This window comes from Myodes glareolus, chromosome 13, assembly GCF_982192425.1.
Source record: "Myodes glareolus chromosome 13, mMyoGla1.1, whole genome shotgun sequence".
NCBI classification, from domain to species: Eukaryota; Metazoa; Chordata; class Mammalia; order Rodentia; family Cricetidae; genus Myodes; species Myodes glareolus.
Window position 1 is genome coordinate 23,590,072 of NC_142038.1, and position 226,977 is coordinate 23,817,048.

General features: G+C 43.5%; 1 protein-coding gene and 1 pseudogene across 2 annotated transcripts; both read left to right on the forward strand.

Moving 5' to 3' along the window:
• The first annotated feature begins 66,413 nt into the window (after window positions 1-66,413).
• Window positions 66,414-71,633, forward strand: LOC125390636 (small ribosomal subunit protein eS6 pseudogene; annotated as a pseudogene). The gene is made up of 2 exons (XR_014996930.2): window positions 66,414-68,129; window positions 69,712-71,633. The product of XR_014996930.2 is annotated as a small ribosomal subunit protein eS6 pseudogene (transcript).
• Window positions 71,634-92,726: 21,093 nt separating this feature from the next.
• Atp8b1 (ATPase phospholipid transporting 8B1) lies at window positions 92,727-214,465 on the forward strand. The gene is made up of 28 exons (XM_048419256.3): window positions 92,727-93,039; window positions 148,225-148,428; window positions 166,385-166,482; window positions 168,311-168,424; window positions 170,441-170,539; window positions 170,654-170,715; window positions 174,216-174,288; window positions 174,403-174,473; window positions 175,773-175,855; window positions 175,973-176,131; window positions 176,374-176,462; window positions 179,953-180,143; window positions 183,055-183,263; window positions 184,846-184,889; window positions 185,958-186,114; window positions 191,103-191,291; window positions 192,934-193,046; window positions 193,595-193,759; window positions 194,722-194,833; window positions 196,063-196,138; window positions 199,688-199,820; window positions 200,212-200,500; window positions 203,966-204,189; window positions 205,076-205,159; window positions 205,890-206,135; window positions 206,450-206,588; window positions 209,680-209,810; window positions 211,666-214,465. Exons 2-28 carry the CDS (start codon window positions 148,248-148,250, stop codon window positions 211,888-211,890), a joined length of 3,756 nt encoding a protein of 1,251 aa, XP_048275213.3. The 5' UTR covers window positions 92,727-93,039; window positions 148,225-148,247; the 3' UTR covers window positions 211,891-214,465.
• Window positions 214,466-226,977: the final 12,512 nt, after the last annotated feature.

Sequence of the window (226,977 nt, forward strand, 5' to 3'; positions counted from 1 at the left end):
GTTTCCAGTTTCCACCACCATTTCCAGTATCCCAAAAGTCCATTCACCTATAAATTCATCACATGTTACATGTCACAGTCCTCAGGGTCCAATCACTTCCCAAAGCCTTTAACACGGGAGCATGAAAGGGACACTTCACAGCTAAGCCACAACACCTGGTGCCAGGCCACCTCGAAGATAAGCATCCCGACGGCTGAAAGTTGCTGCCTGCACCAGCTTTCGATCACCCTGATGAAACAGCAGAGAAAAGCAACCTGCGGGGGCAGAGGTTTATCTTGGATCATAGCTCCAGAGAGTCTGGTCCATGGTTGGTTGGCTCAGTCCATTGTTTCTGAGCCTGTGGTAAGGTGGTTTGTCAAGACAGAAGAGAGTGGCAGAGCAAAGCTGTGGACAGGAGATAGGTAGATGATAGATAGATAGATAGATAGATAGATAGATAGATAGATAGATAGATAGAATAAAGAGATATAAATATAAATCTGATGACCTACTTCCTCTAGCTAGGCCCCACCTCCTACTGCATCTACTACATGCCAAGAGTCCAGTCAGCTCCAATTACATCAATGGATGAATCCATTCACAAGGACAGAGTCCTCAAGACCAATACCTCTCAATGGTCCTGTCTTTAAACACTGCTAAACCGGGGCCAAATGTTCAATACAAGAATCTTGAGAGGACGTTCCTGACGCAAAGCACAGTATCAGTCTTAGGCAGTTGGGAATAAAGATGAATAAATGACCCCAGTGTTGTTCTCCCAACTCTGCTGCCATCATTTTTGGTGGTCGAGGGGAGGGGCCATCCACAGATAATCATCATAAACCCAATAAGCATTTTAGTATGCCTACTGTTAGTACTCATTGCTCTACCAGCTTGGTAGTCTGTCGGGAAATGAACTGAGTTCTCATTCTAGAAAAAACCCCTTGGGAGAGGGCGAAAGCATCTGCACAGAGAGGCCTGCCGGTTGCCCAGTGGGGCCTGGTACTTTGGCGTTTAGTCTGGGGTCTCTCCTTAACCACCCAACGTGAGCTCTCTCTTGAGGAAATCTTGTTGCTACTACTAACAGCAGCACAAATCGACACTCTTCTTCCACATATTTCCTGATCTCTGTGAATTTTATGCAATATTTATGCAAATTTATCCACAAAAGAGCTGGCTCTCTCCAGAGCCAGTTCTGAGAGAAGGGAGCCGGCTGTGCGGTGTGTAGCACCCTCTAGTGTTGACTTGGGCAAAAGGTCAGACCCTTCCGGAGTCGGCATTTTTGACCACAATTTTTAAGTTTATGTAATTTCCATGTTGTAACTATAATTCTAATGAAAATATTACTATATGGATCTGGAAACATATAGTAATAAGCAATGTGGAGAAGCTGGAAAAGGGAAGGAAAGGAAATTTAGAAAATAAAAGAAAAAAATGATGCTTTTTGGTTTTATTCTTGGTTTTCCAAAGCAGTATTTAATAGAATAAAAGAACAAAATTATGCTGAGTGGTCACCACACCTTTAATTCCAGCACTTTGGAGGTGGAGTCCGGGGGATCTCTGAGTTTGAGGCCAGTCTGGTCTACAAAGTGAGTTCCAGAACAGCCAGGGCTACACAGAGAAACACTATCTCGAGAAACAAAAAACAAAAAGAAGCAAATGATTTTGAATTGTACTATATACAAGCACCCCTTCCCCCCGTTATTATACCATAGAGTTCCATTTAGATAGATGGGGTATGCACAGGTGTATGTATGTGGATCAAATCTCAGGTTCTTCAGACACTGCCCAACTTTCTTTGGAGAATGGTTCTCACTGGCTGGAAACTTGCCAAGTGACCCAAGATGGCTGGGCAGCAAACCCCAGAAATCTGTTCACTTCTGTCTCTACAGCACTGGGATTATAAGGGAATGCCACCACATTTGACTTTTTTTTATTTTAATGTCCATTCCAAGAATTGATCTCAGAACCTCATGCTTCTAATGTGAACACACTACACATGCTCCAGAACCCATGTAAAAAAGCTGGACACAGCAGCACGCATTTGTAATGCTGCTAGCACTGGGGACACAGAGACATTCGATACCTTAAGTCTTATTGGCTTGGCAATAAGAGAACCTGTCTCTATAAACAACACGATGGCCCCTAACGAGACAACCCTGGAGGTTGTTCTCTGACTTCCACATGTATGGGAATAAACATGCATGTGCATCCTCACTCAAATGCATGCATACATACATGCACACACATACATACTTTGTAAAATGTTTACCTGTCTTTTTAACGCCCTTGCAACCATCCCCTTCTGTATCAGTGACCACAGTGAAGAGAAACAGTGGTAGAACCCATCTTATCGAGCCCAGAGGAGCTGTAACATCCGTAGAGGCTGTAGCTAACCAGCGTGATTGAGTCGTTCTTAGACAGGTGTTTGTGGGGGGAGATACTAAACAACTGAACACCAGCTCCTGTACTGAATGACTGGGTGTGTGTCCATCGATCCTGCTAGCAACGTTACCTTTTCAACAACTTTCAGGATGCTCATGCCAAAGACTCCAGGGTGACCTCCTATGACTCCCATTATGCTATCTTGCAATGGTCATCATGTATCTCTAGTCTTCATCAGTGCTCCCGCAAGGCAAGGACTACCCTAGTGCACACAGGAGGGTAGGTACCCAGTGCCTGGTGTGTCATCTCACCTTCAAATTCTAGTCAGGAACTATACCAGGCTCTTCCTTTTAAAGCACCAACCAGCTCCCAAATCAGGACATGGAGACTTCTTATTAGTTTTGAGTGCTCGGCCTAGCTTGGGCCCGTTTCTGGCTAAATCTTTTAACTTAATCTGTTTCTCTTTATCTCCCTTTTGCCACAGGGTTTATTACCTTTCTTACTTCTGTATATCTTATTTTCACTGCTTTCTGCTGTCTGGCATCTGTCTTGCTTCTTGACCTGGGGAATTTCCCTCGTTCTCCTCCTCCTCCTTCTTCTCTCCTTCTCTTTTCCTTTTCTTTCAACCTGGATCTCTCCTCCTAGTTATTCTCTCTGCCTGGCAGCCCCGACTATCCTTTTGTCTAGCTATTGGCCATTCAGCTCTTTATTAGACCAATCAGGTGCCTTAGGCAGGCAAGGTGAAATAGATGCAACACATCTTTACATTGTTAAACAAATGCAGCATAAACAAATGGAACACACCTTTATATAGTTAAAGTAACATTCTGCTACATAAATAAATGTAACACACCTTTATGCAGTTCAATATTCTGCTACATAAACAAATGGAACACACCTTTACACAGTTAAAGTAATATTCTGCTACATAAACAAATGTAACACACCTTTACACAGTTAAAGTAATATTCTGCAGCATAAACAAATGGAACACACCTTTACACAGTTAAAGTAATATTCTGCTACATAAACAAATGGAACACACCTTTACACAGTTAAAGTAATATTCTGCTACATAAACAAATGGAACACACCTTTACACAGTTAAAGTAATATTCTGCTACATAAACAAATGTAACACATCCTTGCCTAGTTAATGGAATACTCCACAACAAGAAACTTTGTCTTCTTCTACATCCTCCGAGAAGCAGATGTCAAAGATTTTAGCCCAGGAAGTTCCTGTGTGGAAAAAATATGAAGGAGGAAGTTGAGTAAATCTTGGAGCTATTAAATTATGATGCAAATCTAAAGGAGAATGAAAAATGGCAGGAAAGCTGGGTAGATTTCTAGAAAGCCATGCCGAAGAAGAGTCTTAAAGTGAGAGAGGAGGTTCTTGGGCCAAAGTCAACCATCTACTGTAGTGAGGAGCTGCAGGCAGGCTTGCTTTTTGTCCTGCCCGGCTCCTGCATGGCTAGCTTAGCCCCAGAAATAACAACACACAAATTGTATTCATTTAAACACTGCCTGGCCCATTATCTCTAGAGAGTTAGTTACTGGCTAACTCTCACATCTTGATTAACCCATTTCTAATAATCTGTGTAGCACCACGAGGTGGTGGCTTACCGGAAAAGATTCAGCATGTCTGACCTGGCGGCTGGCTGCACGGCGTCTGCCTCATTTCCCTTCTTCCCAGCATTCTGTTCTGTTTACTCCACCTACCTAATTTTCTGTCCTATCAAGGGCCAAGGCAGTCTCTTTATTAACCAATGAAAATAACACATAGACAGAAAGCCCATCTACATCAATCTACAAAGTATGTTCCTCTATAAAACTGGCCTTCACATCATTGCCACCTTCATTTGTTGGCTGGGAGCAGCAAGTGCTTGGTGTAGTTTTGGTTCAAATTTGTGGCCCTCAGATAGTGTGTGATAAGTGGCTATCCTAGTGACCAAGCCCCTTCTATCCTGCTTACTTATCTTCGGGGAAGTATTCTTTGACAATTTTATGTATGGATATAATTATTTTGTTCACATTCACCTTCTGTTCCTTTCTTTTTTGTCCCTCTCACGCCTGCTGAACTCTTCTCTTTCCAAACAAATCCTCCTACTTTCTTGTCCTGTTACTTTTGCTGGTCCCTGAGTTTGATTAGGGTTGCTTACATGAGCATAGGTGGGCTGTGTGAGGGGTTTGCTTTCACCTCCCAACACTGCGAGCCAAATTCTAATTCTCTGCTTTCACCAAAGTCTATCACCCCACCACTCCTCCACCCTCCACCATCCCTAGGTGTTTCTCATTGAATCCTTGTTGCAGAATCCATCCCTGAAAAGTACATCAGGGGCTTTTCCACTCGGCGGTGCTCAGCTGGTCACAGAATATCATTTATTCATAGTGTTTACAATGTTGCTCTAAACCATTTAACTTTGTGATGCATCAGAACTGTCTGACGGTCTTATTAAAATGCCTATGTCAGGGCCGGACTCTCCAGCTACTCCCTATACAATAGAACTAGAGTGAGGGCCAAATCAAACTTCCTTCCTTACTTCTTTCCTTCCTGTTTGTTTTTGTTTTTTTGAAACAAGGTTTCTATGTGTGCCCCTGGCTGTCCTGGAACTTGCTCTGTAGAACAGGCTAGCCTCAAACTTGGAGATCTACCTGCCTCTGCCTCCCAAGTACTGGGATTAAAGGCAAACTTTTTAAAAAGTTCCCAGATGAGACAGATAATACAAAAATCACACTCTGACAATCAGTATATAAATTCATCATACTAACTCCCTGACTCCATCTATTGACTCGGAAGATCTGAATGAAACCAATCAATACATAATGTTTCGATGGTGATGATGTGCCCAGAGAAAGGTTCCCTACTTAAACCATGTCTCGGCAGCAAGCGCAAGCTCAGAAGGAGGACACATGGATTGAAACCGAGAACATGGAGAAAAGAGACTAAACCCAGATGAATTCATGCAGCTGCTGAATCAATCAGCCCTGGAGCTCAACCCCCCCCCCCACACTCTGACTGAACCCCTAATTTCAATCATTCATCTCATTATTGACTTGAGAAAGACTTTCTGTTTACTGGAATCAAAACACCCTAAATTATACTCTGACAGCACCAAACCCTGGCTAAATCAGCTTCTCCTTGACTGCATGCCTCTGCCTAAACAGATGGGAGTGTCTGTGGAAAATAACCACACAAATCAAGGTAACTTAATCTGCATTCTCATGTGATTCCCTCAAGTACATGTCTATCATCTCCCAGGTACACGTCCTTTCTCTCCCAAGTACACGTCCTTCCTCTCACAAGTACACGTCCATCTTCTTCCAAGTACACGTGCATCCTATCACAAGCACACGTCCATCTTCTCACAATATTACTTTACCTCATGTAATGGTTGTTCCATACTTTCTCTGTGGCTGTAGAGTCATGGTTGGTAACTAATACATATATACATATACATATATATATATATTTATGTGTGTGTGTATGTGTGTGTGTGTGTGTGTGTGTTATGTACTGAATCTGTCACCTTAACACTTTATTATGGTTATAGTTGTTTATTAAAAAATATGTGCTTCACCATCAACCTTTCATCAGGAATGGGGAGGGGTCGTGAGAACCCGCACCTCCCTAATGGACTACTGGTAGTTAATAGTTGCTGGGGTGGTGTGGCCATGGTCAACTTGCCCATGTGCCCCTGTATAACCTTCCACCAACATTCAAAGAACTGTAATTAAACTCAATGAGTCACATGTGTATAAAAGTCATGAGTGTAGGGCAGAGATTTGTTGGGAAGAAGGGTTTCTGGGAGAAGGGGTGGGAGAGGGGGATGGGGTGAGAATGACTAAAATTGGCTACGCTACTAAAATTTGATAGCTATCTATGAAGCTATCAAATAAGTAAAATAAAGAAGTCTTAAAAATTCTGTGTTGGCACCAGAGCTGCTCTCTTCTGCCTTCTCTTCCCCCACTGCCTACCCCAACCTCCCTCTGTTTTCCTGTCTCTTGTGTGTGTAGTCCACTGGGTTTAACTCTGGTCATTTGCAGGAGCTCTTGAACTCACCCCTTTGTGTTTCTGTAATCTCTACCTTTTAGCTAATACGATAATTTTCCAGGCCACTGCCCACCATATTGTGACTTGTTTCCAAGGTCATTGTCACGTCATATGATGACTCAAGTTCAAGACAGCTCTCAATCTTCTCCTAACCGTATCTTTCAGCAACTGCTGACATTCTACAGTGGTATGTTATGTGTGTTTTATTATATAAAGCCTGCCTGATGGTCAGAGGGCAAAGTGGCCACACTAATCAATAGGCCAACAGGCTGGGGAGTGGTGGCACACATTTTTAATCCCAGGACTCAGGAGACAGAGACAGATGGATTTCTGTGAGTTCAAGGCTACCTTGGGCTACACAAGATTGATTCAGAAACAGATTCAGGTGGTGGTGGTTCACGCCTTTAATCCCAACACTAGGGAAATGGAGACAGGAGCAACATGGTGGCACGGAGAGAGGACTACAAAGGGGAAGAGACAGGAACTCACTGGAGTGTGAAGTCTTCAGTCTGAGGATTCTTGGAGACAGGATCTCATTCATTTCAGTCTGAGGTAGAGGTAAGAACAGGTGGCTGGTTACTTTGCTTCTCTGATCTTTCAGCTTGAGCCCCAATATCTGTCTCTGGCTTTTTATTATTTGTGTTACAACATTCTCATCGCTCTCCAAATACTTCAAGCTGATTTTGCCCCTCTTATGCTACCCTGGTCTCCTGAACTGGCCCTGCAGTCTCCTAGCGTCTAACGGGTGATGCTTTGAGGACTCTTGCTGTCGTCCTCTCCTCAGTTACGATAATGCTCCTCCTCCAAGTGACCTTCCCAGTCCCTGGGACACAGATGTATCACTGATTGCGGCTAGAGTCATGGCTCTCCTTCTGCCAAGCTCTGGGCTCACATCCAACCATCAACCTGGTATCGTCACTTGAATGTCTAAGGGGATTCTGAAATTTGGAGTCACACGTGAATGAATTAAAGACCCCAAACCACAAGTGAATATGTAAATTTTGAAGAGTAGACCCAAAACCCCACTAAACAAATTGCTAAACAAATAGCAATTACTACAAACAAGGCATAGTCATAATTATATTGTCTATAAAAATTTAGTTATCATGATGCTATATGAATAAGGTCAACATATTGTTATGTTTGTTAAATATAATTGTGTCAGGGTCTACCTGTATTCTCTTCTACCCAGGAGCAGAATCCCTTTAAATTATAGGAGACATAAGATCTTTCTTTGGCTTTAGTTTGAACACATACTGGATGGTTTACCTCTCATAGGCAAAGAGTTCCCGTTTTTCACCCGACTGAAGGCCCAGCCCATCTTTGATCTAACTGGCAGCCATTGCCACAGCATCTTACATCATTATTTGTGGCAAGAATAAATATATACAGATGGCTATCTTTGCCATTTTCCTTAAAATTAGCTACTTGTTTTGAGAGATTTACAGTTTTACAAGACATAATACTTGAACTTTCTTCTGTGTACATGTTAGCATAAATGTTTCTAGACTTTCAAAATGCTCTAACTAAAATCCTAGTTAAGATTCCACCGATATTTTTATAATTCTTGATTAATCTACCCAAGAGTCCAGAATGTCTCAACACTTAATCAAGATACTTTTTTTGCTGTTTGTCAGCATTTAACATGCCATGCTTAGAAGTCCATGTACCCTTCCTGGTTCCTGGAAGTGCTTGACTTTTGTTATAATTCTAATGGTATCATTTATAAAGTTACATTTCCTCGTGGGTAATTGTTAAGTATCAAAGTGCTAATGATTTTGGATGGCTGACTCATGCCAGACAATTATACTTCACTCATTATTTCTGGTAATCTTGATATTATTCACTTTCTTTCCTTTGTAATGAATTATATCAAGCATGCGATTGGAGTTTCAGGACCGTGTCCTAATAATCCCTTTCTCTTGGTGGTAGAGGGGCGGGGTCTTGCTGTATAGCTCAAAATAGCTTCAAATGCACAATCTTCTCAATCAGTCTCTTGGATTACAGGGGTGTGCCACCACATCTGGCTTCAATTTTCATCTCCTTGAGAGTTTTATTTGAATCACAATCACTAGGGTTTTGTTGTTTGTTTGTTGTTTTGAGTAAAAGCTCCTTTTTTTTTTCCTTTTTGTTGCTTACGATTTAGGTTATCCGATCTAGAAAACCAATGTTTATTGCAAGATTACAAATTTTAGCCCTTGCCAGGTATGCTGGCCTTGTGCTCAAACTGGCCTTTAGGGGATAGACTTTCTGCCCCTCAGCTCTGAGCTGCCCAGTGAGCCACAGACAGCGTTCTTCTCCGCGTGTTTCCCTTCTCTTCGTGGCAAATGGTTGCATCTATTCCCCTTTCCATCTCTGTGACAGGAAATCCGTAGAGACTGCGAGAGAGGAAGAAGAATTTGCTTTGGCTAACAATTCCAGTCTGTCATGACAGGAGAGGTGTTTGGTATACTTCCCTGATGCTGTGCTAAATCACTGCCCAAAAGTGACCTGGGGGTGGGAGGGGCAGCAGGCTGATTTCAGCTTTTGTGTTCAAGTCACAATCCACCATTGAGGGAAGGCATCAGAAACTCGGGGCAGGAACTTGGGGCAGAAACCATGCAGGGATACTCATACTCCCTCTCTCTGCCAGCTTCCTATACAGCCCAGGGTGACCTTCCTTGGGACAGTGCTGCCCACTTACATCAATCATCAAGATAACCCCACCTACCACCAGAGTATGGGTCCAGGCAATTCTTCAATTGGAGTTTCCCTTTTCCCAGTGACACTAGTGTCTTAGCGTTTCTATAACCGTGACCTTATAAAGGAAAATATTTAATTAGGTGGTTTACAGTTCAGAGGTTCAGTCCTTTATCAATATGGCAGAACATGGCAGTGTGCAGGCAGACATGGTGCTGGAGAGGTAGCCGAAAGTTCTACATTTTGCACAGGCAACAGGAGGTGAACTGATACACTAGGCGGTATCTTGAGCATGAGACATCAAAGCCCGCTTCCACAGTGACATACTTCAACAGGGCCACACCTAGTAATAGTGCCACTCCCTATAAGATAATAGGAGCCAATTACATTCAAACCACCACAATTAGGTTGTATCAAGTTGACAATAAAATCTAACCAGGATAGAAGACATGGTGGCTGAAGTGGCTTGAATCTATGGCGATGGGAACTTCTGGCGTGGCTTACACACATCTCTATTAACCAGAAGTAAAATGATCTTGGTCCATGAGCAAGGATGGCTATACCTATACCATTCAAGCCTATGTCCCGGTAACCCACTTCCCCTAACTAGCCCCCAGCTCCTAAAGGTCCCATAGCCTCCAACAAATAGCCCTACCAGCTGTCGACCAAGTGTTCAGACATATGAGCCTGTGGATGGCACCTCACATTTAAACTGTAACAACTGCTGATGCTGGGTACATGCAGCTAGGCCCACAGAGGGACCTTCAAGCAGTACTCGGCTGCCCTGGTCTGACCTCAGTGATCCTAGATTGTATCTGCCCCCGAGTTTTATGAGCTCATTCCTTTCTGGAGGAGAACCTCTGCCTTGACTCTCTCAGGGGGAGTTGTGGGGAGGAGCTGTGCCTCTTTCTCTAGCTGTCGGGGACAGTGAGATGCTTGTCTAGGATCTAAGCACCAGGGCTCTTTTTGCACAGGGTTCTCTGCAAGTCTTCTCCTGAAGTACTCAAGGAAAGCTGTGATCTTTGTATTTTACCTAGAATCTTAAAGAGCATCTTGCGGCTACTTGAGAGATAGCCTCTTCCCAGCCTCCCACACTCCTGTTGGGAGAAGAACCAACTTCTACACGGGTTGTAAAGTCCACATGAAGAGCGTAAGTGGAGTCACATGGTGGATGCCCCAGCTTTTGTAACAACTAAAATCATTATGTGCTTACACAAAGGCAGCAGGCAAGGGTTAAAGGGTCATGGACTCATTTGTAATAACAAGTAAGCTAACAAACAGGGAAGTAATTAAAATGTCAACAACAGAGGCCGTAAATGATGATGTGACAGAACCCAGGGCATGACAGGAGGTTGAGCAACAATGAGCACCCTGCTCCTGCTGCAAGCATGCTAATGAATGAAAGAAGCATGGCAAGTTGGAGATGCTAGGCTCAAAGACACATCCAATGGGGGGAGGGGGAGGAGCAGGGGGGGTGTCATTTATCCTGAGTTAAAAAACACACATAAAAATCGGGGTATAATTAGGGTAGATAATTTATAACGAAGATGTAATGAAGAGCAAAACAATGACTGGCACAAAATTCATGGTAGGGTCACTATTTTTAAAGTATTATAGTGGTACCAAAACCAGTGCATTTTATTTTTTTCATTGTCAACTGTCCTCGTTGTTTTAAAGAACTTTCAGAAGGCCAGAAGTGACTGTGGATGAAATATTGACCAGGCTAAGCATTAATTCTTGCTGTGGGATAATCTTTTTATACACTGTAAAGATGTGTCTCTGCCTAGGTGCCTTCTGATTGGTCTAATAAGGAGATGAATGCCCAATAGCTAAGCAGGAAAGAATAGATGGGACTTTCTGGGAGAGGATGGATCTAGACATGGGGGAGATGCCAGTGAGAGACCAAGAAGTCGGACATACAGTACAGAGGAGAGAGCCACGTGGCAGAATGTATAATATACATAGGTTAATTTGAGTTATAAGAGTTAGCTTGACTAAAGGCCATGCTTCCTAATTAGTAGTAAATCTCCAGGGTCATTATTTGGGGGTTGGTGGTCCAAGAAAAGTCCAACAAGAAAGTCCAACTACAGATCCTAGCTGTAGATGTGGGGCCCAGCTGAGACTTCCTTCTCTCTGGATGTGAGGAACTCTACCCAGTGATGTACAGACTGTATGAGCCTCATTGCCATCTTAGGACCCAGAGGGTCAGAAAAAGATGCTCCCCAGCCAAAAGGGGGGACATCAAGAGCTTAAGTTTCTCACTGATCCTGGCAGAACTTGGTAGGTGTTGACTGCCACAACATGTGAAAATGATCTCATATCAAGGTAAGAGTACTCAGAGAAAAGTGGGTTTCTCCTTGTCTTCCTAGAGAAAGTCTAGTCCTTTGTTCAGGGGCTCACAATGGGTGGAAGAGCAAGGAGTCATCAGACATTTTTCAAAACAAGATGTGTTTTAGTAGGGTCTAGTCTCTCATCCCCCTAACAAACACCGAGACCATTCACCCTAGCAAGTGGGAAGGGCCTCTGCCACATGGTTCATAAATCATATCCTAGTCCAGAAATCAAATGCCAGTTCCTATTTTAGGTTCTGTTCAAATACAGTATTCCTGTATGTTTCTTTACTATATCTCACTTGCTCATGGCCAACAAAGGCTCTAAATGTTAAATGGAAAATTCCAGAAGCAAACAAATCATAAATTTTAAACTGTGCACTGTCTCAAAGGACATTTCAAAAACTTGTACTGTTGTGCCTATGGTATGGTTCATCCCTTTGTTGGTGTATCTGTTCCCAGAGCAGAATACTCTTCTTGGTCCTTAGATGAGATTATCTAAGTTTTCCCATGCATGAACTTATTCGCTTGTACAACAAATATCACCAAGTTCTTAATTGAGAACAGTAAAATTGTGTATGTATCAAGACTATTTTTCCTGTCTGATGATTACAACCTATTTTAAAACAACGCCAGTGTTTTCAAAGTTAGAGAAATCAGGAGATGGAGAAGACCTAGAACTTCGCAGTCAAAGAACCAGAGTCCAGAAGAAAAGTCAAGGAAACTTGAGACCAGAATCTAGGACAGAGGTTCTCAACTTTCCTAATACTGTGACCCTTCAATACAGTTCCTCATGTGGTGGTGACCTCCAACCATAAAATTAATTTTGTCGCTACTTCATAACTGTAATTTTCCTACTGTTAGGTATCATAATGTAAATATCTGTGTGGCTTTAGGTGACCCCGTCCAGGTTATGGCTCAGAACTGATCTTCTGGTTAAAGAGGTGACAATCAGTTGTAGGACTGCTTGGTGAAATGCTGGCATTTGAAAGTTTGAATCTACCTTTTCCAGTTTACCTCCTCTTCAACTTCCCTAAGTCTTTTCCTCCTCTAACATGGTCGTATGTTCCCCAACCGTTACATAGCGGCTACCTTGGTCACTGCATCAGTTATTATACAGTTATTATATAACCACAGTGCTGTGCTCAAGAGACCATGCTTTCAGTTAATAAAGGCAAGAGTAATGATGGTAGCAATTTATATATGTCAAAAAGAAGCTTCAAAGCATATAGGTAAAAGGTGATCATCATTATGTACATAGAGCAGAGTATGTATATATACTGTATGTATATATACATACAGTATAGAGTTTAGTACTATCGGTGGTTTCAGGCACAAGTGGGAGGGTCTTAAAACATGTACCCCACAGATACAGACACCCAACAGATGCATGAGCCCATGTAATTCACACAATAACTCTATGGAGTCGGTGGTAGTATCATCTCCATTTTACAGAGAATGAGATTTGTCTAAAAGACACATAGAGTGAATGACATCTGTAATGTAGACTCAGTGGTCTGACTCCAAGGACCCAATTCTTCACAACCTGTAGAAGCTTTCACAACAATTCTCACTGTCTGTAGAAGCTCTGATTGGTCCCTAGCCTGTTGCTTACCTGTGGTTTGGGGGGTTATAAGGTCACTGATTGAATAGACAGAGAGAAGGGACTATTGCTGCATAGTAGATGGAGCTTGTATTTTACAGACTTTGTCTCCTTGTCTGGTGCAAGAGGCAGTATTCACATGGCTAAAAAAACAGCAAAAAGTGAATCTAGTGATAGTCCTCAGTGCCAGGATGGTCTCTCCTTCATGGAGCAGGCTCTATGTAACCCCTTCTGGGGTCTCCTCATAGGAAAGAACAATAGGCAGGATGAAATGTGTTTAAAATGATAACTCAGTGATCTACCTACTGAGGGTGATATAGAACTAAAAGTCAAGATGCAACTTCAGCTTTGACCATCCATGGGTGTGGAGAGAGGATGAAGGCCTGAGTAAATATGTATTGTTGATGTGGGCACAGTCATATCAGGGGATCCAAGTCCTCAAACCCATGCAAAGCCTTCCCTGGGTCAAGTTTAGGGAAATGACAAAGCTTTACTCAGATTCATGTGTGGATGTTGACAGTGTATGTAGAAATTACAGATTTCTTCCTCTTCCCAAATGTTTGCTGCCTGAGATGGTACTCCCAACTCATAAGACTTCCCACAAAGATTAGCTAAATATTCTTCCTCATTCAGCTGTATACGATAAACCTATTCCTAGATTCAGATGTATACAATAAATGTGCTGTGCTGAGCTTCCAGACTGCTCTGGTGCATCTCTATCAGTGTGTTGTAGGAGGCTGTTAGTTTGTTACCCAGCTGCCCAGACTCCCAAAATAACCACACAGAAACTGTGTGATTAATTAAATCACTGCTTGGCCCATTAGCTCTACCTTTTTATTGGCTTGCTTTTACATCTTAATTTAACCATTTCCATTATTTTATATTTTACCATGAGGCTTCATGGCCTACCAGCAAGGTTCTGGCATGTCTGTCTCTGGTGGTGGCTCCATGGCTTCTCCTTTACTCTGCCTTCTTTGTCCCAGCATTCAGTTTAGTTTTTCCCACCTAGCTCTGTTCTGCCCTTCTCTGCTATAGGATCAAAGCAGTTCTTTATTAACCAATGGTATTCACAATACACAGAGGGGAATCCCATATCATTAAGGCACACAACCCGCATGATCTCAGGTTTTTTTTTTTTTTATGTGTGTCTTAGTTAGGGATTCTATTGCTGTGAAGAGACATCATGACCATGATAACTTTTTCTTCCTTCCTTTTTTTTTTTTTTTGACAGGATTTCTCTGTGTAGTGTTTGGAGCCTGTCGTGGAACTCACTTTTGTAGATCAGGCTGACCTCAAACTCACTGGGATCTGCCTGCCTCTGCCTCCCAAGTGCTAGATTTAAAGGCATTAGCCATGACAACTCTTATAAAGGAAAATATTTAATTAGGGCTGACTTATAGTTTCTGTAGCTTGGTCCATTACCATCATGGTGAGCAGCAAGGCAGCATGAAGGCAGACATGATGTGAGAGAAGGCCCTGAGAATTCTTCCATCTTGATTCACAGGCAAGAGGAAGTGGTTTGTCTCATTAGGCATGACTTGAGCATATATGAGACCTCAAAGCCAGCCTCCACAGTGACATACTTCCTCAAACAAGACCATACCTGTTCCAACAAGGCAACATCTCATAACAGTACCACTCCCTTTGGAGGCCATTTTCGTTCAAACCACCATAGTGAATGTCTGCCCTTTCTTCATTCCCTGATTGACCTCAGTTAAGTCAATCCCAAAAGCATTTAGGTCATGGCCCAGTGAAAGATGTTTCTGTTTCCCCACCTAGATAGAAAGAGATCCTGAGCACACTTCTGCCTGTGAACTCTGGAGATATAGGGGGAAATAATTTAGACTCCTTAGTCCAATAGATACAAATAAATTTTAATGTATAAAGGCAAACATGAGTCTAAGAGTGATTGAAGACAACCACATTCTTAACATACATTAGGCTCATGAGAAAGAATTCTAAGGGATGGAGGTGCAACACTAGGGTAGAATGCCAGGCTAGCATGTGTGAAAACCTGATTTGATGCTCAGGACTGATGTGGGAAAGAGTTCTGCATTCCTGAGTAGGGGAGGTGAAATACCAATGTGGGGCTGACTACAACAACATAAAACCTGGGAAAGCTTCCATAGTTTAAGGTCTTTGAGTCTATAATTTGTGATCCTAGAGAAGCTAGATAAGAAGGTGAACCTGAAGAAAATTTATATAGTTATCCTCCTGGATAATACAACTGGGCAAGATTGCCAAGCAAACTTGGGTGCATGGGGGGTGGGGGGTGGAAGTAAGGGAAGATGGTTAGGGAGAGGGGAGAGGGCAAGAATTGGGGATGGCTTGGGGGAATGGGAGGGGGGAGGGAGGAAGGATGGTTATGGGAGCAGGGAAGTTTATATCGCAACTAAGAAAGCCATTCTAGGGTTTGCAAGAGACTTGATGCTGGAGGGGTTCCCAGTAAAAATTAAATAAAATAAATAAATAAATAAATAAATAAAAAGAAAAATAAAAAAAAAGAAAAAGAAAACGCTTTACTGAGTCAGATAAGCCAGACCCAAAAAGAGGAATAAGGTATGTATTCACTCATAAGTGGATTCTAGCCATAATTAAAGGTCTTTGAGCCTATTATTCGTGATCCTAGAGAAGCTAAATAAGAAGGTGAACCTGAAGAAAATGCAGGTAGTTTTCCTCCAGGGGATTGGAAATAGACAAGAGTTCCAGGTAACCACGGGTGCATGGGGGGGTGGGAGGGTAGTTGGAAGGGGAGAGGGTTAGAGAGAAGGGAGCAGGGGAGGAATGGGAAATGCTCGGGGGACTGGGAGCGGGGGAGGGAGGAAGGATAGATATGGGTTCAGGGAAGAATATATCTCAACTATGGAAGTCAGTTTAGGGTTTACTAGAGACTTGACTGTAAATGGGATCCCAGGTCCAAGGAGAGATCCCCAGATTGTTCTCTGGACAGAGGAGAGGGTGCCTGAACAGGCCTTGGCCCATAACCATACTGATGAATATTTTGCTTATCACCATAGATCCTTCATCTGGCAATGGATGGAGATAGAGACGGGGACCCACGTTGGAACACTGGACTTAACTCCCTAGGTCCAAGCGAGAAACAGAAGGAAGAAGAACGTGAGCAGGGAGGGCAAGATCAGAGGGGACCTTCATCCGGCGATGGATGGTGATGCAGACGGAGACCCACATTGGAGCACCGGACTGAGCCCCCCAAGGTCCAAAGGAGGAGCAGAAGGAGGAAGAACATGAAAAAGGAAATCAGAACCGCAAGGGGAGCGATCACCCACTGATACAAGGGGACTGATCTAATGAGAGTTCACCAAGGCCAGTTGACTGAGACTGAAGGAGCGCTTGATCCAACCAGTTTCTCTGGAGGAGGCTGGATTCCCTGAATGTGGCTGACCCGAAGTCTTTCTAAAAATCCATTGACAATGACTCTGGGACTTGTTTCCTCTGCATATTCTGGATTTTTGGGGATCCAGTCTATTTGGATACTCACCTTCCTGGACCTGGAGGGAGCGGGGAGGAACTTGAACTACCCACAGGGCAGGAAACCTGGACTGCTCTTAGGGATGGAGAGGGAAGAGGAGAGGGAGTGGGGGGAGTGGGAGGGTGTTGGGAGGAGGGGCGAAAATGGAAACTTTTATATTTTAATAAACTTTAAAAAAAAAAAAAGAACAGAGTTAAGCATGGCTTCTTGGTAGCCGGCTTTTTTTTTTTTTTTCTCAGATGGGCTCTGTTTGCTGGCAGCAAGCAGGAACACCTTAGCTCCTTTAAAAGAAGGCTTACTGACTCAGCATAAGAAATAGCAGATTTCTGGTTTGTGCTGCCAGCACGAACTCTGACTCTTTCAGGAGGCTGAGCACTTGAATGGGTTTTGTGAGCAGAGTGCTTCAACTTGCTAAATGGCAACATAAATCTTCTGTGTGCCTGAAAATGGGGCTGTGACCATGGTTTGCAGAGTTGGCACTGAATAGAACTCTGCCATGTTGGACTGGGCAGGACCAAAAGGCAAAGCAGTCTTAGTCCTAGACACACCCTTAGCATTTCAAAAAGCAGTCCTAGTCAGAAAAGGATTTCAGATACACAATAAAGACAGATATAGATGATAAAGATCTCTAAATGGGTCACAGTGTTGGATAAATGTACGTAGGCTTGGGAGCGAGAAGAAAAAGAGTATAGAGAGTTATTAAAAGAAGTAAATCATTAAAAAAATAAAACAAAGTCTTTAAAGAGACAGTACAGATAGTCATAGATTAAAGGAGTAAAGAAAAATAATCCACATAAAGATGGAATATATACAGAGAGACTGGATTATTTTATTGTATATTTTATACATATTTATACATGGATTATTTATTGTATATTTTATACATTATTTTATGTATATTTTTTAAAATTTTTTGACTGCAGAGAGACATTTGGTTCTGGGAAAATCTAAGTTTTATATATTTATATATGTATATAATATATGTTTTAAATATATAATATATGTTATAAATATATGTTATATGTATAGATGTTTTATATATATATGTTAAGGTATCTTGACTTCAAAATTTGGGTCTAAGGATATGTTGCTTTGGAAAAGAGGTTCTGCTTTTATTTCCATAGATGATGAGAATCTGTGGATTCCTTCAAGACTAATATGGTTTGATGTCATAAGAGTCCCTGAAAGGTCTCCATGAACCCTAAAAAATTCTTCACCCTAAAAACATCAGGAAGCACTTTGAAGAGAACTACGCCCAAATTCCCACATATTGCTTATGAATGTTTGCTTATGTTTAAAGGGGATATGATATAGAGATGAATGCTTTGCATTTGTATAGATCTTGGTCTATTAATATAAATTTAAGGTCAATTTTGTTATATGTTTATTTCTGCTCTTGATTAAGGTCTTGTGTTTGTGCAGCTCATTTTAAAATGTAATGTATAATCAAAAAATACAGGTAAATAGTTAGTCATCTGTAATAGTCAAACTTGTAGTCATGTTAGGTTTTCTAGATATATAGATATATTTCAGGTAGATAGATAATCTTCAACACTTTAAAAGAATAAAGCATTTAAAATGTTTTAAGAACTTAGGACTTTTCATGACAATGAGACACATCTGCTCCTGGCAGCACCAATTACTTCAAAAAGAAGATGGGCATAGAAGAGGTTCCTTATGGAGTTGGTTAGCCATTTGGGCAAGAAACTGCTCTTGCCTGGATTGCTTGATAAACTAGACATGCAGGACCCTCCGACAAATAACTGCTGAACTTACTTAAAGGTGACAAAGGGCCTTCAGGGTTCCTGCTTCATGAAAGAGTCTGCCAGACATTCTGCAGTACACAAAAGAAAATTACTGACAAACTGTCAATATATGAGAAATTGTCTTTAAAATTTCCTGTTTCACGAAAAGTTTGCTGAATACCATGGGCTTATAAGCTGAAGATTGGTACCCAATGTTATAGAAGAACTCTGGGTGACTTTCCAGGCAGCAAGATGTCTCTGCTGATTCTAGAGTTTTGGAAGTTACTTACAATGAATTTCTTGTTTACTTAGGTAATATTATATCCTTCTGGAATCTTTGGTGGAATTGAAGACTTGTTATATTTATAGTTTTCCTTAGTTGTGATAAAAGATGAAGTTGATATAAATATTATAACTGTAATTCTTGCTTGATATTTGTTTTGTTGTATGTAATCTTGCTATGTTAAAGAAAACCTTCCTTTTTATTTAGACAGAAAAGGGGAAGTGATGTGGGATTCCTCTCTGTATGTTATAAATACCACTGATTAATAAAGAAGTTGTTTTGGTACTATTGCAGCACAGAATAGAGAAAAGTAGTAATTTCAAGCAAATAGAGGAGAAAAGAGTAGGCAGAGTCAAGGAGAAGCCATGCAGTCACCACATGAGACAGACACCAGCCGCCAGATAGAACCTTACTGTTAGGTTACAATCATGTGGCAATACACATATTAATAGAAATAGGTTAATTTAAGATATAAAATCTAGCTAGAAAAATGCATAAACTAATAGAGCAAGCAGAGTTTTAATTAGTACAGTTTCTGTGTGATTATTTTGGGTTGGGCAGCTGGGAACAAACAAGCGATCTCCGAGAACAGGAAGAGGCATGCATCTGCCACAGAATTAAGTTGAACTTTTACTAAAATGACAACAACTTTAATTTGTATAGGAACAAAGATGATAGCACTGTTCTGGGGCAAACAAAAAGCTAGAGCTTTTCCTCTTATAACTATATATGATCACAAATCTTCATTGTGAAGAAGTTACTGGTTTTCTTCTGACAGTCTTAGCTTATAGATACTATTAGATAGATGTGATAGACATTATATCTGGGTTAAAGGCCTATTTGAAGTAGACAGGGCCTCCTATTATGTAACATTATTTCCATTTCACTGGTGAAAATTGCCACCAACTATTTTACTAAGCATCACAAAGCTCATGAAGTTGGACACTGGATAAATGGGTTTCCGTGGAAACTTTCCATAAAGTCATCATATAAATGTGCTCATTCACTTACTCAACAAATGTTTACTGAGCTCTTAACACTGAGAACACAAAAATATATCAAATGATCTCATGGGCAATATATCTCCTGCTAGAGCACCCTAGTCCATTTTAAAACATTGCCATGTTTTAAAATTAGAAAGCTCTACGGAAAAATCAAGGAGAGCAAAACCTTCCACAAACGGACTTGGATATCTCTTTAACTTCCTAAAAATAGCCTTACTTTTGCTCTTTTCTTAATGTCAGTTCTTACCCTACAGGCAATCTAAGTTTTGATTCTTTTCCTTGGATTGCACTATCAATGTTGGGCTCCAATCCTAGTTAATGAGTCACAGAAATGTACATCCTGGGTCTTTCTCTGAGATAAATTGCTTCTCTGATAAGGGCTCTGTGCTTTGTGCCATCTGTCTAAAGCAATATTATTTTAATTTGCTTAAATATTTATTTATTCTTAAAATAACTTTTAGAACAATACACACTTTAAACCATTTTAACTTTGTACTTCTGCTGTTAATAAAACCAAGGCTGTGGCTTCATGTTCCTTTTAAATCTCCATGACAACACATTTCACTTCACTGTCATGCATGTACAAGCAGTTTTTGAAATTTTAAATGTAACATATTTTTTGCCAAAACGTCTCTAAAGTGTGGTAGAAAATTCAGGGGTTTTGGTTTTGGTAGCTGTATGTTACTAGTCAATAACGGTTTTTAAAAGAAATCGTGACCTTGAAACTTAGGGGGTTTTGTTTTTGTTTTTTGTTTTTTAGTCTTTGCATAGTCTAGATACTAATCTTGTTAGATATCTAGTTGATAAAGAACTTTTTCCCATTCTATAGATTAATTCTTTACTAGGTCATGTTCTTTGCCATACAGAAAACTTCTAGTTTCATGAAATCTCATATGTGGTTTGTCAGTCTTAATGTCTGCTTCTGCAGCCTGTTCAGTAAGTCCCTTCCTGTGCCTGTAAACTCCAGTGTAACCGTAACCCCGCTTCTCCCTTGATCAGATTCAGGGTATCAGGTCTTACACTGAGGTCTTTGATCCATCTGAGCTGAGTTTTGTGTAAAGTGGGAGATATAGATCTACTTTCATTCTAATACATGGAGCTGCCTATCCAGTTTGACCATTGACAAAGTGGTCTTTCCCCCATTGTTTACTTTTGGCCCCTTGGTAAAAACCACGGCTCCATAGATGTGTGGACATGTGTCTGGGACTTCAATTTTACGTTATTGATTGATGTGTCTATTTTTGTGCTAGTACCATGTTGTTTTTATTACCATAGCTTCCTAGTATAATTTAAAACCAGAAATCACAGTGTCTTTAGCGCTTCTCTTATTGTCCCTATTATGTCTGGATGGCTTCAAGAAACCAGTGTTTTCCAGATACAACAGGAAAGATCCACACATGAACACACTGTTCTGTGGCAGCGTGCAGAAGACCTACACAGACTCAAGCCTGATGACATGCCAGTTTGGAGAAGGGGAGGTAGACAAAATCTTAACCACCCCCCTTCCCCTTGCAAAAGCCATTGTCTTTTGTCACCTTCCCTGGTCCCTCGGTAGTCCAATATTCCAGCCATTAGCAATGTGGATTTTCACACATGAGAGTGCTGCTTGTAGGAATTGGGTCAATTTATGGTCTATTTATTATATTCTCTTTTTTCTTCAGAAATTATTAGCTCCTTTGCCATGGCCCTTATTGTTGAAAGTGAATCTTATCCATCCACAAGAGCATATTAGTGGCTAAGTGGAAGCTATTGTAGAATATTCTCCAAAGCCATTAGCTTTTCTGGGGACCACTGGTGTTTACTATTTATTGTGAAGTTCTGTTATGTCAATTTCCCCCCTGGGCTTATAACAGCCTTTAAAAGCAGTGAGGACTGTTTTTTAAAAATCCACTTGGAATTGTACAAGCAAGACAGAGATACAGGAGTGAGTCAGAGAAGGGCTTTATTTTAGTGGCGATCAGTTTGCGGGATGTTCCCTCTGTGTACCCCGCCGTCAGATTCAGAGTTAATGCACACCAGTGCATTTCACCCTAAATGCAAATATCAGCACGGGAACAAATATTTAAACAGTGCCAATCCAAGCCTTTTATGCTCTTTTATCAAACCCCAAAGTAAACAATTTCTAAAAGGTTTCTCCTCTGAATGCTATTTTAAATTTAACTTTCAGTCCATGGGGGATTTTAACTCCCCCACCCCTGGCTTTGCCAAGGAGGAAACTCAGGCCTAGAACACAGAGCCTGGTTAACAGCTTTGGCAATAACCTTCAGGGACCCAGATGCCGGTTCTCTTCCCCTCATCTCCTCCAGAGGGGCCCATCTGTGGTGGTTTGAATGGGAATGACCCCCATAAGCTCATGTATTTCAATGCTCAGTCACTAGGGAATGGCACTACATGAGAAGGATTAGGAGGTGTGGCCCTGTGGGAGCACATATGGCCTTGTTGGAGGGAGTGTGTCACTGGGGGTGACATTGAGGTCTCAAAAGCCCAACCCAGGTTCAGCGTCTTTCTATTCCTGCTGCCTTAGGATCTAGATGTAGAACTCTTACCTACCTTCCCCCTCCCCACTAACCTTCTGAAACTGCATGCAACCCCCAATTAAGTGCTTTCTTTAGTAAGAGTTGCTGTGGTCATGGTGTCTCTTCACAGAAATACAACACTGAGACACCATCCATGTGGGTGGGACTACAGGAAGGGCAGAATGAAGGATTCCCTCTGCTAGGGAGAAAAGGGGAGGCAAGACTCTCCTTTTAAGTGTTGTGAAGGCAGAAAAGAAGGATGAAGAGCTAACCACAACCCTAATCCTTTCTTACAGAAAAGGTAGGTGATGGGAACTGAATCTCTGAGCCTCAGTACACTGTCTACCCATCCCTTTCTCTGTGTCAAGGTTGTATACTAGCCCAGCCTTGTTTTGTTTTTGTTTTTAGGTGGGATCTTGTATATATCCCTGACTGACCTGATATTAACTCTGTAGCTCACATTGATCTTGAACTCACAACAATCTCTCTACTTGAGCCTTCTGAGTGCTGGTCACACACTCAGTATACCACTGCCCCCGGAGCATCACCACCCTATTCTTACCTGGTACGCTATAGCGTTTCCTAGCTAGAGTGTCTTCCTCTAGACCAGTATCCCAAAGCACCCTGGAAATTACCTGGCCCAAGTGAGAAGGAAACATGGAACATGCAACGAACCGACTTAGGAGTTTATTAGAGGGAGCGTGTATAAACCTGGGAAAGTCAGTGCGGGGGCGGGAGAGAGAGAGAGAGAGAAAGAGAGAGAAAGAGAGGGAGAGAGAGAGAGAGGAAGATGGCACGTCCAGCTTTTAAAAGCTGCTTGGTGCATACGCACACACAGGGGGTTGATGCGGCTACATCATACCCCATGACAGGGCTCGTGCATGCGCACAAGGTCTTAGCTGAGTCAAATGTGAATGATGTAATCACACGTGCGTGCAAGGGCCAAGCCAAGTCTTACATGGTGATGTAATCCTCGTTGCACACGGGTCACGCGGTGGGGGGCGGGCTTTAAGATCTCTGGGGGCCATTAGGCACTTCTGCCTGAGGGTTTGTCTGCACATGCATGGCCCCTAGGACCTGGAAGTATCAGCCTTATTGTGGCTGAAATCATTACAACCTCCAAGATGCACAAGGGTGGTCAAGATCCCTGCCCCTCCTCCCGCATCTGCGCTAATCGCTCGCGCCAGACATTTCCAACAAATCCTTTCACATACCAGTGTAATGGTGTCTTCTTAGTAGGGTCCTCTTCTTTCTACCACTCCTGGGAATAATGGTCCATCTCTTCCAATGTACTGTGGGTCCCTAGTTGGTGGTTTAGAAGAAAACGGCCACCAAAGGGAGTGGTACTATTAGGAGGTGTGACCTTGTTGAGGGAAATGTGTCACTGTGGAGGTGGGCTTTGAGGGTTCATGCTCAAGTTATGCCCAATGGAAAAGACTGCTTCCTGTTGCCTTCCCGTCAAGATGTAGGACTCTCAGCTCCAGCACCATGTCTGCCTGTGTGTTTCCATACTCCCAGCCTCCATGCCCCCTACCATGATGATAATGGACTAAACCTCTGAATCTGTAGGCCTCCACTTCAATTGTATGTTTTTCTTTATAAGAGTTGCCATGGTCATGGTGTCTCCTCTTCACAGCAACAAAAACCCTAAGACTGAAGCTGGCACCAGTGACTGTGGCATTGTTGTGACGGTCACATGTTTTTGTTTGAAGAAATATGGGCCCTGGGACTGTGGATTAGAAAAGCAGAAATGCTTTAGTACTGCTATATGGGTCATACTAGGAGCATGGAAGACAATGGGGCTGAGTGTGATTTGATGAACTGTGGGGGACTAGATCAAAAGGTCACAGAGGAGAGGAATATTAGTACATAGCCTCGAGACCGGAATATTAGTACATAGCCTGTACATACATAGTCTGTAAGGTCCGGGCCTTCCCTTGTTCCCTGGGATGCAAATCAAGGACTGTTTTGGCAACCAGCTAAGTTTCCTGCTAAGTTCCATGTCTGTTCTGCTATAGCCTGGTATAATAGCCTAGGGCTCTATATCACTTTAGGATGATAATTTCTCAACCTGCCCGGAAGAGCCCAGGCACCAAGATCCCTCCAACCTGTCTGACACTGCCCTGCACCCCTCGCCCACCTGCCTGCGGAGAAGCTCGCTAGGCACCAGCTTCCCCATCCCCCTCTGGCTGGGAGGGGTTTCCTTTACTGGGGCCAAAGGGTATTTTAACCCCGGATTAAGTTAAATAAATGGGCATTCTCCTCTGAGAATGACTCGAACTCTCTATGTGTTGTATGCGTCTTGTGTTTTAACCCCTAGGACCTTACTCAGCTTGTGGAAGGTATGGAGTCACGGTCCATACTTGGTGGGTGGTGATGCAGACCCCGTGGCATGGAACGTTTGCCACACCAGTCTGGTGATACTTTGGGGAAGAATGTGGCTGCTTTTTGCCCTTGTCTGAAAAATCTGCATGAAGCTAAAGTGAAGAGTTTTGGATTAATTCCATTGACACAGAATAACTCAAAACAGCCTAGTACAAACTTTGTCATGTGGCTATTAGTACTAATATTGATGAAGATTTATAATGAAAGGAAACAGGCTGAGCAAATAAAAAAATTTTTTAAATGTAAGAATTTGAGAAAAGGGCACCAGGAAGTGAAATAGAGCTAAATCCTGTATGCAAGGAGATAAAAGGATTAAGAAACGGAGTAAAAGGGGGTGGTGACCTCAGGGCAAGATTCCACCCAGCTAAGTTTCCAGCTAGTGAAAAGAAATGAAAGAAAAGCTTAGAGCTGGGTGTGGTTGGACACATCTTTGTCTTAGCATTCAGGAGGCAGAGGTTGGCAGATCTCTGAGTCTGAGACCCTCTGTTGTCTACAGAACTAGTTCAAAGACAACCAAGCTTAGGCAATGAAGGGAACCAGGGAAAACAGAAAGCTGATAAAGATTTAATTGAATGAGAAAGCCATGTTCCAGACACAGCAAGCAACAGAACTTGGCAACTTCGGCCATGTGGTTCTGGACTTAAGAGTCAAAGATAATAAAATGGTATTATGGAACCTTCCTTAGCAACTAAGGAAAGTCACTGAGGCCAGGCACGTGTCAGGGGTGACCCTGAATGGAGTTCCAGAGAGACCATTATGTGAAGTTGTAAAGGAGATACCTGGACTGCCTTGGAGACCCCACGATGTTAGAGATGCTAAAGTCATGAGATACCTGCCAAGGAGAGCTGCTAACAGGGAGTGGAGCCAGCCCAAGAGAGAAGTGTGTTGCAGTCAATAAAGCTGACATGAGTTGGAGATCTGATGAGCATTTTGACGTCAGACATGGAGATGTAGAGTTTGGAGTTTGCCCAGCTGGGTTTTGGTCTTGCTTTGGTCTTGTGTTTTCTTACTATGCTCCCTTCCCTACATTTTGGAATGATAATGTACATCTGTGCCATTATAGTTTGAAAGTATGTGATCTGCTTTTTTTTTTTTTTTTTTTTTTTTAGGGTTTCTTAAAGTGGAGACGAATGTCTGAATAGTTTGCTTCCCTTTCTCTCAGGCTGTGTGGCCTCTTATTGCCTTCTCTGGAAAGAAGTTTCTATTTAGTTTCTCTCTCCTCTTCCTTCCTGTCTCTTCACCTCTCTTCTACCTCCTCCTCTCCTTCTTCCCCTCCCTTCTTTCCTTCCCCCCCCTTCTCCTTCTCTTCCTCCTCTTTCTTGTTCTCACCTCCAATTTCTTCCTGTTATTTTTTTTTTTTTTAGTTTTCTCTGATATTCACACAAAGCGAGTGCGCTGGCTAGTTTTCTGTCAACTGGACACAAGCTACAGTCATTTGTGAAGAGGGAACCTCAGCTGAGAAAATGCCTTCATTTGATTGGCAGTCTGTCTGGCATTTTCTTGATTTATAATTGACTCATCTCACGATGGGTAGAGCCACCCATGGACAGGTAGTCCTAGGATGGTATAAGAAAGCAAACTGAGCAAGCCATGGGGAGCAAGCCAGTAAGCAGCACCCGTCCATGATTTCTGCTTTGGTTCCTGCCTCTAAGTTCCTTCTTGAGTTCTTTCCCTGATTTCCTTCAGTGATGGATTGTTACCTGGAAGTGTAAGGAATTAAATCCTTTCCTCGCCAAGTTGCTTTGGGTCATGGTGTTTTGCCAAAGCAGTAGGAGCCTAAGAAAACTAGTACTGTAGCTAAACGACTTTGGGCAAACTCTTAAACTCTCCATTTTCTCTTTATAACTGTAAGTTGGAGTTACTAATACTCACCCGATAAGACGGTTGGGAGAATTAAAAAGGCACAGAAGGAGCATGGAGGGGGTGCACGGGCCTGCTGACACACCGCGCACATTCAGAGTTAGACTTCTTTCACTTAAGTCAGCAAAGATGGCCAATATCCTTGGCTTAGAAGACCCAGAAGACAGCCATCTGTGCTGGGGTGAAGAGACAGGGTTCTGTAACACCAGTGGTCCCACTGGACCCCACTGCCCCCCCACCCAATTCAGGCATTGAAGTTCCAACTCCCAGAACGCCAGGGCGTGCCTGTACCAGAACATAAGATTTTGACAGAGTTGATGAAATTCAAACAATGATGTCAGATGGCTGTAATCCAACCTTACTGCTGCTCTTCTGGGAACAGGGGATTGGGACACACAGAAATTTGGGGATACACAGAGAAGAAAGACCATGTGAGGACATGATGAGATGAAGTTATTGGAAAGTCGGGAGGGAGAGGCCCCAGCAGAGACCAAACTTGCTGGCTCCTGGCTCTTGGACTTGAGCCTGCAAAATGATAAAACAAAGAACGTCTGGCGTTTAAGAGGCCAGTTCCCAGCGAGCCGAGAAACTAACCAAAGACAGCTGCTGGCCCTCACTTTTGTTTGTTTGAGGGAGTCTTCAGGGCTGGACACACAGAAAACGTGTCCTTTTTAGGACATAGTTCTGGGGCACACTGAGTGATTCACCAATACCGGGCCTCGCACTGCTGAGACAGATGAGGGGTGCTGTTCCTCTCTGTGGTGGAGGCTCTGTTGGTGTCCAACAAGTCAGAGGAGGTGTGGCCCAGCCACCTCTGCTGCCCAAGCTCAGAGTCCTGGGGAAAATGCTAAGTGTCAGTTCTGTTCCCTATGCTCAGGAGTCTTTTAGCTGAGCCTGTAAGCTCAGCACTTGAGGCAGAGGCAGGAGGATGGTTTTGAGTTCCAGGTCAACTGGGCTACCTAGAAAGATTACTTTTCAATGTAAAACTTCATAGATAAAAACTGAAGATGATTTGTTTAAAATCAAAAGGAGGGGGTGAGAGAGACGGTTATGAGCACTTGCTGCTCTGGGTTCTACTCTAACACGATAACCCATAACTCCCTGTAACTTCTGTTCCAGGGGTCTGGCACCTCAGCTGACCTCTGTGGGTTCCTGCACCCACTGAAGCACACACACGTCCACATCAATTAAAAAAAAATACTCAAAATCAGATTGCTGATGATTAAATACGACCACAGAGAAAGCATTCAAGGGCAACAGAGACAAGCCAGAAATTGCGAAAGAAGGAAAGAGCTACGGCTGAAACGCTAACAAGGATAAAGGAAATTAAAATGAAGAAAGGCATGTTAGGTAAATCATTGATAAAAGCTCATTCTCCTGCACATGCGCGGATGTGATATATGTGTGCCTTAGTACTGTTAGGAAATTCTTTACAACTTTTTTTTTTTTATGAAGGAAATAATCAGTGTGGCCTCCTTCCCTTCCCTGTGGGCAAGGCCTGGACTCTGAGTCACTTCAGATTACTGGAACCTCTGTTGTCTGCCCTCACAATGGACTCATCATTTTTATATTGTTCCTATGGGAGATGGGTTTTTGCTTTCCAAATGGCAAGAACCCAAATGGGTTTAAATCGCCACACGTTTTTAAGATGGGCCTGCCAATTTTCAATTTCAAATAGGAGGCCATGGCTTCTGCCAACACTGCTTGGCATATCATGTCTTGTATAAAGAAAAAAACATCAACTAGATATTATGATGGAATTGGAATTCATTCTCTGCCTTGTAAATGTGCTAAGATATGGAAGGTTAACTTTGCACTGCGTAAATCTTGATTTACATAATTGGGAATTATTTCCGTGTGTGAGTAAGTGTGTGCACTCCTCACTCCTGTGTTCTATGGTATCTATACCATATATATATGAAACCAGAAATACAATATAACAATATTAAAATTGTGATTGGATGTGATGACCTAAACCTTTAATCTCAGGACTCAGAAAATGGAGGCAGGAGGCTCAAGAGCTCCAGGCCAATCTAGACGTAAAGATCCAATCTCCAAATATATATATGGTGATGGGAATCAAACTCTCATATAACTACTTTTGTTTTTTATAAAGGAGAGAGTTTTGTTTCATACAACTAAATAAAGAAATCATTGTCAGTGGGGACTGAACAGATGCCTCAGTGACCATGAGCGCTTATTCTCTTACAGAGGTCTGAGGTTCAGTTTCCAGCGCCCACATCAGGTGGCTCACAACTGCCTCTAACTCCAGTTCCAGAGGACCATCAGATGCTTTATTCTGACTCTACCAGTACAAGGTACACATATATACATGCAGGCAAGCACTCATACACATGAAGAGAAATACTTTTTTAAAGAAATCATTAACATTAATAAAATGTCATTTAGCGGCAAAAGGTGTTTTGAAACCTGTCTCTTTTAGACAATGCCACAATCATGGCTATATTCCAGGTTTCTCTTTGAAGAAAAGGTTGCTGGGCAGTGGTGTCACACACCTCTAGTCCAAGCACTCAGGGAGACAGAGGCAGGTGGATCTCTGTGAGTTCGAGGTCAGCCTGGTCTGCAGAGTGAGTTCTAGGACAGCCAGAGCTACACAGAGAAACCCTGTCTTGAAAAAACAAAGACAGAAAGAGAGAGAGAGAAGGTTGAGGAAGAGCATGAGGGGATGTGTCCTTTATTTACATCGAATTTTATAAACTTTAATTCTTTGCTGCCTGTTAACCTGCACTCCTGCAGGAAGGACAGGATGACAAAGGAGGAAAGGAGGGGCAGAGGACAGCAGCTGTACCATTCCAAAGCCAAGGTGACCGATCTGAGGTCTGCTCACATCTGTAAGTGCTTCTTTTCTCTCTCAAGAGCTAATGCAATCACAGTACATGTCCTAGTTTGGTTCCCCGTTGCCAAAATAAAACACCACAGCCAAAAGAAACTCGGGGAGGAAAGGGTTTCCTTCAGCTTACAGGTTCCAGCTCATCCTCAAGGGAAGCCAGAGCAGGAGCTCAAGGAAGGACCCTGGAGGCAGGAACTGACACAGAGACAGCAGGCAGGATGCTTACTGCCTTGTTACCCAAGGCTTGTTCAGCTACCTTTCTTCTGTAGTACAGGCCCACCTGCCTCAGGATGGTACCAACCACAGTGATCTGGGGCCTCCAAACCAAATACCTGTTAAGAACATGCCCCACATGTATGCCCAGGGGCCAACCTGAATGAGATAGTTCTTCAACTGAGGTTCCCTCTTCCCAGGTGTGTTGACAACTGAAGCTAACTATGACAGTATATAGTTTATTAATATAAAATTATAAAATGTATGTTAGTGAAGTCTTTTTTGGGTCTCTGTCTTTGCAGTCTTCATCTCCTGACCTAATATCAGTAACTACTTTTATTAGCTTTAGATATATCTTCTCAGTATTTAGGCAAACAAGAGCATACATTACCCCCATACATGTATATAGCTTAAAGAGCATTTGGTAGAGATTATTTTTCTTCCCGTATGTATTCTGTTTTATTGATGTAAGAAAAGCAGTGAAACCTTATATATCTGTATAAGCCACAGTGGAGATAGCCCAACCTACCTACCAACTAGTACTAGGAGTTCAGCACCACACGTTTAAACTATAACTTGAAACTATTTCTTCATGTTTCAACTGAAAAGAAAGACAAAGTAGGAAGGTAAACTAAGGTCATAGATATGGAGAGTTTTGTACGGTATTAGTTCCTGGATATAAAGTAAATGTTGATGGTGGCTTTCCTGCAGAACAGTGTATCTTTCAACTGCTCTTGGGTGATAAATGCAACTCAAAACTACGGAACTAGATTGACAAAATAATGCCTTTGTTGTTAAATATGATCTGTGTAGTGAAATCATTAGCCCAGTGCTCCTTAGGGGTGTGTATGTGTCACTGCCAACAGTCAGAGTTATTTACTTTTTTTTTTTTAAAAAAAAAAAAAAGAGGTATAATGCCTTTAAACGATTCTATGGGAAGCATTTGGCTTATCCACTTTGTTATTTGTGTTTATTATATAAAATCCACAGCATTTTGCAATATTTAATATTTAGTACTAAATTGCAGAATGCTGGAGATGCAGCTCCGAGGTAGAGCACATACCTGGAATGCTGAGGGCCTGAGTTTAAGCCCCAGCAACCAAAAACCAAACCAAACCAAACAAAGAACAGGAAACACCACAAATTCCTAGGGAGACTCTACTAGCCTCAAATTAGAGCATAGTTACAACTTGTGTGGTCTGTCGTAGGGTAGCTCTGCCCTGTGGGAAGAGCAGCATTCCTAAAATGGCATAGAGGGTGGAGAGCAACAGTTTCATATGCCTAGCTAAATGAGAAAGAACAGAGTTTGGACAATAAACAGACAGGGTATTAATGATAGATGTTAAAGACACTGCAGGAAACAGTAGGTATCACGGAGAACACCTGTCATCTTGGCACTGGTGACAGTGGGTGCACTTGGGGAAGGAGGATGGAGAACTGAAAGCTAGCTTGGGCTACCTAGTAAGAGCCGGCTTCAGAAACATCAATAAACAAATGTGTCGCAGAAGCTCTTTAAAATGGGCACAAAGAGCAGGGTGGTGGTGGCACAGACCTTTGATCCCAGCAGACAGAGGAGAATTAAGACAAGCTAATGATGACACTGGAGAAAAGGCCTTTGAATAGGTTTGATTTGCAAATAAGCATGGGAAAAGTTACATATTCAAATGATTTCATATCAACATAGTCATCCTTGGTGGCCTGCCCTGATGATGAACAGGCCACCACCTGAGTGCAAGCCACAATACACTGGACTCTTTCTGGAGGTCCTGGGAGAAGGAGAAGGGAGGGGGCTTCCTGCAATGGAGAAGTCAGTTAAAAAGTGTTAAGCTTTGCAATGCAAATAAAATCGGCTGGGACTCTGTGGTCCACACTGGTGAGCAGGAGCAAGGCAGCTCTTCCAGCAGCTGGTTGCAGTCTTCAGCCTGATCCCAGTGTTTACGAAAGCCTCACATCTGTGGTTCGTGTGTGGGTGTAACACCATGACTCCCCAGATGAGAACACAGCACCCTATTCTCCACCTCTACCCCAATATCATCTGCATGGGGTCATTGACAGGTCCTAAGTGCTTCTGAAGGGTCAGGAAACAAATAGAAAAAGTGCCTTTTGTGTTGGGAGGATGCTCTTAGCTCTGTGGGTGAACGGCGCAAATCTGAACAGTGGACAAACCTCTCCTTTGGGTCCTGAGAATTCTTGACCACTTTTGTCCCCATGTAGACTTTTCTCTACTTCCACCATGTTGCCCCCACTTCCTGATTCCCACAATTGTTCCAGACTCTTAACTGCCTAACTTGATCCCACTAAGATCTCCAGGTCGTGCCTCAGCCACAGGCTCATTCCTCAGTTATTCTTGAAGGGTGCACATGAGCTCTGAAATTTCTGCCTCTCCCTTCTGCTCCCCCTCCTGTCTACCGAGAGAAAAATGACTATTAAGCGCCCTACTTCTCCCATGAGACTGTTTATGTTGAGCTTCCCAGAAAGGGCGTCTTGCTGCCGGAGACCGTTGAGGTCTTAACCACAGTTTTCTTCCTGTACAAGTGGGACAACTCATGCTTAATACATTCAAGCTAGTCACCCAAAGTCATCTGGTAAGGATGGAGAGGCAAGACACCAGTCCAGGTTGAAGATTCTTGATCTAGTGATTGGACCACAAGACCAGGCCGCTTTGTGCCTGAAATTGTTTGAAATAATTTTCCCCATATTATCCGATATAATAAGAAAATTAAACTGAGGCTATCGCTCAGTAGTCTAACATGCAAAGGGTTCTGGGTTCTATTCTTAATAGTGGGGTGGTTAGAAAAAAAAAAGAAAATGGAGAGGAGCAGGAAAGAGAGGGAGAAAGGGAGAAAAAAAGGGTTGCCATCTCAAAATTCATACCAACACAGAAGCTTGAGATATAAACTTACTTGTAAGCAAAACAGGCCTTTGTAGATGTCAACTAAAATGAGATCATATTGGGTTAGTGTTGGACCTAAATCCAACAGCTAATGTGACCTATAAGACCCATGACCATATAGAAGGTCCTGAGAAGACACTCAGGGAAGGGTGCCCTATTACTACAGAGGCATGGTTTTCCCACTGGAAACTGCATCCACACGGAAAAAAAAAATGCCATTGATTGTGGCACCAGCTATCAGAAGATCTGAAAGAAAAGGAACAGATTTTCCCTCAAAGCCCCTGGAAGGAACCAACTGATGACAATCTGATTTCAGATTCTTAAGCTCATGGTCTGTGAGAAAATCAATTTCTGTTATTTAAAATCCCCTTTAGGTGGTGTGTGTGTGTGTGTGTGTGTGTGTGGTGTGCTCATGTGTGCTATGTTAAGCCTTAGGATACAATATACTGTACTGCTTAATTTTTGGCAACTTGATCCAAGTTAGTATCATCTGGGAAAAGGGAACCTCAACTGAGAATATGCCTCCCTCAGCCTGTGATGCATTTTCTTAATTAATTGATTTGGGAGGGCCCAGCCCACTGTGAGTAATGTCACCATAATTCTGGGTTGTACCAAAAATCATGGTGATAACAAGATCATAGAGGAAAACTTCCTTAAAGATATACCCACATAGATATTGTAAGAACACAGAACTATAGTAGACAAGACAAGAAAAGAAACACCCCAATATATCCTAGCTGAAACACTAAATATACAGAACAAAGAAAAATTATTGAAAGCTGAAAGAGGAATAAAAGCCCAAGTCACATATAAAGGAAAAACCCTTCAGAATAACACATGATTTCTCAATAGAAACTATGAAAGCCAGAGGAACCTGAGACAATACACTCCATTCCATATCCTGCCAACCTAGACCACTGTGTTCAGCAAAACAACCTGCCAGGGTATGCTAGTTTGAACGTAATTGGTCGCCACAATCTCACAAGGAGTGGTGTTATTAAGAGGTGTAACTTTGTTGGAAGGGGTGTGGTCTTATTGTAGGAAGTGTGTTACTGTGGGGGCGGGCTTTGAGGTCTCTTTTTTCTTCGGCTTTGCTCAGTGTGACACTCAATCCACTTCCTGTTGCCTTCTGATCAAGCCAGCACCATGTCTGCCTGCATGCTGCCATCCTCCTAGCCATGATGATAATGGACTGACCCTCTAAACTTAAGCTGAAACCTCAGTTAAATGTTTTCCTTTATAAGACTTTCTGTGGTCATGGTGTCTTTTCACAGCAATAGAAACCCTAACTAAGACACAGGGTAAGAAAAAAGAAAAGGTTCACATGATTCAAACAGCCTTAAAAAGTTCATATTTAAGAAGACAAACAAAAATGATGCTAAATAGAGTATTTAAAGTATTGGAAGTAATACTTTGAAATGAAGAGAGGAATAACATAGACAAGAGATTTTAGAAAGAGAAAAAAAGCAAAGCAATAAACTCAAAGTATTAATGTCTTCAATACTTCAATCAGAAAACAGGTTAGCTAAATGGATTAAGAAAAAAATTCATCTTTTTGTTGTCTGCAAGAATCATATCCCAACTTTAAAGATAATTTTAACCTTAAAGTTAAATGGTAGGGAAAAATTTTCCAAGAAAGGGGATTAAGAAGAAAGCAGGGTTTGCAATTCTAACATTTGACAAAATAGACTTCAAACTAAAACTAATCAGAAGAGACAAAAGACTCTTCATTTTAATCAAGGGGTCAATTAATCAGGAAAAAAATCACAACACGAAATGCATATGCGCTAAACTCTAATGTGTCCTAGTTCATAAAACCTATTAATAGAATCAAAAACACAAACCAATTGTAACACAAACCAATAATACGAGATGAATAACTCCACATCTTCCCCAAATGATAGGTCGTTTGAACACAAACAGAGAAACCTCAATATTAAATGATATCTAACATCAAATGGACCTAACTTGCCTACAGAAAATTCTACACAAATGATAAAGAATACTCATTCTAATAAGCAGCATGTAGAAGATTTTCTAAAGTAGACTGCATGCTGGGACACAATTATTGTTTGAAATAATTGCATGTGTCCTATCTTAAAATTATGCAATAAACTTAAAATTGGCAGCTAACGAAACTCCAGTGAGTATATAAATGCATGGAGATTGAGCAACTCATTAATTACTGAATGAGGACTTGGCCAAAGAAGAAATTAAGAGAGAAATAAAAATAAAATATTCCTGGAACTAGATAAAAATGAAAGCACAACATGACAAAATCTCTGGGACAAATTAAGAGCAAGCCTGAGAAGGAATTTGGAAGCCCCAGTTGTCTACACTAAGAAATCAGAAAGAGCACACTGAATGACCTAATGATGTAACTCAAGAATTTTGAAAACAAGAACAAATCAAGCCAAAGTCCAACAGATTGCAAGAAATGATGATAGCAAAAAACAAAACCAGAAATTAATTGTATACAAACAAATGAAATAATACAAAGAATTAATTGATCTAAGAGGTGGATCTTTGAGCAGATAAGATCGACAGAGCATTGGCACAACTAATCAAATGAAAGAAAGAGATGGCCCGAAACTAAACCAGAAATGGACAATGCACATTACAGCACACACCAAAGAGACAGAGAATATTTTAAGGGAATACTTTAAAAAAAAAAAAGTCTGTATTTCATTTAGCTGGAGAACCTAAAAGAAACAGATCAGTTTCTTGATTCACCCAAACTACCAAAGTTAAACCAAGAAGAGACCAACAGCTTAAACTGACCTGTAATATAGGAGTTGATTGGAACAATAATAAAAAGTCTTCCAATTGAAAACAAAAACAAAAAGCAAAAAAAAGAAACAACCCCCAACACACACAAAAAAATCTTAATCCCAGCATTCTACCAGATGTTCAAAGAACTACAACCAACCCTTCTTAAATAGGAACTGAAGGAGAACTCCCAAGTTTATTCCATGAAGTTAGTGTTACTCTGATACCCAAACCAAGTAAAGACATGACAAACAAAACAAACAAAAATTCTGCAGACTGTATGCCCTGTATCGGATTTTGGTAGGGTTATGGTTGAGTAAGGTGTGAATACAAAATCCCCAATAAAATATGAGCAAATTAAATTAGTTGAGTCTTTTTCTAGAAATGTAGCTTTGTTCCAACATATGTAACTCAACAAATACAATATATAAGTGGATTGAAAGAGAAAAATCACATGTTCATCTCAATAGATGCAGCAAAAAGCTTTTAACTGTTAGTGTACACCTTGCAAGTTGCTACTCACATAAGGTCCAAATAAGAGTCTAGCATCAAGATTGAGGTCGATTAGCTTCCCACCTGACTCAGTGCCTACAAGCAGTGTGGCCTCGGGAAAGTTCCTTGTCCTCTGCAGGCTGTGTGTCTTCTACAGAATACACTAGAAGACAGAGGGGCCTACCTCACACGGTTCTTTTTAGATACTGAAATAAGTTGATGTCTTTTCTTTTTTTTTTAAAAGCAAGAACTCTTGAGACCCAGGGCATCTGAAATGAAAGCTTACTGAATTGTAAATGATGCGAGAAAGTGGACCAGGTCCTGAGACTTAGATCAGTGAGGCTAAAGAGGAGTGAAAAAAATTGACACTGGACCCAGAGCCAAGAGTGTTTTTGTAATGTTTGCCTAAGCATATGTTGTTTATGTTGAACCTACATTGGTGTTACAAAATTTCTTGGGGAGACACGAGCAAACATCTATTAATTCCTGAGTGGCACCAACAGAAAACCAAAGAAGTGATTCAAATCAATTTTAAACCTTACTTGGTGAACCAATTGACTCATTGGGGTTGCCTACAGGACCACGATGTGGAGTTGATTGCTGTTTCAACATTTATAGGCACAGACTTTTGCAGGATGTTTATAATTTTCATGAGTTTCAGTTTCACCGGACTCAACCATAACCCTACCATTGCCTTTGTACCCCATGTCCGTTGATCCCCAATTCTCACTTCCATAGGCTCTCTCTTTCAGATGATGATGTTCTAAATCTGTGAAACATCCAAAGGCCAACCTTAGACAATAAAACCTTTCTACAAAGGTGTGCAGGGTCTCTGAGACCCACTGTTTCAAGCAATTGACAATTGGTTCTACGATAGTCAGCTAGGGGAATGTTGTAGGGGAATGAGTAACTAGGTCCGATGTGGCATGAAGGATCCTATTACTTGCACCAATTATCTCCGTAAAGGAGCCAAGCTGGGCCCAGCAATGTGAATGAGGAACACTACCCCATATAGGCCTCAGTAATCCATAGCCACGTCCCATGAGTTACCCACACCCTCCAGGGCTGCTGCTGCAGAGCCAGCTGTGCATCCCCCACCCATCAATAGTCTCAGTGGACCCTACTTGCATGACTCTGATTGGCTGAAGCCCAAGGGGAAGCAGGGCCCCATTCTAACCTTCTGTGCCTACTTCTGGAACCTGGTTCTATCAGTCTCCAAGCCAGCACTATCGGCCCTTGTCTCCCCATCAAGGTTAGGTGAACAGTCTCTACCCACAGTACACCTCCTTCCAGAGGAGAAGCATATGGCAAATCCTCTGGGGATGTAGTTTGTTCAACTATGGGTCAAGCTTAGTCTTTCCATTGGGGTTAATGTCATACACATTTTCAGTGAGCTGCCATCTCAGGCTTTAAAGACTTCTAGAAGTTTGCTCGCACAGCATTTGGCTGTTTTCTCCCTAAGAACTCCAGCTTGACAAAAATCTTGTTAGATTTGTCTCCAAGTGACCTGGGCAGCCTTCTTTGCCTACTTTGTCCTTCTCTCCTTTCCTCTTGGTGGCCTTAGTGTTTTATGAATCCGATTACATATTGACAAAATCCTTTAGATCCTATAGATTCTTTCCTACCTCAGGAGGACGATGACCTGCCATGGGGGCTCGGCAAAGCCACTAAAGTCTGATATCAGTCCCGAAGTCTCTGCTGAATCAATCCCCCTTTTACTATCCTGTAAACATAGTTCTATCAGGACTTGGCTTGAAGTATCACCTCACTCATACCCATTTTCCTCACTAATGACTCCTTCCTTTATTGTCTTCCAGTTCCTGGTCTTCATGAGGATGTCAGTTGTGGTAACCTGTTGGGCCAAAATTATCTCAGGGCCTGTACCTTGAGGCCTGTAGGATAGAGAAAAGTCTGGCTAAGTTTGAGCATGGATGAGGCAGCAAAAACTAGGTAGACACCCCTCCAGCCAGAGGGCAGGTTTGACTGTCTCTCATTGGCTGGAGCCTTAAGAGCCAAACTATGAGAGACACATTGCTTATCCAAAAGCCCCCAAAATAAACAATTAAAATGATGATTATGTCTGATTTTTGTCATCTCTTGCTTTGGGACGTTATTACAAGACTCTCTTCTGCGTGTTGACTCATGAATTTTCTTTTCCTGGCTGTGAGATGTCAGACTTGAGAGACAGAGTTTATCATTTCACCACATTTTCTTTTTCTTGATTATCGGAGTCTTCCCATAGGTTCCAAGTTTTTGGAACCCAGGAAGGGCTCATTAGTATAGCTCTAGCTTATGTTCTCTTTCCCTTACATCCTGCTTGCTGTGAGACATAGCTAGCTAACCTCTCCACGTGGTCCTTCCCTTCTGCCGTGCACAGTTCCAGCTAATTCATAAACTAGTGAAGAAGGCAGCACTGACTTGTTTCTCTTGTAATAATTCCCTTGTGAGGGCAAGTTCTTCTAGATGGACATCAGAACCCAAGTTACATGTGTTCTTACCCACCTCAAAGGCCACACAACTGAAGCCAAAGTTCTTATAATCCTGTTGCATACATGCTACTTTCAAGGGCTGCAATATAGACCCTAATCCATCAGTCATTTTTGGTAGTGTTCCTATGCTCCTGTGGAAGACCCCATTCACTAAGGAGGTATGCCGCTCTACACCGCATAGAAGAAAATGACCACCCTGAGATCACGTCCATAGACATTCTGCGTTCATGCAAGACAGCACAAGTTCCTTGTGTTATCACCCATAGCAGGAACAATACAACTGTCACTAAAGCAAGGAAGCCTGCAATTCTGTAGCCACATCAGAATTGCCCTGCTGATGCTCTACCTGCAGATGGCTTAGCTTCAGCTGCATATCTCATACCAGGGAGAAGGCAACTGCTGTTTCCACATGCATTCTGCGTCTTCATTCAGGCACCAAATGTCATGTGACCTTACCTGCTGTGTTGCGAACAATGTTTATTCACTGCAGATAGAGCATCAATGGCAGACCAAAGAAATGATTCCATCCCAGTTTAGCTTTGAGGACCAGTGAGTCTAGCTAATGTTACTTACAGGACCATGGACGATGTAGGAGCAGCACACAACCAAAAAAATAACCTCCACCTTCTCATATCTTCCCACCAATTGTTAACTAGTTGCATATCCTCTGGAAGGAGTGGGGCCTCATGAGCCCTCTGTGGAACTGCCCAGGGCCTGCCTTGTAAGCCTCTCCTCTTTAGTCCATAGCATCTGTATGTAAACTCTTTACCCTTCCATTGGGGATGTTGGTTGGCTTGGACTTATGAGGGTCACATGTGGGTAATTGCAGCTGCTTCGAATTCAAGGCATCAATGCCACAGCATGTGCAGAGGTCAGAGTTCCACCACAATGGACTATCGATAAATGGTGAAGTACTTTGGCACAGGAGGGCAGTTCATAAGAAAGAGCAATTGTTACTTCCAGATTGCTTGGAGTTATGAGGCCAGGAAGTGTAGGAAAAGTGGGAATCAGTAGCCCTGATGATCAGCTCTGTGGCATTTAAGTCAGGGTATGGAAGGGAGCAGGCAAGAGAACCGTGGCCTGACTACGGCCATTTTTACTTCAAACTCTATTTTACCTGCAGGGTGAAATAAAGTTCCCAAGCCCTAGGGGAGCTGAGAACTTTCCAGTGAAGGACCAACCTCCCTAAACTATAGAAATGGCCATTATGCTTTTTTAAGTGCTCTAGAAACATTACGGCTGCTCTCAGCAATGGAAGGAATAAATGAATCTGATTGGTTGGACTGAAAGGTTTGCATTGTATATTGGTCAACAATGATGGAACATTCAAGGAAGCCCCTAACCTCTAAATACTAAAATTTAGTATTTAGTATTTAAAATGGTGAAAATTGTAACTGTAACTTGGCAACAAATGTTTGTGAATTTTATGCTTATAAACCCCACTTCTGCCTCTGCTTGGGCTGTCAGGAGAAACAAGGCTCCCAGATCCTTGACCTGAAGCCATGATAAACCAGTGACTACATATGTGGTCGTTTAATAAAATCTTCGGAACACATATGTGTTGTTTCTCTCCTTCCTCATGGAGCATAACGAACTAGGTGTAACAGGATCAGCACTGTACCACATTCGGGAAGAGGAAACATGGGCTGGGGGTGTGGCTCAATGATATAGCATGAGCTTTACATATGTGAGGGCTGGATTTGAAGAAAACTAACCAAACAAAAACAATACGAACAAACCTTTGTTGTTTTGCCTGCAGCTGCAGATTAACCTAACATCTGCTTTCTTCTCTACATCATCCCCTCACACCCTTGTACTGAAATTTAGAACATGTAATTGTTTCTTTTGTTATTCCCCCATAGCCCTGATTCATGACAAACATTAGATAAACTTAAATATGTTAATAAAATGTATTCAAAACATCTGTTATGCATTAGGTTCTTTGGAAGTTATCAATATTAATTAAGCAAATTTCATGGTCTCAAAGGAGTCAGCATATTTTAAAAAATGCTGTAGTGGTTTGAATGAAAATGTCCCCCACAGTCTCAGGCATTTGAACACTTGGTCCCTAGTTGGTGGCACTGTTTGGAAAGGTTTAGGTGGGTCTAGCTTTGCTGGAGGGAGTATGCAACTGTGGTGGGGGCTGGGGTTGAGGTTAGAAGTCTTAGACCACTTTCACTTCTCTCTCTGCTTTCTGTTTGCATTGAAGATGTAACCTCTCAGCTCCTGCTTCCATCCCTAGGCAAGTAGCTTGCTGCCACATCTCCTTGCCATAGTGGACTCCTGTTCCTCTCTAACCATAGGCCAAAATAAGCTCTTTCTTCTGTTGCCTTGGCTGTGGCATTTTACTACACCAACAGGAAAGCAGCTAAGACTGTAATACATAAAACAAATCATAACCCAACTAAAACGTTATGATAAATTAATGTTGGAATATATTCTGTAAACAGTGAACTGACTTTCCAGTTGGTTCTTCAGAAATTTTCTATAGCGGCTGTCACTTCGGATAAGCTCTTCAAAGTATAATGTGACCACACAGTAAGTAACTAATTAGCTAATTGTAGTCGGAAGTTCAGATGTGGAATGACTAAATGAATGGCAAGAATATTTTATTTTGTTTATTTATTATTGTGTGGTGTGTGCATAAGTGGTGTGTGTGTGTGTGTGTGTGTGTGTGTGTGTGTGTGTGTGTGAATACTCACGTCTCATGGCTCATGCGAAGAGGTCAGATGACGTTTGGAAGTCAGTTCTCTTTCCACCATATGGGGCCCTGGGGACTGAGTACAGGTGGTTAGGCTTGCTTTGCAAATGCTTTTACCAACGAGCTGTCTCATGGGCCCTGGTATGAACATTTTAAAGGCTTTGTACATAGTGCCAAAGGGCTTTCCAGAAAGTGGTGACAATTCAGCTTCCCACAGTGTAGATGTGTCCTGTCCTCTGAATCCTTGCTCCTGTTGGAGATGAGGTAATGATGTAATGATGTAAATGATGTGTGATGATGATGATGATGATGATGATGATGATGATGATGATGATGATAAAAATAAACCCCTATGTCATTTTTTCAATTTGGACTGAATTACTTTTTGTTTGTTTGGTTTTGATGTTCTGTCATGTCACAGATGGAACTGACAGCCTCATGTACACAGGAAAGTAATCAGACCCTGCCTTGACACTCAGCCGGACCTCCCTCCTACCCACGGCTTCACATGTTCCCAGGAGGCAGACTTGTGGGCACGCAGAGACGGAAGGCTAGCTGGGCTAGGAAGTGCAGCTGATGCAATGCTCATGAGTCAGCACCTAACACTGATCAACAGCCTCAGCCCCATTCTGATGACAAACGGAATATTCAGACAAGGAGATGAATAGGGAGAAATATAATAGGTAACTAAGTGCTAAGCTTCAAGGATGGGTGATTTCCTCAGATGAACTCCATCAAAGCAGTCTACTAAGGAACAGGAAAGCCTAAAGGAAGAGTTTTAGAGGGCTGCATTGCTATAGTAATAGTGTACAAGAAATGTTTACTCAGAAAAGTAGCCTCTGCTGCTACTGTTTCAAAAGAAAGGTTCCATGTTCCCTGGATTCCTTTTATTGTGAGTGGGCTCTAAATAAGATAACAGACACAAGAAAAGTACAGAAAGGGGGATTAATATGCATTGTATGCTTTTGAAAAGTTACATTATTTCAGGGCTGACGCGATGGCTCAGTGAGCAAAGGCACTTGCCACCAAGTCTGATGGCTTGGATTTGGTCCCTGAGACCCACGTAGTAGAAGGAGAGAGCTGATTCTTGCAAGTTATCCTCTGACCTCTGCATGTGTGCCACAGAATATGTTCCCCACCACCACCAAAAAGATAAATACAATTGCAATTCTAAATAACTACATTCCTTCATATACTCACCGTAAGTCTATTGGATGCATTGGCGACTGTGGAAAGTACATCAAAAGACAAAGTCGGTCCATGATAGTGATGAGCAAGACTGATAGTTCCCCACCACCCATGGCGTATAGAACCACGCGGTTTAGATGTGCTCTAGCCAGACTCATCATGGGACGTTTACCAAAGCGACCACAAGGGTGAAACCAGTCAATCCAGTACTACGTACCATACGTAAATGCCTTTAGGGAAAATCTGGAAAACCCTACAATGGTACATAGCTAACATATCAAACATACCATAACCACATATTCAGCAACAGGACACAGGAATTCGATGGTGGGGCAGATATACCTTTGAAACAACTCAGAATTATGTGCAAAATACTTAAGTGTGTATTTCCTGAGGTAATTTTTATATTACAGTATATTTCAAGAGTCAACGTGGTGGCCCATACTTGTGACCCTAGCATTTGAGGTACTTGAGGCTAGCCTGGGCTACACGGTGAGGAGTTGTCTGCAGAAAGAAAGAGGAAGAGAAGAGAAAAAGTAAGACAACAAAAAATAGTTTTATACTCAAATAAAGTTTTAAAAAATGTTTCACATAAATATAGATTCAAAAAAGTTGTAATTCAAATGCATATAGAGAGCTCCTCTGTCTACTACCTGGCCTTCATTGTTAAAATATTTTATTGTTATATAATATTATTTTAAGGTGTGTTACTTTTGTTTTTGCTGTGGAACATTTATTTAATGATGCAAAGATGTATTTAATTAAATAAAAGCAGGAGGCTGAGCCAGCAACTAACTGACAGGAAGTTATAGGGAGGAGCTGGGTGGAGAAGGGTTTTTAAAGAGGGGCGAAGAGAAGCAGGAGAACTCCTTGGGAGAAGGAAGTGCGCTGCTTGCTATTTTGCTGTTCAGCCTCTCAGGGGAGCAGGATTCTACCTCAATCTTTGAATCTGAGTTCTTTCAATGGATAGAGATTTAGATAAATTCCCTTTGCAGCTTTGAAAGAGCTGGTATCTAAGGGAACAGAATTTCCTCAGGCTGTGGCTCTTGCGGCCTAACCACTTCTGGGAGCTTAGGAACTGCAGTTGCTGACTAGAATAGTCTATCATAAAAGGCAACAAAAGAGGACAGCATTTATTTTCCCAAGACAGGGTTTCTCTGTGAAGCAGGGTTCCTCTGTGTACCTTTGGTGCCTGTCCTGGAACTTGCTCTTGTAGACCAGACTGGCTTCGAACTCACAGAGATCCGCCTACCTCTGCCTCTGGAGTGCTGGGATTAAAGGCGTGTACCACCACCGCCCAGCTGAAGACAGCGTTAGTGGTTAAGAAGGAATACCACTCACGCCGGCGGACCAGAGAGTTCAGTTCCCACACACACAGCAAGTGGCTCACAATCACCTACAGGTTCCTGGGTATTTGGCACCTTCTTCCTACACAGAGACACAAACATTTACATATAACTTTAAAAATTAAACATTTTGAAAATGAACATCTTCAAGACTTGTAAGACAAAGTCAATACCAGAATATTGAGATTCTGTACTCCAGACAGCGTATTCCGTTTCTACCATCCTAAAACACTTGGTGTGTCTGTAGTTCTATGCAGTCTTATCACCAGTTACCCCATCACCACCCCCTACTGCCCATGCTAAGCCCACATCCACAACTCCTGGTAATCGCTGACTTGGTCACCATAATTATCATCTTGCTATTTCCAAAACTGTGCATGTATTAATTATGTTTCTCACTGAGATGGTAAAATACTTGACAAAAGCAATAAGGAAGGGCAGATTCATTTGGGCTCAGTGAAAGGGTCCATCCAGATGAGGAAGTCAGAAGTGAAGGCGTTTGCGGCAGCCGGTCACACTGTGTCCACAGGAAGAAGGCAAGGAGGACTGAACAGTAGTGCCCATCCCTTTCCTTTGTCGTTCATGGGACTCTAACCCGCAGACTGCTGCTGCCTGCAGCTAGGGTGGAGCTCTCATCTCAGTTGTCTCAAATCTCTCCTAGACAGGCCCCAAGGTGTGTGTCCTAGGTAATTCTAGACCTTCGGGCATTAACGGTCATTATTGACTGTCCCGTTACCTCAGCAGGGGAATGTACAGTGGCCAACCCTAGGGATTAGCTTTTGCTACTCACGCTAATTACCTTGATGGATCCCACGTGTGTGTATGAGGCTCCATCTGGCTGATGGCTGAGCAGTGTTCTGTGGCAGAGCCTGGTTGCCTCTTAACTGAGCACTCACTGGAGAGCTGTTTTCTCTCGTTGGTTCTTCATCACAACGCTGCTATGAGCCTTGACTCAGTCGAGCATGGCATGACTCTTACCACCTTGAATCAGCGCAACGGTGATCACCCTCATAGGGTCAGGACTGTTACTGTCTCCTCACAGAAGGGTGAGCGCCGAGGAGGTCATCAGACTCTAGCCTGAGATCCGACTGCCTGCCGCCTCCTCCCCACCCCAGGTTCCGGGAGTGTGGTGGATGTGCTGGAGTCTATAGGAGGCTGAAAGCTGGCTGGGTTTGTAGGTAATAGTGCTGCAGCGTGTGTAAGTCAGTAGCCATTCTGGGTGGGGCTTGCAGCAATGCAGGGGCCTGGGAGTCATCTGTGCCCCTGTAAGGAACCCCAGTTAACCCACTGGTTCCCCAAGCTGGTCTTGCGTGGGAGCCATCCTTTGCTCTGTCAGTGCCCTCCTAGGGTGAGTGGATGTTTCTTTACATCTCCCACACAATAACACTTACACATAGGATTTGCAAAATGTGCTTTATTTCTAGGAAGTGAATGTCAGAGAGCAGTTATTGATTTATTCTGTCAAGTACATGTTTAACTTCTTTTCTTTTTTTGAGACAGGGTTTCTCTGTGTGGACTTAACTGTCCTGGAATTCACTCTGTAGACCAGGATGGACTCATGCTTAAAGATGCTATTTGTGGGCTGGCTGGAAAGATGCCTCAGCTGTTAATGGTGTCCACTGCTCTCGCAGAGGACCAGAGTTCCCTTCCCAGCAGCCACACTGGAGGGCTCACAACCACCTGTAACTCCAGCTCCCGATGATCGACACTGTCTTCCGTCCTGCGATGTTTGTTTGAGACAGGGTTTCCCTTGGCAGCTCCTGTTAGCCTGGAACTTGCTACGTAGACCAGGCTGGCCTCAGCCTCTCGTTGATTTACAGACACCATCCTCCTGGCTCTCTCTTCCGAAGAGAGCTCTCCCTTACAGATGGAAATTGCTCTTAGGAGACTGATTTCTGCTGTTTTTAGAACTTTCCTTGTGTCCACAGTTTCACAGAATTTCAACTGATTATCTCAAAATACTCTCTATACCAAAGAGGTACATTTGGAGTGTCAGATTCTGATCTCCTATGGCCAGGCTTTGAGGCTGCGTGTTCTGGAGTGTCATACCAGCAATGGAGGAAAATGCAGTTTCATTGAGTTTTTCCAACATTTTGTGCAATCATTATTTTTTCTCTTAGCCCTTTTGACCGATGGGTAGTGGCTTCTCATTGTGGCTCGACCTCACCTTTCCACAGTGGCTTTTGATGACGAAGGTCTTTTCTGTATCCCTTGTCATTTGTCCATGCTTTCCAGTGAGACATCTGCATCCCAGTGGGATTGTTTCGTTTCTTGACTATTGACATGTGAGGGCCTTTCGTATATTCTGGATATAAATTCTTTCCCAGATAATGTGGCTTGAGGATATTTTCTGTAGCTCTGTACTTGGACTTTCCATTGTCTTAGCAGCTGCTTACGGAAGGAAACTTTTCTGCTCAACAAAGTCCATTGCACCAAGATTTATTTCACGGGCTTTGCTTGCGATGTCGAGTCTAAAGCTCTTTACCTAGTCCTCGCTCCCGTAGATTTCTTCCATATTTTCTTTCAAAGCTTTTCGTTTTCAATGTAGTTAGGTTCGAATCCTTCAACTCCGTGTTGCAAAGCTTACCCCTGTCCAACTCCAAAAGCATCTTCAATCCTGCTATTGAAACATCGCTACCTGGGAAACAGATAATGCAGAGGCCATATGAAGTGACATTTCATTTGTCTGGCAATTTAAAAGTAAGTTGAGGGGGCAGGTATGGTGTGCCAGCATTTAATTCCAGCACTCAGGAGGCAGAGACAGATATCTCTGTGAGTTCTAGACCAGCCTGATCTATATAGAAAATTCCAGGATGACCAGGTCTACCCAGTGAGACCCTGACTCAAGCTAATGAACCTAAAAGTAACCCGAGGGCCAGCAAGATGGTTCAGGGGGTAAAGGTGTATGTATTAAGCCTGGTGATCTGTATTCAATCCCTAGGTGTTTAATCATGTGGTAGAAGGGGAGGACTATCTCCCGCAAGTTGCCCCCTGACCCCTAACCCCCGACACAAACACATGGCACATAAGTGTGAGAGTGCACACACAAATAAATACATACAGATCATAAAAATAAAACACTTTGAGAGCTAGTGGTATAGCTGAGTGGCAAAGAACTTGCCTAGTGTGCCTAAGACCCCTGATTTTGGTGCCCAGCACCACAGAAAAATGTAATTTGAAAGAAACAGGCACTGTTGCAAAAGTCTAAACACAAACAAATCCGCACCCGGTTTACTGGTCGTCTTCCTTTGTTTCCCTGTTGCTGTGATGATTCATTCTGATTGAAAGTAAGTGGAGGTAGACATGGTGGTGCACACCTTTGATCTCAGCCTTGGGAGGTAGAATCAGAGGCAGAAGGGTCTCTGTGAGTTCAAGGCCAGCCTGGTCTACATAGTGAGTTCTAGGAGAGCCAGGGTTACATAGAGAGAAACTCTTTCAACTCCCCTCACTCCTAAATAGGGCGAACAAAAAAGACAAAGATTTATTTCATCATACAGGTTACAGCCCATCCTAGAGGGAAGCTAGAGCAAGACCTGGGGGCAGAAACTGAAGCAGAAGCAGAGACCATGGAGGGAGGATGTTTCTGTCTTGTGCCCTCTGGTTTGCTTAGCTACCTTTCAAATATGTATACAGTTCAGGTCCACCTGCCTAGGGACGGTCCTACCCACAGTAGGCTGGGCCCTCCAATGGCAATTAGCAATTTGAAAATGCCCCATAAATGTTTCACAAATTCTAATTGGTCTTAATAATAAAAACCCGGAGTCAGATATTAGGGGGTGAAAGCTGAAAGATCAGAGAAGCAGAGCAGTCAGCCACTAGTTCTTACCTCTCTGACATCTTCAGGGTATCCTTTCTCTACAAGATCTCAGACTCAATGCCTGAGCTCCTGCCTCCTCCCGCCTTATATTCCTCTCTCTGCCCAGCCATATCCCTTCCTGTCTTCCCCTCCCTTCTGCTGGGATTAAAGGTGTGAGCCACTACTGCCTGACTCTGCTGCTCTTTTAGACTGGATCAATCTTGTGTAGTCCAGGGCGGCCTTGAAGTCACAGAGATTCGTCTGCTTCTGCCTCCCAAGTGCTAGGATTAAAGGTGTGTGCCACCACTGCCTGGTTTCTACGCCTAACTAGTGGCTTAGCTCCACACTCTGATCTTTTATTTGTTAGATCCACAAACAAAATACTACCACACACAAAAATGCCCACAGGTCAATCTGATGGAGGTATTTTGTAAATTGTGGGTCCAACTCCCCAGGTATGTCACGCTGACAACTGAAGCTAATTATGACACTAGGAAAAGGCGATTCAGAGCTGGCTGCCTTGCAAAACAGACAATGAAAGTAAATAGAGATCTCCTCTATGATCAGCCAAAAGAGATGCATTTGCAAGCCCAAATGGCACATGACAAGCACCTTTGCTCGTTCATTAATATTAATATTTGCTAATAGCTGGAGCCCTGTCAACACGTAAGTTCAGTCCCGCAATAAATAGGAAGACTCTTCCTAAAAGTAGTCAATAGTTAAAATATAAAGTGATTTAAAATGCACTCCGCTAGGTTATAGATCAGAATGCTAGCTCCGCCTACACTTTCCATAAAACAACTTAGCACTCAGTCTTCTCTCCACTGCTGTGACCAATACCTGAGGAAATAACTTAGAAGTGGGAGAGTTTGTTTAACCTTCCAGCTTCAGAGGTTTCTATCCACGGTCATGTAGACCCTTCCCTGGGAGCTTCTGTTGAGACCCAACGTGTCAGGAAACAGATGGTGGAGCAAAGATGCTGAGCTCATAGCCACCGGTGGGTCCGTGGGAGAGAGAAAATGGGGAGCAGGAAAAGACAAGCCATGCCTGAGGGCATACCCCCAGTAACCACTTCCTCTAACCAGGTCCTACCTCCGCAGGTTTCTACCACATCCCAACAATGCCAATGCCATCAAGTCATAAACCCAACCATAGATCCGCCCATTGATGATGTTTGGCTTCTCATGATCCAATCATTTCTCAAAAGCCCATTGACTGACAAAAAAAAAAGCCTTTAGTGTATAGTCTTTGTGTGACATTTTAATCCAAACTATCATAGTTACTCTTGTGGGTTGTGGAAGTTGGGGGGGTGGGGAGGCTGGTAAATGTCAATATCCAAGCTCCTGCCTGGATCCTCACTTGATTTTCTACATTGTTGGGGGTACAGTTATTCTCTTTTTAAAACCACTTTAAAAACGCTTTTCAATCTAAGATTTCCTTCACCTAATGAAGTTCAAAGAATGAGATACCTTGGAGGATTAGTTATTATTTATGGAATGATTACATTTTGGGCATTGTCCTAAATACCCTGCATTGACTCATTGGATCTTCAAAATTCTGTGATCATAAATAGAGATATTTTCAAAAACTGACTGTGCCAAGTTCTTCATACGTTTTAATTTACATGCAGCTATGCTTCGTCACTACCACACCATCATCAAACCCATTTACACGCAGCATCTGCGTCACAAAAGGCTGAGTTGTTGGCCCAGCACACCCCAGGCTGGGAAGCGGCAGGGCTGGGATGCCGCAGTCCTCCACTGGCTTTGGACACTGACCACATCCTTTCCAACAACCGAGGAAACTGAGATGTGGGAAGGCTACGTAAATTCATCATAGTCACCCAGTAATTAGGTAGGGAAGGCCAACATTCAAATATGCAGAAAACCTGAATTTATTTTTCTCATTATTATGATTGTGGCTAGTACCCCACCCCACGCAAGTACAACACAAAATATATTATTTTAACTGTTTTTATGGGTTTGGTTCAGTAGTGTTAAAAACATTTACCTTGTAGGAAAACAGTTCTCCTGAAGCTTTTCATTTAGCAAATCTGACACTCCACACCCATCTAAAATTAACTTCTCTTTTCCAGCTCCCCACAGCCCATAGGAACTAAATTCTACTTCCCATTTCTATTTCTAACATGGACAACTCTTGAGACTCCATGTAAGGGGGAATCATACAGCATTGGGTCTCTTATGAATGGTTTATTTCACTTAGCGTGATGTCTTCAAGACTGATTTATGTTGTTTATGGTCTGGGTCTGAATCTACTTCCTTTTACAACTGAAGAATATTCAACCTATGTTCTTCAATATATTCAACACACACACACACACACACACACACACACACACACACACCTCCAAGTATCTTTAACGCAAACTCATGGTGTTGATTTTCATAGCTTCCTGCCTCCTATCATGTCTTTCAAAACCTTCTCTCATATGGTACCATTTATATCCATCATAAATACTAGATACTGCTGACCATTATTAGTGTTAGAAAGGGTTTTCACAATTCTAATACATATAAAACATGCTCTAACACATATGGTCTTCTATATGTAGCATCTCCCTGGAACCGTGATAGTACTTTGTGTCTGCAATAAAGCGGATCCAAAGTGTACTAAGTGAAAATTTGAATTTTTATGGTAACTTAAATTGACAAGGGATGGCTTTCTAGAGCATGGTAGCAAGAGGTTGGGTCTGGGCTCAGAATCAAGAGAGGTGTTGAGCACAGGCTTCAGAGGAAGAATGTGCCATGAGGCAAATAAACTGCCCAGTCCTGGTGTTGATGACCCCCTTCCTGTCCATGGAAACACGGGTGATGACCAAGGAAGCTAAAGTGCGAAATGAGGGAGTAGGGGGTGGGTGGCAAACGTGAAAACATTCATGCCATGACTGAATGAACTGAGGTTCTAGAAGTGGGGGCACTTTAGGTCACAGGGAAAATATCTGTGCTTGCTGAATTTGACATTTCTTCCTTGGAACAATTTAATTTATGGTCTAGGGTGTAACAAGGCCATCAGTGGCCCTTCCCTCTTGCCTAGGAGTTCAGATCAGACAGGAGGAGAAAAATGCCTCCAGTTCCCTCTGCCTCTGCCCACACACAGGCTCCTCAAACTCAGAGGGAAGAGCACAAGCCAGCATTGTCCTTGAATTTGAAGAAAGATAATAGAAATCACTGGGGACCAGATAGTGGGACAAGATGCCCAGCACCCCAGCATAGCCAAAGGCTTCTGGAGACATTAGACTCAAGCCAGACATGGTGTCACCAACCCACAACCCCAGCACCTGGATAGTCGAGGCAGAGGATCACAAGTTAGAGGCCATCCTGGACTACCTAGGGAATTACCGAAAGGCCTGGGCTACAGAGCAAGAACTTGTCTTCCCAAAACAAACACCAACCAACCCAAGAACTACCACCTGGATGGAGTGACTTTTAAATAGTGTGGCCCTCACCCCGTCACTAAACAAGTTTAACTCCTAGCCAAATTCTAAATACTTAGCTTTATACCTGTGGAAAAGTGTAGATCTCATCCCTCTCAAAGAATCTTCTCTTTGCTTCAGATGGAGACCATTACAGAAAACGACAACTGGTCAAAACGCTGAGATCAACTGACTGTGGGCTGCTCATCCCCAGGGATGTCTCTCCAACACGACTTCTGTACTAAAGTGCAGAGGACACCGTGGGAGCAGGGAGGTTGCTGTGAGATTGTGTCTCCTTGAAACGACATTTGGGAAGCTTACACCCATGAAACCTTAACAACATGGCTGTCTCAACAAGACCTAAGCAAGAGTGACACCAATAGACAAGAGGGAAATGTCATGTTGCCCATCCTTAGATGCAGAACCGTAGGCAACAAAGGAATGCTGAGAACAGAACTAGTCTTCCCCAGGCTTGAGTCCACTAGTTAGTTAGTTAATGCCGAGTGGTCAGCTCTGAAATCATATACATACAAATAACGTAAATGGACCAAACCGGTTGTATTTATATAGTTGTGTGCATGCATGTCCACAGGTATGGGTGTGTGTGTGTGTGTGTGTGTGTAGAAGAAACAAAGAAAAAGAAACTATGAATTTGAGATGGAGCTATGCGGAACATGGGAAGGGTTAAAGGGAGAAAAAGAAGAGAGAAATAACGTAATTATATTTAATTAAGCAAAAATAGAAATTAAAAAAATCAGTAAGTTTCTGTTTAAAATGTCAAGGAACATGTTCTCTGTGTGTTTGTTTATATATATAGTCTAATTTTGGAGACCAGAGGTCGACCTCTAGGGTTGGGTTGTTCCTCAGAAGTCATCTACTTTGTTTTGACGGCTTGCTTGTTTGTTTGTTTTGAGGCAGGGACTATCATTAGTCTAGAGCTCATCAAGAAGATTAGGCTAGCTAGCCCCAGGGATCCACCTGTCTACACTGGGATTATAAACTTAGGCCAACACTCTTGGCATTGCGCTTGTTTGTTTATTTTTAAGAAAGGATCTCTCTATTATGTAGACTAGGTTGGCCTCCTGAACTCACAGAGACCCTTCTGCTTCTACTTTCCAAATCCTGGGATTAAAAGCTTGTGCCACTACGCGTGGCCCGCCTTTCCCTTTCTAAGTGAATTCATAGATCAAACACAGATCCTCACGTTAGTGTGGGAAACTCTTTCCTGGTTGCACTCTCCCGAGCCTGAATGTGTGCCTTTTCAATGATGCTCATACTGATGTTGGTCTGCTAGGTTTCCTTGAAAAATACAACTATACTTAAACATATAAGCTGTTCTCAATCATTTTCTTGGTGTCCACAATACCCTTCACACTTTCATCTGTTCATACCTTTAATCAAATTATTGATCAGGAGCCTCATGCAGTAATTGATGGGTGGTCCTTTTTCCTATTCTTAGTCCCACTTTTGCTTGATGTGACTATTCACATCGCAGGAATGTCCGTTCCTCTCAATACCTACTCCTTATCATTTCTATATAATAAAAATTATGGTAGCATATATCCTTAATCCCCAATTCAGGAGACAGAGGCAGAAATGGTACCTTGAGTTAAACCTGGGCTACGTAGTGAATTTCAGGCCAGCTAGGGCTATGTACACATGTACACACACACACACACACACACACATGTACACACACACACACATGTACACACACACACGTACACACACACGTACACACATGTGCATGTGTGTCTGTGTCTAAATATAGCTGTAGTTTTCAAGAAAACCTATTAGACAAAAACAAAACAAAAACCAAAAGATATTAAAGAAGCCTTCTTGACTCTGGAAGGAAGCCTTCTGACAATACATAGCCCCAGGTTCCTGAGCCTCCTGACCTTCTATAGGGGCAAACGACAGCCACTTCTACTTCTGATAAAGGAAGCTCCTGAGTCCATTAGTGGCCTGTCAAGGAGTCAGTAGAAAAAAAAATCAAGTCGCAAAGAAGATTCCTAAAGAGTTTTGTTCTGACAACTCTGTTACCTTGTTGAGGACAAAGGGTTGAGCCAGGTAAGAGTGTGACTGCGACAGTCTTCATTCCTTCCACAGTCACTTGGTTATTCATGCATTTATCCAGCAGGTGTGTGTCATGCAGCTCCCAGGGTCATTGCTCACTATCCAGGCCAAAGGAAAATATTAAGTGGGGCCGGGCAATGCTGGCACACGCCTTTGATCCCAACCCTCGGGAGACAGAGGCAGGTGGGTCTCTGAGTTCAAGGCCAGCCTGATCTACAGAGGGAGTTCCAGGACAACCAGGGCAACACAGAAAAGCCTTCTCTCTGGAAACAAACAAGCTAACCAGAATATATGGAACAGGAAAAATACAAAGTGAACCACAGTGGGAGATTGGGAGAGCCAAAGTCACATTTTAAGTTTGAATTACTATGCCTTAGAGATAAAACAAAAATAAAACAAAAATGCCTCTGATCTGCAAGCCCTTTGCTCAAGGACTGATAGGTCCTGAAATGCTGGAAGCTATTGCTTATGGGAGAAAGCAAGCCATATGTTTTTCACATGGGAGGTTCACAGGCAGGAAATACATCAGGATATACACTTGCCCCTGATTGGATGTAGGCTGGGGGTATGTTAGGACGTGTGCTTGCCCCTTATTGGACCTGATGGGAAATGTAATGAATTATGGGTTTTCCTTCTTAATAAGCTGCAAACCGTATCTCAGGACCATTTCTAAGGAACTTGGGTATGGAACTAACCAGAGCCCATCCACCTGGCCAGTATTTAATTAAAGCTTGCTCCAAATTTGGCTTTACACTGTGGTAGTCATCTTATTCTCAGTCAATGGCGTTAACAAGATACGCATGTGCCAGTTTACATTTTCTGGTTGCCACATTTTTTTAAAAAGAGGAAAATAAATCTAATAGTGTATTGTATTTAAACCAATGAATCTAAGAGGCTTTCAATAAAAAATTGTCAAGAGGTGTTTTCTTTTTCTGATACTAAATCTTCATTATCTGCTGGGTGCCTTACACCTGCAGCTCATCTTAACCTGGACTTGAGATGTTTCGAGTGTTTAGGAACTACTTAAAGAGGGTCTCGTAGCTACTCTCTTATACAACAAAGCGCTAGGAAAAGCAATTGTGTCAAGTTAACCCTGGATAAAATAAGCCCTATTATATAAACACTTGCGCATGTGTTTGTATATGTGTTTAAAGACATGTTTTGTATACAAAATTATAATAAATTGTAGAATATATCTACATATAGCAGTGAAAATTAATGAACAGAGCTATTGGCATCATCCCAGATGGGTGTCTCAGTTTTGGAATGAAAAAGTATATAGCATGTGTATGGTATTACTCTGTTTATAAAATTTTCAAAGTATGAAAACTTAAAGAAGATGCTGTTTAGAAAAAAATGCATCTCTGTCCATCATGAAATATTTTAGACTTAATAATTTCTGAATAGCAACGGTGGAGGAGGGGCATGATGCCCCTCCTAGCTGGGGCGTTAATGGCAGTTAATGGCTGATGAAGAAAGAGGAGTTACTTTTGTTCAGTGACAGAGCTGCTAGTAAGCTGTCCATCATCCGGTAAATAGCTCCACGCCAGGCCCATGCAAGCGGGTCTAATTGAAGCCAGAGGGTTATAACAACCAAAAGAAGATGCAAAGCTGGAGGGGGTATGTTGGAAGGAAAGGTTCCAGGAGGCTGAATATCATTAAAATACATTATATGCATTATTTTAAAAAATAAATAGGGAGACTGGAGAGATGGCTCAGTGATCAAGAGCATTGCCTGCTCTTCCAAAGGTCCTGAGTTCAATTCCCGGCAACCACATGGTGGCTCACAACCATCTGTAATGAGGCCTGGTGCCCTCTTCTGGCCTGCAGACATACACGCAGACAGAATATTGTATACATAATAAATAAATAAATATAAAAATTAAATAAATAGTAGAAATCACAATCCTGGAATCCAAGGTCAATATCCCAACAGATCTGCTATTTGGGGGAGTCTGGCTCTCATCTTTCAAAGATGTGCCTTATAGCCGGGTCTTCACACTGTACAGGGGGACAAACCAGCCCAGCAGGCTCCCTCGAGCTCTTTCTATAAGGGTAACAATGCCATCCCAAAGACAGAGACCTCCCAAGCCAGCCATCTTCTAAAGAGTCTACCTCTTAACACTGTGCTGGGGGACTGTGCTCCAACAGGGATTCAAACCATGATAACACGAATGTTAAGACAGAGTAAGAAGCAATGCCTAAGAATGAGAAATACATTTTCTAAGGATACACAAAGGAGACAGAGAAAGAAGTGGAGGGCCCACTGGGGGCTTCTCTGGTCATGGTCATGTTTTCTTGTAGAAGATGGCAGGGAAAGTGTGCATGTTAGGTAGTGTTACCCATCTGCAACATTTTACCAGCATCTTTCTTCTGATGCTGATGATGGAATCCCAAATCCAGTCCATGTCAGGCGAGCACTCCACAACCGAGCTACATCCCTGGGCTTATGAGTATTTTAAGTACAACAGTTTGTACCAAAAATTCCCAAAGAATGTGAAAAGCAACACTTCAGTTGGTATTGCTGTTACCAGGGCTGTTTGGAATAGCTGACTATGTTGGTTAATACTATTCATACATTTGACGGTATCTAAATCACCTGGGAAACAGGCCTCTGGGGATGGTGGGAAGATGAACCTACGGTGGAGACACCAGTGTCTGGTTGGGACCCTAAACATGGAGAAGGAGAGCTGAGCTGCAGCACTGCTCTCTGCTTTCTGACTGTGGATGGCAGGCTGCTTCTAGCTCCTTCAGCCTTGGTTTGTCCGGCATGGTGGACTCCACCCTTAACTCTGGACCTTCTTCCCTAAAGTTGCCTATGTCAGGGTATCTAACCGCATTGAGAGGAAGGATATTAAAATTCCTGGCAAACTCATTCAACTAAGCAAGTCAGAAAGACCATTTAGCAGATGAAGGACATGGGGGAGGTGTATCTCAAAGCAGACAGTTCTGTAGCTCGCAGAGTTCAGGAGCTGCCACCGGACCTGCAGATCTCTCTCCCGGCTGCTGAGAGAGGCCTGGTGCTTTAGTTTTTCTTGTGGGAGTTTGGTTAAAAAACACAGAAAGTCAGTAGGTATCATTTCCCCCGACCCTGACAGTCAGGCTAAGCGGTCTCCTACAACCTCATTTTATAAGAGTAGTAATTCCATGTCAGAGACAGAGCTCTCACAAGCCAATCAGTTTCTAAAGATTCCGGTTCTTAATATGGTTGTAGTGCGGGCTGTGCTTTCAAGGCTAGTGTGTGTTCTGTGGTAGCAAGATGCTGCCAATGGATCTTTCAAATGCCCTGTGGCAAGTCTGTGGGTCTCCGTCTGTATCGCCGTCCTTCGCCAGATGAAGGATCTATGGTGATAAGCAAAATATTCATCAGTATGGTTATGGGCCACGGCCGGTTCAGGCACCCTCTCCTCTGTCCAGAGAACAATCTGGGGGATCTCTCCTTGGACCTGGGATCCCATATATAATCAAGTCTCCTGTAAACCCTAAAATGACTCCCTTAGTTGAAATATATTCTTCCCTGATCCCATATTCATCCTTCCTCCCCCCCCCCCCCATCCCAGCAGGTGACGGATCTGAATGCTGCTCTGGCCAGTCACAGAGGAAGAAAGGAAAGTGAAAACAGTTTACCAATTGGAAAATATGTAATTTTCTTCATATGCTATGGTTATTGATGCCTGGTTTTGCATTATCAAAGTTGCTTTGGAGTTAAACTGAACGAGTAAAATTTGACCTTTGTCCCTCCACCCATCATTCCCTTCCTTCATTTTTTTTTCTCTAGGTGGAAATTAGCATGAGTATTAGGTTTCCTGCCATGATGAAGAGGACCGATAATACATTGGCTTGTGCAATAGGGAAGTATAGTTCTCTGACAGATAAAAGTCCAAGCCAGTATAGCAATGTTAGACATTATGGATAGTTTTAAGGCCTGTAGTTCTGATCTAGTTATTCTGCCTGCTCCAATATATGAAAGTTTTCCCCATCTTCTAGGGGCCCAACATTGCTGCCCCCAGTCCTGTCAACTTATCTGTATTCCATCCTCTGTAAAGAATCACAGGGGCAAGAAGTATAGTCAGAAAGTTGCACCCATCACCAAATCTAGAACTATCATCTGTCCACACAAAGCCACAAGGAAGGCTTGGCTTAAAGCTATAAGCAGAGTTCAGCTTCAGCAAGAAGACACAGAGTAATGTGAAAAGACTGTGTCTGCTCTTTAGATTCACATAAGGCTGTGCTGTGAAGTGTAGAGAGCTGCATGATGCCTCGCCTTAAAGATGGCACTGGTTTCTGCCTTCCACCTTCCCGACGGTGAGTGCTCTTGGTCGTAAACAACTCCATATATGGCTAATGCTAAGGATCTGGCTTGCTTCCACGTTTCTGGACCTATCTGCATTTCCCACGTGGCTTGCTGGGGTTGGCTACCCAGAGGTTATTTAAGCTGTGGGCTGGCTTTCCCTGGGGCAAGAGGTCAGAAGATTGTTCAAGGTTCCTGAATAAACCGCAGTTAGAAGAGTCTGTGTTGCGTCTTCCTTGCTGGCTAGGTGGTCACGACAGTGGAGGAGATGCAGAGGACCTTGTGCAGCAAGAAGATGCTGGCAGTCAGCAGTGACAGGAAGTGGCCCTCTGACTTGGACAAGGTAGAGCCGTAAGTAAAAGAATTAAAGAATGTCTAGGAATACTCTCTGTCCTAGTGATGTCTGACTTTCCAACCCTAAGAGGCCCCACATGGGTAAGTTCTGGGAAGTTTACATGGGGAGGGAATTGCTTACCGAGCTGTTGAGTTCAAGCATGTCACGCAGCAGCTCGGATCATACACTCCAAGCAAAATCCCAAGTTCCCATGTTAGCCATTGATTTAGAATCAGCTACTCAGCCTGTGTCTGTGTCCTGTCTATTGTGGCCCCATTCCTTCCTCACTCTCACTGAGTGGCCACTACAAGGTGCTCCTTAGTGTTGCAAAGCATTGGGGTGCATATTTCTGTACAAGACTTGTACCCGCTGGGTCTTCTGTCTAGACTGTTCTTCTTCAAATACACGCAATCTGGCTGCCTTCTTATTTCAAGCCTCTGCTTAGTTGCCACCTCTTTCAAGTGCCAAATCCTGAAACACCAGTCATATTGGTGCTGCCCAGAATGGAGCGAAGAAACTACAAAGCTGTTGGCACCACAACACTGGCCTTGAGGTTTGTGTGGCTGTGATAAAATACCAGGACAAAAGACTTGGGAAGCAGAGTTTATTTCAGCTTCCAGTTCCATATCACAGTCCATCACTGGGGGAGGTCAGGGCAGGAACAAGGGGAGGAACTTATAGGTAGGAACTCAAGAGGCCAGAAGGAGCGCTGCTTACTGGCTTGCCCCTCATGGTTTGCTCAGCCTGATTTCTTATACGTTTCAGTACCACCCGCCCATGGTTGGCACCATCCACAATGGGCTGGGCTGGGGCTGGGCTGGGCTGGGCTGGGCTGGGCTGGGCTGGGCTGGGGCTGGGCTGGGCTGGGCTGGGGCTGGGCTGGGCTGGGCTGGGCTGGGCTGGGCTGGGCTGGGGCTGGGCTGGGCTGGGGCTGGGCTGGGCTGGGCTGGGCTGGGCTGGGGCTGGGCTGGGCTGGGCTGGGCTGGGCTGGGGCTGGGCTGGGCTGGGCTGGGCTGGGCTGGGCTGGGCTGGGGCTGGGCTGGGCTGGGCTGGGCTGGGCTGGGCTGGGCCCTCCCACATCCATCGTTAATTAAGAAACTGCTGCACAGGATGCCTACAGGTTAATCTGCGGGGGATGGACATTTTCTCAGTTGAGGTTCCCCTTTCCCAAAAGACTCTAGCCTGTGTTGAGTTGATACAAAAACAAACCAATTGAGAGGAGAAGTGGCAAAAGCATGTATGGAAAACCGGAGTAATTCTACAGATGCCAGGATTCACATGCCTGCAATACAGAATCAGGAATGAATGCTCCAGCATTGGGGGAAATCAATCAGCTCAAAATCAGTAAAACTACTGTTGTAGCTTTAAAAAAAATTAACCAATACAACACCCAAAGGTACAGACAAGTACCATGTTGTCATGCGGCCTGTATCCTAGCCATGCATGCGTGAGAGGGCCACTACTGTACTTTTTGTAACTTGTTACATCATCATAATCATCATAATTGAAGCTCTCAATCAAGCCTGTGTTTTCTTTTGTTTTCTCTGTGCTGGGGATGCAACCCAGGGCCTTGTTAATAGGAGCAAGCAAGTGCTCTACCGTTTAGCTCCAGCTCCAGCACAAAGTATATTTTTTAAAATTTTTCCATGCAATAATTTCCCAGTGTCTCTCTGTGATAAAACACCAGGACCAAAAGCAACTTGGAGAGCAAAAGGTTTATTTCAGCTTACATTGTACACTCCATCATGAAAGGAAGTTGGAGCCGGAATTCAAAATAGTATCCTAGAGTCAAGAACTGAAGAGACACCATGGAGGAGCAACTTATAGGCTTGTTCCTCCTGGCTTGCTCAGTTTGCTTCTTACACACTGGAGGACTACCTGCCCAGGGGTAGCACCACCCACAGTGGACTATGCCCTTCTACATTGATACATCATTGTAGTTAATAAAATGCACTACACTTGCCTACTGGACAATATGATGGAGGATTTTTTTAAGTTGAGTGTCCTTCTTCTCATATGACTTTAGCTTGTGTCAAACCAAAAAAAAAAAAAAAAAAATTCACCCAGGAAGGGAGCAGATTGTTTTGAAACCTTGTGGGGGAATCAGAATTTTCCCGCTCTCAAGATAAGTCCTAAAGCCTGACTCACAAGGCAGTTCTCACCTGCAGTATTTGATTTGTATTCCTAGTTCTTAACCATAGCTGACTTGTTTCTGTAGCTATTTGATCATGTGTTTCTGGCTTCTCTAACCACAGTGTGATTTCAATGAGGACGTAAACATAGTCCTGTCCTCAGATTGTCAATACCTGCTGGCATTTAGGACGTTTGCTGTTTGCCTTTGTGGAGAAAGAACTTCCTTCTTAGTTATGACAAGCAAGGTGACAACAGGTCAATGAAAATTGACCAGATTCCTTCAGTCTCCTGTTTCCAACGAATGAACTCTGTTAGGGTAGCTTTATCACAACACGTGCCCTTAGATGGTTTCGTTGGCATGTTATCTTTTTTTCCTCCCAGAAATCCTGATAAGAGAAACCATTCCACCCTAGACACAGCATGACACCCACAAATGACTGGATGAGTCATGGAAATGCTGCTTAAGACTCAGGAAATGCCAGGCAGAGGTGGCGCATACCTTTAATCCCAGCACTCGGTAGGCAGAGGCAGGTGGATCTCTGTGAGTTCGAGGCCAACCTGGTCTCAGGACAGGTTCCAAAGCTACAGAGAAACCCTGTCTTAAAAAACAAAACAAAAGAACCAGGAAACACAGGTCCATTTCAGATACAGTTTCATCCAGATTTCGTTCTTCCGTGATCTAGAAAATAACAATCTAAAATTGTTCGTGTTTTCGTAATGTGTTCAACTCAACCGGATACCACATCACTAGTGTGTACTTGCACTATGCCAAAGAGAAAACAAGAGAATGATACTTAGGAATATAGCTTCAGAGTGTGCTATGCTTCTAAACAGAAATTCAAATGTAGTAGTCCAGAAAATAATTGTGCTCTGAGGTAAGAAAATCATGGGAACTCTAAAGCGCCAGATGGTAGATGGCCTAGGTCTGTGAATGCCAGTGTTGACTGAGTTCAAAGATCACTCAGTGAAGCAGCTGTAAACCCTGATGCCTGGCCAAACCTACTCGGTCAAGCCAGAGAGTTTGCAAAACCCCTAGCTGTTCATCATTGGTCCAGAACAGCCCTCCACTAACTTCAACCTGCATATACAGCACATAGGCATATTGTGAAATGGGAATTCCAATAAGCAGGGCTGAGTGGGCCTGAGGCTTTATTTCTTTATACACACACACACACACACACACACACACACAACTCACACATGCACATATGCACGCATACATGCATGCATATATACATGCATATACATCTAGTGTATATATAATGCTATGTATACATGCACGTGTATGTATGCAATGTTTGTGTGCAGGTGAACATGCATACATGTGCATATATGTATAGAGATCTGAAGTCAGCATTGGGTCTTTTCCTCAGTCTTTCTCCACCTTATTCTTTGAGACAGGGACTCTTGCTGAACCTGGAGCTTGTCAGTTTAGGTAGTCTAGGTGGCTGGTGAATTCCAGACATTCACCTGCCTCTGAGTCATTTCCGGTGTGTGTATGATCTGTACAGATTGGGGTTACAGATACTTGTTGCTGTGCCTGGTTTTTATCCGAATTCAGATCCCCATGCTTAAAGTTTATGTGTTACATAAACTTTACCGACCAAGCCATTTCAGAGCCCCAGAGTTCATATCTCTCACAAGCTGTCCAAGATGTGGCTGCCACTGGTCTATGGGCCACATTTGAGAAACAAGGCTCAAAACTGCACATGGCTGCTTAAAGTAGCAGTAGTGAGCAAGCAGGGCGGCAGGTGGGGTTGAAAAATTTCTTCAGATCTATTTTTTTTTCAGTATTTATTGCTGTGATTTTCTGTGTATAAGTGTTTCCTGCATGTATGTATGTGCACCGCATGTATGCCTGGTGCCCAAGAAGGCTAGAATAGGGTGACAGGTACCCTGGAACTGGAATTAGAGACAGTTGTGAGCTGCCATGTGGGTGCTGCAAGCCAATTCAAGATCTTCCATAGAGCAGTCAATGCTCTTAACCGCTAAGCCAGCCACTTTAGTCATATCCTTTACTGTGGTTGAACAAGCATGAAATAGCTCACTGCTTATACCATTCTTAAGTTCTAGTTTGCTGCCATCATTCACATTCATGAGGCAGCACAGCCCATTCATCTCCAGAACGTTTTTATTTTCCCAAACAAAACTCTGCCCGTTAAATAGTTTCCTCTTCCCTTCCACCCAGCCCCTTTTGGCCTACATAGATTTCCCTGTTCTAGGTAGAATCATACGGGAGGATGTGCCATTTAAAAATTCAAAGTTCATCTATATGGCAGAATTCCCCACCTTTGTGTGTATGTGTGAGTGTGTAGTGTCCCTCTCTGTGTGTATGTGTGCATGTAGGCATGTTCTCGTGTGTTTGTGTGGAGGTCAACGGTCAACCTTGGGTGTCATTCCACAGGAGACATCCTATTTGTTATTTATTTATTTTTGTCCATAATTCAAAGTTTGAAAAATTGACACCAAAGTAGGAAGTCATTGCTATACTTTATAAAATCAAACATAACTGTATTGTCTTGGTAGAGTAGCTGAACTTTCTAAGGTTTTCTATGAGAGGACACAAATTTGAGAAGTTGTCGAGATCATTAGTATGACTTTCCTCTAAGTGAGAGGCCTTCTGGGGTCTGGCCTTGCCTCCTACTAAACAGCTGAAAACTGGCGGTCTTTAACAACCTGACCAATTTACATCCATGAAATCAGAATTTGCACTTTGAACGAGGAAGTTTCTCTTTCTCCTCCTCCTCCCCCTCCTCCTCCCCCCTCCTCCCTCCCTCCTCCTCCTCCCTTCCCTCTCCCCCTCTCCTCCTCCTCCTCTTCTTCTTCTTCTTCTTCTTCTTCTTCTTCTTCGTCTTCGTCTTCGTCTTCGTCTTCTTCTTCTCTTCTTTTCCATCCAGTCGAGGCAGGGTGAGCATGGCTCCTCCAGGGCTCTGAGGTGAAGAGTGTGGGGCAGCAATTTCCCCACCTTGCTATTATTTATTTGTTTGAGGAATGGGGTGAGGAAAGACACACATGCAACAGACACAAAGAAAAGGGGGACTTGGAAAGCAAAAAACAAAACAAAAAAAAACCAAAATCCCACCACACTATTTTGTTTCTGTGACTAGTACATTTTTAATTGAAAATAGATTTTTATTTATATAATATATTCTGATTACACTTTCCTCTCTCCCAACTCCTTCCAGATGCCACCTTCCCTCCCATTTGAATCCCCACAATTTCTCTCTCACTTTCGTTAGAACACAAACATCTAAAAAGATGAAATAAAATAGTGGAAATAAAACCAAAATCTGATAGAACAGGACAAAACAAACAAACAAAAAAAACAACAGAGTCAAAGAAAAAGCACAAGAAACACATACAGCTACAGAGGCACACACGTTCATATACAAATCCCATAAAAACAGAAAATCGGAAATAATAATATATAAGCAAGAGACCTGTAAGGTCATAAAAATATCCAGACAAAGCATAATGCTGTTGGGGAAAATTACATCTACTGCCGGGCATGGGTCTGCCCTTAAGTCTGATTTGAATGCACAGCAGAGAAAACTAACTTTTCCTTTCCAATTGAAGATAGATATCCCGGGTTAGGGATAGGGATACGTATCCACTTCCTCTCTCAGTGCTGGAACCCCATCTGGCTTTCATCCATGCAGGTTCTGCGTCTGCTGCCAGTCTCTGTGAGTTCATATGTGTGTCTGCCATTCTGGGTTGGAAGGCCTTGTTTCCTTGGTGTCCTCCATCCCCTCTGACTTTTAGGATCTTTCCATCTCTTCTGCAGGATTCTCTGGGCCCTCAGGGAGGTATTTGATGGAGACATTGCATTTAAGACTGAGTGTTCCAATGTCTCTCACTCTGTACGTCATTTAGTTTTGGGTCTCTGTATTTGTTCCCACCTCCAAGCTTCTCTGATGATAGCTGGGCAAGACATTGATCTATGAATATAGCAGAATGTATTAGGGACCATTTTATTGCTGCATTCCTTTAGTAGAACAGTAGTATTTGGTTTTCCCCTAGGTCCATGGCCTATCTAGTCTCTAGATTTTTGGCCTCCCGAGTAGAGTTAGCCATGGGTTCCATCTCATGCCTTGGGCCTCAGATCTAATCAGGTGGGGTTGGTTACTCCCACAATCCTCTTGTGCCCATATTGCACCAACGTATCTTGCAGGCAGGTCACCATTATAGGTAGAAGGTTGTGTAGCAGAGTTGGTGTTTACCTTTCTCCTCTTGGCAGTGTGCGGAGTGCATTCCAGTACCATGAACACTAGTTAACAGGGGTGAAGGCGGCAGATAAGCACCCCACCAACTTCTCCATATTCAGTAAGTTACATTTTATCTTCAGCAATAAGGCCTTGCCACCAGTTTGTGTAGAACAAAGTATTTTATTCAGTTTTATTAATTTATTATCCTGAGTAATATTCAATCGTCTAAATGTTCTGCATTTTCTTTATCCATTCTGATGTTGAAGGACATCTAGGTTGTTTCCGATATCCAGATATTATAACTAGAACAAGAAAGAACATTGTTGGGCAAGTGTCTTTGCCGCAGGATGAGGTATTTTTGGGGTATATGCCCAAGAGTGGTATAACTGGATCTTGAGATAAATCTATAGCTTTGGCAATAGTCTAGGTTGTTTGGGGGTTTCCATGGGCCCCTTTAGCCAAAGATTTGATTAGCTGGAGGTTTCATTTGGTGATAATATGTCTAGCTGGGGTGCTATTGCTTCTGTTATTTGGTAGTTTCATTTAGATTTCATTCATATATGTATCTTTCTAAAGAAGTTTCTACTGTGTTAGTTTTCCATGACTCCCCAAATGGTCCTTATTTTTAGCTGTCCCTTTCCATATTTCCTCATTTGCCCTCTTCTTCCCTCCCCTCCTAATTTAGGTCTCCCGATCTAGTCCCCCCTCCATCCATCCATAACTATATATTCTATTTCTCCTTCCTTAGAAGATACTTTCCTCACTCTCTCCTAATCCCTTACTTGACAACTAACATCTGTGGTTATACAGATTGTAGCTTGCTTACCAAAAACTTAACAGCTAACATCAATATAAATAAATACATATTATATTTGTCTTTTTTGTGTCTGGGTTACCTCACTCAGTATGACTTTTTTAAAAAAAAAAACTCTATCCATTTACCTGTTAATTTCATGATTTTTTTTAAACAGCTGAGTAGTATTCCATTGTATAAATGTTCTGCATTTTCTTTATTTGTTCTAATGTTGCAGGACCTCTAGGCTGTTTCTGATTTCCAGATATTACTAGAACAATAAAGAACAGTGCTGGGCAAGTGTTCTTTGGTAGATGCCCATGAGTGGTATAGCAGGATCTTGAGACAGATCTATTCCTAGTTTCCTAAGGAAGCACCACACTTATTTCCATAAAGGCTGCACAGTTTACACTCCCACCAGTAATGGATAAGTATTCCCCTTACCCCACATCCTTGTCAACATGAGCTGTCATTTATTTTATTTATCTTTGCCATTCCGACTGGTGTAAGGGTCAACCTCAATATAGCTTTTATTTGCATTTGCCTGATGACTAAGAATGTTGAACATTTCTTTAAGTGTTTCTCAGTCATTTGTATTCTACCAATTGAAAACTCTCTGTTTAGTTCTGTACCCCATTTTGAATCGGATAATTTTCTTGATATCCACTTTTTTATTTATTTTTTTATTTATTTTTTAGGTATTTTAGATATTACCCCCTATTAGATGTATAATTGGTAAAAAAAAAAAAATCTCATTTTGTAGCCTGTTGCTTTGTCTGAATGATGGTGTCCTTTGACATTCCAAGTTTTTCAGTTCATGAGGTCCCATTTATTAATTGTTGCTTTTAGTGCCTGTGCTGCTGGTGTTCTGTTTAGAAATTCTTCTTGCACCAATGAGTTCAAGGCTATTTTCTACTATCTCTTCAATCATATTCATTGTATCTAGCCTTATGTTGAGGTTTTTGATACAAGTAGAGTTGAGTTTTATGCAGAATGACAAGTATGGATCTATTTGCATTCTTTGACATGCTGCCATCCAGTTTGACCAACACCATTAGAAAGATGTTGTCTTTTTTCCAGGATGAATTTCTTGCTTCTTAAAAAAAAAGTCAGATGTCCATAGATCTGTGAACTTACATCTGAGTCTTCAGTTCCATTGATCAATTTGTCTATTTTTATGCCAATACCATGCTGTTTTTATTACTATAGCTCTGTAGTATAATTTGAAATTGGAGATGGTTATACCTCCAGAACTTCTTTGATTATTCAGGATTGTTTTCACTCTCCTGTTTTTGTTTTTTTTCGTTTGTTTGTTTGTTTTTGTTTTTGTTGTGTGCGTGTGTGTGTGTGTGTTTCCATAGTAAGGTGAAAATTGTCCATTCAAGTTCTGGGAAGAATTGTGTTGGAATTTTGATGGGGACTGCATTAAATCTGTAGCTTGATTTTGGTAGCATTTTTATTTTATTAATCCGACCAATCCATGATCATGGGAAATCTTTTCATATACTGATATCTTGTTTAAGTTCTTTCTTCAATGTCTTAAATTTTTTATTATAATTTTTTTTACTTGCTTACTTAGAGTTACCCCAAGATTTTTTTTATGAAAGATACTGTTGCCCTGCCTTACTTTTTGAGACAGCCTATCCCATTGGCCTAGAGCTCACTAATAGGCTCAGCTGGGTAGACACCAAGCCTTAAGACCTGCTTGTCTCTGCCTCATTAGGTCTGGAATTCACATGCATACTGCCATGTCTGATTTTATCAATTAAATTTCATGGATTGTGAGGATTGAACTCAGGTCATGCTTGTAACTGCAAGCACTTTACTGACCGGGCTATTTCCCCAGCTTAGAATTTTATTCTTTTAAAGACTTTCAAAAGCATTTTTTTAAAAGTGTGTATGTGTGTGTGCGTGCACACGCACACATGCATCCACAAATGCCTTTGGCGGCCAGAAGGTGTCCAGTTCCCAAGAGCTGAATTTACAGGTAGTTGGTGGTGATCCACCCAACCTGGATGCGGAAAACTGAATTCAGTTTCTGTGTAAGAGTATTATATGCTCTTAAATTCCGAGCACCTCTCTGCCCTGAGTCCTCTCCTTTTACAAAGGTTGAACAGCTCTTTCTCATGTTGCCTTCTAGGCAATTATCTGTGCCAGGATGAAGCTGAACACCTCCTTCCTGGCCTCCAGCTGTCAAAAAGTCATCCAAGTGGACGATGAACGCAAGCTTCGGACATTGGATGAGAAGCACATGGCCACACGAGTCTCTGCTGAGGCTTTGGATGAAGAATAGGATTGTGTGGTTCAAATCAGTGGTGGGAATGACAAACAAGGTTTTCCCATGAAGCAAAACATCTCGACTCACAGCAGAGTGCACCTTCTGCTGAATAAGGGGCATTCTCGTTATAGATCAAGGAGAACTCGGTGGGTGTGCAAGTCTGTAGAAGAATGCATTGTCTATGCCAATCTGAGCATTCTCAACTTCGCTATTGTAAAAAAAAAAAAAAAGTTAAAAAGGCGAGAAGGATATTCCTGGAGAAGGATACTGCTGTCTCCTCAGCGGGGTCCTAAAAGAACTAGCGGGATGAGAAAGCTTTTCAATCTCTCTAGAGAAGATGATGTCTGCCAAGATCTTGTCAGAAAGCCTTTAAACCAAGAAGGTAAGAATCCCAGAATCAAAGCACCCGAGACTCAGTGCCATGTCACTCCGTGTGTCCTGTAACACTCATGGTGACACATTGCTCTGAAGAAACATCACACTAAGTTAAACAAGGAGGAGGCATCAGAGCATGCTACACTTTTGACCCAGAGGATGAAAGAAGCCAAAGAAAAGCACCAGGAACAGATTGACAAGAGACGCAGGTTGTCCTCGCGGAGAGCTTCTACTTCTAAACCTGAGTCCAGTCAAAAATAAGACTTTAAGAGGAACCAATAGGGCTGGAGGGATGGCTCAGTCACTAAAGGCTAGGCTCGCAACCAAAAATATGAGTAGCAAATAAGTAATCAAACCGTGGAAACAAATAAAGACTGAATAATATTCCACTGTGTGTATATAAATTACTCCATAGTAAATACGTCTCTTTAAGAAAACAAACGTGGACCATTCTGTTGTGATTGCAACATATTCTACCCCATAGCAAAAGGGATCTGTTAAGTAGGTCAAAGGTCACACAGGTGACCTACAGCCAGGGCCTATAACTAGCCATTCTTTGCCCATTTAGCACTAACTGGGAATTCCTTGGGATTCCCTGGGAATTTGTAAAAGAGTTATTAATGACTTAGCTGCATTTGCCAGTAGTCAGCCACACATTCAGTGATGAAACTTGAACCTGCTGGACCAGATCCAGAGAGATGAGGTCACAGATGACTGTGGCTCACGTGCTCTTGTGACCTCAAAATGACAGAGAAGCTGTGTATGGAAACGCCTTGGTGACGGCTATGCAAAGATAGCAGGGCCTCTGGCGACAGCTCTGTGGCCAGTTTTTCCTGATAAAAGTTCTGCCTTAAAAAGTAAAGGGGAAAAAAATTCCCAAAAGGAAATGAACAGTAAGTTGTTTGCTGGACAAAAATAGAAAGGTTGACACCCAAAAATAAAACAATGTAAAAAATTCCAGAGGAAGTCCTTAGTTCTATTTGGCAGCTGGAGTGTGGCCTCAAGCAAGTCAATGGAAGCGCCGCAATGCATCTCACTCAGGAAGACTCTCCCATCCGAGCGCACAGACTTTAGGATCTTAGACACCTGAGCACCGGAAAGACGCTCTCTCTGGAGTAAACCGCCCCACAGCTTGCTTTCCACACCCACTCGGAATCAGTGAATCAGTAAGTCCCTGTGGGGATCTATCCTGATTCTATGCTAATTGATGTGGAAAGAGTCATCTGAAAGTGGGTAGCCCTGTTTCATGGGCTGGACCCCAGACGGAATGAACAAGAGAGGGAGCAAACTGACTACCAGTATTGCATGCATTAAATTGCAGCTCTCTGCTCCTCTTTCCTTGGAGCTAAATTGTGTGTGTGTGTGTGTGTGTGTGTGTGTGTGTGTGTGTGTTTAATGCACACACACATCCCTGAAATAGTTCAGTGGGTGTGGCTTCTAAGGTGCCAAGATAGACATCTCCAGACCCAGCCTCCTCAGGGGAGGAGAGCACCCCTGGCCCTGACTTCTGACCCTGTCCAGAGCAAAAGAGATGGCAGCGCCAGAAGAATGGAAGAGAGGGGTAAATGATTTTTTTTCTCAGCATCTCATTGACACTTCCTTGCTCTATGAATCTGGAGCCAAGATCTGTCCTCTGGCATCAGCCGCCTGAAGAGTAACTGAAGGTGGGACAGAAGCTCCTACTCATCCTCCCCTGGGTCCCTGTGTAGATGTCACCTTCTCAAAGGAACCTTCAGGAACTTCCAGGAGGAGTCAGTCAGGCCCTCACAGGCCTGGCCCGTGGCCGCTCCCGTGAGGCAGTGACAGCCTGTTCTTAGATCTTGCTCCCTCTGAGCTGTCACTCCTAGGTGAGCTCAGAAGCTGGCTCCTCCTTTAGGCCCCCTGTTCTGCCACAAAGGCTGGTCAGAGGGAGGTGTCTGTCGCCAGAGCAAGTTGAGTTCAGGAGCACAGGAATCAGCTCCCGCCTGCGGATGATGTCATGCTTCCCTGGGGCAGGCATCACTTTCGCATTGCTCAACCTTTGGGCATCTCACTTCCTTCCCAGATGACTCCAAGTCGTACACAGGCGTCACATCCTGACGAGCCAACTCCTCAGCTTCTCCTTGTGTGGGAGAAACAATAATCCACATGGTTGATACTCCCTTATTTTTTTTTTCCCCTCCCTTGTTTTCAAACTAGAGCTTTAGGCTGATTGATACCGTCAACTTGACAGGATCTAGAGACACCGAGGAAACAAGCCCAGGGGCTTGTTTACGGGGGAGTTTCCAGACTGTCTTAATCAGGTGGGAAGACACACCCCATGTGCTGGGGTCCTGGACGAAATATGAGAAAGTGAGCGGAGCACGGTGGCACCCATCTTTTCATGGACGCAATGTGGTCGGCTCAACCTTACGCCCCTGATGCCATGACTTCCCACCGTGGTATGCTTACTCTCAGACTGTGAGCCAAAGCAAACCCTGATTTCCCTAAATTGTTTTTGATGGGTCTTTTTGTCATGGCAATGAGACAAGTAACTAGTACAGGACATAAATTTCAAGAACCCCCTCCCCGCCTCCGCAAGTCATGGAATGTTCCAGACTATGTATACACTGGTATTTCTCTGCATGTTTTTTGCTAATGCTTAACCCATAAATTAGGCACTGTAAGAGACTACCAACAATAGCTAATAATAAAATAGAATTATGTTAATAATATACTATATTAAATGTTATGCAAGTGTAACTTCGGTCTCTCTTGTTCTCCAAATAGGATTCCTTATTGTACAATGAGAATGTTCTGGATTGCTGTTGACGGAGGACAACTGGCTGTGGAAACCGGAGCAGTGGGTGTGGAGGGCAGTGTGCATTGTCTGCTTCTCTGGGAAGCGGGGCTTACATGAATGTTGTCTTGAGTAGGTCCTTATGAAGTATGTATTTATAGTGTGTGTGTGTGTAAAATATGTGCACCATTCTCTCTGAGAACCAGGGTGTTCTCTGGCCTCATCTGGCTTCCTTCGAGCTCCAAGTGATCCAAATGCCCACCCTCTGTTTCCAGAGTGCAAGTTGGTGTCCTCAGTTGCTAAGAAGCGTTTTCACTGACCTGGTACCAGCCACACTCACTAGTGTTTCAAAGGGTAAGGCAGCAGTACCAAGGCCACAGAACCCACCCGTTTTTCTTCACTCTCTCGATCCTTCCCTCTGACCCTCAGATCCTGCCGTATCAACTGAGTGGATGTTGAGAGTGCAAAGGTTGTTTCCACCTCTCACGGACTTTGGTCTATGTTTATTTGCTGAGTCCTTTCTCTAAGATGTGTAAATTTGACGGTCACCATTATATTAATAAGGACTTATATTCAGCCTTGAGTGACAGTGAGCTGAGAGATAGTAGCTAAAACATGTGAATTTTTCTTCACAGAAAATAAGCGTAGCAAGAGGTAATCTGGGCTGATGGAAGGGACCATGATATCATCAGGGGCACCTGTTTCTCTCTCTGGTACACTTTCCATAGAACTGGCTCAATGTTTAAGGTCCCCTCAGATCCAGGATGGCTGCCAGCCCAGCAGATGCCATGCTCACGCGGCTGACACGAGAGAGGAAGGAAAAGGATGTGTTTCATACTTTCTTCTGGAGCATTCTGCTTACACCTACCTAATTGGTCAGAACTTGGCCATACTACCGTGCCCACCCAGTTAGAGATAGGGATGTGTGAGATCCTTCAGCTAAGCATGGTCCTGCTCCTAAGAACTCTGGGGCTGTAACCAGAGAAGTGTGGAACAGATATCATGGCAGGCAGGGGCCCTTCCACCCACTGACACTCTTCCCATTGGACAGCTGCATAGTCCAGGTGACATGCCAAGTGAGTCCAATTTTCCCTGTGCCCATGGTGATAGGCATGGGGGCTGGGACTGGGGTGGTGTCTTTTGCTTCAGAACAGTAGACAGTGCCTGATGGTACCTCAAGGAACTCTGAAGGAACTCCACTTTCAGGACCTAGCAGGAACCTCTGCTCTGCATACTTGACCCTGCTGCCTGGAGAGCCACCTAAGAGCTCCACCAGCAGGTAGGACAGTAGTTTCTGTTTAAAGCAAAGACCCTGGAGAAGGGATACCACATAGGACTATCACCTGGCATTGCCATCTAATGCCAGAGTAGAGAGGAAAGTGCAGGCATGGGACACAGGAGGCCTATCCTAGCCCTTTAGGTCCTCTGTGAGAACCAGAGCTTCAGAGCTCTCGGAAGGATGTAGGATGCCAGAGGGTTTCTGGGGAGAAGGGACAAGACCAGGATTATAAGTTCTTGTGAAAGTGTAGGAGGGGCCTGATGGTGGTGGGAGGGGCATAGGACCAACAATTGGTGTGAGTGAATGGCTCCAGCCTGCCAGCAGCTGGTGGCAGGCCCAGGTTTCAGACCTGTATCCTGGGTCTGCTTTCAGAATTGTGCCAACTTGCAGTCTGTTTCCACGTACATGCTATAGAGGTCCAGGGTGCCCAAGAGAGGAGAAGAACAGGAGGGGCTGGGACTCTGCAGCAGATATGGAGTCAACTTTCACAGAGACCAAGGATTATAGACGTGGGGAAGAGGGAACAAACTTAAGAATATAAGGTTAGAGTCAGGTGGATCCCTGAGTTTGAGGCCACCCTGGTCTACAAAGCAAGTTTCAGGACAGTCAGGGCTACACAGAGAAACCCTACCTCAAATAAATAAATAAATAATGAATGAAAGAAAGAAAGAATGGAAGAAAGAAAGAAAGAAAGAAAAAGAAAAAGGAAACCAACCAACAAACAAAAACCAAAAGGTTATAAAACTAGGCCCAGGCCTTAGAAGGGTCTTAACACTTAAGTGTCATTATGGTCATGAAAAATTCACCACTGGGGACACTGGTTGCTGTAAACAAACTCTTTTCTCTAAGGTCTGTTTCACACCTTTCTTCTGATTTTAGGCACTGAAGATTTTAAATCACAACAAAAGATAGAATATAATTTTTTTTAAAAAAATGGTTGCTGCCAGGTTCAATGGCACACACCTGTAACTTTGACACTCCACAGACAGGGGCATTTCGAATTTAAAACCAATCCGGACTAAATATGAGAACCTGTGAAAACAGAGAGAGAAGGAGGGAGGGAGGAAAAGAAGGAGGGAAGGAAGGAGAGAAAGAGGGAGGGAAGGAGGAAGATGAAAGAATGTAAAAAGAGAGGTAAAAAGAAAATACAAAGGATGCAAGCCAGTGCTCCACAGTGGCTGTTATCTGCCAACATTCAATCGAGCACAGTTCTTGAAATTAATTGATTTCAAGTGAGTCATGGGGAATGTGCTTGCCCAGGATGTAAGCGCTGGGCTCCGGGAGGCACAGAAAGCTGTGACTCACAAGATGGGATTTGAGCCCTTCTTGGTCACGTGTTTCATAGGTAAGGGTCATAGGTTGCTTAGGTTTGAATACAAATGGATTTTAAAATGAACTTAGAAGGAAGCACACTTTAGAGAGGGAGGAGGGGAAGGCAGACAAGAGAGAGGGTCAAGGTGCTAGGGACCAAACACAGGGAGGGCCTCAGGTAAGTGCTGCCCCCTGAGTTACCCTGAGCATGTGTGCATTTTAAATGATGGAACTGAAACTGTATTCCATTAACAGAACCTTGAAAAGAATTTTCAACATGCAAAAACATTGAAAATGCCTTGGAATGTCTTTATCCTAGGGAAAGAAGAAGAGTAAAGCAAGGATTTTGCTGTCTGAGCAAATTCTTAATAAGCCAGAGGTTAAATTTCTTCTAGATACAATATAGGTCTTATTTGTTAGATACCTTTTATCGCTGCGTATTGTTCTTCTATGCTGTCCTGAGATGAGGGTGTGTACTGTCTCTGTCAAGATTCATATTGATTTGGGGAGGGGCTTGAGCTTGCCCCTCCTGCCCTCCAGGGTGCTGAGGTGAAGGTCTCTACAACTATGCCCAGCTTCGTATTGAAATTGGTGAGCATACTGGTATAAAGAGATGGCGGGGTCCTCAAGAGTGTTAGCATGGGTTGGTGTGCTCTACCCTCAGAGAACTGTTTTGTGTGGTTCCCTCAGGAAGGCTTGGTTATCTTCAGGATGGATTTTTATAACAAACCTGTCTGCTACTGTTCTCTCCTCTCTTTCGCTTAGGACTGCTTGGCGGTACCTTCTGCCCAGATCTAAAGGATCACGGAGCCCTCACCAGATGCGTCTGCCCAACCCAAACTCTTCAGCCTCCAAAAGAAGCATGAGCCTAAATAACCTTCTGTTCTTTATAAATGGCTCAGTGCCCGGTGCTCCTCAAGAGCAACAGGAAATTCCCACAGCCCTGTGTAAGATACAGAGCCTGCGTGTCCATGCTCTGGACCCTCTTGGCAGAGTATACTGTGGAGGACTTCAAGGCATTTCTTCTGAAATAATCTGTTCCTGACCTTTTGCAGATCCAAGGATGGATTTCTCCACTTTGAAGCCCCAGAGGTCTGATCCAAGAGTGTGGAAGCTGATAGAAAGAGCCACAGTTAGGGTCAGTAGCTGGAAGAAGAAAGAAACCAGCTCCTAGTGTGTACCAGACCTGTGTGTTCTCAGGAGGTGGTCTCTGGGTACTGTCTGGCTTCCCTAGGGTAGGCTTTGGGGTGCTCTGTGTTATGAGCTGTGGAGCCAGGCCAGAGAAACATAGGCGAGCTGGATGTCCCCTGCTGGAGACTCAAAGCCTGCAGCACTAGTTAAGGCTTGTTCCCAAGGGAAAAGGTAAAGGAACATTTGAGGATGTGGCCACGGGCGGGGTTCCCAGGCTCCTATGCAGATCCCACTAAAGCGCACATGGGCAGCATGAACTGGACATAGTGGTTATAAGATAAAACAATAATACAGACGAGGTTGGGAAGAGGACGATGCATTGAGGGCTTAAGAGGAGAAGCCGGAGAGGAAATGGGAGATGGGAGTGGCTGGGACCACATTTTGTTGAATACAGATACGAAAGAAAATTTTAACAATAAAGAAAAAGGAAATCTCTCTAAAATCATGACAGTCGTGTGCCAATCAAGAGAAAGAACAGGACCCGGTACTTTTGAAGAAGCAATTCCTGGTAATCCTGGTGGCCCGGGGACTGCCAGGCTGCACATCAAGCACACATTGCTACTCATAGCACGAAAAAGTGTTAAATATACACCAAACTAACTCCTGGACATGGTTCCACAACTGAGAAAAAGAAGGTGAGCTCCATATGACTCCTTTGCCCAGTAGCTTTGGATAAAGCTATGTGCAGTGTTTCAACCAACTCTAGCTGGTACTGAAAAGAGGGGTCATAATAGAACCAGGAACTGAGAGCCACGTGGTAAAAAAAATTCAGATAGAAGATGGATAGAACCATTTTTTTACCCGTTTGAAATTCCTTTCTCAGAAGATGTGAGCAAGGGTCGGTGTGTGTGGTTAAGGATGGCTCCTGAGGTCCTGCGAGCTGTCACTGTCCGCTGCGAACTAATTCATCAGACAAGCTGCTTGGCTTCAGAAGTAAGCAATGTTTTCTGATTAGCTTAGCCTGAGACTGTGAAGGAGACAGGTCGGGGCCAGATGCCCAGTGGTAGGCAGCTAAGTCTAAAACTCCAGAGAATATAGATAATTCCAAAAGGAGACAACCCACGTGATATTTCTCTGCTGTTGGGTCATCTTGGGCTCACCACAGTTGGCCAGAAGCAAATGGAACCGAGAAACACTATTTTTGGTGTTCCTAAAATATTCAGTGTAAAAAAATAATTTTACTTTTTGGTTTGAAATTTTAATACATACCCCCATCCCAAGGACCATCTCAGCAAGAGCTTAGAATCAGAGGGAAAACTTCCAGGAAGTGAGAAGGTGGTCTCCATACGAATTATGAATTATTTTTCTAATTGTTGTGACCCCAAACCAGAGCAGAAGCAGTTAGGGGAGGAAGGGTGTGATTTGGCTCACAGTCTGAGGAGAGACAGCCTGTTGTGGTGTAGAAGGCATGGTTCAGAGGAGGGGGGGAACTCTGATGAACTTGTTTTCTCTTTTCTGTTCAATCTGGGACCCTATCCTAGAGAATGGTGTTGGGTACTCTTAGGATTTTGTTTCCTAGGTGTGGTGGGGAGATGTAGCCTTGTTGGAGGAAGTGTGTCGCTGTGGAAGTGGACTTTGAGGTCTCATACATGCTTACACCACTCCCAGTGGGACAGACCACTTCCTGTGAGTGAAGATGTAGGAGTCCCGGGTAGAAGTACCAGCATCATGTCTATCTGCACGCCACCATGTTGTACCATGATGATAATGGGCTAAACCTCTGAATATTTAAACTACCCCAATTAAATGTATTTTTCTTTGTGGGTCGCCAAGGTCATGGTGTCTCTTCACAGCAATAGAAGTCCTAACTAACTAAGACAGAAGTTGGTACTAGGCACTAAGGTATTGCTGTGATAGATAGACTATGTTCAGAGGAATTTTGACTTTGGTACTTTGGGTTAGGAAAACAGACGAATGCTTTAAGCACCAATTAATGTGCCATACTCATGGGCACATAGATGACAATGGTGCTGATAGTGATTTGAACAGTGAGGGCCTGGTTCAAGAGATTTCAGAGGAGAAGAATTTTAGTATTCACCAATCTGATTATAGGGGAGGGCCAGTTCAGGCACCCTCCCCACTATTGCTAAGGGTCTTAGCTGGGGTCATCCTGTGGATTCCTGGGAAATTCCCTAGCACCAGGTTTCTCCCTAACCCCATAATGGCTCCCTCTATCAAGATATCTCATTGCTCTCCCACTCGATCCCTCCCCCAACTCCACCAGCCTATATCCCTCATGTTCTCATCCCCCCCTCCCCTCTACTACCCATGTGCCCCCAGATAACCCAGGAGATCTCATCTATTTCCCCACCACCCAGGACGATCCATGCGTCCCTCTTAGGGTCCTCCTTGTTACCTAGTTTCTACGGAGCTTGAATTGCAGTCTGGTTATCCTTTGCTTTACACCTAGTATCTGCTTATGAGTGAGTACATACTGTGTTTGTCATTCTGAGACCATGCTACCTCACTCAGAATAGCTTTTTTCTAGTTCCATCCATTTGCCTGCAAATTTCATGATGTTATTGTTTTTTACAGCTGAGTAATAAATACCCCCTTGTGTAAATCTATCACACTTTCTTTATCCATTCTTTGGTTGAGGGGCATCTAGGTTGTTTCCAGGTTCTGGCTATTATGAATAATGCTGCTATGAACATAACTGAGCAAGTGTCCTTGTGGTGTGATTGAGCATCCTTTGGGTATATGCTCAAGAACAATATCACTGGGTCTCGAGGTAGATCGATTTGCAATTTTCTGAGAAATAACCACACTAATTTCCAAAACGGCTGTACAAGTGTTCACTCCTATCAGCAGTGGAAAAGTGTTCCTCTTCACATCCTCTCCAGCATAAACTGTCCACAGTGTTTTTGATCTTGGCCATTCTGACAGGTGAAGATGGTATCTCATAGTCATTTTGTTTTGCATTTCCCTGATGACTAAGGATGTTGAGCTATTCCTTAAAGGTCTTTTGGTCATTTGAGATTCTTCTGTTGAGAATTCTTTGTTTAGATCTGTATCCTATTTTTTAGTTGGATTATTTGATATTTTGATGTTCATTTTCTTGAGTTCTTTATCTATTTTGGAGATCAGTCCTCTGTCAGATGTAGGGTTGATGAAGATCTTTTCCCATTCTGTAGGCTGTCATTTTGTCTTATTTACCTTATCCTTTGCCTTACAGAAGCTTTCCAGTTTCAGGATGTCCCATTTATTGATTGTTTTCTTCATGTCTGTGATACTGGTCTTATAGTTAGGAAACAATTTCCTGTGTCTATGTGTTCAAGGATACTCCCTACTTTTTCTTCTATCAGGTTAGTGTAACTGGCTTTATGTTGAGGTCCTTGATCCACTTGGACTTGAGTTTTGTTTATGGTCATAGATATGGATCTATTTGTAATCTTCTACATGTTGATATCCAGTTATACCAGCCCCATTGATTGAAGAACAAGTTGTGAGCCTCCTGGTTGACTGGGGCTTGGGCAGAAGGAAGCACAGCCAAAACTAAGAGTGTGCAGAGGCTTCTCAGGGATGGGGCCCCCAACCTGTGGTGTCTGATGCTATCTTCAGGTTCACATTGTCGTGACTGAACTGGACTAGGGGACATCCAACCATATCCACTACAGAACTGATAGTTTGTTTGATGATATTAGGGGGAACCCATCCAACTGGTGCTGAGCCTGAGTTGTGATAAGAAGCACAGGAGGAGAAGCTGAGTTTAAGTCCGCATTAAGTTTTCCTTTACTAACTCCATTTTTACTTGCTTGCTATTATTTATTTATTTTATTTTACTTATTGAGATCGGGTCTCACCACACAGCTCTGACTGGCCTAGACCCCATTGCATAGACAAGGCTGATCTTGAACTACCCATGACCCTCCTGTCTTTTACTCCTGAGTTCTGGTCTTGCATGGAGGATTCCCCTGAACCTGACTTCTTTTGCTATCTTTAGAATAACACTAAACTTAAAAACCAAGCCAATCAAACAAACAAACAAAAACTCCAAACGTTGCCAATGTGACAAGTAAAAAAAAAAAATGGCTTTCTGTTTTTTTCTAAAGAGTTGATTATTTTTGTGTGTGTGTGTGTGTGTGTGTGTGTGTGTGTGTGTGTGTGTGTGTGTCTTGCCTGTATCTATGTGAGCACCTGGTGCCTACAGAAGTCAGAAGAAGGTGAAGGAATGCCTGGAACTAGAATTACAAGCAGTTGCGAGCACCGTGTAGGAGCTGGAACTGAATGGGATCCTCATCAAGGGCAGCATTAAGTACTCTTAATTGCTGAGACATCTCTCCAGACCTCTACTGTTTTACTTTGCCCTTAGTTTGCTTTTCTGTAGCTGGGAAGGCGGTCAGTCATCAGAGTTTAGGAAATAGAAAAGGAGGTGTTCTTATACACACGCTTCTTTCAGAGGCTTCTGGATACCTTTCTTTGAACTGCTCCAATGACAGCAGCAAGTCCTCCTTGGCTTCAACTCCTGATGACACCAAGTCAAACCTGGAATGTCAATTCTAGCTAGAATGAAGCAGAGAGGGGCAAACCAGCAGTGAAATAACAGGAGCTAGAACAAAATAGGGTCTTTAAAACTCCTTCCAATAGTGGTGGGTGGTGATTAAGTCCAGAGGTCAATCTGGTCAATGAAGAAATATCCCAAAGCAGTAGACAATTAAAGAAGCCATCAGCAAGATAAAATATTACACTGCAATATCAACCATTCCTTCCTTCTAGAAGGCCACACAGAATGTCACGTTGGTGCTCTAAACAAGAGGACATTCCATTATGGATCTCAAGGGGCCCACAGTTCAGTGCGCAGGGAGAAAGGAAGCTTTCCCTGAAGCGGAAGGGTGACGTGCCTTTGGAACTTCCCTCTAGGGGACACTAGAGGAAGCCATCTAGATGTGAAAGATGGCAGGATGCCCTTTCCAGTAGAGGGGAATATAGCAAGTATTATTCAGAATCTAGCAGTTTAGAATGGGTGAGGATTTCAGTTTTAGGCTAGGCATAATGAAGGATGAAATTGGAAAGATCAAGGTGGGATCAAAGTCATCAGGGGAAGTGATGAAAATGGACCATACGATGGCACAAAATTCTCAAAACTACATGAGAACAGGCAAGAAGGCTCAGCAGGTAAAGGTGCTTGCCATTAAGCCTGATGACTTGAGTTCAATCCCTGGGACACACACAGTAGAAGGAGAAAACAAACTACTCAGTGATTGTCCTCTGGCCTCCTCAGGCATGCCATGGTCTAAACACACATACACACACCACCACCACCACCACCACCATCACTGCCATCACCACCATCACTACCACACAGATAAACAGCATGTAATACCAATAATCACAAGACAACTTGGGATTTTTTTGTTCTGTGGTAGATGGAGCCCAGAGCTCCATATATTAGGCAAGCGTTCTATCACTGAACCACACCCCCCAGCTCTGAGAACTGCTACTTGGCTATGTAAATTAATTATACTAATTAAATTTAACTGGCGTTATGTTATCAACACTAGGTCAGTGTAACGTTCATCAAATGTCTATATAAATAGACACTCACGATTTTTAAAAATCTCTTTCTCATAGAAAAGAGTTATAGATAAAGACTACACACACAATCATAAACATGAAAGAAAAGGAAGCTGATTTCTAAATAGTAATTGATTTTTTATATTTAAATTTTAATTTAAATATAATGCTATCTCCTCCCTCTTTGCCTTTTCTGCCTTCATACCCTCCCATTTCTTCCCCTTGCTCTGGCATTTCCTCTCAAACTGATGGCCTCTTTTCTTGTATACATGTATAAGTACATAAGTATTAGCTGCTGATTCAGCTTAGTGTTGTGCGTATATTATTTCAGGGACGACCATTTTGCATTATGTAACCAATTAAAGGGCTCATCTCTTGAGAAGACTGTCTTCCCTCTTAGCAGTCATTAGTTGTTTGTAACTCTTCATCTACAGCTGGGGTCCAGAGACTTCCCCACTCAGTATTAGCATGTCTATTTGTTATGTCATTGTTTATGTCTTGGTTGGAGATATGGTATCTTGGATGTAGCTTCTTTATCATTTCTAGGAGATGTGTTCTCTCGGCAAGCTCCCTGGTCCTCTGGCTCTTACAGTCTTTCCTCCCTCTCTCTGTAATGTTCCCTGAGCCTTAGGTGTAAGAGCTGTGTTATAGATACACTCATTGGGACTGAGTTCCCCATGATCCATTGATCTCGGCATTATGACCACTCATCTCTGCCTTATGGCCAGTTGTAGTTTTCTGGGATGGTCTGGTCTCCATCAGCTGCAAAGAGAGAGTCCTTGGAGGAGGGGTGAGAGCCACGGTTATCTGTGGGTATAAGGGTAAATATTTAGAACGTTGTCAGGCGTTGCGCTGGTCTAGTAAACTGTCAGTGGGAGGTTCTCCTCTAAGATCCAAAACCTCATTAGACCTGGGTAGTTGGCTAAGTTTCTTCTAGAAGCAGGCATGGTCTCCTGGTCTCCTTCCTATTGAGCAGGCTTTCAGTTCAATTAGACAGCTGCTGGTTTGCTACCACGGTAAGGTGGTTTGCTACTACTTCACCTTGAGTGATTGACCTCTTGCTGGTTATAGTTGTGGTTCACAGGCCTCTCAGCTGAAGAGGACCATTGATTGTGCCTCCCCATTGGCAGCTGGGCATAGCACCTTCTGATACTGTGAAAGACAGACGCTGGGATGCTTCTCAGAAGCAGATCTGAATAGCACACCCAGAACTAATATTCACATGCATTCTAGGCCTCCCCATAATCACCAAAATAATAAAGACACGGTCAGTTAGCTAATTTCTAGTTTTTCTTTGAGAAGAATGAAGAGGTGGGGGAGGGACCAAGAAATTCAAAACGAAGCAGAAAATTCATGACTCAGAAAGTAATGGAACTTTGTTTGTGCCAGAGAATACAACAGCACATATCATCTGGGGCTGGCGAGATGTCTCATCTGGTTGAAAACACTTGGGGCCAATCTTGACTACCCGGGTTCAATACCTGGGACCCACGTGGTGGAAAGAAAGAACCAATCTGGAAAGTTGTCCTCTGACCTCCAGGTGCAGGACTTGGTATGTGTCCTCTGCCTCATCCCTCACAACAAGTAAAAAAGAAAAAGGAATGTGTCATGTGTGTCTGCTGTTTAAAACAGCATTTAAGCAAATAGGCAGATATTTGAGGCTTTCGCCATTACGCATTGCAAAGAGAAATTCACATGAAGGTATCTGTGCTTAAAGCACATTGTCTTAACAGACTGGATGGAGGCTCCTTCACCCTGCTGATACCCTCCCTTCAAAAATAGAAATTCTGGAGCGCTCATGTAGAAGTCACCTTCCAGCTGAATTCATCTTGACCGCCAATTTAGGGTAATGGCCGGCTGTCCTTACTGTGGCCTCTGTATCTTTCCATTGTTGAGAATACCCTAACTTAAATCCCTTCTGAGGCTAGTAGAGTGAAATTAGGTGGGATTGTCTTCTTTTAAGATCATCTTTCATCCCTAAATTTTTACCCTGTAGAAAAAAAAGACCTATTCTCAGAAACGATTTTTCAGTCAGGTTGAGCTACTGTCCCCTTGGGGGTCTATAGTGATGTCTAAAGGGTAAAACAGAGACAGTAGGAATAATTATGGTTTACCAAGGCAGGAATTGGAAAGCCTTACCATCCATCACTGCCATGCCCCTCCATCATCCCCCTCCTCCGGGCAGTGTGCCCAGTGTAGGAGCTCATTGAGGGGTAAGAGTTCTAACAACATAGTACATTTGTTTGATGCTCCCAGAGCCTGAGGAAAGGTGGGAAAATGAGAATATTGTGAGGAAAAAGGACCCCCCACCCCATCATCTAGCTGGAGAGTCTCTGCTCAGCTGAAAAGCAAGGATTCCCGCAACTCTTCAAGTTCGTCTCCCTTTTCTGATATGAACTTACAAGTTTCTAGGAATCACACACACACACAACCTTTGTGATAAAAAGATGTTCTAAATCCTTTTTCAACTCTAGTGGCTCCTGGTTTTTCTTCATCAGATAATTCTCCCCTCCAAGGCATCTCCAGAGACAGGCTCACTTACTAAATAGAGAGGGGAAGGTTGTGAATATGGGGGATTCTTAGCAATCCCGTGAGATTTAGCTTGAGCGCCAACATATGGCAGACATAGCCACTGCTGTAACTTAATCCTAACTCTCACTGGGAAGTCCACACACGCTGGGGGGTATGTTTGATTTGTTCTCTGGGTATCTCTCTTGGGCTCATTTTAAAACTCCCATGTTTAAAATCGCTGTTAAAATATCTTTTAATTAACTGCAGCTTATTGAGAAGCCCACAGCCATGCTCAGGTGTGCGTTATTACTTCCCTAGGTGAGTTTTTTTTTCATTAAAATTTATTAACCTTTATTTTACATGTATTGGTGTCTTGCCTGCCTGCATGGCTGTGTACCAAGTATGCACAGCACCCATTAGGCCAGAAGAGGGCATCTGATTCCCTGGAACTGCAGTTATGGACAGGTGTGAGCCATCATTTGAGTGCTGGAAGTCTAACCAGGGTCCTCTGGAACACCCTCTTTCCATTTTTTTTTTAAATTTTTTAATCTATATATTTTTTTACATACCAATGCCAGTCCCTCTCCCCGCTTTTCTTCCTTTTCCCACACCTTCCCCCTACTCCACCACCATCGACTCCTCCCCTAGGAAGTCAACTAAGTCTGTTCCATCATCTTGTTGAGGCTGGACCAAGCACCCCATCCGCTATGCCTCGTCTGAGCAAGGTATCTCTCCATAGAAAATGGGATCCAGCAGCCAGCTTGTGTTTGTGTTTAATTTAAAGCTTTAATCTTTCCGTCTCATTGTAAATTACATCCTTTGGGCAATGTAACAAGCAAAACAAAAACCCAACCATTGAATCACATATATAAAGCATAGGAAAGACATCCATGGAAGTCCCTGAGCTCTCTGTCTTCTTCCTCTCACACACTAAAATATGAAGCACAAACTACCTCTTGTGTCTACTTTATAAGCTCACTAACCTTGCAGGATTCATGGCCTCATAGTCAAGAACCCAACGTTACCTGAGTGATGGTCCCTAAGAGAGGAATTCTTCAAGTTGCTGGTGGCAGCGTGGAGTTTCTGTGCTACCACTGACAATCATGGTAAGCTTTTTGAAAAATTCCAACTGGAGAAGACTTGCAGGAAAGCAGACTTTGACCCTAGATGAGACATTGAATGAAAATCGGTCGTGTCTGCAAACCACCAGATGATAAAAAGCATGTTCAAAGTGCAGGTTTTCCTCCTGTATGCCGTTATACCTTCGGGAGGAGGATATCGGAGTTGAGGTTGCTGATGAAGGAGTCCTAACCTTGAAATCCTGTTTCCCATCCTCGTTGACAGAATCATTTCAGTGCATTTGGTCAACCACTGCAAGTGTCTCATGCATGTAATTTTGAAATTTGCTAGTCCCAAAACAGTCCCATTGCCCACAACAGCTTGAAGGGTTTCCCTTAATCTCTTAGAGACTTTGACTGAGAAGAAGGTACATCCTTGGCTTCAACATGGAAGATAAATTCAGGTTGAGCCAACACGAGGTGGTTAGATTTTATTAAAAATGGAAACAGTTGTGAGCCCCTTTCCACTCATGCCACTTGCCCAGAGAAGTCAACAGAATTGGTAAGAGGTTTGATAAATCCCTTAGGAGAATAGGAGAGAATGAAATAATATTGAAAAGAAATTTTTTATGTTAAGAAAGGGAAACATAGCAATGCAGGGTACTTGGGCTCTGTATACTACTACTTTAGAAGACTTGATGCTAGAAGCAGAATATGAGAAGATTCGTGATTTAACTGACACTAATCACTATAAATATGGTAATTAATAACTTATCAATAAGAATCTTGGTGGTTGTTCTGTACTAAATATGACTAGTAGATTAAAAGGATGCAGGTCTTGGAAAGATATACTAATGAAAAAAAAACAAAATATGCTCAGACATAGACAGAGGAATTTAGAGCAGAATTTGCCACATCATTCATTGCATTGTGAAACTGAAGAGGAACAGGCTAAGGCTATTAGAACACAAACTTTAATATATCTGGTTACCGTTCAATAACAACCACAAAATGATATGCATTCTCAAGGCTATATATATAAGTTAATTGGAATCCTGTAGCTATATTAGATTTAAAGAAATTTAAGGAAGCAGTAGTTTCATATGGTATGCATTCACTTTTTGTAAGACAGATGGTAAATTTTGGGCCAACTAAAAATATAATTATTCCACAAAACTGAAAGGATTTAATTTCAGCAGTGTTGGAAGCCAGTCCTCAATTACAATGGAGAACTTGGTGGGGAGAGGAAGCCAGGGCCCTGGAACAACAAGATAGGGCTAGAGGTCATGAGATTTCCCAAGACCAAATTCTTGGTGAGGGTCAGTATGCTGATTTGCAAAGACAGTGTACATTGGATGATAACACCCTGATTCTATGCTGTAGAGCAGCTTTGAATGCTTGGACAAGGTTGAGGAATTAGGAAAGAGGATTGAATCATTTACTAAAATTATACAAGAGTCAAAAGAAGCATTCACTGATTCTTTGTATAGATTAACATCAGCTGTAGATAGAATGATATCTGATCCAGATGTTGGGCAAATATTAATTGAATCTTTGGCTTTGGAAAATGCTAATGTAGAATGTAAAAGAATTATTAGGCCTTTAAGGACAAGATCAGCACCCAAAGAAGAATGGATCAGACATATAATTGATATTGCCCCTCATACTTCTAATGTTGATACTTGGATAGGAGCATTGCTTTCTAAAAATATAAAGAAAAATATAAATTTTAGGTGTTTTAATTGTGGTAGACAAGATCATCTGAAAAAGAGTGTAAAGAAATTGCTCCTAGAAATAATGTTCATTATAGAATTAATTCAAACAGAAGGCCATAGTCTTTTGGAGTGTGCAGAAGATGTAGCAAAGGCTGACTTTGGACTAATGAATGTAGATCAACAAGGGATAGACAAGAAAACCCTTTGCCATTGGGAAGTACCTGCTGTGGCCTCTTGCAGGCCCCAGTGTCAAATGTAGTTCAAACATTCCCTACCAACAATGGGGAAAACTCTCCACAAAATGATTAAATGATATAATGCCTCTTTTTAGGAACCATATGGCTCTGGATGCCAGAAGAGCTTTAGAAAATAAAACAAAATTTTCAGGAGAAACCATAAAGCAAATATTTTGGCAAACTTCTATAAATGATCAAAAGCCAAAGTTAAGAATATGAATAAGCAGCATAGAACTTGAAGGTTTGATAGACACAGGTGCAGATGTCACAATAATTGCACCAAAATTATGGCATCCAGGTTGGCCTCTTCAGGAAGCAAATGTTCAACTTTTAGGTATTGGCATGTTGTCTCAAGTAAAACAAAGTACAAGATGGGTTGAATGTATAGGGCCAGAAGAACAGATAGGAAAATTGAAACCATATGTGGCTAACATAATGATAAATTTATGGAAACGTGATTTATTACAGCAATGGAAAACACAGATTAACATTCCCTCATCTCAGAAACAAACTATAAAATAAGGAATGCTTATTAGAGAAATATCAGAAGATACTATAAAGAACAGGCACAGACCATTCAAGCTGTACACAAGCCGGACACAAAAGCTGTTGTTATTTCTAATGTACCAACAGCCCTACCTTTAAAATGGTTGACTGACAAATCTGCTTGAATGGAACAATGGACTTTAACAGTAGAAAAACTGCAGGCCTTCGAACAGCTAGTAAAGGAGCAATTAAATGATCAACATATTGAAGAATCAACCAGTCTTTGGAATTCTCCTATATTTGTTATTAAAAAGAAATTTGGAAAATGGAAGATGGTAACAGATCAAAGAGCAATAAATAAGGTGATTCAACCAATGGGCTCTTTACAGTCTTGAATTCCTTTGTCATCTTTATTACCTAAGGGATATTATAGTGATTGATTTAAAAGACTACTTTTTTTTACTATACCATTACAACAACAAGATAGAGAAAAATTTGCTTCGCAGTGTATACTTACAATAATTCTCTACCTGTTAAGAGATATCAATAAAGATTCTTCCACAAGGAATATTGAACAGTCTCACTATGTGCCAATAGTTGTATGACAGCAGTTGAAATAATTCATGTACAGCTTCCTCAATCTATCATTTTATGAATGATATCTTGTTGCCTAATTCAGATATAGATATTTTAGAAAAAATGTTTTAAGAAGTAAAGAAAATTTTGCCTTGCTGGGGATTACAAATTGCTTCTGGAAAAATGCAAAGGGGATATTCTATTAATTACTTAGGATATAAAATAGGTTTGCAAAAAATTTAACCCCAAAAGTTACAAATCAGGAGAGATCAATTGCAGACTATTAATGACTTTCAAAAATTGCCAGAAGACATTTTCTATCTACAGTTCACTACTGGAGCAACAACTCAAGAACTGAGTAACTTGTTTCAAACCTTAGAAAATAACAAGAACTTAAATAGTCCAAGAGAACTATCTGCTGAAGCTGAGAGAGAATTGGCTTTGGTGGAAAAGAAATTAAGGGTGTTCATATGGATCATTTATACCTGGAGCTTGGTTGCATTCTGCTTTTTTACCCTCTAAGCATTCCCCTACAGGGATTTTAATGCAGAGGGACGATATTATCTTAGAGTGTATTTTTTGCTACACAAGCAGAGTAAAAAATTGAAGACATACGTGGAAAATGTTTCTGAGTTGTTTCTAAAAGGAAACTTAATAGTACATCAGTTGACAGGAATAGATCCAACAGAAACCGCAGAACCTTTTATTAATGCTGAAAGTGCTTCCTTATGGACAGAAAATAAAAATTGACAAAGAGCTTGAAGTAATTTTTTGGTAAAGATAAGTAACAAACATCCAAAAAAGCAAGAGATTTCAGTTTATAAAATAGACTATTGAATTTTACTTCATATAGTAAAAGGTACCTTAATTTCTGGAACCCCTACATTCTCTGCTATTGCAAATAAATCAGGAAAGGTAGGTTATAAGTCAGAAAAAATAAGTATAGTGGCTCAAAGCTCTTATGATTCAGTTCAGAAATCAGAATTATATGCTATTCTCAAGGTATTATTAAATTTTTTCCAGAATCTTTTAATATAATTACTTATTCTCAATATGCAGAAAGAGTTGTCTTGCATATTGAAACTGCTGAACTTATTCCTAATAAGTGAGAATTAACTTCATTATTTATGAAATTACAGGAAATAGCCAGGAATAGGAATTATCCCATATATATGTGTATACATAGAGGGTCTACCAGGCCCTCTAACACAAGCTAATGATGAAATTGATAAGTTATTAATAGGAAATGTGCTGAAGGCCTCAGAGTTTTGCAAAAACACCATGACAATAGCAAGGGTTTATAAAAGTATTTTTCCATCGCTTCACAACAAACCAAAGAAATTATAAGAAAATGTCCTACTTGCTTCTTGTGTAACCAAAGTCCACTATCTGCAAGGAATGATCCAAGAGTTTACTCAAAGAAATAAAATTTGGTGAATGTCTGTCTGTGTTTCATTTTTCAGGATTTGGAAAATTAAAATATATACACCATACCATAGATACATAATCAGGATTTCAAAGGGTGACTGCTTTGAGTTTTGAAAATGCTGATTCTGTAATTACACATCTATTAGAAGCTATCGTCATTATAAGGATATGTGTAGACATTAAGATAGACAATGATACAGCATATGTACCTATTAAAATGACACAGCTCTTTGCATATTATAACATAAAGCATATTAAAAGTATACCACACAACCCTACAGCATTTATAGAAAGATCTCATCAAACTTTAAAGGAAATGCTTAATAAACAGAAAGGAGCAACAAAGACCCCCAGAGATAGACTGCATAATGATTTATTAACTTTACATTTTCTAAATGCTCATGAGAAAGAAACGACTACTGCATGGAGACATTAGAAAGTAGGAAAAGAACTACTGAATTAAATCAGCCCATGTACTTTAAAGATGTGTTGATCTCAGAATGGAAACCAGAATATGTACTACATTGGGGAAAGAGTTTTGTTTTTATTTCAACAGGAGAAGAATAAGTTATGGATACCATCAAAATTAATAAAGATTCAATTTAAACAGGAGAGACCTCTTGCTCAGGAGAAGTGATAGTTCATCAACTGCAACTGAGGTGGTGATTTACCATGCCAAAAGGAAAAACTCAACAAAATAGGGTAGGGGTACGGTTTTGCTTTTGTCTTTACATGTAAATAAAAATATCCATCTTGAAGATGTCAAGGACCTTTGGACAGATAGACATATAAAGAAGAAGGGAGAACTGTCTAGAAAAAAAATACCAAGAAAAGAAACTACTTTCCTTGATGATATAATTATCATCAAGATATAATTGGCATAATGGTATAATTATTTTCTATAGGGGAAAAAATCTTTTTTACCTCCTGAAATATTTATTGTTCTGACTCAATTATAAACCAAAGCTGGTTTTGGAGTGGAGTGAGGCTCTCTTCTTCTCTAAATTCAAGCATGTTTTATAGAAGAAACTTTTAAAATTTTAAAAGAAAATTCAGAGACTCTTTCTTATATCAGAAGAGCCACCTAGAATGGAACAGAAGAAAACCAAAATCTAGAGACTATTGTTTTCACAAATTTCTTTCCCCCACAAATTTATTTTGACTCTTTGAAAGTTTTTTTTAGGTATATTGCCACCTTAGAATTTAAATTTTCCATTTTTATATTAATAATGTTTAAGTTTTCTACAACAAACAATAAATTTTTCTAACAGCAATCTCTGAAGTCTCCAAAAAGATGATGTGGCCACGCATCACTTATTCTGCCTGGATCACAATAATGCCATTGACATTTCAGTTTTTTTCAGGGTATCATTGCCCCTAGATAACAGGAAGTAATATTGGGGGAAACACCCACATTCCTAAGAGATGCAAAGAATACCATTTGGTCATTTGGTGGGTTATTGATGCTTGTCATTATAAATGGTGGTTGTTTATTAATTGCTCCTGATATTGTCAAGAGGAAAAATTATACAAATGATATTACATTCAGGGATATATCTGAAAAAGAAAAGAAAGAGGGGGGATATAGAAATGATAAGATGGAAGGGTAGGTTGTTAAATCTATTTTATATAATATGGTAGATTATTGAATCTGTTATAAACTAAGGAACAACTATTGATTTAAAATATTTTTTATTTGTAAGAATTAATAAAAATTTAAGATTATTTTTGTTACAATACACTATATGTATATATTTCTACTTTTATTTAAAGGGTTTTTGAATATTGATAAAAATTTAAAGTTATTATTGTTATACTGTATATATGTTTCTAGCTTTGTCTAAAGGGTTTTTGTATATTGATACAAATTTAAGGTTGTTTTTGTTACCATATATTGTATATGTGTTTCTACTCTGCAGCGCATTTAAAAGTGTAAGGTAAAGTTTTAGTTCTTGAAAGTTATTTTTATAAACTATATAGGATAATCAAGAAACATACGTCAGTAGTCATTTATAACAATCAAATTTGTAGATATGTTTTCTAGATTAAATAGATATATTATAGGTAGAAGGTCTTCAAATACTTCAAAGACCTATAGAATATGGCATTTAAGATATTTCGTTAATTTTTTTTTTGATATTTCATTAATTTAAAATTTTTTATGACAATGAGACACATTTACTCCTGGCACCAACTTACTTCAGAGAAGATGATGAGCATTGAAGAAACTCCTTATGGCTCATTGTGGCAAGGTTAGCCACTGAGCAAAGAAATTGTTTTTGCCTTTTACTGATGACAATTTGCTGTGTAAACTGAACACGCAAGACCCAGAGGAAAAAAAAAACTGATGAATTTTGCCAAAAACGAGGCAGGAAAGTCTTTCAAAATTCCTGCTGTACAAAAGAGTCTGTCAGATAGTCTACAGTTCACAGAGAAAAGTGACTAATGAACTCTGACCTGCTTCACTGAGAAGTCTGCTCGATACTCTAGGTCTGTGGGTTGAAGACGGATGCCCCAAGTTGCAGTGAGACCTTCGGGTGACTGTCCAGGCAGTCAGATGTCTCTGTCATTTCTAGACTTTTGGAAGTTGTTTGCAATGCACTTTTTGTTTACTCAAATAATATTATCCTTCTGGGATCTTTGATGGAGTTAGAGTCTAGATAGTTACAGGTGCAGTTTTTCTTAGTTATGATAGAGAGTAAAATAGGTATAAGACTTTAGATTCAATAAGATAGGATAGATAGTGGAGTATTTTCTTTTAATTTGCCAGACACAAATGAACTGGAATTCATTACATTGTGACTGCAGTCTTTACTTGATAATTGTTCTTACTGTGTACAGCCTTATTATGTTAAAGTGAAATCCTTTATTTTTTTTTGTTTAGATGAAAAGGGGTAAATGTTGTAGAATATTATTTTAAGGTGGATTACATTTGTTTATGCTATGGGACATTTGTTTAATGATGCAGAGATGTCTTTGATTAAATAAAATTCCCCTGTGGTCAGGAGTCTGAGACAGCACTAGCTGACAGGAAATGGTAGGGAGGAGCCAGGAGCAGCACTAGGGCCTTTGGAGAGATGAGAGAAGAGGTGAACTACTTGCTATTCAGCCTCTCTGGGGAGCAGAATTCCACCTCAACCCTTGAATCTTGAGTTCTTTAGAGGGACAGGGATTTAGTTAAGTTCCCTTCTCATACCATCTTACACCTGTCAGAATAGCTAAAGTCAAAAACACCAACGATAGCCTATGCTGGAGAGGATGTGGGGTGAGGGGAACACTCATCCATTGTTGGTGGGAATGCAAACTCGTGCAGCCACTGTGGAAATCAGTGTGGCAGTTTCTCAGGAAACTGGGAGTCAACCTCCCTCAGGACCCAGCAATTCCATTCTTGGGAATATACCCTAAAGATTCCCTAACATACTACAAAAGCATTTGTTCTACTATGTTCATAGCAGCACTATTTGTAATAGCCAGAACCTGGAAACAGCCTAGGTGCCCCTCAATAGAAGAATGGTTAAAAAAGGTGTGGAACATATATACATTAGAGTTTTACTCAGCGGTAAAAAACAATGACATCTTGAATTTTGCATGCAAATGGATGGAAATAGAAAACGCTTTACTGAGTGAGGTAAGCCAGACCCAAAAAGAGGAACACGGTATGTATTCACTCATAAGTGGATTCTAACCATAATTAAAGGTCTTTGAGCCTATTATTCGTGATCCTAGAGAAGCTAAATAAGAAGATGAACCTGATGAAGATTATTTAGCTATCCACCAGGAGGTAGGAAATAGACAAGAGTCCCAGGTAACCTCGGGTGCATGGGGGGCGGTGGGAGGGTTGATGGAAGGGGAGAGGGTTAGAGAGAAGGGAGTAGGGGAGGAATGGGGAAAGTTCGGTGGCCTGGGATGGGGGGTAGGGAGGAAGGATGAATATGGGATCAGGGAAGAATATATTTCAACTAAGGGAGTCATTTTAGGGTTTACAGGAGACTTGATTATATATGGGATCCCAGGTCCAAGGAGAGATCCCCCAGATTGTTCTCTGGACAGAGGAGAGGGTGCCTGAATCGGTCGTGGCCCATAACCATACTGATGTATATTTTGCTTATCACCATAGATCCTTCATCTGGCGAAGCACGGCGATACAGTCGGAGACCCACATTGGAGCACCGGACTGAGCCCCCCGAGGTCCAAATGAGGAGCAGAAGGAGGAAGAACATGAAAAACGAAATCAGTACTGCGAGGGATGCTATCACCCACTGATACAAGGGAACGGATCTAATGAGAGTTTACCAAGGCCAGTTGGACTGGGACTGAACGAGGAGGTGATCGAACCAGATTCTCGGAATTTGGCCGGATTTTCTGACTGTGGCTGGCCCGAAGTCTTTCTGAAAAGCCATTGACTAGGATACTGGGACCTGTTTCCTCTGCATATACTGGATTTTGGGGATCCAGTCTGTTTGGACACTCACCTTCCTGGACCTGGAGGGAGGGGGAAGGAACTGGAACTTCCCACAGGGCAGGAAACCCTGACTGCCCTAAGGGACAGAAGAGGGAGGAGGAGAGGGAGTGGGGGGAGTGGAAGGGTATTGGGAAGAGGGGCGGAAATGGAAACTTTTATAATTTAATAAAATTTACAAAAAAAAAAAAAGTTCCCTTCTCAGCTTTGAAAGAATTGGTGCCCGAGGGAACAGAATTCCCTAGCCACTGCTGATAGTGGTGGAGTTGCAGTTGCTGATTTGGGCAGCCGTGGATTAAAAGGCAGCAACAATTTTAAAAAGTGGACAACAGATTTATTGTTCCCATGTTACAGAATTATTTGACAAGAGAAATTGCAAGGTGGTTTTATGAGGTGCATTGTTAAGATATAGGGATGAGAGGGAAGTGCTGAGCGGTAACAGCTGCCTTTTAAATACTCCTGTAGACCTTTTCCTGCCTCCCTTCTGACCCCAGCGACTTGTTGGTAGTTAGGTAAGCTCTGAGAGCCTTAGGGATGCAGCTGTAGAAACAGCACCTCTCATGCTGCAAGGGAGGTGCGATTCATACTCCAAACAGCCGCCAGCAACGCTGCACATGCGGGTCTGAATCTTGCAACCATAACACTGTTATCCTGTTACACCATTGTTTCTTCTGGTCCCAAGGTCCTAAACACGCGCCACAACTCAGCAGAACGTGAGTTTGCTGCAATTACAGTTTCTCAAAGTCTTATGAGACTTAGCGCCGTCTGTTCCATCGCCTTTGGTGACTGATCCCTAGACGTGACTTGGCCGGGAGCGAGGACGGCTCCTCTTACCGAATGAGTTCAGGTCCCCGGCTCTCAGTAACCCCGCCAGCTTTCCGGGCTGGCACGGTCACCGACCCCGGCCTGCAGCCAAGCCTACAGTGGATGGGAAAGTGATGCGAAGCTAGTGGGGGGCGCGCGACTGTGAAGCAGGGAGCAGGAGTGCCCCGAGAGCCAGGATCAGAGGATAGGCATCGATCACAGGATAAGATCGGTCACGGTCAGGGGTGGCCACCTGCCTCTGGGGCGCTAGGACCTCGCACTAGAGCAAGGCTGCGTAAACCAGCCCCAGGCCTGGCAGCCCAACACCTCTCCGCCCCGGGGAGGGATCGAGGGAGGGCAGACGGCGGGACCCGCCCCCGGCCCTAGCTCCAGCTTGGTCCCCAAGCCGCGCGCGGCCACGGCCGCTGCTAGGGGGAGGCGAGAAGCTCCTCCCTGGAGCAGAGAAACCAGTTTGTCCGGTCCGACAGAGCGGAGGGAAAAGGGCGGCCGCCGAGGAAGGGCGCACTGACGCGGGGCGGGGGAAGGCGGGGAGCCCTTGGCGAGCCGCGAGAGCCGGAGGAGTCGCGGCCAACTGGACAGGCTTCCCGGGGCCCCCGGCCAGCCCCTGTGTGCCTTGCAGCGCTAGCGCAGCCGCAGCGCTGGGGCCGGGCGGGAGGCGGCCAGGTGCGCACAAGCCTTGGAGCGGCGCGCACCCCGCGGATGCCCCAGCTGGGGCCCAGTGAGCACTAGGTAAGAGGGGCCAAGCGCCGGTGTTCTCCGACCTCTGGGATCCAATCAGCTCGGCGGGGTCCCCTGGCTTCTTCGGTGATTCACGGGTTAGTGAATTTCACGCATCCGCGATGCGGTGGCAGCAGCTGTCCGAGCCCCCAGGCTCCCGAGCCCGGACAAGTGGTATTTGGGGGGGCTGGGGTGGTGGTACCGGAAGTTTCAGCCCCCGCCGCGGTCCACGGTTGGCAAAGGACAAGCTGAGCGACATTCCTAGTTCTTTAGGGTTTTCACCTGTTCCGGGCAGGAATCTCCCGGGAGCTGTTTGGGTATTTTGTTATATTTTTCATTGGTTTGCGACACACATGTCGGGAATGAAAAGTGTAGCTGTCTGTCATGAGAGGACCACCGCCCTTCTGGGAATCTTCCACTGGATCGACTTTGGGGCAAAGGCGATCCAGTGCGCCCGAAAATGACCTTAGGGAGGAGTGTTTCTGGCCGCGGCGCACCTGCTGGGAAGGATGAAGGGGGTGAGATCCATTGCCTCCCAAGCTCCTTCAGTGCGCATCAGTGAAGGAGTGGGGGAGTAATAGAGAAAACAAACAGTTTTCCGGGTGACTGTGGGGTCGTGCCCACTAACTCCGACGCACCTCCGCCGGCTGGCTGTCCTTAATCCCCGGGTTGATGCCTGGAGCTGTCACTTCTCGGCGCCTGTTGAAGGAAAACGCGTCAGGCGGCGGGAGATGGGGAGTGGAACAGAGCCGGGGCTTTAAATCACTTCTTGGCTAACTCTCTCAGCCCGAAGTGAAATAAATGTCTGGCCAGCTCCTCCAAGAGAGTTGTAGGCGTGTACGTCTCTGCTGCCCCGGGAGGCTTTGAATGTAGATCTCTAGACCGCTGTGGGAAAGAGCACCAGCGGCGAGGAATTGGCACAAGAAAGCAAAAGGCTCTATATGAGAATCAGCAAGCTCCCTGGTCCCCTTGGCCTGCCCTCGGTGCTTTAGGCATTGTCTAGCTCTTCTCTGGTGGTTATTAGCTCCGTGGAGTCCACCAGGCTCCGCGAATCGCCCACTCTGTTAGAGCGAAGGAAAGATTCTCTCCTCCACCCCCTTTTAAAGATGTATTGCTTTAGAAATTCTTCCCCTTAACCCCTAGAACATTAAACCAGATAACACCAGCGAAGTACGTGAAGACACCAGACACTCCTTGGCCACAGGGGAAGGCTAACTGCCTCAAGGAAGAAAAGCTATAAAGGATGTATACATTTATGATCCATGGATAGTAAATAGAGGTCCGTTTCAAAAGAGGAAAACCAAAGGAAACAGGAGGTCAAAGCTCTGGTTTTCATCGTCTAAGCAGTCCCCTTGTGTTCGGTTAAAGTGCCGTTCCTTCCTCCATCTTTTGTTAAGACCTTATTAAGCCCGATTATAAATGCATAGGCTGTGCGAAGGATGATGAATGGTTATTAGCTGATTAATTTCTGGGGAGCAGTCACACCTGCCTCCAATTACTCCTCTGAAGCTGCTAATGGTTTTCTTTATGTAGAGATTTCCTTGTTCTTTTCAGTGAGACTCCGTAACCGCCGTGTTTGTGTATCGTCTTCTAAGGACCGCACTTGGATAATTTTCACTGGTTCTTTGTGCTGGGCACCAAAGAGAGGCCAAAGGACCCGTGTGGTTTACTTGATACCAACCAACACATCCAACACGCGTGTCAGCTCCGCGTTGGCCACCTTCAAACTCTCCTTGTTATTTATTTTAAGGGCAATTCACACCCAAGTTTACTTGTTATCTCTTCCTAGTAGGGGACTTCGGGGGATTTTCTTTTTCTGTTTAAGATGGTGATTTAAAATAGCGATTTCCGGGAGCAAAGGTTTAGTAAAAACCAGTCTTAACTGGGAAGTAAACCAAGTTCAGGGCCAGCTCCTTGTACGGCCTCACTTCAGGTGTTGGAATCTTGGAGCTGAGGGAATGTCATCACCTGGGCTGCTGAGTGCTTTCTCTGTCTCCCCCACCCATTTCCATTCTTCCCGCCCCCCCCCACCCTGCTTTAAAGCAAGGAGTAGTAGGAAATCCGTGGTTTTAGAGTCCAGCCGGTTTCTCACTAATCACAATGCCAGTTTGCTGGTTTACTAAGGGTGAAAAAGATAAACATTATTTGGGGTGGGGAGGGTTGGCGAGAAGGGAGAGGACGTGTGTGTCCTTTACAAATGGTGGTTGTTGGAATGCTGCTTCATTTTCTTTCTTGGAAGAATGCTTTTATTTTTCATTATCTGTCTTGATTGTCGTGGTTATCTCCAGACAGGGTCTCCTTTGTTGACCTCAAGCTTGCCAAGGCGCTGAAATGACCTTGGATTCCTGATGTTTGCCTTCCCTAGTGCTGAGGCGTGCTACCACACCTGGCTTATTTTATTATGTAAATCCTAATTTTTGCTGGCGCTGGGAATAAACTAGCCACAGAGTCACCATTGAACCTTCCTCCCAGCTTTTGACACGGCTCTAAAAAGTCAGCCTGAGTATTTGGTACTTATCCATTATTACTACTTGATCCTGGAGTCTGAACATGTTAACAGGCACATTGGTAGGTTAGTGTTTCAGAAGCCGTATTCATGGTCCACAGGCGATCTTTATAACGCTAGAGAGCTTTTAATCCCACTGTTGGCTTTGTTCGTTCATTTTAGTTTGTAAAAGAAACCTTTGGACCTTTGGATACAGAGGACCTGACTCTTTAGGGGCAAGTACAAGTTTTGCCGGGTCCATTTCTGATCCAGGCTCCTACCAAGAGGGCCTTTAAGGTTTAAGAACTTACTTTTAGTATTTGCCTCTATGTCTGCGTCTAGATTTATCTCCCAGAGAAAATGTTCTTTGCAGAGGGCAGGGTATCTTTGGGTATCCTGTCAGTTTTTTGTAATTTTTATGTCATTCTATTAGATCCAGCATTTGTTGATAGCTTTTTTTTGTTTTTAGTATAACAACTAACTTGTGTCCAAAGAGGTTGGATTAACACACACACACACACACACACACACACACACACACACACACACACACACGGCTCCTCTTTTTCATTCTCCTGCTTGTGTTATTCCCGAATCCCAACCCAATGACCATGTAAAAGCAATGCCAAATCTGAGTGTCTGTAGCTCTCCATGTCAATAAGGGCCTAGTTTCATGGAGGATGGTTATAGAAAAAAAATGCCTATGTGAACATATGTGATCGTGGCATAATGTGTATATACACGATCGTGGCATATGCACCTTCTCTCTCACTTTTATTCTTATAAACCAGGTGACTTGTCAGTTCACACTTAGGCACGGAGTAGTAAACCTCCCGATACTTCTGAGCAAATTGCCCCTTTTCAATAAATTGTCACCCAATCTGCCCACAGGGGGGCCTGTTTTGATAACTGGTCCCAGTGAACAGAGTCCAGAAGCAGTGGCAAAGCAGAGATGCTGGCTTCTACCTCCTTTGCCCCAGGTTGGTGCCTACACCTGCTTCATTGCTCTCCAGCTGTATAACCTAGGGAGCGTAGAGCCGCCTGGCTTCTCCTCCTGGGAATGGCGTGATGAATGAGTTTCCAAATGAAGCACTTGGGAAAGGAGGGTACGCAGAGCTTACTAAAGGGCCGTCATTGGTGCGGCTGTGTTGGTGCCGGGGCTCTGTGTGCCTTGCCTTTCCCCTGGGCTGTGGGGAACACGGGATTCATTTTATATGTTAGCATTTGTTTAGCAAACACAGGTGCACATTTGCACCTGGACATGGAAAGAAAGTTTCTAAGCTTCAAATCCTTGTCATTGTTCTGGAGTGCTTCGGTGACTAGGGAGCTAATTTGACCTCTAACCTTTCAGGAGGATGAGTTCAGTCTGTCACAGCCCCAGGGACTCGGGATGCCCTCAACTGGGTGCTACCCGCCTCCTACCCGACAGAAGCTCTTGGGACACTCAAAACACTACAGTGCCTTCTTTACCCCTTGTGTTTCATCTCCTTCCTCCTCTTTCCTCCCAGGTTCATACTGAGTAGTATGTGAGCCTCATGGTTTGTGGAGCCTGGGTACATACCCGTGAAACTTGAAGCAACCTCATTCATTCATTCCCTTCAATTAGGCCAATAGTTTATCTCCCTGTTTTAGGGAAGGTTGTCAAGTTTATTAAGGGTCTGAGTTGGTTTTCTTCTTTGATAAGATTTCTGGTTAGGAGCTGAAGAGTTGGATTGACAGCTAAGAGCACTTGCTGTACTTGCAGAGGACCCAAGTGTGGTTCACAGCACGGGCTTGGTGGTTCACAACCCTCTGCAACCTCACTCAGGTGGTCCAATGCTCTCTTCTGGCCGCCAAGGGTACTGCATGCACACAGTGCACAAACAGGCAAATATACACATACACAAATAAAAATAATAAGTTCTAGGACAGCTGACTCTGCACAACGGAGCCCTGTCTCAAAAAACCAAATTAAAAAAAACAAATAAATAAACAAATCAATAAATCCAAAAAAGAGTTGACCAGGTTCTCTCTACTGCTCTGAATGCTGTCTCTACATGAGGTGATCTTAGGTTTGAGGTCTGGATGGCTGAGTTGGGGGCTCTTCCATCTCTGTTGGCATGGTTAATCATTAGTCTCCAAGTCTAGCCTTTCAGGTGTGAGAGATGGGGCTGGCCATGGTAGCAGAGGTGTCACGCTGGACCAAGGACCGTACTCCTTAGGGATGATTGCACTAAATACCTTTCAGGGGTGAAGGCTGTTTGCTCCCTACTAACAGGGTTGAGAAGTTAGCTTCTACTGCGTGTGTGTGGAGCCTGACCTTTGCCTGGTAGCCTGGCGCTCTATTTACACGACTGTTATTTTATGGCTTTATTTCTTTGCTGAGTGGCTTTTGTTCCACCAGAGTTGAGGTTTGTTTGATTTAGGGTAGGCCGCGTTTGAAATCAGTTTTCTAATCTTCACCCAGACTGAGTTGAGCTAGAAAAATCCCAAACAGATTCTTTGACACCAAATATTGTCCTCACACACTGCCTGGCATTCTATCGTGTTCATAGGACATGTACCCATGAGAGGAATACGTGATTTATTTTATAAAATGTGGTGTGATGCACACATATTCTTACTTTGCCTGCTTGGGACACAGTGAGCTAAGGTCTCTGTGCTCCACGAGAAAGTGGATATTAAGCCTGCCCATGTGACTTGGCACAGGCAAGTGAGATGGCATGGTGTTCTTCACTTCCAGTTGGGAAACACTGGTCTTGTCTTTGCATTGAGCACATGAGTCTTCTAAGGCTTGAACTAGCAAGCTGACAACAAACTTCTAGAACTTGTGACTCTACATGGACATTATATGTGTGGCCGGGCAGCGGGGTAGGCTGCGGAGATGTGATTAGGTGAAATCCTGCCCTGCTTTGGGTAGCAGGATGACTCTGGGATGAGAAGGGACCTTTGTGATCTTCATAGTGCAAAATCTGATTCCATGGACATTTTAGCAAATGGTTAAACATACAAAACATCAAATCTGGCCATGTTAGTCACATTCGGAGTGTCGTTCAGGGGCACTAAATACATCTTATTATTGTGTAACAAGCATCAAAGTCGTTCAGTGTCTCACACAGCTCTTTCCATGTCTCCCTATCCCCGAGCCCCTGTCTCTATTCCTCCTTCTGTCACCATGAACCCTACTTCTCTATGGCATCTGATGTTGAGCATAATCCTTTAGTCCCTGGCTTATTTTTCTCAGCATGTTGGCTCCAGGGTTCATCCTTGGCATGGCGTGTGTCTGAATTTTCTTCTGCTACAAGGGGGAATAGTATTCCATTATCCATCTCTACATTTTGTTTACCCAACTTGTCACTTGGCAAAGCCGTTGTATTTGGCTTGTCTCCTCCTCTAGCTTGTGAATGATGTTGCTGGGGACTGGTTAGTTTATGTTCTTATTTGTTCATGTGGGGTGTGGCGTGCTTGCTTGGTAAAACTTTTTCTTCATAAGACTGAGGACATGTAGTATCTAGTGTCACGCTAGATCCTGGGTGCAGGGGGTAATATCAAAGATGCATGATAGCGGCCATCTCCCTGAAATCTTCTGCTGCGCTTTCTCAGTGACGGTCATTTGCTATTGTCACCCAGCTGGCCTGCTGTGGAGATGTGGTTGATTATACTCTGTGCCATCCTGGGTGTCCAAGCTCAGGATCTGTGGCCCCATGACAATGGAGTCTCTACGAACCACAAATGCCTTTTGGAGATGACATTTTGGATGGAGAAAAGAATCCTAGCTTTCTTCACCAATTGAAACAAAATTTTTTAAAAATCACTCATTTTTTTTAAAAATCTTTTAATTGAATATTTAAGTGTCAGATTGTTTTCTACCTTTGAGTAGAATGGGCAGCCTTTAATTAAAGTTGTAAGGCAAAAGATCATTTATGTAGTAAAGTATGACAGGGTCACCAAACTGCTGTGTCTCCTTAAGATGTTCAGATGGATCAGGCATGGTCTAGAGCACCCATTATCCCAGCATTGGAGAAGCTGAGGGAGGAAGAGACTCACAAGTTTAAGGCCAACCTGAACTACATAGCAAGAATCTTTCTTTAAAAAGGCGTGGTGGGGGGACGATAATGTGTATGTTGTTTAGTGGTAGAGTACTTGCCTAGCATACACAAGACGCTGGTGGTGGCGCATGCCTTTAATCCCAGCACTCAGGAGGCAGAGGTAGGCAGATCTCTGTGAGTTCAAAGCCAGCCTGGTCTACAGAGCTTGCTCCAGGACTGCTAGGACTGTTACATAGAGGAAGCCTGTCTCGAAAAACAAATAACAACAAAGAAAAAAGACCCTGGGTTCAATCCTTAGCCTAAGGGTGGGAGTGAGAATGGAGAGTGGATTTATCTGTGTGCTGTGTGCCTGTAATCCTAGCACTCAGGAGGTGAAGGCAAGAAGATCAAGTTCAAGGCCAGCTTCAGCTACCTATTCTAGGCTATGTGGGAGCCTGTCTTAAGAAAACCAAGCCAAACAAATGACTTCTCAGAGGGAAATTTGAATATTGTAGAAGGCAAGGTGGGACTATCTGACCACCACTTTACAATGAACTATGCTCATCTAACATGTTTGGACCTTTAAGATCATTGAGACCAAGGTTATTTAAGACAGAACATGTTTGGCTAAGCTTTATGAATGAATTAGTACCATTTCTTGAGTTTTGGCTTTGTGGCAGAAGTTTTGCGATTGGAGCTTTTTGTCTCCTGTGTCATCTCCCAGAGAAGCCTCTTGGACTTCAAAGTTTAGAGCACATACTGCGGCCTCACTGAATCAGTGGTGAGTCCAACACTCCACAGATCTGTGTGCCAAGCCTTGGCATGTGTCAGTGAATTCGCAGAGAAACATATCCTTTAGGAACTCGAATTCAAGAGCGACAGACAAGTATACATAACAAACAGGGTGGTTATATATTGCACACCAAGAGATGTGCTTTGTGATATCAAGAGAATGGGCCATCAAGGGCACAGATTTCCACTAAAGTGAAGTGCCTTTCCTGAGAAGGTGACCCATGAGCAAAGACTTGAGTGCTGAGGGGAGAGGGAGACCTATGGAGTGTCTGAGGCAGGAGGCAGCGGACGTAGAGTGCAGGGCAGAGGCTTAAAGTGTATGAGTACCTGGCTGCTCTGATAAAAAAAAGAAAAGACAGCACTGTGGGAGCGAAGAAGAGAGAGAGAGAGAGAGAGAGAGAGAGAGAGAGAGAGAGAGAGTGTGTGTGAGTGAGAGAGAGAGAGAGAGAGAGAGAGAGAGAGAGGAGTCAGATGGAGCTATGTCTGCCTGTAACTCCTCACTCACCTCTCTATATGCCTGTGTTTGACTGAGGCAAGTAGATAGGACTTTTAAACCGGTCAGCACTATAAGCAGGAGTGTACAAAAATGAACAAAAATGAGAAAACAAACTGGAAATGTGGAGGTGAGTGTACATGGAGGGCTAGAGGAAGACCTTGCAGGGCCTCCCAGGCTTTATAAGGACTTTGCCTCTGACTTATATGAGACAGGGGTTCAGTGCAGGATGTCACTCATGGAAGGGGTAGGATCTGACCTGGGTCACCCTGGTTGCTGGTTATAGACCAGACCAGGGTGGGAGGTCCTAAGCGGAGAGATCAGACAAGAGTCCATGTCTGCAAGGTGTGATAGAAGCCATAATGATTAGATGTCACAGAGAGAGAGAGACAGAGACGGGGGGGGGGATTAATGAGATGTAGATATATGGATGTAGATATAAGTTTTAACTTGAAAAATTGAAAGTCAATAGGATAGGATTTCTAGACAGATAAGTGTATGTGTGCATGTATGTGCATGCATGCGTGTGTGTGTGTGTGTGTGTGTGTGTGTGTGTGTGTGTAGGAAGGTAGGTAGGTGTGTAGAGGAAGAGGAAGGGGTGAAGATAACTTCCTTGACTGAGCCTGAGCTGCAGAAGGAAGTACAAGTTTCTAAGTACTGCATACTCAATGCGCTGTGCTGAGGTGGCTGCTTCGAGATTCTAAAGACACTCCTCAGAAATACATGCATCTGGTCTTGATTAGAGAGCCTGAGCTCTGTTTACCACCGCTGTACGGTCAGTCCTAGTTTGGTAGGGTGAGAAAGGAGTGTGTTCAATAAAGGAGATGGAGCACATGAGCACAGGTAAGCAGTTGATCCACGAGCACTTGAGCAAAGGTATCCATGAGTGATACAAGAGGAGCCATCCCTTCTAGCAACCCACCCCTGGGCCACCCGCTACCCCATACTCCAAGCTCTGTGTCAGTTCATGAGCCAAGCAACTGTGGTGTTCCTTGCTGTGGAACTCACAGGCTTGCTGGGACTGGGAGAGAAGAGTAAATATAAACAAAACACTAAGGCGGTATACACCTGCAATCCCAGCACTCTAGAGGCAGAGGCAGGAGAATTGCCCCAAGTTTGAGGTTAGTCTGGCTCTCAAAGTGACACCCTATTTCAAAGCAAATATTTGAACAAAAGAAGCATGAAACAAGTTGATATTGGGTTTATAATCTGCAGTAACAGTCGGCCTTGCTTCAGGAGAAGGGAATTCAGTGGAGAAGAAAGACCTGTGCAGATGAGAACTATTTTGGGGCATGTCCAGGGGCCCGGCTTTGGCAAACTCTCATCTCTGTCCATAAAGCAGAACTTGCCAATTTTTGCTTCTCTTTGCACACTTTGTTGTTCAAAAATTAGATGCGTATTTCACAAGTATTAGTCCAGTGTCCAGGGCTGGTAGCAGTGTCGAGGATTGCCACAGTGTCGAGGAGTGCTGCTTGCATGGGCTTTCTTGGTGTCTCTTTTGAATGCTCAAGCCCGGCTTGATGTTTTCCAAAGATGTATCTCCAGTCTCAGCTTGTGGGTCCATCAAAGTGTGGCCTTGACCATGTTCTTGTGGCCCAGGAGAGCAAACAAAGAAGACCCAAAGTGAGATTCTCCATCTTTTATACCCATTTCTCTAAGTTGTGAGCCGTTTGAGTCAGAAGTAAGTCCTCAGAAACATCTTTTAGGTCCTCAAATCCAACCTGTCACCAAGGCCAAGAGTCTGTTTCAAGTGGACAGCTCCTACCCTCCACTTCGCACCCCCGCCCCTTGCTTTCCTGGTGCAAGCCTCCAGGAGCTCTGACCCTGTGGTAGGTCACATCCTAGCTGGCCTCTCTGCTTCCAGTCTTGTATTCATCCCTGCCCATCCTCAGCATTGAGTTCTGACTTTGAAATTGAAGACAGAAATCAAGCCTTGTACCTCTACTTAAAAATCTACCAAATGGCTCCTATCTTTTGAACTTGGCTTAGCCTGCTCTATCCATGTTTCCCAGGCCTATGTCCCTTTATCCCAATTCTATGCTCGCTTCTCATAGATTTCAGAACATAGCACTAAGTTCCTACCCAGCAGGGTCTTATCACGTTCTGGTTGACTGGCACATTCTTTATCCTGACTGTTGCCTTCTCCTCCTTCAAGGACGGCCTCTTCCAGAAGACCCTTTTGGGCCCGTTCTCTGTCTTCTTTGTAAATTGTGACAAGACACAGAACAGAAAACTGGTTGTGGGGCATGCTTAAGATACCAGCACTCTAGAGGCTGAGACAGGAGGATTACTGTGAGTTTGAGATCAGCTTGACCATATTTAATAAGCACCAGATTAGCTAAGGTTACATAGTGAGACCCTGCCTCAATGAAACAAAACAAAAGTCCCCAACCAAACAGCACTGGCAAAACCCCATAAAATCTATGTAAGTTAAGACTTGAGGGAATAATTTAAAGAAATTAGGCTCCTCACATTGACACACATTATACCCACATCTTTCCTGCTGCTCGCCTGCTCAAGGAGATAGAAGGAAGGGATTTTAACAAATGTGTTCTTTGCTGTATCTGGATGTGATCTCCGAGTCCTGCTCATCCAAGGCCTTCCAGGCCAGTGATTGTGGCTTAACTGACATGAGGAGGCAAAATATTTGCTTATTAAAATGTCCTTAGTAGTGGATGGGAACACTACTAAGTGGCTAGTGTAGTACTCTTTCAGAGGACCCTGAGTTCAGTTTTTAGCACCTTTATTAGTTGGCCCAGAACAGCCCGAAACTCCAGTCACTGTGCTTTGCAAATGCCACAACTTGGCAGCATCTCCCTTTCTTTCTCTCTTTTCTAAAGTTAGCTCCTATTCTGGAAAATTGGATTCTTTGGATATTTTGGTTTGGGTTATAGATCTCTTTACAAATAGTATTTGGAAATCCTTAGATCATTCTGTAATTCTGAACTATGAAACATTTGCAAGCAGAGACGAAACTAGAATATTCTTTACCTTGACTGTTGCCTTCTCCTCCCCACACCCTTGAGTGTCTTCCTGTCAGAAGACAAGGGACAAAGAGTTTGAAGGTCATACAGTTATCTTGGGGCCAGTCTAACTCTAATGGGATGGGGGCAAAGTGAAGCACTGTGCTTGATCTGATTTGAGTCAATCAATTGCACAGGCTTGTCCATAAGAACGTTGGAGTGATTTGTGTAACTTATCATTGTTTTGCTGTGAATTTGTTTTAGATTGAGGTTTATCAAGGATTTTTGGTATCGTGTCCCCAACCTAATCTGAGTCAGTTTGCCCTCAAGGAATATTTCAGAACATCACAACTCAGGGAATGACCAGACTCTATCGATAGAGACCAGAGATCCCGATAAATATCTTATAGTGTATGAACTCCTGCCATACCCCTGACACTGAAGTGTCCTATTCAAAATGACAGTGGTGTTGGGTTGAGAATTCTTTCTTATTCTGATCCACAGATAGAAATTCTCCCATCGGGTGCAGTCCCACATACCTCTTGCTCTTGTTCCTGACCCCTTTGAATCTGTCAAGGGGCAACTTAAGGAGGAAGGGGGCATTTTGTTCATAAATTTACCATCTTGCCAGGGAGGCATGGCACAGTACTGTGTGGTAGCTATAACATTGTATGTCTAGCCAGGAAGGAGAGAGAGAGAGAGAGAGAGAGAGAGAGAGAGAGAGAGAGAGAGAGAAGCTGGCACTCACTTGGTTTTGTACTTGAATCCCCCACCTATGAAATGATACATCCTGTATCCAGGGCAGATCTTCCTTTCTCAGCGAAATCTTCTGGGAACACCAGAACATTCATGCCCAGAGGTGCTTGTCCATGGTCCTTCTAAACCTCATCAAGGTGATACGGATGATGGACCACCACACCCCCGACATTCCAAGTCTGAGCTATGGAGAATTGAACTCTGACAGTTGTTGGAAGATAATGACGCTTTAGCTGATGCTTAAGCCAGAAACCTGGCCTTGGTCTTGACTTGAATTGTTCTAAACTCTCCATAATTCCCTTTGCAGCCCAACGTCCTCTGCACCTTCTCTGTCCACATGGTCTTGACACCAGCCGATTACCACTTTGTCCACTGTCACCTGCTCCATTCAAGCCAGCCTCCTCCCTCCTTGGGATTGTTGCCATAGCATCCTAACTGAAGCACACATTTCACCCCACTCCCTCCAACCGAACTACTTAGATTCCGGGACTTTCCTACACCTAGATGAAAACCTTTCAGTATTTAGGACGGGGTAGCCCCCTCCTCTCCTGGGCTTGCCCAGCCTGCTCCCATCCCTTCCCTCTTCCTAGTTGCATCTTTATCCTCTGAAACTTTAGTTTTCTGACTGAGCGTGACAGATCATTTCCTGTACCAAGACTTTCACATTGTTGCTTTAGCCCCCCCAAGCCCTCTTCCTCAGCATGGCTCCTTCTCCCAGGCTTTTGGCCCAAGTGTCATTTCCTTATATTCTTTACTGAGTCTGTCAGTGAAAGGAGCTCCCTCTCAAGCTGTGCTCGCTCCTCTTTTGCTCTGCCACTGTTCAATGTTCTTAACCATATTGTGGTATCGACCAAATAGATCAAAACTCTCCAGGTGGACACAATCAAGTCTGAGGGATGAACACAGAGTTCCCACCTGTTGACAAGACCAAACCTTCACATCACACCGCAGCCAAACAAGCCAGGAGCCCAGTTCTGTCCATTGTCCCTTGAAGTCACCCTGGGAGATTTTAAAACAGAATAAATTGGGCTAGTGAGATGACTCAGTGGCTAACAGTGCTTGCTGAAGACCTGAGTTCTGTCCCCAGGATACACATGGTAGAAGGAAGGAACCAGCTTCCTCAAGTTGTCCTCACTGTGTCCATTGGCACAGGCACACCCCCGACACACACATGGAGGGACACATAGGCTCACAGCAAATAAATAGACAAATTTTTAAAATAGGTCAAATAAAATCGAAGTCGCTGGGCATGGTCATGTCTCATGTGTATATTCTGAGTACTTGGGAGGTAGAGAGAGGCAGGAAGAATAGGAATTCAAAGCCAGCCTCAGTCACATAGTGAGTCTGAAGCCAGCTTGGGCTATATGAAAAATTTTGTCTCACAAAACTAAAAACAAATGGATAGGTAGGTAGATAGATATATTACAGATAGATAGACATACAGACAGACAAATAGATAATAGATAGAAGTAAGCAGAAGTTCCCAGGCCCTATGTCTTCTCTTCCTGAGGTTTCTCAGGTGACTTCAAGCAGGTGGCTATGCTCAGAGGGCCTGCCTTCTGATGTTCCTAGAGATTATTCACATCTAACCAGCTGTGGTTGCACGAATAGTCTTCAGCCCTGATTTTATGGCCTGTAAATAGCTGTCTGACCCCAAATCATCCTTTGGGCAGCCAGCAGCTGCCAGGCCACAGCTCTGCAGGTCAGAAACATCGCCGAGAGAAGGAAGTTGTCATCAGTATGAATCACGTAAAATCAGTGATGTGGCCGTTGAGACTGGACTCTTGACCACTTGGAAGTCCCTTACCGTGCAAAGCAGGCTAGGTAGACTGGGAAATGAAATAGAGAAAGAAATCTGGACCCACTATTCCTCTCTGTTTAGATGAATCCATCCATAAGATAAGCAAAAATTTCCCTTGTTATGCACAATATTATTTCTGTTGGAATCCCTTCTGGCTAAAGACAATCGAGAGAGTCTCAGGGCTGTGGATGGTAAAGACCACGCAATCCTATTTCTTGGCATTGAAACAAACTCCCTCCAGCCTTGAGTAGACCTGGCCAACTCCAGAATCCCCCTTTGCCAAGTCTTTGTGATTTCCCCTCCCTGCATCTTCCCAGAAGCCATGGTCTTTCTTCTCCCACCGGCTCTGCAGCGGAAGCCAGCCCATCACGGCTTTTAATTGTTCAATTCCCGGAGCATGGATATATGTAAACAGACGACAGGATATTCTTCACAGCTGTGCCGAGGGAGCTGGGAGCCAGCCGCACAGCCTCTTTGCCAAACCCGGCTAGTCCTATAAACCTTTGGCTGCGTTCGCAGTCACTATAAAGTTGCGCATTTTCCAATGACTTTTTACAAGAACTTTAGCACGTTGACTTTATTTTAGCCTTTCCAAGGGCTTACGCTAGTGCACAATAGATTTAAAATTATCTTTGGTCTGGCCTTTCCAACTTCAGCATTAAAAAATTTTCTCTGTGCTTATTTATATCTACCAAAACAAATTTACATTTACAGACAGACTTGTGAAATCTTTTAATTGTATTTACCTATTTGCCATGTGTGCTTGGCGGATGGACGGGGTGTTAGCAAGTATACATGTATGTGGAAGCCAAAGGACAACAGGATTATGTTTTCTCCTTTCATGTGGGTCCCAGGGATGGAACTCAGACTTATTGGGCTTGTTGGCAAGTGTCTTTAACTCACTGAACCATCTCTCCAGCCATAACTTTAAGATTTATAATGATCACTATGTTATGAGAACCATAAGCGTGGGTTTTATTTAGTTGCTTTATTTGGTTTCTCTTGCCCCTATTTATAATAGATTCGGCAGGAAAAGTTTAACATTGCACTTCAATATTTCCTTTTGTTATACAAATTGAGGTTATATTATCAATTGCCACAACAGGAAATAGTGACACCATGGTCAACATTGCTGAGATTTAAAAAGTCAGCACGGGGCCCTCGCTGCTGCTAACTCCAGATTTCACAATCGAGCCTAGATTTCACTTTGCCTCTCAGCAATCTCCCGGTCCGTGAGTCTCTGCCCCTCCCTCCGGAAACCAGTTTGGGTGACGTGATTTCTCTGTGGTTTTCTTGTCTCCGCTAGACTTCTTCGAGTTGTTCCAGAGAAGCCTTCTCAGAGTTCTTTTGACCATATTTGGGCCCCACTAAAGCATCTGAGAATCCTTATGTGATTTCTCTGGGTTTTGTTTTACTCTTAGACCTCTCTCAGGCTTGTTCCCTAAAGCCTCCCTAACCAAATTTGGATTCGGATGAAGAATCTTCTGGCTCATGCTTCTGTGGCTTCTTGTGTTTCTGGGTAATCTTGAAGTGAATAGCAGTTAGACCTAATGAGCCAGTCTCACGAAGAGATGATGGCCAGAGTGGAGGGGTCACACTGTAACCCAATACAATCGATTTGTAGCCAGATGAGTACAAAGTCACAGGAAGCACAGCTTGGCATCAAAGAGAAGAGAAATAGCTATAGCCTGGAGTAGGCAAGAGGGTACAGGGGTATTTCCAAAGCAATGCTTCCCTCAGTAGAGAAAGCAAGGAATTTTACTCAGGGACCCTACACATGTTCATATAGGGCTTGGCCCTTTCCCAGGATGCCCAGTTAAGGAATATGGTAGAGAACACTTTTAGTTCAGTCATGGAGCACATGTCCATAGGTGCTATGTATGTGTGATATGGCCCTGCTTATCTTGCACAATAGCCTTTTAGCCAAAAATAAGGAAAGGGACACTGATACAGGAGTTTGCCTCTGAGATGTCTCTCTTATGGGTTAGCTATTTCTCTGAAGCTAGGTTTAGAAAGAGAGTCATTTGCCTTTCTCGAATTCTCTGGCATTTTTTGTCTGAGAGAAGTCACTTGCCATATTGGATCTGCCATATGGGAGAGATGATGTGGCAAAGACCTGGAGTGGCCTCTAGCCAGGTGTCCACGAGGAACTGAATCCTGCTGGCAGCCCAGAGAGCAAGCTGGTAATTGGATCCTCCCTGACTGAAACTTCACATGACTGCCACCCAGCCAGCACATTAACTATACCCTGGGCTATGCCCAGCCTCCTGTGCCCCTGAAACTGATATACGGATTTCTCATTTAGGGGGGTCTTGTTAGGTAGCAATCAATAACTAACATCAGATCAAAGACTGACAGTGAAACTAAAGGCTTCCTTACCTTTGGAGAGTTCGCTGTCTGGGTAGAAGGCCTTCAAGTGTCCATTATCACTCTCAGCTGTGATAGAAAACTGGCCCTTGCTGCTTCCTGATCAAAGGTTCCAACAAAAACAGTTTTGGACCTTCAGTTTTTAGTCTTGTGTTATTTGCTTTGTTTGCATAGGTTTTATCTATCACCTGTCTGTCTGACTATCTATCTATCTATCTATCTATCTATCTATCTATCTATCTATCTATCTATCTATCTATATCTTACTGTCCAGCCAAGGCTAGCCTCAATTTATCTTCCTGTTTCAGTCTTCTGCGTGTTAGAATTATAGGTTTGTGGCACCTCATCTAGCCTACTGTTTAGTATAAGCAATGCATTCAGTGGTCCACCCTTCGAAGGCACTAGCTTGTGGGACATGAAATTATGTCTTTTGATCATTCCTCCCACCCTGCCTACCCAGCTCCTTTCTTCAAGGCTCACAACCATCCCACGTATGCTGGTTCAACTTCTCAAGGCAGACTTTGCATCTGTAAATGTGTCTATATGCTCCCCAAGGAAATGAGAGTGGGTCATGGTGGTCGCCTGTCCTTTTCTGGAGTCTGGCAGCTACAGAACAGACTGAAGTCTGGGTAGCTTCTCGTATTGGATTCTGCTCTCAGATTACTACACAAGAAGATGAATGGAGGGAACAGTTGAAAAACCTTCCACTCTGGGGAAAAAAGCAGGTAACACATAGCATAACAGAGTGGAGTGGGGTCAGGAAAGCCAGCTGTTTACCCACTGCTTTTAGCCAGAAACATCCAGGTGCCCTACTTTTGAGCAACTTCTGTAAAAAGATCAGGAGTTCAAGGCCATCCTTAGCTATATAGAGAGTTTGAAGCCAACCTAGGCTATATGAAAGACTCTACCTCAAAAAACAAATGGTAGAGAGTCCTTTGTATCATGAAAAATTGCTTGCTTTTTGTATTACAGAGGATGGTGTCCCAGGGCCTTGCTTGTGCAGGGCCGGTATTCTAGCACTAAACCACAGTCCAAGCCCCAGTTTTACTGGAGTGTGTGTGTGTGTGTGTGTGTGTGTGTATGTGTGTGTGTCCTGCTCACCTGTAAGGTCCTAAAGTGACTCTGGTTAGTGAAAAATGAGATAAAGAGGAAATGAAGGGCCCGCTGGTTTCATTCTTCCGGTGTCAGTCATGTTGGCAAACCCTGGCCCGCCAAAACAGGAGTTGGCGTCTCTCTGATCCAAAGACTCATGTCGCACATTCTGCTTCCTCCTGGCTTACTTTGTTTTCTACAGAGGGAAGGTAATTAAGCCAGATTAGTAAAACAGCTCAAGAATGACAGAGCTTCGCCCTGTGGTATATGAGAACTAATTAAGGCCCCAGGAGACCGTTACTGCAGAATTGAGGTGGGATCTCTATGGGAATTAAACCATCACCTTCATAATTGTACGTGGCATGCCACACACGTCACCCTGGAGGGAAAGGGTACCTGGGTAGCCCTTGGTGATTACAAACTGCATTTTTGTTTCCCGATGTTCAGTATCATTTCTCGACTGAACTGAACCTTAGAGTAAACTCACCTGGTTTACTATGCAGGAAAGGAAGCTCAGCCAATCGCTTGTACTTATTGTTCAGAAAACTCTAGAAGAAAGCAATGCGCAAATAATAATAACTGGTTTTCAGTGACTCACGCTTCCTCTGATGGCATTCCAGCACCTGTCTACTCCTTCAGTTTGGTGACAGCAACATAGGAGGGGGCAGGGCTGGAATGATTACTCAATTGCTCTGTGCCTGACAGACTCTTACTAATGATAGAGCCAGATAATGCTGTGTATTTCTCTTTTGGGGTCACTCATTTATAATCCTGCTAATATACAGTAGGAATTTTTCCCTCCCTTTTTTTCTTCTTTCTCTCTTTCCTTTCTCCTCTTTCTATTCCCTTCCTCCCCCTCCCCCCACCTTTCAAATATTTGAGGACCTACCTTTTAGTCATTTCTAGTCATTCTGGTTGCAGCAGCTCATGCTCAATTTCATGTGGACAGATAGCAGAATCACACAATGGGAGATATAGCTCAGGGGTAGAGCACTTGCCTAGGGTCCAATCCCAATACCAGAGGAGGAAAATTACCCAAATATTAACGATAGATGCCGTGTGGGAAATAACGTAAGGGGTAGAAAAAAGGCCAGAACTGGTGACTTTACACTGGTTGCTAGGGGAGTCCTTAAGAAGGTGACCTTCCAGCCAGTGGACAAACATTCTGAAGGTTGTTGTGTGTGTAGTCTGTCCTTGGCCTGGGTATGCATCTGAAGGACAGACAGAAGCAAAGTCTTAACCTCCAGAAGAGTGTGTTCTGCTGGGGAGCGATAGATCACCAAGGCGTTTGAAGTTTGGTAGAGGATGGGAAGTGATGGTGTAGTAAATTGCTTTAACCATGAGCGCCTCAGCCCCAGAAGCCATGGCATCAAACCCCTGTAACCCCAGGGCTATGGCGGCAGAGACAGGAGGATCCCTGGGACTTACTGGCCAATCAGTCTAGCTGAATCAGTGAGCCCCAGGTTCAGTAAGAAGACTTGCCTCAAAAAATAAGTTGGAAAACAAGCCGCTTGGGGACTTCAGGCCTCAACATCCACACACCAACTCCCCTAAAACATACACAGGGATGGGGGTGGGAGAAAATAACTTTAACAACAACAAAAAAAAATGAGTGTATAGAAGGGATAAGCAAGATAGGGTTCCTTGAAAGTGTTATTTATAGAAAGGTTACGGGACTGGGAGCGGCTGATCCCCCTCTCATCGCTGGGGAAAGTGGGTTCAGGGACTGATGTTACACAGCCCCCAAGAAGCCAACATGCCAGAGGCTTCTCAAACCAAGCAGGACCGTGGTGGTGGCATCAGCATGAGTGGGGGTGGAGGAGGTGAGTGGGAACAAACTGGTAGATCTGAGGCTGTCCTCGAGAGAAGTGGAACTAAGGCAGGACTTTGGGCAGGGGCGGATCCCGTCCACATTACATTCTGGAAGCATCCTGTGCCTTCTGTGTTGAAGCTGGACTACGGATGATGAGGGCAGAAGGAAGAGAGTAAGGCGCTTCCTTGATGCCATATGAGGGGCACCTGAACTTTCCCCAGGTGGAGAGCAAGACAGACTTACATTCTGGAACCTTGGGAAGGCAGAGCTAGTGGGTAGGAGAAGGGTGGGAGGAAGGGACGCTCACACAACTGTTTTTCTGGAGCATGCGGAAGGATAGTGTTGCCTTCAACTGAGTGGAGGAAGTAGCTGTCAAGTTAGCTTCCTTGGGGAATGTGGACACAGCAGGAGCCACCCCCTAACAGAATGCCTTGTGTACATAGAACGGGGACACCAGAGGCTAACTCAGTGAGAGGATGAGTCTCAGGACTCACAGAGTTCAGCTGGAGAGTGCTCCCTTAACTCTAGAAGCAGGGACCTCTACCTCTATGGCCTACTCCTGCCCAATGGAATGATCTAGAAAAGGCGTGGCTTGCTGGACTGTCTGCCTGTCGTGCTTTGTTGCCCCCTCGCCGTATCCTTCCTGCAGAAGGTGAGGGACTGTCCTCAGACTTGCTTTAGCCACTGCCTCTGGAGTAGCCGGTCAGGGCGATCATTTTCAATTTCCTATCTGATGAGGACTGTGCCAGTTTGGATGGCCTCAGGCTCTTTGCACTGAGAATTCCTAGTTGTCCCCGTACCCTGCCTCTCTCACCTCCACGGAGGCTTCGGACATCCACATGTGACTTGCTTGTCCCAGGAAATCTTCGAAGATTCTTTCCTCATGCTTCAGGTCCTCGTTTTCCTGTTACTTCTATCACAGTGTAAATAGATATTTCCGTGGGGTTAGAGAGATAGATGGCTTAGTAGTTAAGAGTGTATACCACTCTCGCAGAAGACAGGAGTCCATTTTTGTTACCTAGAACCTCCATTGGAAGGCTCACAACTGCCTGTGACTCCAGTTCAGGGAGTATCCAACACCTTCTTCTGGACTCTTGAGGGCACACACATGTGCACACACACATATACATGCAAGCACCCATGCACTCACTCATGTGAACATGCACACATGCAAATACACATAATAAAAATAAAATAAATATCCTTGAGCGAGGTGCATGTCTCCCCTCGGTCTTGAGGATATAAGAGCCATAAAAGCAGGAGCCATGTTGCTCACTGGCAGGTGATTATCTAATAGGCTGAAAGCGCTTTTCCTAATCAGGGGACGCCTCTCATAGCCTCCAATTTCTTCAACTCCCAAGTTACAAGTGCTTCTAGCCTTGGCTGGTCCTCCTTCCAGTCCCTTCTCCCCACTGTCATCATCGCTTTTACCCACCAATTAATTACACTTCAGCCATCTGAGAGCAAGCCCGTGTTGCCCAGCCCATGCCCCCAGGCTCTCTTAGGCTTTCTTTCTAAGCAAGGTGTGTATTGGCTACTCTTCCCATGGAGCCTCCGGGAGTATGAGGATGGGGCTCACATTCCACTTGTCTTTATATACTTAACTATAGAGACTTTGTAAATTATTTAATCTAGGTACTTTAAATGTATACTTTATATCTTTCATATATTTATCTTTGCTTCAGACATACTTTACTTTATCTAATTTACCTTTCATATATGTATCTTTATGTATCTAATATATATAATTTGTATACTACTTACAGCTTATCCTTTATAGATTTATCTTTATATAGCTATCTCTAGACATTTTTATCCTTACATATGATTTATATACCCTATAGTCTTTATCCTTTCTGTGTCTCTATAAACTTTACACGTGATGACTGCCTGCTTATCACATTGATTTGGGGTAGTGGGAGAACACGGGAGGTGGGAGGCTTGCTCCTTGGAGTTCTCTTGTCAAGCACAGCTGTAAGGAGTTTGAGCCGGGCTTGGGAAAGCTTTGTCCTTGGGCTTGTGTTTGGTTTTTGCACCACTTAAGCACCCAGTAGGTAGGTTCAGGGAAATCAATGTCACACTATACGCTTGCCAAATGTCCTGTGGTGCTGATGGTTGGATTTTTGTTTGTTTGTTTGTCTTTTGAGACAGGGCTTCCCCATGTAGCCCAGGCTGACCTCTAACTTGAGATCCTCTTGCCTCAGTTCCTCACGTGCTGGAATAATAGGCATGTGCCACAGGGCTTGTCTCCTGTTTCTACTGTCGCCGTGGCCTTTAAATTGAGAATCGACTCTAAGGTCAGGATGTTTGGCTTCTGTGCTGGAATAGAACTTTCTAGTTTCCTCCTAGACATCTCTCCTGAAGTTCTTTCTTTCAAGATGTGATGCCCGCCATTAGGAAGATGGATAGTATGTATTTGTTTTCCTTTTATTCCAGCCTCATGCTCATCAACTTAATTAGAACCTCTTCTATCTTATTTGTTTGTATTAATTTGTTGTTACTGTTTTGTTTATGAGACTTAGCTGTCCCAGAACTCACCATGTAGACTAGGTTGGCCTCAAATTTACAGAGATCCACCTACTTCTGCCTCCTGAGTGCTGGGATTAAAGGCGTGAGCCACCCACAACCCTGCTATTTTTGCTACTTTTCTTACCCTAAAAATTAAGTGCATTCTGAGCAGTTTATCAGTTTGGAAGATAAGGGGTCATGGTAAGATTTGAACCTGAAACTTCACTGGAAGCACGTGGCCTCCTGATATGGACTGAATGGATCCTTATATGGACTGAGTGTATCTCAGCCCTGATAAGCTCATCACTTATCAGAAAGGAAACGGCTATTGGCTTTTGAAGTGCACTTGTCTAAAAACAGTTCTGCCTGATTTTTGGAAGCTTGCCTAAGGGAAATTTGGTCAGATCCTGACATTTGAGAATTAGAAAGAGGGTGAACCAAAGGATCTAGAGGCTAGTCTAGAGGCAGAAGGAGGGAATTGGGTAGTAATAATACATCACACCGTTCCTGAATGCCAGCCAGACAGTATGGAGCTTAATAAAACCGCTTGAATGAGGGAGGGAAAGCTGCCATAACTTGTAAAGGAGGCGTCCCATTCCCACCAGAAATAGCTTTGTCCATTTATTTTTATCCACACCGGAAACAGCTCTGTTTTGCTGTGATCAAAGATTCCCCACGTTAACTCTCTTGTCAGTTGCAACTGTCACTCAGTCCCTCTCTCCTCCTGATGAGAAGCTGAAGTCCACGTCTCTGGTAATGGCAAGATGCTAGATTACTCACACCCCATTGTCCCTTTTGTGTTCTGCTTGCTAGTATGTATCTTGTATGCAGCTATGATGGGGGGAACTGGTTAGATACTGGTGGTCCTGGCAGGGCAGACTCTGCCGAGTGAGGAGTCCAGAAGCAGGCAGGACACAAGGCTGTGTGGGGTTGTGTGGGGAAGGGGGTTGGCATGGCCAGACACTGACCATTGGTGTAGGGGAAGGTGATGAATGCAGACACCGAATCTTCTTTCTTGTTGTGCTTCCCTTCCCCGTAACCCGCCTAGTCCAGAGATCTTTGAATTAGGAAGCTGTTCCTGGCCTGCCTGTATATACTTCCCAAAGCCTCCTGCCCTTCAGCATCAGGACCGGAGTGCACAGTCTGTGAAGGGTAGCCCATGCTACTCTCTGGGTATCTACCCTCTGGATCCTTCAGGAAGAACAAAGGGCAGGCTCTCTCTATTAGGGCCCTCCTTTCCTTACCTTCCTGAGTGACTGGGGTGGTAAACCCATGTCTGAGTTGTTGTCTGTAGAAACTATCACCCACTTTTGCTTCATGGGCCTTGGGACTGGTCAGAACGATAGCTGCTATGGTAAATTCAAGGTGAAACTTTCCTCTTGGGTGTGTGCTCCGCATAACTCATTTCCTCCTTGCGTTGATAGCCACCTACGTCCTTAGCAGGGGGCTGGCTCCCAGCTTGGCATGCTTCCATTTCTTACCCTTTATATTTAGAACTTGGGAGTAAGAATCAGCTAATGTAATGGCAGTCCCACATGCTAATTCAGACAAATTAAAAGCACAACAGAAAAAGCCTTAAAAGCTTAGCTAACACTTAGGCGACAATAAACATGGCCTTTTAGAATTTTAATCGGAGGTATATGTTTCCTCTCTCAATACATGTGGGCAGCTATTTTTAGGATTTGGGAATGGCTTTACAGAAAAAGTAAGATTCTAGGATTTTTCTTAGTAGATCGAAAAAGTTTTTCCTTTTAAAAGATGGATGAAGATATTTGTAGTGTGTGTGAGAGAGAGAAAGAGTGTGTGTATGTAAAATGAGGAACTGGTAATTATCTAGCTTTAGACTTTTTTCTTGTAAATAAGGTGTATGTGTTGTGTTAAATGATAGCTCAATACAGTACTGAAAACAGCATTGTATTGGCATAAAAACAGACAGGAGGACCAATGGGACCGAATCGAAGACCTGGATATTAATCCACATACCTTCAAACACCTGGTTTTTGATAAAGAAACAAAAAATATCAAATGGAAAATAGAAAGCATATTTAACAAATGGTGCTGGCATAACTGGATATCAACATGTAGAAGAATGAAAATAGATCCATATTTATCACCACGCACAAAACTCAAGTCCAAATGGATCAAAGACCTCAACATAAAGCCAGCCACACTGAACCTCGTAGAAGAGAAAGTGGGAAGTACACTTGAATGCATTGGCACAGGAGACCACTTCCTAAATATAACCCCAGTAGCACAGACACTGAGAGAAACAATTAATAAATGGGACCTCCTGAAACTGAAAAGCTTCTGTAAAGCAAAGGACATGGTCAACAGACAAAATGACAGCCTACAGAATGGGAAAAAATCTTCACTAACCCCACATCAGACAGAGGTCTAACCTCCAAAATATATAAAGAACTCAAGAAATTGGTTATCAAAAAAAAACAAATAATCCAATAAAAAAAATGGAATACAGACTGAAACAGAGAACTTTCAACAGAGGAATATAAAATGACTGAAAGACACTTAAGGAAATGCTTAACATCCTTAATCATCAGAGAAATGCAAATCAAAACAACTCTGAGCTTCCATCTTACACCTGTGAGAATGGCCAAGATCAACAACACTGATGACAACTTATGCTGGAGAGCTTGTGGGGAAAAGGAAAAACTTTTCCATTGCTGATGGGAGTGCAAGCTGGTACAGCCGCTTTGGATGTCACTGTGGTGATTTCTCAGAAAATTAGGAAGCAACCTTCCTCAAGACTCAGTAATAACACTTTTGGGTATATATCCAAAAGGTGCTTAATCGTGCCACAAGGACATGTGCTCAACTATGTTCATAGCAGCGTTGTTTGTTATAGCCAGAATCTGGAAACAACCCAAATGCATCTCAACCGAAGAATGGATAAGAAAATGTGCTACATTTACACAATGGAGTACTACACAGCAGAAAAAAATAATGACATCTTGAATTTTGCAGGCAAACGGATGGAGCTAGAAAACATCATTTTGAGTGAGGTAACCCAGACCCAGAAAGACAATTATCACATGTACTCACTCATAAGTGGTTTTTAAACATAAAGCAAAGAAAACCAGTCTACAAATCACAGTCCCAAAGAACCTAGACAACAATGAGGACCCTAAGAGAGACATACATGGATCTAATCTACATGGGTAGTAGAAAAAAAGCAAGATCTCCTGAGTAAATTGGGAGCATGGGGTCCATGGGAAGAGGGTTGAAGGGGAGAGGAAAGACAGGGAGGGGAGCAGAGAAAAATGTAGAGCTCAGTAAAAATCAATAAAATAAAAAAAGAAGAAATAAAAAATGGATACAGTCTAGGCTCATAATTAATTCTTGGGGATAAACACTGGGGTGTGGAAATGGAATTTTCCATCCACGGAGAATGAAGGGAGAGGGCTTTAAAGAAATGAATTTGAGTAAATACAAGCCAAAAAGAAAAAAGAAAAAAAGAAAAAGCTCAAGCCTGTTGCTTTCCCCTTTGATACCCTAAGACGAAAATGCCCGAGGAGTCTTGGCTCCAGCCCTGTAACCACTTCCTGAACCAGAGCTGTCCAGTTAGGATTTATGTGGTGAAGTGTCGTGTGTGCAGCCACTAGCCACACATGGCCGCTAAGCCTTTGAAATGTGCCAATGCAACTGAGAAACTGGCTTTTAACCGAGTTTCTGCTAATTATGCTAACACAGCCCCACGTGGTTGGTAGCTACCGTGCTGAACAATACCAGGCCTTGCCTAAAACAGAGCACAGCTTAAGCAGGAGAGTTTGCTAAAACCTAGAACTTACATTTACATGAACCTAGAACCAGGCAAGTTCTAGAGTTACTCACTCCCACCTTCCTAAGCCCCTCGGGTCCTGGGCTTTTCCAGGGGTGGCCTACCTCTAGTCCTTCAGTGCTTTCTTGTCATTAGATGCTGACCCGCAGAGCGAGGCTGGCTCCCCTTTGCCCTTGGGTAAAGTCTAGGCTCTTTAACGCCCTTCATGACCTGCTTCACCCGTCTCTTATCTCATTCATAACTTTCCCCATCGCCCCTAAGCTGCCGTGACTTGGAAGGTCTCCGCTCCCAGAGCAAGGGCTGCGTGGTCTCATTGCTAGACCTATGCAAGCGCTGTGCCTGTCGTCCGAAATGCCGACTCTTCCTCCACCTGGGACCCTCCAGCATCTCAGTTCAGATCTCAGCCTCCACGGCACCTCTGCTGGGACTTCTAAGGCGGATGGAGTCTGGGCTGGACTACCTCTCCAGATGAATGCTCGTCATCGCGGTTAGCTCTTGCTGGTTTACTCATTTCCCACCTCAACAAGAACTTCTGTTTTTCGTTGTGAGCCTAGTCTTTCCCAGCTGAGCCATCATCCCTCCAGCCAACAGGAACTTCTCAAAGGGCTTACACAAGAGCTTGCCAGACATGGTCATTCCCAGACTCACCCCTGAGCTTCTGAATCCGAACGACTGAGTGTAAGGGCCCAGCAATTTACACGGAAAAGCCTTCCAGTGGGTTCTGAGGCACATAAGTGTTTGAGAACCGTTGACCTGCTCACGGCTCAGTCCCATGGAGGTAGGGACTTATAACTCCTGTTTGCTGTCCTATCCCTAGCCAGGCACATAAAGCCTGGACTGGGAGAACAGATGCTCATGAACACATGAAGGCAGAAAATCTGTTACTTTTTTAAAGCAGCTTCTCTAGTCTGGATATTATTTTTTAATGCTGAAATCAATGTTAATCTTGTCTCCTTTCTCTGGATATGGCAAAAAACAACCAACTTTAAAAATGCTTATATATTATTAAGCATGTGTGATGACATAGGCCTGCAACCCTGGCTGAACCTGGAAATAGTAAGTTCTAGGATATCCTGGGGTCCACAGTGAGACTGTCCTAAAGACAAATGCCAGTCAGGTCCACATAGCAAGTTCCAGGCCAGCCAGGGACATGTTGTAAGACTCTTGTCTCTAGAGCTAAATAAATAAAATTGTATGGACACCTGCAAACAAACAACTAAAATCATCGTGTGGTAATATATGCATAGTATAAAAACAATCATTATTTTAAAAATATTTTATGTGTAGGGTGTTTTGCGTGCACACATGTCTGTGCACCATGTATGTAGAGTGCCCTAAAAGACCAGAAGCATTTGATCCCCTGGAACAGATGGTTGTGAGCTGCCATGTGGGTGCTGAGGATCCGTGGTATCAAGTGTGTCCTCACTGTTGTGCAACTGTCCTCATCATAGAACACTTTTGTTTGCCCAACTGTGAAGCCCTGTACCCTTCCAGCAGCTTCTTTTTCCCTTTCCTTAGTCCCCAGCAGTCATTCTGCTTTCTGTCTCTGAGTTTGGCTGCTCCGGATCCTCAGGGAGGTGGAATCTGCAAGGTCTGCCATTTTGTGGCTGGCTTGTTTTGCTTACTATACTGTCTTCGGGTCTACCTGTGTTATAGCTTGCTTAGAAAATTTCTTTTTGTGCCAGAACAGTATTTCATTGCATACACCCTACGTTTTCTTATCAGGTCATCAGATAGACATCTGATTGCTTTTGTTGTTTGATTATCCAATGCTGCTCAGGACATGGATGTACGAGTATCTGCCCTAATCCCTGCTCTCAGGTTCAGGGGTAAAGACCTCCAAGTGGAGCTGATAGATTGATCAGTCTGTGCTTAATTTTTCTCAGGAGCTCTCATCAGTTTTCCATACAAAATGGCTACACTGTTTCATATTCCCATCAGCAGTGAGCAGGGGCTCCAATATTTCTGCATTCTCACCAGTATGTATTTTCCATTTTTTGACAACTAGATACTTGGAACAGAAAGCTTAATTCAAGGGTAATATCCAAAGAAGATAAAGGTCTCCAAATCCTCTTTAAAAAACATTTCTTTGCTTACTGAAAACCTATATAGTGAGTACCTATTACATAGTACATCATCATATTAAAGGAAACAAAGCCAGTAGTATTTATTTTGTTGATTTCATTTGATTCTAACAAAATTGAAAATGTTTATAAAATGCATAGAAAAATGTGAATGTTCAAATGTGTTGCTACCAGTTCTGATTTCACTTGTAGATGTGGAGCTCCATCATGAGAGAGTTATTTTTGGATAATGATCCCATTTTTAGAATGTAAGCCGTGGAAATAGCTAGGAAGCTGCAGACATGTACGATTAGGGAACTTCCTTCTTCTTCCTTCCCAGTCAGTCTCATTATATTAACTCTTGATTTTAAAGCCAACCCGAGGTGCTAATTATCTCTAAATCATGAGTTGTAATCTCTGTCAACATCTGGCTTCCATCTTTTAAACTAAACTAAAAAAAGGGCTAGTTGAAGCTACACAGGCCCAGAATGTGTGACTCACTGTATCCTGGAAGAACATTACATCACCAGGGAATACTTATGGGTTTGGAGGTTTAAATAACAGAGAAAGCGTATTTGTGTTCATAGGGAAAATTGGAATAGGGGGAAAAGTATGTTTTCCTGTCTTTGGTATTTGGCCATCTTACCGCTGCTCCATGGGAGCAGTTCTGGCTTGGGCTAACTTTAGGATCCATTGGCATCAGTAGCCTACTCCTCACTCCTACTGCCTTTCTGGACACCCCACCCCTCAGGGCACTGTGCTCCTTAGTGGGAAAATAGGGTCACTGCAGGTTTGTCAAACTGCAGAATATATAACATCACTGGCAAGCATCATCCATGGGCGCTTTAGTTAATAATCGATCCATCAATTGTACTAATTATAGTAACTTGGGCTGCCATTGATACGGAACATTAAGGGAGGGGCCACAGGCTGATAGGAGTCTGTGGCTACTTTTATGTCATCTTGACAGAAGCTAGAGTTCTCCCGTAGGAGGGAACCTCAATTGAGAAAATGCTCCCATAAAATCCACCTGTAGGACATTTTCTTAATTAGTCATTGATGGGGAGGGCCCAGTCCATTGTGGGTGTTGCTACCCCTGGACTGGTGGTCCTGGGTTTTATAAGAAAGCAGGCTGAACAAGCCAGTGAGCAGCATCCTCCATGGCCTGTGCATCAGCTCCTGGCTCCAGGTTCCTGCCCTGTTAGAGTTCCTATCCTGACTCCTTTAGTGATGTTCGACAATGTGGAAGTGTAAGCCAAATAAACCCTTCCCTCCCCAACTTGCTTTTAGTTGTGGTGCTTCATCACAGCAATAGAAACCCTAATTCAGACATCAAATCCTCTGTACTTCTTTAAGTTTTCTTTAAACATGAAACTGCAAAAAAAAAAACCCACCTGTTGATCTTTAAAGGATAGAAAAAGAAAAAAAAATAAGGGCAGGAGGGAACGAGGGAGAGAAGGAAGAAGGGAGGGAGAGGGGTGGTTGCCTCATAGAACTGAAACTGGGTGCCAGTAGGGCCTCAGGCATCTTTTGGAGACACCTAGAAACAGAACTCTCCTGCCCCAGGCCATGCTCAGCAAGGTCAGGACTCTGTGACCTTGTGTGGTCCCTCTCCAGAACCACGGATCAGGTCAAGAGCTCTCAGTGACCATGTTAACTGGAGCACAGACAGGACTGTGTCCTGGTCCAGGAGGCACACTAGACTACTGCTGTTCCTTCAGGGATAACCCTCCCCCATTCTTCCTTTCCTCTCTCTCCATCCCCCTCTCTTCACGATCTCTCTGTGTGGCCCTGGTGGCCTCAAACTCCATGTCAGTTATGCCACCATGCCCAGTTCCTAGTCTTTGTCTCCTCTTACTTCAAGAAATCCCCTTTGGAGTATATCACCTGGCAGTGGAGGTGGCGGCATTCCAGTGACTCTGTGTGCGTTTAAAGGTGTGCTCAGAGATGGTGCTCCCAGGGTGTCATTTCCGTTAGTCAGAGTGGCCTTTTTAGCTGCTCTCTCTGGGGTACATTTGAATCCAAGTACAGACTTGGGGAATGTGGGGTTTTTTTTTTCTATTTCTGTGGGGCCCATGTTCCTTTTCTAGAAACAGTTTTTGGACCTTTCGAGGTTGGAGTTTACCACAGAATACCTTGGTGAACAGAGAGGAGGGTATCGGGTGGCTGCATTTTCTTATTACACAGTTGCACAATGAGCTGTTTGGGAGCAGAGTCCAGACGGGCATTCTTCTGGGTTGGCTTTTGTGGAAGTCATTGGCTTTCCCTCAATGGAGACCAGTGTTCAGTTTAAGGAAGTCCAAAGGGAGGGTATGGGTGGTGACAGACTGTTCATGGGAGGGGTCTCCTCAGACAGTGCTGGAGCTGACAGCCCTTGTTACTAGGCAGGGACCTAGGATCAGGACTTTTCCTCCGCCTGTCCTCCAAAAGTGTGTTGATCAGTTTTCATCGCTCAGCTAACAAAACACTTGTGGGGGAAATATTTGAAGGATGAACAATTTCTTCCGCTCACTTGTCTCCAGTAATTCCGGCCTGAGACAAGGCCACAGATCATAGTGAAGAGTGTACAGAGGAACAAAACGGGTCATCTATGGCAAATGATGTCATGGTGGGTGGAGGAAGGAAGAGGAAGGAAGGAGAAATGGAGGAAGGGAGAGAGGAAATGAGAGAGAGAGAGAGAGAGAGAGAGAGAGAGAGAGAGAAGGGAGGAGGGAAGAGGACAGGCAAGGAACAGAGAAGCAAGCCACTACCTTCAAAAAGATACCATCAAGGTTGGAAGACACCAGTCATTATGAGCCAGTCATTTCCCAGCTGCCCACCAGCTGACAGCCGAGCCCTTGACCACATCCCTCCGGGGCTGTTGTAGATCCAAATCATAACCAACAGTCACGGAGACAGAAGCCACTCTGGCCTCTGCTGGGTCTCTGCATTACTCCAGAGTGATCATGTTTATAAAAAGACTTGGTTAATTAGGGTATCGTTATTACTGGATCATCATTCGGCTCTCTTCCACGTATGTATCTTGGACTGATTAAAAACACTCTGGAACCATGTGTAATCCCTGCACTCAAGGAGGCAGGAGGATGACAATTTTGAAGCTAGTATGGACAACTAGGGGATAAATTTTAACTGTTTTGTTTCCCAGGGAGTTCATATATGGGAGAGATTAAGAAAAACCTATTATCACAACATCCGCCCCCCTCTTGTTGGTGTTAAGCGGTTTGGAATGTGTGCCCCTCCCTGGTGCCTTTGAACTTGGGTGCTGGTGACAAAATGAGAGGGCCTCCTGGCAGCTCTCCTCGATGTTGGGAAGCACGGGAGAAAAGGACCTTGAACTGAGGCCTTGAATTTATAAGGGGAGGGTTGGGAGTCACCCCTCAGGGCCAGTAGGCGATTCTGAGTCATCCAGGTGACTTTTCCCCTGCCTGGTTCCTTTTATGAGCACTTGATAGGGGTTGCCAATTATTTCTCAGAGATAAAAGGTTCGTTGAATGATTCTTTTACTATATGCTCTGCATGTGAATATTTACTTAGCTGTTATTGCATGTCATATCATTGAACGCTCACCACCTTTGATAGAAACGTTCCCTGGGGTAGGGCCCTGGTTAGTAAGTTCGGAGTAATATTATATCAGTCCTGCTACCTTAAGCACTTAAAGGAAAGTTAGACTTGAGTCATATGGGAGCGTAGGTAAGGACTTCTGTCTTGGAGAACAGAGCAGGGATGGAAGTAAAATGTGGTGGGATTTATAGGTTTCTTTTCAAAAGTATTTCTAAAATGGCACGGTGTGCATGCTTCCAATCTGAGCACTCTGGAGGGTGAGGCAGGGTGACTGAGCGTCCCAAGCTAGCCAGAGATGCAGAGCAAGACGGTGTCTCCAAAAAAAGAAGAACTAAGAGAATGTGTCTATTGATATAAACACTTTCTTCTTACACACAGTGCTTCTAACAGTGACATCTAGTGATTTCCAGAAGTTAACTAAGAAAAGGAAAGTATGGAGAGGGTCTATAATCTGTATTTGTGAAGGAGACATAAGAAAAATCCACACCTCTGCTGACCTTCACATAGACCACAGGAAGGCCAGACAGAGCATCCAGTCTATATACGGAAGAGGTGGGAGGGGGAGGGCCATTTTTCTAGGCTTGTCCCTTCGCACACTTTTGGTTTTGTGGAGAATGTTGTTGTTCCACACGTAAATGATAGCCTAAGTCAATGAGAATAGGAACGGGAGACCCTAAAGCTAAAAGCAGAAGGAAATAAATAAAAAACCTATTTGTACAGTCAGTGGCATTGCTGAGGAGAGTCTGGGACCTGTGAGACATAGATCCTAGCTGGGTACTGGAGTCTGCTAGGGACTGGTGTTGGTGTTGGCACCTGGACCCACGTTCTGCCTGATCCACCAAGATGTGGCATGCTGTGCTCGAGTACCTACCGCCGTGCGTCTGTAGTCTCTCCAGCCACCAGATATTCCTTGCCATGATGAACTGTATTCCCTAAACCATATGCCTGAATAAGCCTCTCCCCCTGTAGTTTGTTTCTGTTGGGTGTTGTTCTGGTTAGGTTTCTATTGCTGTGATAAATGCCATGACCAAAAGCAATTCGGGAAGGAAGCAGAGAGTTTATTTCTCTTACAGCCATCATGAAGAGAAAGCAAGGTGGTTAACTCAAGCAGGAGCTTGGAGGCAAAGCCTGAAGCAGAGGCCACAGAGGAATGCTGCTTACTGACTTGTTCTTCATGGCTTGCTCAGCCTGCTTTCCTATACAACCCAGGTGTAGTACCACCCACAGTGATGTCCCCTACCACATCAATCATCAGTCACGAAAATGTCCCCACAGGTTTCCAACAGGTCAGTCTGTTGAGACATTTTCTCAATTGATATTCCGTCTTTCCAGATGATCCTAGCTAATATAAGTTGACAAAAAAAAAATCTACCCAGGATGAGTGTTTAGTCACAGTGATGAGAAAAATAGCTAATCCCAGAGATAAAGGAGAATTACAAAGAGATACTAACTGTTTGGGTATGCTAGATAGTAATACTGGTAAAGCAATTTGAAAAAAACTAGATTCATTTGAGCCCTGAACAAATGAGGATGGTTTGGGGCAGCCAAGGTTCTCATGGAATAAGACACAAAGTGCGGGAGGGATAAGAGGACACTGTAGGGATCGGTTGGAATTGAGGTATAGTTGTGAACTCAATCTGTAAATATGTGTGTGTAAAAGCATTCCAAATATTCTATGTGCATACACAGCAATCTGTATATCTGCATATAATACTTAACTTTGCTCACCACAGGGTAAAGAAGGATTATGCACTGGCTGGTTTTGTGTGTCAATGACACAAGCTAGCGTCATCAGAGAGGAAGGAGCCTCAGCTGAGGAAATGCCCCCATGAGATCCATCTGTAAGGCATTGATTGTCTCAATTAGTGATTAACAGGGGAGGGCCCAGCCCATGGTGGGTGGTGCCATCCCTGGGCTGCTGGTCCTGGGTTCTATAAGAAAGCAGGCTGAGCAAGCCATGGGAAGCAAGTCAGTAAGCAGCCCCCTTCCATGGCCTCTGCATTAGCTCCTGCCTCCAGGTTCCTGCCCTGTTTGATTCCTGTCCTGACTTCTTCAGTTATGAACGGCAATGTTGAAGTGCGAGACAAACAAACCCTTTGCTCCCCAACTTGCTTTTGGTCATGGTGTTTCATTGCAGCAATAGAAAGCCTGACTGGACAGACTGCCACTAGCGGTAGGCACAGTCCTCCCTGAGATCATCTCTTCTGTTACCATTGTCCTTTGTAAAGAACCAGGCACGCCTAGAGAAAGGACGGAATAGAGGCCTGGGGGTATAACTTGAGGCTGGAATATCACATTAGTGTTCCAAAGTATGGAAATTCCCAAAGACCAGTGACAACCTGTTTGTTATAGGGTGCACCTTGAATGAACTCCTGTCAACCAAATCTGGGTTGTTCAAACACCAGTTGGCCATAAGAGATTATAAACCATGAGGAAAAGGGGGAACGTGCACATTCACAATGATGGACAATAAATGGAGAGAAGGGAGATTATGATTCCAGTGTGTGATCTGAGCTGATAAACACGGAAGGATGTTTGGGTTGGGAAGTCATCCTTTGCAGGCTTTATAATAAAGATTGTCTCAGGAGTGAACCACCGATGGATGCCACATGTGGTGGACAATTCTGGAGGTAGAGAGATGGCTCACTTGTTAAGGGCATGTACTGCTCATGGAGAGGACCAGACAGAGTTCAGCACCCAGGTCAGGTGACTCACGACCACCTGTGATTCCAGCTCCAGGGGTCCCGATGCCCCCTAGTGCCCCCTTCTGACTACTATGGATCCCTGCACATGTGGACACATATACATGCATACACATAAATAAAAATAAGACAGGTTTTATGAAAATTAAGTAAGATATGGGACCAGAAGGATGGCTCAGTGGATAAAAATGCATGCCACCAAACCAGGTGACCTGGGCCTGATCCATGGGACCCACGTGGTGGAAGGAGAAAACTAACTTTGCAAGATTTTCTCTGACCTCCCATGTACACACGTGTATAAAAATAAGTAAGTAGAGTTTTAAAAATTAAAAATAAAATGAAGAATGGGCTTGGGTGTGTCTCCCTGGTAGCATTGTGTAGCATAATGGGCACCCTGTGTTTGATCCCCGGTACAATGAAGAGAATCAAGCTACTGAATGCAAGTGAATGAAAATTAAATATTTGTGTATGTTGTAAAACAAATTAAAGATGGAACAATGTGGCCAACTGAGAAGTGCCTGGTTATAGAATGGATCTTGTACTAAAGGAAAATGGCACTACAAATGGCATTATTGGGTACAGGACAAAGTAGAGGTCTTATTAATGTTGTTGTTCATGTTGAATTAGCTGAAGTTGGCAATTATACCATGCTTACCTGGAGGTATTTAGGCACAGGACAGGGTGATTTGACTTAACTATGTGACTTACCCTCAGATGGTCCAGGGGAGAAATGTGCAAATCCATGTGCTGGGGAGATCATGCAGGACAGGGCAGCCAGAACAGGGCCTGTGTTTCTGTGTGTGTATATATATATATGGCATGTATGTGTATATGCATACATTTACATGTGCATACAAGCATAAAAGAAATAGGAAAATATTAATAGCAAGTGAACTGGGGAGAACGATCCCTTTCCCCTGCTCCAGGACTTCTAATGTGGAAATGGTCTGGTTACATGGTTGTCCCTGTTCTTTGTGAGAAATTGTGACTATTTGTGGTTATTACCTACGTGCTAACTTGGCATACCCTGTGTTGGCTACAGTGTTCTAGAAGGCACCTTCTCTCTTACAGATAGACTTTGAAAATTACCCATGTATCTCTCTTGCCTTTTGTGTGTGTGTGTGTGTGTGTGCATGCGCACGTGCGTGTGCGTGTGTGTGTGCGTGTGTGTGCGTGTGTGTGTGCGTTGTGTGTGTGTGTGTCTGTTCTCTCACTCCTAGAGGACAAATAAGTTAAGTGTGGAGACCAGCACCAATTTGGGGGTGAAATGGAGCTCACCTGCAATTCTAACTTTACCTACTTGCTGTATGACACCAAGACATTGTTTTAACTTTCTGGAAGCCTGTTTCTTTGTCTTTCAGTTGGGAATAGTAATGGTGCTTGTCTGTACTTTCTAAATTCAGATCTGTGACAGGACTGAAGGAAATTCAGACTGACTGGCTGGGGATTGTCAACTGGAGAAGCCATGGTCCCTCCAGTACAGCCCTGCCTTAACTTCCAGAGTGAGTGATACCTAAGAACATTTAATTTAAGGACATTTTGATATCTGGATTCTTGTTTTCAAACTCAGCAGATTGTTTTTAGGACTGATGGTATTCTATTAGAATGACTACATTTCTATGGATTTCATATAATTTCTGAAATATGAATAACACATCTATATATATGTACATTTCAGAAAATTGACATTATTTACTGTTTCCCATATTTACTCTTATAAGGTTTTTAAAATTACATTGATTGAGTGATTGATTGATTGTTTATGAATGTTTTTGTGTGTAGTTTGTATGTGTGGAAATCAGGACAATTTGAGGGAGCTGATTCTCTCCTTTCACAATGTGGGTCCTGGGAATTGAACTAAGGTCTTCAGGCCTGGCAGCAAATACTTTTTACACTTCCAGCCATCTTTCTCCACTCCTATTACATTTTTACAGATGTAATATTTTCTGTTTATGGACATTTTGCTTGCATGCATGTCTGTACACATTTGTGTGGACCCAGAAGAGGACATTAGACATCCTGGAAGTAGAGTTACAGGTGGTTGTGAGATACCATGTCGATGCTGGAAATCAAACCCAGGTCCTCTGGAAGAGCAGCAAGTGCTCTTAACCTCTCTGCCATCTCTCCAGTCTCAGCGCCCATGCCATGTTTTTTTGAAAATATGTGTTTTTCCTTCATTGACAACGTCATACATGTCTATAATGTATTTTAGTCATATTTATACAGACCTGCCCCACTCTCTTTGATAGAACTTTTAAATAAAGTAAAAACTTAGATAAGAAACACTTTGGTGATATTACAAGATGCAGCTGCAGCTTTTGTTCACCTGCTGGGTGGTGTGTGTGTGTGTGTGTGTGTGTGCACGTGCACGCGTGCGTGCATATGCACACATGTGTGCAAGGCATAGTGTTGTGAAGACTGTGTGAGGCAGAGACATCATCTGGGCATCTGTGAGTCCTGTTAGCTGTCTGTCTCCAGAGGTGCTTTTTGTTCCATCGTAGCTGGAGATGGGTAAGATTCAAACAGTACTGCCGTAACTCCAGAGATCCTGGGGAAATGCAGGATTCGTACTGTCTGGGAGTCGCTAGATGGCCCTTGCTTTGGCCAGCCTTCTAAGGAGCTAAGAGTTAAACTTCCCTTTGGGAGCTGGCCTATGTAAACAGGTGAGGTGAACACCTGACCAGGGAGGGTCCCTGGCTCGAGAGCAGCAGATAATGAATTAATCAAACATTAAACATACATGCAGATAATCAAAAACAAACTCCATTCAGTCATGGATGTAAGTTGCCAAATCATGGGATATCACCTATAAAGGTCTTTTACTCCTGAAATGTGAGCTTGGTTATGTAACGTATGAATTCTAGTCTGTAAATGGGATGCTGGCCTACAGAGAGTTCTGTAAGGTAGTCCCAATAGGACTGTGCTGCACAAATATATAAATGCCTTCAGCACTGGGCTCTCCTATGTACAGTTACACATTGTTGATAAACAACCAAGGACTATTTTGGGCTGGCCGGTGTAGTATGTCTCAAGCTGGCAAGGCCCACAGTATATTGTGGCAGAGGTGTCAGATGTAAAGCCTGTTTCTAGTTCTGAAAAATAGCACGTTGTCTTTCTGAAACTGAGTTTCTTATGCAAAGCTACTCTAAGCAACACTGCCGGTGTTGTATGTTAAGTTCTTGAGTCTGGGTTTTGTGACGTGTCGCGGAGACCTGAAGAAGGTAGTAATGGATCCGCGGGTGGCAGCTTTGTCCTGAGCAGCTGCTCGACTGAAATATTTAATGTCCCCCTCACTACTAGGGTGACACTTTCCTGCGGCCTGAGCACGCAGGTTACCAGCGAGGCATTCCCTTGGCTATTAATGATTCAACAAGCAAAGGGCCATTTGAGCCCAGTGTGGGCAGTAGTAAGTTAGCTCTTCTGAAGTGTCAACTGGCAGGGGGGTTGCTTCTCCTGGTGTCAACTCCTCCCATGTACGAACAGCAAGAGCTAATATTAACTGTGCCTGAGTGCTATCTCATGAGCTTCACGTGTATCAATCATTCCGCCCTGTGTCGCCCTTTCAACAGCGAGAGGCGGGTGTGTGCACCGGGTGGGATGGTGAACACGTAATTCTAGTGCCCAGGAAGCAGAGGCGGGAGCATCCAGGATTACAGGCCAGTCTGGGCTAATTAGTGAGCCTGTCAAAAAGGAGAGAGGGAAGGAGAGAGAGGGAGGGAAGGAGGGAGAGAGGGAGGAAGGGAAGGAGGGAGGGAGGAAGGAAGGGAAAGAGGGAGAAGGGGGAGACATTGGAGGCTAGCAACGCTAGTTCTTCTGGGACCACACAGCTTTCTGGGGCCCGCGTTTCTTTGCTCACGAGCTCTCACGCTGACTCTGGGAACTGAAAGAGCTTGGACTTGGTTCCAGGTTCAGACTCAAACGGACCAGAGTGGCTGTGTGACCTTGAGAAATCCACACAGCCCCTTCTCAGTCTCACCTGCTCCAGTGGTCATTTACATATCACGTTTGGGGGTGGAGCTTAATGTGATTAAAAAAGAAAAAAGAGTGGGAACAATATGTGAGGGGAAGTGGGCTGTCAAAAGAAAATGAACCACGGACAAAATCGAGGCAATGCAGAAAGTTCTAGCTGGTTCAAAGAGCGAATGCACTTCCTGGGAACTGCCTGCTGGGCGCCAGTCTCCCTGGCTCACAAACACTGCTGCTTCCTGTGAGGCTGACACACTCTGAAATGTTCAACTGTGGCTTACTGAGAGAGAGAGAGAGAGAGAGAGAGAGAGAGAGAGAGAGAGAGAGAGAATCTTTTTTTAGTTCTTTATGAACAGCTCTATTATTTTAATACCGACTTCTCAAGGGAAGCCTGTGGCTACACAAAGCATGTGACTCTCTCTAAGCTTGTGAGTCCTCATGTGCCATGTATGGTGACCTAATGTCGATAGGTTCGTGTACTCTGGGAATGGTGTGTTTCAGTGCGGAAATACAGGAAGACTTCAGACATGAAGAAAATTAAAAACAGCAGTGCCTGCCTCCCTTTATCCATGGCCGTGGCCGCCACTGTCCATTTACATTGTGCCTCTACCCACTTCCTCCCTGCCCCCAAAGCAAACGGAGTCAGTGCCTCTTTCTGTTTAACTTGGTTTCGAAATTCGGTGTGTTTCTCCTCTTCATGCCTTGATGCAACTATGAAAGGTCGCTTGCTAAGCAGACTTTGAGGAAAGCAAAAATCCAGCTTCAGTAATGCGGCCACTAGCTGCAACTTTCTCCCTGATGACGCAAGAGTGCCTTTGTTTTGTCTGGCTTACCTAGGGTCTTCTGAGTGCTTTACTGGTTTGTAGCCTGGAGGTTGATTTGTATAGGGCGTCTTAGATGAAAGCTCACACAGTGGGCTCATAGCGTGATGACAGGGTTTGGACTGAGATCTCAAGACCGGTTTGGTTTTCTCTGTATATCAAGAGCGCTAAGAACAGTATACAGCACTGAATTCTGAACTCAAAAGTTCTTTATTGATGTCTTCCGCTCAGGGGAGTAAAGACATTGCAGAGAATCAAATGTCAATCAAACCATTGCTTTTCTGTGACAACTAGGTCAAGGGTTTTGGTGGGAGGGAAGTATAATATAAAGGCTACTATTTGATGTTTCTGACCCTGTTTTTAGTTGAACACTCCCCAATATATTAAGCTTACTGTAATTCACAATAAACTGAGGTCTACTGGAAGAGAAAACGTTATGAGCTCTCTGGTATCATGCACACTTCTTCTTTGATTACGCCCCTCACTTGATTTCTTACACAGTAGGTCTTCGAGTCCCGAGCTCTATGTATTTTCTTAATGTTCCTTGGGGTCAAGATTGAGTTTCCTAAGAACCCTGCAGAGCAAGCACCATGTTTCGTGACATTTTGCCCTAAGTTCTGCAGAGGATTAAGTAGACCAGCAGAGATTTTTTAGCTCCTGCCTGTCTCTTCTCCTGTCCCCAAATGAAGAGTCCTTGTGTCTAGATTCTCCCCTCCTTGGGAAGAATCATTGGACAGGCATGACTGTTAGTCTCAGGTTGTGACAGTCACAGTATGAGGAAGCAAAGAATTGACCAGACAGAGTGCTGTTGGTGTGTAAACAGCAAGCCATTACGTGGGAATGTAAGGATCTGAAAACTGAATTGGAGAGCCTTATTGTCCCTTGAGAGTCCCGATGGATGGTCAGAGGGCAGCAGATATTGTAGTCTGCAGTAGGCAGGCCTGAGCAGATATTGTCTCTCCAAGGTTTTACACAGATGTGGAACTATTAGTTTCCATAATGGAGCATTACCTGTAGCTTTGAGACAATACCCAAATTTCATAGGCTCCCGCTTGACCGATGGTAGCCATTTCCTGAGAATCTTTGATTCTGATTTCAGAATTTGAGCTGGATAGCAAAATTTAAGCCATCCGGAATGATTCTTATGCTAGTCTAAGCTTGTTGGTAGCTTTCAGAACATGTAAGTCCCCACATGATACAGAGACACGTGCATATGTGCATAGTGAGCTGTGTATATCACCACATCTGGTTCTCTTGGGTAGGGTATAGTCTATAAAACTAAGCTAGGAAATCATTATAGACAGCTCTCCAAGGTGCATCATAAAGAGTAGGGTGGGCTCTGTGCCTGGGGTGAGGTGTCAGCCAGGAGGGTCGCACTGCACAGACCCTAGTGGAGAAGGACAATAAGGTGGCCTTCTTTGTAGCTCAAACACCAGCTTCGGGTCTTGAGTAGATCAGCTGTTCACTGGTGAATATACCCAGAAAGCAAGTGTAACAACTGCAGTATTTGAAGGCATGCCATTGTATGTTTAGGTTACGATCTACTTAAGTGCTTTTAAAACATGCTTTGAAAATATTATAATTAGCTTTATATGCAGTAAAGTTTAAACCCACAAGACATTGGAAGGCTTTTTCAGCTGTTTCCTTGAGTTACATAGTATGAAATCGCCTTGGATTTATTCCTGACTTCTGCGTCCTGCTACATGGAATACTTAAACCCTTTAAATTATTTTTGAAATTCTCTGTTTATCCTTTTTTATTTTATTTTTTGAGTCAGGGTCTCCTATAGCCAGTGATGTAGAATGACTTTAAACTTTCTGTGGATCGCCAAGGCTGGCCTTGAATTCTTGCTCCTCCTGTGTTCATTTCCAGAGCGTTGGAGTTAGAGGTGTGAGCCACGTGACCAACTCTTTTTTTTTTTCTATTCTGATACTAATCCCATTTTCTTCCTTGCTTTCAAAAAAAGGACTTTGTGCAAGCAAAAGGATTAATATATTGAAATATCAAGTTCAGACCAATTGGAGTTGCTCCTTGTTAAACATATATTCCTGGTACTGATGTTCAAAGCCTATTTTTAAAAGAGATTTATTTATTCTGCGTGTATGAATGTTTTGCTCACATGCATGTCTGTGTACTACATGCACACCTGGTTTTCTCAGAGGTCAGAAAAGGACCTCAGATTCTCCGAAATTATGGGCAGTTGTGAGCTGCCACATGGGTGCTGGGAACCATGTCCTTTGCAAGAACAAGTGCTCTTGATCCCTGTGTCCATCTGTGCAGCTCCGTGGCACTGAATTTTCTAGTGGACAGCTGGGGATTTACACATCAGAGTGGAGGTAGGCGGATGGTCCTTGTGTTGGCGGGAGTGCAGACCTCCAGACAATCCTGCCAGAGCCTGCTTCCTCCCACACCTACCGACCATGATAATGAGCCATGTTTCCTAATTAGAATTCTACTGTATGCCTTCACCAGAATCAGATTCATGGGGAGAGGGGCAATATTTTAAGTTAGCTTCACATTTTACAATATTATAAAGACTTATGTAATAGCATTAGTCATAGTCGGATCAATGTTCTGAATCATTTTCGGATAACAAGGGAGTTGAAGAAATGGATTTTCAGCAGGGTAGTGGCAGCCTTTAATCCCAGCCTGGTCTACAGAGCAAGTTCTGGGACTGTCAGGGCTGCATAGAGAAACCCTGTCTGGAATCTTGTTCCCGCCCTAATGACTCTTCTTTGTTGTTTTATTTACATTCAAAAAAGTCATATTCATTTTTAACTTAGCTAAGTGCTGGGTCCATCTGTGGAGACAAGGGAGAATGAAAGAATAAAAACAAAACTCAAGCACATTATAAATGATTTAGAGTTTACTTCAGAGTTTAAAAAACTATACATTCTCTCTATACCTTTGGGTGGAGGTTGGGCACTGATACATCAAAGCCAAGCCTTCATCACCCCATATTATTGCCTCCCCAAAGAAGTACACAGAAATTTAAAAGGGAAGTTGATATTAATGGACAGGAAGAACTACCACAATAGAAGACAGTTCTAGAATAAACTTGTATTTCTTTTTGTGAACTTGTATTTTTTTTAAGAGGTGGGATAGAAAACTGATTCAATCGGCATGTCTCTGAGATCTCCAAATATTTGGAAGCCATTTTAACAAATATTGGCTAGTTTTATGGGTACATATTTTCTCTGAAAATGCAAATCAGAATGTGTGCCTGTGCAAGCCGGCTGGATTTGAGTAACCAGTCATTATTTGCACTAAATATTAAATTTTCTGTTATTCCCCTACACATAACACTTCTAAGGGGCAAAAACATGTTTCAGAATCAGTTAATTAAAAGAGGGAGAAGAAAGCATCGTCATTTAGATGTTATTGTAGTGTTAGACGAGCTGGCAGCGTTTTCTTCTGTGTGCACAGTCGTGGGGGATGTGGGCTCCTAATCCACAGATGCAGAGCAGCAAACCCATAGCCGTAACATCCTCTGCTGGGAGGAATTTAGGGCTGTTTAAGACTTCTTAAGATTGGAAGTGACACGCCGGAGCTGTGTGTGTGTTGTCAAGGGCCTCTGAGAAGTAGGTAACTGAGTGGCTCCAACAACGAAAGTGTGCTGTCTCGGCTCTCGAGGCTGGGTCTTTGGTACACCCCTGCCGATTCTGTGGGCTTGCATTAATATCATTTCAGTCTTCACAAGTGTGTTTTGTGTCTGTCCGTCCAGCTCTGCCATTCTGGATCACTTCCCACCATAATAACCCCATCTCTCCTCATTGCATCTGCTAGAGCCCTAGTTCTTTCTCTTATTTCTTTGTTTTAGCTTGCATGGCAGTGTGGTGTGTCCTCAGGATAGACTCTGGTGTACATTAAAAGAGACGTTCGCTTTAGCAATTTGCTCATTTGAAGTACCTTACACATGCTTGAAGCTAAGCTGTAACTGAGCACAGCAGAGGGAATTCTCCAGGGAGGTGTGGACAGGCCTATAAAACACCTGACATCCCCTTAATATCCTCCCCCTTCCTCGGTTCTGAACAGGTCAGCCCTTGAGGGGAGACAGGGAGAAGTGTCAGGTCACTGGGAAGCATTTCTGCCTCTAACAGAGATACAACTTTGTGTCTCTGGGTCATTTGTCTTCCAAGCTGTAGACTGGATTAATTATGCTTTATTTAGCTTACTCCAAAGTGGCATCATTAGGTACAATTAAAGCAGCAGCTGCCGCGGTTAAAAGCATAGGCTCTGACAGGGACCTGCACACCATAATCAACTCTATGTCCCTGAGCAAAGACTTGGTCCTCTTGTAATGTTAGTTTCTCACCTGTAAAATGGGGTCACGAATTTTGTTCCTTTCTAAACGGAAAAAGGTAATTAACATCAAGCACAGTGTGGAGCCTGATGCATAGACTACGTAGTCTGCCCTGTGAAAATGCTCAACACCGTCATCCCTGGAGACTATCGAAATCGTGGGAAGTCCTTTCCCAGAGGCATTACCAAATCTCTCCCATCTATCAAATGCCCAGGACACACTTAGAAACACCCCTGTCAATTGCTCCAAACCCCAAAGCCCGGTTAGAATGGGTAGAAGACTCTAACTCCTTCCAACTAAAGTCTTTCGAAGAGACAGGCAAAGAGGCAGCTCTGGGTTCACAGTGGGATCAGGTGCAGAAGTTAAGGTGTGAAATCTGCTGTTGTCGATGCAATCATCCCCTAAGTCGAGCCAGGTGCAGCAAAGGAGATGGCGATGCCCGTCAGGAGTCATCCCTTAGACTACCGGCATCTGGAATTTATGAAGGTGCTAACTTTAGGATGAGGAGGGAAATGAGGTTCGCAGACAGGGCCCCGTGGGTGGGTCTCAGGGAGGCCTCAATTACGCACATGATTGTGCTTACCCGTGTTGATGACCTGTGGTCATTTAAATTCTGAGCTCTGTGGAGCTGTATTTTCAGTTTTAAGCCACGGCATGGATGTGAGCTACTAAAGAAAGTTGAGTAGGATCCCTGAGGAAAAATGGTAACTGTATGTGTGTGAGAGAAGAAGGCCGGCAGTGAACAATCTCAGGTGCTGTCTGTCAAGCACCATCTACTTTGTAAAAATAATTTTATTACAGCTATTTATTTATGTGTGTGTGTGTGTGTGTGTGTGTGTGTGTGTGTGTGTGTGTGTAGAGGGTATGCAAGTACATGGTGTGTGCATGGAAATTAGAAGGCAATTTGTAGGCATCTTTCTCTCCGTCTACCATGCAGGTCCTGGGAATGGAACTCAGACTATCAGGACTGACGGCTAGCACCTTCACCCACTGAGCCGTTGGTCACTCCCTCATCCCAGTTTTGTGACAGGGATTCTTACTTGCCTGTCCCCACCCCACCCCCCTTCAGCTCTGGGGATCTGCGACCTCTGTCTTCAGAGCCTGCTGTCAACCACACGGCCTGTTAGGCACTCAAGGTCAGCTGTCCTTAGTGACTGCAGGCAGTCATTGACTGAGGTCAATGGTTTAGGATTGTTGTCCTTGTTCTGTGGACTAGCAAGGTCTCAGAGATTGGATTTCCTGTAGCTTGTGACCCTTGGAGGGAGACTCTTCTGTTCACTCACGTAGGAGGAAGATCAATACAGAGCACGAAGTCTCTTTTCTCCCTTCCTGACCTGCAAACCAGCCATGCTCTGAGCACAGAGGCCACCTCTGGATGATGCTGCCGACCACTTAGACTGCTATTTCTGCTTCAGTCGTTGTTTGAAAAGAGGCTGATGCTGAAAGTTTAGGGGAGCATGTAATCCTAATGCCGTGGAGTTTGGGGGAGCATATCATCCTGGTCCCCTGAGGGAACTTTCCTCGGCTTATAAAAACACTGTCTTAGGGTTCTGTTGCTCGGAAGAGACACCATGACCAGGGCAACTCTTATAAGGCAAACATATCTAACTGGGGCTGACTTATATTTTCAGAGGTGTGATCCTTTTGCATCAAAGGGGCACACAGTGTGTGCTGGAGGCGCTAAGAGCCCTACATCCTGACTCACAGGCATCAGGAAGTGGCCTCAGTGTCACACTAAGTGGTTTGAGCCAAGGAGCTCTCAAAGCCCACCCCCACAGTGACAACTTCCTCCATGGATTATTCAAAAAGATACAGTCATGCAGCACAACTTTGGGCCCCCCCCATTTAATACTACAATGTATTTCCTGTATTTTGACTGCTGTAATTTTAAAGACTATATTGAAATAAAAAGTGTCTAAACACCTATCTTTTCCCAAGGAGCTGTTGATAATTAATGTTCTCAGAAGAAGGGGGTCAGCGGTGTAGCCGCTGGTCAGTTTACAATGCCCCTATAAATAATCTATCACTTCTGTCCTTGTAAGCGCCCCTAGTTAAACTGAGTCACACACATAAAAAGATGTGACTACTGAAGAGGGACTGACTGGGAAGGGGAAGGGGACAAGAGAGGGGAATGGGAGGTCAATATGACCACAATATATACATACATGAAAAATGTCATAATTGTTATGTATAATTAACATATGCTAATAAAAAATAAAAATGCCAGGATCTGGAGAGATGCCTCAGGAGTTGGGTGTGTACTGCTGTTGCAGAAGGCCTGAACTTTGTTCCCAGCACCTATGTTGGGCAGTTCACAAATGCCTGTAACTGCTCCATAGGGATTCAGTGCCTTCTCCATGGCACCTGGACTCATACCCATGTGACTTTCAAGTGGCTTTCCACTCCTGCTTTTCCGCAAACAGTACGTATTTTGCACGAGTTGAGTTCTTTTGTTGAATTGTTAGAAGTTCTGAATGACCTTCTTGGCTCAAATATATCTTGAGGGTTCTTGATAAAAGAACATTGTATTGTTTTACATAAGGGAAGTGCAGATTTCAGTGTGAATAGCAGGGAGGGAGAGAGAAAGAGAGAGAGAGAGGGAGAGAGAGAGAGAGAGAGAGAGAGTTGTCATCTTTATCTGAGCCAGCATTAGACACCCCTGTTAAATATGCCGCATAAAGCGGTGTCTTTGGTGCGCAACAGCTTGCCTTCCTGTCCTCGCTAGTGAGAATAATCTTCTTGTCTGTTTGTTATTTCTGTTTACATACCACGTCTGCCCTTTTATTGAAACAAGCTGTTCCTGTTGAACCTGGATGGGGAGTGTAAATGCTCTCTGTACAGAAGGAAAGCGGCACAGCTTATGTTCTGGAAATCCACGCCAATGATTACATCTTCCTATTGTACCCATAGCTCAGGGACTCCCAGAGTCACAGGTTAGCGAACTTGGTTCATAGCTTCGTTTTCCCCTGGAGGGCTTTTCTTCCCTATAACTGCCAATTACAACCTCCCCTGGACTTTCTATTATTGAAACAGGAATATAGTTTTAGAACCTAATTTCAGTGGCAATAGTAATACATTAAAAGAAATAATAAAATGAAACGGTTGTGCCTAGCCAGCAGTACAAAGTAAAAATGCAAAAACAGCAACGCTCTTCTCGAGCTAACTTTTATCATTTATCATAAAAGCTCGTCCTGGATTGAGGCTGAGTCTCCAAAGTAAACATTTGGGAGAATTTTAACACCATTGACTTCTGGGAAGCAGGTCTAGTCTTTTGTATACTTTCCTCCTTAGTTTTCCAGACAAAGGAATGGAGGCCCCACCCTGTCTTGATTTTAAGCACATTCAGCTGCCCGCACCCTAGTTTGGGCCTTGTTCCCTTGTGCTACAGAGTCAGCGTACCACACTGAATGCTTTAGCTGATCTCCGCTTCTTAGGTCATTAGTAATAATTATTGACTATTAACAGATGAGGAATGGAGGACCAGGAGCTGTTCAGTGTCCTGTGGCTTGAACGCTCGCCCTGCCCACTTGCATCTCCCACCCTCAGCCCTAGCCAATGGGTGAGGGACAGTCACATGCCTCCCTCTGGTGACGCCACCAGTGGGCAGGCAGTCCCTGAAGTGAGCATCATGGAGTCCACAGGGGTTGCGGAAGGTGATTCCAGCTAACCTCTGAACCTCCTCTGGCTCTCGCCCAAGGCAGGTACTTTTTCCTGCCTCTGCCTCTCTGCTCTGGTTGTTCCTCATTCCTGAAAATTCCCGTGCCCACCTCCTTCTCACCCGAGTTCCTAGAACTTCTGCGACTACCATATTGTCCGACTCAAAAATACTGAGGAAGTAGCTGTCAGTGTACAGTGTGTAAATGGGAAAACCTTTCAATTCTTCTCGTTCGCTGACAGGACACGCCTGCCTGCAGATTAGACAGTTTGAGGCATGTTTGTGTGTCCTTATTTCTTTTGCCTAGGCCTCATGATGTTCCAGGTAGGTCTATAGTTTGGCTCTTGAATTTCTCTCAAAAGCCAGTATGTGGAAGGCTCGGTCCCCAGCCTATGACTACATTGGAAATTGTTTGAACCTTCAGGAGGTGGAACCTTGTAGAAGGAAGTTCGGCCCTTGAGTCGTGAAAGGGATATTGTGACCGCACTCTCTTCCGGTCTGTCTCTTTCACTTCCTGGCTGCCACGACGTAAAGGAACCTCCTCTCTTACAGTGTTCTGTCTCACATGCCCCCCAGATAAAAGCTAATCACAGTGGACTGCAGCAAACCTTTCTTCTTTCTCAGTTGATCCTCTCAGGCATTTTGTCACAGTGACAGAAAGCTGACTAACATTTAGCCTTGCTGTTCTCAAGTGGCAGAGAAGCTCAGTATTCCCTGAACAGAGCTTGAACTGCAGTGACTCCCCTGTACCCCATTATTGCACAGCTCACTTCTGTGGGGAGAGGACTGGTGCCCAAATGGCCTTACCACCAGGAGCTCAGTAACCTTTGGCAAGTTACTCGGCGCTGTACTTATCTCATTGGTAGAATAATAGGACTAATGCCTAGCAACGCACCTTGGGATATTTCCACCCCAGCTATAGGAGGCAATGTGTGTGGGACGACACTCGGCAAACCATCAAACTGCCTAAGAAGGACTCAGCAGTATAAGGGTCTGAAGAGGAACCAATGACAGAGCTGGACGAAAACCCCTCCCACTTCACCCAGGGGCTGAAGACAACCTGCCTTCTGAAAGGACCGAGTGTGCAGGGTTTCCACACCCGTTTTTTTTCCGTGGCTGTGACTCAGGGTGAGAGTAGGAAATTGAATCAGATCAGGGGTGGGCTTCTGAGCAATGAGGTGGAGCGCCGGCACAGAGAAGCCTTTTATCGGGAGCGAGGATTGTGGCTGAATTGTCTCTACAGTGGTGATGTCATGGTGCCTTTGTTTTATGTTAGCCGACTGGCTTCTAGGTTTGTAGGCTTGGACTTGGAGAGAAAATAAAGGCAATCCTGTGTGGGTTAGGAACTGCAGTCAGATTGTTTTCTGAGTAGCGCAAAGTTGGATTTTAATCTCTGTCTTGGATCTGTTTTATTACCATTGCCTCATGTGATTCCTTGTCTAATTATAGCTGTCAACAGGCTTGTCGGATTCTACTTTCAGGGATGTTAGTCATATTCCAGAGTATACTACGTGTCAGGCTCCGCAGGATAGAAAGAGATTTCTACTTCCCTTTTGATGAAGGCTTGGGATACTGTTTAATTAATTAGTTGCTTATCTTTGGTTTTTCAAGACAGGGTTTCTCTGCATACCACTGTCTATCCTGGAACTCTCTCTGTAGACCAGGTTAGCCTCAGTCTCAGAGATCTACCTGCCTCTGTCTTTTGGGTTCTGGAAATAAAGTCGTGCACCACTGATGGTTAGGTTGAAATGCCCACTTGCCACAGCCTAGAATCACATGAGAAGAGAGGTTTATTTCTGTGTAGTTTTGGAGCTTGTCCTGGAACTCACTCTGTAGACCAGGCTGACCTCAAACTCACAGAGATCTGCCTGCTTCGGCCTTCCGAGTGCTGAAATTAAAGGTGTGCGCCACCACCGCCCAGCTTGCTGGCTGTTTTTATGCCTGCTTCATTCTTTGCTCCTGAGCTTCTACATAGGGCAGCTACTCTGTCAAAGCCAAGAAGGGGACAGAGCTGCATGGCAAGAAGGAACGCTCTGATATTTGTAACCCAATAATCAAAATGACTTTCCTTCACCTGTTGTTATGTTCTGTTGTTTGGAGGCAAGGTACCATGCCCATCTCCCCGTTAGAAAGAAGGGATTATACAGTGTGGGTACCAGGAGGAGGGGTCATTGGAGACCATCTTATGCTCTGCATTTTGAGATAAAAACCAGTCCTCTTTAGAATAGAATACAGGGCAAAGACCATGTGGCACAGTACACAAAATATAAGTGCACACTCAGATATCCTGATGACTGTTACGTTAAACATCATTATCAACATCATTATCCTTGGTAACCAAGCGACACCACCTGGGCTATACAGTGAGTTTCAGGCCAGCCAGCCAAGGCTAAAGAGTGGTAACTGTCTCAATCATTCCCCATGTTTAAAAAAAAAAAAAAAAAAAGGAGAGAGACATTTGTTTGTGTCTCCCTGTCTGAGCTTGGGTCTCCCTGGACATGAACTAACTAGATAACAAAGATGTAATTGAGTGGGACCGTAGGTTTTGCCTGCATCTAGGTTTCTATCACTACTATGAAAGGAATGCAAATAGCCCAACTTTCCTAGTGCTGGTAAAACTTGGTTTTGGTTTGTGCCTATTCTCCCCCCCCCCCCCCATTTTAAATATAGATGTCTATGACAGCATCAGAAATTCCTGTTTTTATAAAGTCAACTCCAGGGTGTTTTGTTGTGATGACACAATGCCAACCTCTCCTGCCCAGGTTCCCTTTCTCGCCTTCAGGACCACCCCACCTAAAGAGTAGTGACTCCATTCATTGATTCACACTGCAGGTATTGAGCAGTCAAGTGCTCAGATGCTGGGCTGTTAGAGGGAACTATAGAAATTCTGCTCTTTAGCCCTCCTGTCTTCTGGACTTTGTGACCTTAGAGCCTGGGTAATTCACAGATGTGGAAAATCTGGATAACAAGTCCTGGTAACAGGTGTAGCTTCACTGGGTCACAGTGTTGACGACTCATGTGATGTCAATGTTCATATCTCAGACAGGAAGACAGAGAGACTGGGTAGCCCAGACTCAGGTTTCCCAACCATCCTCTTCCGGGAACTAACTTTAGTCCTTTATGAGGGCCTAGGGCTCTTTTTGACCCGGACTCTTAATGGCCCCAGGCTCTCCCATACAAGAATCCTTGGGGAAATGAAAACCCTATCTAAACCACAACATCTAGTAGGCTCACTTGACACACACTAAGGTGCCTTTCTTAGGAAGCTGTTCGGTGCTAAGAGATGCCTTTAGTGGGAGATTTAGTCTTTGTCTTGGAAGTTTTGATCCCTCAAGAACAAGGAAAAACAGGGCATGGAATTTAGCATTCACACACCCTGGGGATTCACAAGCCCTGTATTCTATTCTAAAGAGGACTGGTTTTATCTACATTAACTCTTAACAACCTTTGAATGATAATGTTGTCCCCTTCCCTTTTCTGTGGGAAATGTGACCTTCCGAAATGTTAAATTACACACCAAAGTTACAAGCTAGTGCATATTGGAGCTGAAGTTTGAATCCAGGCCTATGTGCCTTCCTTCTCTCCTTTCCTCTCTGTCTTCCTCCTTTTCTTCCTTTCTTGAAAAGGGCCTCCTGGTTTAGCCCAGGTTAGCCTCAAATCTGTGTTCCTTCTGCTTTAGCCTCCCAAGTGCTAGAATTTCACCGAATCTAGCTCCCATTCTGTCATGGGGTGGGGAATGGGGCTGGGGTGGGAGGGCTATGGCATAAACCAGGGCCCAGGGATGTTTTCATTGTGGTGTGGTCCACAGCATCTGTCTTCATGTCCTGGCACTCAGATGTCTCTTGATGGCCTATTAGAGATCAGGACATCTCAAACTGAGCCTTGCCTTTTGGAAAGTAGACATGCCACCTACTGAAAGTAGATGTGCTTCCTCTCATGCCAGCTGGGGATCCTTCATTCTGTGGTAACCAGGGCATCAGGGTTTACATGCTTTACCACTGTTTTTAACGATTCAGTCCCTTGAGATGGTGACCTTTTGCCACATTTCTGCCTGTCCTGCTGGTATCTGGAATGAGAATTCCAAGGACCAGGAGGAGGATGATATGGGTAGATTTGATCTTCGGTCAATCTGTATTACTGGTCAGGAAGATCAATATTTTTCCAATGTGCAGTAGTATTCGTTCTATAAATTCATAGTATTTATTGCAATGCTGAAATCAAGCAACCTTCCCTTTTAAGGTACACACTGTTCATTTTAGGTAATGTAGCAATGTGAACCTTACCCAATAGACTGTAAACAATTTAGTGGCTCCTTACAGCTAAGCTAAGAGCAGCTTCTAAGGACAGGTGACTAGAAAATCTCTTGAATGCCACAGCTTATTGATGAGAAAAATAGCATAAATTATTTGTCTATTTGCTGTTTCCATTCTTCCCGTGTGTGTGTGTGTGTGTGTGTGTGTGTGTGTGTGTGAGAGAGAGAGAGAGAGAGAGAGAGAGAGAGAGTCCCACAAGGCACAGGCTGGCCCTCACTGCCCTAGCTGATGCTGCCCCTGAATTATTGATCCTCTTGCCCTCTCCTCCTCAGTGCTTAGATTACAGTGTGTGCCAACACACCCATTTCTGTGGTCTTGCTTGTTAGACAAGTGCTCTATCTGGACATCTTTAGCCTTTTGTTTGTTTTTGAAACTAAGTTTTAGATAGTACAGATTAGCTGCAGCACTGTGTAGCAGCCCAAACTGTCCTTGAACTCTTTCTGTGTGCCCAAGTCCTTGTGTGTGTCAACCAGGGTTTGGTGTCCTCTGCTTTCCAACTTATTTTGTGGGACAGGGCCTCTCAGTGAACCCAGAACTAACATTGGGCTAGTGAACCCCAGGCATCTGCTTTTATCTGTCTTTCTTGCACCACCAATGCCTGGCTCCATATTCGTGTGTCCTGGGGATCTGCATTCAAGTCCTTGTGCTTGCTTGGCAACAGTAAACCAGCTCCCTGGCCTTGAACTCTCGAGGCTTCCTTTGGCTTCGACCTCAAAAATGCTGAGATTACAGGTGTGTACCATCACCTCAAGCTCTGTTTTTCCTTTTAGTACCTGATTGCAAAATACAGATTAAGGGGGAAATGCCATCTTGAGAGCTAGCAAGATGGTTCATTGGTTAGGAGTGGCTTGTCATCCAAGCTGACGGGCTGAGTTCCATCCCTAGAAGCTACATGATAGGAGAGAACTGACTTCTGGAGTTGTTCTCTGGCCACTGTATGTATGCCCAGATGCATGCTTATGCACACACACAGGCACATGTTTGTGCACACACATAAACACAGTTGCATGCACACAAATACACACAAATGCTTGTTAATAAAAACACCGCCTTATTTGGTTGTGGGTGTGTAGGAAGGTTCACAACCACTGCATCCTCACTTCAAGGGGAGATGCTAGTGTGTTATCCTGTTGGTGTCTGGTGTACACCTTTTCTGATTACACACCTATGAAATAGTGAGGAAAATAATACCCGAAAATCCAGACGGCAACTCTTGTTGTTAAGGGACATTTCCTCACTACTTCACCTGGTAGTTTATTTCTTTCGCATCAGCAATGTGGGTGCTATTTACCCAGTTCATTGTGAGTTTTATTTGGCTTTGGACATTCAGTGTCGACCAAATTGCTTTATTGACCTTACTTGCTTTCATTACAGTTTCAAGGTCAGTGGGCTTTTTCTATGAAGGGCCAGAGAGTAAGTACTTTAGGATTTGAGTCCTCACGGTCTCCATAGTGAACCCTGTAGTTTATACTTCTCCTGCAGTATTAAAGCAGCCATAGGCAATAATATCTAGATGAATGAGCAAAGATGTTCCAATAGGACTTGAAGAAAACAGGCAATGGGCCAACCCAAGCCCCTGGGCTATAATTTATCAACTGCGGTCCAGACTACTGGCCTTATAAGGACAGAGCCAAAATTGCATCCTCTATGGCACACAGAGAGTCTGACCTGGGATACTGTGATAAGCAAAAAAGGTTGGTCCTTACAGGCAGGGTCTTCAAAACCTTACACTAGCGTCCTGCCATGTTTACTCTGCATGTAAAGTTTTGAAAGACTCCATCTTGCTGGACTTGTGAACGTGGCTGTTTTGTTGGTTTGTTTTCCTCTTTACTGAGCTTCAAGTTTTGCATCTTCACCCGGTATTGTTGGAATCTGATACCAGGTAGTAGGCATGGACTGGAGGGTCATGGCAAAGGATGCTGCTGGCAGACACCTCTCAAAGCACTCTTTGTCTCTGGATCTTTGAATGCCAGATCTGTGGCTCTGGGTTTCTGTAGAGACTGCGGTCAAGTCAGGTTCCAGTGTGTTCATAACCGTGAAAACGCCAGGAAGGAAAAGCCATGAGAATGGTAGCAGCAGAGGTGGACAGGTGTCCACCTGTTCCGTGTCATCAGCAGATGGCGACGTGGACGTTATAGTCCCAAGAGTGAGAACCACTCATGCTTAGACTGAGGGGAGGGCATTTTAGTGCCAGAAGAATGTGACCAAAGGCACCGACAAAGGCAGGGAGGGTGTGTTTGGTTAAGAAAACTGAACAGTCCTGTGATGGGGATACTGTTATCCCATCTTACAGAGGAGACTGAAATTTAGCTGCTGAGCATCAGTCTGGACCAAGCTCTCCTTCAGGGAGTATATAAAATACTAAAAAGTGGGAAACCACCTTATAGAAACATGTTTAAATGGTAAGATCCAACAAACGTTTTCACTTCAACCATTGGCATGCCAACATAATCATACAAGTTGATTAGTAATGGATCTGTGTGGGTGGCTCACCCAGAACAGAGAGCACATTATATGTCTATAGTAACTAAAGCATAGACGCGACAGTATTGTAAAACCAAATAAGGTTAACTTGAGTGCAAGTAACATCTCAGGTATCAGTAAACCTACAGAAATCTAAAAAGAAGAAGCACAAACCCCACAATGAAAATCAAAAGTAACCCAAACCAAAACCTGGTGTGTCCATTGACCATTGACATGAGCGCCAAAGACGGAACAAAGCATGCTGAGTGGACCCAGAGAGGAAAGGGTTGTGCCCGTGCTTGACCGAACCAAGCAGACTCCATTTTAAGGGGCTGGTAGTCTACAAGTTTTACTACCAGTGAAAGATGGATTCATTTTAGAGATAATTTTGGACCAGAAAAAGCTTAAAATCTAGAGGTTCCTTCTATTTGCTGTTGTAAATAACGCTTATCTAAAGATGAAAACAATGGCTAGCAACAAGGCCAGCTAATGTTTACTGAGTTGTTGCTACAAGTAATCCAACTTGGGTACTTTGCATATATATATATATATACATGAGGTTCCCTCAGAGGCCAGAAGAGGGCATTGGATTCCCTGGAGCTGAAGTCACCTAATGCAGGTTCTAGGAACCGAACTTGCATCCTCCGGAAGGGAAGCCAGTGCTCTTAACCCCTGAGCCCTCTCACCAGCCCCAGCCATCATACTTAAAATGATGTATACAGGTGTTGACCTTTGTGTGAGTAACTGATGCTATTCTGTATATATAGACTTACAGCTCACCTTTTCCTCACAGTGTGTTGTGGCATCACCCAGTGCTCTCTCTGCTAGTCATGTTCTAAACGTGTTAGCATGTTCTGCTAGTCATGTGCACTATTCCACAGAATAAGGACTCTGATTTAATTGTATAATTGACACTCTTTAGGTAGACACTGACTCCCTTCTGGTTTTTATTGTTTTAAGTCACAATAGGCAAAAATCCCTATATAAAACTTAAAATTTTTATACCTGTTGGTATAAATATGATTCTAAATGTCTAAGATGCTGGGCTTTGTGTAAAACGTGCACCCATGTAAAGAGTTCCTCTGCGAACCATTTGTACCCAATTAAAGCACACAGTAAGCAGCTGGGCAGTGGTGATACACGCCTTTAATCCCAGAACTTGGGAAGCAGAGGCAGGTGGATTTCTGAGTTTGCTGGCCAGCCTGGTCTACAGAGTGAGTTCCAGAACAGCTAGGGGTACAGAGAGGAACTCCGTCTTGAAAAAACAGGGGAAGAAAAGTACATAATAAGCTATAACACAGAAGTAGAGAAAAAGGGATTTTTCTTGGAAAGCAAATTGCTTTCGTCACAAGGCTTTTTGATGTTCAGAGTCTTGGTTTTCTTCTCTCTAGAGAACAAGTAGTAACTCTTCCATCAAGGTGCTATGAAACTTTGGAAGGAGCAGTGTTATGAAACCCTTAGTTCAGGGTCTGGTGTGCAGTTAACACTCGTGAATGTGGACTACTACTGCGCACAATACTAAGTACACAGCAGAGCGACACATAGGGAAATGTCATGTATGACTTCCTCAAGTAACCTGAGGAGTCTGTGTCAATATTTTCCCGATATAAATATAACTTATCCTTGTGCCCGGTGTAGAGTCACTTTAAGCAATGGCATACCCACAAACAAATTCTAGATCGGGAAAATGGTGGTGGATGGATAGGCAATCGAAGGGGGGGCCTGTTCTCTGAAAACTTGTTCTGAGATTCTATTTAAAAATGTACCAATCAATGGCTCAAAGGATCCTCATTCAGGAAATAGATCTCTCGAAGCAGCAGTGTTCCAGCTCCACCAACAGTCTAAAACAAGGAGGAAAATCCATGAATACATATTAATATAATGCAAATAAATGTGTGACTTCTTGGTACTGTGAAGTTTTTCTTAACCAAAAAAGCACTTATTCTTGCTACATGGATCATGCTTTACTACTGTTTAGCCGATTTCATTTTTATTTTAACATTAAGTATGACCACATTAAATTTACCTCACTTGGGTAGAGACATACAATTTGAAATATTACTTTAAGGTTTGTGCGGCCTTGCAGAAAGAAAGAAGGATTGAGAGAGATTTAGTCTTAATAGTTATGTTCTTTTTTCTTTGTGTGTATTGTAGTGGGTACACAACATGTAAGGCAGCCAGAAGTGACAGTGGCTGTCTTCCTTAGGTTCTCACACTCTTATGTAGCAAACTCTTATAAGCCCAGCCATCTCCCTTGGCTCCTTTGTTCCCTAATCCTTATCTAGCATTTAACTGATAATATTTTTCTTCTTGTTGCCTATCAAGTTAAACGTTTAGATCATTATCTGTGGACAATTTGCATGTCAGTAAGGAGGTGCTCTGTAAAAGGGGTATTATACTATTATACAGGATGCAGCAAGATACAGCCCCACACAGGAAAGTCACGATTCACTCTGCTTCTTCCTTTTTCCCTCTAGGTAGTTTCAAGTTTGCCAGCAGAATGAACACGGAAAGAGACTCAGAAACAACATTTGACGAGGATTCGCAGCCCAACGATGAGGTGGTTCCCTACAGTGATGACGAAACTGAAGACGAACTTGAAGATCAGGGGCCTCCACTGGAACCAGAGCAGAATCGCATCAACAGAGAAGCAGAGAACAAGCGGGAGACATTCCGGAAAGGTGACTGGTGAAGGGTCTGCTGATGGCGGATATGTGAGGATGCTTTATGGGTCGTGGGAGATGGACCAGCGTGGCTGGTACATTTCATGTGGTCTAGGAGGCATCTTCTTTGATGCCCTTCTAAGATGGGACTGAGCAAGACCCATCATCCCCAGTGTGACAAGGCTGGGAGAACATATCTGACAAGTTCTGTCGAGAAATTAGAAGGTTTTGTTAGTGCATATATTTAAAAAAATGGTATTGTGTGTAGAAGAATCAACTTGTTACTGCATTCAGGAATCTAAAAGGTACACACACCAATCATAATCATAAAAATTTTTTAAAAAGATTTGCTTTGCGAAATTGTTAGCATAAGTTACTAATAACCAGTGAATGGATACATGATACACATGTGCATATCAATTGATGTGGCTCCATTAGGAATTTATACCTGAAGCGTGGGGAGGTGGCTCAGTGGGCAAAATTACTTGCTGTGCAAGCATACAGACTTGAGTTCAAATCCACAGCACCCGTGTAAAACGCAGGGTATGGCCACTCACATGCCTGTAACCCTAGTTCAGTTAGGCAGAGGAGCTGGGGGCTTGCTGGCTGCTGGTCTAGCTCCAAGCTCAGTAAAAGACTTTGTCTCAAGGAACTAAGGCAGAGAGTGATAGAGTAAGACACCTGATGTCTTCCACTGGCTTCTGCAAACATGCACACACATACCTGCACATACGGTTGATCATACACTTATGTGTCTATTGTGTTGGCTCATGGCCCACAAATAAATTAGCAAGAGGAATATTCACGTGCAGTGCACCGTGCTGAAATAAATGTGCTTTGGCGAATCTTCAATCTGAGGGTACCACTCTTTTCTTTTCTCTGTTCATTAGAGGTCAGGGGATCACACAGTGAGGGAAGCTTCCCAGAGAGCTCTCAGAGTCAAGAACCCTTTGGAGAAGTGGTGTTGGAACATATCACCAACTGTATATTTTGGGGATCAGGACATAACTCTGAGCCTCTTATTATCCTCTTCATTTTGTTCTTTCTGTTGCTTCCTGGCACTTTAAGGGAACTTGAAATTTTTATACCTTTGATTTGAATACCCATGAGTATAAAATGACTTTTGCCCTCCAGGAAGAAGTTTTGTTGATTATGTTTGCATGTTTATTTTTTGTAAACAGATTTCTCTCCTGCCTACCAGTTTCTGAATAACCACCGAGAGGCTTAATATTACTTACAAGTGTTTGACCTATGGCTCAGGCTTGTCACTAGCTAGCTATTACATTTAAATTAACCCATTTCTATTAATCTATGTATTGTCACGTGGTCATGGTGTTATTTCATTTTTTACATGCCTTGCTTCTTCAGCATCTCCCAATTGTACCCTTCTTCTCCTGTATCTCTGCTTGGATTTCCCACCTGTTTCTATCCTGCCTTGCCATAGGCCAAAGCAGCTTTATTTATCAACCAATGAGAGCAACACATATTCATAGAGTACAGAAAGACCATCCCACAGCAAATTTTAAAATATTTTATTAATTCTTTGAGAATTTCATACAATGCATATTAATTATATTCACCTTCAATTCCTTCAGTTCCTCCCAGATCTGTCTCCACTTTCCTACTCCCTGAGTTTTGTATCTTCTTTTTTTAATTTAATCAATTACTACAACTTGTGCCATCCATTATACTACTGAGCATGTATTGTTGGGCGATCTACCAGGTATCACCCTTATAAAAGACTGACTCTCTGTCTCCCAGAAGCCATCAACCATTTGCAGCTTCTCAGTTAAGGGCAGGAGCTACTAAACCCATTCCCACTCCTTGCTTGAATATTGACCGGTTTGATCCTGTGCCAGCAGCCACAACTGCTGGTCATCAATGAAGGCCTTGGTCCAACCATATCTAGAAGACACATTTTGCTTTGATCCCCTCCAACCTCTGGCTTTTACGATCTTTCTGCCATCTCTTCCTTGATGATTCCTGAGCTTTGGGGAGGAATGTGATATGGATGTTCCATCTGTGGATGAGCACACTTCACTGCATTTTGACCGGTAGTAAATTTCTACACTAACTACCATCCACTGCCTGAACTTCTCTAATGAACTGAAAGAGCTGCTCTAAGGAAGGGGTAAAGAGACACAGATTTTGAAAACCCTTTCCTCACTGTGTCCATTCAGGAGAATAGTAAGTTCACCCCTGTGATCTGTAAACACCTCAACCATTGGTTCTTGGGTTGATCTGCAGCATCAGGCACACATTTTCATCAATGGAGTAGGGGCTTAAATCTGAGCAGAGAGCGGTTGGTTTCCAGCACAACATTTATGCCACTATTACGCCCTTGGTCATATCTTGCCATGCTGGCCATTATTACAATTCAGAGTTCACAGCTGAGTAAGACTATTAACGGCTTTCTCCACCCAGCAGCCTTCAATGCACCTTCTAGTAGTAAGAGAGCTGGCCAACAGGGGAGAAGCTTCCTGTTCACATCCTGTAAGCAATGTGTGTAGTATCATAAGGAATTTTTTAAATGGGTCTCTACTTGCCACGAAGGGCCATTCTGCAGGGGCCTGTGCCTCTTGCCTAAATGAGGTCAGTTTCAGACACAGCGATATAGACGGGGAGCTTTTCATAAAATAGGGCAGATAAGAATCATCTTAGGCTTTGCAGGCCGTGCAGGCCACACAGTCCTGTCGCAACTGCTCTACTCTACCAGCAAAGTGACCGTGGACAGTGGTAGGAAATGACTGACTTTTGGCCTTAAACTTTGCCCTGTGGCTTTATTGGTTCCCGCTGCCTGCCCCACCCTGACAAGCCAATGTGGCCTTGTCTTGTGGCCTGACTGCTCCTGACAAAGTCAGATCTTTTCTCTTTGGACCCCAGGCGTGTCTACGATTTGGATTTATTTTTTTTTCCTTGCGGACAGTCAGATTCTAGCAAGAGGAACAGTTTTTCATGGCCGAGTATCTCCCACTCTGACTTCCGGCCTTGCAGGTGGCCTCCCCAGCTCAGCACAAGACCCTGTGCTTCCCCTGAAGTTGTGCCCATGTTTCCCTCCAGGTTTTCTACAAGCCTTTGTTTTCTCCCCTGCCACCCTCTGCCCCCTACTTTCCTTTTTTGTGGTCTGCACCCATTCAAGCTTTTGTCCCCCTCCTCAATGGTTTTCACCTAGAGAAAGCCACAAGTGCCAGGGGTATCAGCACATGTCTATAATCCCAGAACTCAAGATGCTGGGGTAGGGAGGATCATAAGTTCAAAGCCAGTCAGTCCCAGGTCAGTCTGGGCTGCATACTGTAAATGAAGGTTTCTCTCCTGCCTGCCAGTTCCCGAAGAAACACTTGGAGGCTTATATTAATTATAAAGTGTTTGGCCTATTGGACCAGGCTTATTATTAACTAGCTCTTACAACTTAAATGAATCCATTTCTACTTTTCTATATTTTACCACGAGGCCTGTGACTTGTTACCTCACATCTTGCTTCTCTGGCAGCTGCTGGTATCTCCCTGACTCTGCCTTCTTTCTCCCTGTCTCTCTGTTTGGATTTCCCGCCTGGCTCTATTCTGCCTGGCTATTCACCAAACCAGCTTATTTATTAACTAATGGTAATAAAACATATTCACAGCATACTGAGGGGTGTCCCACATCAACATACTAAGATCCTGTGTCCAGAAAGATTTAAAAAGCAGGGGATGAGCCTGTAATCCCTTTTCTTTAACAGTTTTTCTTCCTAATTCTGGTGAAATTGGGTCAGTCTCCCTTCCCTACAGTCTCAGGGGTGTATGTGTCTTTGTGTCTTTGTCTGTCTGTCTGTGTCTGTGTATATAAAGGGGTTTAAAGAGGCCTCACCCACCTCTGAGACCCAGGGAGGCCATCCAGTCCTCTAAGTATCTGCTCTTTAGAATTCATGTCCTAAAATGGATTGGATCTTTGGGTCCTCCCTGTCGTTTTACACTCAAGTACTATGGGCTTTGCTGCCCAAAGTAAAAAGTATGAAACTCAGAATCTTGATTGAAATTAAGATGAAATCACATGGACCAGAACAGGAAGGTGGCCTCTTGTTCCAACAGGTCCCAACTGGTCCTGGTGGAATGGGGACAAAGCTAAAGTAGCCAGACAAGTTCATAGAAAGTTCTAGCTGATTGCCCAGTGTGAATAAAAAACACGCTTCTTCCTCATTCCTTCCCCACTGCCTAGCCTGGTATCAGAATCTCGGAATCTCTGTCGTGTGTAGATATCTTGGGAGTTGGCAGGAGTTTCATATCTGTTGGGCGAAGGGCAAACTTTTGCAGTTTGTGCCTCTGGCCACACAAGCAGATAAATGGTCCAGCGAAGGAACCGGGGTTGGATGCCCACAGAAATGCTGGAAAGGCGCGTCATGGGTACAAACATCTCTTCTGGGTTTTCCTAACTCGGGCTATACTTTGTGGTGGTTAGAGCCCTTTTGCTGACCATTTTGTGACAGATAATCTTTTTCATAGATTGCTTTCCTTGTTCTACAGGTATTGATGGAGCTTGATCTTCTAAAAGTATAAATTGTTTTAACATTCTGTGTGTGTGTGTGTGTGTGTGTGTGTGTGTGTGTGTGTGTGTGTGTGAAATGTATCTGCACACTACAGCATACAAGTGGAGTTCAGAGAAAAACTTCTAGTAGTCAGTTCTCTTATTCTACCCCGTGGGTCCAGGGTTCAAACTCAGGTGGTCAGACTTGGTGGCAGTTGCCTTTACCCACTGAGCCATGTCTCTGGTTCCTGGTGTTTGTTTGTTTGTTTTTTATAGTCTAATTTATATGCCTAGGGGGATTTTATTGTTTTCTCATTTTTCAAAACTTCTTTCAAATGACTTTGCCTGTGGATTTTAATACCTGTCTGCCCTTTGTAAGCACAAAAGGACGTTCAGTAGATGCCAGACATGTTTGTGGCCATTTCACGGCTCTCCCGTACCCCTAAAGCTAGCCAGCTCCCCTCCTTCCCTTCCTCATCTCTGTTCCTCTTCCTTTTTCTTCAGCTTTTTCTCCGTCACATTAATGTAACTCTGACTTTCCTTTTTTGTTGTTGCTTTGTTTTTAAACTTCTGTCTTCCTTAACATTGCATTTCTTACAACCATTCAGCTCTTAAGGACACACGAGTCAACCGTGACTGACCCACCAGGGATCCCAGTAGGACCACAGAGCCGTCTGAGTCCAGGGGATCAGCGCCTCAGTGTGCATGAACCAAGGTTATTTCTTTAATGACATCCTGGTCACACAGTCTGCTTTCTTGTTTTAAATCAAGAGAATGCCGCAGCTGCCTAAGCCTGCGTGTTAAACTCGTGTTAAACAAGAGTTTCAAGAGACCCATTGAAAACTCCTTTTCTTTGAAGAGCCATTCTCGTGTGCTGCGAAAATGGAGGAGAAGTACCAACATGCTTCTAGAAAGTGCCAGGAGTAGAGATAAGCTCACAGCCTTCACTGAGGTTTACTCTTGCTCACCTTGAGCAAGGGCAGCCAGCAGCCAGTGGATGACGAACCGTTTCTGGTGAACGTGTGAGAAACCCCAGCTTCTGAGGGCCAGTGTCAGGACCCCAGGCTTCCGTTGCCTCTGAGGCCGGAAAGATGGGAACTCTCATTCCCTCTGGGGTTTCGGCTTCTCCTTTAGCAAAAGGGGAAAACAATTTAACTTTGGGGAGCCAGAGATTCCTACCGTTCCTCGGCTGTGGGATGCTGGGGTTTAGCTGACCGGTTTAATGGTCCTGATAGCCCCAGACCGACTTCTTAGGTAATAATTCTTTCACTTCTGAAAGTGCTTCAGAGATGAGATCCTCAGGAAAGACGATGTTCCAGAGAGAATGTCTGGGTTGATGCAAATCTAGGCTTTTCTGAGCCTAGGAATAGAGTGTGCACACTGTCCCCCATCACCTTCACAACTGACTGATCTGGAACTCCTGTCTTGCCTTTCCGTTCTGGGGGCTTCCCAGTATCCGCAGCTTCTGTGCCCCAGGCCACATTCTGATCTAAACTCCCGCTTCTGCATGGGATGCTCCAGGCTCCCGTTCTCATGACCAAGCTTCTAAAAACCACTATCCGCTATTGCCGCTTCCATCCCACTGACTTCCCCCCCTCTGTGGGCTCCCTGCCACTGCAGATAATGCTTCTTAAAGGTCACCAGGCACCCGGCCTCCAAGCTCACCGAGCTTTGTGCCAACCATCTTCTTCCCACCTCAGTTTCCTCCGGTGCCAGAGCTTTCTGACGCTCCCCTCAGCAAACCCTCCTCTCCCTCCTTCTGCCTCGCCCCCTTTCCATTCTTTGCCCATTCCTGCTCATGACTGCAAACTATCCTTGACAAACTAAGCCTTTGAAGTCACATCATGAGACCAGTTTAGCAGATTCAGGTATTTGGCAAAAGCCACTTAGTGGAAAGAGAAAATGGTCGCCCCCAGATGTCCTCTGGCATGCTGTGGCACATGAATACACACTTGCAAACACACACACATAAATAAAATAATTTTTAAATTATTATTTAAAGCATTATTACAAATTAAAAATGCTTATGGAGTAGGCCCCAGTGCATGTCCCTGGGAAGGCCTCTTCTGTCTGGCCTTAAGGAAACAACTTTGTCTTCCTGTTCTTCGGGACTCTTATCTGTAAAATAGGCTAGATCTGAGAATCAGTTCTCTATGGCGATTGTGAGAATTAAATGAGAAATAAATGTGAAGCACTTACGTTTGGGGCGTGTGGTAAGTGCCCAATAAATATCAGCCACTGTCACCTCCTGCCCTGGAAGTTCTTTCCTAATCGCTCTTTAAATCCAAACTGCCTTCCCCTCACCCTCAGCTCTGCCTCGGTTTTCTACGACCAGATCGGATCATCATCTTGACCCCTTCTCTTTCCTTCAGAGTGTTTGAATTCTCCTGGCCTCCCAGACTGAAACTGCAGGGTCACCCCCCACCCTCCAGCCCCCACCCGCCCAAATCCGTGAGTGAGGGATGGAGACATGGTTGGACGAATTGGATGGATTCCAGCTCTCCCAGTGGTCACTTCCTTGTGTAGGGAATGCTTTATTATTTGGGGGTCTTCTCTGCCTCTGCCACCCTAAGGCTTTTGCTTTCACACAGACTTCCACGAGAAAGCCACCAACACACACACACAGCGACTAAAGCTCTCAGTGAGACTGAAAGTGTCCGTCATTTATGTAGTGACTTGTCCTTTGATGGATTGTCCTGTAGGAGAGAATTTGGCCCTGATGGATCCAGCAGCATTGCTTTCTCGTGATAGCCACATAACATCTGAAAGATGAGGAGTTGGTCAGGGGAGAAGAGTGTTCACATGCAGCTCACATGGAGATCACATGTGGCAGCAGGGAAGGTCCTAAGGAAGGCACCTGGAGGAAATGAAATCAAGACTGCGGTGCCACAAGAATAATAGCCATCCACTTCCCCTCCTTTTCAGCATCTATCCTGGGAAAATTTAAACAGTTGCGATGGCTGATGGGAAATAGTCTCTTTCTTAGCCAATCAGGGGTGCTGCTGTGGCCCAAGGTACCATCTTTCTAGTCTGACCTAGTTCTAGACCCCTGGGCCCTATGCTGGCAAATAAAAAAAAAGGGTATTGGTACGAGCATCAGTATGAATCAGCATGGGGATCAAACTGAGCTCTACCAGAGAAGTCTCTGTGTACCAAAAGCTTCCTGCAGACGAGCTCACCTGAATGAGGCAGGTGACTGGCTCCCAGCAAGCTCCAGAATGAGGCAGCTGTGATTACTAAAGAGTGAAGAGAGGCTCAGAGGAGCTAGGGTTCCAGGCACTGAATGGAATCCTTGGAGCCTGAGTGATGGGGACTGGGGGTCAGGCAGCCATGCTTGGCCAGTGAAAATGCCACCCTTGAAGGCCCTGTGAGCTTCTCAGACTGAAAATAATAGGGAAGATAAGCAGTTACCCCCTTCCATGGCTACGTCTCTGTGGTCAAACCCCTTCCTCTTCCTGCTGCTCCTTATCACAGAGAAGTACTGTACTGCACAGGGACTCCCCACTAGCCCCTTCTCCTGCCCCTTGGTGTAGTTTGGTCTTCTCTTCCTCCCTGGGTAAGCAGGTTAGCCACAGTTAGCAGCCTCATTCATTACATTGCTGCCAGCCTGGTCTTCTGTCGCTAGTTTTGTTCCCGTCAAATACATCCTTACTGTTTGAATGACTGATGTAAAGTTCAACTGGACCATGTTAGTTTCCCCTCTAAAGCCCTCTGGAAGATGTCCCTGGTCTTGCCATGGGGTTCCAGGCCCCACTATCTGCAGAGTCCTAACTGGTCCGTCCTGTAAGCCACTCTGTGGTTCTGCAGTGCCCTGCTTTTTCTATGTGGGCGGAGGTCAGGCTGTTCTTGCTCATAGTATCCTGTTTTCCTCAAATACCCTTGGACCCTTTTCCTCTTCCTTTACTGGCATAATTACGAGCTTCTAAGAATCAAGTCAGCCTGGGCAGTGGTTCATGTAGTCCAGAGGCTAAAATGGAAGGATGATAAAGTCAAAGTTAGCCTAGCCAACTTTGAAGATCCCACCTCAAAACACAAAAGCAAGCTGGACACACAATAGTCAATACAAGGAATGTCTGTTCCAAAGCGTGTGCCTACCACACCATGACCGGGCTAGTCTTCTCACACCACCAAGTGTCCAGCATTACATTTAGTACATGGTCATCTTATTGTCTGGATGTTTAGGTATCTCTGTGTTCCCTACTCTGGCTGGACAATCATGTTTTGGGGGGATTGAGGTTAAGCTTGATCCACAGATGTTTCTCATTGGCTCTGTCTCACACAATATCCATGCTTTCTGAATTTGTGTGTTCAGAAGGTTCACATACACGGCTTCCGAGAAATACATGGAGCTCCATCTGCAGTGTCCACGGCCATGGCTCCTGGGGTGGGGCCTAAGAGCCAACATTTCTAAGTGCCCATGTATGGCTGCTGGTAGTCTGGAATCCTCGCTCCCAGAATTACAGCTGTGGTCATTTCTAGCCAATCTGCTCTTTGTCCATCCATGATTTCAGAGACTGTGGTTACGGGTGGAAGTGAACTTGATTTAGGGAAATGAGAAGCCATGGTGAGGAGATAAGTTCTGTACCTTCCTTGGTGAAGACGGCTCTGTGACTTGTTGGGCACCTTCTGTTCCTCCCCTGTGGCCTATTGACAGAGCAGCTGCTTTGCTGGGCTCACACTGGAGCAGAAGGTCCTGAGCAAGGCTGGAGCCTTCCTGCATAGAGAGAACAGGGCTACCTTCGCTTACCTCCCCCATCTCCCGCCCTGGGTCGGTTTTACTCTTTCCCAGGTGCACAGTCAGAGCCCTTCAGAAGCATGTGGCTTGGTGCACTGTGAAGTCGACGCTTAAAGTTCTATCACCTGTGCCCATTCTTCTGGCGGTCAGAGTCCAGGGCTAAATTCTTTCCTTCTCTCCTTGCCTGCCTGCCTGCCTGCCTGCCTGCCTGCCTTTCTTCCTTTATAGGTTTTCTTTTCTTTTGTTTTGTTTTTTCTGTTTTGAGTTTTTGGTTTTAGTTTTTGTTTGTTGAGACAAAGTGATTCTATGTAGCCTTGGCTAACCTTGAACTTGCTAACTAGATAGACCAGGTCGGACTCAAACCCACAGGCATCCTTTTGCCTCTGCATCTTCCTGGGGTTACAGGCAATCACATCTAGTGCACATCTGACCTTGGTGTCTTTCTTTTCATATGTTTTACAATTCTGAAAGCCACAGAGAACACAAGTCCCTGCCTAAACAATCATTCCATGAACATGTGGAACTGTCCCCATGTCATACAATAGCATCCGGCCAATGGCCAGGAGAACTTACATTTCTTCCCTCCCTCCCAGCTCAGAGGAAAATTTCATCCTTTTCTTTAAAACTTGTATTACATTTTATTTACTTATTTGTTTGTTTAGTGTGTGTGGGGGGGGGGTATGTATATGTATATAAGAGTATTTTGTACAACAGCCCACATGTGATGGTCAAAGGACAATTTGTAGGAGGAGTCACTTCCTGTCTTCCACCCCGTGGTCCTAGGGATCAGTCTCAGGTGGTCATGCTTGGCAGCAGGCATCTTTATCCTATGAGCCATCTTGCTGGCCCCATCCTTATTTTCATAGCTACAGGTCCTATTCTTTTCTTTATTGTTTTGCTATCTGAATCCACGTCTTTAAATACTGTAGTTTAGTTCTGTATGCTTTCGAACTTTGTGTTTATCTATATGGGTCTATGCAATATGTATTCTTATTCAAAAACATTCTAAAGATGCACTTATTTCCATGACTATGCAAAATTTTCATCTTTTCTAGTGTTTTCCACCTCCCCCACCCCTGCACCAGTGTTAGGGATTCACACAAGCTAGGTAAGCAGTCTCTCACTGACTGAGCGATGACTCTAGCCCATATATTCCACTTTTTATTTATCCTTACCCATAACCCCTTTGCCTTTAGAATTTACATACACACATGTATATGTAATAGTAAATAGAATGGCATAATGATTATAAAAATGAAACAGCTTATATATTGCTTTTACATAAATTGAGAGAATACATCCCCATGCATATTTTAAATGGTAATATATGCAAATGAATCCACATTTGCATGGGCAGGGAGTGAAAATAAATTCCACATCCCTGGCTCTATCTTAGCCATGAATTTTTGTTTTCTGGGAAGAAACTTGTTCTTACTAGTTAGTGTCTCATAGACCCAGAGGTACACGGATATGCACACATGGACATTCACAAATGCTTACATACCTATTGTTCTTTGTTCCCAGGGATATGTGTGTACATATGGTTATACCATGTATTGCTTCTGTGTATTTCAGAGCCAAAAGCCTAGGACAATAGATGCCCTCTGCCATCGTCAGTGGACGATGTGATATAGAGAATTTCCCTATCGTCCATATCAAGCCAGCTCATCTGGTTTTTTTTGGTTTTTTTTTTTTTTTGCTTTTTCTATGATTATGCGAATGTTTAACCAACTGTTCATGGTTGGTGTTTTGCTTAGTCCTAATCCTTGGAAAATTTGACTGTATTCAGAAGCTCTGTACTGTGCCATCTCTCCCCTGCAGAGTAGTCCATATGCGGAGAGTAACTCCTAGAAGTTGGGGTACGCTACAGTGCACTGGGTGTCAAATTTTGAGACATGGTCAAAACTGCTCTCCACAGAGGCTATCCACAGGACCCAATTCTTTAGTCTTTTTAACTCAGTGTCATTAGATTTTGCCAGAATTTCAGCTTTATAAGATAAAAATGGTACCTCTGTGGATGCTACATTGCTCTTTGATTATCTTCAGGGTCTTTTCTCCTGTGAAAGGACTGTCTGCCTTTCTTTCTGTGTGGTGTGCCTGCCTATGTACCCATGCTTCTCTGGGATGGTTCTCCTCTTAGTATTATGATCCTAAGCTTTTGATTTTTCTAGTCTCCTGCGTCTGTTGCAGTTTACATCAACTAATCCAGGCTTTCAGTTGTTGGCAGCTTTGTAACTGAGAATCCAGAGCAGCAAAGAGGATGGGGACAAGGCCATGCTCACTTCCCTTGCCAGATGGCACTGATCAAAGCCCTTGGCGTCTGCGGAAACACTCCGGACATCACGTAGCTGTGCTTAGATGTATCAGCGGCACAAGCATTTAGCAGAGCATGGAGTGATACTGAGCCACATGTGGCTGATGTTACAAGCATCCCAGACATATGCCTGGTTGGTTTGTTGCTGCAACTCTGGTTGATTTTCTGTCTAGCATCCAACCACAAGGCCATATGGTAAAGATGTATTTGCTGAAAACGTTTATAATTTCTTCTCTTTGTCAATATTTTTATTCTAAAAAATGGGACAAAGTGATTTGTTTGACTAAAAATTGTGGTATAAGTGTATGGTAAAATATATCCTAAAAGCAAGTGCTTCTCAGTGTTGCTTTGCCGGCCTTCCTAAAGGCATGCACATTAACACAGGATTTCAAACCATACCAATAAGTGTTCTCTGCTTTTTTAAATTTTATATGTTTGAGCATTTGAACTTGCATGTAGATATTGCACCATGTTTGTACAATGCCTACAAAGACAGAAGAGGTCATCAGATCTCCTAGAACTGCAGTTATAGATCACTGTAAGTCAACTATGGGTGCTGTGGACGAATCCGGGTCCTCTGCAAGAACAAGAAGTATTCTTAATCTCTGAGCATTTCTGATATTTTTTTAAATATTCGTGGTCACATTAATTTTGCAAAAGCTAGCATAAATAAATAATTTTTATTTGTTAAGGGTGTTGGAAAAGAGGTCTTCTTTAAGTAGATTTGACCATAGACCACTATCCTCAGATCTTTTTATGGTCTTTAGTTGTAAAATGCCCAAATCTCCAATAATAAAGAGACACCAAGATCCTTGTCCATGCAGGTCAACCAAGAGCCTTGACTGTAGGCGGTTTCTGAAGTAGAGGTGAGGAGCTCTTGTGGCTAACCCTCAGATGCAAACACACGGGCAACTTTCTCCATGTCTCTCAATGTATTATATTAGTATACATATCAAACACAAAGACTAAAGTCATCTCTGGCAATCCTTACTGCTTCTACGGGGAGTTAGCAATGCACTTTGTTTTCGGCTTACAAATGAAAACAGGCTGGGGAAGGGTATAAGTGATGAGTCTAAGTTCTGTAACTACCTGCTAAGGCCTTCGTTATAGAAGGGAATTTAGAAAGCTGGTGGGCTTGCCATGGGGCTGGAGCCAACACACCAGGGGAAGGCGGGAAAACTCACTATGTTCAGCCCATTCACAGAATGGATCGTTCTTTCCTCCTAGGCTCTTCCGCTAGTTTGTTTTCTTGTTTGGTTGGTTGGTTTGCTCATTTTTTTTTTCTTTTAAAACAGGGTGTCACAGTATAGTCCAGACTGGCCTCTTTTCTTTTTAACTTTTAAAGATTTATTTATCATATACGTATGGGTGTTCCGCATTCATGTGTATATGTACTCCACATGCGTACCTGGTGCCCACAGAAATTAGAAAGTGGCGTTGAATTCCCTGGAATTAGAGTTATGGATGGTTGTGAACCATTATCTTAGTGCAGGGAACTAAGCTTTGGTCCTCTGCAAGAGCAGCCAGTTTTTAACTGCTGAGCCATCTCTCCACCATTGGTCTTCCTGCCCCAGCATCCTGGGTAACTGCTAGAACTGCCGGTGTGCACCACCCTTATGTGCCCCTCTGGGTGTTTCTAAGGCTGAGTCCCAGTACTTCCCACTGACCTTTTCTTCTTGGGGAACCCTGTCAGCTTCTCTTCCCTTACTGAATACCAGTGCCTAGAATCTGTCAGATCACCGATGAGCTCAAGTCAAACCTTAAAAGCGGGTGTCACTGGATGTGACACACAGCACTGTAACCCAGCACTCGGGAGGCTGAGGCAGGATGATAAGGAACTCCTGACCAGCTTGGGCTATGTCGTAAGACCCTATCTTAAAGAATAAAATAGTAGGGACTGGAGAGTTGGCGCAGCAGTTAAGAGTACTCTGCTCTGTCAGAGGATCCAGGTTGCATCTCCAGCATCCACATGGTGGTTTACGACTGTAACCCCAATTCCAGGGAGTCCAGTGGCCCCTTCTAACCTCTGTGGGTCCCAGGCATGCATGCAGTGCATATACATACCTGCAGGCAAACACTAATACACATATAATGAAAATTAACAAATCCTGTTAAAAAAAAAAAAAGCATAAAACCCAGATACATCTGCAAACTGCTACAAGGGGAATGGATTCAAGAAAACACCTTTTTTTTGTTTAAGCTACTTTCCTTTGGAGCTCTCCTTTGAGTGGGAGGGACGTGTTCTGATTGCAGGTCTCATCCCGGTGCTCATGGGTTGTTTTTGCGCTCCTACTTCCATTTTCCCTTTTGATGAAATTGCTCTTGAGCTGAGAAGATGCCAGGAGCGTCTCTACTTGTCATAACACAACACTTATGATTACATGCTGAGTGGCAGCCAAACCATGCAAGGAAACGCTCGGTAATGGTATTGTGATTTCAGAAATGTAATCAGGTTCATTATTTGCCTTCTCTGAGTCTGCGCCTGATCTCTTATACTAGTATCTGTGTTTTCTAAGGAGCAGGATGGTGAGAAAGTGAGTCGCTTAAAAAGATGACGTATTAAAAAAACAAACAAACAAACAAAGATGACGTATTTTCATAAGTACAACTTTGATTTTTACAATTGTTGCATGGTTGATCGCATTATGATCTCTTACCCCTAAATTTTCTTTGCTCTCTTTCCCCTTCCAAATATGGCCTGTCATACTCACTGTTAATTTCATCTAAACTTGACCCACCCACTCGTGTCACTCAAAGGAAGTCACCTCCCTGCAGGCTGGTGAAGAATTCGATCCCGAGGAATGCCGCCTTTGGCCTAACTCCTAACTAATGACATCCGCATTTTGAGTTTTCATGGCAGCAATACATTTGCACCTTTGTTTTAGGAGATCAAGCACGGCTGTGTTCTGTGGTGATCAAGGTGGTCCTGGTCTCATAAATGATCTTCCCAAGGTGCTCTTGCTGGCCGAGTAGTATAAAGATTGTGTTCCAAAAGAAGGGCCTAGCCAGCAAAGCAAGGCGGGGTTGGGGCAGGTCACACTGGAGGTTCAGAGAGACCAGTCAGATTCTGAGTCTTATCCCCCTTGTCTACACTTGCTGATCCTGCCAATGCCTTAGTGTCCTGAGCTATAAAATAAAGAAGCTAACCACTAAACACCATGCCTGACACATACAGAGAACATGTTATCTATAAAGCTGGCATAATATAGGGCCATAGAAACCCAGTGTGAAGGGACAAGACAAAAACACAAGAGATGCATCTTCTTTGCCAACAGACGTCACCTCTGTGTTGGAAGGTCCCTTGAGCCTAGATTTTCACTGAGTGCAGGGTTTCAGCAACAGGACACCAATTGATATAGACATAGAGCAAACTGAACTATGAATTTAGCATTGCCAATTCAGTCTGAAGATACTTTTGGTGCTAATGCGTTTAGAACACATGGAGGACCTGTGGGGAATTCAAGGATAACCTTGGCATGCTCCAGACTCTCCTAGGAACCAGTCTGGGCGGGGAGGAAGACACAGCACCAAGGTGCGGTGTAGATAGAGCAGCAGTGGTCACTGTTGTCCCTCTTACTGACTTGGGTAGGTGTGGAGGAGGGAGGTCTAGCTTCTGTCTATCCTCATGAGAACATGTTCATTCTCTATGTCCCAAAGTGTCTTTCTGCCTCCAGCTCTAGGGTCAGGGTCAGCGCCATCCCTTGAAGACCCATAGAGTGACTCTGGCCCAAGGGGCACAGACAGAAGACAGAACAAACGGTGTAGTTTAGGAGTGGCCTTGATAAAGGACGTGCCACCAATGGTTTGAAAGGCTAACCGCTCCCCGTAAAAGGGATTAGATTGGGGCAACTATGCCTGGAATGTGATGGCTAGTTACACTACACCTCCTACCTAAGGATTGTGATTTTCCATATTCAAAGTCAGAGCAGCTGAATGACAGCTCTCAATGAGCAGTACACTAGCGTGTCAAACATGTCCAGAGGGGACACTCTCCCAGAGGGATGCTGATAGTCATGCAGCCGTCAGTGTCGGAGCAATGGCACAAGAGTAGACATGGCCAATGTACAACTAAGGCCACAAGGAGAACATGGTCCTCAAGTCTGCTGCTGGGAGTCGTGCTGTTGGCCCATTCAGCCCTTGGTTATGCTGAGCCCGACTAAGTCACTGGGGGAGGCAGTCACAAGTCTCCAGCAACTTCAGAGTAACCCACACTCCCTGTCTTGAAGCTTATAAAAGACCTATGGCCATGACTATGAAAAACATCCACTGTCCAAGAAGCTTTCCATTGGTTAGCTTCCTGTGAAGCTGTGTACCCCTCTAGGCAGGTGGAAAGATACCATGGGCTACAGGGGAAAATGCATGTATCTCGTTAGGCTACCATGAAGAACCTCATCAGAATTTAGGCCATTCCAGCGGTGGTCACCTACGGACATGCATATATTTGTAGCAAAGGTGTGGAGTCCTACAACTATAGAGCTCTGGGGAGGCTGGGATGTGTTTGACACAAAAAACCTCTGACCCTCACAGTAAGCAGACTTGGGAGTGACAACGGCTACAGGGTGGGAAGGATGGTGTCCTAGTTTCATTTCCGTTGCTGTGATCAGAACACCCTGACACGCAACAAGGGCTTTCCTCCTTTTTTCTGTTTCCCTTTTAAAGGCTCCACATGACAAGTCAAAGCAAATGACTGCAGGTCCCACAACCAACCTCAGTTTATCAACATGAAGTTACTTTGTCTGATGGAGAGCAAATATGTGATTTGATGTTTGCTCACAATTCCAGGTTACAATCCATCATTGCAGGGAACTCGAGGGGACAGGAACTTAAAACAGCTGGTCAGATCACATTCACAGCCCAGTGCACAGAGAAATGGGCACATGTGTGCTTATCGTTGTTACTCAGATACCTTTCTGTCTTCTTATGCGGTCTAGGACTCAGATTCAGGGAATGCCACCGCCTACAGTGGACAGGGTCGTCTCACATCAATTAATCTAATAAAGACAACCCTCATAAACATGCCCACAGACCCCACTGATCTATCAATTCCTCACTGACACTCCCTAAGCAGGTGACTCTAAAGTGTGTCAAGTTGGCAATTAAAATGGACCAGCTCTGTTGGAGATAAGATTAGTGTATGTATATATGTATGTATATATATATATACACATAATATAGCATATATGTGTGTGTGTGTGTGTGTGTGTGTGTGTGTGTGTGTGTGTTTCAGTAGAGTTGGAAAATGTGGTGTCCCTCTGCCGGTGACCTCAGATATCCACCCTAGGGAGACTCAAGTTAGCAGTTCAGTATGGTGGACATAAGTAGATGTTTAAGGAGACAGGTGTTGGAAAGGAAATGTTCTCTTCAGCCTCAGGGGTCCTATGGATCTTCTAAAGTTCCCTGGAATTCAGACAGAGCAAGGATGTGGAAGGAACTTGAGCAGATGATAGGCATTGGTCACCAGGGAAAGGCATGCACAACACCAATCCAAGATCATGGCTCAGAAGGGTGGGGTTAGTTGGTGATTCTCTTCTTCACGATTTATTCATTCACTAAACATTTTTTTTTAAAAGTGTAAGTATTAGAAACCAAGTCAATGAAATTGAAAATTTAATACAGCTGGAAACTTCTAGATCTTTAACGATTTTATTTTGGTCATGTTTAGGGGTAGATTGCTCTTTTAGAGCACTAATGTTCCATGAGCATCTGGTCAAAATGCAACGTGCTAGGACTACACAAGGTAATTTAGACAACTGGCATATATTCTCATGGATCCTTAGTCTCAAAGACGGGGCTGACGCTGTTGGTAGGTTTGATTCTTTCTCAGGATTTTGAGATTGGGATCTGCCTTACTTACTTTCCCTGCTGTGATAAAATGCCTAAACAAAGGACACTTAAAGGAAAAGGGGGGTCTCTTCTGGCTCACAGTTCAGGGGCACAGTTGATCGTGACAAAGAAGTCCTGGCTCTAGGAGGTTGGGGCAGCCATTCACGTTGCTGTCATACTCATTCAGGAAGCAGTGGAAACGAACGCCTGTGTTTGGCCCCTTTCTCCTCCTTATTCGGATTAGGACCTGAGCCCACCTGTTGTGCTCACAGGTCTCCTACTTCAGTTAATATAATCAAGATAATTACACAGAGGCTTACCAAGAGCTCTGTCTTCCACGTGATTCTGGACCTCATTGTCAGCCCAAATTGACAATTAAGATTGACCCTCCCAGGTTCCACCCCAGGCTCTATTGTAGATTTCCATCTTCCACAAATGACGTCACACCTTCTCCCTCCTTGCTGGTATCCCAGTGGCCTCTTCAAAGAGGCCATGACATACATAGTGGATTAGGGCCCATTCTACAGACCTCACTTTAAGTTGATTCCTTCCCCAGTGACCCTCATTTCTACTTACAATGTTTTTCTCTTTCTCCTTTAAAGATTGCACATGGCAAGTCAAAGCAAATGATCGCAAGTTCCATGAACAACCTCATTTTATGAACACCAAATTCTTTTGTATTAAGGAGAGCAAATATGCGGTAAGTTAATGGCAGAATTGCTTTTATACTAGCCCAAGTTTGCCAAGTCAATGTCATGCTTGGCCCCAAACAGCACCTTCCATCTAGCTGGCTACTAGCCTGGGGCTATTGATACCCCTCCCCCATTCTGCAGAATGTCATTTTTACTAAAGTTGAACTGAGGTTGGTAGGTGTGACATGAAACAAAATGGAATTATGCCAGTGTAAACATCCCCGTGTAGTGGCAAAGTTCTTGCTAAAATCTTTTATGAAAATTATAAAATATTATCACTGAAGCCTTTTTCTGAAAGTAACAAAGGTGACTCTGCCTCAGATGAATTTAGAGATATCAAAGGTATTTTCACCTAAAAATGCTTATTTTCTTTAAAATGTGATAAAGCTTATAGGTGAGTAGAGCTGGAGAGATGGTTCCGTGATTAAGAGCACTTGCTGCTCTTGCAGAGGACCCAGGTTCAGTTTCCAGAACCCACATGGCAACTCACAACAATCTATAACTCCAGTTCTTAGGAATGTGGCGCCCTCTTCTGGCCTCCTCAAGAGCCAGGCATGTATGTGGTACGTATACATACATGCAGTCAAAACATTCAAACACATAAATAAAAATCAATAACCCTATAGGAAAGAATACAGACAAGTGTTAGTTAAAAGCAGAGAAATGAATTTATTTAGTGTGGTCACATTGAGAAGAGTATCAACTAAAGCAATCTGGTGATTTTGCAAGTCCATCTCCCAGATCTTTCTGTGAAGTTAAGGATAACTATAGCACAAGAGATATGCATAATTAAGCTATTCCAGTCGACATATTGTCCACCCATCACTGATCCATTATTGGGATGGTCTAGTAGGATCTCTGAGGTGATCTTACAGGTTGCCACAACTGTGTGAAATCTCTTTCCAGGAGACAAATTCCTCCTCTGGCTGGCACCAGGTTTCAGCCTTTTCTTTCTTCCAGCATGAGAGTGTTGGGACAATTCAAATTTCTTGGGGACCATTGTTTCAATAGTTTAATAGCCAAACAGAAGGGCGTAAGTGCTTATTCTTAGACTGTCTTTTCTCCTGTGGACCATTAGAGTACCACAACTGTGTGACTTAGGAAGCCGAACATTATTTTCTAATAGTATGGGGAGTTGGAAGTCCAGAGTTAAGAGGTTGGCAAGGTAGGTTCCTTATGGAGACTCTCAGACTCTCTGGACCAGATCCACGCCTGCCCCAACATCTGGTGCTTGCCCACAATTCTTACCATTCTTTGGCTTATAAATATATCATTCCAATTCCTACTTCTGCCTTCTCCCTATGTGTCTCCCAGTTTCCCCCCACCTTCCTATAAGGGCACTAGTCATTAGCTTAGAACTCTCCCTGATCCACTGTGAAGTCATCTTGAGTTCATTTGGACCCCATAGACAAGCACTATCTTGTTAACAGGCATTAGAATTAGGGGCTAGTATACCTTTCGGAGGACACAATCGACCTGCAAGAATGGCTTTTGCTCTTTCTGACACAGTGGCCTTCATCTTCTCTTAATAAAAGGTCTTTTCTTGTTCTGTTCGTGTTGGCATCCAACTTTGCCCCAAGTTCAAGGAGGTCCTGTGGTTCAAGAAATGTGACATCAGGATCCCTAAGGTGGCAGTCTGGTGTTTGTGTCTTGTAATCAAGACTCAAAGTCATCCCAAGCCTGGCTAGAATGAAATACTTTAAGAAAATCTCAGCATTCTTCTGACTGGAGAATTATGGTTCTGGGTTCTGGGCTGTGGGAAACGGTCATTTGTGCAGGTGGGTGTACTTGTTGTTTGGTACCATTTAGGATAATTCTTTATTTTTCCCCCAACAGAATAATGCAATTAAAACATACAAGTACAACGGATTTTCCTTTCTACCCCTGAATTTATTTGAACAATTTAAGCGAGCAGCCAATTTCTATTTCCTGATCCTTCTTATTTTGCAGGTAATGCCCTTTGATGCCTTGAATCTGTTGTCAGTGATGTGCATTGTAGGCGTACAGCGAGTACACAGTCTCAAATGTGTTTTCTATTTATAGCAGGGATTTTTACATAAGGGATCTGTGCCTTGTGCACAGAAACAGCTCAGTCAGTGTTTAAAGAGAATGAATGAGAACAAATATTATTCTGATTCTATTTTGCATTTTTGTTTCAAATGGGGGGATTGAACTTTGAACTCATACATATTCTACCCCTGGACTACATCTTTAGCCTTCTTTTTTACTTCTTTAATTTGAGACAGAATCTCACCCACATGCTCAGGCAGGCCTCGAACTTGTAGTCTTCCTGCTTAGGCATCCTAAGTATCTAGGATAACAGGCCTAAACCAACAGACATGGTTTAATTCTGTTTTGAGAAAACTGATGTGACTGATAAAATTGTATCCCTAAAGTAAATAAAACTAAAATATTTATAAAATTATTTGTACCTTAAAATTAATAGAGTTTTTGTTGTTTTATATTTGCCTTTTTTTAACTTAGTCATCTGTTTTTCTATAAGGATACTATTGACTTTTCATTGAAAATTTGTTCATAAAGCTTCTAAGTTAATTTTGTGAATTGGTTTTACATTAGAAACAAAACACTTCTTTTTTTGAAGCCAAGGAATCCTTATCTGGAGCATTAGACTTTTATCTGTATAGAAACGGTTGCTGCAATCAAGGGTCTCTACACATTTTAGAGAGTTCTCAGAACCGACCTTTAGTACCTGATATGTGGGTTATAAAGATAACAGAGTCAGTTGGCTTTATCGGACTCTTTATCACAAAGGTTGGATTGGAAATCACAACTGGGATTTACTAAGGACGTTTTAAATATAGTAGATGTACATCTGAGAAGGGTGTAGGGTATGTGGAGCAGAAAGCATAGAAGGGAGAAAAGACACTAGGAGAGGAGGTTACTTAATGAATGTTGGGGAACAAAAACTTTTGATAACTTGAATGGAAAGGGTGTGTCCCGGGTGAGTGTAGCGGTGTACACTTCAAGTCATGTTAGGTCTCTCTGTGACCATTGGGTTCCTTTTTCCTTCATCTACTTACAGAAGAAAGAGGACAGACAGTTCATAAAATAGCTGCAGCCCATTTGCTTTCTGTTGAAGTGCAGCAATCCGCGTTAGGGTGACAGCAACAAGCAGGCTATTTGCCTGCTAACTTGCTCTCTATGAAGTAAATGCCAGCACATGCTCCATCATGCAGAGAAGAGCAGAGGCTTAGTGTGGTAAAGTAAATTACCCAAAGTCTGAAAGCCTTGATGTGTAGAGCAGAACAGTGCTGACCGGGAGATTAACATCAAAGAACCGGATGTGGTCCAAAGATCAACATTATTAAAGATATATCCATCCACCTGAGATACTGTCTTGATCCAACATAAGAGCTTCCTTTGTTGCCTGAGCCATTGGCAATGACCATGATAAGGACTTTGCCTACTCAGTTGCCTTCAGAAGTGGCCATCTTCTGTTGCCATTGCAAGACCCACAGTAGCCTCTGGCTGGACACAGTGCTGCTCAGAGCTAAGAACTGCTTCCTCCCAACCCCACCTACTTTGAATTTTTTTTTCCAGACAGGGTTTCTCTGTGTAACGATCCTGACTGTTCTGGAACTCGCTTGGTAGACCAATCTGTCCTCAAACTCACAGGGATCCTCCTGCCTCTGCCTCTGCCTCCTGGTGCTGAAATAAAAGGTGTGTGCCACTGCTGCCGCCCAGCCCTACTTTGAATTTTTACGAAATAGCTTAGTTACGATGCAAACTCTGGTTGATGTCTAGTTGAAGCCACGGTGCCAGACTGTTTCGTGTGCCAGAAGTCAGAGAGAGCCAGAAGAATGGCTCGTAAATGTCCTTTCCTCAATGCGCTACATGACGGAGATTTGTTCAATGACAGATATTAGGATTAGCAAACCTAAAATCAAGTATCCACTACTTGTAAGTCATGTTTTCATGTTTATGAAGTTTTTCCTTTTCTTTTAGGCCATCCCTGAAATCTCCACCCTGGCATGGTATACCACATTTTTTCCCCTACTTCTGGTGCTGGGCATCACAGCAATCAAAGACATAGTAGATGATGTGGTAAGGATTTCTCAAGCCACCTTCTTCTTATCATTCCGACCTTGCTGACATTTGTCATTGATGGTCTATATATTGAGATGATTCAAATAATACCTCCTTATCTTCCTTCCAAAGGCTCGCCATAAAATGGACAAGGAAATCAACAATAGGACATGCGAGGTCATTAAGGATGGCAGGTATCTATTTTTAACTTAGCTACCAAGATTTCACGTATTAACATGTCTAGAAGCATATTGAAAAACAAGTAGCAGAGCCTAGAAGTCCAGGGCACATTAGCATTGTGTGTATGTCTTTGTGGACATAAGTGTGTATGTCAACGTTGGGTGTCTTCCCACAGACACTACCACCGCCTTTGATTTTGAAATCACGCCTCTCGAGGTTCTGGAGCTCACTGGTTCAGTTAGACTGACCAGCAAGCAAGCCGAGCATCTGCCTATCTTCCCTTCCCTACCACCGGGGTTACAAGCATAGACTGTCATTCCTGGCTTTTCCACACGGACTCTGGGCATGAGACTCAGGTCCTCAAGACAAGAGCTTTACTGACTGAGCCATCTTCTCGGCCCAAGTACATTCGTATTTCAATAGTGAGTCATTTCTGATAAAGAGAGATGTTACCTCACCTTCAGGGTTGTGTGTCGGTGGAATTTCCTGCCTAGACTGCCTAGCAACACTGTCCCGGCCACCGTTCCCCCAAATAACCACACAGAGATTTGTTATTAACTATAAATGTTCGGCCAATAGCACAGACTTGTTTGTAGTCGTATCTTCTAATTTAAACTGACCCATTTCTATTTAATTTGTGTGCTGCCCCGAGGCTTGTTTACCTCATCTCTGTGCTTTCCTTGATGCTTTTTCCTCGCATCTGACTGGTGGCTGCCCTGACTCCACCCCTCCTCTTTCCAACATTCTCTCTGCCTGGAAAAATTGTGCTTAGCCATCGGCCAGTCAGCTCTTTAGTAACAATGAGAATGACCATGTATTCCAAATGGACAGAAGGATTATTCCACAGCAGCTGTGAGCTGTGCAGCTGTGCAGCTCAGCAGCTGTGCAGCTGTGCAGCTGGACCCAAAGTAGATTCGATGTAGTTGCTGATGAGCTGATGCTCCCAGGATATGGAGCACTTCCACAAGCCTGCTGCCTCTGTCCCCACCGATCCCCAATGTGTCCCTTTCAGAGATGTCCCCATACCTTTCCTCATTTGCCACCTAAAGTGATTTCTCCCTCCTCGCCACTTTCAGAACACTTAGTGTTCGTCTCTTTTATGATATGAATTGTCTTAGAATTATGTGTGTAGATGTCTCATCTCCTGGCCCAGACTATGCCCTGGCATCTAGTACGCAGAAAGTGCTCAATAAACTCTTGTTCTAGAAACACAGAATGCAGTCAACTCTGGCCAAGTCAGCCAACTGAGGGCTCAGTAATGAGTTGTTTGACGAGCAAGATCCTCAAAGGACGAGTCCAAAGTCAAGTACTAAAAATAGGAATGAAGGGCTAACTCAAAAGACGGTTTAATGTGTCCACAATTCAGAATAAAACTCAATTTAGAGTCACACATCCGCTGCACTTGGTTCAAAATAGGTGCCACCAAGTTGTAAATGTTGACACAGAATTTTTTTTCTCCTTGTAAATAAATGGATTCTGGTTTAGAAGTTACCTCTGGAATCACCTAGCATCAATATTGTGAAGGGGGTAAGATTCTTTGCCACCCCACCTCACTGTTCAGTGTGCATCAGTGACACTGGTCATGAGCAGCCCTGAGGCTAGAGAGGGAGCCCAGAGCAGAACACCAGCCTACCATGTCCGAGGCCCTGGGTACCATCCTGAGAAATACACACGCACCGCCTCAGAGTTAGAGTTGAGGAGCCATCTCCAGCAGTGCCGTGCCCTAGTAGCTTGTTCAGTGGAACCTGCAAGAACCTGACCCTCAGGGAGCCCAACAGAATAGCCTCTGGTGTTCCCAGAGTTGGGACATAAAATTGCTAATATGTCCCTTTGCAATTTGGGTTTAAACACATACATTTATTTCTAAGTCATAATGTAAGCAATATTGAAATATAAAATGAAGTATAAATTTCTCTCTGCTTTCTGTTTTGTTTTGTTTTGTTTGTTGTTGTTGTTTGTGTTTTAGTTTTATTATTGTTTTTGCCTCTGGTGCTTGAACTCAGGACCTTATACATCCTAAACCTGCGCTCTTTCACCACGCTACATCTCCAGCCCTTACAATTTCATTTATGGATGATAAGCCAAGATTATTTTTAAAAGTTCTGGCATTGAGAATTTAAGTTCTTACAAACTGGAGAAACTTGGTATTAGGAAATACTTAAAACGTATTTTAAATTTCAAGTTTTCTGTCATATGAGCCCATGAGGGGACAGCATAGTAATTTAATGTCTGTGTTCAGACCATGGCATACTGGTTACTGTAGGATCATCACGACCAATACATAGTGTATCTGACCGTTTTGCTACTCATGACTCCTTTTTTTTTCCTGAGAAATATTTGTGAAACCTCAAGTATATGGGTAAATAAAATATGAATACAAATTAATCATTGATAATAAATCATAAAAATTATTTTTGAATTATTCTTTGGTATCAATATAATTTTACCATTTATCAAGGATGAAAGTTTACTTTTATACTTTCTGAGGAATATGACAGGAAATATTGAAATCATTATTTCCCACAATTAAAGAGTTATGTCTCAGTCAGGTGTGGTGACATACACTATCAATCCCAGCACTCAGGAGGCAGAGGCAGGCAGATTTCTCTGAGTTCAAGGCCAGCCAGGTCTACAGATCAAGTTCCAGGAAAACCAAGCTATATAGAGAAACCCTGTCTCTCACACACATAAAAAGTTATGTCTCTTTAAGAACAGAAAACTCTGTGCGCACAATGTAAATACCACACTCTGTACACATAGTCATCTCAAGCCTAAGCCAAGGCTTCCAACCAGCGTTTATTGACAGAATCATGTCTGTAGTGAAGTCCCATGATGCACCGTGGATGGACCCTCCCAGAACCACCTCAGGCTCCTTAAACATTTGAGTTGTGTGTTCATATATCTGTTATTGTTGCCGAATGCTTCCCAAACGCCATGGTCATATGACCTTGGATAGGATAGTAACTCTGGGGTTTACCAAACTGTGAGAGAATACATCTGTTGTATGTGTGAAAATTTTTGGGCCAGGGCGCTATAGTTTGAAACTTTGTAAACATGGATTCATTAGAAAGGGAGATATTCTGTGGATTTAAAGAATGAGAGGAGTCCAGCTTTAAGGCCATTGAGGATTCTTGGTGGCCTCTGGTGAGTCATGCATGTCTGTCCTTGTACTAGCACTAAACAAGTGATAGGGGAAAAAGCAAACATACCAGGGAGCCACAGCAAGTCACGAGCACAAAGACAGAGGTGCCCACTGTCCTCACTAGGTTGAAGTGCCCTCTAGTGGGTTCTTCCTTATGTTGGGTAGGGTGGAAAGAACACAGCAAAGTCCCTTTGCCAGTGCCTTCTAAGCGGGGTAAGGTAACTCTTGTAACATCATTGAAAGGCAGAGCTTGTAGCAAATACTTCCCTGTAATTTGCAGGGAATTTTCCAGAATCTTTGACCCCCAGGAAGAATGACCATTTCTTCGCCTCAAACTTAAAAGCCCGAGTTGTTGTTATTTTTGATTCTTAGGTTCAAAATCATCAAGTGGAAAGACATCCAAGTTGGAGACGTCATTCGCCTGAAGAAGAACGATTTCATTCCTGTGAGTGAGCAGCTTCCCGTTCTCTCATTTTCCTCATGAGTACCCACCCCACCCGCGGGGATGTGCCTTCCACCCTGGGGACCCCGTGTGACAGGTGTCTTTTGTTTCGGACAGGCTGACATTCTGCTGCTGTCCAGCTCAGAGCCAAACAGCCTCTGCTATGTGGAAACGGCTGAACTCGATGGGTGAGTGCGTCTCAGGTGGACCTGCTTCAGAGGTGGCCTGGACAGGAACATACCTTGCATATTCTGGATAGGAAACCCGAGACTTGACCTCGGCCTCGGCCACCTGTGGTCAGTCTGACAGCGTTCATAGTGGACAGACTCCTTTTATCTATGAAATGGGGCTTCTACTCTAAGATGGGAGTGTTCCCCACCTTCCATCAAGATCACATACCTAAGCCCCTTATAAACTGCTGAGCAGTGATCAGACTCAGAGATGACCGTGGATGCTGTTATATCTTCAGAAATGCAATTGGGTTCTTCGTCAATAGGGAATTTTGAACTTGCTTATTTCTTTTAGAATAAAGTGCTGTTTTTCGAGCAATTTTCGGGAGATTTATTGAGTACTCAATTGCATGTAGATATTTCTAAGTATTAGCTCATTCAGTCTTTTCAACAGCTATGTAATTGTCACTACATGAGGAAGCTGAGGCTCAGAGAGGTGAAGTAACCTGGCTGAGGTCACATAGTAAGGGCCAGTCAAAACTCTATTCTCTGTGGCTCCTTTTTCTCATATCCCAGATGTGGACCCAGTGCTCTCTGGAGGTCTAGACTCAGGGGTGGAAATCCGTCTTCACTTGCTCTGTAGATCAGCTAGCTAGTTGATCGTCCCATATTTATATTGACATAGTTCTTGTTCCGAAGTTTTCCAGAGACAGGAAGTCCCATCATGCCTTTTCGTAATTGAATGGTGAAGCTGGGATCACCAATCAGCTTCCAAATGAGTGGAGACTCTTGTGTGACTGGCAGCCCTGCTCTCCTGAGAGGATGTGCCTGCCTGCCCCACGGAGCACTAACACTTGCTTTCCTTTGTGCTGTGGTTGGCGCAGCCTGTGTATTCCTGCCACCTCCTTTTCTAGATAGAGTTGTCTTGTGGAAACACCTCTACTGCCTGCTCTAGGAAGGACATGGCCGAAGGTGCTAAGCAGGGTTTCTGTTCTGGGTCTGTTGTGGGTACCATTGTAGTGGGGCCCCCTGCTGTAGACCTCATTGGGGGTAAAAGGTCACTTGAAAAGAAGGCTGTGGTTACTCTGTCTTCACTGGCACAGCAAAAGGAAGCAACACATTTTAGGTTTGTAATCTTGCTCTAGAATCAGATTGCCCCACCTAAACTTTCAATTAGAGATTGAAAATAGAACAAGTCAACGGTTAAGTTTCACTCACTCCCGGGTAGGCCCCAGGTTACTTTGTGGAATTTTCTTTTTGTTCTTTTGAACTCCAAATTGTGCTCCTATAACTCTATCTGTCTACCCTCCCCCATAGGGAAACCAATTTGAAGTTCAAAATGGCCCTTGAAATCACAGACCAGTATCTCCAAACAGAAGATAACTTGGCGACATTTGATGGTTTGTACAGAACTACCTTACTTCATTTTAAATTCAAGTTGTTTTATTTGGTGTCCATTGGTTAAGCCTGGGTCTTTCATATTTGACTGATTATATGGCTCTTACCTTTTGAAAAAGGTTTCATTGAATGTGAAGAACCAAACAACCGGCTAGACAAGTTCACGGGCACCCTGTTTTGGAGGAAACGGAGCTTCCCTTTGGATGCTGACAAAATCCTGTTACGTGGTTGTGTGATTAGAAACACCGATGTCTGCCATGGCTTGGTCATTTTTGCAGGTACTTCCTGAATGTACTTCAAGTTCTTAAGATTTCAGGAAAGCTGAGCCTAGTGGTCCAGGCTCCACATGCCAGCACTTAGGAGGCCGAGGTGGGAGGACTGATATTCCAGTTAACTGGGGCTGGATAGCTAGAACATGGCTTCGAAGTGTCTATCCAAAGTCACAGAAAAAATAATTTTATTGGCATGATTATTAGTTGAGTTTTCAAACTATTAATCACATTAAATTTTCCATTTTTAGGTGCCGACACTAAGATAATGAGGAATAGTGGGAAAACCAGATTTAAAAGGACGAAAATTGACTACTTGATGAACTACATGGTGTACACGGTATTTATTTTTTCATTCTGGTAGATGAGAGACTAGACCAGATGGCTGTCTTTTTTAGTCATTTTGATGTATATTTTTCTAACGCAAGGTGATCTTGCAGCTTTAGATGGAGTACAAAGAGGCCTAGTTGCACCAAGCCTAGTAGGATGGATAGAAAGGAAGTCCCAAGGCTTTCCTGAGAAATTTCACACTTCAGCCAGCACAGCCCCACTGGGGAGAGAAAATTCAGAGGCTGTCCCCAGGTGTTTTCACAATTGTCTATTGACTAGTTAAGAACTAGGGACACCACCATGGGGCTCTTACCAGAGCTATTAGGGCCAGAGCCAGGACCCCTGGCATCCCCAACAAGTTGGTCTTGGCCACCCAACCTCATGAGGTCAATGAAACAGGCAAGAACTAGTCAGAAACTGAGAAAAAAGGTTTCCCCAGTGTGGCCACATAGGACAAGAATCCTAAGCCTGCCATCAGGGTCCTGACAGCAGCTTTCATCTCAGATGGAAGGAGAGAGGTGTACCAAAGAAAGCAGCCTTGGCTAAGTCGGGGTCCCACCCATCTCTGACCCATCACTGAGCTCCAGTACCAATCCTCTGACTGGCACCAGGTTACAGCCTTTTCCTTTGCCCACCATTAGATTCCTGGGAAAATTCCAATCACTTCAGGGTCCCTTGTCTCAAAAGACTGGTAGGCAAAGAAGGTGGTTCACTAATATTTCTTTTTAAAAATATCTCTTTTAAATTTCTCTTTAAAATTTAATGCCAGGAGCGTTAAAATTCTAGGAACTGTAAGGTAGATTTTACAGCCACTAGCTTTCTATTTCCCATAGGGGCAGCTGTCATAAATGCAAGTGTGTGTGTGTGTGTGTGTGTGTGTGTGTGTGTGTGCGTGCATGTACTGTCGTGTGTGTGTGCATGTACTGTCATGTGTGTGTGCATGTACTGTCATGTGTGTACGCACTTCTTGCATGCCGGCCCACCTAAGGCAAGGCTAAAAATAAGGTTTGTTGAGGGTCTTCAAAGCCACTCAGGCTCAAGGTTGGGAGGAGCCCCAGGGTTTGGCATAGACATGTGCTCACACCCGTGTTTGCTGCAGCCCACGGTTACAAAACAGGACGAGCGGAAGGCTCACCAGATGAAATCTCAAGGGTGTTGGTTTAAATCCCACATGCAGCCACACCAGATAGGCACTCAGTTCCCTCAACAACAGTTTGTAACTGTGTGCACTCCCTGTAGTCTCCAGTGACTCTCTTAGCTGGGGGCTAGGTGTGTAGGCTTCACGTGCCCACCATCCTCCAAATTCCAGACTTCTGTAAGAATGCTGGTGGTCAGCCTCAGTGGTGTTGTTGGCCCAAGCAAGCATGGTGAGCTGTTTCTATGTAGAGCGGTGAGCCCATGGGTTAAGCCCCTTGGTGGGGGTGGGGGGCTGTCAGATGACCCTTTCACATATCAGTTATTTGCTTTATGACTCATAACAGTCACAAAGTTACAGTTATGAAGTAGGAAAGAAAATAATTTTATGGTTGGGGGGTCACCACAATATGAGAAATTGTAATAAAGGGTCACAGCATAGGGAAGGTTGAGAACCACTGTTTTAGAAGAATCAGAAATAAGAAGCTGGGAAGCCCTCCCCAAACCTAAGTCTCCATATGCCAGTCTATCTTGAAAGCCACCTTCCGAGGAGAGTGGGCTTAGACTTGCGGTGTGAACTCTTCTGCACACACTGAGAATTGCTTTTTCAATATTTAAAGTTCAACCTGAATGAATAAACTCTTCAGAATGCAGTGACAATTTGTTCAGGTGTGTACATACTTACAGCCACAAGAAATAATGAAGCTATCTGAAGACCAACCCACCCCCACCCCCAATTTTATGTCCTGGAATATTTATATCTAGTGTCATTGTAACCATCCCCATGCAAGCACTCATAGATCATTGTCTCTCCTCTGAGCCCACTCATCTCAAGAAGATGCTTTGAGAGCCTGTGTTCAGAACACTAAGTTTTTCCTGGAAATTTTATTACTACTGTGAAAAGATAAATATAGCTAGGAAAACTGAAAAAAGAAATTGAGACAGGGTTTTACTATGTAGCCCAGGCTGGCTTGAATTTTTTTGTTCCAAAAACATATGCCTCTCAACTCCCAAACATAGCACCTATTGCACCTTGGATAATCTTGTCTACTATATTAGTTACCTGTCTGCTGCTATGATAAATACCATGACCAAAAGCAGCTTAAAGGGAAAAGGGGGCTTTATTGGCTCATGGTTCCCAGTAAATAAAGTCTGTCACATGAGAAGGCATCACCTAACCACCCATAAGGTGGGCCCGAGACAGGGAACAGGAAGTTGAACCGAGCTTCTTTCATCAAGGCTCCACCTCCTAAGGATTTCACAATCTTCTTTAAAAGCATCATCAGTTGGGGACCAAATGATCAAATACACGAGCCTATTGGAGATATTTTGTCATTTAATATTTTTTATAAATTTTATATAAATATTTTCATTTAGAACTCCTATAGCATTGACCATGTATGAGTACCCAAATATGGAAGATATTTCCCTACCTTTTGAGACAGGGTTTTTCTGTAGCTTTGGAACCTGTCCTGGAACTAGCTCTTGTAGACCAGGTTGGCCTCAAACTCACAGAGATCCGCCTGCCTCTGCCTCCCGAGTGCTGGGATTCAAGACATGTGTTACCACTGCCTGACTTACCCACCTTTCTTAAAAGCAAACAAGCAAACAAACAAAATAGCTGGATATGGTGGCCATCCCTATATGCACAGCACTTGACAGCTGAGGCAGGATGGAGAGTTCAGAGCTTCCCTGGATTACACAGCAAGACCTGCCTTGGGGCGGGGGGGGGGGGGGGACAGATAGCAATATAGCTCAACTGGTAGAGAATTTGCCTAGCATTAATGAAGCCCTGGGTTGGATGCCCACCATCTTATAAACAGAGGGTAGTGACACATGTCTTTATTCCCAGCACCCAGAAGTGGGGGCAGGTAGATCAGAAAGGCTATAGTCACCTTCAAGTATATAGGAAGGTCAAGGCATGCATGGGCTACATGGGACCCTTTCTCAAAAAAAAAAAATTAAAACAACTTTCATTCACTATTATCTATGATCCTCTCAAGTCAGTGTTATTTTAAGTTTCTTCATGCAAGGGTGAAGTATCTTCCCAAACAATATTTCTCTGTTTGAAGTAATAATAGCTGTGAGGCTGCTCTGTCAGATGAAGGACTTTAAGGATTGAACATAAGACATCAGCTCCTCTTTTGAAAGATGATTTGGGGAAGAAAACCTAGCCTTATAAATGTAAAGAAATCAGCCATTACCTGCCAGACTTTCAAAGCAAACTTACAGTCCTGCTTTCTTCTAAGTGTACTGTTTCTACAGACCATTAAAAGGTCATATGTATGTAAAGTGATAGATAATATTATGAGAATCTTTGAAAGGTGTGGAGTTAGAAATCCTGTTTTGCAATACATGTCTTCTAGATCTTTATCGTACTCATCCTGGTTTCTGCTGGCCTTGCCATTGGCCACGCTTATTGGGAAGCACAAGTTGGCGATTATTCCTGGTACCTCTATGATGGAGAAAATGCCACGCCCTCCTACCGGGGCTTCCTGAATTTCTGGGGCTACATCATTGTGCTGAACACCATGGTGCCCATTTCTCTCTACGTCAGGTAAGCCTGGCCTTCCCTTCCTCTTACTTTCAGAGCAATGTAGTGCTCTCTCCCAGTGATCCACCTTCATGTTTAGCAACAATCGTTTCAAAGGTCAAAAGGGAGAAGAAAATAAGCTTCATTGTGGAACTGAGAGCAAGATCGGAGAAGGCCGTGAACTTGGTGTATCTCTCCTGTGCTAAGTACTTTCTATCTTGTCCTCTGTGTAGATAAGGCTAGTGACATTCCACAGGCAAAGGTGACAGTCATTTGCTTGGCAACTCCTCCTCAGTGGGTTCCAAAGCACAGGGTTCAAAAAGAGTCCGGGAGAGAGTGGAGATTTGGAGCACAGTGGAAAATTCTTCCTTTTCTAGAGCCTCTGTTCTCTTACCAGAACCTTCTTTATTACAATTGTTCCAACTTTGCTGCCTGTCAGGCCCCTGCTTCTTGCTGCTACCTCGTGGTAGGAAAGGTGTTTCTGCCTTGCTTCAGCCTCTCTAAATGCTGTTTCTCTGTGTGGTGCCAATCTACATCCCAACAAAAGGTCAGGGTCATAGCTCCCTGCTTTATAACCATCCCCCTCCTTCTCTTCCTTCTTCCTCTCATATCAAAGTTCACAATTATTGACCAGTTGAATCTGGGGTCTTTGAAGGAGGGACTGTGCTTGTAATACATAAAGTAACCAGTCAGCCCCTCACCGAACCTGGAGTTCACCATGTTGGCAAGCCTTGCTGGACAGTGAGCACCAAGACTCTGCCCGCCTCCACCCTACGACTACTTCCCTTCCTGAAGCACTTGGTGACAGACACACACCAGCATGTCCAGCTTCTATGTGGGTGCTGGGGATCTGAACTCATCTTCTTGCTCGTGCAAGAAGCGCTTTACCCACTGAGTCATCCGTCTCCTTAGCCCCGCCATCTTGGTTCGGCATCTTGGTTTCTGTTAAAGTGTGTGCTGAACAGAAGGCAGCTCTAGGGATTTACCTCCCACTCAGAGGATATCAGTAGCAACATGTAATAAAATCAAAATAAAACAAACACACAAGTCATAAAATTTAAATTAATTAAAGCTTCTAATGACATGCGTATATGAGATCCCAGTTGCCTCTGGGCTGTTGTTCACTAGGGTAATGACTGACTGGTTACTCTGTATTACAAGGCTCAGTCTCGGCTTCAAAGATCCCAAATCCAACTGGTGCATAATTGTGTTACCTTATCCTCCTGGCCTCTCCCTCACCTGAACTAAATGGTTACTTCCCCTTCCTATTGGTCTCTATCTGCTGCTCTCCGCTTTGATTTGCTACCTAGAATGTGCAGCCCTCAAGAGTTTACATTTGCTGGACTGTTTTGTTTGTCTGAATATGGGCAGGGACTTCATCTGCTTTGTTTGCAGTGTTTAACACCAAGCGGGACCGCCATTTGTAAGGGACTTATTCCCACCTATAGGTCTTCTGCAGCCATGCATTGCCCACAGAGCAGTTGTGGGTATGCAAACAGCCTCCTTACTGCTTTTAAATTTTAATTTTAATTTTAATTTTAAAACTGAGTTTTAAAATCAATATGATCCTCTTAGAATATCTCCTTTTGGATATTCTGTAAAGTGTGAGAATTTAGAAAGTGAATGTATTTTTTTCCCAGTGGGGCAAGCAACTAAGGCGCTAATTGCCAAAAGACTTGACTCGACTCGTTTGAGACTTGAGGATATGTCACCTAGTGGGTCCTGATTCTCTTTGTACAGGCGAACTTGACTGTTCAGTTGTTCCTAGGTGTGAGGGACAGTGAGAGAAAAGGGTGGGGTGACTGTATCTGTGGTTCTGGCTGTAGTATCACTGTTTCTGTTCCCACTGGGCTGTGTGTTCTAAGCACAGAGTTCCTTAGCTGTGGCTGATGTGCTCAGGCGTGCAGAGGAAATCACTCTGAGGAGGTGCCATGAGGGAGCATTACTCACCCTGAGGCAACATTACTGACCCTGAGGCCGGAGAGTGATAGGTTTGGTCAGGGGAGCACAGTGTGGCTTTCAAGAACTTTAATTTTCATAGTTCAGATGGCTGGGGAGTCAACGATCAAGGGCAGAATTCTTGGTAAGAGGTGAGAGCCCATACATGTGCCACAGGTGGTCCCTTCTTGCATTATCTCATGACAAAAAGGGGGCAAAGGAGCTCCCGCAGGCTCCTTTAGTACAGATGCTAGCACCATTTGTGAGCCCTAACCATCACAAAGAATACCTACTTCAGTACTGAGACACTGAAGATTAGGTTTCACTACATGGGAGGAGGGGCGGGATAATAACAGTTACTCTTATTGGTTTAACAGTATATCTGATCAAGGGAGCTTAAAGAAGGAAGGGTTTATTGGGTTCTTGGCATGAGGGTACAGTCTTTCATGCTGGAGAAGGCACGGTAGGAGGAGTACGAGGCAGCTGGTCACATTGTATGCACTCCGGAAACAGAAAGGGACACTGATATCCTGTCACTTTCTCCTTCTTGTTCAGTCTGGAGACTCCAGCCCATCATAGGGGACCTTCCCACCTCAGGTAAACCGGCCTTGGGAACACACTCAAGGACACAATAAGAGGTGTGCCCCCTAGGGAATGTTAAAATTCGGTCAAATGAACTGTCAGGACTAACAATGGGGCTGGAGAGATGGCACAGCAGTCAAGAGAATATAATGCTCTCAGTTTGATTTCTAGCACCTGAGTTGGGTGACTCATCATCTCCTATAACTTTAGCTTCAGGAAGACTCACACCTGTGTCCTTGAGAGCTCTTGCTTTATAAATTTGTTTTTAAAGAACAATTAGCCATTAAACGAGCGGACATTAGTTTTCAAACCAAAGCAGCAGAAAAGCAGCTCACTCCCATGTGCCCAGGGAGAGTAGAGTCCATGCTTGGCCAATCCCCTCTCTACTCCCCACTGAAGCCTTCTGTCCTCCTAGTGTGGAAATTATCCGGTTGGGACAAAGCCACTTCATCAACTGGGACCTGCAGATGTACTATGCCGAGAAGGACACACCTGCGAAGGCGAGGACCACCACGCTGAATGAACAGCTAGGACAGATTCATTACATCTTCTCCGACAAGACAGGGACACTCACGCAAAATATCATGACATTCAAAAAGTGCTGCATTAACGGGCAAATCTACGGTGAGTGTGAGGCTTGTGAAGCGGGTGGGGGGGTCAGAGTACCCCCTTCCTTTCATGAGTGCCCTTGAAGCTTAGAGTATTGTCCTTCTGCAGAGCAATTCAGAGTTATTCTTTTGCTTAAGGTTGGGGTCTGAAAAACAGGCGTGGTTGGCTGTTGACTAGGGTTAGAAACAACATATCCCAGGTGCTGTCTGGGACAGAGTCTGCCTTCCTATGGTTTGTTGGTACCCTCTCTGTGTGGAGTTCAATTGCCAAAGAAACACCACGGGCACTGTTGAGAACAGATAGACAGACAGATAGACAGACAGACAGACACACACACAGAGAGAGAGAGAGAGAGAGAGAGAGAGAGAGAGAGAGAGAACAAAATCAATAGTTAGAAACAAACCCCTTTCAAAAAATTAAAAGCTGAATTGCCAAATGGTCTCGCAGTTCTGTACCTAGGGATCTATTGTGCTCAAAAGGTTTGAAAAGGAGCCACCCGGGAAGGTAGATGTTTACTCAAGCTCATAGTAACTTTATTCATATTTGGCAAAGGGTAGGAGCAGCCCACTTGTCCATCACTGGATGAAGAAATGAACAAAATGTGCTACAACATGAATGGGCCCTCAGGACATCATCCTAAGTGATATAAGCTCACAAAAGCAAGCTTTGTGTGGTTGTACTTGGACTAGTCAAAGTCACAGGGACAAAGAAGAGTACCAGCTGCCAAAGTTCGGAAGTTACTGTGCAATGCTAGAGAGTTCGGTTATCAAGATAAAGACGTCCAGAGGTAGATAGTGGTGATAGTTGCACAAGGTGACTGCACCTTGTCACCAAGCTGGGCAGTAAAAAAGAATTACAATAGTTTAAAGTTGACCTCCATCCTACTCTCCCGGAACATTCTCTACATATGAATAGTATTTAATGTTGCCTTGAAATATTGATTTTTTTAACTTTTGATTTTTTTTTAAATACACACGTCCACATTTCCCCCATTTAGAAAATAATGTAGAGTGTGCTTGAGTTTCCCCATCACTGAGAAAGATGGGACACTATGGTGTTGAGGAATTTGTCACCATAGTGATGGCAGACTAAAGTGTGTCAAAGGACACCGTTCCGATTCCAAAGGAATATTGTGGAACAGGCATCAGTATTTGAAACAGCTCTGGTCAGTATTTGGCCATCTTTTTCTGTGAAGAGCCAGATAGTAAATATTTTAGCCTTTGCTGGCCACATAATGATTTCTACCAAATACCCTTTATTTTTAGAATATATTTATGTATTCATTTAATTCGTTTTTGAGACAAGATTTTACCCTATAGCCCAGCTTAATTAATTAAGACTAGCCTTAATTCATGGTGATTTTCCTATTTTAGTCTACCAAGTGCTTAGGTTTACAGGCACTAGTCATCAAGACCTAGGTCTAATATTCTTCTATTTTTCATTTTTTTTACAACTTCTGAAAAATGATTCTTTACCCCAGAACCATCCCAAACCAAGGATGACAGCCACATCGGACGCTACAGCTGTGCTTGCAAACCCAGGTGGGAGGGGCTCTGCTCACCCAGACTCAATTTGTTTTGTCCTATTTATTCCTTAGGAGACCATCGGGATGCTTCTCAACACAGCCATAGCAAAATAGAGGTGAGTGGTTTAGGTAAAGCTCTGCTGGCTGTGGATTCGCTTCCATGGACACCAGATGAGCGGCCTCGGACTGGGCATAAAGTAGCAGAGCTGATCTCCCCACAGTTCTGGAGACTGGAATTCTTACGTTGGTTCCTCCAAGAGTTCTAGGGAGACGATTCATGTCTTCTCTGTAGCCTCTGGTAGTTTCCAGTGATCCTGGCTTGTAGGCTCCAGGCTACAATCTCTGTTTCTCTTGTCACATAGGGTTTATTTTCCTCGTGTGTTTGGTTCTATCTGTATTTGTCTCTTACAAGGACATCTGTCTTTCCATCCTAATCCACATGACCCCATCTTAACCTGATCATGGCTGCAGACCACATTTCCAAATTAAAGAAACTGACAGGCACCAAAGGTTGGGGTGCCTACATACCTGTGAGAGAGACACAATTCAGCTCACTATAGTGTGCCTTTTATTTTAAGAAAAATGTCCACAAATTAAGACAAGAAAGTGGATGGCTTCGCAGTTAAGAGCAATTACTGTTCTTTTCAGAGGTCCAAGGTTTAGTTCCAACACACACACAGTAGCTCACAACTGTGGGTAACTCCAGTTCCAAAGAATGCCCTCACACCCTCTTCTGGCCTCTATGGGCACCAGGCAATGTCCATGGTCCACATACATATAGGCAAAACACTCAGACATAGAAAATAAAAATAAGAGGGAATGTGCTAAAATCCAAAGGTGATTTTGACATAATTAAACACTTAGCTACAAAGAAAAGGCAGTATCAGTTAGGGGTACAGATTTTTTAAACTATTTGTGTGTGTGTGTGTGTGTGTGTGTGTGTGTGTGTGTGTGTGTATGCATGCAAGTGCGCATGGGTGCTGCCACAGTGCACTTGTAGAGGTTAGAGAACCACTTGGAGGGATTGGTTCTCTCCTCTAATCTGTGGATCCCAGGTATCAGGATCAAACCCAGGTTGTCAGGCCTTGGTAGCAAGCGCTTTTACTCCATGAACCATCTTGCTGGCCTAATATATGTATATTTTTTCATTAATTGCCTTTTATTTCTCTCTCTGTTTCTTTCAGTTAGTGGATTTTAGCTGGAATACATTTGCTGATGGAAAACTTGCATTTTATGACCATTACCTGATTGAGCAAATCCAATCAGGGAAAGAGCCGGAAGTCCGACAGTTCTTCTTCTTGCTTTCCATTTGCCATACAGTCATGGTGGACAGAATTGATGGTGAGTGTTCCTTTGGTGTCTCAGACACTGATGGCCAGTTTTGGAGTTGGCAGGTGACTCAAGTGTAACAAATGCCAAGTTTGTCACACACAAGTCTGTCAAGCAATGGTCATTTGTGAGCCCTGACACTGGATGTGTATGGCGTAACAAAGCATGAGACACCTCAGTATTGACTTTTTAGTTACTTTATTTCACTTCGTTTTGGGGTAGGACTGGGCTTGAAAAAACATACTTCTCTCAGCTGATGTCTGATATAATTATATAGCTCAGAATGGGTTATCCCTTTGTAAATGAAATTAGGTTAAAAGATTTGGTTGGTGAGCTGGTGAGATGGCTCATCAGATAAAGGCATTTGTTGCCAAGTCTGGTAACCTGGGTTTAATCCCTAAGGGAGAGAAGCAGCTCTCACAAGTTTTCCTCTGACCTCTATATGTGTGCTGTATCATACACAACACACACACACACACACACACATGTGTGTGTGTATATGTATACATATAAATATGTGTGTTTGTGTATTTATATGACAGAGGGTTGGCTACTGAATAAAGTAGCCTAAATCTTTTTATTCTACAATTGCTCATAGGGAATGTATAATCGGGCCTTATTTGTATCATGAATGGGCATTAAACTTAAGCATTATTTTCTATAAATTTCTTTCAGATGCTGCTTTTGTTCTCTAGATTAAAATATTTGGAATTGGAATTAGATAAGCTAAAGCCTGGGCCTCCTTATGGTGCCTTTCTCATTTGATGGAATAAAATTAATGAGAATTCGTGAGTGAGCAGCAAGGAGTTTAGGTTCTGCGGAATTCTTAAGTTCCATCTGTACCTTCTTGGTCAAAGGAAATCTATCCAGTGTCAATGAAAAGAAGCTATTTTTATCATGTATGGGCATAAATTCTCTAATCCTCTCGCTAGACAAATGCATTGTGGAGAGGATAAAGGGGATGCTTTGGGTGTGGCTCCAATGCAGCGCTCTGCCCACGCGTCACTCATCCACCTCACCCCATTCTCTTTATTACTGCAGTTCCTACAGAGCAGGAGAGCGCCTCTTGATGGAGTCCCAGCATGGATGTTCCATATGGAGTGGTAGCAAATCCTCCTGAGGAGGCACATGTGTAAAAATATCACTCAGCAGGTTTCAAAGAAATCCATTCTCCTAGAATGCAATGAATAGTTCAGTCAAGAAAAATAGTACAGTTCAGACGGGAGGGGTCTGGGGGAGGAGCTGTTTGTGGCAGAGAATGGGGTTCAGAGTCTAATTAGCCAAGCAAATCTGACTTGTTATAACAAGACTAAAGTAGGATCTTTTTAAGCACCCTTGTTCTCTTAGGTCTTGACTTATTAGTAGGATTCTTCTTTGAATGTATGGAGATACTTGGGGAGTTAACTGCGCCCTTAGACAAATGTACATTAATTGTACAGTCTGTTTTCTTGTCCTTGCTGGACTGGAAGGCAAGGCCTTGGAGTGTGTGCCAGAGATGAGGCAGGCCTGATTTAGTCCCTCTCCGGCTACCATTTTCCTCAACAGTGCTGTGGGAAGCATGGCTGTTCAAAGTTTCCTTCAGTGTAATCCTGTAGCTGTTCCCTCCACTGCCATCTGAGTTGCAGGGCTGAACCTACCAAGTCATATCTTTGCCCAGCAAATGACAAATAAAATCCCCGAGAACCAAGAGAAGTTGTGTCTTTAGGTACAGGATCTTAGAGAAGAAATGGGACTTTGATCCAGTAGAGAATCATGAGAGAGTTCTTTGGAAGGGATTTTGTGATAAACAGATTCAGATGCCGAAAGCTCTAGAGGCTTTCCTGAGGCCATCCAGGAGGGGTCAATTCGGTGTCCGCCTTCACCATATGGCTGTTTCTTTGGCTACCTTCTTGTGTCTCTCTTTTAGGAGGGTAATGGTGAGCAGGAATATAACTCAGAGGAGAACACTTGCTTGGCATGTGTAAGGCCTTGGGTTTGATTCCTAGCATCACAGAAAAATGGGGATTAACTTTTTAAAAATTATTGCTGTATGAAGAGGAAGAAGTCTTTTTATAAACATGGCCTTGGACATTTGACTTCCTCAGAAGACATTTTGGGTGGTGATACATCCAGGAGTTTCCTGCTCCGCTGTGATCAGTTACTACAGCTAGGCAGCTTGAAACATCGGTCTCTGATCGCATCGTTCGTGAGGTCAGACATTTTGTGTCACTTGGCCGGCTTCTCTGCTCAGCATCTCCCTAGGATCCCAGTGTGGCCATGGTCTCACGTGGTGCTCAGTGTCTTCTTCCAAGCTCAGGTGGTTGGGCCAAGGTTCAGTTCCTTGCCGTTGTAGGGCTGAGGTCCCCATTTCTCTGTGAGCCTACAGCTAGGGTTGCTCTTTGCCCTCAGTCCTTGTGAGACTGAGTCATGATGGGGAACCCTCCCTAAGTGAAACTCCAGGCTCTGACTCTCTTCCTGAACTAACTAGATGTCCTTCCTAAGAGTCGTCTAGTTAGCTGGAGAGCACCTGGTTATTCTGTCTGATTGTTTGGTTTTGACTGAGGCGGGGATGTTTTTTTTTCTTCTTTGTCTGCACAAAAGATCAAGCCTAGCATATATTAGGCAAATGCTCTACCACTGAGCTACCTCCCTGGTAATAATTTCTTTCTTAAAGTCGGCTGATCAGGACCTATTGTGAAATCTAAAACATCCCTTCAAAGCAACACCTAGGTTAGTGCTTAACGAATGACTGGAAGAGAATGAATAATGCACTGGGATGGGAACCTTGAGGCCATGGAGACTCTTCCCACAGAGGCTGCATGAGGGCAGAGTCTAAAAATGCCGTGGAGCCTGTCTCGCCTGGTGCTCTTTAATCTAGTGCTCATGGAGTTTTCGTAGGAGACCTTAGCATCCCTGGATGTGATATGATAGGAACTCTGGGGCCAGTTTGGGGGTGTTGTATTATTGCGAGATGCTCACAAAGAATGAGAAAGTCATGAATGTAGGAGGCATTCTGTTTACTAATTTGAGAGGTTGAAGAACGGAAAGCATTTCTGAGGCTGGAGACGGGAAGGTCTGTGGTATTGTCAGTCAGAAGAAGCCAGAAAAGGAAGCAATGAGAGATGATGATGCCACTTGTGAGTGTGTGTGTTTAATTAAGAGAGGTAGGGGAGGAAGGGAGGGAGGGAGGGAGGGAGGGAGGGAGGGAGGGAGGGAGGGAGGGAGGGAGGGAGGGAGGGAGGGGGAGAGAGAGAGAGAGAGAGAGGGAGGGAGGGGGAGAGAGAGAGAGAGAGAGAGGGAGGGAGGGGGAGAGAGAGAGAGAGAGGGAATGTAAATATAGTGCCCACAGAGGAGAGCATTGGATCTTTCAGAGCTGGTGTTAAGATAGTTGTGAGCTACCTGGTATGGGTGCTGGAATCTGAACTCAGGTCCTCTGTAAGCACAAGAAGTGACTGGACCCAACTGTCCATCCCCACGCTTTTGTTTTTCTTGTGATACCATCCTGATCCATAGATGAGTCTGTGAAAAAAAGCTTTGAGTTGCCTCTAGGAGGGCAATTAAAGTAAATTTTCTTCTGAGGAGCGTTTGTTCCTCCGCACTTCTCCTGCGGATGTAAAACCGAGTGTTAGATCAGGCCTCCAAAGTTCTTCCCTTCTGTTTGTTGCCAAGTCTGTGATTTCGCCGCTGGAACACTTCCTTTGGTAATCAAAACATCAAGGTTTGGGCTACAGTTAAGATTGTCCAAACCATGGACAATCTGCCCTTTCACTATTGTGTTTCCTTTCTCTGTCAATATTATGGAAGATATTTATGTTCCGGCCAAGTTAAAATATTGAAGGGAGGTGCCGTGTTCTTACTGCTGCTTGCCCAGCACTGGGTCAACAGTCAGTTGGCATCTGTGTCTTTGTAAAGAGCTTGGATGTAGCAAGCACTCCCATGACTTCCAGTGTGGCTTTCTGGATAAACAAATAGAAAAATAACCTATAATGCCTTCTTTACTAACTAATTGGGAGGTGATATGTGGAGATAATGGTGTCTGTAGTTCCAGCTGTTCTGGAGGCTGAGGAGGGAAGAAGGCATGAACTAAAGACCAGCTTGAGGAACACAGTGATTTCCCCCCCGCCACACACACACACACACATCCCAAGAGTGAAAGAAACAAAACAGAACTAAGATGCTGATGGGGTTGGAATTTAGTCTCTGAACTAACAAGGGAAGAGGGGCCTCTATCTATGGCTGTCTGCTCTTAAATATCCTGTCCTTTTAGGTAGACTGAAGGAAGAGGCGTTGCCAGCACACCTGTGCCCTGCTTTCTGATTGGAAAACTAAACGCCATTTTCTGTAAATCTTTATCTGACTGGGGAAATACTTTTAAGCATAACTTATGACAGACATGTATACATTGTAAAGTGCAGTAAATGAATCCTTATAATAAACGCCCAGGTTTATAAAACATACACATGTGTATGTGTACACACACACACATTATTTATGTGCACACTCAATGATTATAGCAATTTTATTTTTATGGGCCAGAAAGTTTAGAAGTAAACCAAATGCCCATGAGAGAAGAGAATAACAGTTTTATATTCAGTAAAAAATAATATTTATGAAGACTCTTTAAAGATATGCCAACAGACTCAAAATCTGACACTAAAAAAGAAATCAGGTTGTAAACAGCCAACCGATGTGTTAGGATTTCAGCCATGCTGCCGAGGCCTGAGGAGACAGTGAAATGTTAGTAGTGTTCTCTTCTAGACGGTGGAATTCCAAGACTCCTCTCCACACACACCCTGTTTTAAGACAGTTTTATTTGCCATCGCTATTACCACTTTTAATTTTGAAGGAAATGTAATGTTTACAGCATTGTGATTTCTGTGTTAGCTTTCAGAACCTCTGACTTGTTCTCTATACAATGTGCAGAACCGTGCAGGGTTTTCTCAGTACAGTGCTCAGGCATGGCTTCTGACCTTCGTCCGCAGCTCTTCTGGCATTTTTCTCTTGCTTCCTCCTCTCCCCAGGACAGCTCAACTACCAGGCAGCCTCTCCTGATGAAGGTGCCCTGGTAAATGCCGCCAGGAACTTCGGCTTTGCCTTCCTCGCCAGGACGCAGAACACTATCACGGTCAGCGAGCTGGGCACAGAAAGGACTTACAATGTGCTCGCCATTCTGGACTTCAACAGTGACCGGAAGCGGATGTCTATCATCGGTGCGTCTCTACCCCAGGCCCTATGTCTCCTCCAACTCCATGTGCCTCTTCTCCAGTTTATTCAGTGATGCTTGGATAAATGAGGACGTGGATGGACAGCTGACTTCTGAAAGGTGTCCAGGTTGACGGAAACTGGCTTTTCTCTGTCCTTCACTCTGCCACTACTCCCTGTGACCTTCTTGAATCCTGCAAAGGCTTTTGACATTCTCTACCTATAAGACCCTGAGTTGCTGAGTCTGCAGTGGCAGGAGAAGTACCCCCAACAGTGCTGCCCCAGATCTGTTCGCCTTTGTGTCGGGTCCCCCCTCCCAACACTTCTCTGCCCGAGGCCAGGAAAGGGAGGCCTCAGCAGGAAAGGGTGTGTCCATAAGTCCCAACCTCACCGCCAGTCTAGGCTCTTGACATGCCACCAGGTGAAGATGAGGGTCTTGTTCCAGATTTGAGTTTCTTTTTCTGAGTCATTTGAAATAATTTCCAACCTACAGGAAAATTACAAGAATGACTGGTGATGCTTTGTGTATCTCTAATAGCCGCTAGTTTTTAACATGATCTATAGTTCCATTTAGATATAGGTTACTATCTTCTGAACTACCTGAAGGTAAGCTACAGGTTCAATATTCCTCCCCCATGTATTCATTAGAGATATTCCCTACTGACAAGAACCTTAGATGTGTGTGAGTGATCAGAATCAGAAGCTTGCTGTGACCCAGCGTTATCACCTGCCCCCTACAGCGCTGACTTGCAGACATTTCTGGGTCTTACCAGGAACCCTCTCATGTTCTGGGCCCTTCCTCTTTGTCTTCATCTTCCTCTTTCCATCTGTATGAGTTTTGGTCTCAGAGATCAAACACTGAATTAGAAAATCATGATTCTGAATTTTAAAGAAAAGCAACAACAATTCTTCATCCTGTTTTAGATCTTTCATATATTGGCATTTTCAAAAATACAAAGGTCAGTTTTGTTGTAGAATGTCCTTGTCTTGGGTTTGTCTACTTAATGCTCATACCCTGGTCACACATTGTTGGCAAAAAAAAAAAAAAATGTAGCAATGCTGTGTCCTTCTCAGAGGGTCACCCTGCAAAGGCACCTGATGTTTTATCTCACGGATAGTAATGTTAACTATTGCTTCGCTGAGTTCATAAACTTTCCCACTGTGATGCTCGAGTATTAGCGAGTGGAGTGATATTTTACTCAGGGCTTCCTGGGTGCCCAACTGATACAGACTGGCAATCATCCCTGGTACCGACCTCCCAGAACTTAAAGTGTAGTTAGCAGTGGAGTGTAGTCTGTGACGATATATCGAAAGCTATAGAAAAGTGGTCACAGGAGCCTTGTTAGAGGCAGTAAATGGTGTGAGCTCGAAGACAGGTAAGGAAGATTCCTATCAGTGCGGACAAGGAAAACTCTGTGGAAGATATTGCGCATAGTACAGAGCCTATAAATACTTGTTAAAATGGTGTAGAAAATTGAACTGACCCTAAATGAATGGTTTTGTATTTCACTGCTGCCTTCAATGCAAGTAGCAGCGTGCCAACTTTGCTGAGGACAGCAGTTCAATTCATGTAATAAATGTAGTTGTTTATATATATACATAGAGAAACCAACCTAACTTTCTTGTTGCTTTTCCTTCCCTTGCTCCCAGTGCGAACCCCAGAAGGTAGCATTCGGCTATACTGTAAAGGCGCTGACACTGTAATTTATGAGCGGCTCCATCCGATGAATCCTACAAAGCAAGAAACACAGGATGCCCTGGATGTAAGTCTCACTTTGCCCCATCTGCTAGAGTGTCCATTCTTGCCTTCTGGGCTGTCTCTCCAGTGCAATAAAAACTTTTCTCGCTCTTAACTAACGCTCCCCTTGCTTTGGTGTCATGGGCTGGGGATACCAAAGTAGGGACATGGTGGGTGGTGGCTTTGCTCTTGCTACAGTGTCCTCGGTGGTGAAACCCTTTCTCAGCATCCAGGTCTTCAGGGCTAGTACAAGGGAATACTGGCTCATCGCTCTTCCAGGGCCCTTGAGCAAGGAGCTAGCTGCCTTGAGGTGTAGGCTTAACATCTCTGTGGTCGCCAAGAATTTTACCAAATTCTAGGTATGGAGTGGAGGAAAGAAAGCATTTCCAGATGTCAGGGTAGTGAAGCAAAATATGGGACCCCTGAGCTCTGATGCCTTTGTTGTGACCCATATAGTCCGTAGCTGCCACGCATGCACAGTATAAATGTAAGCGTAAGTGTAATTTTAAAAATGAATTTTTGGAGAAGTAACTCTTGTTTGCATGGGTGGATTTTGTCTTGTAAATCAAACAGGTCTTTGCTAGTGAGACTCTCCGAACCCTGTGCCTGTGCTACAGGGAAATTGAAGAGAAGGAATTTGCAGAATGGAACAAAATGTTTATGGCCGCCAGCGTGGCCTCGACCAACCGAGATGAAGCTTTGGATAAAGTATACGAAGAGATTGAGAAGGACCTGATTGTGAGTTCAACGTTGATAACTTGCTCTTTGACATTCTGAACTGTTAAATTTGTGTTTTATTGTGTCACTGGTAGCATGGTTTAGGGAGAATTCTTTGATGGGTACAGTTGCTACAAAGAGCTACATCATTTGAATTTTTCTTGTTCGGCAAACAATAAAATTTCGTATCATGGAACAAAAACCAAAATAGAAAACACCTTTCTTTCTTCCTTCCTTCCTTCCTTCCTTCCTTCCTTCCTTCCTTCCTTTCTTTCTTTCTTTCTCTCTTTCTCTCTTTCTCTCTTTCTCTCTTTCTGTTTTTGCTATACTGGCTTAACTGGCCTAGCACTCGCTTTGTGGTCTTGAATTCATAGCAGTAAAGAAGTTTCATTTCCTATTAAAATGGCAAAAAGAAAACAAGTATTTAGTGATTTCGTTGGGCAAATTACTAAAGCAATTTAATTAAAGTTGTAGTAAAGCTTTTATCAAAACAATTTAAATGTTTTGAAAGTCATGCATGGTTTTTTTGAATTTATATTAATGGGAAATACTGCCGTTAGCTTGGGAAACAGGCATAGGTTCGCACAGCCCCAAGTACAATGAAAGTGAATCTTTAACAACTTTTGTGTTTATACTTTTCTGTTTGGAGAGAGGGGGAAAAAACTCACCATGTAGCCCAGGCTAACCTCTAACTTATAGGTGAGCCCTCCACTTCTGCCTCTTTAGTGCTAGATTTTTCAGGGTGAGACCCCACACCCTGTGTCTATCTTGCCCTTTCTGCCTTGGTAAATTAAACCCTAGAGAAGCAGTTTTGAAGGCTTTGGTTTGAGGCAAGTGTGCAGTGTTCCAGCTTTGGATGGTGGTACCGCCAATGCCGTCAGAGCGCTAGTCGGTGTAGTATGATTGCTCTCCTTTTTCAGAAATGGGCAAACTGCATTTAAAGATACTTCTTATATGCTATTTTTTTAAAATCTGTCTTCCAGCTCTTGGGGGCTACTGCCATTGAAGACAAACTACAGGACGGAGTTCCAGAAACCATTTCAAAACTTGCTAAAGCTGACATTAAGATCTGGGTACTTACAGGAGACAAAAAGGGTAATAATCCATCTCGTGGGGGAGGGGTGTGTCGGCTAAGTCACAATATTTATAACTGCTATTCTTTTGCCTACAATGACCTTTGTAGGCTTCCCAGCCTGTGGGAATGGAGGTGCTCCCTCCTCTCAAAACCCCTCCTCCCAGTCCAGCACTACACTGCCCACATCCTTCCCTGAACTCCTTCAGCTGCAGAGCTTGCCCCTTAGAATTTAAGCCTAGTTTTGTCTTATCTCTCCAGTCAGAGGTGAGCTCCTGTCTGGGAAAGGCCATGCCCCTGTCCCCGTTTTGTCTCTAGCACTCTGCAATTGTTGAACATAGACAAAAACAATACAAAATGCTGCTGCAACAGCTCTGGTTTTCCTGCCTGTTGTGTCTTGAAAATTATGACAAACCTTTTATGTGCTCGGAAACTGTTTGGCATTTAAGCCTAGAACTGAACGAGTCATCGTTCTGCGTTGATGCCTTATCCTCCAGGCGTCCCTGAGAAATCATCGTCTCTCATTCCGACACTCTCCCAAGCACAGCCCTGGCCTTTGACAAACACCAAATAGGTGTTAGGGGAAAGAAGCAAGTGGGGTCTTTGGTAGCAGCCCCATGTGAGGGTTCATGGAATCAGCCATCTTTCCCTACCCCTTAACCACATGATTAAGCCACAGGATCTGAATGCTTAGTATTATAATGAACATTGATTCATTATACAACCAACTTCTGGGCTTGATGATTCAGTACACTTGATTATTAAGACTATATAAAACTAGACTTTGATCCTGACTTATTTTAATACAGAGAAAAAAAATTTCTCTTTTTTATGTGGTTTCTATACATTACTACAGGAAAAACAGCGTATTTGGTTGAATGTGGTGAGGATCGTGAGTTGAAAACGTCATCAAGGAATCCCTCAAATGCTTAAAATCTAAAACTCTTTGAGCCCTAATATGATGTACCTGACTTCATGATACACAGGGCATGGTCAGAGCACACGTGATGTATATAAAGTCGTCTAAGTGATCTGTATAAAATTGCCCTCAGGCCACATGGGTATGGTTCATCTGGAATACAAGTGACTTTGTGTTCAGACTTACATTCCATCCTCCAGATAGCATGTATGTGTGCGCACTCCAAAGCCACAGATCTCAAACACTTCTGATCCCAAGCATTTCAGATAAGGGATACTCAACATGGTTTAGATAAGCAGAAGTAACAGTTGGCTTAATTTTAATCTGTCGTAGAAACTGCGGAAAACATAGGTTTTGCCTGTGAACTTCTGACAGAAGACACTACTATCTGCTACGGGGAGGACATAAAGTAAGTACCCGCTGTGGGCGGACATAAGGTACCTGTTATGGGAGGAGACAGGTAAGTACTAGGCCTGCAGGATGAAAGAATATAGTTTGGGTTTTTTCTATTGGGTTGATTTATTTTTTAACAAAGACTAGATGCAGAATGCAGAAAATATGGAGAAATTAGAGCTAGATCATGTACTTGGGTCTCTTTTTCGTGTCCAAATGAAATAAATATCTCCAGATTACCATGGTTCATTTTGAATAGATTTCAGTCTTGGGGGGACCCAAGGACTTTAGGGAGCCATTTTTCTCTATTTCTTAGAAAATCTCCTATTTAAATATTGGAAAACCAGGAACCAGCCCTGGGAATACAGGGGCATGGAACCATACCCAGCCTACTGCAGGGGTGCTGGGCCTCCAAATTCAGGTCTTCACACCCATCTGCCAGTCACTGCTCCCTGACCCACCTGCCCAGCCCCATTGCTAGCAAGTTAATATAAATTATGTTTATGTCCCTTTTCTAGGGACTTCATCTTTTGAAACAGACATGAGAGAAAATAAAAGTCGCCGCAGCATGAAAGTATTAGTGAGTTATATCATGTAGGTAGGCCATTTATTGATGGTCTCTAAAGACAGCACAGCTGATATTTCAAGCCTTGGTTTGTGCTGGGCCATTCATCAGCCCCTAATCAGTTGTGGCAACCCCAGCAACATGTAATATAAAGGCACAGTCTTGTTATAAGCTGCAAGCTCCCTGTGATGTGTTTACTGCTGGCTTTGTCGTTCCATTTATTCCTCAAGCTTTTTTTTTTTTAATCACAATCTTGTCTAATGGCACAAAGTCAAATTAAGCTGTTGCTACACATCTGTTGTGTGGCCTAACACAGGATGGGGTTGATGGGACTTTTTCATGCAGACAGTCAGCTTTGTAAGCCAGCGCAGTAGACAATTTGCTAAGTTAGGTGAAGTTGGTAGCTATATGCTGTAAATCACTTCTGCTTGAATAAGAGCACATAAACCAGGCCTCTTTGAATTGGCAATATTTTTAAAATACCAATAAGCATGTTTACTTAAGTAGTTGTTAATTGCAAGCAATTTGGTTAAGTACCATATGGTTTTATTTACATTTTATACGTGATGGGGGGGAATAATAATTTTCCAGTCTCTCTTTTGAGAGTGTTAGATTGGGCCTAAGCCAAGCTAAACGACAAGTTTATCCAAACAATCAAATTTTATGAACATTCTCTCAGCCAACTTTCCATTTATAGAGAGATGAGCCCTCTTCCTAGATGGCTCTTTGAAATGATGGTTTTTGTCAAATAGTTTGAATAGGCAACCTCACATTCTGCACCAGTCTTTTAATGACTACTCCCATTCATTTTTGAACTTGGAAGTGAGAATTAAATTGGTGTGGAAGGAAGTTAATAAATATGCAATCTGGACAGCGCTTCTATGGGCACATATGTGGAGGGCGGGGGCAGCCTTGACGAGTCGGCTCTCTCCTTCCAGTGTCCCATGGGCTCTGGGAGAACAATCTCAGGCTCATACAGCAGACATCTTGGCTCACGGAGCCACCTCACCGGCCCAGGAGCAATGGTTCTAATTGGGATTGGCCTTTGCCTTCCAGTCATCATTGGCAGGATCTGAAAATCTCTTTTGAAGCCGCAGGGCGATGGGTAATGAAAAGTCCCCAGACTATCTTGATACAAAATATACAGCTTTAGTAAACAGAAGTAAGACTTACAACAGCTTACACCAGAATCCAAGATCCATCCAGACGCAGGAGCCAGGCGGAAAAAGGGGCTAGCGGAGTGCACTTGCTAGGTTTATAGGCAGGCTTTAGCCTGAGGGCAGCATGCCCCAAAAACAGAATGTGATTGGCTGAACTCCCCTATCACTCTTTGGTGGGTGGACCAGGGAAGAAGGTCCTCCAGGGCTCTAGTGGGCAGCAGCTAAGAGGATGTTAAGCCTTATAGAAAGGGTATGTTCTAGAATAGCTTGCCACATAGGATGGGGAATTATCTGGCTCCAGATCCCAAGGTTGAGAAACCTGCTTCTGAAAATGAAGCATGATGGCAGTGTGCGTCGAATGAGGAAAGGCTCAGGCTGAGGGCAGGGACCTGAGCCCTTTTGCTAGATTTCCCATCGGCTCCCTGCAAGTAAAATCATGTCACTTCTTTCTGCCTTTGTTTTCTGATTTGCAACACAAGGAGATTGGCCTCTTCTACTCTAAAGCTCCATGACTCACTTCCCCATAACATGGAAGCATTATAATAATTTTTAAAGCAGTCAGAAGGCTGGAGAGGTGGCTCAGCAATTAAGAGCACAGACTGCTCTTGCAAAGGACCCAAGTTCAGCTCTCAGCATCTATGTCAGGCAGCTCAGCACCCACGCATGTGACGAACAGACACACACCTATACATAACTAAATATAAAAATAAATCTTAAAAAAATAAAGCACTGAAAATTTTGAAAAGCAGATAGAATTTTTGAGTATGTGGAAATAAGCTTTTTTCTCCTGTCATACAGTAGAGTGGTGAAATTCTCACCAGGACTGCCTCGCTTCTCTTGCTTATGTTGCCGGCATCATGATTTGGGCCTTTGACAAGTGGTTAAATACGGAGGACATGGTGCCCAACAGTAAAGGTGCCAACACTTAGACATGTCTTCACAGCGGAGGCACTGTGACCGAGGGGCATACAAAAGTGCTCATGAATTCTTAGGAATCAAAATCACAGAATATGACTTCTTTCTGGATGGCCAGAAAAGAAAGAAAAAACACAGTCATCAGTGGTGGTGAGGCTAGAAGGACCAGCGCTCTGGTGTGCATCTGTGGAATGAAGTGTTGTGCGGCTGCGAGGGATTGACACACTGGTGTGTGTTGGTGAGGTGAAGAGCATATGGCCACAGTCTGAGCCTTCCTCAAGAGCTTAAAAAATAGAATTTTCACATTGTTCAGTCATCCTACCCTAGGTGCCTACTCAGAAGAATTGGAAGCAGGATTTTGAAAAGGTATATGCCCAACCATACGTATATAGCCCTGCTCACAATAGCCAAGAGGAGGAAGCAATCCACGTGTCTGTTAAGATATGAGCTGGATAAGCCAACATCGGCATCTCCACACAACGGAATATCTCTCACCCTTCAAAAGGAAAGAAAGAAGGACATGTTGCATATATAGTATTGATGGCCTTGAAGACCAGTGATGTGAGCCAGTCACAAAACAAGTGAGCTTCACAAGACAGACTGGCTCCACGTGTGGACAGAGTCCACAATGCTGAACTCATTACACGCTCAGCAATGTGATAAACATCAGGCTGGGGACTTTATAGCATAATTGTTTAAAATGATGTCAAAATTAAAGTCTGGAGCCAGGCGTGGTAGTGCGCGTCTTTAATCCCAGAATTTGCGAGGCAGAATTTGGTGAGTTCAAGGCCAGCTTTTTTAAATAGTGAGCTCCAGGCCTCTCAGGGGTACATAGTGAGACCCTGGCTCAAAATAAAATAAAATAAAATACAATCTAAAGTCTTTTATATTCATATGTTTTAAATACTTACTTATTTTTCCGTAGTTCTCTTCTTCACACGAGGATGGAAAATCAAAGAAACAGAGGTGGAGTCTCATCGAAGTTTGTACCCCCTGTGTATGAACCCTTTTTTCCACCTGGAGAAAACCGCGCCTTAATCATCACTGGCTCATGGTTGGTGTGTATCAGTAGTGAGTCTTCACCTGTCACTCAAACAAGTCCCATGGGGCTGTTCTTGATGGCTTCGCATATTAATTGTTTGTCAATCTAAAAATCTCTTAGTCTATCAAAGCAAGTGTGACCTTTTTAAGTCTTAACATTAGAGGGTAGCTAAAAGAAATTAAAGCAAAATGGTGAAGCTGGTTATCCAGACATTTCAACACGTGGGTAATGTCCACTTTTCCTTTAAAGATAAGCAGATTTCCTATATGCTTATTATAAGTCTTTTTTTATTAAAGCTAAATGTTAAAGCACATGAACTTTGCTTCCCATGACTCATGCCTTGGGAGTGGTCCTCTTGGTGTAAACACTAAAGTGGTCGGTGGGGTTTTCTCCCTCTGATGTCACAGAACGAAATCCTTCTGGAGAAGAAGACCAAAAGAAGTAAGATCCTAAAGCTGAAGTTCCCGAGGACTGAGGAAGAGAGACGGATGCGGACACAGAGTAAGCGACGGCTGGAAGAGAAGAAAGAACAGCGGCAGAAGAACTTTGTGGACCTGGCCTGCGAGTGTAGCGCCGTCATCTGCTGCCGCGTCACCCCCAAGCAGAAGGCCATGGTGGTGGATCTGGTGAAGAGGTACAAGAAGGCCATCACGCTAGCCATTGGAGACGGGGCCAATGACGTGAACATGATCAAAAGTGAGTTGTGTGTGTGTGGCCTGTGACACTCTGTTTGCTGGAAAGAAGTGGTGGGAACATGAGGGGGTTGTTGCTTCAGTTCCCACGGCTGAGGCATCATACGGCAGGTGTCACTGAAAGCATTTAGCTGTGCCTTGCCTCGATTTACCCTCAGGAAGCCTGCAGTATGCCCAGCAGCCATGGGGCTCACTGAACGACAAGTAGGAGAGGAGCTGTAGGTAGGAAAATCATAGTTTTCTTTATGGGCAGTGTGATCTTTTTCCTCCCCAAAATGGCTCATTTCACGTAGTTTTAAGGGCTTATCAAAAAGCTTAATATTTTTAACTGTTGTTTCTATCCTGATTAAAAATTCAGGGGCATGGCAAATAAAGTTGATTTTTTTTCTTAATGTACTAAAAACCCTTGATATGTAATAAATTCTGCAGGAGATTTTGCTATACTCAGCATGAACTGTTAACTCTCTTTAGTATTCATTTTTGAGGATATTCTTTCTTATCTAAGAACTGAAGGAAACATTCTACCACGGTCTCATGGTCTTGCTCTCCTGTTGGAGGAGACCAGCTACTCACCACGGAAGGGCTGTCTTGCAAAGGCATGGCTGCACTGGGGTTAGAGGACGCAGATCCAACCTCTGGTCCTCACCTGTGTGCCCCATCCTGATCCTGGTTCTTTTTTTTTTTTTCTATAGTACTATAAGGTAACTTGGGTGGATTATCTTCTAGCCAAAGTGTTTCAGATTTTGGAGATACTCCATTTTGGAAAAAGAAGTTGCATGGATTTCACTTTTTGCATGCTGCTCAGCTGTTTCACGCACTGGAGCATTTTAGATTTTAAATGAGGGGTTTTCAACTTCTGAAAGGTTATGAAAACACCCAAGCTGTCTTGACCCGAGTATATCGCTTCTCTTCTTACTACCAAACCCCTGCATCAGCTGGCGGGGGAGGGGGGTGCTTCAGCTCAGGCCCATTTTCTCATCTGGAAGCAGGAAAGTGTCATCTCTCCCCTCTCACCCTGTGATGTCACCTCCTTGCTGCTAAGGGAAATGACTATGTGGCTGTACACACCCAGACGTGACCTGTTGTGTTGGGGAACTTAAGCGTATCACATACAACTAGGTCTTAATTCAGTCTATTTTATGACTCACAAATCCATCTCTTTCTTTCCTCAGATTCTTCTCCTCCTTTCCTCCTTGGTCTGTGCTAAGAGTCTCCCAACCCTGCCTTCTGCAGCAGGCGCCATCTGTATGACGTATGTCTTCTTGCTTTTTACCAACGCACGTATCTGTCGCCACTGCCAGAATCATCCCCTATGCTCTCTGCTCTGTGCCCAGCCCACCACACAGATGCCACTGGCTGCTCGGAGTCAGACCCTTCCTTCCTCTGTGACCAGCTCTGGATTATTCTCCTATCATGTACCCCAACATGATTGTAACTTCCTATGGCAAAAGAGTAACACAAACATGTACCCCGACATGACTGTAACTTCCTATGGCAAAAGAGTAACACAAACATAGGTTTTATTCAGTTACACTGTAGATCTCTAGAGGTCCTGGAAGGGAGGGGGACTTACAGACTTGTCGTTTTGTTATAATGGAACCTTCAAAAGTTTCCTTCCTGAGTTTGCCATCTGCCTTCGAGAGGGCAAAGCAAGGGAACATAGATGAGACTCATGTGAGCCCTTTTTTCTGCAGTTATTTACACTTTTATTTTAAAATCTTCATTTACTTATTTAACATGTGTGTGCATGCATGTGTGCAAGTATATGTGTATAGGCATGTGTGTGTGCATGTGTGCGTGTGGGGCAACAGCAGGCATGTGGTGCAGGAGCTCTCTCCTTTTACCATGTGGGTTCTAGGGATTGAACTCAGGTCAGCAGGCTTGGCAGCAATCACCCTTAAACCAGTGATTCATCTTGCTGTCCCAAGATGTTTTAACTTTCTTATTAATACATTTTCTCTAAAAGACTCCATTGTTGTTGTTTATGTTCAATTTTAGACCTGAACAAAATTGCAGATTTTCTAACTTAAAAATGTACTTAATGGCTATTAGATGGAGTAACAAAATTCTGGAAACTTTTCCTCTGCAGTGTGTGTGTGTGTGTGTGTGTCTTAAAGCCACAGTAGGCCTTTGAACACTGAAGAAAGCATCAATTAAAATTATGTTGATTAGAAATGTTAGAGGACAAAGCTGACTTAAGAAAAGAATTCATTAAAAGCAATATAAAGGAGTTGAAAATGTAGGCCAGTCTGTAGAATCCTTGCCTGTCATGCACAAAGCCTGGGTGACATCCTCAACACCACATAAACCAGACATGAGCTCCACCGGAGGTAGAGGCAGGTAAATTGGGAGTTCAAAGCCATCGTTAGCTACATAGTGAGTTAGAGACAAGTATATGAGCTATACGGTGCAAAATCTCAAAATAGAGTCAATTAAAACAAGCAAACAAACAAAACTATGTACAAATGTTTCACCCTGACTAAGAAGCCAGGCTTCAGAAAGACATTAGAATCAGAACCTAAAATTACATGGGGAGCCCGATGCCTGTCAGTCTGACTGCTTGCCTGTCTGTCTGTCTTATTCTCTCAGAGACCTTCAGAAAAAATAAATCCCTTCCACACTAAGATAATTTACATGACAAAATTCTAGATACCAGTACAGCTCAGTAAATTCCAGGATCTTAAAGAGAGAGCTAGATTGGTCCAAATCTCGGTTTCCTATCAGCTAGGGTTCAGTACAGAAAATAGAACCTGTTAATACAGGCTTAGAGGTGCCTTCAAAAGCTTTTAATGTACTGAAGAAGTTTCTAGACTGAGTCTCTAGCCTCTGGACTACTCACTAGAGGAGCTTCTACCTTCTAGATCCCTCTGAAGAGCTTCTCAATTGAGAAGCCTATGCCTATCAATATCTCAGAGCTGAAAAACAGGCATGAACTCTGCTGTAGAAATATCAGAAAGGGAAGGAAATTCTAGGCTCTGGGTCACCTGTTTCCATGTTGTGACCGAATCTGAACAGTGGGCTATAATCCCAATGAGACCAACTGCAGCAGTCTGGGAAAGTGTATCAAGTAGCTTTTCTGCCTTCTCTACCTACAACAAAGGGAGAATGGGGGTTGACGGGCTAGTTCTGCAGTATCTACCGTAAGTGACGTACAGTTGGCTCCTCTGTGGCCCATAAGGATGCCTGGGGCTCACCCTGTGGGTGGAAGAGATGGCTGGTGCATTGGACAGATAATCCAAATGGAATTCACCACCCACCTGAGATCCTATCACAAGTATTTATGGAGTCCCATCTGTTCTTGGTCTAACATACTCCTCCCTCTGACTTTGGATTGGAATCAGGAGCCGGAGATGGGGAATGGTGTGCAAGGGCTGTTGTTTTTGTTTTGCTATGGAACGTCTTTAAGTCGCTCAATGCCTTGACTTAAAAGCAGTGTCTAACCCACCTTTCTTTTCCCTCTGCCCCATAGCTGCCCACATTGGTGTTGGAATAAGTGGACAAGAAGGAATGCAAGCTGTCATGTCCAGTGACTATTCTTTTGCTCAGTTCAGATACCTGCAGAGGTTGCTGCTGGTCCATGGCCGGTGGTCTTACATCAGGATGTGCAAGTTCCTACGCTACTTCTTTTACAAGAACTTTGCGTTTACTTTAGTTCATTTCTGGTACTCCTTCTTCAATGGCTACTCGGCACAGGTAATATAGAACATTATTCCTTTAAAGCTCTTTGTCCGGTAGAACTTTTGCATTGACAAAATGCTAGTTCTTTTGAACATTTTATTCATTGATTGCATCTTTGTGTGTTTAGATGCACATGCGCCACAGTGCACGTGTAGCGATCAGAAAAACAACTGTAGAGTCAGTTCTCTTCCTTCATCTTTGCCTGGGTTCTGGGGATCGAATTCAGTTCACCAGGCTTTTGTGGCAAGGGGCCTTCACCTGCTGAGCCACCTTGCAGCCCTTCTGAACTAGTTTGATTTTGGTATTCTTTTCTAAGTATTAAAAATTTTTAAATATTCCAATGGAGTTTCAGCATTCTGATTGACTAACCAAGGACTACAAAACTGGAAAACATAGATGGAGAGATGGCTCAAGGTTAAGAGTAGAAACTATTCTTGCAGAGGACTGGAATTTGGTTCCCAATACCCATATCAGGTGGCTCACACTACCTGTAACTCCCATCCCAGAGGAGCCGAAGCCCTCCTCTGGCAGTTGTGGGTACCTACATGCATATGCTCATACCCATAGAAAGATGTGCACACATAGCACATAATTTAAAAAAATAAAATATTTTTTAAATGAACACCAATTTTTCTAGTATTATCTGTCAGAATAGAGTCTTCTAGCAAGACCTCCTTGTAGTGTTCTTATGCACACATTGAAGGAGAGGAGAGGAGGGGATTATTGCTATAGAAAGGTCTGTGATGCTACCCACTGCATAGACAAACTGGTACAGGGGTAGCTGAGGGGTGCTTTCTCTTCAAGATAGGGTTCCCACTTGGCAAGGGACAACCCTGCATGGAAAGGCAGACCTGCAGTCTGTCTTTGTGCGTGGCACACAGCCTCTATCTTCCCTTTGCAGACGGCGTACGAGGACTGGTTTATCACCCTGTACAATGTGCTCTACTCCAGTTTGCCTGTACTCCTCATGGGGCTGCTTGACCAGGTAGGAACCAGGGCCTGGGCTGCTCTGGACAGACCCACCTCCTGCCAGGGATAGGACAGCACGCACATCAATGCATTCTTCTGGCTTTACTCATCCTGAGTCAACCCTGGCTCACCTGGCAAGCAGCAATGACTGCTTTATGTTCTGTTAAGAAAAAAATTTCTGTAATTCATCTTTAGCAAGAGTGCTTATATGTTCTGCTCAGATATCTGGCCATTCAGGTACCTGAGAGTCCAGCACGTTTTTTTATCGATAACTTATTGATTTAAACAATAAGTTTTAACACTTTCCAAAGTTGATGTATTTAGTTCCTAAATCACATTTTATCTGACGGGCAGTTCTTAGGAAATGGATAATTAGTGATAAATAGGAATAATTAAGGATTAATTTGTAAGTTTCTATGGGAATATTCTTTCTCTAAATTTTTAATAATACAAATACATTATCTCAGGAGGTTAAAGAATACTCTCCACATATTTCTTGACATTGCTAATTGATTGTCTTTGCTAGAACTGTGATAATGCCACGTAGCTACTCTCTGTAAACATCAAATACTGGTGAGTTAAAACTGCCTGATTGACCTCTGCACACAGAAATACTGTTCCTGCTTGCCTTCCTAAAACGCAAGGGCAAGTGGCAGCTCTTTGTGAGATGCAAGATACAAATTATGAATACCAACATCTTTGACCCAATAGACAACACATCATTCTAATTTTGTTTTCTCTTTAAGGATGTGAGTGACAAACTGAGCCTCCAGTTCCCTGGGTTGTATGTAGTTGGACAGAGGGACACACTATTCAACTACAGGAAGTTCTTCGTCAGTTTGCTGCATGGGGTCTTAACATCCTTGGTCCTCTTCTTCATACCCCTCGGCGCTTACCTACAAACAGTGGGACAGGATGGAGAGGCACCTTCAGACTACCAGTCCTTCGCCGTCACAGTGGCCTCAGCTCTAGTAATAACGGTCAATTTCCAGGTGTGTGCCTTTCCTTGACCATATCCTATATCCGTTGTTACCTGCACATCTGTACCTAGCCTCTGTCACTTTAAAATAAAAAATAAGAACCTTCCTTCCATCCCTCATCTTAGCATAGTTCCTCCTTCCATCCCTCATCTTAGCATAGTTCCTCTTTCTTGCTTGAGCCAAGGATGGTTTGGTTTCGGGTTGTTAACTATTCAAACCAAAGCATTGCCAAATTCTGTTTTCAGAATTTGTAGATCCTCTTTTTTTTTTTTTTTCTGGCCGCATTCTCCAAATGAGTGCTCTGTTTTTCTCTGCTTTCCCGGCAGATTGGCTTGGATACTTCTTACTGGACCTTCGTGAATGCGTTTTCGATTTTTGGAAGCATCGCACTGTACTTTGGCATCATGTTTGATTTCCATAGTGCCGGGATACATGTTCTCTTCCCATCTGCATTTCAGTTCACAGGTTGGTATCTCAGATTCTAAAGGTAAGCGTAGACTGACATCATTAAGTTACATTCTGATATAATGACTGAGTAAGTACAAAAGTACACAAAGCAAGCACTTTTGCTAGTAAGAATTGATGTTCTAACAGGAATTCAATGGAAGCGGCTGTTTGGAAGGGCCCTAAGCAAGTTAAAGTCATATTAAGACGTAACTGTGCCTCTGTTAAATTAGACAGCTTTAAGGTTAAAAAGCACAACGAATTATAAAACTCTGCATTTTGACCAGATATTTCTACTTTAAGGTTCTTTATACAAAAGTACAAAAACTACATTGCTATGACAGTTTTAATTATTTTTTAAAAAGGTAAGTAGAAATAAATCAAAGACGTAAGAATATTAAATTAGCAAATCAAATGACAAAATAGTAATACCATGGAAACCTAGAACTCAAAAGCTGGGTCCATCTTTGGAAATATGATCAGCAGTTCAATGAACAATAAACAAAAGCTCTGGGACCAGTGATTATACCTATATAAAACACATGGTTTAAGCTCCAGAGGTTGGGGCTGGAGAGATAGCTCAGCAGTTAAGAACACTGGTTGCTCTTCCAGTTGACCTGGGTTTGACTCCCAGTACCCACATGGTGGCTCACAATCACCTGTAATTCTAGCTCCAGGGAGTCTGATGCCCTCTTCTGGCTTCCAAAGGCACCAGACATACAGGCAGGCAAGATACCCATATATGTAAGTTTTAAAAATAAATAGAATTAAAAAAAAAAAAAGATCCAGAGGTCAGGGAGGAACACTGTGTCTTCTGGATCTAACGGGACCTGCTGTGCTCACAGCTCACATAGGTCTCCTGCCCAAGGTCAAGCTAGTGGGTGTTTCAGCCCAGAGTGGGAAGGGTTCATGAGCTCTCTGCCTTTGGCAGGTGACAGGCGACAGTCGGTGGCACCTGAGGGAGAGAGAGTCTTTGTTCTTTACCAGTGTCACCTCTGGTAGATCTGCCATGCTCTAGTAAATGGCCCACTCTTGAGCGAATGGGTAACACTAAGCAGACTCAGTGGATTATTAAGAAAAACAAGAGGAAAGGAAAGGTTAAGAAGGGGGATTGATCTGGGAACAGAGGAGTGGAGTTTGAATATAATCAAAATACATTGCATGAAATTCTCAGCGTATTAATTAAGCTGTTAAAATTTTAAAACATGGAAAACTGGCAAACGATAGACTCCCCACTGATGTAAATTTCACAAACATAAAAATAAGCATGAGCTGGAGTTTGTGATATTCTCAAATAGTTTGGATTTATGATGAAAAAAAATCCCCATAACTTTTTTTTAAATAGAAGATTGGGACTTTATGGCCAGTTGTTGGGTCATAAAGGATTTTTGCTATGGTAACCTTTTCATTTCTGAGCAGAGTTTTCATGACTTTGTTTGTTTTGTTTTGTTTTTCAAGGGAGGGTTTCTCTGTGTAACAGTTCTGGCTGTCCTGGAACTCACTCTGTAGACCAGGCTGGTCTTGAACTCACAGAGATCCACCTGCCTCTGCCTCCCCAGTGCTGGGATTAAAGGCGTGCACCACCACCATCAGGCTAGTTTTCATGATTTTGTTTTTTTTTTCTTACTCTTTTGATGCTTACTTAGAATATTCCTATATAAAGTATTTTATATCTAATTTATATTTAGTATTTTAGAAACAATAACCAGGGCCAGGATTTATTGAACTAGCATCTAGGAGCACATTCTATTTGGAGGGATATTTTGCTCAGCCTAGATACATGGGGGAGGACCTTGGTCCTGCTTGGAAGTGAAGTGTCAGATTTTGTTGACTCCCCTTGGGAAGCCTTACCCTTTCTGAGGAGTGGATGGGGGATGGGAAGAAGGGTGGAGCATGAGGAGAGGAGGGAGTGGGAACAGGGATAGCTAGGTAAAATGAGAAAAGATTATATTTTTAAAATTCTTAATAAAATTAAAAATAAAATAAAAACAATAACTGTGTGTACATATGCATAAATATGAATAAGTCTTTAAAAACTAGAAAGGAGACTAGGAGAGGCTATAAAATAGATGACCATGGGGGATGGAAAATGGACAAAAGAATACATAGTAATGAATAAGCAAAAGATACCAGGGAGAGAGAGGTTCTCGTGGAAAATTAATAATAATATGGGGTGGTAAGGGAGAGGAGGCTACTAGAACACACTTTGTTTCAAAAATGCCACAGTGATACCCAAGACTTTGTGTGCTGATTTTAAAAAATCAGAGTTCAAATTTGAAAAATGAGTTTTATAAACTCATGTGAATATAGAAAGCATTGTGATAAATTTGGCCCTAGATATTTGCTGGTGGGGAAGTAAACATATTATGAAATCAGATTGCTATGTCTGATGTAGAAGCCTAGACAGCCAGTCCCCAATTTCTGTGGATAAAGCCTGGCTCCGGGCGTAGAGCGGGTTTCGGTCTTGGAGCTGCAGTGACCAGTTGGGTTTTCTTGGCAAATTTGCTAAGTTCTCAACTCAGTTTCCTGATGTGGCTCAGATGGCTGCTTCCACTGCTCAGGGGAGATAGATGGCACAACCTATATAAAACACTGTGGAGTGCCAATATTTGGTACAAATATTAGAATTTCCGGCAAAAGCTAGACGCTAGAAACCGCTTTAACATTTTTTTTTTTGAATCTCTATTGCCAAATGACCCCAGAGCTGGCACCCGCTCAGCACGTGCTCTACCTGTGAGTTATATCCCAGCTCTAACTTCCCATTGTTTATTAGTGCAGCGTTAACAAAGACATCTTCCCCGTTTTGTTCCTGTGTATCTACTTGCACTAAACAACTGGCCCTTTTTACTTGGCTTTGCTGGATCTTGGCTTTAAAAAAGAATAAAACTGTGTATTCATGATTGGGTGTGCAATCTTCGCACGCTAAAGGCTCCATAGGAAGACCCTGTCTCAAAAACAAAAACAGAAAACAGAAAAACGTCCGTTTCTGGAGCGGTTTGTGGAGCTGCCTCATCTGGTTATAAAATGCTCCCCTAGATAGCCTGCTGCATGGAAGGCAAACTGTGTCCTCAGGATAAAGTACCTCTGTGAGTCACTGTCATGTTCTTTCCAGGTACCGCGTCCAATGCCCTGAGACAGCCCTATATTTGGCTGACCATCATCCTGACCGTCGCAGTATGCTTACTGCCTGTTGTTGCCATCCGCTTCTTATCAATGACCATCTGGCCATCAGAAAGCGATAAGGTATATAAAGATACAGACCTGTTCTCCTCCTATGTGAGCGTCCCTTCCAGGAACCAAAGCATTTCCCAATCCTCCCTTTCATGCGGGTTTCTCAGTTGGTGGAAAGTCTGGTCAAAATTTTATTGCTTTACTACATCTCTTTAATTCCATCTTGAAAGATAGTGAACCTTCATACATTTGTCCATACAGCATAGTGTGTTTTGCCCCTTTCGTTTTACAATTATCTTAACATGCAAATGGATTAGTTCCTCTCCAACTTATTTAAAGCAAATGTTATCTCCTATAATACAATTGACATCTCAAAAAGAACATGTCCTCTCCCCTTGCATAGTGACTAGCCTACTTCAGGCCCAGTTGGTTGAGCTATTTAATGCTGCTTTCCCATAACTCTCCTGAGGGGAATGTCTCCAGTATCCGTTTCATCTTGTGTCAAAAGATGGCCGTGGCACTTCCTGGCATCACATCTGACCCGTCAATAAACAGAGGAAAAGAGGAGACTTCCATCCTTCCCATCAGGATCCTGGGAACTCCTAACACACACTCTTCTCAGGTCTCATCAGTCAGAATTAGGTTGCATGTTTCATTAAACTAACCCAGCAGGGAAGAAAGCTCCTTGTCTTGTGAAGGATGTTACCATAGGGGGAGGAGTACTCAGCTATATACATCAGCGACCTGTAGAAAGGAGAGAAGTGGATAAGTCTCCTTCAGTGCCCAGGAGAACTAACAGTCCACAGTGTCCAGCAAGTAAGAAAGGATCCTGGGGCTGGGTAGGCAACGTGCTGGCAGGGCTATTGGTTGCAGCACACACATAAACAACCTTGCCTGGCACCCTGCACCTGTAATTCTGGAGCTGGGGAAGTGGAGACAGGAGGATTCCTGGGACTTACTGATCAGTCAGTGTAGCCAAACCTATGAACTCCAGAATTGGTTCCACGAGAAAACAAAAATTAAGGTGGAAGTGATTGAGGAAGACAGCAGATATCCCTTTCTAGCCTCCATAGCCTTGTGTGTGTATACACACATGCAGACACACACACACACACACACACACACACACACACGTATGTAGTGACATGCAGAGAAAACCTGTAGAGGTTTGTCTTCAGCACATACCAGTCTGCCCTGGGACTCCAAAGACTGCTGTTCTATTGTTTTCTATTGCTCTGATAAACACTGTGACCAAAAGCAACTTGGAGAGGGGAGGACAGGTTTATTTCAGCTTGGAGCTCCTACCTAGGTCACTGTCTATCCCTGAGGGAAGTCAGGACACAAGCTCAAGCAGGAACCTGGAGCCAGAAACTAAAGCAGACACTGGAGAAGAGTGCTGCTCGTTGGTGGCTTCTTCACGGCTTGCTCGGCCTACTTCCTGACACTACCCAGGATCGTTCGCTCAGGGGTGGAATTCTCACAATGGGCTGGGCCCTCCCATATCAACCATTAATCAAAAAAAGGCCCGGTAGACTTGCTTACAGGTCAATCTGATGGAGGCGTTTTCCCAATTAGCATTTCTTCTCAGATGACTCTAGATTGTGTCAAGTTGACAGAAACTAACCACTAATTTAGGAAAAGTGGGGGACTTGGTTTTCCTGGAACTTGCGACGTAGACCAGGCTGACCTCCTTTTGAGTACAGGGATTAAATTCATGGGCTCCCAAGCCTGGCCATAGTTTTCCAGTTTCTACCTGTAGGATCATAGAAGCAGTCCCCAATCTCCTAAGTCCTCCATGTCTAGTTATTCTACAGAGCAGGGACGTTCGTGTGTGCAGCCGCTTGGCCGGGCTAGCCTCTGTCCAGTTCCAATTGACCAGGAGTCCTCTGCTTCTCAGGCCTTCCTTTTCATGGTTTCCTTTATCCAGATCCAGAAACATCGGAAGCGATTGAAGGCCGAAGAGCAGTGGAAACGGCCACAGAACGTGTTCCGGAGGGGAACATCTACCAGGCGCTCGGCCTATGCCTTCTCTCACCAGAGAGGATACGCGGACCTCATCTCCTCCGGCCGCAGCATCCGCAGGAAGCGCTCGCCCCTGGATGCCATTATCGCGGAAGGCACCGCTGAGTACAGGCGCACAGTGGAGAGCTGAGCGCTGTGGGTGAAATGTCCTTTTTTTTTTTTTTTAATTCAAGACTCAGGACCTTTTTTAAAGAACTAACAGACAAACTGAGTTTGTCACAGAGCTACCGAGGACAATAACCTTTATAACAGACGTCTAGGGCTGAGCTGTCAAGCAACAGCGCAGCCAAGAGATCACCTGTTATTCAGCCGACTATGTCTGCTGAGATTCAAAGGGAACGTCTTAATCCAGGCTCCATCGAGGACAGTTTCCACTCAGAGATGCTACTGCACTATAAAATTACACTGACCCTGTGGCCTCGAGCATGATCTCTCAGATGCACTTCCTGCTGCTCGTCACTTCTGTTTAAAACAAAAATCGTTTTTAATTTATGAGTGCAGTAACAAAAGATTCGTACCGTGTATCCCCTGACACAAAGTGGTTTAGTGACCTTTTTCAGAGCTAGTGATTGGCTTCCTGTTGCTTGACACCGAGTTATAAAATTGGAAACGAGTTTCCCTGACTGAATGTTTAAGTGCAAAGTTGTCATTCTGGCTTCGATTCACTACCAGGTTAAATAACGCATTCCGTAATTTTACTATTTCATGTTTTAGCATCTCCCTGCAGTCCCAAGTGGTTTGACTCCATACTTTAATTTTTCCAAAATTGATTTTTAAAAGCTGAAGACATTATCAACTAGTATTAAGTAAGTTCCATTTGGATAGGAGAAATAAGTTGTGGCATTTGTTGTGCAGTAAAGGATTATGGGTAATGATAATGGAATATATGTTCCTGAAATGCTAGATGACAGGGATTTGAATGTTTCCAACACAAAGAAGTGATATTGTTTGAAGAAATGGAAAAACCCTGGTGTCAACATTGTACAATACACATGCCCCAAGGCAGGCTATCTTGTGGCTGTTGGTAAATCCAGGGTCTTAAATTCTATCTCGGTACCGAAAGGAAAAAATATCACATGGTGTCCCATAAATATGCACAATTATGGACCAATTAAAATGAACTGTTTAGAAAAGACCAGGAAGGTGCCCACTGAAAATGTAGCTGTAGGATTCCTTCGGAAGACAATACCACTTTAGCTCTGAGGAGCCACTGGACACCTTAGAGGGCAGACACACTTTGTCATCGGGTCTTGAAGGTCCTACTCCTACATACCACGGGTGAGAGCGACATACGGACCCAGTCTACAAAGTGTCTTCAAACGGCTGCCTGTGGCTGCATCCAGCCAAGGATAACTGGATGCAGCCAGCCCAACACAAAAACTGGGCATTTATTTAAAACATTATGAGAGGGAGGCTGGAGAGATGGCTCAGAGGTTAAGAGCACTGCCTATTCTTCCAAAGGTCCTGAGTTCAATTCCCAGCAACCACATTGTGGCTCACAACCGTCTGTAATGGGGTCTGGTGCCTTCTTCTGGCCTGCAGGCATACACACAGACAGAATAGTGTATACAAAATAAATAAATAAAATATTTTAAAAAAAATAAAACATTATGAGATTGTGTGTACACATTTACACAAATGATTCCATTGCTTGGTTCTCTAGTGTGAGCTCTGTACATTGTCTGTCACCAGGTCTGGAGCTTGGACGTACCTGGTAGGGAGTCTGGGGAACTTTCCCCCTGTATTTCTTCGAAGTGAAGGAGAGGTCTCCTGTTCAAAACAGATCATGTTTAAACAAACAAATCAAAAGCCCAGAGGGCATTGACAATACATTTGGGGACCCCCCCCACCCCAAAGATGGGGGTTTCTCTGTCTAACAGTCCTAGCTGTCCTAGAACTAGCCCTTGTAGACCAGGCTGGTCTCAAACTCAAAGAGATCTGCCTGCCTCTGTCTCCAGAGTGCTGGGATTGAGGGCGTGCACCACCACCACCCAGTGGGACTATTTTTATAAAAAGAAATGTTTGTGTACCCCCTTCCTACAAAATATTGCATACCAGTCTTTTAGGAGTCTCACGCTGACATCTGTCTTATGTCTAAGACACAAGAACAGTATTTTTTTTTTATTTTGAAAAACCCTTAGGTAAGGAAGGAAAATACCCTTGAAAAGGTAACTTTTTTTTTTCCAGAGACGACTTCTCATTTTGTATTGTTCACAAAACAATTCCCCTGCTCTAACGAGGATGTAGAAGGGTTACAGGAGGTGACTTTTGCCCCTTGCTAATGTCCATATCGGCCTGTGAATTCCCAAGAGGAAACCATGTGTGTAGTTCATCTGTACACAGGACAGGGAAATTTGATTGTAATTTTATAATGCTGTATCTAGGTATGATGAAAGAATGTATGCCTATCCTATGGAGGTAAATTTTTGAAAGTTTACAACTTTGCCTTGTAAATAAGAAGAATTATATGTTTTTTCTCTTTTTTTTACTGAAAATTTAGCTTGTGTAATTTTGTCACTTTCAGCTTTTTCGAATGGTGGGAAAGGTTGACAATGCATATGTGTCAAAGACTTACACTGTTGGGTGCAATATTCATAATTTTGAAATGCAAATCATAAATTATTTCTATATGCTGTAAATCTGAGATTTAATGTATATTTTTGTTTAAAAAAATAAATGCTTTAGTAAAATATTTGTAAAGTAAAGCTTTATGTCTGTGCTTTTTTTTTTTTTTTGCCTACTACTCTACACGGATCTACGGTGGACGGTGGAAGATTGTGTGTGGGTCGTTCTGCAGACTACCAGGGGGCGCTGATATGTCTGTGCATTTTTGTGTGTATTTTGTGTTTGTTTACTTGCAGTGCTGGGGTTTGAACCCAGGGCTAGGCAAATGCTCACCACCGAGCTGCGCTTTCCAGTTGTACAATGGTTTTCTAAATTGGGTTGGTGGTGGTGGTGGTGGTGGCGGCGGCTGCGGCAGTGGTAGTATGTGTATGCCATGTATGTACTGGTGCCTGCAGTGGCCAGAAAAAGGTGTCAGATCCTCCCTGGAACTGGCGCTCTAGATGGTTGTGAGCGGCTGGCTGTGGGTGCTGGAAACTTAACATGGGTCCTCTGGAAGAACAGCAAGTGATCTTGATGGCTATCTCATTAGCCCCCTAAGTTGTGTGTTTTACTGCCTTTGTAAGACAGCCCTCAAAGATCCCAGGCTGCTTGAACTCCTCACAGAGTCAAGGATGACGCTGAACTTCCAGCCTCTCGTGGTCACCTGCGCTGCTGGTGTTACCAGCCTTACCAGTGCGTGCCACCACGCCTACTTTCCTTCGGTGTTGGGGAGCAGGACTTTGTGTACACTCAGGAAGCACTCTGCTGAATTACATCCCTAGCTCCTTTTCTTTGGTTTCGTTTGCTTTGCTTTTAAGTGTGGAGAGTACACGACAGAAAATTCTAGTCCTGTGATGGTTCCTGAAAGAGCTTAGGGCTCCACTGGCAGTGAGGAGTAATGTTAGAGACAGAACAAAATGCTAGAAAAGATGTGGCTGAGGAAGATAATTAGACTTTCAAGGAAGAGGGAGTGGCTTTCACGGGGAGACAAAGTCGGCTCCAGATAGATGGCTTTCTCTCAACTCCTTGGAAGGAATAAGAGAATGGAGAAATGAGCGGCTATTCGGAAGTACATGCCAGAGAGCTGAAAGAAACCGGGGCAAACAGCAAGGAGTGAGGAGGCTGGCGGCGGCGGTGGGGGGAGCCGGAGTCCCTGTACCAGTTGAAGTGAGGATTAAGTGCGATGACCTGGCTATAGAGCAGGAAGGACGACCTGAAAAGATGATGTTTCTCAACAAGCAAGGTACAGTTATGCCATCAAGGAGGAGATTCTCCCGGTGAGGACTTCTTTGGGAGGCATGATTATCAGTGGGTGATAAGAGGGTGTCAAGCTGGGACCGGGGTGGGGGTGGGGGTACTAATTAGACGTGGGAATTTCTGAGCAGCCTGCAAAACTGAAGGCTAGCAAAACTACAATGGAGTTGGTTGGGTTATTTTCAACCCAACAGCGCCATCTACAGGTACCTAGTCATGTCCTATAGCAGATGCTGCTCCAGAATGACATCTGATGGAGAGGAAACGATCCCCGACAGCTGGCAATGTGGTAACAAAATGTACCCTAATGGAATCTAAATATGTTTTAAGAGGCGCTGCCTTCCTGTAATGGGAAAGAAGATTAGGAAAACTGCAAAAACGGTTTCTAAAGCTCCTTTCAGAATCTGCTATCTAGTTACAGTTGCAATAAAATTTTTGATGCGTTTTAAAACTAAAAGGCCTGTCAAGACATTGAAGGAAATTTCTAGAGAAGGTGGAAGTTGAGATTCCTAAAACAAAGCTCAGAAGAATAATTTTCTAGGGAGCCTGAGTTATTGCTCAGTGGTTAAGAGCTCTGACTGCTCTTCCAGGGACCCTGTTTTGATTCCTAGCACCCACATGGCAGCTCACAGTCATCAATAACTCCAGCTCCAGAGGACCCAAGCCCTCTTCTGGCTTCCACAGACAGCATGCATACAAGTGGTACATAGACATACTTTCAGGAAAAACACCCATACAGATTAAAAAAAAAAACTTCTTAAGGAAAAGTGTTTCCTAGACCAGTTACTTCTCCGAGGAGCTGTGTAGGTGGTTGATGGACACATAGAAAGATGCTCAAGATCCAGCCATTCAGAAAGTGAAGATTGAAACAAAGGCAGCCATGAGTGGAAGGACCGTTCTCAGCATGATGAATTTAAGGCCAATAGGAATTAGGTCGACCCTACCTCAAATAGATAAGTTATCAAAATGAAATTCCTCTTCACACTCGATAGCACAGTCATGATACTAAGAGAAAAAATGGAGAAACTGAAATCTCCATCCTTTTGGGACATGGGAAGTAGTTTAATCACCGAGGAAGACAGTGAGATGCTGACTCAGTCAACGCAACTTTGACTCCACTCTGAGACACTTACTTGACAGTATCAGAAACAGGCACTCAAGCAAACACAAACCAGTGTTCATAGCAGTCCAAAGGTTGAAGCAACATCAGCATCATCAGATGCCGCATCAGCCCTGGGGAATCAACAGATATGGTAGGTATATGATGGGGTGCAATTTGGCCACAAAAGGAATGATATGATGATCCATGCTATAACATGAGTGTATCTTGATACACCTTAAATGGAGGAAGTCACTGTCAGGCAGGGGAGGAAGGGGAAAAACAGAAAACACGTGTATGTGAGTGGGGGGCAACAGTTTTTTATAAATAATATTTCTGTTCTTTGAAAAAAACCATACATGTATACAACATATTTTGACCATATCCATCCGTCACTATTGCCCTCCATCGCCCCCTAGTGCCTCCAACTTCATGTCTATTTTATTATTGTTGTTTTCAATAGCTCCCTAAGTCTAATTACCACTACCCACATACCACATAGTGCATGGGGATATAGCCATCCACTGGGAGATGAGCAACCTGCCAGCAGTCAAATCCCCAAAGGAGAGTGACCATCCCTCCTGCAGCAGCCATCAACTGCCAATAGCTCTTCCGATAGGGATAGGGTCTTGGGGACCTTCCCCCATACGTGCTGAAGTTTTGACTGGTCAAATCTTGTACAGTTAACCACAAGTGAGGTTCATTGTTGTGTACAATAGCCACATCCTAGAAAGGAACACATTTTTTAAAGTATCTTTTATTATTATTAAAGATTTTCACCTCCTTCCATTTCCCTTCCTCCTCCCCTTACTCCCCCTCCTCCTCCCTCTCCAGTCCAAAAAGCAGTCAGGGTTCCCTGCCCTGTGGGAAATCCAAGGTCCTCCCCGCTCCATCCAGTTCTAGGAAGGTGAGCATCCAAACAGACTAAGTTCTCACAAAGCCAGTACATGAAATAGAATCAAAACCCAGCGCCATTGTCCTATCATACTACAAAAGGAATACATTTTTAAAAATTAGCTCATGTAATAGTGGTGACCTATCAATGCTTAGTGCCAGCAGGATGTCTGCTGAAATGTTGGCAGGAGACTGACATGGCAATCCTGAATCTGAAAGCTGCAAGCAGAATTCTTTACTCTTGGTGGACCCCCATAGAAAGACCTAAATATCTGTATGCACCTTCAAAGCAATGTCTAGACTTGTTAGACCAGGGGGCACCACAGTCTAGCAAAGATGAAATACAATTAGCCGCCAAAATGGCTACAGGGGGTTCTTTGGGGATAATGAGATGGTTTGGAATTAAAATTTACCTGTAATAAATTTAAATGAAAATAGGGGCTAGAATTATAGCTCAGTTAGTAGAACATTCTCCTAGCTTGCATGAAGCCCTGAGCTCCATCCCTAGCCATAGAATAAGAGCTCTGGTATGGTGGCACACACCTTTAATTCCAGCAGAGGCAACTAGATCTCTGTGAATTAGAACCCGGCCTGATCTACATAGGAAATTCTAGGCAAGTCATACATAGTCATATATGTATGAGTCCTTGCCTCAAAAACATAAGTGAAAACCAACAACAACCAAACAAAATGCCTGTAATGTTAGCACTCAGGTGGTGACACAAGAGGACTAAAGATTCAAGGTTATCTTTAGCTACATAGTAAGGTCCAGACCACAGGAGTCCCTGTCTAGACAGATAGATAGATGGATGGATGGACAGACAGATAGACAAACAGACAGACAGATAGAAGGATGGATAGATGAATGGATGGATGGATGGATGGATGGATGGATGGATGGATGGATGAACAGAAAGATAGACAGACAGACAGACAGACAGACAGACAGACAGAGGTGCTTTACCTTAACAAAAGAGAAACTAGCAAGGCTTGGTAAACCTACTGTTGAGGCTGTGTGCAAAACAAACCTGTTTCATTACTGACAGAAGTATAAAGCGATAAAACTTTGATATGTGCAATTTAGAAATAGCCATTGAAAGTTGACCTAGTCATCACATTTCTCATCTTCACGGTGCAGATATGTCTGCTCACACGGGAAACCACATGTATGTATGACTACAGCATTACCTCAGTGTTTATAATAACAAAAAACCATAGAAAGCAATGAAAGAAGACTGGTTAAATGAAGTTAGTTGTCTTCTGATGACACCAGAATGGAATCCAAGGGAGACCATGAAAGAGCTACTGCTGTGGGGCATTTTAAGGTGTGTTACATTTGCTTTTGCTGTGAAAGATTTGTTTAATGATGCAAAGATGTGTAATTTTTGTCGTTGTTGTTTGAGACAGGTTTCTCTGTGTAACAGCACTAGCTGTCCTGGAACTAGCTCTTGTAGACCAGGCTGACCTTGAACTCACAGAGACCCACCTGCTTCTGTCTCCTGAGTGCTGGGATTAAAGGCGTGTTGCTTTCTTTTTTTTAAGACTTTATTTGTTTATTATATATACAGTTTTCTGCCTGCATGTATGCCTGCAGGCCAGAAGAAAGCACTAGATCTCATTACAGATGGTTGTGAACCACCATGTGGTTACAGGGAATTGAACTCAGGACCTTTGGAAGAACAGTCAATGCTCTTAATCTCTGAGCCATCTTTCCAACCCATGTTGCATTTTTTTTTCTGTTGCATTTGTTTAACTCTGTGAAGCTGTGTTACTTGCGTATCTAAAACACCTGATTGTTCTAATAAAGAGCTGAACGGCCAATAGTAAGGCAGAAGAAAGGATAGGCAGTGCTGGCAGGCAGACAAAATAACAAGAAGTGAGAGAGATGGGGAGCAGAAAAAGAAGAGGCCAGTCACAGTGTAAGAGTAAAAGTGAGATATTCCAAAGCAAGAAAAGGAAAAAGTCCTGAAGCAAAAGGTAGACACATTTAAGAATTTAAGAAAAACTGGTCATTCATAAGTAATATTAAGTCTCTGTGTGTATTTATTCGAGAGCTGGGTGGTGGGTCCCCAAAAGAGTAAAATGCAAAGGAGGGAGAGAAAAAACCTACAACAATCTACATGACTCATTGTGAAGACAAAGACCAAGCATAGAACCATGTCTGTTGGCTTCCTTTCATGTGGAAGAAGGTGAGGTGAGGTTGATAGACAGAAGCTATCTAATCCCAACCCAAGCCAATTCTAAATCTCATCTGGAAATGCAAAGACTTGCAAGAAATGAAAGTAAAGTTTGTTACAAGTGGGATCTGAAATGCCATATATTAAAGACTTGGTCTCCAGTCTGTGGCACTCTCGTGAGACAGTGCCATCTTTAGGAGGTAGAAACCAGGGGGAGGATGTCAGATCATTAAGGAAATTGCCTTGAGGGGTATATGGGGACCCCTAATTCCTCTCAGTTTTTCTTCCCAGTCACTATAAACAGACTCTGTTCCACTACATATTCTCATCACGATTGTGCCTTCAACGGCCCAAAGAGCCAGGGCTAAGTGACTATATGCTGAAACTATGAGCCAAAGGAAATCCTCCTCCTTGTAGATCAGCTCTCTGGGGTAAACTGGGTACAGCGGTACAAGCCTGTATCCTAAAAGGCAGTCAAGACGCTAAGGCAGGAGGACCATGAGTTCAAAGCCATTGGACAGCTGCAGGGGCTGCTTGGCTTGGGCTTATAATTGTATAAATGGTTGGTCCTGAAACTTCGGGATAGTGAGAGCCCTGTGTTTATCCCAGTGAGAAACACACTGGCCCAAAGCATCTATCCAACTCCAGTATTCATCTTCTGGTCCACTAACCAAGGATGCATCTTGAAGTGGCTGATTTAGTGATTTAAGTTGATTTAAGTGATTGGAAGAGGGCAAAGACCATTTTCTTTCTTGATCACCAACACCAAAATGTAATTTCTTCTTTGGTGCCTCTATTGCTCTCTGTGACAGCTGAACACAGGGTATCTTGATTTGAATAGCTTGCTTCCATGAAAGCATTCTCTCTGCAAGCCCAACAAAACACCCTAAAGAAGAGCCCAGTCTTGGAAAAATCTGGTAAATTTTCAAGAGTCCTTCTTGGTGCCCGTTTGTTTAAAATGTTTGTGGTACTCAAATTTTGTTGTGAATTCTCCAGAAATGGAAACTAATGCCCTACTTTTAGGAAAAGTTCTTTGTTGTGCCAGGTGGTGGTGGTACATGCCTTTAATCTCAGCACTCGGGTGGCAGAGGCAGGAGGATCTCTAAGTTCAGGCCAGCCTGGTCTATGGAACAAGTTCCAAGACAGCCAGGGCTATACAGGGAAATCCTGTCTTGAAAAACCAAAATAAATAGATAAACAAACAACAAACAAATGAAAATAGTTCTTTATGCGTAAGATTTTAGACAATTGTGAAGCCATTTCTGACAATTCCAAACCCTCTCAGCCTCTGTGCCTCAGTGCTTCCCCTCCTCCCCAGGGAACCAAGGACCTAACAGCTACACATGCACGTACTCAGTTCCTGAACAATTACCCATCCTCGTATGTTTTAACTCAGTCCCCTGGGAAATGGGGTCAAAATGACCTCTTACCTCATCTGATCTGACAATAGTTTTCCAGTCAATTATTGGTATTAGCCCTTTTCGAATAAGCCAATCATAATGGTCAAGGAACAACCCCTCTTGTTTCTATGGGGCCTTCTCCTTTAAAAGTAGCCTGTACCAGCTAGTCGGGGTCTCTCGGCTTCCCGAATGCTGAGGGACCCTGTCATGACAGAATTGACAAAATCCTCATGCTTTTGCATCGGCTGTGGTGTATGAGGTGGTCTCTGGGGGTGACTCCTTCTCAGGTTGGACACTAGAGTCCAACATATGTTATTAAAAGTATTTACTGAGCACAGAATGTTTATATTGGTCAAACAAAACTAAAACAAAGAAGCTGAAAAGAAGATATCCTATATCCATGGACTGGTTTATCATTATGTGGTTTGGCTGGGCAGCACCTGCTTTGTTATGAAGCTGCAAGATGACTCTCAATGGGCAAAGTGACCTCTATGCTAGAGGTTGGTTTTTATCCCCTGGTAGAATTGATTCCTAACGAGAAATGTTAGCTCCACAAGGATGCAGTCTCCTCTCATGAAAAAGAAACAAGCAAACCCTCCAGCGTTTGGAGCAACTTTCAATGACGATTCCTTTTATTTGAAAGTATCAGGAGCCGGAGCAAGATTAATAACCTTTCCAACAGGAGTCCACAGGCTGATCGCTGGCATAAGTAGCCCACCTACCTTAAAGTTCTGCACAGTGGCCCTGCGTTGTTTTATTTTGAAGATTTACTCATTTTTATTTGTATAAGTGTTTTGCCTGTGTGTATAGCTATGTATCATCTGCAGGGTTGTTTGCCCATGGAGGCCAGAAGGGGCGTGTCTGACCCCCTGGTGGTTGTGAGCCACTGAAACACCTGGAGAAATCCAGACCCCCCACCCCCAGCAGGAAAAAATAGAGCCAAAAATCTAAGCAGGGAGGGAAGAATCAGAAATCTAGGATTAGCTGGTTCAGTTTCAGGAACTAGCTGAAGATAAAGTTAGATTGTAATCTTGAGAATAATCTTGAGAAACAGGGAGTTGCCCCCTTGTGATCATCACTGGAATTTTCGGAATTTTCTATGACACCTTCCCTACCCCCTTTAAATTACTGGGCTGTGGTTTCTTCCCTCAAAAACCCCTTCTCCCTGTTACTCCGGGTCGAACTGCGTGGGTTATGAGTCTCGGCCCCAGTGCACTGGTTCCTGTTCTGTCAATAAACCTCGTGTGATTGCAGCAAGGATGGTCTCTCGTGAGTTACAGGGGGAGGGGAGGTTGTGTTATCCCGAGATTTGAGTGAGAGTCTCCCCACACTGGGGGTCTTTCACCAACAGCCTGGATCCTCTGTACAGCCCAGTGGTCTTAACCATCCAGCATCCCTATGTTCATATCTTTAAAATAATCTCTCTCTCTTTTTTTTGTTTTTTGTTTTGTTGTTATTTGTTTGTTTGTTTATTTGTTTTTTGAGACAGGGTTTCTCTGTAGCTTTGGACCCTGTCCTAGAGCTAGCTCTTGGAGATCAGGCTGGCCTCGAACTCACAGAGATCTGCCTGTCTCTGCCTCCCGAGTGCTGGGATTAAAGACGTGAGCCACCATTGCCTGGCTAAAAGAATCTCTTTAAGGTTTATTTGGTATAGAAATAATGGGTTTCACTTTGACATGTTATATGCATTTGTTTCTGCATATTGCTCATATCTCCACTTCTCACTGTTATTTTTTAATCCATCTTCATGATTCGTCAGGAGGTATTTATTTTTCTTCACATTAGAATTCCCCCTCCATCTCCCCTCTATCTCCCTCCTTCCTTGCCCTTTTCTCTCTTTCTTTGTAACATGAGGGCCAGCTTGTTGGGGTTTCTGTCCCACCCAGGTACCCCACAGCCAGCAAGCCCAAAGAAAATCACTCAAAAGACTTAATAAAATTATAAACTGATTGGCCCTTAGCTCTGGCTACTTATTAGCTCTTATAACATATATTACCCCATTATCCTTATCTATGTTAGCCACACGGCTCAGTACCGTTTTCAGCTGGGCAGGTTACATTCTGTCTCTTCGGTGGTCTGCACAGGAATGGCAGAGGGAGCTTCCTGTTTTCCCAGAATACTCCCAGTCTCTTTGCTCCACCCCTACTTCCTGTCTGGCTTTTCTGCCTATACTGCCTGCCTGGCCAATCAGCGTTTTACTAAAATATGATTGACAGAATACAGACAATTTTCCCGCATCATTTCCCTCTTTTTTTTTTTTTTAAACAAAAGAAAATACCCATAGTCCATTTGTTGGGAATGTGGGCGTAGTATTTCAGGCTACTTCCTCCTGGTTGGGGGCGCTGATAATCTTATGGGGACCTAAAGAAAATTTAGAGTTATAGTCAAGTCCTGACTGGAGTATCCTGTGAGTCTTAATCATCTCAGGCAGCAGTCTTGAATCTGTTCTGGATGTAGAATTCAGACATCTGGGCCATCTGTTTCTACCGGAGATTTTTCAGGTGGCCTTCCTTGATCAAAGGTGATTTTTCTTAACTCTGAATAAATCCACAGCCTCTCATTTTCTGTGGAAACAAAAGCAAAATCTCTTCTCCAGAGTAACATACCTTTTGACTTCAATTTTGAAGCCAAAGTATTTTCAAAATACCTATATTGGGTTAGTTCAGCAGCATTTATAAACAAAAGTCTTTTAGCAGCTGTTGTTCCTTCCTCAGCATTCAAACAATTCAAAGAGAGCATAATAGCATACAGTATTAAGATTCTCTGTGTATTTTCCATCTTTATGTGGCTTTATTTTAACCTCTATTTCTTTTATTTTTACTTTTACTTTTTTGAGACAGGTTCTCTGTATATCTTTGTCCTGGAATAACTCTGTAGACCAGGCTATCCTTGAACTCACAGAGATCCACCTGTCTCTGTCTCCCCAGTGCTGGGATTAAAGGTGTTTGCTACCACACCTTGAACTCTCAGAGATCTGTCTGTCTCTGCCTCCCAGGCATTGGGATTGAAGGTGTGTACCACCACACCCAACTACTCTCTTTTTACTTTAAGAACTTTAACTTTTATCCTGCATTTATTTTTAACACACTATAAACCATTTAGAGGTTTTCTTCATCTTTGGATCTCTCTTTACTGTATATCTCTCTTTTTCTGACCACATGAGCCTTTAATTTACAAAGCAATATGGAAAGCCGTGGCTTTGACAGCTAGATCCAGCTCATTCCTTAGCTTTCCAGACTCATGGCAGAGGTACTGCTGGAGCCATTTTTATGGTCACAACTCTACAGTGTTTCAAGGTCCCTGTCAGCAAGCAAGCCGCAGCATTCTGCTCACAGATCACACTCAGTCGGACTGCCTGCCTGCATGAGTCAGAGTTTGTCCTGGCAGGACAGCCCAGAAAGCCGGCATTTTAAAACAGCACACCTTTTTTCCTGCTACGGCTGAAAACCGAAAAGCATGCGTTCAGCTTTTCATCAACACCGTTTAAGTGTTTCGTGGCAGGACCTCTTAATGAGCTACAAAGTTTTGCAGCTAAAGTCAAGAAGCCTCTCTTAGATGAGAGCACTTGCTTGCCTCTAGCAAGCAGAGCAGACCCGAGAAATTGCTGCTACCAAGAAAACATGCTTTACTCTATTCTTTCCCAAGCTTTCTCAAGCTTTCTGTGGATTCAGTTATCCACGTGGGCGCCATAAGTAGCATGAGGGCCAGCTTGTTGGGGTATCTGTCCCACCCAGTACCCCACAACCGGTAAATCCCAAGGAAAATCAATCACACAGAGATCTCTATAAGTTACAAAGCTGATTGGCCATATGTGGGGAGGGGCATGTGTTTGTGGAGCCAGAGGACAGCCTGGGTTGCAGTTCCTCAGATGTTGCTTTTTTTTTTTTTTTTTTTTTTTTTTGGCTTTTCAAGACAGGGTTTCTCTGTGTAGCTTTGTTGCCTGCCTGGAACTAGTTCTTGTAGACCAGGCTGACCTTGAACTCACAGAGATCCTCCTGCCTCTGCCTCCCGAGTGCTGGGATTAAAGGTGTGCACCACCACCAAAGCCTGGCTTTTTTTTGAAGTAGGGTCTGGAACTCACCATTGTAGGAAGGACTAGCTACAACAGTGAGAGCTGCAGCCGGAATCCACATGCTCAGACAGCTCACTAACGTTTTCACAAGCACACATGCCACTGGCCCTTCCAGTGTGACCTGTGTGACCACTCTTTCTGGAGATTGTACCACATGGCCCAGCACATGAAACTACACACACACACAACCTGATGCAAGAATTACCATGGTGGGTGCAAAATGCTACACTCTGCCACTTTGCAAATTATGACTGGTCTTTATTGGACCCTGAGGATAGGGTTGAGCAATGTGGACACAATGTGGGGCTTTCCCTCATACCCACATGACTGTGACAATACTCTTCCTCAGCCCTGTCCCCCAGGAAGAAGACAGTAGGAGGCTCTTTGACAAATTGAGTTTTTTAAATGATTAGATAATTGACTTATTTCACTTCGGACTGAGGCTGGATGCTCTGCGAGAAATTGCTTGTCTCTGTACGATCCCTGACATTTGTCACTGCCTGTTTTGTTACTATAACGTTTGATATTTTTTAATTTTAAAAAGTTTTAGATTAAAAAAAGAAACTACAGTAACAGAAAAGCATCGTACTATCTATCACAGAAACATATATTTGAGCAAGCAAGATGGTTTGGCACAGAGAAGCCATTTGCCACCATGAATGACGACCTGAGTATGATCCCTGGGACCCATAGTGGGAGGAAGGAATTGACTCCTGCACATTGTCCTCTGACCCTAACATGTGGACTACAGCATGTGTCTACCTACGTTCATGTGTGTACACACACATAGCATTTAGGTGGTTGGGTGCCAGGTGTTTGCTGGTCAGATGCTTAAAAGAAATCCCACACTAGCTCAGAATGGAGAAACAGATAGTCATTTACTAAGGGGTAAACTCACAAAACAGAATCCTCCACTTGACCAGTTGAATCACATGATCCAAAGGAGCAGCCAGTGGGAAGGGAGCAAGCAGCAGGAGAACAAAAGGCCACGCCCCAGTAGGCAGGTAAATACAAGTTGTGATACTTCCCACAGCAACATACAAATAAAGATGTAATTAATGTAAATACATATACATAATTAGTGCAATAAAAAGAGAACCTGGAAATTGTTTCACATTTATACAGCCAAGTGATTCTGACAAAGACAATAAAGGTACACAAAAAACAAAAGATAATCTCTTCCACAGATTCTTCTGGCAAAACTGGATATGTGCAGGGGGGAGACACCTTGCCGTCAACGGTTGGTTAAAGAAACCTTCGAGTGCCACCCCACAATGCATGCTCTTGACATGCGTCTTTTCGCCCACCAGAAACAACTATATGGTAAGATCCTACTTTTGGTTACATGACACAGAGAAAGCAGTCTAGAGCCGAGCTGGAAGCTTCCTCTCTCCTAGCTAGCTTTCATAGTTCCAGAAGGTGATCCTCTGGCTTCTGGGGAGAAAAGGCATCAACAGCCTTACCCAGCTGTGAACCACAAAAACTCTAAGACCAAGTTGTCAAACAGAGGTGCCCACTTATGCAGTGTGCTATGGGGATAACCAACTATGACTGGACTTCAGGCCTGTTCGACAGGAAGGAGTGCATGTCGGGAACCCTAAAATGGTATAAATAAATAAATAAATAAATAAATATCCCATAATAAGGAAGGTCATTGGCCCCAGGATAGAAGAGAATACTGTTATTAAGCTAAATTAACATAGAATCTGTAATGTAT

Bases quoted from the DNA above. Each gene is read 5' to 3' on its own strand.
- Atp8b1 (XM_048419256.3), top strand. From the start codon at position 148,248: ATGAACACGGAAAGAGACTCAGAAACAACATTTGACGAGGATTCGCAG. The intron at 180,144-183,054 runs GTAAGCCTGGCC...CTGTCCTCCTAG, and splicing joins CCCATTTCTCTCTACGTCAG to TGTGGAAATTATCCGGTTGG. The intron at 193,760-194,721 runs GTGAGTTCAACG...TCTGTCTTCCAG, and splicing joins AGATTGAGAAGGACCTGATT to CTCTTGGGGGCTACTGCCAT.